This window comes from Schistocerca americana, chromosome 7, assembly GCF_021461395.2.
Source record: "Schistocerca americana isolate TAMUIC-IGC-003095 chromosome 7, iqSchAmer2.1, whole genome shotgun sequence".
Lineage (NCBI taxonomy): Eukaryota > Metazoa > Arthropoda > Insecta > Orthoptera > Acrididae > Schistocerca > Schistocerca americana.
In genome coordinates, this window is record NC_060125.1 from 308,892,004 (window position 1) to 309,180,361 (window position 288,358).

Below are 288,358 nucleotides of genomic sequence, written 5' to 3' on the forward strand. Positions count from 1 at the left end.
CGTCACATTGCGTATTTCTTGAATGCAAATTCTTCATCACCTTTTCCAGTTCTTCAACAATCTCGCACATGTAATGTGCACAGATGGTCGATATCTGGCTCCTAGATAAGATATGAGATTCCAATGTTGCAATGCGAAAAAATCGATAAATTCCTGTGAGTCAGTGTCCTTGAACTTGTTGAGGAAAAAAGTCAAATCAACAAGCCAGACATAGACGTTCAATTCACGTGTACAAGTTTCACATAAAGCTGAGGCAAAAAGTTTGATTTAACATTTATTAGCAAGTGTTGGTTAGGTTTCGGTAATGACATCTAGTCAAAGTGCTCTGGCTTTTGAGTTTAAAACCGTCGAATGGGCGTTTCTCCAAAACTATTTGATTGCAGTAGGTTGCTTAGTATCGTGGTGGATTCATTATTGACAATTTCTTGCTAAGGACTGTTGTAGTATGTAGTTTTTTTTTTCAATGTAGTAGTTTCGGACATAGCTGTAAATTTTGCATTCTGTATCGATGTAAATTGGTAACATTTTATTGCGTGATGCTTCTTGCGTCTTCCCCGTCTTTCTAGACTGTTTGAGGAATTTACTCATGCAGGGCTGGTACCCGATTCCTCATACCCAATCTCCTGTTGATAGGTTGTTGGCTATATCGAGGAAAGGGAATTTGTACAAATTCAGTCTGCCTACAAAGCTGAGTGCTGAGCAAGGCAAAATGCTATGCAATTGACCCGATTCTTTTCGCGGCTGCGTCGGAGATTTTCCCTGCCAGAGACTAGGTGTTGTCCTCATCATCATTTCATCCTCATCGACACGCAAGTTCCCGACGTGGTGTCACCTAAGACGACTTGTACCAGGCGACAGGAGGTCGCTGACACACGCAAATTTCATTTGTCCAAATTCAACCTACAGAGATGCCACGTGACAGGACTTGGGAGATGATGTAATAAGCCATTTGTAGCCTGTGGAGACTTCTAAGGTATTGGAACTTGCAGCCTTAATATTTTGACTATGCGAATCTTTTCGTTCCAACTGAGTTCTAAAATGTACCTGGGATTTGTCGTGATGATCATCCACAAATAGTGTTCTTTCTACACAGTGCATAGTCACGGGTAAGACCGAGACAGAAAATTTAGACCCTAGTTCGCTGATTTTTCCTTATTAATTGTGACTCTACTGGATCTTCGAGCATGTCAGTTGCACTGACCATATCTTGATCAGTACTGAAAATTAGACAAAGGCCTTCTGCGTGCTTATTTTTCATACGGATACGACGCACAACCCACCCTCAGAGACTTGCTACCGCTAGTACTTGGAGCCTAGTTCCAAATTTCACTGCGGTTCTCCTGCATACCTGCACTAAGAAAGAAACTGAAGAGAAATGACTTCGCTACAGCCTAGAGGATTGTCTCCAGAATGAATTTTCATTCTGCAGAAGAGTGTGCATGTGTGAAACTTCTTGGCAGAGTAAAACTGTGTGCCGGAACGATCCAAAATATAGCTTTTATTTTTCACAACTTTCAAGTCAATGCATTCGCCGCTTCAGAGTGAAAAATCATACAGGAATATAAAGTCTACTTGTAAACGCTTTTCTTTTGATACGGCTTTCATTCTTGAGCCGTTCTCATTTAACTTTCCGCAATAATACACATTTTCCCAACCCATATTTCTTTTACCTTTTCTCTAATTTTGTATGAGACATGGCGCGCGATTTATCGATCTCGCGTGTGGCAAAAATTGCTTTTGGTCGGTAGGAGGCGTCTTTAGTGGGGACAGGTGGAAGATGCGTCGATGTACGGCCGCACATGCGAGGCTGGAGCTCTCTAGCGACAGCGCTCTTGGAGCTGTAACAAGTGATTGTTCTTTAGTTTGCATGCCGCGTGAGTCCGGTGTTCTCAGCAAGGACGCTCAGCCGTGTTTCCAGGATTGGCCTAATGCAGGAGACAGCAGCGCAACACGCAGTGTAGTTTAGTTACCGTTATTAAATTCCATGCTTCATCAATGAATTTTACAAGTTTTAATTGGTCAAAGAATTCATTTAAATAGCTTAACGCTTTTAATTGTGATTTCAATAATTGCTTTTAGTTGGAGTAGATTTTAATTAAATTCATTCTGATCAACATCATTATTTCCTATCGTCTAGTGCGGATGTGCTGTATTGTAAGAGAAAGGCTAAAGATGTTTCCGCACTCTGGTTTTTTAAACATTTAAATAAATGTCTTTGAAGTATTATGGCTTTTACCAAAACGCCGCGGCTTAGCACTCCACCACCTAACTCCCTACCATTTTCGTCTGTTTTCGGTGTTTTTCAATGTTACTCCTTTGCTTGTGTGTTTATGCGAAGTTCTTATGTATGTATGTGGTATTTTGTGGTACTAAGGTCTGTGTCGTATGGAACACGCCATTAAGCCAACTTGCCTCAACCAGGTGGGAGTAGGTGGATTTTAGTTGGTCGAATATTTTGACCGCAAGAGTACTTTAACAGACGCGTGTTGACCAGAATTTTTTTGTGTCTCAGAACTCGTCGCATGATAGTATTCCAAAGCCAATGTGGGAACTTGCCGTAAGGGGGAACATGCATACCTTTTTTTTTTTTTGTTCTGTAGCCTGGATTTTAGATGACGTGGAGAGGGAGGGCTCAGGATGGAGTTTCTGTAAATATGGGGCTCAAAATTTTAGCTATCGCTTTATTTACCATGAAAAGATTGATTTAATAAAATAGAAAACACTAATATTAACAAAAGATTCCTTGAGTCTTGAATAAACTTGGACCGGCCTTGAGCAACACAAAATACCTTCTTGAAATAACAACAACAATAATTAATACAAAACAGCTCAGTCTGTCCCCACACAGGCAACCAAAATATCGAAGTACCACTTTACAATATAGGGCCTTTGGCCTTCAATAGTTAAGACAATAGTAACTTACTATACCAAAATATATTCACTAACCTGTAATAGAAAACAGAGTAAAATCGTTGCTAGGTACTTCTTGCCTGGCTGCTGCTAGCTGTGCCCAGTCACCAAGGCACGAAATATCAGTATACTACAAACATATTCAAGCCTACATCTAAGTGATCAGTACAGTAGCTACACATATGAATAACTCATTCATATAAGAAACTATCACAATACACATTACACATGAATGTACCACAGGTTCAATAACAAGATGTATTATGAACCAACATGGAAACCACAGAGTAAAGAACAGATCCAGAATTGTAACAAGATTTTAAATTACATTCAACTTGTGCATGATTGCACACACTGTACATACTGATATGAACCGGCTTCTTTTATGACACAGCATTTACTTTAGCACATCCTGCATTCAGTACACAATATTTATTTAGCATAACCCTTCGTGGAATAGCGATAAGCCACAACTCAATGCTCACAACTTCCGTCACAAGTGAGCTCCAACTGACTTCACTTAATGCGCCCTTGCCTGTAATACTGTGAGTCAACTCGGCCACAAGAGCACCAGGATACCAACATTAATTCAAAGGCACTCACACTGTGCTCCTTGCAATAATCAACTTGTCCAGAAGAGCACAAAGATACCAACATTAATTCAAAAGCACCCGCACTGTGCTCCTTGCAATATTCTGAAGCTGTTTCTTGAGCTGAGGAAACAGCGCTTGCTCCAACACCTTGTTGTCTACACGCCAGAGCCAACTGTGCTAACTGTAACCGTCTGGTGAGGCTCTTGGATTTGGCTTCCTGCAGAACTGCTTTCCTCGGTGTCTCTCCAACATCTCCTCAACACTCACTGCCAGTCTGGAACCGCGCGACCGCTACAGTCGCAGGTTCGAATCCTGCCTCGGGCATGGATGTGTGTGTGATGCCCTTAGGTTAGTTAGGTTTAAGTAGTTCTAAGTTCTAGGGGACTGATGACCTCAGAAGTTAAGTCCCATAGTGCTCAGAGCCATTTAAACCAAACCACTCACTGCCGACTTCTACGCACGGGCTAAGCCCCTGGCTTCAGCCGACATCACAGTCCTCCAGTCCCCACGCTGACTGTCAACAGTGCACTGTAGGCCCTGAAGACAGGCTTGGCGACAGCTTCCAGGAGGTATGTTTGTTCTACCTATATCTGTGAATCGCCATCTTGGCGCCTTACCAGCAAGGCCACAGAGGCGGTGTGGCAGTGGCGTGTCTCGCTGCAGTACCAGTACTACATAGCCAAGAACAAGATCACTGGAGCTGGGGAACATAGCCATGTCAGTCGACCATGAACAGTGAATTATAGTTCCAGTCTAACTGAGTGTAATATTCGGTGGGTTCTAGGAACTATTATTTTCTAAAATTATTAATTCCTACCTCTTTTTATTCCAAGATAATGTGTAGGGAATTTTAATTCCATTCCTGTTGTAAGAAGACAGTTTTACTCCAACTTTTAACACGTTGTGTCAGAATGTGCAATTTTTGTCTTGACCTAACGACGATAGAGCTTGCAACTGGGCTGTCACCATAGACATCTTACAGACACCGAGATATGACATGGCAGCACAAGATGGCAATTCCAAGATACTGCAGCAAAACCTTGAGGCGTTCACTAGACACCACAACCCAGGCAGGTGGCTCTCGCAATATGATGGTGCCCTCAATTGCAACATCGTCAGTATTTAGGTGCCAATCTTATATGGTAGTCTTATCCAAAAACTATCACGTAACCTGTTAAATAATCCAATACGCATATCCAACCACATAGGTTGTGACGATGTTTTCACTGAAAGCCCGAGTCTCATGCAGATAAAGGCAGGGGAGAGCCCCCTGCTGACAGGGAAGCAGTGGCGAAGAGCGATGGTGGCTAGCCTGTCATAAAGCTTCCTTGCATGAAGTGAGAGAATCCATTGAAACAACGATAGAGATCTGAATGACAGGAGAGAACATGGCACTATGAGCACGGGACCAGCTTTTATTCCTAGAGGAGGCCAGCTCGAATGTTTGTTCAAAATTCAGTAAGGAATTCTGTGACTGGCTCATAGAAATTCTTTTGTTAGCTATGTAGGATTCCCGCATGTGTGTATGTATATGCGTTACCAGTAACTATAACAAGAAATCTGTTACACACCAAGGGACAGATATATGTCACTGGTTAACCATGGCAAATCTGTAAGAGTAAGTATAATGTTTGAATATCTATTAAGTTATCGTTTATTGGAACTCACAAGATCGGCTTCAATTAGCCACTCAGAGTCCAACCGCGGCAGAACCAGTCGGGTTTTATTGAGAAGGGAAAGTGGAGACACTTCTCCTTAGAGTCCCATAAAGAACACTTGCTCAAGGGAACACAAAACTCAGATGTCTTGGCTGAAATTAGAATTCTCAGCCACTTCTACAGCCATCTCCTGCTCTCGTACATGATTGGAGTGATAAGATGAGGCACTTATACTGCATGAGGTCTTCGTTTTGCAGATCTATTTTTCACAATCATCTAGCGGCGCTCGACGTATGCTTAGGCGAGATTTTGTTTGTTCATGCTTTTCCGGGACCTTCCTTTAACTCATTAATTTTTTCCATAGTCGCTGGTTGTATTTTCCACTCAGTTTTTTTACCATTTATATCATATATTCAGCCAACTGTGCAAAATTTTAGCCAACACTATCATCATCATCATCGTCATCAGTTTTCCGCTGTATTAGCTGGTTCTTTGCGTCTGTATTTCATGAGATCAAATGCTTCCTTCTTATTGCCAGTGCATGTGCTGCTGTCCACGACATCATTCATGATCTGAAATCTCTTCCTCCCTTGCCACCTCTTTCCTTCCATGTATCTTTATACCATTGTTTTCATAAGCCTTTCCTTCATTCTTAATATATTATCTAGTTTCGTTTCCTCCTTGTGTTTGCTCTCCAAAAAATGTTCAGATGTGTGTGAAATCTTATGGGACTTAACTGCTAAGGTCATCAGTCCCTAAGCTTACACACTACTTAACCTAAATTACCCTAAGGACAAACACACACACCCATGCCCGAGGGAGGACTCGAACCTCCACCGGGACCAGCCGCACAGTCCATGACTGCGGCGCCCAAGACCGCTCGGCTAATCCCGCGTGGCGTTTGCTCTCCCACTCTCCCAATATTCTCAGTACCTCTTCATTTTTCACTCCATCAAGGATCAAAAACCAAGGTTTTAGTACAGGTTTTCAATCCCCTGTTCGTTTAATAATTGATAGTATTCTTGATTCAGTGCATAAAACATTTTTAGTGTCTTTTAGCAATAAATCATATCGTTAAGTAACCCTCAGTCTCTTTTTGTAGTTTGACGGATCCCTTATGATAATGTCTGTGTAAGGTGCTATACCCACACTTCCATGTGTAACTGGGCCACCCCTGTTAATTTCACTAGGTAAGCATTCGTCCATTAGGCGCTCTTGATTTTCTTTTAATTCTTTAATGTTATGAGGAGTTGTCTTTCACTGTAAGTCACTGGGGACAGTATCTGTATCATACTAGGATATGCTGAATTGGTCACCCACCACCTCACACCATCATCTGCCATGCCAGACCACTTCGTATCATCTAAAGGCGTCGCGACGTCGCCAAACTGACAGAGGGAACATGTTGTGCTTTGGATGTTGGACCATCACAACACGCATTGAGCAGATATACGGTTAACAACCACCACCTCGCTGCGGAGTAGTCGTAAGCGTAATTTTGTTCACCTCAAGGAACGGAAATTTGCATGTACACGCTAGAGCATGACCACGACAACGCAAGAGGACTTCGAAAGCAATGGAAGACAATGCATCCTATTAGTTATCAAGGTATCATTGAATCTGGTGGAGGAGGTATTGTTTTTGTAGAGAATCTTTATAGGAGGTGAAATGAATTCCTGGCACGTCTGTATCGTCTCTCACCGGTGAAAATAGTTGAAATTTTCCGATCATGCTTTATCGTTTGTTCGTCTACGGCCGCCTGTAGTTGATCCGTATCTGCAGGAAGAGAATACCCCACCCCACCGGTCCCGACTTGTACCTGGTTCAAATGGCTCTGAGACCTAACATCTGAGGTCATCAGTCCCCTAGAACGTAGAACTGCATAAACCTAACTAACCTAAGGACATCACACACATCCACGCCCGAGGCAGGATTCGAACCTGCGACCGTAGTGGTCACGCGGTTCCAGACTGAAGCCCCTAGAACCGCTCGGCCACACCGACTGGGCTTGTACCGGGATTATGCAAGCAACACTTCACGGATAGCAAAATGTTTTTGTCGTCCCCTCGGTCGTCTGACCTCAATCTGTGCCATCAAAAAACGTCACACAGCCGCCACACGATAAAACCCGCGCCATTGCACGGCATACATGGCTGAGCAGCTCGGTGGTGGAGCTGCATCGCGTGCATCGCGACACAGGGGCCATCGAGCGAACCTCTGGGAACAGCTGGCTGTTCGAGGAGTCTGGTGTTGAACGGCGAGCGAGTATCTACCAGGGCCAGACCTCAGTAATGAAAGCGGCTATTGGATTTAACGGCACGCCGTGGCTGCCGTTGTGGACGGCAACAACAAGGAAGAGGGTGCTGACCGAAGACTTGCGATACGGCGAGACCGGGCGCAGTTTGCTTCAAGCCTATCTGGCTGGCTATGGCCGAAGCAGAATCTGGAGACAGCGGGATTGCCTATGTGAATGTGTTGCTAGACAGGGCTGTTGTCTTGTGTTGGAGGTCTGCAGGTGTTATGAAGCGGTGTGCGCTGCTTTGTGCTGAAAATGTTAAAATGTCTGCGAATTCCTAAGGTACGAAACTGTTGAGGTCATCGGTCCCTAGACTTTCACACTAAACTGACATAAAAATGGCTCTGAGCACTATGGGACTTAACTTCTGAGGTCATCAGAGCCTAAGGACATCACACACATCCATGCCCGAGGCAGAATTCGAACCTGCGACCGTAGGGGTCGCGCGCTTCCAGACTGTAGCGCCTAGAACCGCTCGGCCACCCCGGACGGCTAAACTAACATAAACTAACTTATGCTAAGAACAACACACACACCCTTGCACGAGGGATGACTCGTACCTCCGGAGGAAGGGGCCGCGCAATCCTTGACGTGGCGCCTCAAATGCGTGGCCACTCCGCAACGCTAGTTGCTGTGGGTACTGAGTGCATTCAGCGAGATAAATACACATTAATGGGTTCTGATAACTTTGAATCTCGTTTAATCTGTACCACATTATCCCTGTATATTTCAATAATAATTTGTACAACGTGATCATCCGTACCTATATCTTTCATAGCCTTCCCACAGCTTAAATCTAGGAACTGTATCGTAAGCTTTTGCTAAATCTGCTATAAATTTCTCCATTAGTTCTTGTAAAATTAGTAGGTTATCTGTACATGATCTGTTCTGCGTAAATCCACTCTGGTCTTCCCCAATATGGTGGCCAACATTTTGTCTAATTTTTTCAAACATTATCTTGCCAAATAAGAGGATCATTGTACAGTTGACACTAATGTCTCTATAGCAGTTTGTGTCTTTTCTATTCCCTTTCTTGAAAATAGAAACCATATATGACTTTTTCCATTCTGAGGAAATTTCAATTCTCTTACAACAGTTGTTCATCAGGCAGATTATTCGTTTCTTCAGATATCTTCCTCCAGCCTTCAATAATTCAACAGGAATGTTTCCTGGACCAGGTGATCGGCCATTCTTCATTTTAATTAACCCACAAGTCACTTCCTCTATTGTAATGTTTATGTTTCGATTGGTTACTTCCATCTCCTCTCCATTCCCTTGCGTGTAATATAGCCTATCTTCAGTTAAAAGGTCTGCATAAATCTTTTTCCATTCCTTTAAGGGAATTAGGTTGTCTAGTGGTTTGTTTACTTGTGTTTTCTTCATACTGGTAATTGTACTCCACACGTCTGTTCTTTCTGATCTACCTATTAGACTCTCAATTCCAATACATTCCTTTTCCAACATCTTGTTCTTTTCTAATTTAATTTTGTTTCTTAATTCGTAATTTGTTGTCTGGTAGTTTTGCCTGCCCTGTAGTGATTTAGTTGATAATCATTTTTTGTGCAGATTTTTCTTTTCCCTAATCATCATCTTCAGGTCATCAGAGATCCATGGAGGATCCCGTTTACCTAGACTCTTACTCTCAGTCCCTAGTCTCCATAGAAAATTTTGTAAGTAGCTTTTTTGATATTTTCATATTCTACTTCAACATTGTCATCTTCTGAAATCGCTTTTAGTTCATTTTCTAATCTACGTTGAAATAAATTCTTGATGCTGAACTGCTTCAGGAGAAAGAGCCTATATCTTGCCTGCTCTAATTTCTCATGAATGCTGTGGTCAGCCCCTTGTCCATTTGTTGATGGTTTTCTCCCAGATGAGTTTGTCAACTTTGCTAAAACTAAGTAGTGATCAGACCCATAACTGGCTCCCCGCATAACTCTAGAGTCTTGAACCAACATTTTTGGCTACTGCTTGGTAATGATGTAATCAATTATTGATTTCTGCTGTGATGGTGGTCTCTCCCATGTATAGCTGTGGATATCTTTATGTCAATAGTGTATGTTCAGAATTTTCAAGTCATATTGGTTACAGAATTCTACAAAATTTTCTCCAGAACTATTAATGGCATTTTCTCCATATCCTCCTACTACTGCATCATTACTTGTGAGCCAACCCTCGCATTAAAATCTCCTGCTATTATTACTTCTTGGGGCTTTTTGACATGGTTGAGTAGATGGTCTAATTTCTTGTAAAAATGGTCTTTGCTTTGCTCTGTCGCATCGTCGTTTGGGGCATACATCCCTATTATAACTGTAATGTGATGGTAATAGTGTCAATTCTTTCGAATATAAATATATAGTCCTTGATGTAAGCGCTCAGAGCTTTGTTAGTCAGAATGAAAACGCCTGCTTTTGCTCGTTTATGTTTATCAATTCCAGACCAAAAATGGATGAAATTTCCAAATTTCTCATTTCCTTCCCCCTTCTTTTTTGTTTCTGACAGAATAATTATGTCAACCTTCAGTCGACTAATTTCATTCTCGATTTCGGTATGTTTATTTGTCAGACTTTGAACGTTCCATGCACCAACTCTCATTGTCCTTTTCCTTGCCAATAATTGTCGTAAAGAGTTTCTATCCGATTTCTGAGGCTCCGCTTTAGATTCTAGAGCTTGTGGAAGTTTGTTGTGGATAATGGGGTGCTGGCCCATTGACACAATCCCCAACTTGGAGGATCAGCATTTGATATCAGGGCTTACTCTCCTAGGAAGGTTGGCTTCACCACGCCTGTAGACACCCCTCCTTCCGTAGGTGCGACACATTTCGTCTGGCTCCTCCGTTGAGGCCTGTCCGGCTTGAGTGACCCTGCCAGTAGCTACACTACCGCCGGCATAGCACTCAACGTCGCTGGAGCACGTAGACCCTCCCGCCCGGTACTAAAGGTACCTTTGATAAGGCCTTCAGCTGTTCTTCATAACTGTCAGTTCTCGAGTCCCTAAGTTTTTAAGATGCCACTTGATTTGATGTCCTTTGATTTTTCGATATGTTCTGTGTCACCAACTCGCTCGTTATTCAACTGCCACGCTCCAAGTGACGCTTATTTGGATTGTATTTTTGTTATAAAAATTCTCTTAAGGATTTGAAGTAGAATTTGATCCTTGCGTAATGGTTTCTGGCGTAATTTGTCATACGTATGTATTTTAAATTAATTGTTTATTACGAAGCAGCATTGATACTTACGTGTTTTCACTGTAGTGGGATTTCTACTGTTACGTGAGCAGTTTGGTTTTAAGCAAATTCCTCTTGTTGAGTAGCTTCAAAGCTGATTTGTTTCTCACACTGTAACAGTTTTGGTCTGGAAAAAGTAACTGTCTTTTAAACTTTTAAATTCAGAATTTTTCATGAGAAAATATTCAGAACTTATTTCAATAAAATAAAAACTCCAGAATGAGATTTTCACTCTGCAGCAGAGTGTGCGCTGATATGAAACTTCCTGGCAGATTAAAACTGCGCGCCGGACCGATACTCGAACTAGGGACCATTGCCTTTCGCGGGCAAGTGCTGTACCATCTGAGCTACCCAAGCTTCAACTCCACCAGTACCTCGTCTCCTACCTGCCAAACTTCACACAAGCTCTTCTGCGAACCTTGCAGAACTAGCACTCCTGGAAGAAAGGATATTGCGGAGACATGGCTTAGCCATTCTGGAAACATCCGTAGTGGCCGTGCGGTTCTAGGCGCTACAGTCTGGAGCCGAGCGACCGCTACGGTCGCAGGTTCGAATCCTGCCTCGGGCATGGATGTGTGTGAAGTCCTTAGGTTAGTTAGGTTTAAGTAGTTCTAAGTTCTAGGCGACTGATGACCTCAGAAGTTAAGTCGCATAGTGCTCAGAGCCATTTGAACCACTTAACTTGATTAGAAATCCATGTCCACATGAGGGACGTTATACGTTTAGTACTTTCGCAGAACACAATGATAACTGTTCATTATTATGTTCAAAATGTTCAAATGTATGTGAATTCCTGAGGGACCGAACTGCTTAGGTCATCTGTCCCTAGACTTACACACTACTTAAACTAACTTAATCCAACTTATTCTTAGAACATCACACACACCCATGCGCGAGGAAGGACTCGAACCTCCGGCGGGAGGGGCCGTCGTTATTATGATTTGCAATGATAGAGAAATACCGTTGTAAATTTGACTATAAATTTTGGTACACAGTTCTAACTAAAGACTCTAGTTCGTTGCTGTATCTGTTCTACGACGGTGCTGCTATCAGAGTGGAATAAGAAAGGGTGGACTAACAAAAAGTGGGCTAGCGACTCTGCGCTCTGACGTAAGTAGGCTTACAACAGCGACAGCGTATAGCACCTCTTGAGTGTGTGTCTTCGCTCAAGTCTCTTATTCGTGTGTGCGACTGGCAATGACTGTCCTTATCTTATGGTTTCCTCGTGAGGTTCCGTCTTTAACATGGGACCTCACTCTTCGGACAACAGAATTACAAATGCCACCGACAATACTTTCAACACTCATACCAGGTAACAGGGAAACCATCTACCTAGCAAACCATTCAAAGGAAACCCATTGAATTTTATGCGAAACAATTGTTTGAACGCCATTATCTTACAAAATCAATACAACAGAACCCCGAAATCCACTTCGTATCAGATCAAAGATGATCTTCTAAATTTGCAGACTACACAAACAGAAGAATTACACGGGGATCATATTTCACAGAAATTGTAGCCCTAATGATTTATTTACAAATCTTATTTTACTCCAGCCTCCAGTTTTTTCCATTTGAGCTAATCATTACAGATATATATATAACCTTTGACAGTAACATCCTCCAAAATATATTCTGCATAATCTAGTCTGTCTGTTTTTACGAACTGTCCCCATGACTCACCCTTCCAGTTAAGTATCTGTGGTTGTTGCACCAGATTTTCCACTTACACATCCGTCTTCTGCTTTTAACTTTCCATAGAAGTCTCTCCTCCTTTCTGCTTTCTGATACATTTTGCTTTCATATTTTGCACCACATTTAATATATTTCCAGTTTTCCCATGGTCCACGTATCACTTTCAAACAATGACATGTTCCAATCACGGAGTTTTAGAAACGTCAGCATCAACTCCAGATCAATAGTTCCTGCCTGTAGACCTCACTTCACCGTCTTAAGGTTTTCTTCGATCACACTAATCTCCTGATGTTGCTTCGACCGTCTCCTATAACCTTCCATTCTTAGCATCAGAGATCTTTCACTTTTCCTCTAGTATTAGTAAATTTCGCCGTTCGGTTATTCATGTGTCATTCTAATTCTGAGCTAAACAGCTTGTCTATTTAATTAAATACTTATTTCAGATCATCTTTATTTCCTCATAAACCAGCCATTTTTTAGCGTCCAGCGTTGCTCATATAAAAGTAGTTAATTATACTGTATATTGTATTCACAGATTTTTTGAATGTTACGCGAAGAAATTTTCAAAGATTTCGAAATAATGTAGTTCAGAAGTAAGGCGTGAGCTGTTGAGTGGTATGGGAGATCTGATGACAGATGCTAGTACAGTCACAAGTGTTTTGGAGGTTGTCGTTCAAGGCACATTGCTGAACTTGGAGCCCCGCAGCAAACGTCCCGTACGTGTTCGCATGTACACCCAGTGACGTCGGCAATTGGGATAGCATTTACCACGGGGACATCGAGAATCCAAAAAATGGCTCTAAGCACTATGGGACTTAACATCTGAGGTCATCAGTCCCTTAGACTTAGATTTACTTAAACCTAACTAACCTAAGGACATCACACACATCCATACCCGAGGCAGGATTCGAACCTGCGACCGTAGCAGTGGCGTTCTGTTCCGGACTGAAGTGCTTGGAACTGGTCGGCCACAGCGACTAAGCATCAATGCACATGCGTCGCCCAGTCGGATGAGTCACTTTTTTGTGACACCACGTCGACGGTCGTTTCCGGATAGGATGAATAGCAATTTGCGGCTGCTAACTCCAAATATAGATAAATGTAAATTAATGCAGATGAATAGGAAAAAGAATCTCGTAATGTTTGAATACTCCGTTAGTAGTGTAGCACTTGACACAGTCACGTCGATTAAATATCTGGGCGTAACATTGCAGAGCGATATGAAGTGCGACAAGTATGTAATGGCAGTTGTGGGGAAGGCGGATGGTCGTCTTCGGTTCATTGGTAGAATTTTGAGAAGATGTGGTTCATCTGTAAAGGAGACCACTTATAGAACGCAGGTGCGACCTATTGTTGAGTACTGCTCGACGCTTGAGATCCCTATTAGGTCAGATTGAGGGAGGACATAGAAGCAATTCAGAGGCGGGCTGCTAGATTTGTTACTGGTAGGTTTGATCGTCACGCGAGTGTTACGGAAATGCTTCAGGAACTCGGGTGGGAGTCTCTGGAGGAAAGGAGGCGTTCTTTCCGTGAATCGCTGCTGAGGAAATTTAGAGAACCAGCATTTGAGGCTGACTGCATTACAATTTTACTGCCGCCAACTTATATTTCGCGGAAAGACCACAAAGATAAGATAAGAGAGATTAGGGCTCGTACAGAGGCATATAGGCAGTCATTTTTCCCTCGTTCTGTTTGGGAGTAGAGCAGGGAGAGAAGATGCTAGTTGTGGTACGAGGTACCCTCCGCCACGCACCGTATGGTGAATTTCGGAGTATGTATGTGGATGTAGATGTATATACTCTATCCAGGCGAACGGCTGCTCGAAACATGCGTAGCACCACGGACACGGGTCGGTGAAGGCAGTATTGTGATGTGGGCTACGTTCACCTGAGCATCTGTGGGACTTTCGATGGTAATCGATAGCGCAATGACAGCTGCGGACTACGAGAACATTTCTGCGGTCGACACGCAACCCTTCATACTTGATTGCCGACGGCGATGGCATCTTTCAGCAGGACACCGTGTTTGACGCCACAAGGCCAGAATCCTGCTACAGTCGTTTGAGGAGCATGACAGAGAGCTCATTTTTATGTCTTGGCCACAAAATTCGCCTGATCTGAACACGATGGAACACACGAGTGACGCTATCAGGCGCCAGTTCCGCGTCCAAAGACAACCGGCTCCTAACACACGGGAATTACGTGACCTGTGAGTGAAGACCGGGCACCACGTACCATTCGAAACAGCAGGGACTTGTCGGATCCATGTCACGCATAACCGCTACTGTTTTGCGCTACAAATGTGAAACTACAAACTTACGTAGGTGGTCATAATGTTATTTCTCATCGGTCTGTATTTTGGTTCGACGTTCCGCATCAAGTTCCTTCAGTCCTCTACTATTATATTTTATTACTACATAAAAGCCCCGTCTTATTTGAGATCTACTGAAGAGATTCGTTCCGTGCCCAAGCAACCGTGTTACGCTGTATCGTTTGTAAATTCTATACGCCTAATTCGACTTCAAGTAGTTTTCACAATTGTTCTGTTATTTTTTTCTCGGTTACAACAGTATTATTGTTATGATTTTTGAATTTCATGGCAAATGAAATTCATGCCAGACCAGGAGCTGAACACCTGTTTCTTTCCATTTCGCAAGCACGTTCCTTAACCATTAGGCTTCCAGAGCACACCTCCACGCATGACCCATTCATTAACACTAATGTTTCCTACTATGAGTTGAAAATACTGCAATGAGTTCTCCCATTTTAGAATATTTTATATCCGTGATGCACATTATTAAGTGCGACTATAGTTGCCATGCCGACATGGCAAGAGGGTTACAATATCATGAAAATAGAAGAGAATGTACATGCCGCTGTATTCCGTGAAAGAACATGGCGATACTGATTGTGGAATTGATGGAAACTGCTTGACCTCTGGTTCCCAAGTAACAGGTGCAATTAGGATTACTTGCTAATTTACTGCTGTCTCCACCACGACCAGCATTGGACAACATGTCGTCTAGCCGGGGTCTGTGATTGCTAAAGGAAATAGTTCAAGGAGGCTACAGATGTATTCTGCAAACGATAAGTCTGACAAATCTGGGCCGGTCGTGGTGGCCGAGCGGTTCTAGGCGCTTCAGTCTGGAACCGCGCGACTGCTACGGTTGCAGGTTCGAATCCTGCCTCGGGCATGGATGTGTGTGATTTCCTCAAGTTAGTTAGGTTTAAGTAGTTCTAAGTTCTAGGGGACTGATGACCTCAGATGTTAAGTCCCATAGTGCTCAGAGCCATTTGAACCATTTGACAAATCTGGAAAAACCTTGCACATATTCTTTCCAGAAAAAAATGCGAGATAGCTTGCTACGCGTCAATTACGACTTACACGCATTACAACATACCCATACACAGTTGATCAACTTAGTCTGAATGTCTTGCTGCAGGGCAAGATAAAAGAAGCAAGTAATTACAACATAAAAGAGCGTTTGGATAAATCGTCCAACCCCTGATCAGAAAGGGAGGACGTGGGAGATTGGTTAATGTGGTGCCCGCCATTTAAGATGTATAGCCTTGTATTTCTACAAATTCGCTTCCTAAATAACGACGGATGCGTTACAGTGAATGCGAAACAGCACTAAACCGAGTAATTTGATCCACGGCTGCTTCTAAGATCAGTAAGAATGAACAAGGAAGTACAAACGGCGACAGCACTGGCGCTATTGAAGATGACGAACCGATTTCAAAGAATAAACTTAAGCTACTGAGAACGAGAGATCCTCTCGCGTCAGTTTTGCTTCAATGTACTTCGGTATGGGTCCGCTGCCAAAAGGAGGCGCCGCTAGCCAACCTAAATAGCTTGAAAGTTAGGGTTTCTTCCACCAGGAAGTTTGGAGTTCCTGGAGTACCTGAAGAGGCGGCAATTCTACGAAAGGACGAGGAGAACTAGCGTCCCTGCGCCGCGAGGAAACAGGGGCAAGAAATTGAAAGAAGCGGCTCGAGAATTATTATGAATAATTAAACCAAAGCTCGAAAAATTCATCCGCCCCTACGAGACAATTGTCCTCTGATTAGGCAAATCTACGGCGATTTCTAAATGCTGAGGGTAATTAGTTTGATTCTATTTAATTAAGGACTGATTTCATGGATTCGGAATACTATTTCGAGTGACCCGTAACATATGTCAACCGATTCGTGAATTTGCTTACAATCTGAACTTAACATCGGTAATGCAGATTATATTTTATTGGGAAAGCTGGACAATTCGACTGTCGTTCCCACTCCTCGCATTGTGGTGGCCTTAAGAAGTGTATCTGTTCTTGTCTTGTAAAAGAACTAAAAATCATACACAAACACCTTCCAGACAGAGTCGTCTGAATTTCTTTTGAGTCGTCAGTCTTCTGACTGCTTTCTTGTGGCCCGCCACGAATTCCTTTCCTGTGCCAACCTCTCATTCTCTTCATGGCAGAGTAACACTTGCAAACTACTTCCTCAATTATACGCTGGATGTATCCCACTCTCTGTCTTCCTCTACACTTTTCACCCTCTGCAATTGCCTTTAGTACCATGGAAGTTATTCCCTGATGCCTTAACAGATGTCCTGTCATCCTGTTCCTTCATCTTCTCAGTGTCTTCCCTATACTCATTTCCTCCTCGATTCTGTGGAGAACCCACTCATGCCTTACCTTATCACTCCACTTAATCCTCAAATTCTTCTGTAGCATTAAATCTCTTATGCTTGTATCCTCTTTTGTTCCGCTTTTCCCGCAGTTCATGTCTCACTGCCATACAGTGCTGTGCTCCAAACGTACGTTCTCTGAAATTTCTTCCTCAACGCTATGTTTGATGCTAGCAGACTTCTCATGGCCAGTAATGCCTCTTTGCCAGTGCTAGTCTGTTTTTTATGTCCTCCTTGTTCCATCCGTCATGCGCTGCTTTGATGCCTCAGTAGCAGAATTCCTTAACTTCATCTACTTCATGATCACCAGTTATGATGTTAAGTTTTTCGCTGTTCTCATTTCTACTACTTCTCATTACTTTCGTGTTTCTTCGGTTTACTCATCTTCATCTTCTCTTCAGGTATTAGGCAGGAATTACCTGTTACGGCACCCATCTCTGTCGCTGTCTTCTTCTGTCTCTTCTCCCATGGCACTTATAATTTCTTGCCTAAGGGAAGTCTCTCACTCTCCATTCTTTGTAGATGTTCATTCCATTTTCTTCTGTAATCTCGAATTTTATCTTTGAGGCTAAAGATTTGCAGGTCTTCTCTAATATCTTGATTTCTTAGTCTGTCTTCTCTTGTGCAACCTTTAACACCTCTAAGGAATTTCATTTCTTGTGCCTGAATCCGGCTTCTTGCTTCTTTGTAATCACCCATGTCTCACTTTCATAGATCAAAAGAGTTTTGTAAAATTTAATTTGAGTGCCTTTCCTGGTTTTGTTTTTTAGATTCCTGTTGATTGTTCCATATATCCGACTGAATTTACTGAGTTTAATTTCAATATCTATGCAGTTGTCATATGTCATTTCACATCCGAGATAACGGAAATGGTTTACTTGCTATAAAATCTTCTGATCTATCACTATTTCGGTCCTGATTGCTTCTATCCCCATGAAGGCCATTGTCTTAGTATTTTCTTTTGAAATTTCCATGCTAAATTTTGCACTTATTTGTTATAGCAAGTAGATTCCTTTCTGAAAGTCATCTTCCTTATCTGCTAGGATCAGTGCATCATCGGCATATAGTAAATTATTTAAAAGAATGTTCCTATCTTGGTAGATGCCTTTCTGAAATTCTGATTTCCAAATATGTATTATTTTATTAACGTAGATGGTGAACAAAGTTGGAGAGATGCAGCGGCCTTGTCGTACCCCTTTGTTAGTTGGTACCTCATTAGTTGTTTTACCATTGAGATCTAGAGAGATACTTTACTCTCAATCCATATTCTCCACTCATTAGACTGTTCATTCCATTCAACAGATCATGTATGTCTTCTTCACTGTCATTCAGGATAGCAATATTATCAGCGAATCCTATCATTGACACACTTTCACCTTGAATTTTAATTCCAATCCTGAAACCTTTCTTTTATTTCCATCATTGCTTCTCAGATGTGCAGACTGAACAGCAGGGACAAAAGACTACATCCCTGTCTTAAACCCTTTTTAATCAGAGCACTTCGATATCTTATTGTTCCCTCTTGGTTCTTGTACATATTGTATGTGACTCGTCTTTCGCTATAGCTTACACCTGTTTTTCTCAGAAGTTCGAACATCTTGCACCATTTTACACTGTCGATCGCTTTTTCCCGGTCGACAAATCTTGTCGGGTCCATAGATGTACAAATCGTAGTACTGCTATACTAACCATTACCAATATTCGATGAAGATGCGGTGGAGACGAGGTTAAATATTAAGTGTGTATGTAACTGCGTTTGGCAGGCTATCACTGTAATCTACAGAAACTTTTGAAGACAAACATCTATGGCGGGAAACTTCGGTGACAGAGGCAGGAACGAACTCTTCCCGAAGAAAATAGTTTTCCACTAAAGTTATTTCCTCAGAAAGCGATGTACGAGACGTTGAGTGGAGGTGGGAGAGAAAGAGGGAGGGAGGGAGAGAGAGACAGAGCGAGAGAGGAAACAAAATAGAAAAACGAACGAGCCGGAATGCGCACGGGTCGCTATTTCAGGTTATTTATCGGCGAGCTGCGGGGCGCTGACATTTTTCCCCTCGCGCACAGTGTTTGGCGCAGACAGGTCTTTCAGGGCGGCTAACGAAGACGCCGCGGGATGGGCCTGGCGCCAGAGGCAGCGGCGGCGTCTACGGCTGTGGCGCGGCGCGGCGCGGCGCGGCGCGGCGTCGTAAACAGCGGCGTCTGCACTTAGCCGGAGTTTGCACAGCGGCGCGGAAATTGATTGAGAGTGTCGGCGACGTTTCTGATTGATACAGCTGTCAGTGGCCGCTTCCCCTCGCTCGCATCCGGCGCAGCGCAGCGCCGCGCCGCAGCCTGACTGCCTGCTTGCGCGGGCGGCAGGCCCGGCGGTGGCCCTCAAAGGAGGCGAACCAGCGCCGTTCTGCCGCCCGACAGGTAGCCAGCCCCGCCCCGACCCACAAAGCCGCGTACTCTGTCGGCGGATTCCACTCGTTAGGTCAGCGCCGTGAGGATTCCTTCGCTCTCGCTACCGTTGGGTACACCTTGTGGACTAACATGGAACCACGAGAAGCAATCAATAAGTAACGCAACTTTTCTTTTCTCGTGGCCAGTTTCAGTTGAATAAATCCGGCATTTGTTGTGGGACATCGTGGAATATTCCCGCTGCAGTCCCTACAGTTTCTTGAAGATCTGACTGGTTGAGGCGCTATACGTAGCCTTCGAAATGGCGTCTGTAGCGGTGGTGCGTTCCCAAAACAGAGCTGTCACTGACTTATAGGCTGAAAACCAGAGCACCGAAGTGTCTACGGAGATCTGGCAGTGAACAAAAGCAAGGTGAGTCGTTGGGAGAGGCGTCTGTCATCATCGCAACAAGCCTGTCTGATCTCACAGGTGTCGCCCGGTCGCGCACAGCTCCTCCAGTGTCGGGACGTGCGGACACTCTCATTCGAAGCGGTCGGTGGATCACTATCGACATCGTGCTGCTCTCTATTGGTAGTGCAGACACACTTGGCAATCAGTCGAGGTACTGAAAGGTGTTTTCCCGCTGGGTTACTCGCTGCCTAAGAGGAGACTCTAAAGAGCTTCCATCTGTTTGCGCAATGAAGGATGCACTCCGCGGGAAATAGTACATGGATGATGGGGAGTGAGCTGATGTAGCAAGACGTTAGCTCTGCCGTCGACCAGCAGAATGCTACCATGCGGGCACACAGGCCGTCCCAGAAACGCGGCATAAGGCCGTCGCATTGAGAGGAGATTATATTGAAAAATAGGGTTTTGTAGCCGGAAGAGTGAGGAATAATGTGGTTTATTGGAATCCTGAATAAAACCGATCTCCTTTCGGAAAAAAATGTGTTTCATTACTTATTGAACTCACCTCGTAGCTGAATAAAGAGGATATGACAGGGCAGCTAAGCTTTTTTTTTTTCAGACTGGCCGAAGCTGAACGAACATTCTGAAATGAACAGTAGATGAGAGTGTTACACGTTGGTAGACTTGTCAAACTTTCGCCTTCAGTCAGCCCTGTATTAAAGTTTTAATACATTTTTCTTATTCCATTTTCAAATTACGGCATTCACTTTTTAAGAGTTGTAGTCTTTTTCTGAAATTACAACCACTACTCCGGAATATTAAGTTTTTTTTTTCTTCTTTGAAACATGGAAACATGTTCCCAGGTACAACACTGTCTTGTATCGAGTGTTTTACTTCAATTTAAAGCGTTGCTATCGAGGAAATCTTGCCAATACTGTATTTAATCATACATCAGTTACATTATTACTGTGCTATACAACAATTATCAGAAAGTGAAACGGAATCAAGGTCTAGATGAGTGAGCAGCGCAGATGGCTGCCATGCAGAGGACTCCCGTTCGATTTCCAATATTGAAACGGATTTTTTTTCCTTGTGGGAGGACAGCTACGGGGTGCACTCAGCCTCGTGATGCCAACTGAGGAGCTACCTGACTGACTAGCGGCGGCTCCACGGTCTGGAAAGTCTGCAAAACGGCCAGCAGAGCGTTGTGCTGACTACAAGACCCTCCTTACTGCATAAGCATGAGCCGCAAGGGCGAGGATCACACGGCGGCTGATAGACATCCTTTGGGCCTTCACGGCTTGGAAGAGGAGCTCGTTTAAATCAAATAAAGCCGAAGTAATATCAAAACCAGATACAAGTTAAACACATTTTGAAATAAAACTGTTGGAAACTAACACAATTTTCCATTTCCAACACAGTTAGAATTGTAGTTCATTTGCAAGTATCACACGTTGCATGGTAAAATATCTTCTTCTGTTTCAGGGTAGAAAATGGTACACCATCGACAAACTGTGGTTTAATAGTCCGAAATTTATATAAATATTTCTAGAAATACATAGCAATTATTCACAATGAAATTACTTAGCTGAAGAATCAACAATATATCCAAATAGCTTTACCATATTATGTACCACTTAATTGTGACAACAGAAACTGGGGAAACTGCCAGAAACTGCTTATGGTGGTCTGTAGTGCGCATTCCTTCTAAAATCTGTCACTAGACTGACGTAATAACTCTTACTCTCACTCTCCTAGCCCCACAAACGGCAGTCGGTATCGTAAAGTGTCCTCCGCCACAGCGTTCTGCACTTGACATCTACTTCTCTTGCTCCAGGTATCCGAAGTCTTTTGACCACCTGGCCCCTCTATTTTATTTTCTGTCTCCCTAAAGGTCTTCTGCCTTCGGGTTTCTCCTCTGAGACTTCTGTCAGTCTAGATCCCCTCTTTTCTATAGACATACCCGGTCCATGTCAGCCTTCCTGTCCTGGCTTCCGCAACAATACGTGTGTTTCATAATATACCTTCCTGAACTCCCTGTTCCTTCTTCTTCGCCATTCTCCTCCCTCATAAAATGGTCCAAATACGTTCCGTAATATTTTATTTCCGGAAACCATTACCTCTTCTCTGTATAAGTGTAGCAATATTGGTCTCATTATAGATTCATATACCCTTATTTTGGTTCCTCTTGATAAAATTTTGGGTGAAACACTAAACAAGAATCCACCAGGAAACATCACGTGTTCGTAGGCACTCCTCTAGGTCAACTCTCCCTCTTACTCACTTGACTGTTAATGAAATCCGTAGTCCTACAAGGTGTTTCACAATTTCTGTTACAGGCTTCTAAGGACTCTACAGGAAACTCACAAGGCAAGTACCATCAGAATAGCCCGAAAATGTGCTTAGATTATAAACCACTCATCCCAAAATACTGATATGAGCTATTCGCATGCGCAATACATCTCACCACGTGATACAATAAATTAAAAGAACAACAGGTCTCAAAGATGATCACATTTCATAAATGTGCGCATTCACTAGCACATGCTGCGGTGTTTACATTCCATTCAAGTAATAATTTAAAACACTGTCACATTGACCCACATTGTACTGATAAAAACATAGGAAACCAAAAATGTTGTCTATATTTTTGAAAATATCTGTGTTCAAAGACAACAAATGAGTTTTTATGGAAGCGAATACTTTCAACAACACACATCACAGAGGCAAAGAAATTTGTTTTAGTTCGTTGAGAATTAACCACTTGCCATTAAGTTTAAATTCCTTTAACGACATACCATGTAATTATTAGGACACAGAATGTTTTTTGGTACAAGCTTTGTGACAGAAGAACGATGTAGAAATTTAACAGATTATCTATGCTACAGAACTACAGCTACAACGAGAAGAAATTGTGTCACAAACAATTTGGCAGCTCACCTTGTTGTATGGAACTGAACACAATATATTATCAATTAAATTCGCCAGCAGCTGTGTAATTGAGATGTTGTTTTATTTTGACTACCAGTTTCAGCATTCCACTCTGCCATCTTCAGGCCCCAAATACATCCCTAAAAAATAAACGATATTGTCGTACAGTGCTATGTATTCCTGGATGTCGTGAATTTAAACTGTATCCCAAGTACTTCATTCGAAGACTTTATTGAGGGATGCATACTGGTCGCGAGACGGAAAATCAACAAGTCTTGAATAGATGCACACGGTTGACAAACGTACTTGAATTATATTAGCAGACAGTACCTTAAATACCAAGATATTGGCATAAAACTCTTTCTTTCAGAACTAACAATTTAATTAGCAAGCATCAAAGCCACTCACAGTGAGATGCACTCACATGCCTTGCTCATACTGTGGCAACAAGCAGTCAGGCCTGCAAGATGAGTGGTCTGCCAAGCGAGTGGTTTCATTCTTATTTATCGAGTAACATGAGCTCTAGTACTCACAATTAAGTATCAAATTATTCTCCTGTTTGAATATTACGCAAACGGATAACTCAGTTCTGACTATTAGTAATTTACACAACTCTGACTGTTCACTACGCACTGGCAATACCACATTTTCTTTCTCACCCAACGTCTTTGATCAAGACGTGGCCATCGTACCGAATATGAATGGCGCACACATTATAAAGTCTGGATATCACGACAACATACTATTCGAAGGGAAAGGCCACCAATCTTTTTCTTTTCACTATCTGTTTTATTCCGATAAATTCTATAACCTAAACGCACCAATACATTTTCTACAACAATTACACATGAGAAACTCCGCCCAGTGGCCATGGCTTTACATTGGTGAGTCTCTATCTTATGATCTCAAAATTATCTAACACTACAGTGCACTTTCTGGATAGGATGGTGGATCTTTTGCTATATCTCACACTTCGACTCTCACACACACCATCAGGAAAATTTCCTCCGGACCGAGCGGTACAAAAAGGAACATGCATAACCCACTGTCTCTGAACCTATCTTGCTACTCTCCCATGCAAACCACACATACTTAAATTACATGAAATACACCACACTGGCAACATGGAATACATCACAAGGAATAGTCACAACGTTATAATCACATCACTTTCAGCTTTCCCACTTCAATAAGTATTCATCTCAGTTTCACACGACACTGCCCCACTTCGTAACTTTCCTTTCCTACTATGAACTCTGGAGGATATATGCACGTCTTCCTCTGCAATGCAAGCCAAGTGGCGTTCCTGGATAGACGGCTGACTCACCTTGCTTCACTCTCAGAGTATTATAGTTTGAATCAAGCGTCACACGGAAACATAACACGCAAAGTAATATTAAGAACATATTCGTCACACACGCGAGTCCTCAACTGACACCATGGACGAGTACTTCTCTTTATCCTTTGTCTCATACACAGATTGAGACTCACACAGTACTCACCACGTGGAAGTGCTCGTCTCTAATTTCAAGTCCTGCACACGCCATTTCTTAAATATTTCCAACTTATAGTACACACGCCAGTAATTCAGCTTAACTTTAGCACTCGGAACTATTTCAACTTATTGCTACACGTGGTTTCATTGTGACTGTTGGTCACTTCCGAAGATTACTACAATCCCCTTAATATTTATTACCTGCCTGACATTTAATTCTCCCCACAAAAGTTCCTGAAATAGAGAAATTATTATTCCAAACTACTCTTAAGTATTCCACATGCATACCATTCTCTCCACTCTTTTGTCTTTACGGAGCACACCTAAGACAGGTCTTACCAACACGAGATCCAGCGCCAGAGTGCTGAAAACATGGCTGTTCTTCAGGTCATCTCACACCTCTGCCGAAGTGGGGGAGTGCCTTGCTACTGTATTGGTCAGCCACATTTCAGGTGCTCAAAGCTCTGGTAAATTTCATCTCTTTGGTTCCACCAAAGGTGACCAAAGAACCGTCTCAAAGATGATCATATATTCACATTCACTATCTGCGGTTAGCAGACGACCATACATTCACTCATTTCACAGATCTCACCAAATTGGATGTAGGGATTTACTTTGTGGGAGTGCACATGTGATCAATTAAATAAATAGGGATTTATTTTGTGGGAGTGCACATGTGATCAATTAAATAAATAAATTGTCCTTCTTTCCTACACTGGTATCCGGCTTCGGTGTATTAATTGAAACTGAGTTATTATTACAAAAAATATGTTGTTCTGACAAGAATAACGAAGAATGTTGTACCTATTTTCAATGTCGGGTGGTACTGTACCCTTTCAACAGTAATAACTGGGATAACTTAAATCAAAGTCCACAAAGCTATCATATACAAGAAGGTAAAAACACTGTATAGAATCAGAAAATCACGAATTTGCGCTGGCTTAATAAGCAGGTGGTACAAACACTTGCAGGCCTCTTACACTCAACGAATCGACGACCGGCGTTTAAGCAAACAGGAAGATTGAGCCGGTATTTTAGAGTTTTAAAAGCCATGAAGGCGGGTAAGGAGCATAAGCAGACGGCGTCGCGCTGGGAAAGACAATAGAAAGGAATATTTTGCAAATCTCACACTGTCCCTAAGTTCAGTCAACAGAGGCAAGGTTCCTCACCATAGTTCTAAGAAGGCACGCTTCTCTCTTAACCAAGGCGCAGCAACCACGGACTTCCGTAGGAGGAAGAGCCTCGGCCGCCCGGTGTCCTCCGGAGCCGCCAGGATGCAACTTATTCTAGGGCACGCGGCCCCAAGCGGAATGCCGAAGAGAAACTGCATGGCCCAAATCACAACACGCCGTGTCTGAAGAGCCCTTTCTGCTGCGCCGCCTGCCTCCGTCCGACTCACTCCCCCATACTGCAACTTTCTTAAGTGAGAACGGCACGCCCTACGCTAGAGGCAAAGATGACATGCGGAAGAGGTACCTATTGACATGGTACGGCTCACTATGGTTATGCGAAGAAGCAAACTATTTCTATGTCATGACTTATTGCCATACATTCCTCTGCTTGAAATAATAAACTCAATGATCGACAAACTCATTAATCAACAGAGCCAAATATCAACTGTACAACAACGAAAACTTGTTCTGGGTGCCAAATTTTTAAAACTTAAACTATATACTGTAGGTAGTTATATACTTATTAACTTAATTAGGTTACTCCTGAACTCATCCCCAGTCTGATTATGTTACCCTTCACTATAGTAAACATCGTCGGAGCACTAATTTCTAATTTCTGCAAGTACTCCAATAAATGGCTTCTTTCCATTTGTATGTACAGTATAAGCCTATATCTTGATTCGTCAGTCGTATGAAGAACTTCCCTTTGTGGCAACTGTTTTTGATATATATTTCAGTTTCATCTTTTGACCTTTATTTCCTGCATTTGCAGTTTTCTTTTGTGTACGCGTAACACATTAACTGCATTTAAAGGAGTAATGTCCTTACTAGAGAATCGCTTAAGTCCTTACAATACATTTTTTTTCTTTTTCTTAAGACTTGTGGAATGATATTATACATGGAAACCAGCCCTAATTTTGCTCTATCTATTTGGGGTATTGTGGAGAACAAATCCTGGATTGCGACAAATCTGTTTCTCCAGCTTCAATATAACTCTTCTGTATAATACTTATATTTGTTGGAAACTGTGTGTTATCAATTTCCACATAGTGTACAAATAAATGATTAAAATCTAGGCAGACAGAACATAATTTGTAATCCTTTCTCGGTCTTGATTAACTGGAAGGGTTACTTGTACACCAGCCAACTTTCATGCATTTTTATTGCCCCTGTAGACAGACTGCAGATCACTGCTAAATACAGCATAGCAACCGTTCTGTAAGCTATCCCATAATTTACACTACATAAAAGTAGTTGACACAGAGTACAGAGGAGCACTTTGTAAATAGTGTTTTTGGACATTTAATACACTCAAACAGTCTTCGACAGGGTCAAACACACAGTCTATTCAGTAGTTGTATAATGTAACCTCCAATCAGGTATTATAAAGTTCTGTAACGAAGACAAATGTGAAAGTTCCTCATAGAAGCGTATCAGAGCATTTTAAAAAATATGATTACCGTTAACTTTTTTCAAATAGCTAAGAAACAAGGGTTTCTGTGCTTTCAGCTACCAAGTTCCAACCAGTTTTCTAGGTCATCCATCTCTGTCTCATACACACATGCACCCTCAAGCTCATCCTTCTCCCCTCCCTCCTTGTCACCATATGCGTCTGATGTCAGAGATGGGTGACCTTGAAAAGTAGGCAGTTGAAAGTGTAGCAGCACCTGTTTCTTACCTGTACGAAGCATTTCAGGCAGTCACTGCCTCTATATAGTTTAGACTCGGAATATTCCCGATGACATCCACAATGTATTTAGTAGGCTATGCTGATCTGCTTATGCAAATGTACCTGATCGGAATATGAACCAGGTTCACTGTTACGATTGCTCTTATCAGCTCGTTCTAAATGCATTCCGTATTAAAATAAATTAGAAATGGCTGTTTGAGTTTGTTGCTGAACTTTGTAAATTTTGTCACTATGCATGACACTGATGGTCAATTTAAAGTGTGCGCAGTCAACGAAATCCATATCTAACGATCCTTTCCAGTGAAAATTTCGTAAGTAGCGTATACATATTACAACTAAATGGTGATGGCTGGTAGTCCCACCAATGCCTACAGGTCGTTTCAACTACAGAATAACAACAAAATCACGTTCTGCACACAAATCAAAACCAGCCACAGCTCAGGGTAAAGCCAAATATAGCAATGGTAAAGCCAAAAAAAGGGGGACATGTGCTACGCTTTTTACCGGACTATATACTTCAAATATTGGATTATAAACAAAATTTCAATGTAGTGTGTGTTTGTGTGTGTGTGTGTGTGTGTGTGTGTGTGTGTTGGGTCTTACGGGCGCTCAACTCGAGGTCATCACCGGCCTGACACACATTAAAAGAAACAAATGTGGGCAGATTTAGTAAAATGGAAGCATACTGGCAAAAAAGCAGGAAAATATGAAAAATGCTGGATAAGAAAATGGAGCGCAAGGAAAACGAGAAAGGACCGTGAAGGATGCCACATGAAACTGACACTGGCTGGCCACTTACGTAAAATATGGGCGAGCCAGTCACCCTGTGAACATATTAAGACCCTCACCCTAAAATCTTGGTAAAAACATTGGACAAGTCACAGAACTTTAACACTTTAACCACATTCGTTTGAGTATTTCCTAAAAGAGATGGCAGATCCGCCGGTAAGACTATCGAAAATCCTAACATCCCTTATGTTTGTAGATGACATGGTGCATTAATTTCGACCTGTGGTTAATTTCGATTGGCTGCTACAGGACATACAATAAGTAAAATTTAAGGTACATACGTAATTTAAACAATAACAAAATCCGAAGTAACATATTTCCTAACCTAAATATAATCTGTAAGTATTTATTTCAGAAAAATAAAAGAAAAAAGCTCACCGAGAATTCCACAACAGTGCAGAAACCTACTGGGTATTAGAGCAAAACAATAATTGTGAACTTGCAGAATGGCGGGCCCATCCTCAATTATTTATTTTCTGCAAGCACTCGAAGTTAGCTCAAAATTCCAATATGACAGTTTCTGACACTTTTAGGGTTCATCCTGGAAGTTGTGATGTTTCATATCCTCTGCATTTCCACTTGAAGCTCTTCCACTGCAAAAAATCTTTGTCCCTTAAGCTTGATTTTCATTTTGGGGAAAAGTAACAAGGCACATGGAGCTATTCTGACGCGCACGGTAGGTGGAAAACAACTGCCATCTTGTTTTTGGTCGAAAATTATTAAGTAATTTAGGCTGCATACGGAGTTGAATTGTCGTGGTTCAGTAGCCTGTCGTTTGTACGCCACGTCTGTGGACATTTCCTCCTCATTTGCTCCCTCAAACGTCATGGAGCATCGAGGCAGAACGCTTTATAGGCCATCTGACCACGTAGAATGAATTCCTTATGAACAATCGAACCAATATGCAAATTACTTTTTGTTGGCCGAGGTGAAGCATGATTCTTCCACTATAAGGACTGCTACTTAGTTCCAGAGTCGTAATCATAAACCCAACTTTCGTCACTAGAGACACTCTTTGAAAGGAAGTTTGGATCGTCTTGAAGCAGTTGTTAAAGTTCCCTGAGGACTCTCACGTGATGTTGCTTCTGATCGACTAGAAGCAATCGTGACACAGGCTTAACTGAAATCCTTCTCACGTTCAATTCTTCCAACACAATATCTTCGCATGTACTTATTTCCGAAGAGTTGTAAAGATCAGTCAACGCAGACCCCTAGATTTCTGAACATTTTGTAGTGTGATGGTGGTTGGTGGCCAACAACGGTCATCATCGCACGATTTTTAAACGCTCATTCCAGTCGTAAGACTGTGTCTTATCTAAAGCGCTGGCCCCAAAAGCTTGCTTCAACAGTTGGCACGTTTTAAAAACGGGTTTGCCAACGTGTAACACACTGCTGTTTCAGGTCAGACACTCCAAAACTTACGGCTGTACGACAATCGAAATATACTCACCAAAAAGTAACCAAACCAGCAGCTCGCAGACGCTTGTTAGTGGAATGATATCCAGTTCCTTTAATATAGCTTTCATCTCTTTGTTCGCAAACCGTGTATTCGAATTTCAAAACGTCAGGATCAATTTCTGCCTCTTCCTGCTTCGTTACCTACTTCAGATAGGTTGATATGGGACCTTTATGGGTGTAGAGATGTGATTTGAGGTATCTCGAAAAAAATAAACATATAATCAAATTGCAGAACTTAGGGCCAATGTACCTGAAATATGCGATGAGCCATCTTGATTGTCATTTCTACTATATACTAGTGGACCATTCTTTTCGGAATAAACTTTTCGAAAGTTGGGTAGATATCATCTTACCACCTGTAGACACAAGAAAGCGCTGACTATGGTAACAAAACGTTCAGCGGTCACTGTCAACAGTAGCACTGTCTTCATCTCAAAACTGTAAGGGAGAGTATCGGACTACTGTTGAACGCTCTGAAGTCTTTCAGTGATTTTTACATTGGATGAGCACTGAAAATTGTGTTTATTGACCGCACCACTAAAACGAAAATGAGCCTCATTACTCACGACGGTTATTGAGTTTTCATTTGTTTCAAATAGCACTCTCAAGCAGTTCTCTCATAATCTGATGCCTTAACCTGTTGAACTATACACATATTGTATGGCTGAAATTCTAAATTCTTTTTAGAAAATTGTGAGCACTAATGTACGATATAGCCTTGACTCACGTGTGTGTCATCGAGCAGATCGCAATGTGCTCCCAACCAGAACTTGTCTTATGCTACCAGTGTTTTCCATAGTCTTATCCGGACCAGTCAGTTTCTTCTTTACAATACTTCCTGTTGTTCTCAGAATGTGAATCGAAGTGAGAATCGATGTCCCAGCAACTAATAAAGAACGAACGCGAAAGACCCTCCAAGCTACCGCAACAGTCCAACAAGGACACCACCTAGCAATCCGAATTTTGTAATTTTTTATATTTGTGGTACGTGAAGTACAGTTCCCAAATTTACCTCTCCCAAAGCAGTTCAATGCAACTCTCAAAAATTTGGGAGAAAATCGACTTTGAAAAGTTCCGAGGAATTTTAATTCGCTAAAATCAAGGCTATTTCCAGACCAGGCTGTGTGGCTCACTCGGTGGTGTTGGAGTATGGCAATCAGGTAACCAACGGATTGATGGTTTCTTTCGTTTTATTGTTTTTTTTCGCTTATTTCAATTACCTACATCATTTACAAATAAAATTCGCCCAACGTATGCTACTTAACACATATGAAAAACGACCGTCTTCTTGTCCCTAATTACACGTCGCATGCAAAATATTGGATTTCTTTGCAAATATAGATTATAATTAACGATACTTTATAAAAGATTGTTAATAAAGATTGAATTAATTAAAAAACATTATAAATATATTACCAAGTTTATAAAAAATCGATAACAGGGAATTTATGTATGCATCGAAAACTGTAGATTTTTTCTGTGCTGCATGAAATCAGAAACAATAAGACGTGTAGTTTAATAAAAATTATTATTATGTATAAGTTAATTAGCTTATATTTGAGGAATTTTATCGTTCAACGATGTACGTATTCGAACCGAAAGAAAAACATAAAACGAAAAAAATACAATAGCGAGACTCGAATAACCAATCCATTGTCTACCCAGTTACCATTTTCCAGCGCAATGGAGGAAGCCACACCCGAAATATACTCGTAAATTACTGAATCAAAGTTTGTTGGAAATCTTCAAAATCGGTTTTCTCTAGAATGTTTGAGAGTTGCATTGATTGCTTCGGATGACTGATATTTGACTTCTGATCTTCAAGTACCATAAATAAAGAAAATTACAAAAATCCGATCTTCATATAGTCTCCTTGTAAGTAAGCAAACATCAGCATTTGTTTACCCGCCAGAACTAGTGTGTCAGATTCCATTCAGTCTATAGCAGCTATGACGTATACTTTTCAGGTAATCCTTTACGTTGAAAGACCGTGTCGTCTACACCCGAACCTGCGCACGCTGGGCAGTCCAATGGGGAATCCTACTACGCCCAAATTAATTAACTGTTTTGAGAAACAGTACCTACTATAAGACAGAGTGAATCAAAGTAACTCTCCAATCAAGGTGGCATTAAACCACTTGAAAGGGCTTTCATTCTCTCTCTCTCTCTCTCATACACACATACAAGCATGGACTCACGCATACACGCACGCACGCATGCACGCGCGCACTCACGCAAATGTATATTGTATTTATGTAGAAATTACATTACATTTATATACAACAGACTGAAACACTGAATCACAGTTGCTAACTCATTATTGCTTCAAATGGCTCTGAGCACTATGGGACTTAACATCTATGGTCATCAGTCCCCTAGAACTTAGAACTACTTAAACCTAACTAACCTAAGGACAGCACACAACACCCAGTCATCTCGAGGCAGAGAAAATCCCTAACACCGCCGGGAATCGAACCCGGGAACCCGGGCGCGGGAAGCGAGAACGCTACCACACGACCACGAGCTGCGGACATAACTCATAATGATGCACTGTATCTATCTAGTTACAAACGAAACAGTTCAAACAAGGTGGTCATGTACATTTCTTAAGATGGTTTAAGTAAGTCACATGATTATCTGATGCATGGTTGGTATAAACTGAGAACCCAGAACATTTAATCACCTACCTGATTTCCGGGTGTGTTCACTTTTGGCACAGGTAACAGCAGCGGCGCGTCGTGGTATGGAAGCAATGAGGCCTCGGACGCTCGCTTGCGGGAGTTATCACCACAGCTGCACTCACAACATACCTAATTCCCGTACATTCAAAGAAGGGAGCGATGAGCTCTGACGCCACGTTCAATCACATCCCAGATGTTTTCGATTGGTGTCAGATCTGAGTTCCTAACATCTAACTCTAGAAGAGTGCGACTGTGTCTGAAAGAGGAAAATATCCAAGAACATCTTCAATTCTAATTCCAATTTTATTGAATGGTGCAGACTTATGCATTATAATGTGAACGGAGCGCACAGTTATCGCTCTTTCGCGTTATGAATCTGAAGAAAGTTCCTGTTCATCGATGGAGGTTTTCACATTGTATAGTACACGAGTAAGGCAGTGTGGACAACAAGAAAATAAACAAATTTCGACATGAATAAGTGTTGAAGCTAGTTAAGTGGAAATGCTTCTCTTGACCTCTGGCCAAATGAGGGAAAATGCGAAAATTGGCAGGTTTGGCAAAAGCTCATTGAACGTAACATTTTATGTATGTACGAATTATTGCATTAATTATTTAAAATACATAAGTAACGCACATAAAAACGATACTATATATTATTCCAGTGGAGAGTTTCATATTGTACGGAATACGACAAAGACGTTCTGAAAAACAAGGAAATCGACAAATTTCGACATAAATATGTGTCAAAGATAGTTAAGTGGAAATACTTCTCTTGACCTATGACCACTGAAAACACCTTTAACGTAAAAGGCGAAAGGCGTCAAAAATTAAATATTATTAGAAAAAATTAAAAATGCAACATCTCGTTAACATGTGCTGCGTAAAATATGAAATACCGGAGGGATGGAAAATAACAAAGGTCGTTACAATACGTAAGAAAAGTGAAAGAAGTAATATCATACATCTAACTATAGATGCATAAGTATTCTCAATATTGCTTACAAAGTCTACATCAACATACTAAATGAAACACTGCGAAATATCTCGGATATAATTTGAGTAAAGTAACAAGCAGGTTTTCGAAAGGGAAAATCATACACAGATTGTTTTACACTGAAACAGATAAGTCAGAAGAGACGATAATTTAATCTGGAAATTTATCTAGCATTTGTGTATTATGGCGAAGCATTTGTCAGAACTCACAGAGACGAGCTATGGGTAATAATAGAAAAAAGAGGAATCCCTGAACATCTGATCCAAGTCGCAAACAGCCTGTCTGTCAACGGCAAAATTAGAACTGATACGGTAAAGTGATCACACCTGAAGTGCAAACAAATCAAATAGTAAAACAACAGTGTAGTTTGTCACTAAATTATTCAGTACTTATATATATGGCATGATCAGGGAATGGAAAATACATAGAACACTATCAGGCGTAAATCCTGGGAGGAATAAAAATAAAAATATGAAGATGACGTTATTCGGGGTGATCAAATTATCATAGCCGGCCGAAGTGGCCGTGCGGTTAAAGGCGCTGCAGTCTGGAACCGCAATACCACTACGGTCGCAGGTTCGAATCCTGCCTAGAAACTTCAGAAATGAAATTATTAAGAACTGTGCAAAACTACTCTAGGGGAGACAAAAATAGAAACTAAGTAATAAGGGAACAGTTAGGAATCCAACCAATAACTCAAAAGGCAATGCAATACCAATAAAAATAGAGAGAGCACTTACTTCGCATGTCACTACTAAAACTTCCTAAACTAGCAATAGATTATAAACCATGGGGTAAAAAATGTCGTGTGAAGAGGGGCTCCCGTCGGGTAGACCGTTCGCCTGGTGCAAGTCTTTCGATTTGACGCCACTTCGGCGACTTGCGCGTCGATGGGGATGAAATGATGATGATTAGGACAACACAATACCCAGCCCCTGAGCGGAGAAAATCTCCGACCCAGCCGGGAATCGAACCCGGGCCCTTAGGATTGACATTCTGTCATGCTGACCACTCAGCTACCGGGGGCGGAAACCAGGGGGTAAGAGAATAGTGGGAAGACAGGAGATGAGCTTCTGAGACCGGAACAGGCGATAGACCTCACTCTGGAATGGCGGAAGAAGCAGACATCTTTACAGATGTGGATGGATCACTGTGCCCAATACTCGACTTCCGTCTGTTGATGATAAGACTATTTCCTGGTATTACAGCTGATATGTCTGATTACTCGTTTAATATAGCCACACCACCTTCACTTGTTCATAAAAGAATAGTTCTTGACTTCATAATTTTTTTGACGTCTCGTTTGGCATCATTGTTCTAAACAGTGGCTACAACACGCATTCAAACGTAGTCGATAACAACATGCAGAATATCACAGAAACTGTTATTTATGGGGAACAAAGTGGTTTTACATAGGGCCGTTCGTACACTTGCACAGTGTTTGGAATTAAGAACATTACAGAAAAATTCATAGAACGTAATCTAGAAATTCATGTGGATGCAATCGACCTTGAGAAGGTTTTTATTGTGTGAGCCGAGACAGCCTATGGAAGACTGTCTGAATGTTGATGTCCCTATCATCTAAAAGAGGTACTGAAATGTCTTTTTAAAAATCCAAGCATTGAAATAAATATAGATAGAAATCAATTAGAAGAAACAATTGTTAGTTCTAGGTGTAATTCAACGGTGTGGACTATCATCTACACTTTTGAATACTTACACTGACTTCGTTCTTCACAAATGGAACTCAATAGTAAGATAGTGAGTTATGAGTACATGAATGTGCTTCTGTTGGGAAATGATACAGTTTTTATTCAAAAGAACGTGTGTGAACTCCTAAGATCAGTATACCAGCTGAACGAAATACGAAAGGAATACCATTTAAAAGTTTCTAGTAACAAAAAGAATATAATGCCATTCCGGGGAAAATATGGAATGAAACTAAATATTGTTTCAGATAATTAATATTGTTTCAGATTGTTTCTCGAATGTCTCACTTAGGTTGTGATATAAACTTTGATTTTGACTCCGATGTTGACTGTAAGACAAATTCTAAGCTCTCTGTGGTACAATTAACCGAAAGTTAGGCTTTAAGTACAAAAATATATCACCACGAATTCGGCAATGTGATGGCGCTTCGTGAAATTTGGAGACAGCATCTTATGAGGAATCTAGGTCCTAGAATTCTCCATAAGCTCCTGCATTTCAAACCTACTGGGAAAGGAGATATTGGAAGACCTCGGAAAAGATGGCAATGGTTTTGTCGATGAACTTTGTTTTGCAATGTTAATGTGTTAATTTTAAAACGTAAACATACGTGACAATTCAGAAGGCAAATAGCAATTACAAACGGCTATAGCTATTTAATGCATAACAATACAGCAATAAGAATTACAGAAAATATGAGAGAATGTTCAAAATATTTACCGTTCGGCAAGCACATGGAACCGGAAGCTGGTGCACGCGCAATGACGGGTAATTATGTTTTTGTGATATACTCGTAAGCGAAATGGCGCTTTCCGTACACTCGTAAGCGAAATGGCGCATTCCGTACAGAAGCTATTCCGCGTGTCAGAATTTAAGAGCTGTTCTGTCATCACTGTGAAGAGAAGATTTCCTCAGAGTTACAATGAAGCACTTCCAAATCCAGCAACTTTGGCAGATGGCATTGTAAGTTTGATGAAATACGATGTTTGTGAAAATGAAAAAGTGCAGGCCAGCCACATCTATCAGAACAAAACGTTGAAAGAATTCTCTTTTCGTTTGAACTTAGTCTATGGAAATCGACGGTGAAAGCCAGTAGAGAGCTACAAAAGCAACAAGTAACTGTTTGGCGTGTTTTAAAAACGAAGCTCAAAATGAAACCGTTGTATAGATCTTGCTAGACATGATGACACTGTGTTATTTTCTTGGCTCTTTTCATGGGTTTATGTGAAAGACCTTGTGCATCTGCCTCCTTTGCCGTAAACGGTTGTAAGACGTGTATATTTCTATTGTCTATTGTCAAACCACAATTTATGAAAGATGTTTATATTTTATTAATAGGATTAAGTAGGAATAATTAATATTTGTCATGGAAATAATTGTGGTAGCGGGGAATGTCTGCACCAAAGTATTGTTGACAAGAGAGACCGCAAATTGATATACTTTTAAAAAGGGCGGGAGAGACCGCGTATGGATACATTTTAAGAAAAGAGCGGGAAAGACCGCGCATTGATACATTTTGTAAAGGTAGCAGGGATTGTCTGCACCAGAAAGCATTGTTGTCAGGAGAGACCGCACTTTATCGTTTGTAGGAAGTCAGTAGTAAGCGAGATGTGAAGTGAGTTGGTAGCAGGTCCGAAGCGAGAGGTTGAGAGGAGTAGTGTGCCTGCCAGCCACCAGCTATGATTTACAAGAGATTATAAACGGATGTACATAGACATCAACTAACAATTATCATAAGAGGAACTAATATTATTGAATTATTTTCTTTGCGAAACTCAAGACAACTGAAGGTATGTTTGCGCAATGCTAGTTGTAAGATTATTGTAAAAAGTAAGTCCCATTTGAACGTTTGTAAAATCATTTCATTACCAACAGTAAATATTTGAAGCGTTTTCAGACTATAATTAATTTTTGCCAGCAATGTTGCATTACTGATTATAATCCATCCCAAAAACCAAAAATTTGCAAAAATTTTAATGTTGTCAAGAAAAAGTGTAACTATGAATTACGTAACTTCAGTCAAATTAATTAAAGAATAACGTCAGATTTGGTAATAAATGCAGCCACTTATTATGACAGCCCACCAGCAGTTAATAGAGTATAGTAAACCAGAGTAAGTATATTCATGTCGCAGTTCGATGGCGATCCAGTAACAGTAAAAAAAAAAAGGTAAGGAACAGTTTTGGGTTATTGCAGATAACGACTGAGGGCCACACGACGATGACACATTCTATGTTTCGTCGAAATAATCCGAAAATCACATTTAAAAAGCAGCAATTAAATTTGTATGCGAAGATTGAGAAAGAGAATAAATTTCAAAGGGAAGATTTCATTTGTTATTATTAAGCAAGAGACAGAAATCCTAAGGGAAGGTTACGTAGGTTATTGTAAAAGGGAAGGTTATCAATAACAAAAGAGGTATAGAGGAGACGGGAAGGTTTCACGGTACCACAATTCAAAACGCTCATTTCCAATGGACTAGTATTGGTTGCTCCACATATGCTTCAGAATGTATGGCGTCAAATGGATTAATACTTAGATGTTGTACGCATGACAGATGGAGTGACACAGAAGCGTATGAAGTATTTACGTTCTGTGATATTCTTAGCGATGTATCGCTGAGCTATATTCATTATCAGTTACTCTATACAGTTACTACATATTTTACTCTTAGTATTACACAAATACTTTTAACTTTACAAGGCTGACCGGAGGGATAATTATTACATCAGGCAGTGTCACCAAGGATAAATTTTTAAATGCTGAAAACATAAGTAAGGAAATCAACGATACAACAGAAAAAATAATTTATTTGCAAATCCAATTACTAGTTTCGAAGTCTCTATAGTATTTAGAACGGAGGACTTAACTGTTTTCAACATCGCAGTGATTATTGTCGTATGTGGAAGTTCGTGATTTCATACTAAAATAAGAAAATACGTCACGTAGATAAGGAGCAAACAGTGTGTTGCACCGCCGTGATACCGGTATAAAAGGGCAAAAAGGTAATGTAGCTTTCATTCTGTTGTGTTAACGAACAGTACGCGTAAATGTTGATAAGGAAAAGTGTGAAGAAATTCGTACTTCTGTAAAAATATTGCTGCGCTAAGAATTATGAGCAGTGTCCTCCAGCCAGCTCGGGATTTTGACAACCTATCGCGCCATTTGGACAGAATTTGGCGCGATATCCGTCAGGAGCACATCCAACAACTGTAATGATCAATACCAAGCTGAATAATTGGTTCCTTGAGGGTCAGAGATGGAGCAATGCGTTATTGACTTGATCACTTTGTGAAGCTCTTTCTCTTTAACAAATCACTTAATTTTTTCTGAAATTGTAACCATTTGTTTATGTGTACATGTACATCAGATCTACCGATTTCCGTCCCGTTCTGATATTTCCGTTCCATTTTAATATTTCCTTCGTGGTATGTCGTTTCTTTTGACTTGGAGTGTCAATGTTCAGTGCATCATTGTTGGAGACTAAGTCACTGCTCCTTTCTTCATTGAGGTAATCTTAACGGGTAAAGATACACACATTTTACTGGAGAAGATGTATGTGGTTTCAGTACTCCGTGTGCCCGATTCGTTACTCGCCTGTGGCTAAGAGAGCCCTCACCCAGCTCTTTCCTGGATATGAACAGCGACTTGGCAAACGTACCACTGTAGACGGTGGGCATTTCGAACACTTAATAACAGAAATAGTATTTTAAGGTAGTGTTTATGACCACATTGTTTTGTTATTTCTGTTCTGTTGCTGATCTAATTTTGCAGTTCCGTTGGACAATACCAACATTCGCTTAAGAAAGCAATTGGTTTCGTTTTCAAAATCGGTAAGTCCTAACCTCTAAATATTTTAATTCCTACTAAATTACTTAATCTGACTTAGAAAAGCGAAACACCGTCAGTCTGTCTCTTTCAGAGCTACAATACTAGCAGTGCATCCCTACAATTAAGTGTAAGTTATTAAACTGTTGCAAAATTTACGATTGCATTTGGTACTAATTGCGGTTCCCACCAATTTCATATTGTCAGTATAGGGTGTGCAACAGGACATTTTGTCTTATTTTGTAAGTGACTTATATTTGGAGAGCGTATAACTGTAATCAGCTAGTCCATAAATTATAAATTATGATTTCTTTCGATAAAATACGAAATAGTAAAATTTACGATGGTTTAGAAACATTGTAATATACTCGTAGTCCCCCCTTAGTGCTGTAGGATTAAAACAGTTATGAAAAGAAACTATAAGTCATTTAGTGATGACTTTTCCACATTAGATTGCGGTGGAAGCATACATACATTATGGTATCTTAAACGGTTCAGAAGATATCTGAGATGAACAGCTTAGCTGTATCACACTCTATGTTGCAGCGTATTTACGACGATATTTTGTCAAAAAAGTATATATTTTTCTGTAACATTATATTATACAGAACATTTTTACATTCTCATGTCGTTTACATTATAATCCAAACTAATCACGTCAAAGGCAACAACATAAAAATGGAACTGGCCGTTAGAGATAGTACGTACGTTTCGAAATACTGCTTCATCCGAAGCTAATAACTTACAGGGTGAATGGACATGATATATTTACAGTCAGTTCCGCAAGAAAGTGTACGTCGTTATTTGTATGAAATAAAAGACACTATTATAAATATATGTTTACATGAAAGTACATGTTATCACTAATTGCACAATTACCTAATAGTTAATCCATTATGGCTTGGCACATTAACCCTCTCCCCGGTGAATCATAGACGTTTTCAAGCTCTAAATATCGTTTGACCCACTTCGCAACGAATGTCTTTGCCTTTCTAAGAATTTTATCAGCAGCTCCACATGAAAGCTTTGGTCCCTTTGGATGATTTACAAGGAACACTGCCCCATGACGCTTCAGATATTTTGCACTCATTTTAAAATGCAACCGACAGAACAAAACATTCATCTCTCACACTGTTTATCTACACACTGTGCAAAAGCACATTGATTACAGATTCGAGACTGCTACCAGAGATGTCACTGCGGAAGTTACATTTAAAATGATGGCTTACTCTTTCTTGTGGAACTGACTGTAGGTAAAATTTATTTACTCACTTAGTAAGAACGCTACTGCAATCCTGAAATAACTCACCAATTTTTCGCTGTATTGATGTGATTATTTCATCGTTTCCCGTCTTATACTAAACTTTCCATCTACATTCAGCTACTACACCAACATCTTCAATACCAAACAAACGTTCTGTTTTCGTAAATTATGTACATGAATAGAATCAAATTCTTCATATAAATTTTAGCACCTTCCATGTCGTTGAATAAGATTTAAATAGAGTATCTAATGAATCTACTTCATTCTTATGAAAGAATAACAACAGTTACATCACGAAATCCTCGACATCCATCACTGCAGCACCATCAGCACTCGACAGGTCCCAAAATGCACACCAATACCACAATACCGCAAGTAACTTTAGTGGTGAGTCATCGGAAATACAATCCAGGCGACCGCTGAATTGTATATCTGACAACATATTTGTTGTTTTGTCTGTTTTTACTAGAGAACTGCTTCATCAGTAAATAATGAACACGCATAATTGCTTTCGGTAATAGAACACTCAAGTATTTCATTGTATGGCTGGAGACGATACGGGATGCTGCACGTAGAACAGCTTTCGATGTCAAATTGAACAACTAAGGAGATAGTGACCAAGAAGTGACTGTCTCAGACGTCATACAGCCGAAAAATACAAAATTCTTCACGGACTGTCCCTCGGCATGACTCTGGAAACGTTCATCGACGGCGGTGTCAGCGCCTGTCAACATCACTCTTTCTTCAGCTCAGTTTTACCTGAAAGCACGACAGATGATTTTAAATGCCTCTCAAGAAAATAAAATAAAAAAATTTTGAAAATAAAGAAAAGTAGCAACCGAACGTAATCGTGAGATAACGTGGTGCTATTTTTGAAAAAGAATGGCAACATCGTCACTTTCTGTTACAGCTGACATCGTAGTAAAACTACTTACTCTCGTACCATAACACCTTCCTCAGCTTCTGGAATGGCATGTCGAACAGGAGTGTCATCAGAACAGAACTTCCCATAATCCAAAATACTTCCGATAGATCGAACTGTAAAGCAGAATAAAACTTAAATACTTATTTCCAACACAGTTGTTATGGGGACCAGCAACTCAGTATACATTGCCGGAAAAAAATTAGTACACCTGGAAAGAGGACGTCTATTTAGTCCAATGACGGTTTATGCCACCTGGGGGTACTAGATGTACTAACGTCAAAGTCGTCCACCGACTGATAGCGTAGTGCCATAGCTACCAGAGTGCAACCTGTGTCTACCGTTTAATAGCGAATGCTCACAGCCACAAGACTCAGTGTGGTGCAAAAGTGTGAAGCAAGCAGGCAATCATGCCACGGACATGCATTCGTGCTTCCTACTGAGAGAGTTTGAAAGGTATCAGATTGTGGCCTTCCGATGGCGGGACGTGATACATCAGTTACGCAACGATGCTGGTTGCAGTAATCAGGTTAATATTCTCACACCCATAGACAAGGTTCTGGCAGTCCACGTTGCACACACGCCCGCCAGAGTTTATCGTATTGCATGGGCTGCAATGGCAGATCGTACAGTTATCAAAGAACAGATAGGAGGGCTTGCGAGGCGAGGCGTGTCCACATGAACTCTTGCGAACCAGTTATTGGCCGGCCGGCCGCTGTGGCCGAGCGGTTCTAGGCGCTTCAGTCCGGAACCGCGTTGCTGCTACGGTCGCAGGTTTGAATCCTGCCTCGGGCATGGATGTGCATGATGTCCTTAGGTTAGTTAAGTTTAAGTAGTTTTAAGTCTAGGGGACTGATGCCCTCAGATGTTAAGTTCCATAGTGTTTAGAGAGCCATTTGAGCCGTTTTTTCTTTTTGGTTATTGGCCGTGGGACTACGGGCATGCACATCTCTAGCTCGCCTTCCACTTAGGCCACAGCATCGACATGCACGGCTCGGCTGGTACCGTCAGAGGATCACTTGGATGGAATGGCGTGCCGCGATCTGCAGCGTTGAAAGTAGATACTGCCTGCATACAAGTGATGGTCGTTTGCATGTAAGACATAGACCTGGTGAGAGCTGTCTCGCATAGTGCATTCGTCCAAAGTACAGTGGCCCCAAGTTAGGCCTTACGGTCTGGGATGCGACAAGCTACAGCTCTGTTTCATCTTTAGTGTTTCGGGAGGGGACGCTACTCAGTGCTCGGTACGAGCAGAATGTTCTTACACCCGTTGTTTTTCCTTTCTTGCAGCAGGAAGATGAAGTGTTATTTCAACAGGATAATGCTCGCCCATGCACTGTCCATTAAATTCAACGTGCTCTGCAAGATTTTTGTATGTCCATCCTTTTAGCAGGAGGCTTTTGGACGACGGTCTTTTACTATTGCGACAAAATAAAATACCTACAGCCGTCCTTATGACTTTATTTTATTTTGTTGCAACCAGTTTCAGCGCTTCAATGCGCCATCCTCAGGCTTTTTTTTATGCTTTACAGGTCGATATGATCCCTATATACGTATATCACATTAGTTGGCAGCATAACTGGATGCGCAGATAATGTGTCAGTACTACAACCATCAACTGCCAACCGTCTGGAGAAACATTCAAATACAGCATCCAAAGATGCAGCAACTTCCCTGGCCAGCACAATCGGCTGATTTGTCCCAATCGAGCACGTGTGGAATATGATGGGACGAAATGTGCGACTCATCAACCAGCAACAACTCGTTCAGGTCGAGCAGGCGTGACACAGTGTATCCCAGGACAGTGTTCGCCATCTGTACGATTTAATGGACACCAGATTCAGCGCTGCATTGCTGTCCACGGAAGCTTCGGCACGTACTAATATCGGTGTTTCAGCATCGATCGACACCTGATAGCTCAGAGTCGCTTGTATTATTGATCTGTTAATGAAATCGTTTCATGTCCTCCATATGCACTGTTGCAATCATAAATTTTGAGTGATTTGGAAATCTCTAAAAGGGTGTACTAATGTTTTTCGTCTTTGTATTTCTAATTTATTAATAAAGGTTTCAGTGAGAGATGCATTTAATGTTTTTTTAGTGGCTTGTTTCGAATATTTTCATTCATTCTCATACAGTATCTGCACTAGAAGGTACAATGTTATTGACGAAACATGCAATACAAAATTTTCAAACACTCTGTGCGCACAGATTACAGTAGTGCAATAAACCTTTTATGACATACCTGCATATTAATGTTTCACATTTGTCTTTAGATATTTTTAGTAAAACAAATGTTATTTGACTGTTTTATGATTACCTCGGTTCATTTAAAATTCGATACATGTCTTTAGTTGATTATAAATAACAATTTGACAGGCACCTTCAATTGTTTACATGCTCTGTCTCACCAGACATCATAACGTTACAGCTAAATTGATGAAAGTCTCAGATACTATAGCACTATTTTATAAATTACTGATATATCACCAGGTACCTGCTTTACTGAAGCATGAATAATTTCTAAAAAGAGCAAAAAAATTATTGGGTATAAGTTCAGACTGTTCGTTTATCAGTTCGTCTGGATCCTTTACCTTTCGTTTATATATTTCCCATTCTTCGAGTATGCCTTAGGTGATACGTTTAAAATTTTGCTAATATTCTCAGCACTACCTGCTGTATGTTTTGTGCTTCGCAAACGAAGCCCAAAAGCAGTCTTGTTGGCTGGGCTAATATCTTCTTTGTATCAATTGATAAACTTCTGACCATTTTCACCTATATAAGAACTATCACACGTTCCATATTTTAATCTATACACACCAATCCAAAGCAGTTGTTTTTTTCATTTTTTACATTTTTCTGTCTTAGTCTGAACCTGAATTGACCTACTGTTCTAAATAGTATTTTGTACTTCTTAGGGAAAGCATGCGATAACTTTTCCTTAATAGGGTACAATATTTTAATGTAATAACCTTTCTTCTTATTTACGAGGATTTTTTCCGATTTTATATATTTTATTAGAATCTGTGTAACTAAGCTTCTCTTAAAAACATTGGCCGCCGATACTTGTTTGCCGATACATATGTTCCGTCGTTCCATTTCATCTAACGGAAGCTTACATAGGCGAGCTTCCACAGAAAAGAACCTGTCTTTTTATGTTTTGGTGGATGGCCGGAGTTATCTCCTATTGTTGCATCTTAGTGCGTTGTTTATGACATTGAAATTATAAATACTTGAAGAACGCGAAATATACAAAAGGAAGATAAAGGAAACCGGACAAACCCATGAACGAACAGCCCTAATTTAAATATGACGACATTTTTTTGCTCTTTTTAAAAATAATTCGTGGTTCATTAAAGCAGTTAGCTGATGACATATCAGTAGCTAATTTATAAAGCAGTTCCATAATGCCTGAGACCTTTATCAATACAGTATTTATGTATTCAGTTGTTACATTATGATCTCTGTAGACACAGAGCATAAACATCTGAAGGTGCCTATCAAATTTTATGTGCAAATAATTAATGGTCCCTATCGAATTTTAGGTGCACCAAGACATTCGTAGTACAGCCAAATAACATTTTACAAACTTGCTGGCGAGGGTAGCCACAGCTCCGAGACATTGTGAATAACAACAAGAAACACTCAGCACTCAAGACTCATTCAGATTATAATAAAAATTATAACAACTAAAAGTAAAGAATGACGAGGAGTTTACAAAAGCCTCTTAGGTGTATGAAGGTGTTTTATTTGCTACTACGAGGTTCACGTCGATATAGAAGCACCTTCGGGTTTATCTACCAAAAATACAAATCCCAGTGTAAAATTCTATGAAATGGTGGAAGTACAGAATCATAGATGGTGCTGCATTTCGAGAGAAAACGATGACAAGCACTCACAATCATAATTTTGATGGACAGTTGCTGAGTCCCAGTGTCCAGGAAGTCATCTATGTTGAGTGTAAAACCACATTGGTGAGTTGTCATAATAAAATTGAGTGCAACCAAAAGCTGTTTGCCAAAAGTATACAAAGCATGACGGTTGAATAACCGAGGTCCAGAAAGAAGTGGGGGAAAAAACAAATAAAGAAGCAGGCACTAAATTGAAGGGGATAAAATGGCTCTAGGAGAAGTACTGTACGTACAAGGGAAGATAACAACCAAATATTAACATAAAGTATGTAAGTAAAATCTCAAGAATGGAAGAAATACGAAAAATAGCATACTAGACAACATTTTTATTGTTATTCACAAATAAAAATTGTTTATTGATGTGATGAAAACACAAATATATTACATACAATGAAGCATTACAAAACCAGGTATATCACAATAGATTTACTGCACCACTGTACTCTGTCCACACAAAATGTTTGAAAATTTGAACTTTCGTATTTTGTAGTAAAACTGTACCTTCTAACGTAGGTAACAGTATGAGAATGAACGAAAATGTTCAAAACTAGTTACTAATAAAAATATTATATACATCTACGACAAAGGTATTAATTAATAAATTACAAAACTGAAGGCTGAAGGAAAGAAGTGCTTTTAATTTATTGTCATTTTGTAATTAACTGTCTATTAGCGAATATTGACAAGTACTGAAAAAATTTATTTTCTACAAGCTAACATGTTATGATGATAAAACATTATTCCTAAGCTGTATCTAACATAAAAAAGTTGGAGTTTTACTGCACTACAATTTTTTGAATTTCATAATATATCTATAAAAATGCATTGTCTTCTTGTCATCTTACTGATATCATTTATTTATTTAACGTGATGCGATTAGTGCCATCAGGCCGTCTCTTACATGGGATCAGCGGTTCACAAATACAGTACCTTGTTTGATTTGAAGTTTCCCTTTTAATTATTTTGAACATGATAAACAGTATTACAATTATTTGAGTGTCTGAGGTGGCAATGTGAGTAAACAACACTGACTATGAATTAATAAGGTTAATACTGGCAGTACTTGTACTACTGCAGTTGTTGCCACTAATAGTGATAACACCAATAATAGTAATAATAATAATAGTAGTGGTAGATACAAAAAGAATTTATAGGTGTACAAGATAGATATCTTCGGATACAGCAAGCTCTGAGAAAGGAAATTTAAGATGGCTGAGAATACTGGGAAAAGAGGAAGGTCTGGTTACAAGGAAGGATGTACTACATAACGAGTGCATTTAGGGAGAAAGGTAATCCTTATTGTTACTTTAGTAGATATGTCATTAGCAGTCTTCTGAAGCTGGAGATGTTATACAGTTCTCTAACATAACGCAGGAGGCTACTCTAGGGTCGGGTTCTTGATTCTGAGGAGGACTTCGAGAAAGTGACTGAAGAATAGAGAGGGACAGAAGGGAATTTGATCTAATGTTAACGGGTTTTTCTGTCATGTTCTTCAGATAACAACCTTAGTGTCGAGGAGAGATATGAGGGACAGCGTTCTTTGATAAGACAGTAGAGAAGACAGAGAGCACGGAAATTTCTGTGCTTGCTTGCATGCAGCCAGGATAGCTCTACATGTGATGGTGTAATATGATCAAAGAGTCGAACATCACAGATATAACGAACACAGGCATTCACGCCCAGTTCTAGGTGCCGTGAGCTTTCCAGGGAGAGGCCTTGCAGTATAACATCGTTATCATGTCATTGGAAACATACACTATGAGATCAAAAGTATCCGGACACCTGACTGAAAATGACTTTCAAGTTCGTGGCGCCTTCCATCGGTAATGTTGGAAGTCAGTATGGTATTGGTCCACCCTTAGCCTTGATGACAGCCTCCACTATCGCAGGCATACGTTCAATCAGGTGCTGGAAGGTTTCTTGGGAATGGCAGCCCATTCTTCACGGAGTGCTGCGCTGAGGAGAAGTATCGATGTCGGTAGGTGAGGCCTGGCACGAAGTCGGCGTTACAAAACATCCCAAAGGTGTTCTATATTATTCAGGGATGTTATTGTCGTGTAACCACTCCGCCACAGGCCGTACATTATGAACAGGTGTTCGATCGTGTTGAAAGATGCAATCGCCATCCCCGAATTGCTCTTCAACAGTGGGAAGCAAGAAGGTGCTTAAAACATCAGTGTAGGCCTGTTCTGTAATAGTGCCACTCAAAACAACAAAGGGTACAAGCCTCCTCCATGAAAAACACGACCATACCATAATACCACCGCCACATTCTGTTCTCTCAAGATGTCTAATGACTACTGAGGACGCTGATATGGAATACCTGGCAATAGGTGGCAGAACATTGCACCTAAAATGAAAAACATAAGTTTTTGGGGCTGTCCCGATACTTTTGATCACATAGTGTAAGTGTTTGTACATGTTTCTTTTTCGTATCAAGACAAAATAGGTTTTTATACTTTTATATGGAATGGATTAATGATGCCATCTTCTTGCACATTGCTGTTACGTCCTCAGTCAAATTTCGATTATCATTTATTATCACTCTTAGACTCTTTGCTGAAGGAGACAAATCGATATTTGTCCCATATAGGGTTAAAGATGGTAGGGCTCCCGATATTTCTGGCTAATGAATCTAGAATGACCAAGCAGTACCGCTTCAGTTTCGGATGTGTTAAGTTTTAACCCACTATCCTGTGCATATTTCGATAGTAAACATAGGTCGGTATTGAGATTCTCAATACCTGCATTCAGGTTAATTGGTGTCACAGGTAGGTACAACTGGAGCTCATTAGCGCACATGTGGTACTTACAGTAGGACAAAACTGATGACACATCTTTTATGTACAATGAAAAAAAGATATAGAACATAATAACAAACCCTGTGAACGTCTCCTAAGGTTGCCGCTTCTGGTCACCAGCGAATCTGAGCCAGCGGGGCTGGTTGGTTGGCTGGTTTTTGGGGAAGGAGACCAGACAGCGTGGTCTTCGGTCTCATCGGATTAGGGAAGGATGGGGAAGGAAGTCGGCCGTGCCCTTTCAGAGGAACCATCCCGGCATTTGCCTGGAGTGAGCGGGGCTGGGGGGAACAATGGATAGCGGAGTGCTCTGAGGCAGGAGAGCATGGGTTCCCCTCAGGGAGACGGGAGGTTTTGTGGCCAGGCTTTGACAGGGCTCGCTGAACAGCCGACTGGTTTCAGGAGCAGAAACTCGCTAAACAGATCTAGAATAATGTGTGTGTAACAGTATTGAAAATAAGACAGTGGAAAAACAAAGTGTACTATTAATAGTACTAACGACAGCAACAGTGATATGATAATAAACCTATTTAAATAAAATTGTAAACGTTTGTTCGTTCAAAATTGTACATCAACAGTTGCTTTGAAATTCTGACAAAACTTTGCATTCTAATACAAGCGTGTTTTTAGATATATATTTCTTTTATATATATATATATATATATATATATATATATATATATATATATATATATTAAAGAAATATATATATATATAAGATTTAGAGATTTTTGAAACTACATTGCCTTAATGTTAAATGTAGAAAACATTATTTGCTACATGTGTCAAAATAGGTATATAAGGACACATGTATATTCCAGGGCAACGTTTTGTTAAAATTTCAAAGCATTCGGTCAAAAATTTTCGGAGATTTCCAATTATGAATATTTATAGTCTCTAAAAACTATAAAAGTCACTTTCGGTTCTTCAAAGTCTCAAATTTCGAAAATTTTTTCACCAACTGGAGTGAAATTTTGACACAACGTTGCATTCGAATAATGAAGTGTTTTATATCTACTGAAACGCCATGTGGTATATGTTTTATATACACGTAACAAAAGGGTATAAAAACGTTAATGTCGGTTTGTTCATAATCGTTAATATCCGAAAATTCTTCACCAATTGCTTTGAAATTTTGACATAACATTGAATTCTAATATGGGAATGATTTTTGGTACCTAATCCTTTAATATATGTAAGTATAATACATATAATATATAAACACGTATCTGCGAAATTTATAAACGAAAACATTGTTACCTAAAAATCTCAAAATTTACCTTTCCAGTTTGCTTCAAATTTTCACATTACTTTGTCGGCGAACAGGAAAGTTGTATTTATGGGTTATTTGTTTATGATTAGAATACTGCTACAGAATCTGAGTTTCCAATAACAAAGAACAAGACTCAAGATCAGAGAGATAGGGGAAGAGGAGACAGACAGAAGGGTGGGAGAAAATAGACATAGAAAACGGCAAAGAGGAGACGGACAGACGGGAGGGGGGAGGGGTAGGAGGAGCTGGAGAGAGAGGGGGAAAGAGAAGATGGACAGAAAAAGAGGGGAAGAGGTGATGGGCTGAGAGAGGGGGGGGGGGGGGAGAGAAAGCAGGAGGAGTTGGAGACGGGGGTAGTACGTGATGGACAGAGAGAATTGGAAGGAGGAGGTGAAAGAAAGCAGGAAAGCAGATGGGGAAGATGGACAGAGCAAGGGGAGAGAAGAGGATTAGGACTTACATCAAATTAAGATAAATATTAGAAACAAGCGTTTTCTCCTTTCTTCCTTTTGCATTTAAGCAGACTGAACCACAGAAAATCATGTCCGGGTACAGCTAGCTGCTTAATAAAAATGGTAGTAAGACAATAAATTAGTCATCTGAATCCGAGCCTTGTCAGAATAGTGCAGTAACAGTGAAATAACGAACTATATTGCTATTGGAAATGTGAAAATTGAACAGAATATTTATAATCAGTACTAAAAGTAAATCTAAACAAACAAATGATATTAACAGAAACCTGCTTTAAGGAAAGTATTACAAATTAAATTGTTTCTTTGCGAAATAATGACACAAAAGTAAACACACAAAAAAGAGTCAGGAATAGATGACTTTTTTTAGCTCTTAAAGCACAGGCATTCGAGTTCAGCTGCATTGCAGACTGATCTTTCCCCATTTTAGATCTTTACCATTATCGCGCCGACGTTTGCCCACAATCTTGTAGCCCAAATCTCGTGAGCACACTGTTCAACATCTTTAGTCTTTCAGAGATGAAATTCTCCCCTATCATCAGACGTGACTTCTCGAGCTTCCCCTTTGTTCTGAAGATATCAGATAGTTTCCTGTGTGACACAACCTTCACTATAATGGTCTAGGTTTCGCAGTCGTGGCGTCTTACTTCGCACTTTTTGACTCTGTCTATGTCATTCCTTGTCACCTGCAGGCCTAGCTTCTCTCGGAAAAGACTGATCACAAATCCATCTCTTTTCCCTCTATTGTTCTCAGGAATTCTGAACAGTCTGAGACTATTTATTGCATCTCTGGTATTGTTCAAGTTCGTCAGATTTTTCGAGCAGCTTCTGTTCGAGCAATTTTACCAATTTTGTTGGTGTCCTACGAATAATATTTAAATTAACGAATCACAGGAATATAGCTGCTATAACGAAAGTTCCTGTAGCAGATGTTGTGTTCAACAATGATATTAACATCTCTTTGACTTTCAGATCACGTTTGGCTGAAACCAAATATAGTCGTTGAGTAAAGAAAAGTTAAATACACAACAAACTACCATAATGATACTGTCTCTTCTAAGATTGTTTTATGATTAACAGTTCTGAAGAATGAAAAAGAATGAAAATCAAATAGGAAAACCTTGACCTTGGTAAATATACTTTCTTAAAATGTACTGTCATACTACCTATTTTAAAGACATGATTAATTACACCTATATTTTCTGCACTATATTGATCCACAAAACGAGCTGCACACTACGGTATTTAATTGATGAGTATAAAATTTTTCTTATCGCGCATTCTCAAAATGTGTATAGGGAAACCAATATGCAAAGAACAGGTTCCATTAACAATAGGGTGGGGACGTGGGTGAAGATGTTTGGTCTAGCTAACTAGATCCAAGTTTAGTAGTCCATCATCATGGAATGAACGTGAAAAAGTCTATTTCTTTTCCCAATACTCTTGTGGACTAGGTACCATCAAAATGGGAACATATGTATGGACGTATAACAAGGAGTAGATATAACATACAATAACGTTTGTATGAAGTTCTACACCAAGAAAGAAGCATGTTTACGAAGCGAACATTGTGTGACAAACTAGATAGATGATTCTGATTACATAGTTGTAAATGATCTGTGATTTCAACAGTTGAATTTAGTGTTATTACTCCCGAAAGAGCAGCAAGCTGAGCCTGTAAACGTTATGGCGTGGAATCGTTGAGGGTTTGTGTGTGTCTCTGGGAATCAGCTTCCATGCAGTTCGCATGCGAGTCCCCTAGACAAGAAGAGTGCTTGAGAAGCCCCACCTACAGCCAGACGTTTCCTACGAGCAACAAGTATAGCGAACGAGTTTGCCAGGGAAGCAGTGACATCCATCGTTATTCGAAGATAGGTTGTAAATTCAGCATCACGTGCAGCAGAGCATTATCAGTCTGAAATATTGCACAACAAATTGGCTAAATTAATATCAGTGGGCCTGTCTTATTCACATTATCGACTCCAATTATTATCTCTAGTTTAACATTACCAGTTTTAATATGACTATAAGTCAGTAACTACAATAAGGTTACTTTTGTTAGTTTGTTCATGCGTGCATTCGCAGACTCCAATACTCAGTAAGAAATGACAAGATCACACTAGCTAAAGAGATACAGAAGGAAATTAAAAAAAATTGCATGCCGTATATCGGAAAATATTTTAGAAGTGAAATGCTTGTATCATAAGACAAATATTAACGTGAGTTTCCATATTGATAACGCGCTAAACTGTATCGTCCGTCATCAGACGCAGAGGGGGTGCTTTTAATAAGTTGTGGACACAGGGAGCAGTTTTACATTGGTCGAACAGGAAGAAATTCTAATACCCGTTTGAAGGAACATGTGAGACAGGGAGAACAATCCACCCCCATTTGGCACAGATTGAGTGAAAACAAATCATCCACACTCCATATACAATAAAATTTTTACAAGGAGCTTACAAGGGGAAAACCATAAAGATTTTATAGGAGACAGAAGTATACGAACGTATGAAAAGTAGCCATCGCAGTTATTAAACGAACAGACAGATTTGAAGAAGAGGAGGTTATTGGAGAACTTCAGTCATATCTAAAGCACCATATATTCCAGTGAACTGGACATGGGGACATGAAGCAGAGTTGCTGGATGGCTTGAGTTTTGTGTGGTAATGACTATTATATTTTATCGTATTGGTGAATTTATTGTGGAATTTTTCAGTAGAATGCATACTAAAGTAAGAGAGAAATTGCTTTTACCACTTACAAAGAATGAATGCAGCAAAACCACGGTATATTTTCTGCAGCAGTAACAAGTGTATTTTGTTGTATTAGTGACGTTACTGTAAGCAATTTTAGCACACTCTATTCAAAGTTTTTATTAAGTAAAATGACAGGGCACTTATGAACGCAAATATTGTGGCCAGACGACTGCAATTTCTTTGTTGGTAAACATCATCTCTCTGTGAAATGTCACGCTATAAACATATTCTTTGACCGTTGCCTGTTCTCACGTTTTATGACGACAGTGTTAACGTCTGTGGAAATATGGAACTGGAAAGACACGTTGTGCTGTTAAATACTGTATGCAAAGACTTGGAAGCCCTTTGTCAACAGCATTTCAGTTATGTGATGTACCACACAATGCGTTCCTGTATGTAACATATGATGCAGATATTCGAGGTTCCCACGTAGCACTAAAGAGTTTGTAAATATACCGACATACGTTTCACTGACGCACCTGTAGGTAAGGTAGCAGCAGTTGCAGTTTGCAAAAGTGTGACAGCATTAAAAGAAAAGTGTTTTATCTTTTCACTTTGCATTAGTTCGTTGATTTTTTATATTAAAGGCATTTAAAAATGGCCCCAGACTGAAAATTACCAGTGCCACTACATGAAAACTTGAATTGCAAGAAGCACATTACCGAACTGCTCCAACAATTGAATTCAGCTACTTTTGTTCTCGTGTAATTGCTAAACCGTATCAGCCTCCTAATGTAATATTCATATTTCCACTCGAAATGTCTTACTGAATATTTCTTAAAAGACATCATAGTCGCCGTTGACTGTATATAATATTTATTATCACGATTTCAATTTCGGCCTTGTGGCAATTTTCAAATAACACTGCAAAGTTTACATTCTGTCAGAATATAAAACTATCTGACATGTGAGATAGTTTTATACTCTGACAGAATGTAACTTTTGCAGCGTTATTATATGACTGTGAACCCCAACCATGAGAAGTTAATCTTATTGAATAATTTTATGGGGTAATTCATCACTTAGAGATTATTGATTGCACAGAGCATTTTAACTGCAACTTGACAATATGTAGCTAACGAAATTGTTCATAAATAATCCATCGAATTTAGGAAGAATGGTGGTATTGAAGTTTACAACACTAGAAGAAAAAAGGGGTTTTATTATCCATTATTAAAGCTGCCATTGGCTCAGAAAGGAAGTCAGTATACATTAACAAACATTTTTTTAGCGTTTAAGCACTAACATAAAATATCTGAGAGGTATAAAAGCAAGTTTTAAACCTAATCTAAAATTATCCCGTCTGGACAACTGCTTCTATTCCGTAGAAACTTGTGAATTTAAGAAATGGTTGCCTGTAATAAACTATTTTAGTGTAGCAGTAAGAGTATGACTGTGCAATAATACTAATAGTGTGCACATATCCAGTAAAATAATTCTTTCCACATAGCGTTGATAGAAAATTCGATCAAATGAATTATGGAACATGTGGAATGTATAAGTTTAGAAGTAAATGCATTTCTCTATTAGCTGAATGTAGGAAGTAGTTAGAACAAATAGTGAATGAAGTTGGTAATCTGCTGAGCAGACTACATCTGGATCTACATCTACATGGATACTCTGCGAATCACACTTAACTGCTTAGCACCACCTTCACAATTATTCTCTATTATTCATCTCGAACAGCGAGCGGAAAAAACAAACACCCATATCTTTCCGTGCAAGCTCTGATGGCCCTTATTTTATTATGATGATCGTTTCTTCCTATGTAGATCAGCGTCAACAAAACATTTTCACATTCGGAGGAGAAAATTGGTGACTGAAATTTCGTGAGAAGATCCCGCCGCAACGAAAACCACCTTTGTTTTAATTATGTTCACCCCAAATTCTGTATCACGTAAATGACACACTCTTCCCTATTTCGCGACAATACAAAACGTGCTGCTCCTCTTCGAACTTTCTCGATGTAATCCGTTAATCTTATGTGATAAGGATCCCAGACCGCGCAGTAGTACTCCAAAAGAGGACAGAGGAAACTGAAGACGGAACAAGATTCAAACAGAGCTAATGAAGACGTAGGGGCAACGGTAACAAGCAGATAAATATCTAATTTGGATAAGATATGTAAGATCAACTAACAGAATTGCCGGCGCTGTAGCTCAGGGTGTTCGGTCAGAGGGCTGTGTGCTCTCTGTAATAAAAAAAACAAAAAAACTGAGTCAAGGAATCACCGGTCAACTTGAACAGATGTCTTGTGACGCCCGCACAGACCAAACGCAACGAACTATAAAAAAAATAAAAAAATAAAAGAAAAAACAGAATTCAAATATCTAAAAGTATGGTCACGTGAGAAAGTCGAATCAAGGGCAACTCGTATTAAAATTTCTGGAGTCAGCTGATGTATGTTTCTATGGGAAGATATTGAAATCCAAACAGGCAAATTATGAAGCAAATGAACAAGCAGGAGACAGGAAAGGTGAAGTGGAAGGTTGCAGAAAGTTGTCAGAGAGAAAGAGAGAGAGACAGGCAGACAGAATAGCAAGTCAGGTTGGTAGGGTACGTTTTTCGAAGGACAATTTCTTCATCAGCAAAAGAAGAAATGAAAGATGTAAATGTAAGGGTTACGACTATGGAGCACAAATAAAATTATTGCGAATGCCTACTGAAACTCGTATTTAAAACTAAAATGTAGACACATAACCTTTAAGAAACGACTGAGGAATGCAGTTGTCAGGTAGTCATGTCATTTTGGTTTTTGTATACTATAGATGCCTTTTCAGGTCAAAATGGTTCAAATGGATCTGAGCACTATGGGACTTAACTGCTGAGGTCATCAGTCCCTAGAACTTAGAACTACTTAAGCCTAACTAACCTAAGGACATCACCACATCCATGCCCGAGGCAGGATTCGAACCCGCGACCGTAGCAGTCGCGCGGCTCCAGACTGTAGCGCCTAGAACCGCTCACCCACTATGGCCAGCCCATTTCAGTAGTTGCAGGGGCAACAGTCTGGGTGATTGACTGATGTAGCCTTTGACATTAACCAAAACGGCCTTGCTTTGCTGGCATTGCGAGTGGCTGAAAGCAAGGGGAAACTACAGTCGTAATTTTTTCCGAGGGCATGCAGCTTTACTGTATGGTTAAGTGATGATGATGTCCTCTTGGGTAAAATATTTAGGAGGTACAATAGGCCCCCATTCGGATCTCTGGGCGGGGACTACTCAGGAGGACGTCGTTATTAGGAGAAAGAGAACTGGCGCTCTACGGATCGGAGTGTGGATTGTCAAATCCCTTAATCGGGTAGGTAGGTTAGAAAATTTAAAAAGGGGAATGGACAGGTTACAGTTAGATATAGTGGGAATTAGTGAAGTTTGGTGGCAGGATGAACAAGACTCCTGGTCAGGAGAATACAGGGTTATAAATACAAAATTAAATAGGAGTAATGCAGAAGTAGGTTTAGTAATGAATAAAAAATAGGAGCGCGGGTAAACTACTACAAACAGCATTGTGAAAGCATTATTGCCGCCAAGATAGACACGAAGCCCACGCCTACTACAGTAGTACAAGTTTATATGCCAACTAGCTCTGCAGATGACGAAGAAATTGAAGAAATGTATGATGAGATAAAAGAAATTATTCAGATAGTGAAGGGAGACTAAAATTTAATAGTGATGGGGGACTGGAATTCGACATTAGGAAAATGAAGAGGAGGAAATGTTGTAGGTGAATATGGAATGGGGGTAAGGAATGAAAGGGGAAGCCACCTGGTAGAATTTTGCACAGAGCATAACTTAATCATAGCTAACGCTTTAAAAATCATGAAAGAAGGTTGTATTCGTAGAAGAGGCCTGGAGACACTGGAAGGTTTCAGATAGATTATACAATGGTAAGACCGCTGCTCGTGGCCTCGCGGTAGCGTTCTCGCTTCCCGCGCCCGGGGCTCCCGGGTTCGATTCCCGGCGGGGTCAGGGATTTTTCCTGCCTCGAGATGACTGGGTGTTGTTGTGTCGTCTTCATCATCTCATTCATCCCCATCACGGTCGGAGGAAGGCAATGGCAAACCACCTCCACTAGGACCTTGCCTAGTAAAGCGGTGCGGATCTCCCGCATCGTTCCCCTATGCTCCGTCACGGATTATGGGACTACGTTTCATTTCAAGACAGAGATTAGGAACAAGGTTTTATAATGTAAGACATCTCCAGTGGCAGATGTGGACTCTGGCCACAATCTATTGGTTATCAACTGTAGATTAAAACTGAAGAAACTGTCAAAAGGTGGGAATTTAAGGAGCTGGGATCTGGATAAACTGAAAGAACTAGAATTTGTAGAGAGTATGAGAGATAGCATTAAGGAACTATTGACAAAAGCGGGGGAAAGAAATGCAGTAGAAGAAGAATGGGTAGCTTTAAGAGATGAAATAATAAAGGCAGCAAAGGATCTGACAGGTAAAAAGATGAGGGCTAGTAGAAATCCTTGGGTAACAGAACAGATACTGAACTGTTTAATAAGTCACAGCTGCAAAATACTAACGCGAATTCTGTAGAGACGAATGGAAAAACTGGTAGAAGCCGACCTCGGGGAAGATCAGTATGGATTCCGTAGAATTGTTAGAACACGTGAGGCAATACTGACCTTACGACTTATCTTAGAAGAAAGATTAACGAAAGGCAAACCTACGTTTCTAGCATTTGTAGACTTAGAGAAAGCTTTTGACAATGTTGACTGGATTACTCTCTTTCAAATTCTGAAGGTGGAAGGGGTAAAATACAGAGAGCAGGCTATTTATAATTTGTACAGAAACCAGATGGCAGTTATAAGAGTAGAGGGGTATGAAAGGGAAGCAGGGTTGGGAAGGGAGTGAGACAGCGTTGTAGCCTATCCCCGATGTTATTCAATCTGTATATTGAGCAAGCAATAAAGGAAACAAAAGAAAAATTTGCAGTAGGAATTAAAATTCATCGAGAAAAAATAAAAACTTTGTGGTTTGCCGATGACACTGTAATTCTGTCAGAGACAGCAAAGGACCTGGAAGATCAGTTGAACGGAATGGACAGTGTCTTGAAAGGAGGATATAAGATGAACATCAACAAAAGCAAAACGAGGATAATGGAATTTAGTCAAATCAAATCAGGTGATATTGAGGGAATTTAGTTAGAAAATGAGCCACTTAAAGTAATATATGAGTTTGGCTATTTGGGGAGCAAAATAACTGATGATGGTCGAAATAGAGAGGATATAAAATGTAGACTGGCAATGGCAAGGAAAGTGTTTCTTAAGAAGAGAAATTTGTTAACGTCGAGCATAGATTTAAGTGTCAGAAACTCTTTGTTGAAAGTATTTGTATGGAGTGTAGCCATGTATGGAAGTGAAACATGGACGATAATTGGTTTAGAGAAGAAGAGAATAGAAGCTTTCGAAATGTTTTGTTACAGAAGAATGCTGAAGATTAGATGGGTAGATCACATAACTAATGAGGAGGTACTCAGTAGCATCGGGGAGAAGAGGAGTTCGTGACACAACTTGACAAGAAGAAGGGATCGGTTGGTAGGACATGTTCTGAGGCATCGAGGGATCACCAATATAGTATTGGAGGACAGCGTGGAGGGTAAAAATAGTAGAGGGAGACCAAGAGATGAATACACTAAGCAGATTCAGAAGGATGTAGGTTGCAGTAGTTACTTGGACATGAAGAAGCTTGCGCAGGAAAGAGTAGCATGGAGGACTGTATCAAACCAGTCTCTGGACTGAAGGCCACAATAACAAAAACATGTTATCCATGTGCATGTCAGAGAAAGAGCAAATTACGTTATTGTTGAAAAATCTTTGGTCTTGTCGTGGCACAGTCTAATATTTTCTTAGTTGACGTGTGGTTGGTGATGGACGTATTCAAATGTGTTGTGTTGACTTGCGATGGTATCTGGTAGATGAAGAAAGATTGATTATATAGGACAGCAAGGACGAATAAGACGTATGTATTAGAAGGCGAAGAGAATATAAAATTTAAAAATGTTATTATTTTTGAAGAGAAGACGCTTGAAGTAAGACGGCAGAAATGCGCAGCTAGTTTTTCAGAATGACTATTGTTAGCTAGTTATCTTTGTACATTTGCTCAGCGCTTCGAGAAAGACCACACCACTTCCGTGAGTCATGCATTAACGTATTAACTGATTGAGGTGTTTGATTTTTACACAAATTCTCTGTTAACATTCTATCCTCTTTACATCATTGTTCAGTTTATTAATCATAGTGCTATTGTTCAGACGTGTTATCTGTGAAGATCATGCGAAGTTTTACACTGTTTTTTTTTTTTTTTCAATACATACTTCATTCTAAAATCGTTGTCTTCGAATATCATTTCATAGGAACAGTTAGTCTCCCCACTCCACTGTTTATTACTACATGTTACCACATTTCACCAAGTCGTATTTAACAGTTCGAATATAGTTTGGATATTTTATTTAGAATAGAAATCTAGCTTGGTCACTGGGTGCTTAATGTTTGCTGTGTTTTCGAGAAAATTGCAACGATGTTGTTGTTCCGGACTATCGGAAAGCACCGGCAGGAAGACGAAGGTTGCAAGAGCAGAGAAGGCGGTGAGAGTTCGTCAGCCCATAGCCCGCTGACAAGGACCGCACCACGGCAGGAGCGACCTCTAAAAGAAGAGAATATAATCGCCAGTCCTGCCAGCTTCGGGACAGTATGCGGACAGGATGCGGACAGTACTAGGAGAGCACTACGATAGCAGTGACGTGTTATCCATACCAACTGCATACGAGGACATCACATACAGCAAAGAACTCTGATTTTTTGCAAGTCGCCCATCCCCTGCGAATGTTGCCCGTCCCCTGCGACAACATTGTAAATTCAAAGTTAAGTATTGTCAAATCTGCTTTATTGAAATAAAGCTATTAATGTTATTTGCTTCAATTGTTGTATAGCATTCCGAGAACGCAACTTCCTTTAGGCACTCTATACGAGACGAGAGGGCAGGAGACCACAATTGTGAAGACGCGAGGTCAGTGGATATTTTGATTAGGGCCAGGTAATTGTTGTACTTCAGTTGTACATTTAATATAAAGACAAGTTTTATTCAGATAAGTTACAGTTCAGTTCAAATTAGGTTCTGTTCAGCTAAAGGATTGCATACGACTTTCAGTTGGATAACAGTTCGTGAGTACATAGTTTTGGTAATACATAGACTTTTATAGAGTGGGAGGTAAAGTTGAGCTAAATTTCGTACAGAAACGAATATAGTGGGGAGGCTACACAGTTAATAAGATGTAATCGTGAACTCCTTACCCATGCATGGTTCTGTGGTGCACGCTCTGACAGCAACGTGATAACGCAACTGCCACAAAGAGTTTAATTCGCGTGGCGTTATTAACTAGAGGAACCCATAAGGCTGTTTATCCACCTGACTGGAAAGGCTTTCCTTCTTCGGGCACAATGTTAATTGAGCTCTGTGTCCCAACTCAGGCGTTCTTAGGTAGAACGACTTAAATGAAATATATTGAGCTGAGACACAGGTTGTGAAACGTTTTCAGTAGTCTTTTTACTCATTTCAAACTCTCTTACACATGCTAAATTTCAGTCAAATACAAATGAAGTACCGTGGTTTCAGAATACATATATGACGGGATAGTGTAATACGGCAGAGTTTCAGTTAAGTCATGATACAGGAACGGTTCATATTGCATCTGGCCAGTGTATGCGACGAATGCGTGTAGAGCTCAGTGTCACGTTTATGTTGCTGACGATCGACAGGCTGAGGGAACGGGAAGGGTGAAATCTGCATAACCATAACAGGGACAGTGTGAGTTGTGTGTGGAGCAATCTGGTTCAGAACACAGATTTTAGTTGATTCATTAATTCCAGCAAAAATGTAAGTGTCTCAATCTTCTGAGGATAAAACTTACCAGCGCTGTATGATGGTAGAACTGCGGCGCTCTTGTTCTTCCGATGTTGTAGAAGTAGACGGGGAACTGGGTGAGGTAGATTGCGTAAGACAGGCGCGAGAAGACGCGGAAGCCAGGCCACGCTGCCAAGCGGCCCACCCAGCCTGCAGACAACAGTTTGGCACACGATAACGAAAATTCAAAGGTGAGAAAGTGGGTTATGAAAGTCTCTGAAGCACGATCACCAATACACAGGGGAATACGTAAACTGATTTTGTCAACTATAAATGGCTTCGTGAAAGCCTGCGACTGTGAAAACAAGAAGAGCTGCAGATGTATTCATGTTACAGAAAATATGAAAACAGAACGAAGAACTTGAAAGTAAATCAGTGAATTTCTTCAGACGCTTTGACAATGTATTTAAATAAAAATAGTAACATATCGAAATAAGTACCATTGTAAAACTGATATAAACAAAGAATGATCCATACTGTTATGATAAATACCCTTTGTACAAAAGCATATCATACTCTGTGGAAGACCTGTAATATTATCTCTATAGCTACATCTAAAATAATCTTTGTAGCTGTTTGTTTACGTAAGTTATTCTCGATGTACGCTGTGCACGGAAAATTGTATGTAATGTCTGACATGTGAGACACTCTGCACAAATGGACCTTAGGAAAACTTTATTCTAAGGTCTTCCAAATTGCGGCACTAACTACATTCATAAAATCGATATCCAACTGAAATTGCACGTTTTTTATAGATTGCAGTAAAGACAATTAAACAAAGCAGAATGTCACACAACGAAAACATTGCGTAAAAATGGCATATTACAAAAAGGTAAGACACTAGAAAATGGGAATCATTTCCCGAAACACTTCTTGTAAAATATGAATAAAAGAAGCTTATTAGTGGAAGCAGAAAAGGTATTTATAAACGAGCTAAATACAGAAACAGTGGACGCCAACTTTTGATACTAGTTAATCTTTTCTTTTAAGTACTTAGGAATTATCAAATCCACCAATGCAGAGTGCACAATATGAGTCTTTGGGAAGGCGCTCTACGGATTTGTACTGAAAATCTCTTGTAACACCAGACGTGAGATAAGGTAGCGAATTCCATCTTCATAGCCTAGATTACTAACAACGGTTGCTAATTTTATATCGCGGAAAGGAACATATCTTTTGTGTATATGAGAGCATTATCAGTAATTCATCTAGGCCCGTCGGACCACACCTTGTTCCAGGATTTCACCTTAGTGGTTCTGCAATCGATACAGGATCTGTAAAGCGACTGTTCATACGGAAATGAGTAGCGACGGAAAATTTCATTATAGCGTCTATTTTAGCACAGTTATCCCACGTAGTCCCATAGGTTCATAAACCTGTAGCAGACTATATGCCTCTTTGGAATTGTCGGATTACGTTATAGTATAAGCTGTTTTACGAGACAGCCTGCTATAACATATCTAGCTGTACTCTTCCAAAACGATGCAGAAAATTAAGTTAGGCTCCGCGGATTGATCAATGGACGAATATGATACTCTGTCTAAAAATGGGAAGGAGATCTCTAAAGTTGTTAAATCAATACAACCAAGAACAAGATTTTAGTTATGAGATACAAGACCAATTTTATCAGCAAAAATGACTGTATTCTCATGTCTGCCTATGCAAACGCCCGAGTTATAGAACTGTATGGACCGAGTTCACGAAGGTGTTGTACACTCTACAACAGAATTACAGGATCCCGTCTTCGATAGCCAGTTAATGCCTTCTATTCCAACACATAAGTTTGATATTAAGCTCTAGGGTGCCTACAAGCTCCCTCTGTGGTGGAATAGTGTGGCGCCCTGCTATATCGCCCTCGGGCACGATTAAGCTTCTAACAGCAAGGTGTCGACACTTGCGAAAAAAAGGCCTCAGCTAAGAAGTACATGTGAACTTTAAGAGAGGTTAATGATGCCACATTAGCACCACATTTCACCACAATTCTGCTTAAGCCACCGTGGACGTACCATGCGATGGAAAGGTTGTCACACTCCCTCTTGCCCAACTTTCACTCCATCTCACACCCCTACGGTCGAGGTCAGAACCGCGACTCCCAGAGTTGAAACTGCACGGTTTTTATGTGGGTGGCCGAGAAAAACATTTCAAACACACCGCCGCTCAGAATCGGTACGAAAAGGCCTCAAGGTGGGGCATAAGCCGCGTCAGTGACACCACACTTTCCCTTGGAGCGTTGATCCCCACACATTTCGCTGTCGAAGACGGGAGTCGCAGTGCAATAGCCGACAGAGCGGCATTCTTTAGTGCGTCTGTCACTCTAAGAAACCCCAGGACGTTTCAACCCTACTCTAAGAACATTATGGATCTGCTACCCTACTAAGTTGATGTGACCCTTATGAAGTGCAGCGCGACTGCTTGTTTGCTCCCCCATACAGGGTGGAATTTCATGGGACCGTTCTAAACTATTCGACGAAATTTGAACGTGATCCAAGGCAGAAAACCGTTTTCATTATTTTTCATCCTTCCTTTTTCGTGCCATCGTGTATAGTAGTCACGGACGGATGCAACATTAACATGTGCGTGAGTAGTATGGCAAAGGGTTCTTCTAATACCCTACAGTTTGCTAAAACTCTCAGTATCACCCACGCACTTTTACTGAGACCGTCACGGAAACTTCGACACACACATTGAGCTGGTTGATCTGACGGCTCAGGGTCAGGCAACTCCCTCGACAACCTTTCGGTGGAGTTCACCTGCCTTCAGGCACTGCAGTAACAACGAGGCTGAAAGTATGTCGCAGTTTCTGACAGGTAGGGTGGTTCTACCCCGTATACCGCCCGACCACCTAGCCGTGCGGTCTAACGCACTGCTTCCCTAGCGGGAAGGCGTGCCGGACCCGGCATGAATCCGCCTGGATTAGTGTCAAGGTCCGGTGTGCCAGCCAGCCTGTGGATGGGTTTTGAGGCGGTTTTCCATCTGCCTCGGCGAATGTGAGCATGTTCCTCTTATTTCTCCTCAGTTACACTATGTCGGCGGTTGCTGCGCAAACAGTATCTCCGCGCACGCGTACACAATAACACCATAATTACTCTAACCGGCCGCTGTGGCAGAGCGGGTGTAGGAGCTTCAGTCTGGAACTGCGCTGCTGCTACGGTCGTAGGTTTGAATCCTGCCTCGAGCATGACTGTGTGTGATGTCCTTAGGTTAGTTAGGTTTAAGTAGTTCTAAGTTCTAGGGGACTGATGGCCTCAGATGTTAAGTCCCATAGTGCTTGTGCCATTTGAACCATTATTACTCTACCACTCAAATATGGGGGTCACACACCTTTGGAATGAGACTGTCCCGGAGAGGGTCTAGGGGGGGCAGAACCGCACAATAACTCTGGAGTTGGTGTGGGGCGGCGGTGGGGTGAGTGGACTACTGTGGCCTGTTGCGGCGTTGTGTACCACTGAGGGCTACGGCGGGGACGAAGCTTCTCCGTCGATTCTAGGTCCCCATTTCACTACATACATACACACATAAATACCCTGTACACAATAGCGAAAACGTAGTCGCACCATACTCCAAAGCAGTCAGGTCACGTTCAACAGGGTTGCAACCCCATGGTGTCTTTATAGTAGGTGAAACGCTTAGGGGTTGGTAGAGGTGCCAAACATTGTCAGTAACGTCGTCCTGTGGGCCATGACAGTGCGATCTGTCGTTTTCGACCGCGAATTTTGTGAGAATCAACGCCTCAAGGGAAGGGGTGGTTTCATTGACGCCCTTTATGCCACCTCCTGACCACCTTTCCGTGTCGATTCTGAGCGTCGGTGCATCTGAAATGTTTTCCTCGGCCACCTACAAGAATTTTCTTTTTTTTTTTCTTTTTTGCATTTGGCAACACCTTGCTGTGTGAAGCGTCGGCGAGCCCGAGGGTGACGTCGCAGAGCACCACCCTCTTGCATCATTAAAGAGGAAGTTTTTAGACATCTTTGAGCCAAATTTAAAACTTACATGTCGGAATGGAAGACAATTACGGGTTCTCCAGAAAGCAGTCCTTTGATCAAATACAAATTGGCAACATCTGAGAGGTACTGGAAGCAGAAAGCGGTGAGTCAATGAACGAGACGTTTCATGTAAGCATTTTAGAAGAATATACATTTCGGAATTTTTTCCAATGATCATCTAAACAAAAAAATGGCGAATTAAAAATATTAAGAGCAACATAAAAAAGTAACCCTATGAAACCATTACTGTAGGCAAGAAAGCTGTAAGCCTACACCAAAAACATTTGTTAAGCCGCAGAGACGAGAAAAACTGCCCTTAAAAGACTAATACAAGAACGAAAGCTGAGAAATAAAGACATAATTATGGTACTCTTACAAAACATCGTGAAACATGACATTCGAGTTTACTAAAAGAACTGAAAAACGTACAAAAAGAAAAGCTCACCCTTAACCTAATTCCAGGAAAGCACTGGCTTTGGCGTTTCACTGCCTTTTGGTCCACAAATATGCAAATCATGCACTAGCAGCCATAAATGCCTACACAGATGTAATAACAACACGGGTGCTAAAAATTGTTTTGTAAATATTAGTAAACGAACGAATTACAAATTTGATTGTATACGTACGTGTGCCTAACAAGGTGTTAAAATACGATTGCCTCACCTATGGATTTTACTGGAGAATGTAATGACCGGTAGTGTGCCATATATTAAAGGAAGGAGATAAAATGGAAACTGTAAACCACAGTGACATTAGGATACTGTACGCGTGCAGAAACTACAGTGAGGTGACAAAATTCATGAGATACCCTCTAGTATCCTGTCTGACCTCCTTTTGCCCGACATAGTCCCGCAGCTCAACGTGACATTCATTCAACAAGTCGTTCACCTGCAGAAATATTAAACCATGCCGCATATATAAACGTCCATAATTACGAAAGAGTCGTCGGTCCCGGAAGTCGTAGACGAGATGACCTTTCGATTATGTGATATAAATTTTCTATGGGATTCGTGTCGGATGATGTGGGTAGCCAGAGCATCCGCTCGAATTCTCCAGTATTTTCTTCTAACAGATCGCGAGCAAGTGTGGCCCAGTGACATGGCGATTTGCATTCCATAAAAATGAAGTCCATGAATAGCTGCAGACCGTCTCCAAGGAGCGGAACATAGCCATTTCCAGTCAATGATTGGTTCAATTAGACCTGAGGACCCAGTCCATTCCACATAAACACAGGTCTTACCATAATGGAGCCACCACCAGCTTGCACAGTGCCTTGTTAACAACATGGGTCGATGGCTTCGTGGGGCCACTGCCACATTCGAACTCTAATATTAGCTCTTACCAACTTAAACTGGGACTCATCTGATCAGGCTACGGTTTTCCAGTCGCCTAGGGTCCAGCCGATATGGTTACGAGCCCAGGAGAGGCACAACAGGTGATGTCGTTCTGTTAGCAAAGGCACTAGCGTCAGCCGTCTGCTGCCGTAGCTCGTGAACGCCAAATTTCGCCGCACTGTCGTAACGGATACGTTCGTCGTACGTCCCAGATTATTATTTCACGCAATTTTGCTTGTCTATTAGCATTGACAACTCTACACAAACTACGCTGCTCTCGGTCGTGAAGTGAAGGTCGTCGATCACTACGTTGTCCGAGATGAGAGGCAATGCCTCACACTTTTGACACTGTGGTTCTTGGAATATTGAATTCTCTAACCATTTTCAAAATAGAATGTTCCATGTGTCTAGTTCCAACTACTGTTCCGTAGTCAAAGTCTTAATTACACGTCGTGCGGCCATAATAACGCCGGACATCTTTTCACACGAATCACGTGAGTATAAATGACAGCTTCGTCAGTGCACACCCCTTTTATACCTTCTGAACACGATATTCTCTCCATCTGTCCATGCGCAAGTCGCTATCGCATGACTTTTGTCACCTCGGTGTGTATTGAATATATAATATTCTTTCGAAACCATTGTATTACAGCTCTTTTACTACCTCTGAACTGTTTTCATTGACACCGATTACTACGATAATTTACCTTCTCTATTAGTTGCAAATACTAAATCAGAGTCCAACATGGACGGGGTGGTATCTTATACTTTGTGCTCAATCCATGTCCCCTTCAGGTACACAACCTTCTTTCATAATTCTAAAAGCAAATGTTATCAATGATTATACGCTCTCTGCAAAATTCTACCAGGCGCCTCTCACTTTCGTTCATTTGCCTCCAGCCCAGCCGGCCGCTGCGACCGAGCCGTTCTAGGCGTTTCGGTCCAGAACTGCACTGCTGCTACTGTCGCAGATTCGAATCCTGCCTCTGGCAGGGATGTAGGTGAAGTCCTTAGGTTAGTTAGGTTTAAGTAGTTAGGTTTAAGTAAGTCTAGGGGACCGATGACCTCAATTGTTAAGCCCCATAGTGCTTAGAGCCATTTGAACCATTTGAACCTCCAGCCCAAGTCCTGCTATCATTTTCCCTTTGTTAAGCAAGTTAGAAATCTGTCTGTCAGAAACTTCGACACACATTCAGCCTCTGGGTTACCCCAGCATCTGACGGCAGGCAAACCTCACCTAATCGATGTCGAAGAGGTTGCCTAACCTTCAGGAGCCAGAGAAAACGAAACCGAAGCACTTTCTTATTTTCTTGGCATCCGAAATCTCTTGGTTTACTCATCTTTCGTAAACGGTGCCATCCTCATTTTCCGCGTTTCCGACTGTACATCAGCAGTTCCTGTGAGATCCTTCTTCATTTCACACTTGTCATGTGAATCCAACATTTGTTGCTTCATCTTCTATTTTTTTCACTTGAGTTAATTATTCATATAAGTTGTCTGATATCTTCATTTCTCTTCCTATGTGCATCTACTGATCCTTTGAACGAACTCTCATACCAGCCCTATCCATTTTCCTAGCACGCAATTTATGTGACTCGTACAATTTAAGCATTCATTTTAGACGTTACACGCGTAGTTTACCTTGATTGTGTTTGAACAGACAATGAAATGTTTGGAGCTATCGGTAAGATTTATAAGCAGACGTAGCAAGCCAGGCACAAGTATTCACACACCTATTCTACGTTTTACTTGTTTATAATGAACTTCAACGAAAATAGCTGGAGTCCTCAGTTCGCCTTAAGTTTTGTCAAGAAGAGAATTTCAAAATGTACATTATACCAGCTTCGTGTAGCCTATTTAATTGAGTAATGAAATACCGTTTTCTGCAAAAATCATGATATCTAGCGAAATGTCATTTATTTTATAATGAAAACGTGACATTAATAATGGTTTGGTCATTGGAAACATTAAACACAATAACCATAGTAACACCTATGTCTAAAACGATGAACACAGTAGTATGCAACTCCTACAGACGACAGTAAAGCATGATGTCACTGCCAAGTAACACAGCTAGATGGAACTTGGACTATACAGAGATAGAAATGTTACAGTATAGCACAGAGGGCAACTGATAGAAATGTGTAATGATACGAACAGAAATGAAACGGCAGTGCGTGCTCTGCAGCTTGCGCCCCTACTGGCCACAAGGTTGGCAAGGGGTTCTCTTTGTACGGCGCTTCATTCATACACCAGAGCTGCTGGCAACTGCTGGATGATCGCTGGTGCGTGTGGACGTGCTGAAATATGTCTCCCCAACGCATCCCACTCGTCCTCAATTGGATTAAGTCGGTGGAACGGGAAGGTCAGTTCATTCGCCGAATATCCTTTCCTCCCAAGAGCTTTGCCAGCCACGCTGTTTGATGCGGTCGTGCTTTGTCATCCATCAAAGGGAAGCCAGGGGAAGTTGCACCGGTGAAATGTAGCATATGGGGAAGGAATACGGTGTCACAATAACGTTGACGTGTGGGTTACCGTATTTAAAGATTTGGAGTCAGTATATCCACCCAACATTGTGCCTTGCCACACCATAACACCTGGACCATTAAAATTATCATGTTCGACAATGCTCCTGCTTGTACTACGTACCCTCATTTGGCGAGTGGTGGGAACAAGTGAGTGTTACGGCGTAAAGTCAAGCTCCGCCACGCCACTCGGGAATGACAAAGTAGAGAAGGCTGCGAGAAGAAGTGAGCCAATCACACGCTGACCGACCACCCTTCCAGGACGACAACACAACAGTAGCGGCCCCTTATTTGAAAGGACATACCCACCGCGACTAACTGGTGACGGTCCATTTCAATAGCATCTTTAAGAAAAAGTTTGATAGCAGCCTCAACGATAGCGACATCGATAGCAGTTTAGGAAAGATTTTTGTCTGTTAGAGATCAACACTCACTGCAAAGACTGATTATTTGGTACGTCGCCCTTTGCATCCGACACATCTGTGTAACTGTCAAAGTATCTGTAATTTTCTTATTGCAATGAAACTCATTAATACGACTTTTTTGATTTTTTGTCTGGCGAAATGAGTATGTAGACTTCCTAGACACTACAGTGGATATCAAAGACCGTTGTGGAACATGATCGTTTTGGTGTCCCAGGTGTTATGGTGCAGGAAAGCATAATGTTCCTTAGGCGTACTGCCTTACAAATATTTGAGCAGAAGATTCACAATACATTCACAACATTATTGTGACACTGTACTTCCTCCACACGTGCCTCTTTTCAGTGGCGCATCCGGCCCTGACTTTATTTTTATGGATATCAATGCGCGACGCCATTTAACAGGTGGAGTTCTTAGAACGGCTACTGGACTGGTCTCGCAAGTTAAATCCCTTGGAGCACCTGTAGGATGCGTTGGCGAAACTTTTTGCACCACGACCATTCAGTGGTTGTCAAACTCGCTAGTGGAGCAATGGAAGGCTCTACCTCAAGAATTCCTCATCAGTCACGTGGTCAGCTTCAGAACACACTGCAGAGCAATTATTGCCATCCGTGGTGAAAACACACCCTATTGAAAACCATGTCGCGTCGTTCGTAATGTCCAGGGAATCATCGAGAAACGCGGTGTCTTCAGTGTAGTTATTGTCTTTGAATGAAAGTGTCATTTCTATTCATCTCACTGCGTATTTCTTTCAGTTATTTTCTGCACTATACTATAGTAGTTCTTACTATGTCTGGTCATAGTTTCATCGAGCTATATCACTTGGCAGTGTCACATCATGCGGAAGCTACCATCGTTCTTAAGTTTTGCAAACCAGTGTACTTTCTGTTTCTCGTGGACGAACACTGCGTGCAAGTTGCGTATCACACGATCAATGGTCGCGGAAATGAAGCTGATTCCTACACATACTGACGTCAGCGATACACGACAACTGTATTGTGCATCTGTTCGGCTTCCTGTCTTGGAAACGAGAATAACTTTCACAGTTTGCTAATCGTGAACGTTTATCTCCTCTAGCGAGGTACGGTACACTGTTGTTAGAAGTCTGGCAAGTCCTTTTGCATACATCATGTAATCAACGTTTAAGATTCATATAGTGGGTAACTATCAGTTAAAATTCAGCTTGGAGTTGATTTATTTCATTTTATTGCTGTATGCCTTTTATAATTTTTTGTATCCCTAGAATCGGAATGTATGCGACATCATTCGCTATCAATACGATCGAAAATGCAGCGCTGGGTTTTTCCAGGCCTTATATCTCGGGCTCTGTCGGTGATAGGAAGGTAGGGTCAAGTGTTTCGGATAACGCTTGGGCTAGGGACAATTGTATACCTAACACAAAGAAGTCTTGCTGTAAGTATCCTACAGTACAGTATCGAAATTTGAATATTGTACACCACCTCCAGCTTAGGCTAATAGAGCAAATCGGTTAATTCTTTTTGCATTAGAGGTAGTTACGGCGCGCCTTAAAGGGTTATCGAGACTCCACTCAGTTCATGGGCGATTTCTGAGAAAACCCAAAAAAAATGTTTTTTCACCATTTCTTCGCCGGTCAGCAGTGGATGTCTAAATACCTGACTGCAGGAAATTGTTCAAATTTTAAGTGTAAATCCTTTAGGCATTTATCTAGAAGTGACATCTTCCTGTTTGGAAAAATCTTTATCCGTTATCGAGAAACACCCAAAAACCGAGGTTTTGGTGTACCAAGTCCTAGCCGCGGATTCCGAAGCAGATATGCACAAAAAATTTCTGTAATTTTTGAGATATATCCCTAAAATCCCAGTCTCAAAAAACATTGAAAATTTTCTTGGTATTTTATTCGTCTTCTACTTGTACACGTAAAATACGCACATGAAATCCGGTGTGAAGCCAAACGTAGTTTGTAAAGTGACATAGCACCTAGAAACACACTGTAAAATGTCTCCATTATCATCAGAAGCGTTATGGAAACCCATGTTGTAATACTGAAATACGTGCAACATTTTTGTGCACGTAAAATCTGGTCTGAGGTATAAAATTAGTTTTTTTGTGGACTGGCAAGACAGCCAATCCACGAGGACGGGAGGCCGAAGGGCACGCGTTAAGGCTCACGCAGGCTGGCGTAAGGTCTGGAAAATGACAAGGTCTTTATAGTAGCAAAAATAGTACGTAGCTTCTGGAATACTTAACTTTAATTCATAATTGGTGAACATCGGTCTGACGGTACATGCATCACAAGATTAATAGCAAATGATAATGGCGCCTTGCTAGATCGTAGCAAATGACGTAGCTGAAGGCTATGCTAACTATCGTCTCGGCAATTGAGAGCGTAATTTGTCAGTGAACCATCGCTAGCAAAGTCGGCTGTACAACTGAGGCGAGTGCTAGGAAGTCTCTCTAGACCTGCCGTGTGGCGGCGCTCGGTCTGCAATCACTGACAGTGGCGACACGCGGGTCCGACGTATACTAACGGACAGCGGCCGATTTAAAGGCTACCACCTAGCAAGTGTGGTGTCTGGCGGTGACACCACAAGTTTTACTTTATTTCGATTTCACATGAGTAAACTATCAAAATGTTTCTAAAAGTTCTTTTTATATGAGTAACCCCTCTACAGGAAAAAGATGGGAACCACAAAAAAGGCGAATATCATCCTGTTTAATAGGCTCTGATCAACTTTAAAAATTCTACCAAAAATTTTGGCATGAGAACACCATTGCACTTCTTTATGCTCAGAGAGAAGGAGACGGTGGCAGTGGCAAAGTGATAGAAAAGCAATAAGTACTGGAAGACAAGAGGCAGTGGCTCTGGTACAGAAAGAGCCAGGTGTGAGAAATAGAGAGGGACGTAGTGGCAGTTGAACATAGTTAACAGACACGGAATAGTGCTAGGAAAAGAGTAAAGGAGACAGTGCAAGAGGGAAAGGAATAAAGAGAAAGAGAAGTGGAAGTGGGTGAGATCCAGTGATAATGCAGACAGAATCTACAACAGTGACATAGCGACAGTGAGAATAGACACTAGCACTGTGAAGGAATGAATGAGATAGTAGCGGTGAGACAGAGCTAGAGGAAGACAGTTACAATGAGAAGAGACAGTAGTAGTTGGACAGACTGTTGTGGCTTGGTAAGACAGCCAAGCCACTATGAGGAAGCCGAAAGGCACGCGTTTAAGCTCACGCAGGCTGGCGTGAGGTCTGGAAAATGACAAGGAATTGAGACTAGCAAAAAAGGTACGTAGCTTCTGGAATACTTAACTTTAATCCATAATTGGTGAACATCGGTCTGAAGGTACATGCATCACAAGATTAATAGCAAATGATAATGGTGCTTTGCTAGGTCGTAGCAAATGACGTAGCTGAAAGCTATGCTAACTATCGTCTCGGCAAATTAGAGCGTAATTTGTCAGTGAACCATCGCTAGCAAATTCGGCTGTACAACTGGGCGAGTGCTAGGAAGTCTCTCTAGACCTGCCGTGTGGCGGCGCTCGGTCTGCAATCACTGATAGTGACGACACGCGGGTCCGACGTATACTAACGGACCGCGGCCGATTTAAAGGCTACCACCTAGCAAGTGTGGTGTCTGGCGGTGACACCACATTCCTCCCCCGCAAATCGGCGGACGGTTGTGGTATAAGGCTTCCGCCCGCCGTGGAGAGGCCCCCATGTTGGCGTTTGCGACGAGGTGGGGAGCCTAACAACAGGCGAGGCTGTGCCACCCGCACTCTGCCATTCGGCCCGAGGGGAGCTAGGAAACGCCTGAAAACCTGCTTCAGGGTGCACGCCAACATGCGGTGTATGCGCCCGTAGAGAGACAGGAGGGGCCGAAGGGTCGACCTCCATCGAGCCGGGGCACCCGACGGGCGAAGACGACATATGGTCCGGAGCGGGCAAGAATTCCATGGCGGAGGACAACTGGTCACGGGAAGCGATCGGCGGCGCGTGACCCATGGAGGCGCCCGGCGGGTGCAGCGACGCGTCCACTGCGGGCTTCGCCGGCGGGAGAACAGGCGGCGGCGGCGGCGGCGGCTGCGGCGGCGGCGGCGGCGGCGGCGCGTCGCCATGGGGCAAAATGGAAGGCAGCGTCGGTAACACCAGGGACTGAGGCGAGCCAGTAGATGGGTCCCCAGGGCGCTGACCGGACGGCACTGTCGCTGAAAGCAGACGGGGAGCGGCAGATCCCGTGCGACGACAGAGGCCCAGCTGATTGAGATGCCGACGCATCTCACCAGAGGCCACCAAAACCAGATACATAGCGCGGCCGAGGCAGCGAAGAATGCGCCCTGCGAGCCAACGCCGTGAACCTCGATAGTTGCGGTAGTAGACAACGCCGCCTGGGGCAAAAGCAGGTGTCTGCCGCTGCACAGGAACCTGATGCGCCGGATGTAGCAAAGACATCAAGGTGCGACGAGGGCGACCGTGAAGCAACTCAGCCGGCGAGCGACCATCTCGAGGCTGAGAACGATACGAGGACAAAAAGAGCAATAACGCGTCCTCCCGAGAATGCGACTCTTTCAGCTTCAACATCTGTGACTTGAAAGTCCTGACCAATCGTTCAGCGGCACCGTTTGACTGTGGCGAAAACGGCGCGGACGTCAGATGTTGAATGCCATTGGCCTTGCAGAATGACAAATACTGCGGACATGAATTGTGGGTCACTGTCGGAAACAATAGTCTGTGGAAGACCTTCAATGCAAAAGATAGCGGATGACGCTTGGATGGTGGCAGAAGACGTCGCGGAAGACATCCGGACAACAAAAGGAAAATTACTGAATGAATCGACCGGAACCAACCACCGAGCATTCCAGAAGGAACCGGCAAAATCGATGTGTACGCGTTGCCAAGGGGAAGTGGTTTTTGGCCATGCAAAGAATTTCCGCGGTGGTGCGGATTGTTGTTCGGCACACGCCATGCAAGAAGAGCACATATGCGTAATCGCAGCATCGATTCCGAACCAAGTACAGTGCTGACGAGCAAGTTGTTTCGTTCTCACTATACCCCCAATGTCTTTGGTGGAGAAGTCGTAAGACAGAGGACTGTAACGAACGTGGGACCACGACCCGGGACTGATCATTATCAGAACGCAACAGCAAAACACCACGTCGTACAAAAAGTCTCTCCTGGTGAGCAAAAAATCTGCGAACCACCGGATCCCCGATCCGTGACTTTGACAAGGGCCACTGCGTAGCAACAAAACGCAGAACGGTAGCAAGGACAGGGTCAGCAGCTGTGGCCGTAGCTACACGACGAAAATCAATCGGAAACGATTCGACCACGTCATCGGTTTCCGCATCAATGAACATGCAAGCAAGTTCGGAAGAATCGAATGCTCTATTCTCAGCAATAGGCAAACGGGACAACGCATCGGCGTTTCCGTGCTTAGCAGTGGACCGATACAGGATATCGTAGCGGTACTGCGAGAGGAAAATAGACCAGCGAATGAATTTCTGCGCTGTACGTGGAGGTACAGGCTTGGTCGGATGAAAAAGCGATGTCAAAGGTTTGTGGTCTGTGATGATGGTAAAGTGACGGCCATACAAGAAATCATGAAACTTTGTAACACCAAATACGAGAGCCAAAGCTTCTTTCTCGATCTGTGAATAATTTCTTTGGGCAGACAAGAGCAATTTGGACGCAAAGGCAATAGGGCGATCATGCGATCCATCTTTGTGCGCAAGCACAGCACCGATCCCGAAATCCGATGCATCTACCATCAACAAAAGGGGTTTCTGGGGATCGAATGGCGTAAGGCAAGTATTGGAAAGCAACGCCGATTTCAACTGGCGAAAGGCGCGTTCGCATTCCGTCGTCCAGACGAACGGAACACCCTTACGGCGTAAGCGATGAAGCGGAGCTGAAATGGAAGAGGCGTGGCGCACATAGCGATGATAATAATTAATTTTTCCCAGCACACTCTGTAGCTGCTTCAAATTCTGCGGCGAAGGCAAGTCTTGTATGGCACGGAGGTGCTCTTGACTGGGATGTATGCCTTGGGCATTGAGTACATGGCCCAGATAGGGTAAGTCACGAGCAAAATACACACATTTGTCCTTCCGCAAGCGAAGGCCATTTTGTCGCAAGACCTGAAATAATGTTTTGAGATGGGCTAAATGTTCTTCTTCCGTCTTTCCGGAGATCACAATATCGTCCAGATAGTTTGCTGCAGTACGGACCGAGGCACAAACAGTTTGTAGATATTGCTGAAACAATGCAGGGGCGGATGCACACCCGAATGGCAGTCGTTTGAATCGATACAAACCAAGATGCGTGTTAACCACCAAAACGCGCTGGGATTCTTCGTCCACCGGTATTTGCAAGTACGCATCTGCTAGGTCCAACTTCCAAAAATATTTACCCGGACACAGTTTGTCAAAAAGATCTTACGGGCGGGGTAAACGAGAAGTTGCAATCACTAGTTGTGGATTCACTGTTGCCTTGAAGTCCACACAAAGTCTCAATTTTCCGGAAGGTTTTGGCAAAATTACTAAGGGTGATGCCCAGAGAGAAGCCTGCACACGTTCAATTACACCTTGTGATTCCAAATCGTGTAATGTTCTTGCGACCTCATCACACAATGCGTGGGGAACATTGCGCGCTCTGAAAAATTTCGGTTGCGTGTTTTCTTTCAGTTCCAAATGTGCTTTATAGTTCTTAGCGCAACCAAGGCCCGGTGCAAAAATGTCTGCAAATTCTTCACATAGAGGAGAAACACTGTCTGAAGGCACAGTCTGGTTCACTGATAGGACCTGATTGACTATAGACGAGTTAAACAACTGAAATAAATCTAAACCAAACAAGTTCACTGCAGAAGAAGAACGAAGGACGTACAATGACAGAAGTTTTGTTTGTCCCTTGTATGTTGCAAGAAGGCTGCACTGTCCTAACACAGGGATAGCTTGTCCTGAATAACTACTTAACATTTGCGGCACGCAACGGAGGTGTGCCCAGCTGTTTGTACGTGTCCTGACTGATCAGGGAAACTGCAGCTCCGGTATCGAGCTGGAATGGTATCACTTTGCCGTTAATGGCCAAGTCGACAAAAAGTTTATTGTCCTGTTGACGACAAGAGCGACTGTCTCGTGCAACGTGAACTGACAGTGGGACATAATCACTTGCGACTTGACGTGATTTCTGGCGACGTCGACGCACACTAGTTGTGGGACGAACACAGTCACTGTTAGAGAGAGTGGCACTGGGTGGAGTGGAATGAACTACATGAATTTCCATGGGCGAAGGTTCACGAGCCGGAGTATCCTTGGTTCGATTCCGATTACGGCGCGAAGCAAAGGGCCTGGACTGGTTTTGAGTTTCCGATCGGAGCTTTTTCTGGCAAACACTTTGAACATGTCCTTTTTTATTACAGAAAAAGCAAATATCTTGGCATGACGGGCGATTCTCACACGAATGTCTAGTAGCACACTGCGGGCATGATTTCACTGCATTTGCTTGCTGGCGTGGTACACGTGGCTGAGAGCCAGGGGGCTTTGGCGCGGCCAGACGCGAGGACCGTTTACTGTTCCGTGCAGTTCGCCCGGCGGGACGGTTTACCTGACACACGGGTGGCGAAGTTTCAAGTGATTCCTGAGCAAAGTCAAGTGTGTCCTGCCGATCCAATATGTCCATCACTTGTTGAAGGGAGGGATTGACTAGTTTTAAAATCTGTTCCCTTATACGAACATCAGAAACGTTCTGTGCAATTGCATCACGTACCATAGTATCTGAATAAGGGAGTCCACATTGACACTCAAAAGCACAATCCCTAGTAAGGCCTTGCAAGGTTGCAACCCACTCTCGATTAGTCTGACCTGCCGTACATTTTGTATGAAAGAAGGTATACCGTTTGGCAACTACATTGACTGATTCTTTGAAATAAGCATCTAATGTAGACAAAATTTCTTCGTAGGACAGAGTTGCTACGTCGCGTCGGGGAAACAATTTGACTATCACACGGTATGTGGACACTCCGACACATGATAATAAGAAAGGCTGCCGCTCGTTACCTTGAATTCTGTAGGCGGCGAGATGGAATCCAAATTGGCGTGACCACTCCGTCCAGCTTTCCAGTGCAGCATCAAAAGGACGAAAAGGTGGTGCAACTGCGTGTTGTGGCTGCGGTAGCGGTGGAGCGGCGGCTGCCACATCGTTTTGCAGTGCACGTTGACCCTGAATGAGCTGTCCAAGGGCATCCAGTAAGGCCTGCGATAAAATTCGGACAGTACATCTGGAGATTGTGGTGAAGCCATTACACAAGTAAATCAGGGCAGTATAGTTACGAACGCGAATTGGCTCGTCGCCAAACTGTTGTGGCTTGGCAAGACAGCCAAGCCACTATCAGGAAGCCGAAAGGCACGCGTTTAAGCTCACGCAGGCTGGCGTGAGGTCTGGAAAATGACAAGGAATTGAGACTAGCAAAAAAGGTACGTAGCTTCTGGAATACTTAACTTTAATCCATAATTGGTGAACATCGGTCTGAAGGCACATGCATCACAAGATAAATAGCAAATGATAATGGCGCCTTGCTAGGTCGTAGCAAATGACGTAGCTGAAAGCTATGCTAACTATCGTCTCGGCAAATTAGAGCGTAATTTCTCAGTGAACCATCGCTAGCAAAGTCGGCTGTACAACTGGGTGAGTGCTAGGAAGTCTCTCTACACCTGCCGTGTGGCGGCGCTCGGTCTGCAATCACTGATAGTGGCGACACGCGGGTCCGACGTATACTAACGGACCACGGCCGATTTAAAGACTACCACCTAGCAGGTGTGGTGTCTGGCGGTGACGCCACACAGACCAGTGGCAGTGAGACAGGAGACAGCGACAGTTAGACAGACGCAAAGTAGCCATGCGGTCTGAGGACCCTTGTCGCGGTTCGTACGGCTTCCCGCGTCAGAGATTTGAGTCCTCTCTCGGGCGTGGGTGAGCCTGTTGTTCTTAGCGTAAGTTAGTTTCAGTTAGATTAAGTAGTGTGTAATTCTAGTGTCCTATTACCTCAGCAGTTTGGTGACACAGATACTTACCATTAATTTCCAAACACTTGCAAAGAGATCATTTGATTTCCTTTGGGCCTTTGTCCCACTGCAACATAGGGTCAGCCTTGTTGCTATGGATTTGGCGGTGTTTGTGTCAAGGGGTGGCCGGATGCCATTCCTGTCACTACCTCGCCCCCCCCCCCCCAGGACAGAATTAGTGTACCCCAGCTGTCTGCATCTAGTGTAAGCCATGAAATAGTGCGAACATGTTTTCAAATGCCTTCGAGTCGTGTAACTAGGTCGGGATATGGGGACCATCGTGGTATTCACCTAGTGGGATGTGGAAAACCACCTAAAAACCACATCCAGGCTGGCTGGCATACCGGCACTTGATGTTAATCCGCCAGGCGGATTCGATCCGGGGCTGGTGCGCCTACCTGAGTCCAGGGGAGCAGCACATGTGCGCTCTCGGTTAACCTGGCGGGGAGACACAAAAAGATAATGTCAATGAATTAATCTTAATGAGTGAGTGAGAATGGGCCAGTGGGAGTGCAGCTATGGACTACTGGGTGTGAGCGAGTGGATGTTAAAAAGAGCATGAATATGTTCGCAAACCAAAATTTTTTTGGAAAATTTCTAAAGTTGATGAGGAAATTAGAATAAGACAAATGGTAACCCACTTTACAGTCAGAATTTTTTAAACAGGAAGATATTCACTTTTTCCTTCCCTCTGATTCATAAGTAAAGCAAGTTTCACTTATTTGTATTGATTCTTTATCATCACCTTCATTTCATGGGGTAGGCTGCACAGCCTACTCCGAAAACCATCATGTCCTTCGACGTCCGAAACTTTGCGTCCAATGTGCTTCTAGTTCATCTAGGCAGACAATACTGCTGCGTACTTTCTTTACTGATGATATATTCTTCACAAAAATTTACTTATCTAGCAGTTAGATGATTGGCCATAGCATTTCAGTACTCAATGAGATCACACCGACGCAACAACATGCGTAACTCACTGTTTGGACTGGGAAAGGTAACAATGCGAGTTGTTTTTTTAATTATTTTTTTTCCGTCAGTCTTCTTAATGGTTTGATGCGGCCCGCCGGGCCGCGAATCCCCTCCTGTGCCAACCTCTTCATCTCAGAGTAGCACTTGCAACCTACGTTCTCAATTATTTGCTGGATGTTTTCCAATCTCTATTTTCCGCTGCAGTTTTTGCCCTCTACAGCTCAATATATAGCTATGGAAGTCATTCCTTGATGTCTTAACAGGTCCTATCCTCCTGTACCTTATCATTGTCAGTGTTTTCTAAACATTCCCTTCCTCTCCTGTTCTGCGGTGAACCTCCTCATTCCTTACCTTATCAGTCCACCTAATTTTCAGTATTCGTGTGTAGCACTACATCTCAAATGCTTCCATTCTGGTTTTCCCACAGCCTAAGTTTCACTACCAAGTAATGCTGTGCTGTAAACGTACATTTTCAGACATTTTCTCCTCAAATTATGGGCTATGTTTGATACTTATACACTTCTCTTGGCCAGTAATGCTGTTTTAGCCAGTACTAGTCTGCTTTTGGAGACTCCTTGCTTCGTCCGCCATTGATTATTTTGCTGCCTAGGCAGTAGAATTGCTAACTTCATCTACTTCGTGACCATCAATCCTGATGTTAAGTTTCTCGCTGTTCTCGATTTTGTAACTTCTCATTACTTTCGCCTTTCTTCGATTTACTCTCAATTCATATTCTATACTCATTAGTCTGTTCATTCCATTTAGCAGATCATGTAAGTGTTCTTCACTTTCACTCGAGATAGCAATGTCTTCAGTGAATCTTATCATTGATATCCATTCACCTTGAATTTTAATCCCACTCCTGAACCTTTCTTTTATTTCCATCTTTACTACTTAGATGTGCAGATCGAACAGTAGAGGCTAAAGACTACATCCCTGTCTTACACGCTTTTTAATCCGAGCACTTCACTCTTGCTCGTCCACTCTTGTTATTCTCTCTTGACTCTTTTACATATTGTATTTTACCCGTCTCTCCTTATAGCTTACCCTTTTTTTCTCAGAATTTCTAACATCTTCCCCCATTTCACTTCGTCGAACGCTTCTTCCAGGTTGACAAATCCTGTGAACGTGTCTTGATCTTTCTTTAATCTCACTTCCATTATCAACGTCAGAATTGCCTCTCTGGTACCTTTACCTTCCCTAAAGCCAAACTGGTCGTCATCTAACACATGTTCAATTTGGATGACGTTCAGCTTGGCTTTAGGATAGGTAAAGGCACCAGAGAGGTGATCTTTATTATGTCACAGTTCATCAGAAGGGTCTCATAAGTGAAGGAAATTACATATCACTGACGGGGCAAGTAACCATCTGCGTTACGTCTTAAGCAACGATGTGAGCCTGGTGTGAAGTACGAGAAAAATTCGTAACCTGCAACAGTATGAACAGACTTTGCAGAAGTAAGCATATGGTCGTCCCCTCAGTATTACAAATTTGTAGGTGATTGGCTCAGTTGAAATCCTTCATGAACTAACGAGTGTAATGTGAAACCTTAACAGACACAAAAGTAGCATACGTGAAGACCAACATTACTGCTGCTTCACTGTGGCAAGAACAGAAACACGCCCGTAAGAGGGAAATAATTTCGCGTTAGTGGTAGCACTAGTTGACTTTAAAAAGTTATCCTACCTCTTTACAACGAACTGATGGGAAGTCAAGCCTGCTGTAGGGCGAAATATCCGCAGAGAAGTAAAAAGGAAGTCGCGATCGCAATTTTTCAGGTTACTCTTGTTTCTTTCGAGTACTCTTCTATTAAAATTATCTCTGGCTTAACGGGAAACTGTCGACGGATTCATGATTCGTAATCTGTTGCAGATTAAGCAATTTTTAAGCTGAAGTCAGGAAAGCCGGCCGCCTCTAAGATTGTACGTTGTAGCCTTACTTGTGGAGAAGTGGGTGGCAGGGGGTGGGGGCAGGGGGACATAGGAGGGGGTTACTGGGTTGCGGAGAGGGTGAGGGAGGGGGGGGGGCAGGATTGCAGGTGGGAGTTATGAAAGAACGGCGCAGCAGCTCCGGACGGGTCCATAAGAGGCGGTGGGCAGAGGGGGCGGGGGAGGAGCGAGGAAATTGCGTGCACTCTATGGAGCCCGAGATTGGCTTCCTGGAAGGAACATTAAGCCAGAAAGCAAGCAGCAGACACGACAATCAGCCGCTCGCCAAAATACATCTTAGTGGGAAATTGTTGCAGAATGAACCGCTGGCTGGAGAGTGGCTTATCTGCAAAATTCGCGGATAACACGAAAACGATCTCGCAGAAATAGGGAACGGCTGCCAGTTCCTCTCCAACGAGACTACAAGAGTAAAAAAACTGTTCGGGTAACGTGGCACACGGCCTACCACGAAATTTTCTACTGTACATGACTCTTAACATTTTCATTTTACATGTTACTGAGTTTTCTTTATTTTTTTCCTGAATGTGTATGTTATCATTGTTTTCAGCTAATTAACGAACTGCCGACAGCGAGTACGGTGCCGGGCCAAATTATAGGCAGTGTTTTTCTTTCTGACATGAGCCGGGGAACAACATACTTGCTGCACCGTATACGGGTTTTAGTGGTTCTTGTTTTAGCTTTAGCAGCTGCTTCGCTGTGGGTCTTTTCATTTGTAAAATCCATACGTATTACAAGTATGTATGATCCACATCTCCTCCTAAATCACTGGATCGATTTCAACCAAACTTGGCACACATACCTCTGGAAAGAATCGCTGCAGGGGTAAGAAAAACCTACATATCAAAGGTGTGGGGGTGGGAAAGAGAAGGCAATAGAGCACACGTCGCTTGAATACCCATACATTATTCAGCAAATTGTCGGAGATTACTGGGCGCAGTGTTGGCTCCAAATAGCTTCGCAGATGTTTTCCATAGGTTTCAGATTACACGAATATGGCGGACAAGATAACCACGTGAGTTCACTATCATGTTCATTCTGGACTTGTAATAGAGACAGTTATCCTGCGTGACTGCTACGGTCGCAGGTTCGACTCCTGCCTCGGGCATGGGTGTGTGTGATGTCCTTAGGTTAGTTAGGTTTAAGTAGTTCTAAGTTCTAGGGGACTGATGACCTCAGATGTTAAGTCCCATAGTGCTCAGAGCCATTTGAACCATTTTTAGTTATCCTGCTGGAAGATGCTCTGAAACACGAGTGCCGCGCGGGATTAGCCGAGCGGTCTCAGGCGCTGCAGTCATGGACTGTGCGGCTGGTCCCGGCGGAGATTCGAGTCGTCCCTCGGGCACGGGTGTGTGTGTTTGTCCTTAGGATAATTTAGGTTAAGTAGTGTGTAAGCTTAGGGACTGATGACCTTAGGAGTTAAGTCCCATAAGATTTCACACATATTTTTTGAAACACGATTGACTAAAATGAGTAACTACCACAGTCTGTGACTGGCGTTCGGCTGAAATCGGATATCGGTCATGTGGCATCCCTCTGTTTTACTGAACTTGGAAATCGGTCACGTGACGTCCATTGCTCACCGTGCGGTGCTGTCTTTGTCCTGATAGCCAAATTTACGAAAGCATTGTTAGGGATTCGATTGCAGCTATAAGACATGCAAGGCTATAATTTGCTTGCTGCTCATTTCATTCGCAGAAATTTATGGTATGCTCTTAGGTTCCTGCCTAACTACTCCTTCATAAATCACGACACATTCGAAAAAAAAAAACGGTCCTATATTTGCGACAAGAATGTAAATGTCATTGCTGGCTGTTTCACTCACAGCACTTTCGTTGTTCGTTTCTTAATTCGACTGAAGTCACGAAACTGCGGAAACTCAGTGCTGGAACAACACACCCATGTAAGTAAATAACATCGAATATTAAAAGACATAATTCCATTGTATGAATAAGAAGCTGCCAGAGTATGTTACAAATGTGAACCTACTTCCTTGGACTCCACAACTGCACATCTCTAGCCACATGATCACAGTTATCACACACAATTTCTAGCATTATTATTATTCGCCTTACAACACCCTAAGGACTTCTCCAGGTGATCTGCCAATAACTAGCTTATTATTCAGAAAATAAACAATTTTTTTCAGCCTTCAGTTGCAAGGTAATTTTTTACTCGTTTACCCCTAGGTTTCGGTTCCATTAATGGAATCTTCTTCAGAACAAAAATTAAATTATTTTAAGAGCCAAACACTGCCCATGTCACAGATTAAAAATTAAAACAATAAAGACGCATAATCATAAGATTATGTCTGGCCGGCGTAGCTCCGTCTACGTTCGCCTTAATGGTTTTAATCTTGACAGACATAATCTTATGATTATGCGTCTTTATTGTTTTAATTTTTAATCTGTGACATGGCCAGTGTTTGGCTCTTAAAATAATTTAACTTTTGTTCTCATGAAGATTCCATTAATGGAATCGAAACCTAGGTAAACGAGTAAAAAATTACCTTGCAACTGAAGGCTGAAAAAAATTGTTTTTTTTCTATACATATACGGTTGCTGACGCGCTGCATGATGTTAAAGATTTGTAACTTATTATTCGCCTTACAACACCCTAAGGACTTTTCCAGGTGATCTGCCAATTACTAACTTTTAATCATAACAAATCGTACTTACAGTGATGTGTTTGCGACAGATCTTCAGTACACTGCTGCCTTCAAACGGCGTACTATCAAAACACGCATTAATACAATAAGGTGAAAGTAGTCATGGAATACATTCTAATATCGCGTCGAAGCTCATTTTACCCGACGTAATGCAGCAACTCGACATGGCACGTATTCAAGAAGTCAGTAGTTAAGTCCCCTGCAGAAACATTGACCCACGCTGCCTCTACAGCCGTCCGTCCATAACTGCGAAAGTGTAGCCCTTGCATGATTTTGTTCAAGAACTGACCTCTCGATTACGCCCCATAAATACTCGATGGGATTCGTGTCGGGAGATTTATATAGCCAAATAATTCACTCGAATTTTCCAGTATATTCTTGAAACCAGACGCGAACAACTGTGGGCCGATGACATTGTCATCTACAAAAATTCCATAGATGTTTGCGAACATGAAGTCCATGAATGGCTGAAAATGGTCTCCAAGTAACCAATGAACTCTTCGTTTAAGCATTCATTTTTTCCGATAGTTAACAATATAAATCATGAAACAAAAGTTAGTGTTGTTGTTGTCTGCAGTCCCAAGATTGGTTTGATGCTAGTAACTTAAGGATGCAGGCGATCTCCCTCTATAATTTTTAACCCCTTCCTCCACATTTTTCTCCACCACCAAACTCATGATCCTTGATGGAATCAGGATGCATTCTACCTACCGATCCCTTCATTTAGGCAAGTTGTGCTATAAATTTCTTTTCTCCTCTATTCCATGCAATATTTTCTCATCCTTTGTCAAGATATTTTCTAGCACTGCCTAGCGGAGCGTGCTACAAGAACAGCTAGTAGTGATCCTTAACAGTTGCTTGTCTGGACTTGTATAGAGCGACGAATATAACTGTTTGCATGTCGCCCTTCGTTTGCGACTACGGTACTACATGTATATCTCCAAGTTAAGTATTGTCAATCTGCTTTGTAGAAATAAAACTACTAATGTGATTTGCCTGAACTGCTGTATGGCATTCCGAGAAGGCTGCATCCCTTAGGCCCTATACGAGACGAGTGGGTGAGATCCAATAACTGGCGACGACGCCTTCCAAACGATCTCCGTGCCGAAGGCCACGGAAATTTTTTTGCTGGCGCATTTTTTCTCTCTTGACTTTACTTTGCAGGGGCGCAGTCTCTTGTCGTTTTTGCTAATAAGTGTTTTGAGGTGGGCGCTGCAGAAACTTTCTTCGTTCGTATTTTTGTCTGTTTGTTACATTTGTGTCTTCCAGCCCGCAGCTCGTGGTCGTGCGGTAGCGTACTCGCTTCCCAAGCCCGGGTTCCCGGGTTCGATTCCCGGCGGGGTCAGGGATTTTCTCTGCCTCGTTATGGCTGGATGTTGTGTGATGTCCTTAGGTTAGTTAGGTTTAAGTAGTTCTAAGTTCTAGGGGACTGATGACCATAGATGTTAAGTCCCATAGTGCTCAGAGCCATTTGAACCATTTTTTGTGTCTTCCAATATGGCCACCCAACCTGTCCCACCCCTTGCTCAGGCGCCACAGCCGCAAGCGTCAGATGCCACACAGCTAATTCAAATGTTTCAATTTCAGACGCAGTAGATATCTACTCTACTCAACACAGTGCGGCAGCTACTGGCCAACGCTGCGGGTCCGATGGAACAAGCACTGCCTATTACAGCTGCTATACCACCTTTTCGACAGTTTTGTGAACAAGACAAGGAATGGCTCGAGTGACTGCACCATATGGTTGCTCACAGCGCCACAGGTACTGTGAAACTTCCATATATATTATCAACAGTAGGAAGTGCAGTGTTCAGATTAATTCTAAAACTCTTTCCCAACGCCACCCCCCGAGTGAACTGGCGTATGACTGTGTTATTGCTTCGCTGGCTAACTATTATGACCATCAAGTGAATGTGGCAGCAGCTAGGTATCAATTCTTCAATTGCAAAAAACGGTTAGAACAAATTTATCACGAGTGGGTAACAGATTTGCAGGATATGTCAAGGAAACGCAAATTCAAATGTGCTTGCAGTGCTTTATGTTCAGATGATATGTCGCGTGATGTGATCGTGTACAATGTACCTGATGTCAAACTCAGAGAACAAATTTTGAAACAATCCGATCCATCATTTCAGCAGGTAGTGCAAATGCTAGATCACTACGATTTTTTTTTTTTTTTTTTTTTTTTTTTTTTTTACTTTATTGTTATTTTAAAACCTGTACAACTCAGGTAGGCTGGCAGCGGCACACTACGCCGCTCTTCAGCCATAGCGTTTTACAAGAGTATAAAACATGGTGAATGACAATGAACAAAGTGACGGGCAAAAGAGAGAGGTCACAGAGACATAAAAAACACGGAGTCGTTCACATGTGACGATAACAACACTGAAAACACGTCGGCACGGCGCACAAAACACTGATGAGTCCGACGGCACAAGTGAACGTAGGAGTGGGACGGCGGACACCAAAAACACTATACGACGTCACACACACGAGACACAAAAGGCGACGATCTCCGGCGCGCGAATGTTCACTAGACGTGTGCGAGTCCGGGGACCTGCCAAGAGAGGAGGAGGAGGAAGGGGAGTGGGAGAGCGAGAGGGGAGAGCAGAGATGCCACGGGCAGGGGAGATAGGGGGGAGGGAGGAAGGGGGAGAGGAAACCCGGGGGAAGAGGGGGAAGGGAGGGGACAGGGAGACGGAAAAAGAAGGGAAGAGAAGAGAAGGGAGGGAGGGTGCCGAAAGGAAAGGACACGGGAAGTGGGGGGCGGGGCAGGGTCAATGTTGATAGGAGCGGTAGATGGAGGGGACGAGGACATCATCAGGGAGAGGGAGCTGGCGGAAGCCACCTTGGGAGAGGGTATGGAGGGTGGAGAGATGGAAACCGGGTGGGACGTGAGAATACAGGCGCGGCAGCGGGCGGGGGTGGGAGAGGATCGGGGAAATTAGCGGGTGAGGAGGATCAAGTTTACGTGAGGTGTACCGGATACGTATCCTTTCAAGGAAAAGGAGGAGGTGGGGGAAGGGGATGAGATCATACAGGATCCGCGTGGGGGAGGGGAGACGGATGCGATAGGCAAGGCGGAGAGCATGGCGTTCAAGGATTTGGAGGGATTTATAGAAGGTAGGGGGGGCGGAGATCCAGGCTGGATGGGCGTAACAAAGGATAGGGCGGATGAGGGATTTATAGGTGTGGAGGATTGTGGAGGGGTCCAGACCCCACGTGCGGCCGGAAAGGAGCTTGAGGAGATGGAGTCGGGAACGTGCCTTGGCTTGGATTGTCTGGAGATGGGGAGTCCAGGAGAGGCGACGGTCGAGGGTGACGCCAAGGTACTTAAGGGTGGGAGTGAGGGCGATAGGACGGCCATAGACGGTGAGATAGAAATCACTACGAATCCGGTGCCTCATACATTTGAGCAGCCAGCTGTTTGTCGGGTTGAGACCCATAGTGGCGATCGTCCCATTCCGTACCGCCAGCGTGCGCTATCCAAGCCGAGTAAACAACTTTCCAAGCCGCATAAGCAGTTCGCTAAACAGGTGGCTACACAGACGAACAGAATTAAGTCTTACTCTCGCTGTTATGCACGGCACAAACGCCAAGACTGTCCCTCCCCACAAGCTCAGTGTTACGCTTGTGGTAGGAAAGCACAAGTGCAATCCGTATGTTTGCAGCGGAACATACATAAGAATTCGGCCCACTCACAAAAAGTCTCAAGGCCCATGTTATTAATCGAGTATATTCCAAGTGTGCAACTAGCAAGCGTGCAGTTTCATCAGTGACACGTCAAACAAACGTTTTGTTCATTTACTTACTTATGGGAAACGTGTGGAAGTTCAGTTGGACACGGGTGCCTCTGTCACTTTCCTCAATCGTCGCACATATGAACTGTTAGGCTCCCCATGCTTGTCTACAACTAGCACGCAACTGAAGCTTTATAATGGACAAGACATTCCCGTTCTCAGAACATGTACTTTGCCTGCAATGTATAGCTCGCATACGCGAACAGTGACTTTTAGTGTACTACAATCACGTGAGTGTGAGAACATATTTCGTCTTGTTCTTTTGAGTTGTTTGGCTTTAACATTCAGGACAATGTGTTGTAACTGTCTGCATTCAAAGCAAAAGACAATACAGCAGACTTGGTAAAAGAACTCCGAGAACGCAGCGTCCCTCAAGCACCCTAAACGAGCTGAGTGGGCTAGACCCAACATTTTTATCATTCTCCTGTTGCACCACTTTCAAAAAGTTTCTATTTCCTTCTTTTCTGAACTGTTTAGCGTCCACATTTCACTGTTTTCTGAAAAGACTTCCTAATATTTACATTTATATTCGATTTTCAAAAATTTGTCCTTTCTGGAAGTGATTTTTTTTTTCATTGACAGTCCGTATTTTATATGCCCCGTACTTTGAACATCGCCACTTGTTTTGTTGTCAAAATAAGAAACTCATCTACCGATTTTAGAGTGCAGTGTACACGATTCTCTATGGTCCCATTGATCTCCTCTGAAATATCTTGCTCTTTGTTTTTACTATTACTTCTTTCAAAATTACTTTGGCCTTCCACTTTGTCTGTGGTGTGGTAGTACGAACAGCATAATCTTCTCCGGTAACCTGGATTCATCCATCCTTTGGACATGAACATTCCATGTTAACTAAGTTGGACTCTATCACATCCTTGTGTGTGCAGCGAAAATTGAGTATTGAGATTTAAATGACAGCAGTCAGTCGCAGAACTATTTATTTATTGGAGCAGATCTAGATTTAGACTTCTACACAGTCATCATCATTGCCAAAAATACAAAGATAGAATCAACAACATATACAAATATGTGTAATACCACAGGTACAAGAATCCATATAAGTGTGTGCATAGCAATAACATGCCAGTTACCAAAGAGTGGCGTAGGTTGCAACATTCCAGAGAATAAACAATGTAAATGACACAAGCCTTTGCGTGACTGACACAAAACTGAGGCTGTTGCTTACGACCACAGGAAACAGCATCAACATGCATTGTTGAGAACCCGTGGTGCCTTCTCTTGGAATATACATCCAAGAAACTATGTTAAATTTTTTTAGTAGGAACGTACCTGGTAAATGGCTCTTATATGTCAAGGATTTACAAATTACACAGAGAATATATAAATCGGTAAAAACTAAGAGCAAAACTTACGTGCAAATAAGGTCATAAAGGACCTGTAGAGTAAGATTCTGACAAATGCACAATGCATTTAATTTTGACATTAATGGATTAAAATCCATTTACAAAAGCTTCCTACGACATATAACTTAATGTGTGTCAAAAAGTATAAAAACATTGTAAGTAACTCTGGAAATATAGAGTGAAGTAAGGTAGTACAAGAACGTGGTCGCAAGAACGACGAGACGCCCTCACTGGGTTGTATTTTTGGCACCGATAATGACTATGTAACAGTCGGAATCTAGATCTGCTCCATTAAGTGACAGATTCTGCGACTGACGTTTATCGTCTTTTAAATTTGAGCACCATAGTAATTGTTTCCATTCGACGTTAGTTCTTAATGACCCGTCTACATCAGTTCGTAGTAAAACCTGTCCGTTACATAATTTCCTTCTGGATACTCCCAATGACCGTCTGGACACACCATTCTTCTGGTCTCCAATTCTAATTTTTATGTTTAATTGTATCTTAAATATAGATAAATTTGTAGCTATAAAGATTAAATATTAATACCCGTACGGCTTTGTTGACTGTGAGAAACAGAAAGGCTGATTTACTTGCTGTATTTAGAGGAATTTTCTGAAATGTGTAGCTATAGTATGAATGCTTTTTGCTAAAGTGAAACTGTGAAGTCCAACATTTTAATAAGAACTGTATCGATTGTGCCTGTAGGTTGACTCTTCATTTGTGTACTTGACGACAAGAGGGAGAATGTGAAATACACTGCCAACAAATAGCATGCGTTCTCAGATTTCTCAGTTTAGTCTCGGCAGCATCCGGAAACTAATTAGGTCTCTTATTACACTTATCTTGGTTGGTTGATTACATTTAAAACGATACTACCCTAGATGCAAAACTAAAGTATTTTAGTTAACAGTGATCTCTGCTAGCTGTACAACATATACTGCCTATCATGAACTAGGAACAAACTTCAATAAAGAAATCAGTACAGACGCTGCAGAAATACAAATGAAAAACTCATACCACTCTAAAACCAAGTAAAACCAAAACTTGAAGTAACAATAATTTCGTGTTGTTTCAGCCCAGTATAAATGACGTCAGTCTGCCATAACGAACGATAATCTTGTCTCATGTGAAGCTGCTGGTGATCTGTCAGCTACAATCACTGCAATTTCTATCGTCGAACGGTACAGTCCCATTTTGCACAACAATGGCTTCCGATAGGCTGACTGCACCGATAGCGACAATCGAGTATCGCCTCGATAAATTGAGCACGCCCCATGAAGCACAAAGGGTCTGCATCAAAGGCTCGTGGAATGCGCCAATGCGGTTCTTGCGTCGGCGCAGCTCAATCAGACAAATATCAAATGCGGTCAGCATTTGAACTTCAGTCATCTCCTAGTCAGTCAGAGATAAGTATCATGAAATGACGCATTCCCTGTTTTAGAAGCTGCTTATTACGACAATTTTTCAAATGGGCTGGTAACGTTCAAAATGCACTTCTTTTCTTATTCGTTAAACTACAAATCCAAATAATCAAAGAAACAGGAGATACTGTTATTAAATATTTTCATTTTTGACTTCATATTGCATGAAAAAAGCACAATGCATTATTAATCTTGAGTTACGTAAGAAAAATAAAAAAGTGAAAAGTGCCCCAGAGAATACAAGGAAAAAATAATTCTGGGTAATATTAAAAAAAACATTTATCACTTTGTATTAATCCATGTTTCACGTGTTACATAATAAAAATCCAGTGATGATGGTGATTTATAGCTGGAACTAGTCAGCCGAGAGTTAATAAAATGAAACTTCTTGGCAGATTAAAACTGTATGCCTGCCAATACTCGAACTCGGAATCTTTGCTTTTCGCGGGCAAGTACTCTAGCGACTGAGCTACCGAAGCACGACTCACGACCCGACCTCAAAGCTTTAATTCTGCCAGTACCTCGTCTCCTATCTTCCAAACTTCACAGGAGCTCTTCTGCGAACCTTCCAAAACTAGCACTCCTGGAATAAAGGATATTGTGGAGACATGGCTTAGCCACAGCCTGGGGGATGTTTCCAGCTCGTAGAACATATGCCCACTAAAGGCAAAGGTCCCGAGTTCGAATCTCGGTCCGGCACATGGTTTTAGTCTGCCAGGAAGATTCATAACAGTGCACATTCCGCTGCAGAGTGAAAATCTCATTTAGAAGTGAATGAAGTGTTTGCCAGTCTCAGATATATTGGTATTCCAGAAAGCAAATATATTATATGCGCGAAATGATGCTGATGATCAAGCCTTTTTAAGGTTTGCAATCAGAAATTGAGCCCGGAAACAATCTTGGATCTCTCGTAAGAACAGAATTATGGACTCCTAAATGGCAAAGACGAGCCAACTTTAATCTCTAAATGAGGATACGTATTAAAATATAATTTAAAGTGGCTCCGCTCTCGAAAAGATAGCAAACTGCGGTTAGAAAGACACTGCACGGCCAAATATTTCCTGAGTCTACGTTTCTGATAAAATGTAAGTGTACCAACAAAGGATTTGGCATCGTGGACGTGATATCTCTCGAAAATGGCCAATGAATTGAAATGTAGCACAATTGTGGGGCGACTAGACTGGTAATTCTGTTAGAGAAACTTTACAGGAATTTGATGGACATGCAACTATGCTTCATATTATGAAGGAACGTCTGGACATGAGAAAAATTTCATCACAATGGTTTTCTCATGAACTGACAGAAATACTGAAGTGGAATCAATATGACGCTGTTTGTAATCACTTATAACACTATAAACAAGAAGGAAAGGCTTTCTTGCGACGTATAGTTACGCTGGATGAGACACGTGCCAAATCGGAGGAGCTGCAACTGAAACGCCAGTCAAACAAATGGCGTCACGGACTACCACGACGATCAAAAGTTCATCAGAAACCCAACAGTGCGGAAGTTATGGCACTTTTCGTGTACAACTGTGATGGTGTTACCCTAACAACCCATACCGATCACAACCGCAGGCCATCAATACGCTGCTGAGCTATGGCGCCGTTGAGTTAATAGACTGTTGTGTCTGGCGCCACTGGCTCAAGTGTAGTATCGACTTTGCCCCTTACGGCCCCATTGCCAATATCTATGAGGAAGAATTGGTATCTGTAGGTTGTGTCCTTGGAAGGTCTTTGCTTGCCGATATATATAGGGGGTTCGGTGGCCCGAGTGAGAGGCACGAAGTTTGTGGATTGACGGTATCGTCACTACAGGAAACGGTCACGAGGTCCGAGCGGTCAAAACCACGAGCTGCGCGAGGAGGGCCTCCGCAGAGCGGATATCCGGAGTTTTTCACCGGAGTCAGCGTCGACTACAAGCAGCAGGCCGACATTCCGTCCGCTGGTTGGCAACATTCGCGCCGGACGACCGCTCGTGGTCTGGCTGCCCTTTTCTACCTGGGTTTCAACGGCACCACTCAGCAACGGCTGCGACGCACCGTGGATCCATGGAACTGCTTGGTAATGAAGGAGAGTAAAAGTCTGTAATCCTCGTGGCGATATGTTACATTGTCTATCTGCCCTCCTTATTATTTTCTGATTTGTACCCGACGCTCAGAGTCCCATGTTAAGGAAGCACTTTTTAGAAATTTAACTGTTTACAGCTGTCAAATATTTGAAAAAAATGTGTCTCTGAACCATCGGCCCTACAAATACACTTTTTTCTCCACCGATTTTCCTCCTGATGAGGATAAAGGTGTATTTGTACAGCTGATGGCACAGAGATGCATTTCTTCAGACGCATTTATTGCCTCCATATATGAAGGAACATCGGAGAGGCTGTGGTCTACGACAGCCCTCAAACGCTGAATATTAAATACATTCTCCTTGCTACAAAATTTTTTCTACAGTTTAATTTTACGATTAGCCATTAGTCTGGGGCTCATTTCACGTTTGATGCTTTTTATGTCATACAATGCTGCATGTGGTATGAAGGAAATACGCAGGAATAACTAGTGTTCAGAAACCATTGCACTGTACCAGACCATACTGTGAGCCACCTTACCTTGTTTTACTGACTATCAGGGTTCTGGGGCTACGAGAGCAATTTTGATATCAAATTGGTATGCAAATTAATGAAATTGATCAATTAGTTACCCCATCCGCTGCCCCTAACCTGCACCCTCCCCCTCACCACTAACCCACACTCCCCACCCCTACCGAGAATGAAGTCATGTGTTTTCCTCAACCAGCAAGTGGATCCCCGACTACTTTCCCTCAGCACCCCTCCCCATCCCCTCCCCCCTCACCAACCTACCGTATTGGCAGGAATTTCGGATTTTGGTGAGAATTTAGAATTTTGGTGTGAATTTCTTTGTCCCAGGGCTGTTCCGATGTCCCCCACACCCCCACCCCATGCGGGAATTGGCAGGAAAATAAAAATGGCGGTGCCCTTTTTGGAACGCGAACCCTGGTCTTTCTGAACAGAAAGCCCAGATGCAGGAGAGGAAGGTTGGGTTAGTGTATTTTATTTATTTTGGTTGGGAAACTGAAGTAAAGATCGGTCCTAATTACGTAGTTAACCATAAAGATCGGAGCTAATAACACAACTACATGCGTAGCGCTACACAAGGAATACCCACAAAAATTAACGATGTCATACAACTGGTGTTATCCTACTGCGAAAAAATATCACAATATCAATCGAAACTGGTTGCAGACGTACTCAAACTCTACCCGCCACCTACAAGCTCGTTGGAAAATGACTGGAGTGGAAGAACTATCTTCAATTTTTTGGTGGGAATTGTGTTCAACTCATGGGATGCTAGTGTTAGACAGAGAGGAGTTTAATAAGTGTATTACATGTAAGCATACAGCTGAGGACCATCCATCACTGTTTGACGTCAGAGTTCGCTACAGACGCCTACTTGACAATCACGAAGCAACCTAGGAATTCAGAGTCAATACACGCTGCTACAACTGATGGAAAATGCTTCACAGTTCTAATTACACATCCAAATCGTCGTGAAAAAAGAAACAGCACTGGTAATCACGGGTCATAATGCAACATATGTACTAGGGAAAAATCATCATCACAACAGATTGTACACGGAGTGGCAGTTGCAGTTGTGTCCTCCTCGATGGGCGCTGACGAACTAATCATCTTAGAAGCACTATTACCCTCTCCTCCCCCCTACCACCCCTCATTCTTCCCTCTCCTCAGCATAAGCAGGGATAGGGGCCAGTTCTATCTTGTCGCTGGTGGTCCTCAAAGAGATCCTTCTGGTGGCGTTGATATACTGTCTCCAGTCTGTGGAAATCAGTCGCAGATGGACAAAAGACAAGAAGAAGACGCTTCATGCAATGTGTTAAACATAAATCTCGGAAATACTGGAGCACCCTGGCAGAACAACGAAATTCTGGAGAACTTTACAGATCGCTTTTCAACTGTTCACTGCTTGAAAAACAGGCAGTTTACCCTCTCTGCCAGCCACATCCCCTGCCGTATGTGTGTGCAGAGTCTTCACCCGGCTGTGCTCAGAGCAGCCTCATTCACCGTTCTGTGTTTCTCTGCTAACATAAAAGGCCTGCAGAACAAAATGAGATGAATAAGGCTAAAATGTAGTCCCACCCTGGTCGGGGCACAGCTGCCTAGGGCGACAACCACACACACTGGATCGTCGCCACACCACCCACAGGTGCCCGCGACACTGAATGTAAAGAACTGCACTGTAACAACTATATTTAACGTCAAAGCATCTCTTATAATCGAGCATCCATTAAAAAGGAAAATACAGCTGCGACGATAGTAAATGTCCTCTTCCCACGAAAATAGTTTTATGAACACAATCAGTATAATTCTTACGTTCTATTGCAGCATACAATTCGTATCTCATTATTTTGCGACATCTAACGAAGTGGAAAAAACCACAGCACCGCCACCGATTACAAATGATCAGACTACGGTGGTCTATACATGCCCACCCTGCGTGAGACTGAGAAACAAAACATCCACTCTTTTGTAGCGAAAACTACAGATCACAGCAGAAGATCCTCCTTATTTCGAAACCGTAATCACAGTAAAGAAAAAGCAAAAATTTAAACTCTGAAGAAAAGCATCAATGTTAAGCAATATCTTTCAGCTTGATGGACAAATTACACGACCTGAGGGCGTCACTGGTGCTCAAATCAGTATCTGTAAATAAACTGTCATGCACGTGCGTATTACAGACATGTCAGACACCTGAAGTAACAATAGAGAATACAGTCTTTCACACCATTTGCTTACATGTCGGAAAGAACACACTCGTTTTGCGTTCGATAGCAAAAAGAAATTCAAGACCACACTGCTGTTTTGTACACTATGGCAAGCCCCGTTTCACCAATGCAAAGATATATCATACCTGCGTTTACAAAACAAATCGAGAGAGCCACTCTTGTAATTAACTGAAGAGCCACAGAAGCTGGTACACCTGCCTAATATCGTGTAGGGCCCCCGCGCGCACGCAGAAGTGGCGCAACATGATGTGACATGGGCTCGACTCATGTCTGAAGTAGTGCTGGAGGGAACTGACACCATGGTTCCTGCAGGGTTGTCCATAAATCCGTAAGAGTACGAAGGGCTGGATATCTTTTCTGAATAGCACATTGCAAGGCATACCAGATAACGTTCATGCCTGGGGATTCTGATGGGCAGCAGACGCAATTAAACTCAGAAGAGTGTTCCTGGAGCCACTCTGTATCAGTTCTGGACGTATGGGGTATCACATTGTCCTGCTGAAATTGCCCACGTCCATCGGAATTCAAAATGGGAAGGAATGGATGCATGTGAAGAGACAGGATGCTTACATGCGTTTCACCTGTCACAGCCGTGTCTAAACGTATCAGGGGTCCCATATCACTCCAACTGCACACGTCCCACACCATTACAGAGCCTCCACTAGCTTGAACAGCCCCCTGCTGACATGCAAGGTCCATGGATTCATGAGATTGTCTCCATAACCACACACGTCCATCAAATCAATACAGTTTGAAACGAGACTCGTCCGACAAGGCAATATGTTTCCAGTCAACAACAGTCCACTGTCGGGGTTGACAGACCCAGGAGAGGCGTAAAGCTTTGTATCGTGCAGCAATCAATGGCACACGTGTGGGCCTTCGCCTCTGAAAACCCACAGCCACGATGTTTCGTTGAATGGTTCGCACGCTGACACTTGTTGATAACCCAGCTTTGAAATCTGCAACAATTTGCGGAAGCCTTGCACTTCTATCAAGTGGATCGATTCTCTTCAGTCGTCGTTGGCCCCGTTCTTGCAGGATCTTTTTCCGGCCGCAGCGATGTTGGAGATTTTATATTCACGGTACATTCGTGAAATGGTCGTACGGGAAAATCCGCACTTCATCGCTACCTCAGATATGCTGTCTCCCGTCGCTCGTGCGCCGATCATAACACCACTTTCAAACGCACTTAAATCTTGATAATCTGCCATTTTAGCAGCAGTAACCGATCTAACAACTGCGCCAGATACTTGATGTCTTATGTAGGCGTTGCCGACCGCAGTGCCGTATTCTGCCGGTTTACCTATCTCTGTATTTGGATACGCCTGCCTATAGCAGTTTCTTTGGCGCTTCAGTGTACTTACGACTAAGGATATCACATATGGACAAAATGTAACACAAAAAGAGGTCAACAGGGATACGGGATCATACGCCTGAAGAGTAATGCAACATAAGACAGTATAGCAAATATCAAGTACAAACGTCACTGTTTCACATAAAATAAATAACACTTTGATATATTTGAATATCTTCATGCAACAATAACAGAAGAGCACATTTCAGAAGATTTGCAGTAAATGATTTTGCTTTTTCTACAGAGAAACTATGGGAAAGCAGCAAGTGGTTTACATATCCTACTTCTTTATTCTGACCGTCGCAGAAAGATTCAGAAGCTTTGAAGCAATCATTCTTCCCCGCTCCGTAGGTGAATAAGCAGGAAGAAGCCGTAATAAGTGGTACAGTGTGAAGTACCCCCTGCCACGCACTTCACATTGGTTTGCGGAGTACGGATGTAGATACAGATGCATGTGGATACTGCTCAAGTGTGTAGGGTCCACGTCATATCACACTAAAAGGACGTTTCGAGTGCATACAAAACCGGGCGATGAGAAAGGTCGCAGGCTTCGTTGACTGGCGGCTGCGTATGCAAGAAACGACAAAACTGGCCTGCAGACACACCGGATGGCCATTGCGTACAAAACTTCAAACTTCGTTTTTCAGGGCGGATGTTGTTGTGACCTTTAGAGTGACGACTGGTTTGATGTCACTCTCCTGGCTAATGTATCCTATGCAAGCCTCATCATCTCCGAACACCTGTTGCAACCTACATCCATTTCAACCTGCTACTTATTTTCATACCTCTACACCTACATGGATGCTCTGCAAATCATATTTAAGTGCCTGGCACTTAAATAACCTTTAAGTACCCGACAGAATCTTAACCCCGTGTACTTCCTTCCATAGCCTGACTGGCTATTCCCTCTTGCACAGAATGTGTCTTACTAACGGAACTCTTCTTTAGTTCGGTTGTACCATAAATTTCTTTTTCACGGTATGTTTCAGTACCCCTTCATTAGTTACTCAATCTATATGTCTGACCTTCAACATTCATCTGTAATACCACATTTCAAAACCTTCAAATCTCTTCTTGATTGAACTGGTTATCGCCAACTTTACTTGCGTACAAGCCTAAATTCTAAACAAATACGCTCACAGGAGACTTCTATTAGATCTTAAAAATTTTCCCTTCTCCAGAAACGCTTTTCTCTTTAGTGCCAGTCTAAATTTTATATCCACTCTATTTCATCCATCGTCAATTATTTTGCTGCCAAAATAGGAAAACTTATCGACTACTTATGGTTATCGATCTCATTTCCTAATAGAATTCCTTGGGCATCAGCTCATTTTATCAGTATGTTCCAAAACTCTGCGTTTAAAAACAGGATTTCCTGTTGCTCATACCTTCGGTTCTATTGGTGGTACAAACTTAGGGTAAAGTGTTTTGGATATCCCTTGGGGTAGGAACCATTTGTATACCCAACACAAAAATCGTCTTAGTATCACTATCCTACAGTACAGGGTCAAAGTATAAACGTCACACGCTTCCTCCTGTTTAGATAAATGGAGAAAATCGGTTGGTTCTTTCTGCGTTTGATGAGGCCTACGACGGACTTCTTGAGACTTACGGGCGCAGCATTAGATCTCGGGCGCTTCCTCGGAAGACGGTAAAAAAGGCATTTTACTATATTTTCGCCCTCAGCAGCTCGACCACAACCCAGCCGAGGATACCAATACCACAATGTACAGTCAGGCTCAAAAGTATCCGAACGACCTGAATTGCATGTCGCCTGATTCGCATGCGACCCACATAACGCAGCTGTCTAGCATGTCCTCTAACCGCTCCTTGGTACAGTCGTTTGACTATTGAACATCGTTCCAGCAAGTCACCACTAGAAAACATTGCTCTGTATCGCAATAACTCAAGATGTAATGTAATACCACGATACTAGATATATCAGGGAACACCTTATAACAGATAAGACTGTCCTTAAGGCTTGTAAGCTCACGTTTATTTCAATAAATGACATACCTGAAATGGTACCACTCTCATTATTACGTCAGATAGGTAATGCACGTAGTAAGTTCGTCGTATTCATGATTTCCTCTTCAAAGTAACATACCGTACTTGTTATTTAACACAAAATGACATTAAATATTTAAGTTATTCACGCACAGCTAGTTGAGAATATGTATGAACTTCAAATGACACGACGAACCGTCTCGTTCCGCATATGTATTCAAAACCAGGTCATCCAGGCTAAGATTTCGTGACTGACGGAAACTAACAGTCACTCCTGACTAGTCATACAGAGAGTGATATACCTCGATTTTAGACAGTATCAGTTAGCAAATATCAACTTTAAATTACATAACGTAAACATTTTTAACGGACGCGAATTCCTACCCAGCATCTATTGTCCCTGTTAACGAACTACGAGAGATGTTAAATATTGCTTCTTCACAAGTAACTTACTTGAAATGCCGTGAGGTAAAGCTATGTGTTGTACAGGGATTCGAACCCAGAACCTAATCGGATTGTTATCGAAGGACAATCAACTGCGTCATATCGAATTTTCTCGGCAGTAGCTAGATGTTTCAACTGAAATGACGAGACGAAAAATTAATTTTTTCCTTCCCAGGACTCCAACCCAGCATCTATCGCTGTTATATTATAGAGAAAACGAACATTAAATATGGGTTTGTTACGGCAGCAGCGACATGTGAGAATTTTTGAACTAGAAATAATATGACGAAGAGTTCAGTGCTGACTGGGAATCGAACCCCACACATATCGTTGTTGACTACACACAAATAGACGTCAGCTACCGAATTTTTCTCCACCAGCAGCTCGGAATAACATCGTTGAACTTACAGTGATCTCGCAAATAGTTATATGTCTCACTGGGAGTCAAAAACGTCAGATATCGTTAGTGTTGACAACCAATGAAAATGCATAAAAAATCAAAATTATTATCAACCAGCAGATAGGTGTTCTCATGCTAGAGCTTGATAATACACAATGAAAACCTTAGTGCCGGGCCAGGATTCAAACCCATTCACGCGCAATATGTGGAGATGTTGAGGAATCTGCAGTTTTGAACAAACAACAAATTGTAGTCGAGCTGTATTGTCACGAAGGGACCATATTCCGCGTTAAGAGCGGTCTGAGTTGCATTCCCAGTTCAGGACCAATTTCATCAGCATAGAGAAGCTCAAATAAAAGATGGAATAAGTGTCTGCGACACTACATAGCGTTTATTCCGTCACAGGAAATAAATAATTAGTATAAGAAAGGATACTGGTGATATAATTCCTACATGACGCCATTCCTAACTTTATTGTGGTTCAACCTAACATCAACTTGGTAGAGAAGGAATATCGTGTTTAATGTGAATTTCAGACCACAATGCCATTATACCTTCTTCACCTGGCGTAGCTAGAAGCGAATAGAATCGGTCTCTCCCTATCAAAAAGCATTGGCGGAAGCTGGAATCGAACCTACACCGTCAGTATAGGAACCTATCAGCAATCCAACAGACCACCAAATCCTCTTCTCTGTCGTTCATTTCTCTATCATAACACCGATGCGGCATACTCGATGTGCATTCTGACACACAGGCTCCCTGTAGAGGTTCGCAGCATGTTCAGTACATTCATTTACTTGGTTGACCTAATCGCCGTGAACTATCTGCCTCGGCTATCCAGTGCATACAATCGATTCTATTTTGTAATCACCGAAATAACAATGCGCACAGAACTGCCAACAGTGTAGGATGCAGAAATTTAAATAGAAAGTGTTCCTTTCCATTTGAGCTATTCTATTGCGCTATCTGTTTGTTGAAACCGTCGTGCAGTGCAAAAGAAAAGCTGTAACCGTCTATCTCTCTGAAGTCTAGATCCGGTCATATGCATTATCTCACAGCACTGTGCAACGCTGGACGAACTGTTGACTTCTGGAGCAGATGTATCTACGCGACAGGTAGTGGCGTAACGGTAGGCATTGCACACTGTAGATAAGACGTCGCGAGTTCAATTGCATTTGCTGCTAAATTTTTTAAAACCAAATTCTGCTGTCTGCTGAAGTTATCAATGTAATGGAACTTTGAACACAATTCCCTTCACTTCTCAGCCCACAATAGTCGCATGTGGAAAAAGGGCTAACTTCTGCGACATTTTGTTCTTTTCAGGTTTAATAAATGGCCAGGCAGCAGATGTACCTCGAACTTTTGTATTATGTATGGGGAGAGCGCATCATCCAAAATAGTCAGAAAAGTATTTTCTACATTAGCTGTCGTCTGGTAGTGGCATTTTATTCTTCTTCAAACCTTGTTTGACAGCTTTAACTCAGAACAAGGTTTCTACATGCTTAAGTCTGGAACCGCGCGCATTTAATTGGTATGCTGTGTCATACTCAACAGGTATGCAAATTTGGCATTTCATAAATAAAGTTATGTATTCCTAGATACCCAAAATTTGCTTGTCAGCAGCTGAAAGAGGCGTTACCTGTTGTGCAGCATTGTAAGTTTGCGCTATTACACTATGATCTGAAAGTATTTTCTTACGATTTGCTTATCAGTTCATTTCCTTCATACTTATCACCCTGGCATGTGAGTCTTAAGTGAAGAACAATATTGAATTTCGTATCTTTGACGGTCGATTCGAATTTCTTCAGAGCTGCTTGTATTGTGAAGCACCTTGGCGGTCAGAAAGTCGAGATCTATGACCATTAACACAACTTACTGATTAGAGCTGCCAAGAGGATTTGATGTGTGAAGGTTTTCTTCTGATTTCGTTACAGAATTTTTTCTGGAAAATCGCAGCTCCATAAAATAAATCAGAAGAAAGCTCACACACGCTGGCCCCTCCCACGGTTATGATTGACAACCCCTTGCACCCTTGAAACACAAGACACGGGCGGTACCACGTAACTACGGACACACTGCTGGCGGCACGTCATTCTCATCATGGTATTGGTCGCTCAGCCTCGTAACGCATCGTGAAAGATAATAAAAGTTATCATTTATGTGAAAAATAGCATTTCTTTAGCCAAAAAATTGGATTTTCTGTCTCAGTGTCTTAGTTTAGATGAGGATTATATAGCACGAGTCATGCAAGTGGAAAGGGAATATCAAGTGTATTTAGCGAGTCAATTCAGTACCATACGCGAAAGTTATTGCACTGCCACAGTGTTGCCAAAAGTTTGTGACGATGTTGCCAATTCTCAGATGTGCTAGGAACAGCTCTGTAGCGTTATAGGAGGAGAATCCCGTGCTCATGTCATAGGAGGATTCGGAGAGGTGGCGCGGAGTTTGGTTAATATGCAGCGTTTTCTGCTACCAGTTGTGTCAAAAATTCAGGTGTGTAATCTTCCACCACGATTACAGTTTCTCACAAAATACACACGAATAAAACACCTACCTTGTTAGTTTGTGACAAAAGATTATTTCAGTACAATAAATAATCTTTGGAAATCAACTTTGCCCACCTATCACGAAAAGTAAGATACCAAACACTTTGCACCTCGAAATCGATTGCATCTATGTGCAGTCTTGTGATCATACAAGTAGAATTTCATGAATTGTACGAGAATGTAGAAAAATGTTGGTGGGAATGGAAGTTGTAAGAAAAACAGTTAACTAATTATTCTGTACCACATAATAATCAATTAATTTGAAAATTCAGAAGAGAATAAACTAAAAATTATGCCCGTTGAGACAGAAACTAAAGTGCAGATACGTGTACTGTGCAGATCTGCTCTTTTTCATCTTCAGATCTATACAAATAATATATACCAACCAGCGTATTCATTGCTTTCGTAATGTTTCCCTCTTGTTTAGTCCTCTAATGATGAACTGCATCCACACCCATGAGTCTGATTGTTTCTTTGTATCCTTCCATCTACTGTCTTTGCGTGTTATTGTTCGGCGTTCAAAAAGCAAAATATTATGCCTGCTCCCACGAGGTATTAAAACGAGGTCGCAAGAAGGCCAACGAATTATAATCAAAATACAGTGAGACGCCAATTTGTCTGTCGTCATGGTGTTAAGTGGACAGAAATAGTTGGGTGTTATTGTCGTCTTTTCTTATTGAGCTTTTCACATTACCCTGAACACAAGACGCCGAGGTAAATGTGTATATTCTCCATGACGGAACATCACACATTCCATTCATCCTGATCAATTCCTTACGTGCATCGGCGGCACTGAGTGATAGGAATGCTGTTGTGAGGTGACGAATAACAATTACAATGGTAGTAATAACAAATAAATAATCAAGGATGTTTACTGCATTACAGTCGATTAACAAAATAACCAAGAAAAGCTGAGTGTTTAATCGGCGCACTGCGTAGGTGTTCTTACCACTTTGCTACTGAATTCTGTTCTGGTTGTTTGCAGAGCGAAAAGAAAGAACCCTGTAGCCATACATATCTCTAGTACAACGAGTTATTACCTATCAACTATCCTTGCTTAACATCACGAGACGAACATGGCGTCACTGAGCTGATATTAGAAATACATTTCTGTCTTCTCTCTCTCTCTCTCTCTCTCTCTCTCTCTCTCTCTCTCTCTCTCTCTCTCTTTATTTTTTTTCTATTTTTTGAGGAAAACATCGAGAAGCGCGAATAATAAGCAAGTAGGCATATAACCTGTTTACAGTTATTTTCATCAGGATACGTAATGCAAAAGTACAGCTTTTAAGTGTATTATTGCGTAATTCCAGTTATTGACAGTCTAGTCGTGAGCCTGCTCACATTCTGTGGGGTAAAACCTATCATAGAAGCAAGAAAAACACAAATATTTCTTGCACCATGCGCGACACACAAACGAAATCTCGCTGCACTGTCGTGTTGTCCGATATATTGCACGGAAAACATATCTGATTCATGTTACTAAATACAGCTCTATCACATATCAATTTGGATGCGTACCAAGTGTATAAAAGTATATCTTGAAATACGCAGAAAGGCACATAGAGGTATTCAACTGAAACATAGCCATAACCAAGATTGTAACTGGAGTCGACAGCATCGTCGTCTACCACCTTGACAACTCGAACGGTGACAGTGCTCGGCTTGTTACTCACGTTTACTGGTATCAAAGCTACAGCATGAAAACGCAAAAATGTTAATAACCCGAAGATCATTAATTTTGGAACCCATAGAAAGTAAAACAGTCATCAGTCGGAAGAGTGGTTTGAACACCACAGTGCTTTAATAAGCACAGTCTTGTTGGAGGAGATATGCCGTTGCTTTCCTCCGACCTTTGAGTTGACTTACCTAGCCAGTTAATATGGGAACCTACAAATTAACGTGGGGGTTTTCGAACCGCAGTACAACTCGGCATTCTTCACATCAACAAACACTGCCCGAGGGGAAGTATGTGTAAAACGGCATATAAAAATCGTGGGACTGACGAGGGATCGAACCTGAGACCTTCGTATGCGTAGTCTTCCTCTTTATCACCTTGCCATCATGCAGCCAACACTGCGGTTTCTGCTTCGCATTAAAATTAGGATCTCTCGTTTGTGCCTGCGTTGGCACTTGCGTGTCCCTTACGAGACCTTACCTTTGGGATTACCCTCGTATACGTGTGTGTAAACGCCTTCCAATGCCCACTCAAGGAAGACAAGGATACACAGTCTAGCTTCAATATTACAAATACGCCTCAGTTTGTGGATGAACACAGACTTAGGTTGATATTCATTTTGAATAATTAGCAGTACTGTACCCATTGTTGTTAAATTCGTTTTCAACCAATGATTCCCACAGCTACAGGAAGACTACTTCTGATACCTCTTAGACAAAATACTTACGCAGTGCTATCAGACGAAAAGATCAAAAAATGGTTCAAATGGCTCTGAGCACTATGGGACTTAACATTTGTGGTCATCAGTCCCCTAGAACTTAGAACTACTTAAACCTAACTAACCTAAGGACCAGAATGAGATTTTCACTCTGCAGCGGAGTGTGCGCTGATATGAAACTTCCTGGCAGATTAAAACTGTGTGCCCGACCGAGACTCGAACTCAGGACCTTTGCCTTTCGCGGGCAAGTGCTCTACCATCTGAGCTACCGAAGCACGACTCACGCCCGGTACTCACAGCTTTACTTCTGCCAGTATCTCGACTCCTACCTTCCAAACTTTACAGAAGCTCTCCTGCGAAGTTTCATATCAGCGCACACTCCGCTGCAGAGGGAAAATCTCATTCTGGAAACATCCCCCCGGCTGTGGCTAAGCCATGTCTCCGCTATATCCTTTCTTTCAGGAGTGCTAGTTCTGCAAGGTTCGCAGGAGAGCTTCTGTAAAGTTTGGAAGGTAGGAGTCGAGATACTGGCAGAAGTAAAGCTGTGAGTACGGGGTGTGAGTCGTGCTTCGGTAGCTCAGATGGTAGAGCACTTGCCCGCGAAAGGCAAAGGTCCCGAGTTCGAGTCTCGGTCGGGCACACAGTTTTAATCTGCCAGGAAGTTTCATAACCTAAGGACATCACACACATCTATGCCCGAGGTAGGATTCGAACCTGCGACCGGAGTGGTCACGCGGTTCCAGACTGAAGCGCCTAGACCGCACGGCCAGAAAAGATCAACCTGACACAAACTGTGGGAAGTTTGTTTTACAACCTTCGTACCTGGATAAAGAGCTTTTCCTATTTGAGATATCTGTGAACGTTTCTGCATAAGACGATTTAAGAAGAAACTAAATTCCTTCAGCTACGCCAATGTTTAAAGAAATCGTCTTAACGGCACTAAATCGTAGTTTGTGAATCATTTACCGGCCGTACTCTGCCGCATTTCGCTGGTTGGAAGGCAAAGAGCTCACTGACAAATTTCGCAAAAGGAAAAGGGGGACGAAATGTCTCCCAGTGGAAGGTCATGTTGTTTTATTTAAATGATTACAAAATCAGGTAAAACGAACAGTGAGGTTGTCAGTACAAGCGCATTACTGTTGTCAATATGATGGTGCACCGCCCAGGGCCTGTAATGATAAATGGCCCGTTTAGGTCAGGCATATTGTACACAGAAGTGGAACTGAGAGCACCACAAAATTCTACAATCCGTATGCATTGCATACACACAGAAATTACTGTTACAGTGTACTTATGGAGCCCAGTGAGTGAATTGCATATTTTCCGGTGAGAAAGAGCACTGGCAAACAGTCTTCGATATATTAGGTTACTTAAACTGGTGTCACGCTGAACTAGAATTTACGGTCAGCGACTAAGTGTAAGGACGATGAGTCGGATGCTGGTTTGCAACTTTGAAATACTTTCCTACATTATAGAAGCGAATATTAAATTTGAACTAATATTGCGAAAATTTTGGACTTGGATAGGTATATCGGAAGGCAGTAAGATCCCTTGGCTTTCGGTTTGGCAGTATTCGGCAGCCATTTCTAGGCGCAAGTAAATGAAGAAAGGCAGCGCGTTTTTGTTATCAAGTAACGTCTTCATCAATTACTTTAGTTTTAATGTGATCTACGAGTAATTGCTGATGTTTGATATTAACATGAAAAGGATTCCGTAGACAGGGAAAGAACCTGTTCTTGGGCAACTACTTCTATAATGACCAAATGACCTTAAATGACCTTCGAGCTCATGTGTTCCAGCAGCCGTATGAAGAAAATGATAGTAATAATGACGGTAATATTCGAATTATCCGGTAACTTCACACTTTACAGTGGATTTTCTCGAACTAAGACATTTTCTGACTTAGTGAAAATTTCAAAATGGCTTCACATCGAGGCTATGATGTCTAGAAGAGGCTTAACATCCTGCTGACATGAGAATAGTATAATCTCCACGTCAGAAGCTTGCTTCTACTTAACCATTTAATAGACTCGCATTTTCTCCACCGTGACTAATTTTGTAAGCTAAGCACATCATCCGTTACAGCACACTCTTGGGGCTGGGAAATGTGGCCACAATGGTCTGGTGGAACGAACTATCACAAGTCCAATGCGTGGGTTCAGGCATTTATTTTTAAGAGGCACAAACAGATTTACTTTACCTCTGGTAACCTCAAGAGAAAGATGTTATAATCAAGAATCCGCATTAAACATCACGTTCCTTCATTCCCAACTGAGCAGAGCCGGTTTACGTCGGGAAATGACATAGGTGGAGCTCATGGTAAATTAGAAATACTGTCGCCAGTAAACTTATATTAGAAAATTTTATTGTATTTGATGAACCGATAGCCATTTAGAGGAACAGGGCACTTATTTTACTTGCACTTGATTGAACTAGAGACGTTGAAAAATTTGGTGCTGGACTGGGATTCTAATTCGTATCTCCTCTTTCGAGGATCTTATTCTCTCGTAACAGTAGTTCAATCATTTCGTTCCTTTTCCCAAGACCACAATCTTCTCTACGTCTCCTCCAAAGGTAAGTATGTGGGTCTGAATCCTGATCCAGTACAAAAATATTCGTAATGTCATTTCAAGCCCTATCACATGCACATCGGCCTGCTACTGAAAATTAACGTGATTTTTTAATGTCTGTTTATGTGTTGCCAACAATTTCTGGACAAACACGCACACATATTACTGATGGTGAGTAAGCAATTGATACTTAAGCAATATTCGTGGACGATAAAGAAGAACGATAGAAGTGCGGTTCGATTGTCGCTCAGGCACAAAAATTTGTATCCTTCTTTTAGATTCAAACACCTAGCAGCTGATAAGAAAAACCGATACATAACATTTGATTTTACTTAGTTAATAATACGATTACGTGTTGGGCTCGTATCTCCGTCACAGAACTTCGCATCATGCGCTTCATCTTTAAATGCATACACACTTTGTTACTTCTGAATTGAGGTATAACAGTCATCTTTAGTGGTTAGTTAACAGGGATGAAAGGGTCTTGATAGGAGTCCCGGTTTATTACAAAAACTGTCGCCTTTTATTTTCAGGTTTAGATTTGGATAATGATATTGGCGAAAATTTCGGTAATTCATGACTCTTCATGGCAAGTCAGCAATATGATACGATTAGGTTAGATTACACTAATACTTGTTCCATAGATCATGAATACGACATTTCATAATGATGTGGAAAGTGTCATTTTAATGAAAGATTTCTTTACATATCAGTATTCAATTTCTTTACAACAATTTTTTACCCCCTCTCTCATTCTTTTTTATATTTATCTCTCTTTCTCTCTCTCGCTCTCTTCCAAATATAAAAACAACTATGAGTGTTACTGATTTATGATGCTTAGTTAGCAGTCAGTTCTGAGTATTATTAGTAACTACGCTCCAGTCCCTAAACCTAGTTACAGAAATGCTAATCAGACGCATTACGTATTCCAGGCCGTAGCAGCCGCGTCTTTGAGACGGCTGTAGGATCACATCGGTTCGTCTTCTTCCTGCTGGTACTGTAAGTGAGATATGGCAACAAGGCGAGGTATGTTTGGCAACACTGTGATCGACGAGTTACTTCCTGGTGTGCAGGGAATTAAGCCTCAAAGTTCATTTGATTTTTCCTGTCATTTCTATTGAATAATCTGAGTTATTATCGCTTCAGGTGTAACAGAAGGTTGTAAATTTACGGTTTTCACCAGGAAAGACGTTGCACGTGGAACTCGCAACTAATCTCGTCCTTTAAATAGCGCTTTAAGAGTTCTAGCCACTATTGGCCTTGTAAGAGCAAGACGGAACACATACCTCTTCGCGAGCTCTGTGGTGACGTTCTGACCTCTGAAAACCGACTGTTACGGTTCGCTGTTCCAGTCTCGCTGACTATTACGTTTTTTATCCCTTCTGTGAAAGAGCTGCAAGCAGTCACATCAAACATCGATAAGCAAATCGCAAGAAAATACTTTCAGCTCATAGTGCAAAGGTGAAAAACATACAAAGCTGCACAACAGGTAACGCTTCTTCCAGCTGCTGACAAGCAAATTTTGAGTATCTAGGAATACATAACTTTATTTATGAAATGCCAAATTTGCATACTGTTGAGTATGACACAGCATACCAATTAAACACAGACCCAGTCAAATATAAGTGAGTAGTATTTTACTAATTCATGCCGCGACAGGCACGCTTGTGTTTCAGTTTTATTAAAACAGACTTTCGTCGTAAGGTTATCGTGGTTAGTTTTATTTCTTTTCTTATAATACAGTGCGCAATTTTCGTAAGGTTTTATTTAGTGTTGTTAAAACAACAGTAAACATGAGAGAGAAATTAATCACCAATGATATATGCGAATTCTCTGATGTTATCTGTAACAGTCTGAGCATGCACATGCAGTTTATTGATTACATGCATGTAGAAAACTTGTTCTGAGTTAAAGCTGTCAAACAAGGTTTGAAGAAGAATAAAATGCCACTACCAGACGACAGCTAATGTAGAAAATACTTTTCTGACTATTCTGGCATGATGCGCTCTCCCCATACATAATACAAAAGCTTCGAGATGCATCTGCTGCCTGGCCGTTTATTAAACCTGAAAAGAACAAAATGTCGCGGAAGTTGGCGCTTTTTCCACATGCGACTATTGTGGGTTGAGAAGTGAAGGGAATTATGTTCAAAGTTCCATTAAATTGATAACTTCAGCAGACAGCGGAATTGGGTTTTAAAAAATGAAGCAGCAAATGCAATTGAACTCGCGACGTCTTATCTACAGCGTGCAATGCCTACCGTTACGCTACTACCTGTCGCGTAGATACATCTGCTCCAGAAGTCAACAGTTCGTCCAGCATTCCACAGTGCTGTGAGATAATGCATACGGCCGGATCTAGACTTCAGAGAGATAAACGGTTACAGCTTTTCTTTTGCACTGTACGACGGTTTCAACAAACAGATAGCGCAATAGAGTAGCTCAAATGGAAAGGAACACTTTCTATTTAAATTTCTGCATCCTACACTGTTGGCAGTTCTGTGCGCATCGTTATTTCGGTGATTACAAAATAGAATCGATTGTATGCACTGGATAGCCGAGGCAGATAGTTCGCGGCGATTAGGTCAACCAAGTAAATGAATGTACTGAACATGCAGCGAACCTCTACAGGGAGCCTGTATGTCAGAATGCACATCGAGTATGCCGCATCGGTGTTATGATAGAAAAATGAACGACAGAGAAGAGGATTTGGTGGTCTGTTGGATTGCTGATAGGTTCCTATACTGACGGTGTAGGTTCGATTCCAGCTTCCGCCAATGCTTTTTGATAGGGAGAGACCGACTCTATTTGCTTCTAGCTACGCCAGGTGAAGAAGGTATAATGGCATTGTGGTCTGAAATTCACATTAAACAGGATATTCCTTCTCTACCATGTTGATGCTAGGTTAAACCACAATAAAGCTAGGAATGGCGACATGTAGGAATTATATCACCAGTATCCTTTCTTATACTAGTTATTTATTTCTAGTGACGGAATAAACGCTATGTAGGGTCGCAGACACTTATTCCATCTTTTATTTGAGCTTCTCTATGCTGATGAAATTGGTCCTGAACTGGGAATGCAACTCAGACCGCTCTTAATGCGGAATATGGTCCCTTCGTGACAATACAGCTCGACTACAATTTGTTGTTTGTTCAAAACTGCAGATTCCTCAACATCTCCACATATTGCGCGTGAATGGGTTTGAATCCTGGCCCGGCACTAAGGTTTTCATTGTGAATTATCAAGCTCTAGCATGAGAACACCTATCTGCTGGTTGATAATAATTTTGATTTTTTATGCATTTTCATTCGTTGTCAACACTAACGATATCTGACGTTTTTGACTTCCAGTGAGACATATTACTATTTGCGAGATCACTGTAAGTTCAACGATGTTATTCCGAGCTGCTGGTGGAGAAAAATTTGGTAGCTGACGTCTATTTGTGTGTAGTCAACAACGATATGTGTGGGGTTCGATTCCCAGTCAGCACTGAACTCTTCGTCATATTATTTCTAGTTCAAAAATTCTCACATGTCGCTGCTGCTGTAACAAACCCATATTTAATGTTCGTTTTCTCTATAATATAACAGCGATAGATGCTGGGTTGGAGTCCTGGGAAGGAAAAAATTAATTTTTCGTCTCGTCATTTCAGTTGAAACATCTAGCTACTGCCGAGAAAATTCGATATGACACAGTTGATTGTCCTTCGATAACAATCCGATTAGGTTCTGGGTTCGAATCCCTGTACAACACATAGCTTTACCTCACGGCATTTCAAGTAAGTTACTTGTGAAGAAGCAATATTTAACATCTCTCGTAGTTCGTTAACAGGGACAATAGATGCTGGGTAGGAATTCGCGTCCGTTAAAAATGTTTACGTTATGTAATTTAAAGTTGATATTTGCTAACTGATACTGTCTAAAATCGAGGTATATCACTCTCTGTATGACTAGTCAGGAGTGACTGTTAGTTTCCGTCAGTCACGAAATCTTAGCCTGGATGACCTGGGTTTGAATACATATGCGGAACGAGACGGTTCGTCGTGTCATTTGAAGTTCATACATATTCTCAACTAGCTGTGCGTGAATAACTTAAATATTTAATGTCATTTTGTGTTAAATAACAAGTACGGTATGTTACTTTGAAGAGGAAATCATGAATACGACGAACTTACTACGTGCATTACCTATCTGACGTAATAATGAGAGTGGTATCATTTTAGGTATGTCATTTGTTGCAATAAATGTGAGCTTACAAGCCTTAAGGACAGTCTTATCTGTTATAAGGTGTTCCCTGATATATCTAGTATCGTGGTATTACATTACATCTTGAGTTATTGCGATACAGAGCAATGTTTTCTAGTGGTGACTTGTTGGAACCATTTTCAATAGTCAAACGAATGTACCAAGGAGCAGTTAGAGGACCTGCTAGACAGCTGCGTTATGTGGGTCGCGTGCGAATCAGGCGACATGCAATTCAGGTCGTTCAGATCCTTTTCAGCATGACTGTCCATCAAAGAGCCGGAATTTTTACGATATATTCCTAAGATCCTGATCTCGGAAACCTTGACAATTTTCTTTATTTACAAGATTTCAAGTTACGCTACATATACACGTATAATCCAGTATGAGGAGAAATCTAAATTACACATAACCGCAGCAAATTTCTCGAATTTTAATTGTGATTCTAAGCATTTATCTGAAAGAGCCATCTCCCTGTTTTCAGAAATCTTTATCTGTTTGTGGAGGAACACAGCAAAACAGCAAAATACCAAAACGCAGCCGCGCATTCCGAGACGGTTAAACACAGAAAATGGCTGTAATTTTTACGATTTATTCCTCAGATCCCGATCTCGACCAGTCTTGAAAACTTTCTTGATGTCTTTATCCTTTTCTTATACAGAGAGGTTCAAACTTACCCTATCTGTACACGTCAAATGCGCACGCAGAGTCCTCTGTGAGGCGAAAACGTAGTTTATAAAGTGACGTAGCACGAAGAAATATTCAACAAAATGTCGTTTATTATCTGGGAACCCCATGTTGTAGTACTGAACAACACGCAATTTCCAGAATGAAATTTTTACTCTGCAGCGGAGTGTGTGCTGATATGAAACTTCCTGGCAGATTAAAACTGTGTGTCAGACCGAGACTCCAACTCTGGACGTTTGCCTTTCGCGGGCAAGTGCTCTACCATCTGAGCTACCCAAGCACGACTCACAACCCATCTTCACTGCTTCTATTCTGCAAGGTTCGTAGAAGAGCTTCTGTGAGGTTTGGAAGATAGGAGACAAGGTACTGGCAGAACTGAAGCGGTGAAGACGGGTCATGAGTTATGCTTGGGTAGCTCAATTGGTAGAGCACTTGCCCGCAAAAGGCAAAGGGCCCGAGTTTGAGTCGCTGTCCGGCACAGAGTTTTAATCTGCCAGGAAGTTCCAACATGCATTTTTTTTCATGTAAAATCCCGTTTGAAGTGTAAAATTAGTTTTCTGTTATTTCAGTTTCACATAAGGAAATTATCTAAATTTTACTGACCAATACATTTCTTTTCATATGAGTTACATGTCCAGCTGCAACAGCGAAAAGAAGGAAACCAGTGAAAAATGCGCTTATCGGAGCACAAAATATGCGAATATGTTCTTGACTGTAAAATGACGTATCAGCTGCCTTATTGTACCTTCCTCAGCACCGTTAAGAATTTCCTCAAAAACTTTCGCATACGAAAAAATTCACACTTTTATATTCTGAGAGAGAGGAAGACAGTGACAGTGCCAAAGAGACGGAAAAGTAATAAATATCGGAAGATAGCAGACAGTGGTAGCGTTATAGAAAAGCGAAGAAGACAATAGCAGTGTGAGAGGAGGAGATGGGGACGGTGGCAGCGGCAGTGGAACATTGAAGACAGTGAGAGAACAGTGATAGGAAAAGAGTGAAGGAAACAGTGCCGGGGGAGGGGGAATAAAGAGAAAGTGGATGTGGGTGAGATCCAGCGATAATGAGAGGCAGAGTCTACCACAATGACAATAGAAAGGAGAGAGACAGTGATAGTGAGAAGAGACAGCTGTACTAGGAAGGAAGGAACGAGATATTAGGAGTAAGAAAGAGCATGAGGGTGACAGTGACATGAGGCAGTAGAAGTAGGACGGAACGGAGAGGACTGTGGCTGTTGGTCAGGACACAGTGACAGAGAGCCACAAAGAGGTAACGAGTATGTGTTGGGCTGAATGAGTGAGAGAGAATGGGCAAGTGGGAGTGGATGTGTGTGAGAAACTTACAGCGATGAACTAGCGGTGTGAACAAGTTACAGCTACGGGACTTTATGAGGGTGTCTGAGGTGAACTGTGTGTTAAAAAAAGTGCGATGTGTTCGAATCGCAAAGTTCTTGGTAACTGGAACTGTAACAGTCCTCTTGAAGTCTGAGGGTTGAAGCTACGAATATTCTTTAGCCCTCGGTGTATCCCAAGAAGTGACACCGGGCAGCTAGAATTAAGGGCTCATCATGTTTTCGAGTAAGGCCTTGGGAACACGTACCGGCGTAGCCGAGGCTGGCGGCGAGCAGCACCCAGCACACGAAGGCGCCCCACAGCAGCGGCGATAGCGCGTTGTAGGCGGCGGCCGCGGCGGCGCTGTACCGGTAGCCGCGCCGGCCCATGTGCACCGGGCCGCACGCCGCTAGGAGCGCCACCGTCGCCGCCGTCACCCACGCCGCCGACACTCGCGTCTGCACAGCACGCAGCACTCTTCGTAACACCGCTGCTTAAAATCTGAGGTCAACGTCATGGACAACTCGAAATTTCTTAAAAGCTACTTCATTAATTAAAGTGTGCACTTTAGTGCAGCAACAGTTGTTAAACACAACGCAATGCCTGATAACCATCGCCCAGCACGTAACTATGGTCCAAGATGCCAGGCACGAGTTGTATTGTTGTGTACACCTGTTGTGTACATAGTTCCGCGTAGTCAGCGCGTACACAACTTTCCCACTAGAGCGCGCCCCGCTAAGCACAACAGCGCAGGCGCAGCGCTCGTCCGTCTCCGCACTATGAGATGGCGCTGCCATAGAGACGGACCAAATTCTGCTTCCGCCGATCCGCATATTAATATGTAACGCATCCAATGAGATTGCTGCTAACGTAGAACCTTTTCTCCTCGCAGATCACACTTGCGCAGTGATACACGAACGTGCGAGGTATTATAACAAGTGTACAGACCGATTAGTCAGTCTGCATTTGTTTGCACCAGTCTGTACCAGCCTGCATTAGTCTGTACCAGTCTGTACGAGTTCTACATTTGTCTGTACCAGTCTATAGTCAAGTTTCAGTCTGCGCCTTATAAGATTACCATATTCCTGTACGTAGCCATGAGGATAAATGTATAGACACTTTTGTCAAGTATCAGAGATATATGTGAGAATAAGATTAAAGTACCAATACCAAAGGAACTTCAGATTGTCAATTGTAAAAAGCATCCAGAACCAAGTTAAGTAATTTCTATGCTTGTTATTATTTTAATAAATGTGTGTGAAAATTAATCAAGTTCTGTTTAACGTTGGTCACCGTCAATCTGCTACTCTAAGCGTGCAAGTGGCATTTCTATCGTCTGACCTAACGGCAGAAGATAAACACGCCACGATAAGACCACGAGACATATTGCTGACACTCGCCTACTTCGTTAGAGCGACAAGTCAAATAATCTGATGGTGTGGGTACTGAAGGTCTTACAGTACGCACACCACAACACCTGTACAACTGTTGTCTGCATTTCTTCTGTGCCCTACTCTAAGAAACCGTCAAGTTACTACATCGCCGTACTTCGAAAGCGTCAGTTGCTGTTGGACTTTCTTGAAAAGTGAACGTGATTTTCAATCTGTTGCCAGCTTTATTTTACGACCATAAACAGGTAAGGAAATTTAAATAATGCTGTGTACCTGTGTCGTTTTTTATTATTTAGCAATGGTCCATGAGATATTTCTTTAATAAATTTGCGTTTTGCGATATTTTACAAAAAATTTTAACTTGGGACGTACCTATGGTCCAGTTTCTCCATCTACAAGGTGTTCATGTTAAATTACTTTACATTGCCAGTATGCTATTTAAACACCAGAAATGCAAATAGCTCTTTTTGATAAAAATTTCAGCTTGTGCTACAGCATGTTTTTTATAAAGTTGGTATATCTTGCGCTGCTGGTATTGATGTAATGTCAGTGGAGGCTGCTCTCGCCACATATTTCTTACCGTTTTCTCAGAATATATCCAATTGATAAACTTTAACTTGTTTATAACTAAAGTTGTGACCCCTGCCCAGTTGCCTCGGTCTCCACATCAATTAGTGATCCCCTCCTAGTAGGTAATAAACAAACGATTTCCAAAAGCTAGACTCAACGTGATCTTCGTTTAAATTTATTCACTAAGACTGTTCCACTGATGTGAAATGACAGTGAAATGTAACTTACTTTTCTTTTAATTAATGAGGCAAAGAACATTGACATCAACTAGTGTTTCCTGATCATTTTATTGACATATTAAACATAAAAAACACTGAATGTCAATCAGCTCAACTTATTTTCCTTTTCACTGCAGAATTAAAGTCCAATACCACTATCTGTACACTGCTAATTCGAAGATAGCTTTTAAGTCGCTATCTGTGAGTAAACTTCTGTGGGTAGATTTCGTTCTCTTCACTGCCAAAAAAAGTTCCTCGTATAAATACGTAAGTCCAAACATCGACATAATCATAACTGGAAACTTGTAAAGTCGTGGAAGTTCATACTGAGCAAAAATTTTATACGAACATACAAGACTTATTTTATTGCGCCATTTATCACACAGTAGCCTGTCACATTCTAGAGCTGTAAGCTCTAACTATAACTAGGCATCTTGCAGTAACATCATGTAAGTTGATGTTGGTGTGCCTGACCTTCAGTTCGAACTTCCTAGCTCGGCCATAACCCTGTTTACCACCTATATGAAAAGAAACGAGCGGCATTCGATAAGTGACGCAACAAGTTTTTTTTCTTGGCAAATTTCGCTTGAAAAATGCGAAATTTGTTATGGGACACCGCGGAATGGTCGCCCTTCAGTCCAATAGTTTCATAAAGTTCCGATAGGTGGCGGTGCTATACGTAGCTTCAAAATGGCATCTATAACGGTGGTGCATTCCAAAAAAAGAGCTGTGATTGAGTTTCTTTTGGCGCAAAACCAGATCATCGCAGATACTCGTAGGCTATATTATTATTTATTTATTGCCAAATTAGAGACCTGTTACCTGATGTTTGAAAACAGGTCGCACATCTTACAATTTTCGTTTTTTTTTTTATTTTATTTTTATTACAGTTTCTGTTCTTTTGTTTTATCCACAACATTTATAAAGAATGATACTTTTCAAAATAACAATGATTTAAGGTTAACATATAAATAAAATTTTGTTGTTTTTTAAGAAGAATATAAAAAGATGATAGGATAGAGGAGAGATTTGTTAGTACCATCACCGAATGTGACTGACGGTGAATACCTCGGAATGGTTTCTTCGAGCCGTTGACCACCAGTTGCACACACAGAAACACACGCGCACGCACGCATGTGCACGCACACACACACACACACACACACACACACACACACACACACACACACACACACACAAATGGTTATTAATACTGCTTATCCTATTTATTACTAATCCTATGTCTTAACTTTAGGTGCCCATCCGTGTGCAGCATTTGGTGATGTCTTGGCTAAATCGCCAGCACCTTATGCTTATTTACTCTCGCATCTCAGCTTCCTCCTCCTGTTCCTCGTCATTGTCGCTATTTTCGCTATCGCTGGAGGTATCGCTGTCAACCCTCTGTAGATTGTTGTTACGTTGCAGATAGGCGTGTCTGTTATGTCGTGTCCGCATATACTCTTCATGTGCTGTTTTTCAAATACTGTTTGTCAGTACGTTTAATTGTGGCCATTTTTCTTCATCTCTTATATGTCTATGTCTGTATCTGCGTAGTCTACGTGTATTGTATGTCTATTGTTCGCGTATTCCCCGCAGAAAAAGATAGTGTGTTCTGGGGAACCTTCTTCCCCGAATGTGCATGTAGGTGTCTGCCTCAGACTCACACGGTTTAAGTGCGGCGGTTAAGGTCCGTGTCAGGTTAAGAAACGTACCATACCGCGGTTGGGATCGATATGTCTCAACCGCTCCCTTATGTCAGGGAGGAAGTCGTGCAGTCTACGTCCCTTATCACTTACACCCCACTCACCTTGCCATGTATCCAAACGCCAACTTTTAAGGCGACGTACCGTCTCTATCGGCACACCAGTTATTGTGTGTACCTTATCTAGTCTCCCCACCTTTAACCAGTACCTTGCAGCTCTGTATTTGATCGTGATATCTATGAGGCATATTCCGAGCACCACACACAGTGCATCCGCTGAGATTGTGCCGGAGGTTCCAGATAGCCTAAGTAGGACATTTCTCTGCCCTCGTCTGACCGATGATTTGCTGGTGACCACGTTCAGCCTTTGCGCCCACGTGCTAGCTGCGAAGCTGAGTATTGATTCGAAGAGCGCACAGTGGCATGTCCGTATGACTGGTAGAGGTAATCTGTTCTGTTTTGAATTTAGCCTGTTCGTGGAAATCCAATTTTTCATCAACGTGTACCCCAAGATAGCGAGTAACGTGTGCTCGTTTGATGTTTGTGTCCCCAACTTTACCGAGGGATTCCTTTGGAGTGATCCTTTCGGTGAAGTGTATGTTGTTTTGTTTTCGGCTATCCTGAGTTTGTTGTTGTGACACCACTGAGTAATTTTTTGTAGTATTCCTCTGGCTTTCTCTTCTAACTGGGCTCTGTTGTTGGCAGTGACTACAACTAATAGGTTATCTACGTAGGCGACAATTCCGTCTGACATGTCATCCCCATCCAGAAGTTGTAGGAGGGGTTCGATTGTTATGTCCCAGAAGATGGCTGCAGATCAATCCTTGAGGACAGCCTTTGGTAACTCTTTTAATTACTCTCCGGCTGTCCGTCTGCCATTCGACTACTCGGTCTTTACAGTAGTCTAAAAAACTTCTGTACAGTGATTGCGGTACCTCCAGATGTCTTAGCCTCTGAAAAAGCGAGGGGCCACCAGAGGTTATCAAATGCACCGGCAATGACAATCATTATTGCCATGGCGTATTTCTGTTTTGTGGTGTTAACTATGTGCAGGGCCTGGTTGATGGCATCATCTATTGATCTGCCAGTTCTGAAGCCGAATTGGTGTTGGCTCATACCACTGAGAGCTCTGTGTGTTTGCAGGCGCTTACACAGTAGCTTCTCCTGAATTTTTGCTAGGCTGTAGCAGAATGGCCTCGCTCATAGTGCAACGATCAACTCTGAAGTTTGTGCTACCCTCAGAAAGTTGACGAAATGGCTTAAATTTGCCGCCACAAAAATGGTAACGAACATCTCCTTCTCCATGACAATGCAAAGCCTCACACAAGTCTGCGCACATCCAGGTTGGGGATTTTCTCTGCCCGGGGACTGGGTGTTTGTGATGTCCTCCTCCTCCTCCTCCTCCTCATCATCATCATCATCACTGGTGACAGTGGCTAGATTGGACTGAGTAGAACTTGGACTGGGTAAAAACTGGAACTTCGTACGGGCGCTGATGACCGCGCAGTTGAGTGCCCCACAAAACAAGCATTATCATCAAGTCTTCACACCCGAGAAGACTTCAAAAAACTTCATTGGACTATTGTTCCTCATCCACCCGACAACCTGGAACTCGCACCTTCAGACTTCCATCTGTCTGCGCCAGTGCAGAATGCACTCCACGGGATGCAGTACGTGCATGTTGAGGAGATTATTGATGCAGCAAGATGTTGGCTCCAACATCGACCAGTTGTGTGGTACCATTCTGGCAATCAGGCAATCCCAGTACGTTGAAAAATGACCTTTTGTACCCAGAAGAGTGGGGAATAGTATGGTGTTTGGAATCCTGATTAAAACCAACCTGCTTTCAGAAAAAAATGTTTTACATTGGACGCCCTCGCATACTCCATAGTTTAAACACTGTGTCATAAAGCATGCACGCTTGCGTCTAAAGCTACGGCGAGTGTAACAGTCATTCCCCTAAACAGCACTTGCCCTGCGCTACATAGTGACATCTGACCATCCCATTTTACCGGGAACGATCACTCACCCCGCCGGTAACTCCAGAGAAAGATTTCAGGTGGCTGAGACTTTGGTTTTAATTATTTAAAACGAAAAGAGCTTTTTGCATTGTCGCCTTCGAACTTATTTTTATGAAGTCGACCGTTTCTATTTTCACTGTTTTTCCTGCTGTTGAACAAGTAACATGAATGGACAACGTCTACATGATAGTTCTGGTGAAAGAGTGCTTCAAAAAGTGTTGAACGAATCAGATTTAAATGAAAGTGAAGTGGATGATGATGTGGAAAAAATTGGAACTGATTCACCGTCTGAGAATGAAGATGAGGTTCAGCCCAACCCACTAGATGTTAGTGATACCAACTGTGATAAATTCATCACCGAAAGTGGACGCGAGTATGTTACGGAGCCATCCTGAAAATATCAGCGTTCTGTACAAAATACGTTGCGGAAAAGAACCGAGCTAAGACAAAAAGGAGATACTGAGTCTCTGAAACAGTCTATGGAGCTCTTTTTACACTTTGCCTTATGAATTTCATAAAAGTACACTCAAATGAAGAGGCTACTCGACTAGATATTCAACACACCGATTTTGTTAATGGGGCTCTTACTAAACATGGGTTTCAACCGCGACAATAAGATACCTGTCCAAGATTTAAGGTCTATACTTCAGAGTCTACAAGTCTACCGTGGATCAAGGAGTCGGATCCTATTTTTCGAACTGACTGAAATATTGGGGTTTGATGATAAGAGTACAAGAGAAATTCGTCGCCAGACTGACAAGCTTTCCCCAATGGGAGAAGTTTCTGAAACTCTGATTTCTTCATTTTCATTGTATTTCATTCCTAGTTTACACATCCCAGAGGATGAGATGTTGTCTTTGTTCCGTGGTTTTCTAAAAGAAAGGTCCGGAAAATACGGAATTCTAATCAGAATGCTGTGTGATTATAAGGCTAGATGTGTGAGCAGCATGGACGTTTATACAGGAAAGTCTGGAAATGCACATTATCTAAAGGGACCAATGGATATAGTAAAGAGACTAATAAAATCGACTGAGAAATTAAGCAGCAACGTTACCCCGGATCGGTACTACACTTCAGTGGAGCTTGCTGAGACTCCATGGAATGATTTTCACCTCACTCTTGTTGGCACCCTGCGGTTGAACAGACGACACATGCCTGAAAAGCTAAAGACTACAACTGGCCGCGGTGAACGCTCGCCCATCTTTGCATATACTGACCTTCTGACACAGAAGCTACCAGTTAGTCTCGCGTCAACTATAGTCTGTGAGAAGACAAAGCTGTTGCTGCTTTTGACTTATCACTCAGAAATGGTAATTAGTGGAGATTCAAAAAAGACTAACGTAAATCTTTTTTTATAATTATACAAACAGAGGCGAGGACACCGCAGACAAGACGGTAAGACATTACAGCACGAAGAGAGAAACAAGAAGATGGCCTGTGTCCCTCTTCTACAGCAGCAACAAATGCATATTCAGTGTTCCTTCTCAACTTCCTAAATTGGAAAAAGAATTTACTAAATCGCAGAAGAGTTTTTCTCACTAATTTAGGTCTTGAATTAATAAGGCCTCATGTAGGTAAACGGGCCCGAAATTTGTACGCGCTTCAGAAGCCAGTAATTGTGGTAATGGAAAGCATGACACAACGGAACCTTAGCGTATTATGGAACCTTCACCATCGACAGCAGAGCCAGAAATACGTGCACGGTCCACCAATGCTGCCAATAATCTGCATCTAAAAGGATCAAGTACATCAACTTGAGAATATCAACTGTTGCCTGCTCTCCGTGCCGCAAACGCGTCTACGGAAAAGAACGCAAGAAGACAGTTTTGTGTGGAAAATGTGTTTCAGAATGAGACAGTAAATTCTGTTTACTTCATGTTGTTGTTGTTGTTGTGGTCTTCAGTCCTGAGACTGTTTGATGCAGCTCGCCCTGCTACTCTATCCTGTGCAAGCTTCTTCATCTCCCAGTATCTACTGCAACCTACATCCTTCTGAATCTGCTTAGTGTACTGATCTCTTGGTCTCCCTCTACGATTTTTACCCTCCACGCTGCCCTCCATTGCTAAATTTGTGATCCCTTGATGCCTCAAAACATGTCCTACCAACCGATCCCTTCTTCTAGTCAAGTTGTGCCACAAACTTCTCTTCTCCCCAATCCTATTCAATACCTCCTCATTAGTTACGTGATCTACCCACCTTATCTTCAGCATTCTTCTGTAGCACCACATTTCGAAAGCTTCTATTCTCTTCCTGTCCAAACTGGTTATCGTCCATGTTTCACTTCCATACATGGCTACACTCCATACAAATACTTTCAGAAACGACTTCCTGACACTTAAATCTATACTCGATGTTAACAAATTTCTCTTCTTCAGAAACGATTTCCTTGCCACTGCCAGTCTACATTTTATATCCTCTCTACTTCGACCATCATCAGTTATTTTGCTCCCCAAATAGCAGAACTCCTTTACTACTTTAAGTGTCTCATTTCCTCATCTAATCCCCTCAGCATCACCCGATTTAATTTGACTACATTCCATTATCCTCGTTTTGCTTTTGTTGATGTTCATCTTATATCCCCCTTTCAAGACACTGTCCATTCCGTTCAACTGCTCTTCCAAGTCCTTTGCTGTCTCTGACAGAATTACAATGTCATCGGCGAACCTCAAAGTTTTTATTTCTTCTCCATGGATTTTAATACCTACTCCGAATTTTTCTTTTGTTTCCTTTACTGCTTGCTCAATATACAGATTGAATAACATCAGGGAGAGGCTACAACCCTGTCTCACTCCTTTCCTGACCACTGCTTCCCTTTCATGCCCCTCGACTCTTATAACTGCCATCTGGTTTCTGTACAAATTGTAAATAGCCTTTCGCTCCCTGTATTTTACTACTGCCACCTTCAGAATTTGAAAGAGAGTATTCCAGTTAACGTTGTCAAAAGCTTTCTCTAAGTCTACAAATGCTAGAAATGTAGGTTTGCCTTTTCTTAATCTTTCTTCTAAGAAAAGTCGTAAGGTTAGTATTGCCTCACGTGTTCCAACATTCCTACGGAATCCAAACTGATCTTCCCCGAGGTCCGCTTCTACCAGTTTTTTTATTCGTCTGTAAAGAATTCGCGTTAGTATTTTGCAGCTGTGACTTATTAAACTGATAGTTCGGTAATTTTCACATCTGTCACCACCTGCTTTCTTTGGGATTGGAATTATTATATTCTTCTTGAAGTCTGAGGGTATTTCGCCTGTTTCATACATCTTGCTCACCAGATGGTAGAGTTTTGTCATTACTGGCTCTCCCAAGGCCATCAGTAGTTCTAATGGAATGTTGTCTACTTCTGGGGCCTTGTTTCGACTCAGGTCTTTCAGTGCTCTGTCAAACTCTCCACGCAGTATCTTATCTCCCATTTCATCTTCATCTACATCCTCTTCCATTTCCATAATATTGTCGTCAAGTACATCGCCCTTGTATAAACCCTCTATATACTCCTTCCACCTTTCTGCCTTCCCTTCTTTGCTTAGAACTGGGTTGCCATCTGAGCTCTTGAGATTCATACAAGTGGTTCTCTTCTCTCCAAAGGTCTCTTTAATTTTCCTGTAGGCAGTATCTATCTTACCCCTAGTGAAACAAGCCTCTACATCCTTACATTTGTCCTCTAGCCATCCCCGCTTAGCCATTTTGCACTTCCTGTCGATCTCATTTTTGAGACGTTTGTATTCCTTTTTGCCTGCTTCATTTACTGCATTTTTATATTTTCTCCTTTCATCAATTAAATTCAATATTTCTTCTGTTACCCAAGGATTTCTATTAGCCCTCGTCTTTTTACCTACTTGATCCTCTGCTGCCTTCACTACTTCATCCCTCAGAGCTACCCATTCTTCTTCTACTGTATTTCTTTCCCCCATTCCTGTCAATTGTTCCCTTATGCTCTCCCTGAAACTCTGTACAACCTCTGGTTCTTTCAGTTTATCCAGGTCCCATCTCCTTAAATTCCCGCCTTTTTGCAGTTTCTTCAGTTTCAATCTGCAGTTCATAACCAATATATTGTGGTCAGAATCCACATCTGCCCCTGGAAATGTCTTACAATTTAAAACCTGGTTCTTAAATCTCTGTCTTACCATTATGTAATCTATCTGATACCTTTTAGTATCTCCAGGATTCTTCCAGGTATACAAGCTTCTTTCATGATTCTTGAACCAAGTGTTAGCTATGATTAAGTTATGCTCCGTGCAAAATTTTACAAGGCGGCTTCCTCTTTCATTTCTTCCCCCCAATCCATATTCACCTACTATGTTTCCTTCTCTCCCTTTTCCTACTGACGAATTCCAGTCACCCATGACTATTAAATTTTCGTCTCCCTTCACTATCTGAATAATTTCTTTTATCTCGTCATACATTTCATCAATTTCTTCATCATCTGCATAGCTAGTTGGCATATAAACTTGTACTACTGTAGTAGGCGTGGGCTTTGTGTCTATCTTGGCCACAATAATGCGTTCACTATGCCGTTTGTAGTAGCTAACCCGCACTCCCATTTTTTTATTCATTATTAAACCTACTCCTGCATTACCCCTATTTGATTTTGTATTTATAACCCTGTAATCACCTGACCAAAAGTCCTGTTCCTCCTGCAACCGAACTTCACTAATTCCCACTATATCTAACTGTAACCTATCCATTTCCCTTTTTAAATTTTCTAACCTACCTGCCCGATTAAGGGATCTGACATTCCTCGCTCCGATCCGTAGAATGCCAGTTTCCTTTCTCCTGATAACGACGCCCTCTTGAGTAGTCCCCGCCCGGAGATCCGAATGGGGGACTATTTTACCTCCGGAATATTTTACCCAACAGGACGCCATCATCATTTAATCATACAGTAAAGCTGCATGTCCTCGGGAAAAATTACGGCTGTAGTTTCCCCTTGCTTTCAGCCGTTCGCAGTACCAGCACAGCAAGGCCGTTTTGGATAATGTTACAAGGCCAGATCAGTCAATCATCCAGACTGTTGCCCCTGCAACTACTGAAAAGGCTGCTGCCCCTCTTCAGGAACCACATGTTTGTCTGGCCTCTCAACAGATACCCCTCGGTTGTGGTTGCACCTACGGTACGGCCATCTGTATCGCTGAGGCACGCAAGCCTCCCCACCAACGGCAAGGTCCATGGTTCATGGGGGGAGGTTACTTCATGTGGTGGACTCAAATTAAATAGTTGTCTTTTATAAGAGAATACATTCATGATCGTTACTGAAATAAATATACAAAGTTAATCTTATGATTTGTTACGAGGGTGAGTCAAACGAAAACCTTAAATATTTTTTTAAATATTATTTATTGTGCATAAGTGGTACAAAGCTGTATCACTTTTCAACATAATCTCCCCCACACTTGATGCAAGTCCACCAGCGCTTACGGAGTGCATAAATTCCTTTAGAAAAAAATTATTTTGCTAGTCCGCGCAACCAATCATGCACCTCATTCATCAGAACGGAACTTCTTTCCTCCCATTGCGTCTTTGAGTGGTCCAAACATATGGAAATCACTTGGGGCAAGGTCTGGTGAGCCATTCCTTGCTCGCTCTCTTCGTTTCCGGTTGGCGGAAGTGAACCCAGGTTTCGTCCCCAGTAACAATTCTTGCAAGGAAGCCATCACCTTCTCGTTCAAAGCGCCAAAGAAGTTCTTCACAAGCATCATCGCGTCGTCCTCTCATTTCAGGAGTCAGCTGCCGTGGCACCCATCTTGCAGACACTTTGTGAAACTGGAGCATATCATGCACAATGTGGTGTCCTGACCCGTGACTAATCTGTAAACATGCTGCAATGTCATTCAGTGTCACTCGGCGGTTTTCCTTCACTATGGCTTCAACTGCTGCAATGTTCTGTGGAGTCACAACTCGTTGTGCCTGACCTGGACGAGGAGCATCATCCACTGAAGTCACACCATTTGCGAACTTCCTACTCCATACGTATACTTGCTGCTGTGACAAACATGCATCGCCGTACTGAACCTTCATTCGCCGATGAATTTCAATAAGTTTCACACCTTCACTAGGCAAAAACCGAATAACAGAACGCTGTTCTTCCCTGGTGCAAGTCGCAAGTGGGGCGGCCATCTTTCTACTGATACTGCGACGGTATGTGTGCATCTGCACTATGCTGCCACCTACAGGCCACTCTGCAAGCTGTTTGTAGCACGCTTACCAACTTACAGGATAACGGCGTGAAATTTTGATTTGTTGTTACAAATTTAAGGTTTTCATTTGACTCACCATCGTAATTTTGTCCCTATTATAATTTAATTTTTATTATCGAGTATATAAAAATAATGTCTAAGTAGTTTTATGTGTTCTCAGTAGTGTTAGAAGTAAATGAACTTGCATTATGACAGATTAAATTGCCACTTTGTTTCTGATCCTCCCCCTTCGGTATTACATGTATCAAATTACCTTGGTAATGTTAGTATTAAATCTGAACTTCTTTTATTTTGTGCGAACGATGATGAACCTAACTTTCTTAAAGGATTCAAATATAATGTTAAATACTTGTCTGTAACTGCCTCTCGCAAGGATTTATCCAATATGCGAAAAGATAGTTGCAGCTGAATGCGTCATAAAATTGATGCATCATTGGAAGAATTTTTACGTGTTTCTACTCATTTTTTATACATTCTAATGAGGTGACGTAAGTGAGAACATGAATGAAAGTTACCAACCTTTGAGAAGGCGACAGTGGGAGACCTGCGTAGTGCGTATCCCAGGAGCAGACCCATGACGTAGACGGTGGCGCGATGAGTAGGCAGCGTGTACGACAGGTCGGCTGTCCGGAACAGCTGTGATACGCTGCACCGTTAAGATCATCATCAGAGCATGACAACGAGAACGCGCAGCAACTGTAGAATACTAGTTACAGAACAAGAATACAAGTTACGTACAGTTGTACCATCTAGTAAGAAAAGGGGTACTAGTTAACCTAGCAAAGATGGACTTCAAGCCGCGCTTCACCTGACAGACGTACACAACTCAGAAGATAAAGTCACTGCAACAGTTGGCAGATTAATCTTGCAATTTGGTAATAGCAGTTTAAAAATACAATGATGAAGGCGCAGTTAGCTTAGTGATGTACGAAGAAATGTCGTTATTGATTCTGAAAGTAGGCCAACTCACTAACCAGAGAAAACTTAAGGAGGATTCCCATACGTTGATCTGAAAACCTGTCCTCCCTGAATGCGAGTCCAGTGTCTCAGCACTGCGCCAGACCCCTCACTGGGAAGGAGAAGTACGGGAAAAATTCTAAGAGCAGACTGTGGTTTGAAACATCCAAAATAAATCTTTGAAGATGTTGAGTATCTCAGGAACTATGACAAAAAGACTAACGCAAGGAGGAAAACGTAATGCGACGGCTATTCGGAAAGTAGGGTCCGATCGGTCGCAAAATGGCAATCAAAGTGAAAATCAAAAACGTTTCATTTGCAACAGTTAACTACATCTTCTAGCTACTTCTCTACATAGCTGTCGCTCCGTCAGAGGCCTTTGTATTAGCGTCGTACCAACGTTCCAATGCCCTCGTCATTGCAGGCAGCCACCTGTGCTTTCTGCAAATACTCTACACTGATCGGCAGCTTATTGCCTGTGCCAAAATGTAGTCTTCAAAGCTAGCGGTTCATGTAAGCTTAGATGAAAATCAGAAGGAGGCAAGTCTGAGCAGCATTATAGGTGACCAAACACTTCCATCGAAAACGCTGCAGGAGCGTCCTCATGGCTCTGCAGCATGCGGCCGATAATTGTTATGAAGAACGAAATGCTTCACAGTTACGTTCTGTGGACTCCATGAAATCAGGCGAAATCTCTCACTGGCACTCATACTGGGTGGAGACAATACTTTGCAGCCGTCTTTAAGTGCTCAGTGTGCTCTCAGATTTGCAATGAGCGACGTGACGCGATCGACGGGCATACTAGAGACACTGTCCAACACATCTATGCAAAGCTCCGTCGCATTTTCAGAATAGTTTCCATTTCGTAACTGATCGGACCTTGCTTTCAGAATAGCCCTCGTCTATCGACCAGACAAAGCGACCAGCTTGCTGCACAAATACAGTAGTTACCTAATGCCGAAGTCGCAGGTACCTGTGCAGTTTTGGACGTCACAACACCCTCTCTCCCCCGCCGACCACCCAGCCATTGTCGTATGTCTGAATCGGCACCTGTCCGTTGTGGACTCATAATGTCCGACTGGAGTGAAAGAAGACGTAAAGGCGCTTTTCGATTGCAGAAGTGACAAAACGACATGTCTACAAAACAACATGGTAACATGGTACATTAACCGCTAACGGGGAAGACAGTCAAGCAAAGGAATGCCTTTTATTATTAACTTCCTTTGCTGTAGTGTGTGGTCTTTCTGCATCTTCAATTGAAGGTGTTAGTCAATGTTCGGTAACTTTGTTGACAAATTATGTCATTAGCGAGAAGAATAAGGTGAGCTCGTGTCAGATGCATTGACATGCCCATGTAGATTTCTGGTTACCTACAGACAGTAAAGGAGACATTAGACTAGGAGACTCCAGAGCGCACACTTCACTTGGAGGTACCACAGTAGAGACACTTCAGTGACAACTTTCCCGAGACCTAGGTTTTTAGTGTCCCCATCACTAACGCTGGACGTCCTAGCTCAGGTCGCGACTAGTAGACAAGTTTTGTGCCTCGCCACCGCCCACAGACGCCACAGTCGACTCCCTGGCTTGTGCCAACGAGACAGCACGCGACACTGCAGGTCTTACGAGTTGCAGAGACCATCTCTGATTGGGAGCGAGTTACTGTTTTCGACCATTAAAACACTTTGTAACTGCGAATTTAAATACACTCAAGCTCTCGAAACCACATGGCAACGTTAAGGACTTAGTAGGTATTTTTCCATCGAGGTACTCATTTCCCGTCTAGCCCGGATGCAGCCGAGCGTTCGTGATGTATTCAGGCAAGTCAACTGGTGTGACTTCACAAGTTAGTTGCGGGGCCCTATTTCCCAGGAGCCCCGTCCCGAACGCTGTAGCTGCGACGCCAACAGCCCAGTCGCTATTCAATAAGTTGGTTTCATTATAGCACTCGCGTGGAAGTCCGCCTGCATAAATTCCGTTCGTCTCTTACCAAGCACGGTTAACATCCTCGTAAAGACCCTAGTGATAACAGGCTTCGTTAGAAATAATGAGAAGCGCTCAAGTGTTTTGCAATAGATTTCGGTTAACTACTTAACAGCTCTGTTCCAAAACACGTTTGCTCGTGAGGATAAATGTTTGTGATACACTAATTACATTCTTGCAGCTGGCACTCCCAATCGCGTTATTTGCTATGCAAATGTCACACTCAGAATGAAATAATAAACGTAACTAAATTCCGAAGCATGCGCAACTAGAGGAGTCATGGGTGCCGACTATATCAAAATTAAAGAGACCTTTGGAAAAAGAAACAGAAGGATCTGTACGAAAATCAACAATTCGGATGTCAATACAGTACTAAGCAAATAAGGAAGAATTGAAAGGTGGAAGGATTATATAGAAGAGCAGCACAATGGAAATAAACTTGAAGTTAATATTGTAGAAAGGGATGAGAAAGCAGTTGAAGATGAGATGGGAGATATGATACTGTGAGAAAAATTTGACAGATCACTGAAAGATGTAAGTTGAAAAAAGGCCCCTAAAGCAGAAGATATTCCCTCAGAGTTATTGAGCTCATTGGGAGGACCAGCCGTGACAAACTATTCCAACTAGTGTGTAAGGTATATGAGACAAGTGATACATCCTCAAATTTCAAGGTGAATATGACAGTCCCATTCCGGCAGATAGCAAGTGCTGACAGGTGTGAATATTATCGAACCTTTAGTTTAATAAATCATGCTTCCCCAGTACTGACACGAATTATTTACAGAACAATGGAGAGACTGGTAGAAACCGATCCCATGAAGAACAGTATAGGGTCCAGAGAAACGTAGGGAAACGTGGCGCTACAAGCTGCCTTAGTAAATAGTTTAAACGAAGACAAACTTACATTTGTAGATTTTATAGATTTAGAGAAACCTATTGACAATGTTGATTCGAACACACTCTTCGAAATACTGAAGGCAGCAGGTCTAAAACATAGGGAGCGAAAGTACAACTTGTATAGAAAACAGACTACAGTTACAATAGTCTAAGGACATTAAAGGGAAGTAGTAGTTGAGAAGTGAGTGAGACAGGATGTAGCATTGTTATTCAGTCCGTACGATGAACACGCAATAAAGGAAACTAAGGTGAAATTTCGGAATGGAATGAAAGTTCAGCAAGAAGTAAAAATTGTGTCGTTTGTCTTTGACATTGTAATTCTGTCATACACAGCAGAAGATTTGGAAGAACAGTTGAATAAAATGGATGTTGTCTTGAAAAGATGAATATCAGGAAAACCAGAACAAGTGTAATAAAATGTATTTGAGTTAAATCAGGAAATAATGAGGAAAAGATTAGGAAATGAGTTTAAAAGTAGTAGATGGGTTTTGCTCTGTGGGTGGCAGAATAACTGATGATGACCAAACTAGAGAGGATATAAATTTCAGACTACCTAGAGGAAAGCATTTCTGGAAAAAAGGAATTTGTTCACATCGAATGTAAGTTTAAGTGTTAGGAAGTCTTTTCTGGAGAGTAGCCTTGTACAGAAGTGGAGCATGAACAATAAGTACTTTAGAGAGAAAGAGAATAGAGGCTTTTGAAATGTAGTGTCACCGAAGAATGCTGAAGATTAAATGAGTAAATCGAGTAACTAATGAAGAGGTACTGAATCGAATTGGGAGAAAAGATATTTATGGAACAATTTGGGATCAGATGATGGGACACATCTTGACCTTTCAAGGAATGGGCGATTATGTAATGGTGGGGAGTGATAAGCGTAAAAATTGTGGAGGGAGTCCAAACTGCGAATACAGTAAGCAGGTTGAAACGGATGTAGGTTGCCGTAGGCGTGTAGAGATAAAGAGGATGCACAGGTTAGAGTAGTGTCGAAACCACAACAATTAAATTTCATCACTATCGTGACTAAAAAGTCATCCGGCTGGCTGTTTAAAAATAAATGTGTCTATAAAACAGACCTGATATGTCATGTACTTACTTGGCACCAAAGTAGATGACTGTGGACAGCCGCTGTGTGTAGGTGACATACGCCCTGAGCACGGTGGAGGCACCTGCGACGGCCGCCAGCGAGTACAGGCCGATGCGAGGCCAGCGCCACAACAAATAAAGGAGCGGCAGGCCCGCCACGAACAGCTGCATGTCGATGCCCAGCTGGTGTGTGTGCGTCAGGCACTGCAACCACGGTAAGGCCGGTATTACACTATCAAATTTCTTTGTCAAATATTTTTATCCAATATCTTTGTCAAAGGTACTTGATGGTGTAATAGGGAACTTTGTCAAATGTCGTCCAATATGTGATCAAATTTAGGGCCTCGCTGTAGATTTGATCAAAGAAGTCGCTTGTCCTCTGTTCACTGCAGTGTGACATGTTACCGCATGGAGCGCTAATATCTCTGCAGCATTCTGTCGTCTGTAGTGTTTTTATAAACATTGGCGGTAAATACAATTGGTGTATGCCAACAACTACAAAATTAATAGAGATGTCTGAAGCTGATGAGGCGCTTTACAACGTGAGGCGCGCTGAATACAAAAATGATTAAGAAGGTTGGAGACCTGACCTGACTTGACCTGACCTGACCTAACCTAACCTAACCCAACCCTCCCCTGTAGCAAGGAATCGGAGTGTTACAGTGAGCCTGTCTTCTGGAGATGTAGCAGTTCTTATGTGAATATTGTGCTTTGTGATATGAGGATACATTTCATTGAGCACATACAGAAATGTATGCTCATCCATTCTTAAGTAATTGATGTACGACTTGACGTCCTCCACTAAAAGCTCACGTAACAAGTTCTGTTGAATGCTTTTATCGTGTCATCGTAAAACCCACAGCTTCGCCCAGGTTTGTTTCCATTTTATCCCCCGCTTCTCTTCCGCCAGTGCACACAGTGCAATTGTGGTACATGTAACTGCTGCGGTTAATAACAAGTTGTTGTCAGCCATCTTTAACTTTGGCGAAAAATATGATGACAGTGTAATACCCCTTCTAGCGCTACGCCAAAGATCTTTGTCAAATACATTTGACGGAATATCTGATTACATCTTTGATCAAATCTTTGACAAAGAAATTTGATAGTGTAATACCGGCCTAAGATCCAAACTTGCTGGCGGTCGTGGCTACAGCTGCCAGCGAATGCAGGTAGGGGCAGCTATTTCAGCTCCAATGCTACACCGAACGGCTTTGTGTAACGCACTTTGTCACAGGGTCTTTACAGTTGAGGCTTTACTAATATATGGCATAGATGGTATAGCGGTGCGCATCTATTGCCAAATGAGGTTGCGGAGGATGTTCTACCTACAGGATAGGGCATCAAGAAACACATGAGGTTATTTGGTCGGTATACTGATCGATGTTAGTATCACATAAATGAATACTAGAGATTGCCATTTTCAACAGTTGTTGTTGAACATGAGGTTGCGTTCTACGTAGTGTTTTTAAATTTTTATTGAAATAATCAGCAACCAGCTACACAGAAGAAGTGTTATTTCCTTACCGGACTCAAGCACCTAGTGTACTTCTTCAAAAGGTTACAATAACTGTATTATCTGCGAGTGTCGTGCAACAGTTGTAACCTTCTGAAGAAGGGCATTCGATGCTGAAATGGGTAAAGGGGTTCAAATTTCTTTTGTGCAGCTGATTGCTGGTTATTTCAATAAACAGCAATACAATAGCTGAAGATTGATAAAATTCTAGATTCGTAAATATTTCAGGATCTACACATTTATGCGCTACATAATACACTGACGGAAAATAGTCGCAACATCAAAAAATAATTGATGTAAAGTAAGGAAATTTTATCTGGTATACATTTCTCTAGGTATCGTATTTAAGTATTTAACATTGCAGGATCACAGGTTAATGTAAACGCGAGGTAAGCTATTCCAAATGTAAAATGCTGGTACATTAACAAGTGGTGAAAAAGCTAGAATGCTGTATTAAGCATGCATACTTGCATGCATTGTGTTGTACTGGTGCCGGATGTCAGTTTGAGGGATGCAGTTCCATGCCTCTTGCACTTGGTCGGTCAGTACAGGGACGGTTAATTCTGGTTGTAAATGACGCTGGAATTGGCCTCCGATGATGTCCCGTATGTGCTCGATTGGAGACATATCTGATGATGGAGAAGACCAAGGCAATATGTCGATACTCTGTAGCGCATGTTGGGTTACAACCCTGGCATGTGGGCGACCATTATCCGTTGGAAAACACCAAAAAATGTTCAAATATTTGTGAAATCTTATGGGACTTAACCTAAGCTTACACATTACTTAACCTAAGTTATCCTAAGGACAAATACACACACCTGTGCCCAAGGGAGGACTCGAACCTCTGCCGAGACCAGCCGCACAGTCCATGACTGCAGCGCCCTGGACCGCTCGGCTAATCCCGCGCGGCAGAAAACACCTCCCGGAATGTTGTTCATGAATGACAGCACAACAGCTCGAATCACCAGGTTGATGTACAGATCTACAGTCGTGGCGCGTGGGACAACCGAGTGAGTGCTCCTGCTACCAGACGAAATCGTATCCCAGACCACAACTCCAAGCATAGGTCCAGTCGTCTACACGCAGACATGCTGGATGGAAGTCCTCAATTGGCGTCTTCCTGACTAACAAAAGGTCATCACTGGCAGTGAGGCAGAACCAGCTTTAACTAGAAAATACAAGAGACCTCCACTCTGTCCTTGAGCTCTCGTTTTACATCTCTGGTGGTTTGGCGTCAGTAGAATGCACCCTACAGAGCGTCTGGCCCAGAGCTGTCCTTGAAGTGACCGGTTTGTAACAGAGCACTGCGTCACTGTGGTGCCTACTGCTGCACAAACTGCTGCTGCAGACATAGTTACGATGCGCCACAGCCATACGCCGAACACGACGGTTTTCCCTCTGACAAGGGGAGGCCACGACGTTTGGAACGCGGATTTACTGCAAACTTCGTACACTCGTAGAACGCCATGAGGACAACAAAATGTGTAAGCAGTAGCGGGTACTTCTCAAGCGTTATTGAGGAACTCGTAAGATAATTTTGGTTGTCAAATATATACCTGCGCGTGGCCACTTTTACCATGAAGCTGCGGCAGCCGAATGGTTAGCGTTCAAATCCCGTAATCGCTGGATCGAGTCCCGACGGTCTATTTTTATTTTCTTCAAAACAGTCATTTTCTTTACTATTTATATTACAGTTGATATAATGGGAAAAATACGTGTAATTGGATGAACTTTTATTAAATTTACAAAGTTATTTGGCAATCTACAAATTTTTATTATCACAAATAATATAATATTCATAACTTTATGTTTTCCATGTTTCGACGAAAAATACCACCCTGCAACTTGTAATTGTAATGTCGAAAGCGACGATTAAATGAACATCTTCCGAAAGCCATGTGTGCCGGTCAACACTTGTAGGTAACATGTAGTTTCGGGCTCCTTCCAGGTATAAGGGATTTCTCAGATCACGGACAAGCATACATTTTCAGTATCACTTTATGCGTTTGGTCGTTTACTAGTCGATAGTTATGAATAATATATTATTTGTGATAATAAAAATTTGTAGACAGCTAAATAACATTGTAAATTTAATAAAAGTCCATCCAATTACACGTAGTTTTCCCCTTATATCAGACAGCCGGTGTGGTCGTGCGGTTAAAGGCGCTTCAGTCTGGAACCGCGTGACCGCTACGGTCGCAGGTTCGAATCCTGCCTCGGGCATGGATGTGTGTGATGTCCTTAGGTTAGTTAGGTTTAATTAGTTCTAAGTTCTAGGCGACTGATGACCTCAGAAGTTAAGTCGCATAGTGCTCAGAGCCATTTTGAACCCATTATATCAATTGTAATATAAATAGTAAAGGGAATGACTGTGTTGAAAATAAAAAAAGAAACTGACGAACAGGACTTGATCCATCGGTTCAGCGATTACGGGGGTTGAACGCTAACCAATTTTTTTTAAATCTGATTTTGTTCGTTTTCGTTTGTTGTATCTTTTCGGCGCGGACGTCGAAAGACACCCGTTTCACTTCGTTGTTGATCCATTAACTCAGTTTTTTTTTTTCATTACAGAGGGTAGCTGACCCTCTTTTTTTCATTTTGTTCGTTATTGATCGTTGTGATTGGTCGTTGCGGACATCGTAAGACATCCTGTTCAAGTTCGGTGGTTGAGCCTTCCACTCAGTTTTTTATTACAGAAGCCAACCGGCTCTCTGACCGAACACACTGAACTACCGTGCCGGCTGACCCTCAGACCGAACACGCTGAGCTACCGTGCCGGCTGCCACTCGGCTGCCGCCGCTTCATGCTAAAACTGGTTACGTGCATGTATATATTTGACGACCAAAATTATCTTGCGATTTTCTCAATAACGCTTGAGAAGTACGCGCTACTGCTTACACATTTTGTTGTCCTCATGGAGTACTACGAGTGTACGAAGTCTGCAGTAAATCCGCGTTCCAAACGTCGTGGTCTCCCCTTGTGAGTAGTGCCGCATGATCGTCCGGAGCCCAGTCTTCTAGCAACAGCACATTCTCGTGACCAGCGAACCTGCAGTCATATACAGTGGCTACCTTCCTCCTAAGAAGGAACATCCAACTTCTCGCAGTCCTATTGCACGACCTCGTTCAAACTTAGTGAGGTGTTGATGATAGCGTCTTTGTCGCCTTAAAGCTATTCTTGACTAACATCAGCTCACCATAGACATTCTCAAAGGTCACTAACGCTCACGACCATTAAAGGCCGTATTTAAAGCAAGCCTGATTTGCGTCGTTCTAGTGACGCTACTGGCGTGAAATTTGAATAGACATCATCTTTCACACGTATAAACACACCGTCCACTATCGTTTACGTCGCACAACTCCTCCTTTTGGTTGCGATTTTTTTTCGTCGGTATATATTGGTGATTCTTCGGGTGCAGAATTGTATAGTGCATAAAATGCTACATATTTTTAGAACTATTTATATGGCAAGTCTGCTGCAACAGTAGTCGGAACCGCATGTGACGTCACGACACGAGAGCAGAGGACGCCAGGCAGTAATACGTCGAGCAGTAACACGCGCCGCGTGCCGGCCCGCAGAGTCCCAGCACAGACCGGCGGAGTCTAGTAAAGTCCCACGCAACTAACGCGGGCCGAGAGAGCGTTTGTCGCCGGCCCGGAGCCCAGGGCTCGGCGCGCTTTTAAGCGGCGCCGGTGATTCTAATTTGCGCTCTCGACATCGGTCTGTGTTGCCTCCGCAGCGCGTCGGGGCCAAAAGATTTCATTACGCGACTCCAGCAGAACATTTCCGTAACTCGAGCGCGGCTCCAGAACACTGAGCCGGCTCCAGGAATTAGAGGGCGTATTAAGGCGTGTAATTGCTCGCGCGCCCGCTATAATATTGCACTCAAACAGCGGCTTTGTGCAGAGGAACGGGTTAAGGGGGCAGGGATGGGTGGGGGAGGGGGGAGGGGGGAGCGAAAGAGGAAGGGGGTGGGGGGTGGAACAGCGGCCAGCATCCGCTTAGCACACACAGCGGCCAACTCCGCCCCCACTGACGCCACGAACAAGCGCCAAATGGCGTCCGCTCTCCATCTGGGTGGAGCGGAGCCCAGCGATTTACACTGCAGGCGCGCACCCGCTTTTTGGGTCTGAATGTCTGTCTCACCCTCGTGAGAGTGGACGTGAGACTGCTGTTCCGCAAAAGGGTAAACTGCTGCAAAACGTTGAAATTTGCGTTGCAGACATCACACCTATGCTTACATTATCATTTTTTTTATTTATCGGTATTTCAATATACCTCATACAGACATCAACGTAAATAAATCATAATTGCGAGAGGGTGTTGAAAAATAAAGACCCTGAATCGTTTATGAGAAAACTTTCAACGTTCTTTAAATAAAACAGACGTTATTAACATTGAACATTGTGATATTCCTGGCTGAGTAGCCGAGAGCGCTAATCCGCTGCCTCCTGGACTCGGGTAGGCGCGCCGGGCCCGGATCGAATCCGCCCGGCGGATTAACGACGAGAGCCGGTATGCCGGCCAGCCTGGATGTGGTTTTTAGGCGGTTTTCCACATCGCGCTAGGTGAATACCTGGCTGGTCCCCAAGTTCCCCCTCAGTTAAACGACTCACAGACATTTGAAAACGTTCGCACTATTTCATGACTTACAATAGACGCAGACAGCTGGGTTTCACTGCTTCCGTCCCGGGGGGTTCAGGGTGGCGTCAGGAAGGGCATCCGGCCGCCCTCTGCAATTAACACTCCCAAATCCTTAATAACAAAGCCGAACCCGCGTTGGAGCGGGACAAAGGACCCGAGAAAGAAAGAAAGAAAGATTGTGATATTCCTCGCTGTGGCCGCCGGTATTTTATTTTGCTAGAAGCTCACTTTGATGCAGCTTGATACACGTGAAGTACAAATGGCACAAAAGTGGAGTGAGGTACAAGCGACAGGTGGTACAGTATGTACCGATCCCGTGGGAGAGTCCACCAATTGTACTGAACTTGCTTCTGATTGGTTGGCACGTTCAGGTGCTAGGCGCCAAAACGCCTAACTTCTCTTATTAATTATTTATAAATTTCAGCCCCGAGTTGCATAAGCAAATAAACTTTACTTAGGTTTCGGCTATAATAATGTAGCCTTCTTCAGAAGTGTCACAATATAAAATTAAAATTAAAACATGCCAGATATTGACCTTGTCAAACATAAAATGTTAGTACTACATTACACAGTCGTAAGACTGCGTCACTTCTACTAACTTTTTGCCGATAGGCCACACAAACAGGCCAGACAGGTGGGTCGCTGGCGCTGAGTCGTAACTGGGCGCCGCGGGCACCGACGCAGCGAGCTCAGCTGGTGATCGCGCGCATGCGCGTGCAGAGTAATACTGACTTAAAACAAGTAAATGTTATTCCTGCTGATTCCACACACCCCCAAGCCCACAAAATGGCCGTTTTCTTACAGACAGTGAGAAAGGTAGAGTGCGATCTGAGAGAGTGGTCAATAAGATGAGTTGAGATACACTACTGGCCATTAAAATTACTACACCAAGAAGAACTGCAGATGATAAACGGGTATTCATTGGACACATATATTATACTAGAACTGACATGTGATTACATTTTCACGCAATTTGGGTCCATAGATCCTGAGAAATCAGTACCCAGAGCAACCACGGCCTTGATACGCCTGGGCATTGAGGCAAACAGAACTTGGATGGCGTGTACAGGTAAAGTTGCCCATGCAGCTTCAACACGAAACCACAGTTCATCAAGAGTAGTGACTGGCGTATTGCGACTAGCCAGTTGCTTGGCCACCATTGACCAGACGTTTTCAATTGGTGACAGATCTGGAGAGTGTGCTGGCCAGGGCAGGTGTCGAACATTTTCTGTATCCAGAATGGCCCGTACAGGACCTGCAACATGCGGTCGTGCATTATCCTGCTGAAATGTAGGGTTTCGCAGGGATCGAATGAAGGGTAGAGCCACGGGTCGTAACACATCTGAAATGTAACGTCCACTGTTCAAATTGCCGTCAATGCGACCAAGAGGTCACCGAGACGTGTAACCAAAGGCACCCCATACCATCATGCCGGGTGATACGCCAGTATGGCGATGACGAATACACGCTTCCAATGTGCGTTCCCACGATGTCGCCAAACATGGATGCGACCATCGTGATGCTGTAAACAGAACCTGGATTCATCCAAAAGAATGACGTTATGCCATTTGTCCACCCAGCTTCGTCGCTGAGTGCACCATCGCAGACGGTTCTGTCTGTGACGCAGCGTCAAGGGTAATCGCAGCCATGGTCTCCGAGCTGATAGTCCATGCTGCTGAAAACGTCGTCGAACTGTTCGTGCAGATGGTTGTTGTCTCGCAAACGTCCCCATCTGTTGACTCAGGCTTCGAGACGTGGCTGCACGATCCGTTACATCCATGTGGATAAGATGTCTGTCATCTCGACTGCTAGTGATACGAGGCCGTTGGGATCCAGCACGGCGTTCCGTATTACCCTCCTGAAACCAGCGATTCCATATTCTGCCAACAGTCATTGGATCTTCACCAACGCGAGCAGCAATGTCGCGATACGATAAACCGCAACCGAGATATGCTACAATCCGACCTTTATCAAAGTCGGAAACGTGATGGTACACATTTCTGCTCCTTACACGAGGCGTAACGTTTCACCAGACAACGTCGGTCAACTGCTGTTTGTGTATGAGAAATCGGTTGGAAATGTTCCTCATGTCAGCACGTTGTAGGTGTCGCCACCGGCGCCAACCTTGTGTGAATGCTCTGAAAAGCTAATCATTTGCATATCAGAGCATCTTCTTCCTGTCGGTTAAATTTCGCGTCTGTAGCACATCATCTTCGTGGTGTAGCAATTTTAGTGGCCAGTAGTGTAAATATGAACTTGCATGTGTGTCCGTGTGTGTGTGTATGTGTATGTGTGTGTGTGTGTGTGTGTGTGTGTGTGTGTGTGTGTGTGTGTGTGTGTTTCTATCATAGATTTTGGTTTTTGTGTCGTGCATCTTATTTTTGAGATATTTTTCCAGTAGCTGTTCCGAATATTATTACGTACACTAAACACTTCAGTTTCAGTTCTCTATTAAGATCTAGCAGATGAAAACGAAACTTCACACTATATCTACAGTGACGGAAAAAATCGCATGACCAAGAACTAATTAAGGGAGAATAATTGAATTTCGGGAAACAGTTGTGTAGGTAACATATGTAAGTGATTAACACTGCATTGCCTCAGGTTAAGGTAAGCGCAAGATACAGCATTGCAAATACGAGATTCTGGTACATTAATAGCCAGTGTAACCGCCAGAATGTCGAATGCAAGCACGCAAATACGCATGCATAGTGATTTACAATTGCCGAATGACAGTTCGTGGAATAGAATTCCGTGCCTGCTGCACTTGGTCGGTCAATACAGGGACGGATAATGTTTTTTGTGAATGACGCTGGAGTTGTGCTCCGATGATGTCCCATATGTGCTCCTTGAAGACTGATCCGGTGATCGAGCAGGCCAAGGCAACAGTGGTATGTGTGTGATCATTATCCCGTGGAAAACACCACTACATGCGTGGGATAATCACGAGAGTGCTCCTGCGCTGTGACCGAGCGGGTCTAGGCGCTTCAGTCTGGAACCGCGCTGCTGCTACGGTCGCAGGTTCGAATTCTGCCTCGGGCATGGATGTGTGTGATCTCCTTAGGTTTAAGTAATTCTACGTCTAGGGGACTGATGACCTCAGATGTTAAGTCCCATTGTGCTTAGAGCCATTTGAACCAATTTTGCTCCTGCTCTCATACGAAGTCGCACCCCAGACCATAAATCCAGGTGTATCTCCAGTGTGTCGAGCATGCAAACAGGTTAGTTGCAGGGCCTCAACTGGCCTCCTAATCAACAAGCGGCCATCACTGGCACCGAGACAGAACCAGCTTTCATTAGAAAACACAATAGAGCTCCCGGTAGACACCACAGAAGTAGCAAATGGCGGCGGTTTTGGGCAGTGGAATGCACGCTGCAGGGCATCTGGCTCGGAACTGCCCTTGCAATTACCGGTTCGTAACAGTTCGTTGTGTCACTGTGCTGACAACTACTACTCAAATTGCTGCTGCAGATACAGTACGATGCGGCATAGCCATACGCCGAACACGATGGCCTTCCCTGTCGGTAGTGCCACGTGGCGTACCAGAGACCGGTCTTCACACAACCGTACGTACTCGTCACCACCGTACAGTGCCTCCATTCCAAGAAAGGAAGGAAGATTGGATTTAACGTCCCGTCGACATCGTCTACATTACAGATGGAGCACAACATGAGATGGCGTCAAGGATGAGGAAGGAAATCGGCCTTTCCCTTTCAACGGAACCATCCCGGCATTTGCCTGGTGCGATTTAGGGAAATCAAGGAATACCTATATCTGAATGGCCGGAAGCGGGTTTGAACCGTCGTCCTCCTGAACGCAAGTCCAATGGGTCAAAAACTGCGCCACCTCGCTTGGTGCCTACATTCCAGCCAAGTCTTTCTGCAATATCGCAGAAGGAATCCAGCTTCTTGTAGCCCTGTTATACGATCTTGTTCATTGAGATGTTGATAATGGTGTCCCTCGCGCCTTAAAAGCATTCTTGACCAACAACTCACCACGTACAATCCCAAAGGTAACTTACGCTCACGACCGTTAGAGCGTGTATTTATAGCAAACCTCACTTGCATTCTCATGGTGGCACTACTAGCTCCACTCTTACGAGACTGGCGCGAAATTTAATAGTCGTAACCGTTCACATGTAGAAACACGCACACCAACATTCCTTTATGACACAAATCTCTTTCTTGGTGTTGCGATTTTTTCCCGTTACTGTATTTAAATTTTAGTCCACTGCTATCTCAGCCTCTTTATTCAATGACACATGGACAAGACCTGATATTCCGTCCTCCGTCGTTTTTCCATAATTTGTTCCGCAGTCACTTCACCCCAAGGAAGCTAGATAGAACCGTTACTGTTTACAGTATTTATAAACTGATCTATTGCGTAACTTAGGAAGGTCATGAGTCTGTTTTTGGATGATGCAGTTGTCTATAAGACAGCGTCCACGTCAGAGGACTAGTGAGTTGTAGAAAAACCTGCAGAGGATCAGTTATTGATGCACAGACTCGTAGTTGACCCTGAAGGTAAGTAGATGCTATCTACTGCTCATAAATAGGCGAAGAAGTGTACTACGGTAAGTTTACACTATTGATGACAAGTCACTAGAAGCAGCATCTACTGTAAAACTTTTGGTAGTAACCATCTGGAATGACCTAAGGTGGAATGACTACATAAAACATAATGTAGGGAAAGCAGAAACCGGGTTGAGATTCACTGGATGTATCTTAAAGAAATGTTCTTCATTCACGAAAGAAGTGGCTATCAAAAAACTTCTTCGACAGATTATTCAATACCGCCCAAGAGTCTGGGGCTCTGACCTGACTCGATTAACAGAAGAGACGGAGAGGATCAAGCTAAGAGTGGTGCGTTTCGCCACTGGATCGTTACAGGAAACAGATGGAACTGCAGCAGCGGTCTCACGGGCCCTACACTGACGGCTAGCACCATCTGTAGGGAAATTCCGGTTTCATACTTCTACACCTGGTATATCTAGATTCAGCCTTTGCATTTCCCTTTTCAGATTTTCTAGTTTCCTTACCACGTTCAAGCTTCAGAAATTCCACGCCGCGACTCGTAGACCGCTATCCCCTCGTTGGTTATTCAGTCTTTTCTCATGGTCACGTCTCCCTTTGCAGTCCACTCCCGGAGATCCGAATGGGGGACTATTCCGGAATCTTTCGCCAATGCAGTTATCATCACGACACTTTTTGCAGTTACAGGCCAAATGTCCTGTGGATACATGTTATGTGTCTTTACTGCAGTGGTTCTAATTGCCTTCACCATCTTCACGCCATTGACCATAGCTGATTCTTCTGTCTTTAGTAGCATTTACCCAGCCCAAGGACAACAGAGTGCCCTGAACCTCTGTCCACTCCTCCGCTCTCTTTGATAAGGCCGTTGGCAGAATGAGGGTGATTTCTTATGCTGGAAGTCTTCTGCCACCAATGCTGATTAATACCCAAAGTTTAAGCAGTGGCGGGTTTCGAATTCGGGACTGAGGACGTTTTGATTACTAATGAAAGACCTTATCCCTACACTACAGGTGCTCAGACATACGTGTCGAAAAATACCCACAGCTACAAAACGCGAGACATTAGAGCTAACATGGACTTTTACCCCACAATCATCCTTTCTTGACAATCAGCAAATTATTTCTCTTAATGATCCATGTAAAGCAGTTTATAAAAAGCTAACTCTAATTTTAGGTGATCAGCACCGTCTCTCGTGCGCTTATAACTAGATATGCGCCAGATACTATTTTTTTAAATCTCTAGAGAATTGTTCGTCATATTGCGGCTCGTGGGCCGCATGCGGCCCGAATCGAATTTTCGCGCAGTCAGCGTTTCTCAGTAACAAGCATCTGGCAACTAACATCCAAATCTAGGAACATCAACTATCATTAACAGCTTCTTAGGAATGTAGTTTACTCGCTCAGTAACAAAGAAAAATAGTTACACAGACAGTAACATTTTAAGATCTGATCAACTGACGTCTCTGAATTCGGCAATGAGTTGAGTAAAGCTTGCCACTTACCTCAGGGGCCGAGAGGTAAATAGCGCGGCCACTGCGTGTAAGGACGTAGGAGAGGAAATGTTTTATTGTTTGTCTTCCAGTACTGACAACTCACAGGTGTGTGCTCTTCGTACCAGTCAGATGCTATGGTATTAATTTTGACACAGAAGTAACCTGGATTCGTTAATAACTATTATAGAGATGGTCATCTTCAAATGCAGTACAATTTATAGCAAGGAATACGAAATCCAATAAAGGCTGTTGTAATACAGGTTGAGACAAAAAGGACTTTCCAACTTTGGAATGTTATGGAAATTTATTGAGGTAACCTACAAAATTGGTAGATGTGTCATTCTGTAGCAAATAACCTCAAGTTTGATTCACGTAGTGCATCAGTACCTCATTCCGCCACCAGGAGCACCAGTGAACTGCACAGTTATATATGGCTGCCTTCACTTGCGCGGAGCATGCTCACTGTGTTTTAGTTTGATGAAACGAACTCTGCAACAACTGCTCGGCGTAAATTTCCCAACGAATACGCTAAAGAACCTCCAACAAAGCGTACAATTTACTCTTGGCAAATAATTTTGTGGAGACAGGTTACTCACTGCGACATGATAAATCACCAAGTTACCCGCGTGTTGATGAGTATGTCGAACAGATTAGGGAGAGCTTTGCCCGCAGCTCACAAAAATCAACGTGAATTGCGTCTCGCGAGAGTGGCATTCCACAAAAGATTGTTTGGTGAGTACTGCTTAGAAGTTTTTACATGAAACCATACAGAGTTACGATGGCACAGCATATCAGTGATGCAGATGAGGTTCCTCGTGGGAATTCTGTGCAGAAATTTTGCATCGGATGAAGGACGACAGGACATTCCTAAACACAATAATCTTCAATGATGAGTAAACATTTCACATCAGTGACTTGGTGAACACCAACAACTGCAGAATATGGGGCAGCGACAATCCATATTCAACGTTCATAACAGCCCCAGAGTTTTGTGCTCTTAGCCATTTTTTCTTCTAGGAGAAAACTGTTACTAGTATTTTGTATCTAGATATGCTTGAAAAGTTTTAAATTCCACAGATCGATAAAGATAAGATGGGATGGTTTACCACCAGCAAGACGGAGCACCACCTCATTTCCTCGCGGAAGTTCGAGGCTTCCGTGGAAGGCCAATCGCATGGCCATCTCGTTCTCCAGGCTTCACTCCACTGGATTTCTTTCTCTGTGGTTTCATTAAAGACCGTGTGGATGTTCCTCCCCTAGCAAACAATTTAGCCTACGTGAAAAACACAAAAAAACAGCAACATTTCGACAGGCAATTGCAGCCTCGTAACTTCTGACTCACTGACGTTGGCAGCAGTCTGAAACATAGAACAGTCGACACGAGACACCAAGGGTTCTGAATGGTGACAGCTCCACGATCAGTGGTTGGGGGCACTCATTCAACTTATCGTGCTTTTATTACAGCTAGTTTACTGGGAGATCAAAACTTTTTAATTTATATAGCTTACCAATAAATATTAAGGTCGGTGCATATGCACCCCACAGTGCATCCCTACAATGTCAATATTGGCTCTTGATCAAAAACGTTTGACGACCACTACTGTAGAGTATTTGGTACTATTCAAAACCAGCAACACACCATTTACTTTCGGCACAGTGTGACCAGAGTCAGACTCACCATGTCGGGGAAGCCGTAGTAATTATGCACGAAGAGGAAGTTCCTCCACATGTGTCTCCTGCAGAGCTCGGCGTGCTGTCCCAGCAGCGGCTTCCACAGGGGTCCGGAGCCGAGCCGCGGCAGCACGTACGTGCTCACCAGTATGGTCGCCACCAGGTTGGGCAGCAGCCTGCGAGCAGTGTGTTACTGTACTTGGTTCATCTTCTGTTACCGTTAATTCTACACGTCCCACCTAAGTGAGGAACGACGCCGTCTGGCTGACTGCTAAGTGCAAGCCGTTTTGTAATTTACAGGCAGCGTGCAGGTCACTTAATTGTATTGGTTGATGACTGTGATGAGAGAAAGGATAAGGTGAGTCCACTGCTGACATGCATCCTACTCCTCTTCAGAAGCAGCATGAGCGGTTGTGGCGGCAGCCCTGACTTGCCCACCACTTCCGCTACAAAGTAGAACACAAGTTGCCTTGGATCCGTCTGGCTTGATCCTAGCAAGCGGCGTAAATCAAGCAGGCAGTTTGAATGTCGATTAATCAAAGCTCATCGCGGGGGTATATGTGAACAAGAAGGACCGTAACACAATCGTGGCGTTAAATGAAATGTATTCTCTACTACGGATTTACGAAAAAAAAACCAGCAGAACGAATATTAAGCCTTTAAATCGGGAGGAAAGAGTGCACTAGTTTACAATATTAGATTTCACATGTGATCAATCATCAATTAAAAATAGAAGTAACAAGATAATATCAAGGCAGCAAAATGGTTCAAATGGCTCTGAGTACTATGGGACTTAACATCTGTGGTCATCAGTCCCCCTAGTACTTAGAACTACTAAAACCTAACTAACCTAAGGACATCACACACATCCATGCCCGAGGCAGGATTCGAACCTGCGACCGTAGCGGTCACGCGGTTCCAGACTGAAGCGCCTAGAACAGCACGGGCACACCGGCCGGCTATCAAGGCAACATCTAAAGGGTTGAGATGAGAAAGAGAGAAAGAGAAATACTAACATTAAGTAGAAGCCGTGGATCCTGGTGGCGAGTTGTGTAGACTGTAGGCCGTATCATCTCAGTGTTATGCAAGCGGCGGTCAACGATAGTATGCTTCCAATTGCGTGAAGCATCTAGATCATATACGTCTCTCGGATAGTCAACATGATGCTCCATTTTCAAAAGCTCTCACTACTCTTGTAACAGTGAGAGGCCGTAGGGCCGAGCTTTCCGCAACACGGCACCTATCACTAGGTCCTCTGTGATGTTCACTGACTACGTAAACGCTAATTGTTGACTGCACCTGGAGAACGACAAAAGTGGGACTAACAACCCTGTTGGGTCAGTCCCATCAGGAAAACAGCCGACTATCGTGGAACGTACTGTTTCTATCACCAACGTAACAGGGTGTTGCCACAAGAAACTTCGTTCTAACTGCAGAGGCGACGACCGATAGTTACAATTCGAAAGACGCTGCGTTAAAACTAAATTGTTCCAAAATTACTGCTGTACAGAGGGAATGACGATATGTAATTTCCTTCTCTGTCTCGTCACGGAGCCACACAGAAATTCGAGAGGCAAAGTTTTTTAATTTTAACTTGTAACTTAATTTTCTAACAACATACCGGGTATTTCGGAATTAATATCGTAGATTTTGGTTTCTGTAGCATTTTTACATTCGATTTACAATTATAAATAATACAGACTACAGTTTATGTGCCAGTTCTGCAAGCTAAATGTTGCAGCATGATTTTCTGTATCGTATTGTCTTCGACCATGTATCGACTTTTCACCTAAGTGAAAATGTGAACCCACACAATGTGCACGTCTGGGGTTCTGCAAATCCCCACGAGATGGTACAGTTGCTTCCCCTAAATTGAATGTTTTTTTGTGGCACGTTCCAACTGAAAGTTTATGGCCCTTTCTTTTTCGGTGAAGCAACTATAACTAGTGTTTCTTATCTTGACGCACTAAGACTATGGCTCTTAGGTGCGATGGAAAAGGATGAACCGCAAACTTTTTCTGGTAGCAAGCCGGCGCTCAGCCTAACTGGCATGACTTAGTACAACGGCCGGCCAGAGTGGCCGTGGGTTCTAGGCGCCACAGTCTGGAACCGAGCGACCGCTACGGTCGCAGGTTCGAATCCTGCCTCGGACATGGATGTGTGTGATGTCCTTAGGTTAGTTAGAGTTAATTAGTTCTACACTCCTGGAAATTGAAATAAGAACACCGTGAATTCATTGTCCCAGGAAGGGGAAACTTTATTGACACATTCCTGGGGTCAGATACATCACATGATCACACTGACAGAACCACAGGCACATAGACACAGGCAACAGAGCATGCACAATGTCGGCACTAGTACAGTGTATATCCACCTTTCGCAGCAATGCAGGCTGCTATTCTCCCATGGAGACGATCGTAGAGATGCTGGATGTAGTCCTGTGGAACGGCTTGCCATGCCATTTCCACCTGGCGCCTCAGTTGGACCAGCGTTCGTGCTGGACGTGCAGACCGCGTGAGACGACGCTTCATCCAGTCCCAAACATGCTCAATGGGGGACAGATCCGGAGATCTTGCTGGCCAGGGTAGTTGACTTACACCTTCTAGAGCACGTTGGGTGGCACGGGATACATGCGGACGTGCATTGTCCTGTTGGAACAGCAAGTTCCCTTGCCGGTCTAGGAATGGTAGAACGATGGGTTCGATGACGGTTTGGATGTACCGTCCACTATTCAGTGTCCCCTCTACGATCACCAGTGGTGTACGGCCAGTGTAGGAGATCGCTCCCCACACCATGATGCCGGGTGTTGGCCCTGTGTGCCTCGGTCGTATGCAGTCCTGATTGTGGCGCTCACCTGCACGGCGCCAAACACGCATACGACCATCATTGGCACCAAAGCAGAAGCGACTCTCATCGCTGAAGACGACACGTCTCCATTCGTCCCTCCATTCACGCCTGTCGCGACACCACTGGAGGCGGGCTGCACGATGTTGGGGCGTGAGCGGAAGACGGCCTAACGGTGTGCGGGACCGTAGCCCAGCTTCATGGAGACGGTTGCGAATGGTCCTCGCCGATACCCCAGGAGCAACAGTGTCCCTAATTTGCTGGGAAGTGGCGGTGCGGTCCCCTACGGCACTGCGTAGGATCCTACGGTCTTGGCGTGCATCCGTGCGTCGCTGCGGTCCGGTCCCAGGTCGACGGGCACGTGCACCTTCCGCCGACCACTGGCGACAACATCGATGTACTGTGGAGACCTCACGCCCCACGTGTTGAGCAATTCGGCGGTACGTCCACCCGGCCTCCCGCATGCCCACTATACGCCCTCGCTCAAAGTCCGTCAACTGCACATACGGTTCACGTCCACGCTGTCGCGGCATGCTACCAGTGTTAAAGACTGCGATGGAGCTCCGTATGCCACGGCAAACTGGCTGACACTGACGGCGGCGGTGCACAAATGCTGCGCAGCTAGCGCCATTCGACGGCCAACACCGCGGTTCCTGGTGTGTCCGCTGTGCCGTGCGTGTGATCATTGCTTGTACAGCCCTCTCGCAGTGTCCGGAGCAAGTATGGTGGATCTGACACACCGGTGTCAATGTGTTCTTGTTTCCATTTCCAGGAGTGTAAGTTGTAGGCGACTGATGACTTCAGAAGTTAAGTCGCATAGTGCTCAGAGCCATTTGAACCATTTTTTTTAGTACAACGCTGTACCCGACCGCTGGATCGGCCGCAAGGGGCCAGATGACATAGCTTGTTTTGCATGACCTCCACCTTCACCCGATCTGATGCCACGTGATATTTAACTTTGGTGGTTCAGAAAGGATCATGTTTAAGTGGCTCCGCTTCCAGCTTGTCTACCCGGCTTAAGAAACAGGATTGAAGTTGCTGTTGCGATAGTTACTCCAGACAAAGTGACCAATATGCCCACATTGAGCATTTATGAGAAATCTGAGTTGCTCTTTTTTGTATTATTTATAACTGTAGTTGATGTAATAAATGAAGCGCTAAAACCCAGATATTCATTTTGAAAAACCTGGTATGTGCAGTATCACAGAATGCCAAGTGAAACTTTCCCTTGGACGGACAGACGGATCATCTCTAAAGGCGTCATAAGCCCTCACTGAATCAGACACTTTGGAGAGGTTTGGATTTCAATCCAGCACTCCACACTACCACCTGTTCTTCCCCTTGTCAGCTAGATATAAATGTTTTGAGCAAATGTTTACCAACAGGATAGCAAATGGCTGACTCCGAGTCTAGCACCAACTTCGGTTATACGTTCTGGTCGCCTAAATGATATGTGTTAGTTGAGTGGTGAGCATTTTGATGGGCTGCAACAAGCTTATCTTGCCAGTGGACATGTTAAGATTGTAAAATCACTGTCCCTGCCACAATGAAAAATGTAAAGCTCCTCGTCTGTTTGATAGTGCATTTTCTTGTCCATTTTGCCGCTATTGGACTATATAAATCAAGTACGAGAGCCTTACATAGGAAACACTTATTGCTAAACCTGACCATGTGCCTAATACGAACACGTGTCTCTTATACACATTTCGAATATTAAAGTTAGTTCATTATGGACTGAAAAATGTCACTCTGAAATAAAAACTGTACAGGTCATATTAATTTCTTTTATAGTTCCTTTTGCACATAACACATTTCCCTAAAAATGCCTATCCTCATCCAGTTTCGTTTGACAGTTACGGTTGTTTCTCATGCACACTGAACTAATCAATGCTACATTGAGGTTACACATTAATTAAAGAGATAATCACAGAAAACTTTTCATTTATGTTCTAGCTATATGTTTCTCTAGGACAATTATACTGATTCTCAAAAACAACTCTGTTCAACCACAAATCTCTTCGTTAATCCCATGTGCATTTCCGTGAAGTAACTGAATTACTAAAATACTGTTCTTCTATAAACTGATGTGACACTTTCAACTATTAATTTCACTTTCTATCATATTCTTTCTATTACTTATCCTCCTCATGTCTTCATGTAACTGCTATTTGCTGGAGCCCAACACACACTCTGATACAGACAAAGACTGCACATGACTACCACCACTGGGGCACTGTTATCATTATACAGCAAGACAACGCTTCCTCAGAGAAAAGGCACACTCAGCTCTGAAAGTTCCAGAAGCCAGTGATAAGTAAGGAGTACAATATCTATACATTTAACATCAAAGATAGCAGTATGCAATTTTGTCATATGATGACATGTTGGAGACCGTGGCTGTTTTTGAAGACAAATGTTGATCGTGTTAGGACAGCAACCAGCCACAAATTTACTTTGAGTTCCTTTATTCAAAGGAAACCGTTACCGGTTTCGAATCGTTGCGATTCATCATCAGACGGTTTACACGCTTTCTTTCAACATTTGGTGTGTTTTTTACAGATTAATTGTCCTAAAATATAAATAAAACACAATTACAAACACATTTGAAAATAACTACACCATACATAACACACATGAACTCATAAGCTTAATTAAAGACATCCACATCCCACCAACAGCTAAATTAGCATCACTAGACATAGTCAACCTGTACACGAACATCCCTGTAAAAGAGACTATTAACATTATAAGAAACAATCTGCTTAAATATAAGAAAATTAGTGCTGCAGAGATCTGTGAACTCATAGAAATACTTTCACTTATTCTAGACCATAATTACTTTAGCTTCAACAACAAACTGTACCAACAACATGATGGTTTGGCAATGGGAAGTAGCTTAGCTGGGATATTGGCTGACATTTACATCAACCATATAGAACAAAAATTCTTTTCTGCCAACCAGCACATCTCAAACAAAATAATATACTACAGAAGATATGTTGATGATACAATACTGCTTTTTGATGGTACAAGCAATGAAATAGATACATTAGCAGCAGATCTTAGCAAAATGCACAAAAATATTAAATTCACAGTTGAACATGAAACTAATAAAAGCATTAACTTTCTTGACCTGAAAATTTGCAATAGTAACAATAAACATCAATTCAGTATTTACAGAAAACCTACCACCACAGATGTCAGTATTAGCAACTCATCTTGCCACCCCCACCAACAAAAAATGGCATATTTCAGAACTATGCTACCCCAAATTAAAAAAGTACCAATGAGTGACACAGACCAACAAAATGAAATCAATATAATTAAAACAGTTGCTCATAATAATGAATATAAACCCACAATAATAGAAAAACTCCACAACAAAATGCAGACAAAACCCACAGATCCACTTCACAGCAGTCACTTCAAGCCAAATCAGTGTGCCACTGAAGCCAAACCTAAATATGCTACTCTCCCATACATAGGCCCACTTTCATACCAAATAGCAAACTTATTTAAAAAGAAGAAAAATATCAGAATCAGCTTTTCCACAAAAAATAAATTACAACAAAAAGTAATACATAATGTAAACACCTCCAAGAGTCCCTACCGTAAATCAGGAATATACAAACTCAAGTGTGATACATGCCCAAAATTCTACATTGGACAGACAGGCAGAAGTTTTGAAATTAGATATAAAGAACATATTGACGCCGTAAGACTTGGTAACTTGAACAAATCAGCATTTGCAGCCCATATTGCTGAAGAATACCATTCAGTGGGTAACATTGAGGATGACTTAAAAATTTTACATCTAACAGAAAAAGGGGCCACTATGAATATATTAGAAGAATTAGAAATACACACACACAAAAACAGCACCCCAGACTATATCCTGAGCAAACAAACAGAGTTGGCTAACGCCCCTTTCCTGAAAAACTTCCAAAAATTACTTTCCAGCCTCCAAAGCAAATAATATTAATACACCTATCTGCAGATCAAGTAGAAAATTTATATGTTACTATAATTCTCATGCTGCCAAATGTAATAAAATAATATACTATTTTACCTATACAGCTCTAAATATATAAAAAACTTTATAATTAAATTAGCAATAACAGATTTATATATATATTTTAAAAAAATTCAATCTCTCTGCACTAATGTAAAAGACATTACAGTTTTGTAAAAGAATATATGATCCTTTCCAAACATAGGACATCATCGTGTAATGTTACGATATATCATATCATCAGTGACACCCATATGTTTGTAAGCTCTTTGTATGTACCAAAACATGTGGTGCGTGGTTGGAATGAACTCAGCGACAAATCTAAAGTGTACAGTGAGAACTATTACGTGTGCAACAACGAGGATGCAGTGGGAATGCATTTACATCGATTGGATGAACGTTATAGAAACGATCACTCGAAACCGACGTTTCACGTAAGTCACATGCAACGAAAATCTGCAACGCAACCATCTGTGTGTGGCGTGTTTGTAATTGTGTTTTATTTATATTTTAGGACAATTAATCTGTAAAAAACACACCAAATGTAGAAAGAAAGCGTGTAAACCGTCTGATGATGAATCGCAACGATTCGAAACCGGTAACGGTTTCCTTTGAATAAAGGAACTCAAAGTAAATTTGTGGCTGGTTGCTGTCCTAACACGATCAAAGATAGCAGTACTCTTTGCAAGATTATAATCACAGCAGAGGTCAAATCGCCAATCACTGCTGTATTTCTGAGCTACAAACATGATACAAGTCACAGACCTGAAAGACTTATTTCCAGTAGGTAGTACTGGAACATTGTTCGGATGTTTCACATACTATTCATTGACACACAAATATTGTCTCAAATTGGTATAGCTGGTGTACTGAAAAACTTCATACAGTCCTATACACTTCCCTGAAAATCTTTGCGGTTTCATTTTTGTAGTTTGTGTGTGTGTGAGAAAGAGAGAGAGAAAGAGAGAGAGAGAGAGTATGTGAGTGTGTGTACCAAGGAGGGATAGAATGAAAATGGGTCAAAAATACAAATTTTTAGTTTTAAGTCTATGCTACAGAGAACTCTTTTCTAAATCAAAAGATGTGTAATATATTAACATTTGATTGTTTTTTCCACCTGTAGAGTTGATAGAAATATTTAATTCTATAGATCTGAAACTTGGTTGCTGGCAAGTTACTCCTGCCGAGTTCTGCAGATATAACAGTATAATCTTGAAAGCTGTATCTGATGATTCTATGACAAAAGGAGCAAGAGGAGTGTACTTCTGGTAATGATGGATATAAAAATACACTACTGGCCATCAAATCTGCTACACCAAGAAGAAATGCAGATGGTAAACGGGTATTCATTAGACAAATATATTATACTAGAACTGACATGTGATTATATTTTCACGCAATTTGGGTGCATAGATCCTGAGAAATCAGTACCCAGAATAACCACCTCTGGCCATAATAACGGCCTTGATACGCCTGGGCATTTAGTCAAACAGTTGGATGGCGTGTACAGGTATAGCTGCAAACGTCGTCGAACTGTTCGTGCAGATGGTTGTTGTCTCGCAAACGTCCCCATCTGTTGACTCAGGCATCGAGACGTGGCTGTACGATCCGTTACAGCCATGCGGATAAGATGCCTGTCATCTCGATTTCTAGTGATACGAGGCCGTTGGGATCCAGCACGGCGTTCCGTATTACCCTCCTGAACCCACCGATTCCATATTCTGCTAACAGTCATTGGATCTCGACCAACGCGAGCAGCAATGTCGCGATACGATAAACTGCGATCGCGATAGGCTTCAATCCGACCTTTATCAAAGTCAGAAACGTGATGGTATGCATTTCTCCTCCTAACACGAGGCATCACAACAACGTTTCACCAGGCAACGCCGGTCAACTGCTGCTTGTGTATGAGAAATCGGTTGGAAACTTCCCTCATGTCAGCACGTTGTAGGTGTCGTCACCGGCGCCAACCTTGTGTGAATGCTCTGAAAAGCTAGTCATTTGCATATCACGGCATCTTCTTCCTGACGGTTAAATTTCGCGTCTGTAGCACGTCATCTTCGTGGTGTAACAATTTTAATGGACAGTAGTGTATATTAATCCAGTATTAGATTCCTAACCTCCCTGCAGTGTCTCATGAAGTGAGGTCGCGTGACGCTGTTTGTGGTGATCCGTCTGTCGGACAGGGACGTTAAGTTCGACGGCCCACTTGGTGCTTTTCGAGAGGAGTAGGCTGCGCGCCAGCACCAGGTTTGACTCTCTCCGTTCCCTTAATTCGTAACACAAAACCAACATTATACTACATAAGCACTCATTACATTCATCTATACGACACAGGTACACACCTGACACTTCGTAACACCACAGAGGAAGGCAACGGCAAACCACCTCCACGAGGATCATGCCATGAGCAAGTGCAGTATTCCTGCATGTTCTCATGTGTTACCACTACGCTTATTCCCTGAGTAGAGGACTGTTTACTATTACATTCAACTAGTTTTTGAGAAAGAGAGCACCTAGCGACTTCCAAAAAACATAGCACATAATTTCAAATCTTTTCGATATTTTTTTTCACTCTGACACCTCCCACAAAACAACGATCGCCTTCTATACAGGGTGTTTCAAAAACGACTTTGATACTTTAAAAATTCATATAGATTTATTGAAAGAAAATGTATAGCTGAATTTAGTGTTATTTTGTAAGGAAACACATCAGGGGTTTCTTTTTTTTTTAACTTAACCTAAAGATGTTGTATGTGGCTTCTGTTGGTTATCCTGCACACATCCCGTTGGAAGTCAATTTCTTCCCAAACTCGCTGTAGCATTGCAGATGTAACTTCCTCATTGGCGGCGTAAATTCTTGCTCTAACTTCAGGTTGAGAAGTCGGCACTTGAGGTAAAAACACGACATCCTTAATGAATCTCCATAAAAAAGTCGAGTAGTGTCAGGTCTGGGGAACATGGGGGCCATGCAATTGGCGCCTCACAGACAATCCATTGACCTGAAAAGCGGTCACTGAGAAAATCTCGGATGTCAGCCAGGTAGTGGGTTGGCGCACCATCTTGCATGAAGTAAACTTTTCGTTCTTGGTCATCCTCATCGATCTGTGGTATCAAAAATTGTTGTAACGTATCGAGGTACACTATCCCGTTGATGGTTCTCTCATGGAAAAAAGGGGCCGTACACTTTGTTCTTGCTCAATGCTCAGAAAACGTTCAGTTTAGGGCTATCACGAAGTGTTGCAATGTTTGATGTGGATTTTCACTGCCCCAAATTCTACAGGTGTGTGGATTAACCTTGCCACTTAAGTGAAAAGTCGACTCGTCAGAAAAAATGATTTTGTCCAAGAAATGTTCATCCTCGTGTAATCGATTTAACATATCCACACAGAAGTTCTTCCGAGCAGTTTAATCAGTGTCTTTTATTACTTGTAAGATAGTCAATCTGTACGGTTTAAAATGCAAACGGATTCTCAAAACACGCCAGTTCACGAAATGCACGCCGGGTCAATTTCGTACGGCTGTCGTAAAAACGTTGTCTCACTCGCTCAATGAAGTCGTCTGAAGTGCTTGGACGATCTGACCATTTCCCATGTCTTATCGAACACCCTCTTTCTACAAAACATTTATGTCACTCATAAACTGTAGGCCTACTAGGAGGATCTTTAGAGTACTTGGTTCGGAAATTATGCTGAACTGTTGTCGCCGACTTCGATTCTTCGAACCAAAACACACAGCTAGCACGCTCGGGTACAGTGGAGGCAGCCATCTTCAACGCAACTGCCGCTAGCGCTCCTTTCGGTGCGATTCGGCGCTAGCGAACTACGCGAGACAAAACTTGTAGTATTTCCCCACAAATTGACACTACAATCACCTCTGTAAGTACTATGAACTAATTTATATGAATTTACAAAGTTGTAAAGTCCTTCTTGAAACACACTATATTTTCGCTGTTCATGCAGTAAAATTCAGCATCAGGCTTGACGTTGTAAATTACTACTTATTTGCGACACTTTTGTGCGCTTTCTTAAAGCGGAGGTCGAATTACCCATACTATACTTTTCCAGTGTCTGACAATGAGGATTCTTAGCGACTTCCAACCAAATTTAAACTTTATGTCAATAATTTTCCAAAATTTCTCTGCCTGATCTGCTTAACGTCATGTATTTAACATAATAACTCGTTTGTAAAGTAATCAGATATTTGAAAAATTTGCTGGTAATTGCTAATTACGTTAAAGTTCGTAGTCTTCATTATATAAATCAATCTTGCTGCATGAAGCTCCAAGTTCGCATGGGACCATGAAAGAATACATGTGGTACAATGAATATATTGGTACATGAACAAATACTTTGAATGAAACATAAGAAATGAATCAAGTCTATCAATACAATAAAATTTCTTACCGAAAGACGCGGCTACAGACTTTCCCGAAGACACTGAACCCCTTCTTTCTGTCCAGTTCCCCAATGACGCTGTACGACGTAAGTAATCCGCTTAGAACGATGAATGAATCAGTGTAGACAATGGCAGTTCTTCCTATGACTGTCCACGGATGTTGCAGTTGCTGAAAGAGGTCAAAGTTCTCACTCACAGGTAACGGTTATTAACACTTTAACGTAATCAAACATTTCAGTGTTCAAGTTATGCAAAGTAAACGTAATTATTAATTCATAAAACCAAATACAGGAATTCTGAACCTACATTAGGAGTTTATTTACTGTTGTCAACAAAACGGAATCTTAGTTGCTTTTTTGTGGTGGTGACAGTAGTAGCAGTTTTAACCGGAAAGATCATCACCAGGCAACACAAAAATATTATAGCAGTTTATATGCTATCAGTCTTACTGTGGCATCAATAAAAAATAAAGTCCTATAAAGCAATTCTGCGTCACTGTAGGCAGGGGTAAAAATGCTTTTACACAGCTGGTGTCCCCATTATCTCTCCTCACATATCAGATAACTGTCATCATTCTATAACTGTAATACCATATCGTATATGTCCAGCATCTTGTCTGTATCTATTCATGACTCTAAATCATTCTTCTTCTTCATTTCAGCCATACTCAACTGTAAATAATTGCCGTCTAAACTGCATCTTAACCGAAATGATTCTAGATTCAAAATGAGAGTAAAGCTCTATTTCCATCGGCTTAGTTTCCTTCTAGGCGTTTCCTGGCTACTTTACTTCCGTTCGACAGTAAACCAGTACATCTGTTACAGTGTCAACACTACTCATGCATCTTTCATCCCTATCTACTCGTATTTTTGTTTTCCTCGTTCCACCGCCTTTGCCAGCCTTTGCCAATTGTTTCTCATGCTTCATCTGAGACGTCAACTTCACATCTGATTCCTTCTGTACTGCTTCCATATACATACGGTTGATGTCGTTGCTCACTTTCGACAAGATGTAATGAAGGAACTGATTAACACGATGTTAATACAACTGACATTTCTAAAATAACATTCATCACTATATTATTATCGTTGCTAAAATATGTACTACTCATGTCCTATGCATGCTGTAATGTTAACGCATTAATGATGTCTGGTTGGGTGTAAGACAGGGCCTAAATGCCCTGATGGTAGCCAGCGAAATAAACGCATACGTAAATAATCTCAGTTCACAGACCATTTCTAGTATGCAGAGTGCCATCGACATAGCGGCAGGAAGAATACTAACGGGCGACATAGTAAGATTACTTAGTAGTACAAATGTAGTTTACTCTTGACAATAGTGACGCAGGATGACTTCGTATAATACAGTTTTATTAACCCTACGGTAAGAATGATACCGTGTTACCTGCTACAATATTTTTACTTCCTGATGATGATTGTTTCGATCGAAACTGGTAGAGAATGATTCTCTGTTTTGTGGTTCAATATAAATATGATTTCCTTCAATTGAGAGGTAGTTAAGATGGTGGACTGTGAGGAGAAGGTACTTGGTACTTGGTCTCACCTCAACGGCGGCCGTTCTGTTGACGTGAGGCACGAACATGGCGGCCACGGACTTATGAAAAATGAGCAGGGCCAGCATGTTCACGAAGCGCATTAGGTGCACACCGGGGATATCTTCAGCTTCTGCAGCCGTCGACGCCAGTGTCTGCAGGTTGGCGCGCACATAGAAAGCAGCCAAGACCCGGCGCCACCACGCTGCCGAAAACGCGAAACTGCTGGTGTATCATGACTACCGAAGTATCACAAGATAACACTATAACACTAATGTCATATTTTTTCAATACTTTCTTTAAGATCATCTAATTTTGTAAAAGCAAAAGAATTTGTTTCTCTGTAATTTGGAAATTCCACCTGAGACTGAAACAAAATGTTTTTCTTGTCTGATATGCACTTTATAAAACGAACTGCACCAACGTTTATTATTTTTCCATAATTTGCTATTAGACTGGAATATGTGGGTAGAGAAATATTAGCGATAATTTAGATGCTTTTATGTTTGTCAGAGAGTCAACTGAGATAGTAGGAACGCCTCTGAGTGTTGCCTTGTTAGGCATGTGTGTGATTGCTCAGAATTCCTGTTCTAGCCACGGTAAAGCGCGAGGATGTGTACCTCGTGCAAGACGAGAAGTAGGACAGTGTACCCTCTACTGCTATAAAGAGTGGGAACGGCGTGCGTGGGAAGACGAAATACGCTTCAGATAACATAAAGAGCCTGTCCCGATATCCTCTGCACTTGACCAGGGAGTTCTCGTAACAACTGAATCCACTAGACCATTGTCGTAGACGCAGACACTGTCATACCCTTAGCATCGACAACAGTAAGATTCTTCATGCCGCATTAGCAAAGAACTTTTGTAAGGTGTACCCAGTGAACTTAATTGAGAACTACTAACTGAATAATAACGCTACTCATGTAAAATTCTAACTCTGTAATCTTGACATAAATCTTGTCGGTGTTACTAGACTGGCACATTGCACCTTTCCTACTGTGATGTGGCCGAGTGGCAACATCTAATCGGTCAACAAAAGAAAGAAACATATTTAAAAATTATGCCAGTTTGGCTTTGTTCGAAAACGATCTAAATATTATTGTAATAACATCTGAATCAGGTTACTTTGTTTAATATAACAATCGCAGAGAGTGAAAATTATTAAGATTTTGAACGAGAATGCTATTAAATTACTAGTAAAATAATTTAAATGCAATAATACTGGCAGACTAAAACAAATTTTTTTTTCATTTCGTGACTGATTTTTGAAAGGGTTTTCTTTTGCTTGCTTGGTGCTTCTTATTCCAACGATGTAGCTCCTTTGAATTTTATTATTATTATTATTATTATTATACACAAAGATTTATAAATTACTACAGACAGTGAAATCCTACAATTTTTATTTGTGAATTTGATGAGTTTTACCTTTACAAGTAAACGTTACTGCGAGGTAACGCAATGTTGTCAGTAATAGAGAAAGCTCTCCAATTAGCCATTCCTGTAACGATTATTTGAATTTTTTCCCAAATTATTACATTTTATTTCCTTTAGTAATTTAAAACGATAGTTAACATTTCTGTTTGTTGTTTAGAAAAGCGATTCTGTCGCTTTCGTGTACGAGCACATTAGTCAGCACATGTTTGTTCAGGTAAGTCACATAATTGTTACTGCTCTGATAGCCAACAGGTTAATGAATGGAGTATGTCCAATTGGAGTGACGACCGAATTTAGAAATAACTTCCATTTGCTCTGTCTTTTCAAAATTTCGTGGTACTTCTTGTTGTTTCTGTTCTGTGTGAGTTGCACTACTTTACAGAAAACATTCGAAATTTACGCAAGAAGAAGGAGGAGTAAGTTACTTGCAGAAGTAACTTGTTATAGACATTCACCGCTGATCAATTACCGTTTCGAAAATGACTGCCTTATCTTTCTCATCCAATTATACTTACAGAGTTGCGTGTAACAATCAGTAAAGACTGAACGAAAATTTGACAAACGGAACAAAACTACAAGAAGCGAGGGAATGTTCACAGCAAACACTTCTTGAAAATAAGAAAATCTAGAACCGTTCGCTGGAAAGCACAGGCTATTTAATTTGGATTAAGGATGAATGTTTTGACACTCTACTCCTTTTCACATTCGTCAGGTATCAGCAAAAACATCCTGTAAGTGCGCTAGCGTCACCAGAATAAATTACTGGGGTTAGGAGTAGACCCTTATTCTATGTCAGAACACATCAGTGTTTACCTGTAAAAAATTTGTTTAATTTCTGTATTATTGTCAAAGAAGCACACGGGTTTACATAGATTGTCACATAACAATTTCAGGACAGTTATCCTGACCTTACAATGTTAGATAGACAATATTCAATCAGACTGGTGAACACGTGATTAGAGACTTTCCAGACATCAAAATGTGAGATTATATAACAGCAGAACTTATATTACTTTGCCATCTAGGAAACAAGACTATACAGAATCTCCGGTACAAGAAAGGAATTAGAATTAGATTGCCACATATAAAGAAAATAATCTTAAATACATATTGTCAGCTTCCTACGACAAGTCATCTATAAATGAAAATACTGAATATTATTTTACAAAAACTTTCTCCTCGTGTAACGTATGCTTTAGAGATCGTATTCAACTGCTGAGCGATACTGACTGTTGGTTGGTCCTGTGTTGCGCATGGGAACAATGTCGTTTAACAAAACTTTAAACCTAGTGAAAATAAGAAATTTGAAATAATGAAAAGTAATCTAAGGAAATGCCAAAAGTAATCAGTTGTGTAGTCAGTGAAAACTATTCAGCTGAAGCTCATTACTGAAATACATTATGAATGTTACGTGACATGTGCAATTTCTGACTTGAAATATCCACAGAAATAAAATACTGCTCTGCTAAGAAGAAAAATAACCGGTTGAGATTACCTACACTGTGCACTGTACATTAATCTGCTTGCTTAGCACAACACCTGATACTTCAGACTACGAACTGTTTCCACATAACAAGGCAAAGAGAGATCTGGCATGAAATTAGAGGGCCGCAGCTCTTACTCAGAATGTTGTTTTGCGTCTGGTGTATTGACGATCTCGAAAGCAAACAAAAATCAACACATGCAGCAGGTAAAGAAAAAAATTAACCACTCACTGTAAAATTCGTTGTTGTCCCTTTTTTGTCATCATTATTATTTCTTGTCAGAAACACTGCGCGGTTTCGTGTGGCGCAAGATGCAATGCACGTACGACAATATATTCAAAGCTTCATTAACACTGGTGGAGGAAGGTTTTACTTTAAAAATGTCGTTCTTGAAAAATTTAACTCTGATTGTTGTAAAGGACTGTTCATCAAAGAAGACCCTAAAAATTACGAAATTCTCTAATTACAAAAATTACAGACATCTGAAATAATTGCGTTATTTGTGAAATAATGAAAACAAAGAGATAAAATTAACACTAATCGTGAATGTTAATAGTCACCTGAGTAACAAAGATTACCTTCAATTAATAGTCGCGACAAGCAAACATTTCATTCTTGCGCATGCATTGGTTACCTTGAAAAATTCTTCCAAAAAATCTTTTCCATCAGTAGAATCAATAACATATGTTAACAAACAAGTTTTCATCGCCATAATAAAGTATTCCAAATACTATCTCTCGGATTCACAAATATCAAATTTCCTTCTCTAAATCTCAACTGCCCGCTACTATGCGTCAAATAAGAATGCCCCGGCGTTGCACAACTGAGTGGCGGAAAGCGCATCACAGCTAAACTTAGACACAGAGTCAAGAATGTTATTCACTATTCGTGCAGCGCGCTCATTCGTCTTTGCCCCAGTAGAGTAAAGGTGAATAATTTACAATGGAATAAAACATGAAAACCTTTCATTACCCCCTGCCCCCACAGAAAAAAAATTCGTACGGTTTGTCTTAGATGTGGTAGGCAAGGAAAATGATTTTCTTTTAATTACAAAGGAGTGAGTACAATAAGCTACAATTATAAATAACGTTACAAGTGTTAGGACTCAATGTTACAAAATGAACAAGAGAATATTCCGATTTGTGTTTTACAAAGGATGATTGTCTTTGCTCACGGAGGGATCACACACACCATTTACTGAGTTTTGTACATTGTACGTAAATACTGCGTCACTTACAGCCATCGAAGATGTGCTTTTATGCCTCATATCATCAATCCTGAGACTAGTACTATTATACAATTGAAGGCAAAATGTTGCATCACTTAGCACCAACGAATTCATCATTAAATGGCTCTTGTCATTAATGCTGTGGCTACGAAAGTAAATGCAAGTAGTACAGTACTGATACGTTTCTTGGAGCATTGTTCAAGTCATATCAGAGGTAGTCTCAGTAAGGCAACTGACTGTCCATTAGTAACAACCCTCTGAAGACTTAGTAAATGTAGAACCAAATATGAACGACATGAACAGACTCAGGGAAGTAATTTTCCAGTGACAACTCATACGTCCATCTGAAGTCTCGTAGGTATCTTGCATTGTCTGTCTGAATTAATTCAAGAAATCAGTTAGCTGAAGCCAACATGTAATCAGGCAAGGGAACTGGTGCTTGTATGTGCTTCCGAGTCTTTTCTTTAATTTGTTAATGAATTCAGCTACCATTGACAGTTTACGTGAACATAGCTAATTGTCTCATTTCATTTCCAACTCCACTCCTCTAAGCACCGTATTATCATGTATGTTTGAGGATTGATTTGAACCTTTGCGCGCCTTGTAATTATTTGTATCATCTATTCAGTGACCGGAATCTAGTTAATGCATCTTGGCAATAAACAGGATTTTATTATGACGTTTAATTTCATTCCGTAGTTTGATGAGCTATGTTAAAACTCAGATTTTCATTATTTTCTGTTGTGCGACTTAGTCATAGCATTTCACATGATTTAATGGGGAGCGGTCTGTGCGCTGCATAGCTCACCGCGTTCAGATAATTATAACAGCTTGAGCAGTGAGGTACTCGAAAGAAGATAGCGGAAACACTCCCGATAGATAACGCTCAAGTGACAGTGGTCGGGTTCGAGGCACGTCACACTAACCCAACTATTGCGGACGGAAATAATATTGCTGTAAATCAAAACTTACATAAGGCTGCCATTAACATACAAACCGATGAGCATGTAATGCAGCAAGTAGCCAACATACATCTCAATACAAACCGAAGAACAGCAACTGTAACAACTCGATCACATGCAGCAAACAACTTCACGGAAGCCAAGAACTATTAGCAGTGGTAACAACAACCACGACAGCAGTGACTCCCTCTTCCAGAACTGCTACCACGCCATCTTGGAGCGTTTCATCGGCTTATGCAATCACAGCAAGAGCTGCAACGACAGCAACGGTAGCAGGGTGCAGTGTCTCAACAACACTGCTAGCAACGGCGCTGCGAAGAGCAATGAACGCAGCTGAAAACAATCGTCATGATCACTCTGATGACAGTCCATGTATTGTCTAGACATTGTCTATGTTGAGATTATATCCCAAACTGTGAGAAAACTCCACAATGACAGACTCATTGAAAGAAAGTAGCGACGGGAAAAATAAAATTGTTGATAGCAAGATAGTGTCAAGTAACACGATAAGGGTTGAACTCATTTCTGCCATTGCGGATAATTCACTTGTTGCAACCTGATTACTGAGAGAGAAAAATCTAGAACCTACACACAATACGAATATCAATGAGAAGGACATAGTGAATGACATACAGTCCTCATTTCCACCAGACAAAATTACACTGTCCAGTTATATTAATATGACCACCTGTCAAAATCTGATCAAACACCTTTTGCAGTGCGGACCGCTGCCAGACGTGTAGGAAGAGAATCAATGGGGGTCTGGAAGGTATGAGCAGGGATGCAGAGCAAGACGTAGAGCAATACCGACCTCAGTTCTGTGGCCAGCTGCGGTAGATATCTCTGTTGAGGATCCTTGGCGTGTACAGCAGGATCGAAGTGGTCCCACAGATTCTAGATTCGGTTTGAATCCGAAGAGTTCTGGCCAGCTAATCCCGATGCTCTTCAGACTACACAGGTACATCGCGGTCTGTGTGACACGTTGCATTGTCCTGCTTGGAGATGAAATCGTCCCGAGGAAAAGCACACCGCACATAAAGGATAAATGCATACTTGTATTGCTTGTATTGATCCATTGTGCCTTTCACAATGACGAAATCGCCCAGAAAATTGCACGATAACATTCCGCAGACCATAACGCTCCTTCCTCCGGCGCAGATCCTTCCGACGATTGCTGCCAGGTGTTTGCTTTCAGAAGTTGCACACCGTATATGCCAGCAGCCATGTGTCCGATGGAGTATAATACGTGATTCATCTCAAAAGGCCACCTGTCGCCACTCGGCGGACGCCCAGTACCTTTCGTAGCCGATGAACAACAGTCAGCATGCAACAACTTTCGCTGAACGATCGTTGAGGACACGCTGCTGGTAGGCCCTTTGGTTCATCTGGGCCGTCAGCTACTCACCAATTCTACGTCTATTCGCCATTACACACCTCCGCAGTCGTCGTTCATCCCTGTCATATATGGCCCATGGTGCACCGCAGTTGCCCTTGCGATGTTTAGGATAGCGCCTTTTGCCAAGCATGTTGTACTTTAACCACGGCGGCACTCGAATGTTTACAAACATTTCGGAATGCTTCCACTCTTGGCACGGAAGCCAATGATTATGCCCTTTTGAACGTAAGATAAATCACACAGCCGCATTGCGACAACGACTGCACTGTTTTGCGCATCACTCTGACACGCTTTATACACACTCATGCTCATAAATTAAGCGTAATGCTGATACATGGTGAAACAACGCTCTGGTGGGCGGTTTTCGGGTTTAAATCACCTCGGGGTATGACCATGCGGTGCATTTGACCTGCGGTCGTCGCACGGTGGCGCTGGCACCAGTCAACATACGCAGAGGTGTGTTGCTGCACGCCAGAGTACGGTGCAGCGAGCAAGGTAGCAGACGTTTTCAGACGTGCTAATGGTGACTGTGTGTTGAAAATGGCTCAAAGAACACATGTTAATGACGTTATGAGGGGTAGAGTACTAAGGCGACTGGAGGCTGGTCAAACACAGCACGTCGTAGCATGGGCCCTCCATGTGCCACAAAGTGTGATCTCAAGGTTATGGCAACGATTCCAGCAGACAGTAAACGTGTCCGGGCGCTACAGTACGGGACGTCCACAGTGTACAACATCACAAGAAGACCGATATCTCACTATCAGTGCCCGCAGACGGCCACGGAGTACTCCAGCTAGCCTTGCTCGGGACCTTACCGCAGCCACTGGAAGAGTTGTCTCCAAAGGTATAGTCTGAACAGTGATTCTCGCCGGGTTTTCATATGGTGTGTAAAACAAGGAACCAGATACCAACCCCTTAATGTCCTTGAAAGGGACCTGTATGGAGGTTGTGGTTTGATGGTGTGGGGTGGTATTATGAATGGTGCACATACATCCCTGCATGTCTTTGACAGAGGAACTGTAACAGGTCAGGTGTATCGGGACGTCATTTTGCACCAGTATGTCCGCCTTTTCAGGGGTGCAGTGGGTCCCACCTTCCTCCTGATGGATGATAACGCACGGCCCCACCGAGCTGCCGTCGTGGAGTACCTTGAAACAGAAGATATCAGGCGAATGTAGTGGCCTGCCTGTTCTCCAGACCTAAACCCCATCGAGCACATCTGGGATGCTCTCGGTCGACGTATCTCTGCACGTCTTCGAACCCCTACGACACTTCAGGAGCTTCGACAGGCACTGGTGCAAGAATGGGAGGCTATACCCCAGCAGCTGCTCGACCACCTGATCCAGAGTATGGCAACCCGTTGTGCGGCCTATGTATGTGTGCATGGTGATCATATTCTATACTGGTGTCGGGGTACATGCGCAGGAAACAGTGGCGTTTTGTAGCACATATGTTTCGGGACGGTTTTCTCAACTTATCACCAATACCGTGGACTTGCAGATCTGTGTCGTGTGTGTTCCCTATGTACCTATGCTATTAGCGCCAGTTTTGTGTATTGCCACGTTGTGTGGCACCACATTCTGCAATTATCCTTAATTTATGAGCATGAGTGTACTTTCCATTGCCAGTGCTGCCACCTGCCGTCAAACTTAGGCGCTGCTCACATTAACGTGACTGGATCGCGTAGAATATCAAGAAATGTGTGGTCAATGGCGAAGCCACCAAACACCCTATTCCTATGTTCTGGTGTCATTCAGATCAGTGTGGTTTCCAGAATATGTCTCCCTGTATGGCTTCAGATGCGAAGTATGGTAAACCCTAAAGACAGCCGGTTAGACAGTCTTGTAACTAGTTCCAGTTTTATTACATATGTGCACAGAATAAAGCACGCTGCTCCAGAAGTTGTAGTGGACATGATCTAATACAGTGTATATCAACGTCTGCTGCTAGACGCCTGTAGTGCTCTGGTAGTCACCTGTCTATAGACCGGGACTGCCCATTATATCCTCAGTTACCGCCAAGTATATAGCTGTCGTCAAAATTTTGCGCTCAAACATCAAAAACCTATATGCCATTGTAATCAGAGGTGACAGTTGCCAAATTCTAGTCAGCTGTCGTAATTACATGGAGAGTTCACAATAGTTTTACAATCACAGTCATCTCAGGGGACAGTCTCAAATGGCATCTTCGTTTCCTAAGCATTCTGTCACTTTGTACCGATACCACGGTCCTTCCCAAATAAACCGGTACATGGCCAATACGGTATTTTGCATGACAGAGATATACTATATCAGTATAACGGACCAGTCGCTCCGATCAGGCAAAATCGCTACCCGCTGGGGGCTTCTACAGGATCGCCTTCGAACCAACATTAAGTTGATTGATACTAACGAAATAGACCATGTTGTATTATATGTAAGTAAAAGATTACATGAAAACCCCTTCGCCCCATCTGCTAAACGGACTTAGAGCTTTTATTATGGATATCATTCGTGTATAACGTGGCTTATAAAATAGTACGTCTGACACAAAAAAATGAAAATGATCGTATGGTATTGTTCGCCGGGAGGCCCCATTTGGGGGAGTTCGACATGATAACAACATCGTCAGAACAAGCGACTGGCTACAGAACAACGGAAAGACGTTCCTTCTATTCCACAATGGAACACCAGGAGCCTTAGGCACAAGTGAAATAGGTTGATTGCTATTATGAGCCAGTATAGCAACAATTTCTGAAATCTGCCAAACTAACGATGTGTACCTGAAGCACAACCGTCTTAAGAAATTTTAGAAAGGACGGAGTTGATTGACAAGGAGTTTGTGGTTACAGAGGAAAAAAACTTAATACGCACACCTTGTCGTATAGAGATAAATAGTATTCTCAGAGATACCTTGTCGCTCGACATAGTGAACTTACAAAGCATTCCGGATGTTGTGGCTATATACTGTCCTCCTCTTGCTCAAAATTCTGCAGCCGTATGTCCACATATATTCAAACCAGCTACCGCATAAATCAGCATTTGGAGGAGACTTCATTGCATGCTGTCGCATGTGGGACGACCGATTAAATTATGCCAGCGGTAATGAACCAGCAATCTCCATCACTCAATCAGATCTAGTTTTACTAAGCACTAAACGACTGACCTGATTAGGTATTTTGTCAAAAAGCCCATCCTCGACAGACTGTGCGCCAGTCTCTTCATAATTGTCTTTAAAATGCCTATGAGAACCATTCATAGCCACTCACGGCAGTGATCAGCATCTTACTGAAATCTCTCTGATAGCACATGCATCACGTCCATTAGGATACACGTGGGATGATGGTATCAACTATAAGCATATCAACTGGTAGGGATATCAAACGAAAATAAAATGGAGCTTTTAATGCTTGTACATCAGACGACGACTTGAAGGTAGAAACACGCAATCTAAGAATAACAAGTCTGAGAGCCGTCCTTGATGACTCAGGTACGAGCAAGTCGGCTACCAACAGATGTAAAAACCGGAAACTCTGTTTGGATGCATAATGTTATCATGCGATCGGTAAAAGAGGGCATGCAATTAAGACATTTAGAATAAATCCGACATGCAATAATTTTACGCAGAGTCATTGATAGACCTGTTAGTACCAGCCTACGTGACATGAAGTATCCTTGAGTTGCCGATCTTTCAGCAAGGATATGTACCTAACTATAGATCAAAAATGGATACACCTTCTGTATAAATGAACTGCAACATTGACTGAGGAAGAAAGACACAGCGCGCCAAGGCTTGAACAAACTTTCGTACTTATGATTTTTAACCTCTCCCACAAAATAAATATGACTTTTCAAAACATCTTTGTTCCTGAGCAATGGAGCGTAATCAGAGTTATACTAGATCCCAAATCGGGAAAAGATCCATTGTCAGTTCCCTCTTTCCGGCCAATACCCATAACTCGTATCTGCAAAATAATGAATAAGATGATCAAGAATAGATTACAGTATTTTATGGTACATAACAAAAGTCTTCACAATAGGATATTTGGTTTCCTGAAAAATGTCAGCACATTATAGTCACTAAGTGTCTTTATTACGAAAGTGCAGTTGAACTTCACTGACAACCTGTATACGTTTGCAATCTTCCTAAATGAAAGGGATACGTACGGCAATGTTGATATTTCTGTATTATGATAGATCTATTTAATATGGAAGTACCACCGACAATAGTTAATTAGTTATCGCATTTACTACATCACAGGATCTTAAGACCAAGCGCGACGGACGGACAACCGATTTCCAGGAACCGCCTACAAAGATTTGCCACAGGGGGATCCTTTCAGTACGCTAGTTTTTAACATACATATGATAGGTTGATTGGTATACGATTACTTTGACCTGTCACCTTTCTACATGATTAGGACGCCTATGTGACATATGTCAAACACAAGGAGCAGACCCGTGCTTTGTACTACCAGCAATGTTTCTGTGCTGTCGTAACTTGGTTTCTCGAGAAGGTAATGGATATATTGCGTGAAAGGTGCCACCTGATGTCGTCACTAGACCCATGATAGACACAGAAGCAGTTTTCTTGCTAATATAAACCACACTATTTTACCATCTACTCGTGTTAAATACCTACGATCCTTTTACATGTGTACAAACAGTTAAATAAGACTCCGCTACTACGCCACGACTGAAGGTTCTAGAATGGATACAAGCAGCAGCTCTGCATATTTGTAAAGGCCATATTAAATCGACATCCAGTCTCTTATACAAGCGGAATTGGCATTTCCTCCACTCGCTACGAGACGAAAACTATTATTTCTCCGACACATGTCGAGGGCCATATCCTCTATCATTCATGACCCCTATTACTAAATCTGATACAGATTTAAGTTATACTGGACTAAGGAACCCAAATCCGCGCTAATGAAACTACATTATATGGTGAAATCCTAAAACGTCCGATACCAGGTGTTACCATTAGTTTCACAGACGTCATGTAGTGTCAGTCACGCTATATCTCTTTAAAAATTCATTGTGCCATGTACGCTGGTAGCCTGATTGAAGAATCAGTACCCTGGTGTGAACTGAGAGCCTCTACACTGTCTAAAGTGGATTGTAACTGGCATGACTGGTACAAATCGTACGCGATCGTTTCAAAACGGATGTCTCTGAAAGAGCAGCTTCTTCTGATAACCAGACAGGTTGGGGACAATCCTCCTAGTATTCAACAGTAGCTTTGATATTAACTGCGGAGTTGTACGGCATTCATGAAGCTATTCTTTACGTTGTCGCTTTCAAGTCGGCAAAGTCCTAATATGTTCTGACCCAAAAGTGCCCTACAGTCTCTTACGAGAGCAGCCGAAGGAAAAGCTGTACATCCCTTGGCACACGATATACTGAGAAGTGTCAATAGAGCAAAGGGGCTGCGTAAACTGATTCTTGTACATTTGATACAGGGACGTGGTATAATGGACAACGAACGTGCAGACCAGCTGACTAAAATACTGCAGCGTATACTTTTCACCGACATACCCCTACTATACACTGATTTTCATAGTATTATTAACAAATTTTGTCGCAGTTGCGAATATTCTTGATATCAACTGAATTAGGAGTGGAGCTCATACTTGTTGGTGACCCATGAAAATTTATGCCCGACCGGGACTCGAACCATGACAACCCGTCTATAGCGAGCAGTCGCATTAACCGTCTTTTTTTTCTGGAATTTATTTTTATTGTTTTTATGTGGTTTTTTTTTGTTTTGTGTGTGTGTGTGTGTGTGTGTGTGTGTGTGTGTGTGTGTAATTGATCAGAGGCCTTCTGCGCCCCGCTGGTAATATGTTGAGTCACGTTTTCTCGAAATTGATGTGTTCCGTTCAATTGTTCAGAAATGTTCGTTGGTTCAAACAGGAAACCTTCTTCTCTCTTGGCTTAACACATTCCAACTGCGAGGCGGGTCGTGGAAAGCACTCCCAAGGAAGCTCGAGAAAAATTGTCTATATTTTGGGTGACGGACAACGACATAATGACGGTCATTGAGGTATGTCCAAAAATCGAGTACACAGTTTACAGTTTGTCCAACTAGGTAGTGAATGGCATGTCCGCGAATCCAATTCACAGCATTGGTCTTTGTCCGAGGAAAATATTCACGTTCCGGAAATAATAATGAAAGGGGAGTAATCCGATCCGGAATGTCCCGCGTTAGAAAAGCGATAATACGACGAATCAAGTGCCAAACCTCCGCCGCCGGTCCGCAAACAAACCGATGTTCATCAGTGTCCGGCACTCCACACGTGGAACAGAGAGGTGATTGGGCGAGGTGGATACGATGAAGGCGGAATTGGTTAATTTGCTGACCATTGACAGTTAGGTACCAGACAGATTGAACATTCGTGTCAAGGTAACAGGCGAAAACCGCGCGCCATACATGACGCCAGTCAACCTGTGGGAACTTTTGTTCAATCGGGTTAGGTGGACGACCTAATTGGAGGACAATGTATACTGCCTTTGTCTTGAGTAAAAGCTGTCTTGGTAAGGTGATGCGTAGATAACTGAGTTCAAGAAAGAAGTATCGTATATAATGGAACTGAGCCGGAACATCCGAGATCATCACTGGGGCTGACAGTGAGACCGGCGAATATGCCGACAGGAGGAGACCAGTGAGGCTCGTTGGGCAACGTGTCCATACCGTCATCTGAGAGCTGACAAATAGGGCGCGAGCTTTATCCGGCACGTGAAACAGACCTAACCCACCTCGTTCACGGGGAAGAGTAAGGGTTGCATAGTTAACTTTGAACAACAGCCCAAACCTGACGAAAGATGCCATCGCTGCCAACATGCGACGTGCCACAGTAAGCGGGAAAGGTAGAACGTGTGCTACATGGGGAACTCGGGACGCGATGTATATATTGACATATCGAGCTCGTTGGAGAATATCTAGGGATCGAAGGCGATGGTCCATAAGACCTGCTCTGATCATTAAAAGGAGGCGTTGGGAGTTGACGGCGGCTGAACGCCGGAGATCAGATGAAAAATCTATTCCCAAACAGCGAATGGTATCAACGGTGGAGAGAGGTGTAACGCACTCCACGGGAAATCCCGTGCCAATGAACATAACTTGTGACTTACGTACGTTTAAAGAGCTACCCGACGCCTCACCATAAGTCGCTACCCACGTCAAAACAGCTCGAACCTCGTCGGCATTACGTAAACAGATGACTACATCGTCAGCATAGGCCGTGCAACAGAATCGGTATCGATCTATGGACAACCCTATCAAACGATGTCTGAGTCCACATAGCAAGGATTCCAAGGAAAAGGCGTACAAAATCGCTGATAGAGGGCAATCTTGACGTACGGATCGATCTATTTTTATCGGAGGAGTGAGTCTGCCATTGTACATAATCCTGGAAGAGGCACCCCGCAGAAGGCGCATCACTACCGTGATAACGGCGACTGGGAAACCCATATGGCGAAGAACGGCCGTAAGGAACGAATGGTCAACCCTATCAAAAGCTTGACTAAAGTCCAAAGACGCAAGTGCCCCAGAGAGGCGTTGTGCCTGGGTAACGGCGATCATATTCCTGTAGCGGCATAAAGCCGTGCGGATATTATTATCCCCTCCCAAAGATGCTTGGTCTGGCGACACAACATATTGGGCAACGTTTTTAAGTCGAGCCGCCAAAAGGCGAGTGAAGATTTTCATATCACTGTTAAGGAGGGTGAGGGGCCGATAATCACTGATATTGTTGCCACCATGCGGTTTATGTACAGGAATAATAATTCCTTCCATGAAAGCGTCCGGCACAGGTACGTCCGGAGACATCAGTTCCCGACAGATGGAGGTGAAGGTGGACTCTAACAAATCACGGAAGGTGTGATAAAATTCGAGGGGAATACCGTCGAGTCCTGGCGAGCGATTGATGGTTCCTGCCCGAATCGCATCGCGGACTTCATCATCAGTCACCTCTGACATCAAGTCAATCGCCGCATCTCCTGGGATACCACCGACGTTGAGCTGTGAGACTTCCTCGATCAACTCTGGGGAATGTGGAATTGCGGCGTAGAGCTGCTGGTAGTGGGCGTGAAGCACATTCCCTATTGCAGATTGGGTTACGTAACGACGCCCTTCTTGGTCTGTTAGGACGGGAATCAATTTTCGGCGTCGATGTTGGCGTTCTTGGATGATATGGTGCATCGATGGATGTTCATGAGCCATGCGATCAGCAGTACGAGATCGTACTATCGCTCCTTCTAAATGCCTTCGCATGAGATTGGGGACTTCGGCCTTAGCACGGTTCATCTTTGTATGGCGCTCAGGGGAGGCTGGCATCGTGGAGCGTTCTCGTAGGATCCTGTAGTAAAAGTCCATAGTGCTCTTCCTCCAGGCGACAACATCTTTGCCATACCGGATCAAGGTTATTCGAAGAGCAGGTTTTGCACACCGGATCCACCAGGATAAGGTAGACGGATACGTGGGACGGCGTCTATTACATGTGATCCAAGTGTCTTCTATTAGAAGTCGACAGTCAGGTGAATTAAGAAGTGCCGTGTTCAGTTTTCATAAACCACGTCCGTGCCATACTGCCTGTCTTGTGAGAACAACGTCACAGAAGTAAGCCTCATGATCTGAGAAAGCAACAGGCCAGATTTCAGCCTGTCGAGTGTGTTGAATTAGGGATCGAGAGATGAAGATGCTATCCAGTCGGCTAGAGGAGTGCGCAGTGTAGTACGTAAAGCCCAAAAGATCACCGTGAACATGTCTCCACGTGTCGACAAATTGTAGCCGCGTGACGACTGTTTCCAGAGCTGCGCATGGTGAGTGACGCGGCAATTGATCCTGAGGTCGCTGGGTGCAGTTGAAGTGTCCACCCATGACCCAGTCATCGTGTGGTCCCATAAAAAGGGGTGTAACTTCATCCGCGAAGAAGGCATTGCGTTCACGACGGTAGCTGGAGCCCGACGGCGCATAAATGTTGACGATGCGTACACTAAAGAGAGTAAGGGCCATACCTCTGCCGTTGGGAAGGTATAGGACATCTTCGGCAGGAAGACCTTCTCGTAAGATGATGGCAACACCACTACCGGTGTCCGAAGCGGGAGAAAGATGCGCCGTGAAGCCATGTGGCGGTGAAAAATCGGGGACATGCACTTCCTGAAAAAGCGCAAAATCTATGTCCGCATCATAAATCATATCGCGGAGCAGCGCTAGTTTGTGGGGCGCACGAATGGTCGTGAGGTTAATCGTTGCGACACGATAATGCTGGTGTTGGAGTCCCACAGGCACAGGTGGGGCTCCTTCTTCAGGAGCGAGAGGTCATCGATCTTGCCGGTCCGCTAAAGAGGCTGCTATTGTGGAGAGTTTGCGGTCGCGGGCGCAACTGATGGGGGCGCCCCATCATCAGCACCGCCCACCCCAGTCCCTTCGATCTCCACGTCGTCTCCCCAGGAGACTGACACTGCGGTAGGGCACCGGCTGTGTACATCATCCATGTGGAGAGGAGACGTAGTTTTCGGCTCAGCGGATATACTCTCTTCAACGTCGACCTGTGGGGGCGACGACGCCAGTAAGGAGGGGTGTTCGTTGCCAGTGGTCGTCTGTGGCGGGTCGTTCGCATCAGACTTTTGGTCATCATAGAGCGGTTTGTCGTCTATCTTCGGTTCTGCATCCCTGGTATCCATCTGTAGAATGGATTCATCAGGGGGTATACGGCTACGTTTCTTTCTCTTTCGTGTCGACCCTTGTTTTCGAACAGGTCGTTCAGAGTCTGATTGCGGGTGGCTTTCGTCTGACTCCGGACCAGTCTGAAGGAAAGCAGAAGTAGGTACCACTCCCGGATCAACGTCCATCTCAGTAGCATTTTCAGTCACAGTGCTGCAATGATGCGGCAGGTCAGAATCTGGCGTCTGTGGCACCTCAGAAGGAATCTCAGTAGCGGTTGCATCTACCTGATCAGACGACGTCAACGGAGCAGGATGACCCTGTGTAGAGGTGCTACCTTCCTGGGCAACCTTGGCATATGTGACAGGGATCTGAGTGATCACCGCTGGGGACGCTCCCCCGCCGACCGGCGTCTGGATGAGGCGGCGTCGCATGCAGGCGGATCTGACGTGGCCTTCTTGTCCACAACCCGCACATGTTCGGGGTTGGCCGTCGTACATGACAATGGCTCGCACCCCGCCAATTGTCAGGTATGATGGTATATCTTGAAAGTCTTTTCGGGTTTGCTGCCGGATCCTAAAATCAACTTGACTCGATATTTCGGCGATCCAACTGTTCGCCATCTTCAGGAAATGCTGCTTCTGCTGATGAGTCCCGCTTGCTATCCGCCACTGCAGCAGCCCAATGCTCGAGCGAGAAGAACTAAACAGCAGTTTGAGTAAAAGGTTTGCAAAATAGTATTGTGACATTCGTAACAAGTTTTCTTCATTGTGTCAAGGTGCGCGATTTTTAGCTTCTAGCTTATGCCAGAGATCTCTTTGCTCTGAACTTTTTTATGTTGCGATTCACAAATTCGTTTTAAAAGAATCAAACGAATGAGTGTCATTATTAACACCACTTCCTTGTGTTATTTTCTTCGGATTTTAAAGATGACAGTGTTAAAATGAGGTACATAATTATGCAGGGAATGCGCTATATTTCCACGTGATCTGCACAATTAAATTGTAAATCAAAAATAATTATCTTTATGTCGTAATAATTCTTCAATTGCTTAGGTTTATTCATTTTACTTTTGAGGCCTATGTATAGCTGCAGAATATTGTTAAATACACCCACCAGAAAAAGTTAAGCATATAATTGGTTCTCTTATCCTGAAATGAGATAGATATCTTATACTATATTTTTTGGTAATGCAGAACATTACGCAACGGAAAACTACATATATGATCTCTTTGAACTGATTACGAAATGAAAACGGAACGCTGTTTGAAGAAGCAAAAAGTTCCAATATGCCACAACATCAAAAAATATAACATATCATTTTGTGTTTAGTGCACTGTTCAATAGAATGTAGGTCCTCCAAGAACCTTCATGGACTCTTGAATGCGACAGGCATGCTCAGTACCAACTCATTGCATACATACACTACTGTCCAAAATTAAAGCAACAAACATAAATTTAGCAAGGTTGCGTTTATGTTGCCACAAAACAGTATAAACAGGTGATAGTAAAATAAAAGCAATGTAAAGAATACAGAACGTAATCAGCTGCAACATGAATAACGGTAGACAAAGAGGTTCTTCAGTTTTTCCAAGTTAACTGATTTGCATACACATCCTGACAACTCGTTAATGTGTTCAGTATGGGGTGTGACAACCTCTGGCACCAATACAAGCCTAACAACGACGGGAAATGCTGAGGAGGATGTCATCATTCTCATGTTGAGGTAATAAAGCCCATTCTTCCCGCAGACCTGCTCTCAAGTCTTGCGGAGTAGTTGGTGGATGCTGAAATGATGCAACCCATCTCCCCAGTGCATCCCAGACATGCTCTACCGGATTCAAATCGGGAGCGCTAGCAGGCCACCCCATGCGTGCAATACTTCCGTTTCCACAAAAACATCAACCACCAGTCCTCTATGAGGTCGAGCATTATTGGCCATTAGTACGAAGTCTGGGCCCACTGCACCTTGTAAGAACCGCGCATGGGATCCCAAGATCTCCTCACAGTATCTGACAGAAGTTAAATCTTGCTGATTCACCTGTACAATTTCATGAAGAGGTGTTCTAGCGACCAACATAATCCCTGCCCACACCATTATGGATTCTCCTCGATATCGGTCTCTTTCCACAAAGTCTGGATCCTGAAATAGTGTTTCACGTGCCCTCCAAATGCGAATCCGTCGAGAATCACTCCCCAGACAACATCGAGACTCATATGTGAAAAGAACATTGGCCCTCCGTTCGACCGTCCAAGTGGCATGTTGAAATCTCCACTCTAGACCCTCCCTTCTGTGAAGACACGCCAGAGGTAAACAGACAGCTGGTCAACAAAAGAAATGCAGTTTGCTTTTTGCCAAATGCGTTTCGTTTATTTTATTTGCGAAGCATGTTGAGTGGCCTCTAACGCATGCTTCTTTTTGTACATATAATCAATGTAGTATATAGTAGTTACAATATGTTATTATGTTACATTTTGACAAGTTTTACTCTTGTTGTTCAGATCAGAAACAACTTTTGTAGCACAAATATCGTGATGTTAAGTTATCGTTTGGTTTTACTTATCATTTCCATTCTTGTTAGTCAATTTTAGTCCATATGTGTGGTCCTGGAGATGTGTTCATTCGGTCCTTATGCCCCAACTGGCCGATTTACAGCGGTTCTTCACCCACATTTATTATAACACACCCTTTGCACTTTTCATGTGTAGGTGAAGAAGCGCTGGAAACCGGCCAGTTCGAGCATAAGTATCGAATGAACACATCTCCAAGAACACACATATGGACTAAAATTGACTAACAACAGTGAAAATCATAAGTAACACCAAACGATAATTTAACATCACGATATTTGTGCTACAAAAGTTGTTTCTAATCTGAAAAACAAGAGTAATATGTGTCAAAATGTAACACAGTAACATATTGTAACTACTACGTAATATATTTATTATATGTATAAAAAGAAACAGGTATTACAGAGCACAAAATGGTTCAAATGGCTCTGAGCACTATGCGACTTAACTGTTGAGGTCATCAGTCGCCTAGAACTTAGAACTAATTAAACCTAACTAACCTAAGGACATCACACACATCCATGCCCGAGGCAGGATTCGAACCTGCGACCGTAGCGGTCGCTCGGTTCCAGACTGTAGCACCTAGAACCGCACGGCCACTCTGGCCGGCTACAGAGCACAGAGGATGCTTCACAAATGAAAGAAGCGAAACGCTTATGGCAAAAGCCTTTCATTTAGTTGCATAGACGGAACACATTTCCATGAATTTTTAGACAACATAGTTGTATGGAGATAAATAGCGATTAATTTACTTATAATCGATTATTAAAAATGACAGTCACAATCGCATTATTTATTTTGGCGGCAAAATAAATAATGCGATTGTGAATGTCATTTTGAATAATTGACATTTCCATGAATTTTGAAGCAACTAAGTAATGACGGAAAACGAAAAAATGAAGACACTGTTGATGCTTTAGTGTTCTTAAGAGGTCACCACTATTGTACTGTCGGCTGGACCGTCAGTGACAAAGCACCTCGAGTTCCTGCTGCTAATAAGGCAAGAACACCGTTCATTTTTTATATATTTTTACGAGCTTCCAACAGGAGACACCTATTTTCAGTTATCCGTGTAGCTACTAGTTTATTTTTGTGGTTTCTTGCGTGTTCGAGTACTTACTAGGCACAACCGTTTATTTTAGTAACAGTGTAGTGTACACTACCGCCATTGTTATCGACCCTCGTATCAGCCCTCGTATCGTACCGGCTTTTGCTTGTTGTGGTTAGTATAGCTCAGTGTCGGTTAGACCGCCAGTGAGAGAGCACTTCGAGTTCCTGCTGTTAATAAGCCGAGTACACCGTTCGTTTGTTACATTTTTTACGAGCTGCAAACAGGGGCGACTTCAGTAATGGATAGGAGCTGCGATTTCTGCGCACAGATGCGAGCTGAGTTGGTGACCCTTCGTTCACAACTCCAGGCCGTGTTGGTTTCCGTCATACAGCTTGAGGCTGTCAGGGGTAGGACGCGGGGTTGCGGGCGACGTCGAGCACGTTCCACGTGTCCCCCGATCATTCCACTGCTGTGGCCGCCCCGGGTACTGCCTGCACTGAGGTTGACCCCTCACCTGTGGTCGGAAGGGAGATCACTCCAAAGCCTGGCAGGCAGCGGAAGACTTTCCTAGAGACCGATCGTAGGGCCTCCCCAGTTCGTATGACGAATAGGTTTCGGACGTTACCTAGGAAGACGAAGTCTCTAAGCCGCATGCAGTCGTCCACCATGTTCCAGAGGAAGCTTCTCGGCGCGCAAGGTCTGGGCATTCACAGAGGGTTGGTTTGCTGGTAGTTCGGATCTCCAACATTAGGCGCGTATTGGGGGCCCTTAAGAACATGGTTACCAATGAGGGGAAGGAAGCCAGTGTGCGCTCCGTGTGCATACCGGGGGAGTCATTCCGGATGTGGAAAGGGTGCTTCCGGATGCCGTGAAGAGTACACGGTGCAGCCAACTGCAGGTGAAGGCTCATGTCGATACCAATGACGTGTGTCGCTTTGGATCCGAGGAGATTCTCTCTGCATTCGCGCGGCTAACGGAAATGGTAAAGACTGGCAGTCTTGCTTGTGAGATTAAGGCGGACCTCATCGTCTGCAGCATCGTCGATAGATCGTAAGTAGTATTTTTGGTGCAGAGCCGAGTGGAGGGTCTAAATCAGGGGCTCAGCCGGTTCTGTAACCGTGTAGGCTGCAGATTCCTTGACTTGCGCCATCGGGTAGTGGGTTTCCGGTTTCCGCTTAATAGGTCAGGAGTCCACTACATGCAGGAAGCGACTACACGTGTAACGGGGACTGTGTGGAAGGGATTGGGCGGTATTTTATGTTAGAGGGGCTTAGGAAACCACTGAAAGGGCGTCCGTCCAGTTGGGGGCAGGTAAAACACAGTAAGGTAGTTGTAGAAACGATCAGTATTGTAGTTGTAAATTGCCGTAGCTGTGTTGGGAAAGAACCAGACCTCCAATCCCTAATAGAAAGCAATGGAGCTCAAACAGTTACAGGTACGGAAAGCTGTCTAAAGCCGGAAATAGGTTCAGCCGAAACTTTTTCGAACGACCTAACAGTGTTCTGAAAGGATAGATTAAATACAGTTGGTGGTGGAGTATTTATTGCTATACGAAGTAGTTTACCTTGTAGTGAAATTGAAGTAGATAGTTCCTGCGAAATAGTATGGGTAGAGGCTATACTTGACAATCGGACTAAACTATTAATTGTATCGTTTTACTGATCCCCGACTTAGAAGATACTGTTGCTGAACAGTTCAAAGATAGCTTGAGTCTCATTTCAAATAGGTACCCCACTCATACAATTATAGTTGGTGGTGACTTCAATCTACCCTGTGCATATTCTGGAAAAATTATACGTTTAAAGCCAGCGGAAGGCGTAAAACGTCATCAGAAATTGTACTGAATGCTTTCTCAGAAAATTAATTTGATCAATTAGGTCATGAGACCACTCTAAATGTAAATGGTTGCGAAAGCATACTTGACCTCTTAGCAGCAAATAATCCTGGACAAATAGGGAGTATCGTGACGAATACTGGAATTTGCGACCACAAGGCAGTTGCTGCTAGACTGAATACGGTAACGCCCACAACCGTTAAAAGGAAATGCAAAGTACATCTATTTAAAAAAGCTGATAAAAACGCTCTTAACGCCTTTTTAAGAGACAGCCTTCCCTCCTACCGATCTGATCATGTAAGCGTAGAAAAGATGTGGAATGATTTCAGAGAGATAGTAACGACGCCAGTTAAGAGATATATAAGACATAAATTAAAAGTGATGGATCTGATCCCCCATAATAAACAAAACGGGTCAGATCGCTGTTGCAGAGGCAACGAAAAAAGCATGCCAAACTTAAAAAGAACGCAAAATCCACAAGATTGGCAAAGTTTTGCAGAAGTTCAAATGTAGGGCGCAGTTCAATGCGAGATGCTTTTAATAATTTCCACAACGAAGCTTTCTATCGGAATCTGGCAGAAAAACCAAAGAGATTCTGGTCATAGATATAGCACAGCAGTGGCAAGACGAAATCAATACCTTCACTGGGTTATAACAATGGTGAAGTCACTGATGACAGTGCCACTAAAGCACAGTAATTAAACATGGTTTTCCGAAACTCCCTGACCAAAGAAATATTCCTGAATTCCAGTCAAGAACAACTTCCAAGATGAGAAACATAGAAGAAGATATCCACGGTGTAGCAAAGCAGCTTAAATCACTTAATAAGGGCAAGGCCTCCGGTCCAGATTGTATACCAGTCAGGTTCCTTTCAGAGTACGCTGATACAATAGCTACATAGTTAGCAGTTATATACAACAGCTCGCTCACAAAAAGATCCATACCTAAAGACTGGAAAATTGCTCAAGTCACACCAATACCCAAAAAGGGAAAAAGGCGTAATCCGCTGAATTACAGGCCCATATCTCTAACGTGGAGTTGCTGTAGGGTTTTGTAACATATAGTGTGTTCGAACATTATGAATTAACTCGAAGAAAACGATTTATTGACACATAGTCAGCACAGATTCAGAAAAAATCATTCTTGCGAAACACAACTAGCTCTTTATATTCATGAACTAATGAGTGCTATCGACAGGGGATGTCAAATTGATTCCATATTTTTTGATTTCCAGAAGTCTTTCAACACCGTTCCTCATAAGCGTCTTCTAACAAAACCGCGTTCCTATGGAATATAGCCTCAGTTGTGCGACTGGATTCGTGATTTCCTGTCTGAAAGGTCACAGTTATTAGTAGCAGACGGAAAGTCATCGAGTAAAACAGAAGTAATATCCGGCGTTCTCCAAGGAAGTGTTGTAGATCCCCTATTGTTCCTGATCTATATTAACGACATAGGAGACAATCTGAATATTCCTCTTAGATTTTTTGCAGATGATGCTGTCATTTACCGTCTTGTAAAGTCATCAGATGACCAAAACGAATTGCAAAATGATTTAGAGAAGATATCTGTATGGTGCAAAAAGTGGGAATTGACTCTAAATAAAGGAAAGAGTGAAGCAATTCAAATGAGTACTAAAAGAAATCCGCAAATTTCGATTACGCGTTAAGTCACACAAATCTGAAGGCTGTAAATTCAACTAAATGCTTAGGGATTACAATTACAAATAACCTAAATTGGAATGATTACATAGGTAATGTTGTGGGTAGAGCAGACCAAAGACTGCGATTCATTGGCAGAACACTTAGAACATGCAACAGGTGTACTGAAGAGACTGTTTACACCACGCTTGTCCGCCCTACCCTGTGGTATTGCTGTGCAGTGTGGGGTCCGCATCAGATGGGACTGACGAGTGACATCGAGATGGTTCAAAGAGGGCAGCTCGTTTTGTATTATCGCGAAATAGGGGAGGTAGTGCCACAGACATAATATGTGAATCGGAATGGCAATCATTAAAACAAAGGCGTTTTTCGTTGCGACGGGATCTTCTCATGACATTTCAGTCACCAGTTTTCTCCTCCTATTGCGAAAACATTCCGTAAGCATCCACCTCATAGGGAGGAATGATCATCACGATAAAATAAGAGAAGTCAGGGCTCGCACAGAAAAATTTAAGTGATCGTTTTTCCCGCGCGCCGTTCGAGAGTGGAACGGTAGAGACAGCTTGAAGGTGGTTCTAAACGCTCTGCCCGGCACTTTATTGTGAATAGCAGAGCAATTTCGTAGATGTAAACGTAGATGCTTCGTTGTGAGTCGTGTTACGTCGACTGGAACGTGCTATCTGGCAGTGCAATCTCGCAACTGATTTTCTTTCTGTCCGGTGTCATAACTCGACATCACTAATACGATTCTACAGTCAGATTGAAACTTATTACCCTTCTTAAAGTACAGGTTTTGTAAGCAGAACGACTAGTGTGAGATGTGCGGCACATGGTAGGTGTGTTCTATCAGAGTTCACCACAGTTCAGTTTCATTTATAGTGCCACACCACTACAGCAGCAGCAGAAGAAGTACACAGGAGTTACAAGTCACACAGCTGGCGTATTCGGAACTAATAAAGGACATTCGAATATCTTAGACCACACAATGTAATTTTTCTCGCCCGTTGTTTTCCCCAGTTCTTCAGACTAACGATTCTCCACTTTATCAGAATTGTAAAATTCAGGAGATTTGAGGATCACATCAAGTTGGCACTTTTACGTGATATTCTTAGTGCAGATTATCTATACTGAAGAGCAGAAGAAACTGGTGTAGACATGCGTATTCAGATACGGAGATATGCAAATAGGCAGAATACGGCACTGCGATCGGCAACGCCTAATAAGACAAGTGTCTGACGCAGTTATTAGAGCGGGTACTGCTGTTACAATGGCAGGTTATCAAGATTTAAGTGATTTTGAACGTGGCGTTATAGTCAGCGCACGATGGGACACAGCATCTCCGACCTAGTGATGAAGTGTGGATTTCCCTTTACGACCATTTCACGAGTGTACCGTGAATATCAGGAATCCGGTAAAACACCAAATCTCTGACATCGCTGCGGCCGCAAAAAGATCCTGCAAGAACAGGACCAACGACAACTGATAAGAATCGTTCAGCGTGACAGAAGTGCAATCCTTCCGCAAATTGCTGCAGATTTCAACGCTGGACCATCAACAGGTATCAGCGTATGAACCATTCAACGAAACATCATCGATATGGGCTTTCGGAGCCGAAGGGCACTAGCGTACCCATGATGACTGCACGAGGCAAAGCTTTACCTCTCGCCTGGGCCCATCAGGAGCGACATTGGGCTGTTGAAGACTGGAAACATGTCGCCTGGTCGGACGAGTCTCTTTTTAAATTGTATCGAGTGGATGGACGTGTACGGGTATGAAGACAGCCTCATGAATCCATGGACCCTGCATGTCAGCGGGGGATTGTTCAAGCTGGTGGAGGCTTAGTTATGGGGCGTGATATGAGACCCCCGATACGTCTAGATTCGATCCTGACATGTGACACCTACGTAAGCATCCTTTCTTATCACCTGCATCCATTGACGTCCATTGTGCATTCCGACGGACTTGGGGAATACAAGCAGGACAATGCGACACCCCACACATCCAGAATTGCTACAGAGAGGCTCCAGAAACACTCTTCTGAGTTTATACACTTCCGTTTCCCAGACATGAATATTATTGGGCATATCTGAGATGCATTGCAACGTGCTGTTCAGAAGAGGTTTCTACCCCCTCTACTCTTACGGATTTATGGACTGCCTGCAGGATTCATGATGTCAATTCCCTTCAGCACTACTTCGGACATTAGTCGAGTCAATGCCACATCATGCTAAGGCACTTCTGCGTGCTCGCTGTGATCCTACACGATAAGAGGCGGGTGTACCAGTTTCTTTGGCTCTTCAGTGTATATTACTAAACGAGCTGATGTACGGTACGCAGTACCAATCGCAGATTGCGTGTCTAATGCCTTCCAGGAGCAACAAAAATTTAAAAATTAAATTTATGTTAAAGATTTAACACAGTAAGTCAAGTATTACAGTTAGAACTGTGCACATACGGTGTCCGAGAAGGAATGGTCTACATTAGGGGATACGACAGGAATCATCATTCGAAGCAAACTCTTGTAAAAACTGCATACCCCAATAGGCTATGAGCACTTCTTTATCTTCGAAACTGTGAAACAAAAATCTTCTTCCGCCAAGATCTACGCTTTCTGTATTTTGGGTGGAGGTAGTATCGACTAAAGCAAGAAAAATTGTCTAGTAAGAGTGAGCTCTAAAATATATACCTTAAGACCTGTGAGCACTTCAGTAGGGAAGATGAATAGGTGCTGGTAGTTCTTAAGGTAAGCAGTTTACAATCCAAGTTTACTGGATATTTTTGTCTTGCTTTGGTCCATACTACCACATTTTAAAAAATGTGGAAAGCGCTGAACTTGATGCAATAGAAGACACCGACATCTAGATCTACATCATACTCCACAATCCATTTAACGGTGTGCGCTGCAGAGTGTTTCTGGTACCGCTAACTGATCCCCCTCTTCCTCGTTCCTCTTGCGAATGGAGCGGGAGAAAAATAACTGTCAGTAAGCCTCTCTATTAGCTATAATTTCTCCAATTTTCTTGTCGTGATCGTTTCGTGACATGTACGTGGGAGAAAGTATTATGTTGCTCGACTCTTCCTGGAAACTGCCCATTGCTAAAGTAAACCCTGATGCACAAAGTCTCTCTTGTAGCATCTGCGATTGGAGTTTGTTGCGCATCGCTGTAACGCTGTCGTGCCGACTAAATGAACCCCTGACGAAACGCGCCGCTCTTCGTTCGATCTCCTCTATCTCTTCTGTCAGTCCTACCTGCTAAGGATCCCAGATTGAAGAACAGTGCTCAAAAATCGTTCGAACAAGCGCCTTCGTGGATGAGTTAAATTTCCTTAAGATTCTTCCTAGGAATCTTAGTGTGGCATCAGCTTTTCTACGATGGGTACTCTTTCCAGAAATTCGTCAAGAGGTTTGTTTCACAGTACTGAAGACGAATAAGTGCTCATAACTCTTAAGGTACGCATTTTACAGCCGATGTTTACTAGAAAGTGAAATGATCATTCCCGTCATACCCTGAATATTGACCATTCCTGCTGGGACAAATATATGTTGTGAGGCAACGTAAGCAAGTACTCTGACTATATTCATCCATTATATGAGAAAGAGAGCACTTAGCGATTTGCAACAAACTTTAAACATATTTTCAAACCGTTTCTAAACATCTAAACATTTTCTCGCTTAAAATCAAATGCTTAACACATAAACTCATTTGTAAAATAATCAAATTTTGAAGCCGTTTTGAAAATGGGCCATCGGTTCTTTAAAGAATCAGGGGTTTACTGGTACGCGCTAACATGTATGCCTTGTAGAAAAAGTTGTAAGCCATATCCTGTACGCAACTGAAACTGTCAACAGCAAGTTGCAAATTGAGAGAAAATCTTGTTCCTGATTTAAACGCCAAGGTGGATGTTGTTGCAGTACTATGCGCTTGAAACTTGCGTTCTGGAAGGAAACACAAAAGTAGCTAGCTACGCTTTCGTAGAGAACGATATGGGAAATCGCTAGGTACTCTGCCATCACCGTCTTCCAGTGTCTTATTCGAACAGGTTTTGAACCAATTCGTCAGTCTTGGAGAGTATGTGCTTCATTTGCGGTGTTTTCTGACCTACGAAAATCTTCATTTCCACAATATTGGTTGCGAAAATTCTGTTATATTCACTTGTGATGTTACATTGGAGCTCTTTTAACATACAGGATACATTTCATTGCATGACACAAGAGGACTTCTGCAGCATTTCACTTCAATTACCTAAACGTGTTCTTATGCTGTGCTGCTGAAGTCTGAAAAAAGGAACACCTGATTTGCTCCATAGTAAATATTCTGTTCAGTAACATCAATCCTAGAAACCTAAACTCCGCCAGAACCGGCCATGAAGGCCCAACGGCCGGGCGGTGTGGCCGAGCGGTTCTAGGCGCTTCAGTCTGGAACTGCGCGACAACTACGGTCGCAGGTTTGAATCCTGCCTCGGGCATGGGTGTATGTGATGTCCTTAAGTTAGATAGGTTTACGTAGTTCTACGTTCTAGGGGACTGATGACCTCAGATGTTAAGTCCCATAGTGCTCAGTACCATTTGAACCATTTTGAAGGCCCAACGGTACCGACCGGCCGCCGCGTCATTCTCAGTCCACAGGCATTACTGGATGGTAATATGGATGGGCATGTCGTCAGCACACCACTCTCCCGACCGTATGTCAGTGTACGAGACCGGAGTCGCTGCTTCTCAATCAAGTAGCTCCTCAGTTAACCTCACAAGGGCTGAGTGCACCCCACTTTCCAACAACGCTCCAAGTGCTAGCCCAACCCGACAGCGCGCAGCTTCGGTGATCTGACGGGAACGTGTGTTACCACTGCGCTAAGGCCTATCCTAGATCACGAAAATATGTCAGAATTTTCGAGCAGTGGGGGCGTTGTGCTATCTTTGGATCCTCTGGTTGACTGTCGTCCCGGTAGGAGACGCGAGTGCCGCACTGATTCGCTCGGTTTATCGCTGTTTGCGAGTGAGGAAAAGACGGAACCCGTGTGGCGGTTACAGGATTGCTGTTGGCACAAGTCTGCAGCAGCTGCGGACGGAGAGGCCGGTCTGTTGACATGGTGGCTGTTGGGGCCTCTTGCTGTATTCGGAGCCATATGCGCTATAGCATCCACCGACGCTGATATCTGGGTTTTGGAGAGAGAGCAATATGCCTTCTAGAATGTTCTCGCCGTGTGCAGTTTGGATGCTGTCGGCCGGAATAGTGCTTTGAATGACGGCAAATGGAGTACTAATGAAGAAATGGCGCATGTTGTGTTTATTTCCTCAGTGAACCTCGCCTATGGAGTATGAAAGATGAGATTTTCTTGCAATTACTGTAACTTATTTGAAGCCACGAGTGGAAATTTGCTGATTTGCATAGCGATTTCTATTTATGTGTGTATAAGAAGTGTTGTACGGGCAACTATTCTGTTAGAACCTCCGTATTAGTCTCGGGTTACATGAATATTAACTGGGATGGGCCACTGACTGACGTGTTAAATTTGTCTTTCAGCTATTCCGTTTAGAGTCTGCCAGCGATTCTTAATGTGCACTGCTATTTTTATTTCTTGTTTTTTAGCTTAAACTCAGTCCCTGTCTGTTGCAAGTTTTGAGCAATGTTGAATCAGCTTTTGATATTTTAAGTAATGCTCTTATAAATTTCTTTTAGATGGGCTTAAATCCTGAGGGTCTGCAACCTCAATCTTAACTGTAAATGTTAAGCCTAGTCGGCCGCTGTGGTCGAGTGGTTCTAGGCGCTTCAGTCTGGAACCGCGCTGCTACTACGGTAGAACGTTCGAATCTTGCCTCGGGCATGGATGTGTGTGATGTCCTTACGTTAGTTAGGTTTAAGTAATTCTTAGTCTAGCGGACTGATGACCTCAGATGTTAAGTCCCATAGTGCTCAGAGCCATTTGAACCATTTTGTTAAACCTAAAGTCCGTATCAGGCGGGAAAGCTGGTATGTATTATTCTGTACCTTAAAAAGAGCATTCGATATCTATTGATAAATCTGATAGTGGTTATTACAAATTTCTTATCCTTGTATTAGCAGTTTTTGTACAATAATTGAAATTTCTGATTATAATTAAAAGGTGTAGCTCTTATTCATTTAACTTAGAGTTATGTAATTGCTTAACAAATGTTATGTTACCTTACGGGTTTTATTAAGTGTTGAAAGACCTGAACATGTTACTGCCGGAGGTCTTGACTTAAGTGTCATAATGTGTATGCTATTTGTTGACAGCCTTGGCTTCTGAGCCGTGACGCTGTAATTGAAGCGGTGCTTGCCGGCGTGGACGTATTTCCGTTTTCCGGCCTGTGCATGTACCCGCACGCGTCTCCGGTGGCCGTTAGCTCTCGCTGGAGTTTTGGTTCCAGCTGCAGCTGCTAAACAAGTTAAGCTTTTTGTTTATTCCATTTGATGGGTGGATTGTTTTAAGTAACTGCCTTTTCGAGCTTGTCCTGTCATGTGGTCCAACGTAACGAAGGTAAGAATACATTTTCTGTACGTGAGTTTACAAACATTTACTGTACTTAAGCTTCTGAACGTTTAAAAACCATCTGTCATTGACTGCTCGTGGGAGTCAGCTTGGCCGAACTTGGTTGCACACTTCTTGTAATTCTTTCCAAGACTACCAGACTTAAAGCTATGAATTTACCCTCTGTCTCGGAGGATTGATTCTTGTTCTTGGTTGTTGCGTAATTTAATTTAGGAACATTTACTTAATTCTACTGTTATACGTCTATGGGTTTAATTAAAGGGCTTTATGGCCATTTAAAATTTTGTGTGACTTTGACTTGTTGTCTGCCGACTTTTAAGAGTGGCCCCTGCGAGGTAAGGATGGCTTCGACCTACTTTTTTGTGATAAACAATAGTTCTTTTAATTATTGTACCTCCGTTTTAAATTTGCTTCTGGGCAAATTGATCTTTCTCTTGTCTAAAGGTTGTTTATGTAAGAGAAACTTGCTGTTCATTATTATAGAGAAGAATATGGTTTTAACTACCATTTAGTTTAGATTGTTGGCAAACTAGAAATAAATTTGTAATTTCTTGAGGAAAAGTGATGTGCTCAACTTGGGTACGTCCTTCCACGTCTCCTATCCTTTGTTCATCCTGTCCATGGACTTTTCAGCTTTCAGTTTTACCTTTGTTTTCCACATGGCCATCTTCAATTACGGCAGCCAGAAGGACGAGAGCAACGATAATTCCAAGGACAGCCCTGGAAAATTAAGAAAATATGTTCATAATTTTTTACAGTTTTCTACTGACGTTAAAAGATAACAAAAATGGGAAACTGGCTTGGACAGGAAACCAAACAGTGTTTCTCTACAGGCAACAAATAGTTTGCATAAAACTTTGTTTGTAACAACTGAAATGCGTACTTTAGGCTTCATACTGCTTCAATTGCAAATGCTTTAAGATCCTATTGACGTATTAAAGAAGATACGACAACTACAAACATTAATAATCTTGAAAACATAAGTGAATGTCATAACGTGATAAAATCATATAAAAAGTGCAAACCACCTTCATAACACATCCTTCACGGCTATTAAAGAAATATGCATATTTCATCCATCAGTAGAGATAGGGCAGGAATTCTTGTTGTATTATAATTATAGCTTGACACTATACTGAAACACAGCGCCCTTTTATGGTATTTGATCATTAGTCTTTTGCCAACGTTGTTTAGTTGCATCATCGGCATACTCGAGAGAAGTATCACAGATGGATTATTCATGTCACTCATTTCAAATACTAGTTTAGTTTTAGGTGCTAGTTCCACTACCACTACTCATCAACAAAGCTCATCAACTTTTAAGGGACAGTGCATTCATCAACAGAAGGTGCTGTCAATAAACAATTTTATTAACAGAATGAGATTTTCACTCTGCAGCGGAGTGTGCGCTGATATGAAACTTTCTGGCCGATTAAAACTGTGTGCCGGACCGAGACTCGAACTCGGGACCTTTGCCTTTCGCGGGCAAGTGCTCTACCAACTGAGCTACCCAAGCAAGAGCTTCTGTAAAGTTTGGAAGGTAGGAGACGAGGTACTGGCAGAAGTACAGCTATGAGGAGGGGGCGTGAGTCGTGCTTGGGTAGCTCAGTTGGTAGAGCACTTGCCCGCGAAAGGCAAAGGTCCCGAGTTCGAGTCTCGGTCCGGCACACAGTTTTAATCTGCCAGGAAGTTTCAGTTTTATTAACACTTTGCCATCCGGACGTCTCGTACAGGTTTATTCGCTTGGCGCCGGTAGCGCTAGTTCGGATTACTTGGCTTGTCGCCGCATTCTTATCACCTTTCCGTTAATGACAAGCTTCAAACACATTAACTTTTGGGCTCTTTAAATTTCCGGAAATCCTCTACTTTGTCGTATCGTTCCACAAACTAGAATTTTCTTTTCAAGTAACTTCTCTGCAAGTTCTACACTGTTATAATAATTATCCATGCAGAGGTGATGCCACTTTCCATCAGAAGGTGTCAACAGTTCCATCACTGTTTTTGCTAAAGACTGTCCAGCGCCGGAATATATCTTGAATGAGAAAATGTATCCCGTACCCGAATAACACTGCATCCGAATGAGTATGCCGTATTTCGTAATTTTCGACGGATTGTAAACTTTAAAATTTAACCGTCCACGCCACAGTATCATACCTTCATCAATTGAGATGTTTTGACTTAGGTTAAACGTTTCTTTAAACTTTTTGGAAAAATAATCAATTACGAATTGTACTTTGATAAGCCAGTCGGCATTGCCGGTCGGTGTGTCTATCAACGGATTCGTTGACCAATAATAATCGATCCTTGCTTTTCTTACAGTCCCCATAAGGATAGCAAGCCCAAACTATTTCCTAAGTTCAGATCCCGTAACGTCGACAAATTTGGCATTTTTTAATGCAGTTCCCTTCTGTTGCAATTTTGACTGTAGTACTTGTCGGTTTCGTTGTTAATATATTCAAATAGATCGTTCTCAATATATAATTCTACGATATCCTCGATATCTGAGTACCTTTGGGAAATATGTTTGGACCTGGGGATCCTTCAAATTTATTATTGGTCCTCGGTAAACCAAAGTCTGACAACTGTACACTGTCTTCTTCGTCTGATTCAGCTGAATCAGTTGGCAATCATAGCGTTCGCCGAATTCTTCTTGGATGTATTTCACTATCGTCCTACGATTCTACTTCACTTTCATTTTTTTTTATCCAATGTCTTCTTCCCAATGAGCCAAGTCGTCCGAAACGTCAGACAAGACGTCCGCGCATTCTTAGTAAATAATATCCTATTGTTTCTTTCGTCTGCCATGATGAAAGGGCACAAGTACTTATAAAAACAAAAAACTAGTTGACGTGTGTAACTTATTTTTACTTAAACAAAACACCAACAGAATACAAAATATATTAAAGTGCTGTCGCTGGCCACTGCACGATACTGTGCTCACGACACCACTGTGGTGTTGCTGGTCACTGAGCGATACTATGCAGACGACACCACTGTGGCGTCGCCGGCCGTTGACCGCTGTTTAGCACACGACACCATTGCGGTGTCGCCGTACGGCATAGTGTTAATTGCGGGTTTTGATCGAACAGATCATCATCAGATATTATAAAACGCCCATCTGAAGCCAGATAATACTACCGTCACCAATAATAACATACCACCCAAGGAGTACTACTAGCGTGAAAACCAGTTATATGAAGTCATGCGGTGTAAGAGCCACGGTAGTCATATGGCTGTCGCCCACACCCTCAGACCCTCTGCTCCCTCGCCCCACAACCGCTCTATAATAAAAAAAAGAAAAAAGCTGTTTTATCACAACATTTCCACAAATAAGAATTCACGATTATAAGATAATGGCCCCAGAATAAACTAAGTGTCAAGTGGCAAGTGCGATTATTGAGTGCGCAAAGTGGGGAAGTCATTTTTGTGCACGGGAGTAGTTCTCGTCATTAGCGGATGCATGTGCAATCTCTAAATTCAGAATCTAGCAACAAAGTTATTTTTTTACTCCAGTCTACTTCAGCAAAACAAGTGACGGCGCTAAACAACAGCACGATGTGTCATGTCATTCTCTGCAAGAGAAAAACTTCTCTGTTGATGACGTCGTCGGCGGAGGAAAGAAAAGAATCATTGAGGCAAAATTATTTTATCGCTCAATAACATCCGATACTAACCATCTGATGCTGTCTAGTCACTCTCCAACCGGATGGAAATCCCTTGGCTAAGACGTCTGAATTTCGAACAAGTAATATTACAAGTATTTACCATTTTTATCTTCATTTTTTAATCTTTCATACTTTTCATCCTTAATTTTAATATTCTTGTTTAACTTCTGCTTATTTGTGGTATATTTTCTGTATAGCCCACTGGAAAAGGGCACTAAGTGCCTGAAACCGGTTAAGAAATTAAATATCTCTTTTTTTTTGTAATGAACACACGGCTAATTTACTGTATTGATATTTACGTAATTACGACCCAGGTTTCGGCCTTTTATGCCACTTTCAAATGATTTAGTTTGTCATTTGTTAATGACATAAACTAAATCGCTTGAAAATGGTATAAAAGGCTGAAACCTGGGTCGCAGTTGAATAAACAACAATACAGTCAAGTGGCGGTGTGTTCATTTAAAAATTATTGTATGACTGTTACTCAGCAACATCAAAAACTGTTTACTAAATTTCTTTTATCCAACTGGTTGCTGATTACTTCGATTTAAAGTAATATGGGAGTTACGCAGTCTTTTGGGGTTGTATAAAGTCTGTAAGTGAATCGAAACGCGTCTAGTCCAAATAAATCTCTATACTGTCGCACAATACGGTACAACTCCTAAATTACTTTAAAACTACGACTAAAGAAAAGAGGTCTCCAAAAAACACAGCAAGTACAATACCTGATCAAAAATCCAGACGTCTATCAGTGGACATTGTGATGTTACAAAATAGAAGTGATGTTGCTATTCAATGGAAAGTTAGAAATTGAGATTTAACTAACTGTTTTATCAATCACAATTGGCGTAAGAATCATGGATTGACCATTGTCATAAAATATTGCATTATGAGATGTGAATAGTTTTTACTTGCGGTTTCGCGTGGCTTGAGGCAGTCACAACTAGCGTGCTATTGATTAAGAAGTTGCGTTATCGTCTTTCTAATTACTTCATGATCGTAGATACGATCATACCCGGTTGTGAAGTTATTGTTATGACAAAAAAATTTCCTAAGGGACCAGAAAGTTCTTAAGGGCGCAAAAACAACTGTAACATCACACAAAAGAGAAATTCAATATTAAAGCTGATGCAAGAAGACGATAAAACAGTTTTCTTTTTATCAATGTAACACGCACATTGGACTGCTGATCTTGGAGTCTGTAATATTAGCAAAATGCATAATTAAAATGAAAATAATACTGAGGAGATAATAGAAATGAGCACTGCTAAATGATTCAGTATTCCCAGAACAAATATTTATTATAACTAAACATATATCGTACCTTAAGCTTAATACTACAATGACGGTAGATTTTTATGTCCATATCATGTCCATTGAGCGCTCTTTTATATAGCCATTGTCCTCTTGAGTCGCTCGTGCTTCGTCACGGTAAGTTACAACAGTTCTTCTTCCTACACTTCACTCAAAACTTAAACATAACACGTTTTTACACATTTAGTAAAAAAATTAGATGAGACCGCCACAAATCTGCGTCCGTCTTACTCGAGAAAAACAGTAAAAGTCTTCTTAGCGCTCCAGGCTTCATTTGTTCTCCAGCGAACAAAATAGTGAAGGATCGCATATCCATCCGTACCTTTCTGTTTATATTGCCGCCCAAAGACGACGAATTACATTATCTAGAAAATTCCACCGTCGCCATGCGACGCCTTATTATATATTAATCATTCTTTATAAACAAGTATTTGCCTTCTGGCTGAATTTGCTGTTTTAATTAAGCCAAAAATAGCGAATATCACAACATTCATATAGAGTGTGTCAACCTTAGGCATTTATGACGGATGAACTCTTCTGGGAACACTTTCAGAGATATGTCTGAATGTCTGTGGAGGATTGGCTGCCCATTATGCCTCAAGAGCCGAACCAGAGAAGGTAAAGATGTTGGTCGCTGGGGTCTGGATCGAAGGAGACGTTCTAATATGTCCCAAAGAAGTTCCATTGGGTTCAGGTCGGGATTCTGGGCAAGCTAGTCCATTTCAAGAATGTTATTGTACATGAACCATTGCCTCGCTGTTGCTGCTTTATGACACTATACATTGGCATGCTGACACAGTGATCGCCTGGGACGACGACGTCCAGCTGTACGTGCGGAACTGGTTAACATCCCAGCCCCGGGAATTTTATGAGACAGCCATTCGCCGCCTCTCGTCACAGTGGGACATGTGTCTCAAGAGCCAGGGTCAATACTTCTAACATACAGGTACTGGTTTCTATATCATGCCTCCGGCTCGTTTGTTTTTGAACGCCCCTTATAAAATAGTTACCCGACACTCAAACAAATGCCACATACTTCACTCACAAACGAAATAGTTATTAATAACGAGATAAATTCCTCTGTAATTTTACATTTTGAACTGAATTTCTATTTAATTGTACAATAAAAATCACAAAATATTTCCTTCATCTTACGGCATCAAACTAGGGATGACGGTTATCGCCGAAGCAACAGGTTTTCACTTATACTTGTTTTTGCCAGGCCAGTTTAACCCGATAGTTAAAACCGATCAAAATAACTGGTTTCTGAAATAACTTATTTTCGATTTTTTATTCCTGTTATTTGCCGCAATAAACGTAGAAATCGAACACAGATTGAAAAAATTTGGCTGTCTCAGTTTCAAGATACGTACAACATAAATATTAAACTAAATAGGCAAATATTAGAAGCTTAGTACATCCACTGTTTGCCGCTTTCTCGAAAAATGATAAGTGATGAATACTACAAAAATCACCAGTGTTTTCCTACTTATTCTAATTTTTTTGAAACTCTGCTCAAAAATCATGTTGTAATCGGGGATCATACCACTATCCGGACATTACGAATAATCAGTGCTAAGGGATGAAAACGCAGTATAAAGGACTCTGTTTTTGTTAATTTGTCAATTTTCACGGCCTTCTAGCAGATAAAGGCATACAGTGTAGACACAGGTAGCTCATCAGCTACTTTCTGTTTTTAGGAATGAATTGTTGTTAATTTTTAATTTATAACCATTACCATAACCTCCTACCTCTTTTGTTGTTACGTAGAAATGATAGACAAATTTTTAATCTCCTAAGTTAAATGAAGCGTTGTACTTCACTGCTACGTTACTAAGTTAAAATATCTCCAGACTATATGATTGGTGCCATTCTACAATACAACGGACGTCAGGCGACGACAGGCCGTATACATAGATGGGTTGGTGGCAGGGGGACGTGGGGTCGTAGCGGGGGGCGGGGGGAAAGCAGGGCAAGGTTTGCTCACTGCAAGTACACCCGTACCTTAAGCCATGACACAAGGCAACAGTGACTTATTGTCTCAGCAGTGATGCCATGTGTTTGTTCCTCGTATCTATCGGCACTGATATTAAATTAGCACTGATCGCTTTTCCTGCTTTCTATAATAACCCAGTATTTGAAACTAATGCAAATTTTACATATAAATCTTGCTGATCTTTTAAGAAGGTGTATTTAAAAAAAACACTTTTAGCACTGCTACTATGGTTAATTGGTACTTCGGTTTTTTATTCGGTTATCAGTAAAAAATAAAAAAAACATCTATTATAACCGAAGTTAAACAAATAGTGAAAAATACATGTTATGCCGAATTAAAAAAATCGGTATTGGTTTTAACCGGTCGGTTTTTTCCATCCCTACATCAAAACCAGTCAATTACGACAAGTGAGCCCCCAACAAAGAACATTATCATGTAGCAGCCAACCAAAGATATTTTGTTTTTAAATCTAAAGGGTTATAATAACTTTTAAACGAAGATTTTAAATCTTACTTGAGGCTAATAGATGTAGTTAAGTTATAATTCGTCTAGTTACAACATAGCCACAATTACAATGTTACAAACTTCCAGCCAACCGGTTGCAAACAGAATTTAACATTTTTTAACTAGTTTTCAGCGCCAACGAGGGGCGCCTTCTTCAGAAGAAACTGTTACCTCACCTAAAAATATCACAGGAAGGTACATTAACAGCAGGTAGGCATTAGAACAAACAATTTTTAGAAATTAAATTTGCATAAAAAATACTCACATGGGTTAAATAGAAAATTTGAGTGACATCACTCGAGTCAAGACGTTAAAGCCACAATTAAAACATTTCCCACCAGAATTCATAACAGACAGTCAAAATTTTTAAAACAATGTGTAAACATGTCACTAAGGGCACTATAGTGGTGTAGGCCACGAGTAACAGCAACTGCGAGAGCAGGCCGTGCCAAATGACGACGTGAACATAATACAGATCGCGCCGTCTGGTAGCAGAGTATATAAAAGCTTAATAACACCTATGCGAACTTATTGTAATAGTGATTGTCAGATTAATAAGATGTGAATTATACAAGCACGGGAGAGGAAAACAATATTTTAGGGCTTACAGGGAAACAGATAACGAACTGTAGCTATTAAACATCTTTTAGTAGCGGCTTTAAGCCATTGAAAAAAATTTTTACTACGCGACTGCTGTTGTTAATTTAATATGAGGCCATCATTCAGAGACAGATGTTTGAAGATCTGTAACTCTTCCAAAAGTTGCTGAGCACAGCCATGTTCAAAACATTATGCCCCAATTTATAAATGTGTCTGTTTTGGACACGTTAGCGTCTCGGAAGCAAAACACACAAACCTTAACTCATACGTAGCTGCTATTGATAGGCGACATACGCTGATTCTCAACAACGAAGCTGAGACGGTAGAATAACAGTTCTGTCGGCTGATGGAGAAGGTTCAGTCTCTCTCGTTCACCGAGCGAGGTGGCGCAGTGGTTAGCACACTGGACTCGCATTCGGGAGGATGACGGTTCAATCCCGTCTCCAGCCATCCTGATTTAGCTTTTCCGTGATTTCCCTAAATCGTTTCAGGCAAATGCCGGGATGGTTCCTTTGAAAGGGTACGGCCGATTTCCTTCCCAATCCTTTCCTAACCCGAGCTTGCGCTCCGTCTCTAATGACCTCGTTGTCGACGGGACGTTAACACTAACCACCACCACCACCACCATCTCTCTCGTTCAGCTAATTACCAACTAGTCGTGGCATTATTACAGTACATTCTCAGCCTGTACTGAGGAAAGAGATCTTGTAGACCACTCAGATTGGAAGCTAATTAGACGCTTTACATGTTATAGCTTCTGCTTGCGGCAAATGAAAAGTCCGACCGTGACCTACGACCTTTTGTCCAGTGGCCGACGACTCCTGTTCGCTGGAGGACGGAGCGACCACATCAAGAGAACAGATTTCATGCTTTCGACACTTCTGTCGGTATTCAGTCCATTATAAATCAAACCTTGCCTGAAGATTGGTATTAACAGTTTCACAACTGTCGACAGAGCAAATAATCATCTTTTATGTAATTTTAATATGATAAACAAATCCTGAACAACCTAAAATCGTTTCAGCAATCATTTGTCTATTTTACAGTAATGTCTAGTTTTCCACGTACAGTTTATCACTTTACTTTCCCTTGCGGGAACTCCTGTCATTGCAGGAAAATTACCACAGCCTTAAATCGGTGGACATGGTAATGAAAGACAGAAATTATAACATTTCTGGATAAATCAATATGTGACCCACATCTGACGAGCACAACAAGATCGATCACGGAACACGTTACATAGTGGAACCAAGGATAGTAATCGTTAGTAATAAAATTAAGACAAGTCACTAATCTTATTTGTGCATTAGTTTTTCATATAAAACGCTTTTTAAAACAGGTAAGTGTGAGCCTAATAAAACATCTACTGGCAGCCCAATAACTGACTGATTTACACTTTAAGGCGGCGATTCATCCCGTGGTTTACTCACTATAGTAATACCGGATCCAATGAACGCTGCTCTGCACATAGGCACATCAACGACAGAAGAATGCAGATGGATCAGCGGTGTTTCATCTCACTATCCCGGAACACCTCCACCCCTTCCACCTTTGGACAATGACATATGCTGGCTGATAAAAATGTTGGGTGTTTCAAAAACAGTCTTCCAGTTTTGCAAGTCCATTTCTTCTACATGAACGGAGATAGAAACTGCGGCTGAATTTTAACTTACGCATCGAAATTAAAAGCTTATCTTGACACCAATTGTAAGTTGCCAGTTACCTTGCTCGTTCGTTATCCAATGTGCGAGAACTTGCCGAAAAATTCATTTCTTAACAGAACGGAGCACCACCGCACGATGTCCAGAACGTAGATACATTTCTTATTACTGATCGCCCTGAACGGCGGGTTGGCCGTAAGAGGCGTACGTACCTTGCGATACGAAGTTTGCCTCAAAGGTCGTCATGTCGTGCCCCATGTGGGTAGCACAGCTGGTGAACATTTGCGAAAGGTGTATAAAAACTGAGAGACAGCAAAAAAATCTAACTTGAAAAACAGGAGCCACTCTAATGAGCAATCACATTCAAAATATACTTCATTGAGAATAAAAGTTTTGTGAGTTAAAATGTATTCTAAGTTTCTGTCTCCATTCATGTAGTAGCTGTAGCCTTATATAATTACCAAATAGATGTAACTAATTCTTTCTCAGTATTCTCTTTGATAATGGCTTGTAATATTTTTGTAACATTTGCTATTTCAGCTGTCACTCTGATGTATACATGGATGTTTTTAATTATGTTGATACTTATGAACAAACATTAATCGTTTTATTTACTGCTCTGTGTTCCTTTACCCTGCCATTTCTAACTTCGCGTTACATTCTAGCCAACTAGCGTATAATGAGACTTGTTTTTGACGTTTCGTATGGAATTTGAGGTGTGCTGATTAAGCTCTCGGTTCCTGCACGACTGCACTACTATTTATGTAATTATAGGAAAGTAGACATCGAACTATATCTCGCGTACACATTGGGTTACGGCATATGCGCCTGCTTTTTCACAGCACTTCCGGCATCTGGTCCTCATTAGTTTAACTTATAAATTAGATACTTTCTACGTTATGTATGTTGATTAACCTTTTGTTCTGGTGCAACCCCTATGACCAGCTGCGTAATCATAGGAGTGTAGACCTCGGACTACGTGTCACTTATACATTGGGCTAAGGCATATACGCCGGTTTCCTTGCGCTCGTCCTGCCATCTGGTATTCATTGTTTTTTTAACTTATAAGTTAGTTGTATTTTATGATATACTTCGTGGTAGTTAATGGCTATAAATCATGTGGATGATTACGTCTTTATGTTCACTTAGTTACGGATGTAGACTATGTTATATTTCTAATGTATTTTTTCATTTGTATCACTCTATAAGTAAGGATGTAATGATTTGTATTCCTGAGTTCGCTGATTTGAGTGTTATAAAGATGTAATGATCTATATGCCAACGTTCACTAGTTTTATACGCCTTACTAAATGAGGTTAAGCAGATGGAGATGTCTTGTGTACAGCATACCTAGACTGTCTACTATGGACCATCTGTTGAATGCACTATGTAAGGCATACCGAGACTCTATACTGCGAATTATCGATCGATCGTACGATGTTTTCTGTATGGAAGTTTGTAATTATTATGTATATGTTCACACATCTCCCGTGACCTTTATTTCCTTTTTCCTTGGCATAACAACACATAACACGGATCTTACGATCAGTCATCAGTTTCAGTCAACTTTATATCCTACACTTTCAGATATAAATGAGCATTTTGCTGTTTAGATTTTATGCCTAACGAGAAATGTTCTCAACTAATTACATTATCATTAACGTCATTTATACTTTCAGTTGTGTATGTTTGTGCAATCTACAAGCATCTTGCTCCCCATACAAAATGAGTGCTGACTGCCCTTAAGTTTGTTCACTGCTTTGAAGTTCTCTGCTTAATTTCACTTAATATTTGTATTATAAACGTAATATGCCTTACCTATAGTACTTTTAGCAGAGTGACACCCATTGGTACACCGCTTTCCTATGACCACGTAATACGCTTTACCTAATGCATGTTTACCACAGTGACACCTACCCTATGAGCCAGATCGCGTAATATCAGCCTGCTCGTTGCTTTGAATTGGCCACACGTAACCATTGTTGACTGATACCACGTTACGGCTGCAAGTCTGTCCATTACTCTGTACTGGGTACATAAAATTTGCTATTAAGTGCTGCAATATGACTGCACAGTATGTGTGATGACCTTAGTTGTTTGAATAAGAAAGGTTTGTCTTCATAAACTTAAAACTGGTGTCACGACGCATGTAATAATGGCGCATGTAACTTTATTACTTGGTTTATTTACGATTTTTGATACTTCTTACGTAATCTTTTATCGATTTTTGACATGCATGACTTTTCCTCTGGTCCCTTTCGTGCACTGTCATGTACTGTATTGATGACAATATGTCCTCACCCAATATTGCGATTAGGCACTGCCCTCAGTTTGTTTATTGATGCGTGTTTTCCTTCTTTACCTGTTGTTAAATATGCCAGCGTGATTTACTCTATTTTCCCCTTTACGCGATATTTTCTGTAACAATTCAGATCTAGTAATCAATGGCTGTCAAGATATTGCGATCTAGACTGTTAAAGGATTTTATATAAAAGCTTTAATTTTTAACATTTTCATAGATGGCTTGTCTTCACCCTGATCACATCAGGAAACGACAGTAATACTTCACTAGTACTGAAAACAGTAGAGCAGAGCTACACCCAAACCCACCTTAACCAAAATTCCCTACCAACCTTGGCCTTTGCAGAGACTACTCTCAAAAACAACAAAAATCCAACAGATTTAGTAAAGTGCACAAATCTTCACAGGAATAAACCTTTGCTGAAACATAGTATAAGAGATTCACAATTGCCCTTGCCCTCTTTCAGGGCCCGTCTCATTCCCACTCTTTCAAACCCACTCACTTCCCACTTCCTCATCATCCAGACGACATCCCTACCTAGCCCATACACTCTTCCCCCCTCCCCCCCTCCCCCCTCCCCCACACACACACCATACACAAATTCATGGGAAAACAAACGCACGCGAATGAAGTTTCCTTTTGCGAAGTGATGGATGAGACAGTCAAACTTGAGTGCAAGTGGTCCATGGGCAGTTTATGATCAGTGCCAACAAAGCAGAATGGGAACGATGATAGGGCAGAAGAGAATAAGAATAGGAGAAATCGTAAGCAGAACATTTATTCCGACTGATCTGTTTTCTGCCTGGTTTGATGCGGCCACCACCAATTCCTTTCCTGTGCCAACCTCTTCATCTCAGAGTAGTCCTTGCAACTTACTTCCTCAATTATTTGCTGGATGTATTCCAACCTCTGTCTTCTTGTACACTTTTTATCCTCTGCAGCTGTCTCCAGTACCTTAGTAGTTATTCCATAGTGTCTTAACAGTGTTTTCCATATATTCCTTTCCTCGCTGATTCTCCAGAGAACCTCCTCATTCCTTACCTGACCAGCTCATCTAATTTTCAACATTCTTCCGTAGCACCGCATCTCAAGTAACAAGATTTAAAAACAGGGACTATGAATAGCGAAGCAGTTAATAGCCTACAAATTGAAGTAAATGGAAAAATCCATACGTAAACAAAACTTTCTTGAGTTTATTTCACTTATCAGGTGTGCACATTAAATTCTTATAATGAACTGCAGGTCTCTTTTTTTCTGAAAACCTTACAAGCACTGTCAAAATATTGTTCACACCCCCTTCCACATCTCAGTGCTATATGAACATTGTCATTTAGCAATACAGGTAACACTTGCTCATTCCTTATACGGCACAAGCCTCTGATTGTTCCCTAAATGTGCCATTGTAACTTCCTCGTGAGGTAGTCCCCATGTCCTTCTTCTCTCTTATGCGCTATGGAAAGATTATCTACACTGGCTTGCTGAACATTCTTGTTGATCCTTTGAGCTCTGTAAATTTCCTTTCCTTAAACACTTGAATCATCAACCAGAGAGCAATGATCCCTTCAAGAGATCCTTAATATCAGTACACATAATTTGCATCTTTCCTTTACATCATCCTGTTGAATTAATGCCACAGAAGTACAAGATACAATACTTGGAGTTCTTTGCCATTCTCATACATGCAGAAGCTTTCCTCGATACAATAAAATAACAGAATTACAGAACAATATACATTTGAATAGCTGCTGTGTACTCTTTGTAATCTCCATTGTTATTCTGTCTGAAAAAATAACAGAACACATGAAATTCCAAAATCGATGTAGAACGAATCAAAGCGACACTACATTGCAGAAATTTGCAGAACACATTTGGAGTAATAAAAAAGGCCTGTAGTACAAATGAGTAGTAGTTGACAACTATCGTTTACATTGACAGAAAGTATTAACTCTATGTATGTACTGCGTAAATATAAACATTTGAGAGGAGATACAAATACACTGTAAGCTGACGAGACATTGAAATACACGTGTATCAGTTAATTGCGCGACTAATTTTCAGTCAGAATTTGTCAAACAACAAACTAAATTGCACTAAAACTCCCTTCTGGGCAAATCACGTAGCACAATGCGTTACGCCGCGCTTATTGCGTGGTATCGTTTGAGCTGCAATAATATTGCTTTTCATAATTTAGTTCGTGTAACTACGTAGCTCTCTAATCAGTTGTTTAGGTAATCCAACCACTCTGAATTTCCATATATTTTCGGAGCCATTTTCACCTTTCACAAAATTCGCTGACATTGTGGTAGCAGAACACATTGACACAACAGGGATTTTAATTAAAGCGTTCCTCTGAGACAGAATAATTTTAGCAAGTGAAATGAGCCTCTGCTTCTGGATACTGGTGTACTGTTATACGCGCTAGTACCCTTATGAGTGCGAACACTGTGTTCGTGGAATATTTGGCCATTATCTGCGTCGCTTTATTGCTACCGTAAGACGATAAGGAATATTGGTTATGGATTACTTAGAATGGTTGGACTGTGGTGGTCTCCCGCAACTACAAAAAAAGTGACATGTTTCGGTGCATTTGTGACAAATTAATTCCACTTTACAAGAACAAAATAGCCTTGAGGGTAAATATATTAGTGGCATCACATTAAAAGTTCATTAAATTTATATACTGCTAAGAGAATAGAAGCTTTTGAAATGTGATGCTATATAAGAATGCTAAAGATTAGGTGGACAGATCAAATAACTGATGAAGTGGTACTGATTCGAATTGTGGAAAAATTGCATGGCACAACTTGACTAAAAGATGGTCTCAATTGATAGGACACATGCGGAGGCATCAAGGAACTGTAAATTTGGCGATGAAGGGAAGTGTGCAGAGGTAGGAATTGGAGAAAAAGACTGTAACGCTCCATTTGTGAACAGAGCGTTTTGTTTGGAGAAAACACTATTTCTAAGTGGGGGAGTTGGAAAATAAGTTTCCCCTGTCGACTGTGGTCAGAGTTGTGTGTGAAAGGAAAAAAAAAGAGAATGAGACGTTACGGATAAGACATATCTTTATTTTTCTACATAATTTCCAAGTATATTGAGACATTTGTCATACCGCTTTATAAGCTTCAAAAAGCCTTGCGGGAAAAAATCAGGGCTTTGCATACGGAAGAAGCGTTGAACGGCTTGTTTGACGTCAGCATCGCTGTCAAAGCGCCTTCCGCCGAGTGTCTTCTTCAAAGCAAGAAATAGATGGAAGTCACCTGGTGCGAGATCCGGACTGTAAGGCGGATGGTGTAGACGCTCTCAACCAAGAGTTGCAATATGGTTTTGCGTTGCCGTCGCTGTGTGTGGTCTCACATTGTCATCCAACAGCAGAACGCCAGATCTGAGAAGTCCAGGCCGCTTTTTCCGAATCACCTCTTTCAATTTCGACAGAGTGGCACAGTACCGCGCTGCATTGATGGTTGCATCCTCCCGAAAGTCCAGCAGCAAAACTCCTTTGGCGTCCCAGAAAACGGTGAGTAGCACTTTACCTGTAGAAGGAGTGCTTCTGAACTTCTTTCGATCAGGTGATGACGGATGTTTCCCCTCCATGGATGCGGCCTTCGATTCGGGCGAGTAATGGTGGACCCACGTTTCATCCCCCTTGACAATCCGAAACAGGTCATTGCCACATTCATGGTAACGCACTAGTTTTTCCAGGCTGAAGGCCATGTGTTGTTCCATGTGTGTCGAGGTCAGTTGGCGTGACACCCATCGTGCTGACACCTTCCTGTATCGAAGAATGTCGTGGATGATCTTGTGAGCTCGCTCATATCCAATTCCAAGTTTTGCCGCTACTCCATCGATTATGATACGCCGGTTCGCTTTAATCATGTCATCCACCTTCCTGACATTTGCATCTGTAGTGGCCATGCGCGTCCGTCCAGGTCTCGGTGTGTCCTCCACTTGCTGACGTCCATCACTGAACTACTGGCACCATCTCCACACCATTTGCCTCGACATCACACCGGACCCATAAACCTCAACAAGGCGGTTATGAATTTCTGTGCCTGATACTCCACGTGCCCATTCATAGAAGATAACACCTCTCACTTCCGCCATTGGCCACCACTCCAAAACACACCTTCTCTCCATAGCTCCGGGAAAAGACTGAGCGACTGGCCTCCGCTTTGCGCAGGCACTGCGACAGCACTATCTGCTTGATCGCGGTCGACCTCTAACCAATGGTGTATCGGTGTCTTGCACGTGCTCGTTCACCTGCCGTGTCGTCTTTCGCCCGTATCACACAACTCTGCCCACAGTCGACAGGGGAAACTTATTTTCCAACTCCCCCTTGTAAGATGTTCCCGCCAGAGGCAGTATACATTGAGAAATACAAGTACACAAGAACGAAAAGCTGATGTTGTTATTGAAATGATAGCTGTGTGACAAATACGTTGTTGGTTTGTTTCATGAATGTATGGGAGAGACGTCGCGTCGCCATGTCAAGCATTACAATCTAGTTGGTTGCGGAGGTGGCGGTGACTGGGGGCACTATCAAAATCAGCCTTCCGCGCACCGAAGAGAAGCTCAGTAGAACCAAGATTATTTAAGCCGCCGAAACGTTGTTCTTTTTGTATATGTAGAGCCGGCGAGTGTCGCTCATATATAGGGTGTTCGGAAACACCCGTTACGAACTTATAGGACTTGTAGAGGGCAGTAAGAACATACTATTTTGAACAGGAACCCATGCCCGTAAACGTACAGTGTCCACTCTACAATAGTTTAAGTTTAGATGTGTAAAGCGTCCACTTCTGCTGAGGGAAAGAGAAATGTCTCAGTTGCTTGTCGTGGTACGCAATAAGGAAGACAGGATGACATGTACTACGTCAGTTGGTTATTTGATGTCACTTTAATTAATTTTTTAAGACTCCCACATAGACAGAGGAAGAGCTGCTCGCCCGAACTCTGGCCGCTGAACTAGAAGTTAGGTACACGAAGAATGTTTTGGTACACACTCTCCATCCCACTTGATGTCTGTAACAACGTTGGTGGTCTCTACATCGATTGGCCGTTGCAATGCATCAGTACCGTTCTGTATGTACAGTATGCTGCTCTATTTTGTTTTCTAATAGTGTAAACACGTAATGTGTGAGTGTTAATACAACAAATGTGCTTAAGCGATAAATGGATGGTTCGTTATATTTCCTTTCGAATAGTTACCTAATAATTGTACTGCGTCACGTCTAATTCAATTCCTCGAGCAGAAGTGGCTGAGTTAAACATGTGAATTGAGACCGCTGTAGAATGGAAACGCTACGTTTCCGGACAGGGGTTCCTATTCAAAATATTTTGTACCCGCTTCCCTCTACAAGTCCTAGAAGTTTGTAGCGGGAATTTCCGAACACCCTAAATAGCAGGCAACGGTGAAGTATATCTGAAACAAAAGCTTCCTCTATTCCGAATTAGTGCGGGTAGCTTCGGAGCTGAATATTATGTGTAATTCCTTACTGGGATGAGAATAAGATAGGAAGATCGCACTTGAAGTAACCTTGCAACTGATATTTGATAGACTTTCGGGTAGGAGTTGGTTTTGTATTACACGGTCCAGTCACATTAATGTGATAACCTGTCAGAAACCTGAAACCTTTTGCGCGCGGACGTGCGGGAAGACAGTCAACGAGGTTCTGGGAGGTACCAAAAGTCATATGGAGCCATGCCGACTCCAGCGCCGTTGCCAGCTGCACTAGGTTTCTCGATTGAGTGTCCATGGTGCGATCAGGATGATACCACGGACTCTCGATTAGGCTAAAATCCGAGGAGTTTGGTGGCCACGGCGGTATGGTAAACTCATTCTGGTTATCTTCGAACCACGCACATACACTGTGAGTTGTATGACCTGTTGGTCGTGCTTAGGAAGAATCAAACTACATGGAGGGATGGTCATGGTCCTCAGGGATAGATCCACACTTGTGTTGATCTATTGTGCCTTTCAAAATGACGAGATAACCAATAGAATGCTTCAAAAACATTCCCCAGCCCGTAATGCTCCCTCCTCCGGCTAGAGATCTTCCGACGATTGCTGTGAGGCCGTACACGCCAACGGTCCTGTGTCCGATGAAGCCTAAAACGTGATTCGTCTGTAAAGGCCACCTGTTGTCACTCAGTGGATGTCCAGTTGGGGTATCGGAGTGCAACTTCCAGCCTTCTTCCCCGATGAAGAGCACTCAGCATGGCTGAATGAACCGGGCACCTGCCGCGGAGGTCCATACGCACCAACGTTCGCTGAACGACCGTTGAAGAAACACTATTAGTGGCCCCCTTGATTCATCTGGGCGGTCAGTTGCTCAACAGATGCACGTCTATTCGCCGGTATACATCTCCGCAACCGTCGTTCATCCCTTTCATCTATGGTCTGTGGTGCACCACAGTTGCCACAATGCCAGTTTAGGAAAGCGCCATTTTGCCATTTTTAACATTGGCGGCACGCGAACAGTTTACGAACTTAGCCGTTTCGGAAACGCTTACACCTTTGGCCCGAAAGCCAATGATCATACCCTTCTGGAAGTCAGATAAATCGCTCCGTTTCCGCATTAGACAACGACTGCAATGTTGTCCGCGTCCCCCAGACAGGCATTATCTACTTCCAATGCTAGTGCGGCCACCTGCTGTCTGTGGGTAGTTATTGCACACTGACGTCGAACATAGGTGGTAATCACATTAACGTGACTGGGACATGTACTATTTTGTAGGGTAAGCACCAAGCTGTAGTTTCATACGGGGAATGAAATATGTAAGTTGCTCAGAATACTACGAACCCCGAGTGCATGACTGGAAGTAGAAAGTTTGTTACTTCGTGTTTAAAATTAAAAGGTTGACTTTCAAGTAAGTAGCTAGCGTAACTAAGCACCTGTTATCGAATTTTAAGAGGAAGTAGCCTAATAGTCAATTTTTTATGGCTCTTGCAAATAATTACTTGAAAGTATTTCTCGTCCTTGCAATTTCGAGCCAATATAACAACAAAGCATTAAATAAAAGAAATTATTTGTCTACTAGAATTTTGTTTAATCTAACGAAAATAAGAAAGGGAATAAAAAGGTTAATTTGAATATTCATGTTTGAGGTTTGAAATGCAGGAAGCTAGTTAGCTATTCATTATATAGACAGTCTTTGATGACGAGCTCGCAATATTTGTAACGTTCTAGCAGGCAAATAAGATTCAATCAAAGATAGCTAATCAGTTTACGATGCGCAAATTCAAGATGTCTCAAAATGTTTTTCTATCAACCGATCCCTCCTTTCAGTCTAGTTACGTCACATATATCTTTTGTCCTCAATTATATTCAAATCTACTCACTAACTACATAATGTACCTGTGTAATTTTCGACATTCTTCAGCAGCACCACATTGCAAAGGCTTCTATTCTCTTCTTGTCTAAACCGTTTATCATCCATGTTTCAGTTCCATACATGACTGTACTCCATGCACACACTTTCAGAAACGACTTCCTAACACTTAAATTAAAAATATATTCTTCAGAAACGCATTTCTTGCCGTTACCATACTGCATTCTTCTCCGGCTATCAAAAGTAATTTTACTGCCCTAATAGCAAAAATCAACTACTACTTTCTGTGTCTCATTTCCTAATCAATTCCCTCAGATCGCCTGATTTAATTCGACTACAGTCCAAAACCATTGTTATGCTTTCGTTAATGTTCATCCTACATTCTCCTTTCAAGAAACAACCCTTTCCGTTCAACTGCACTTTTCTGTCTTTGACAGAATCAAAACGGCATGACAGAATTAAAACGTCATCGGCAAACTGAAAAATCATTATTTCTTCTCTCCGAACTATAATAACTTTTTCAAATTTTTCTTTGCTTTCCTTCACAGGCTGCTCGATGTGCAGACTGAATAACACTGGGGATAGGCTAAAAACCTCTCTCATTTCCTTCTCAACTACTGCTTTGCTTATATTTCCTTCTACTCTTATAACCGCCGTCTGGTTCCTGTAAAAGTTATAAATAACGTTTCATTCACTTTATTTTACCCCTGTTACCTTCTGAAATTTAAGGAGCGGATTCCAGTGAACACGGAAAAAAGTTTTCTCCAAATCTATTAATGCTATAAACGGAGGTTTAACTTTCCTTAACCTATCTTCTAAAGATAATACGTAGAATTGGTATTGCTGTGTGTTTTCCAACATTTCTTCAGAACCCGAACTGATCTTCCCCGAAGTAGGATTGTACCCAGTTTATTTCATTCTTCTGTGAATAATTTGTGCCAGTACTTTGCTACCACGACTTATTAAACTGATAGTTCGGTAATATTCGCACCTCTCAGCACATTCTTTCTTTGTAATTGGAATTCTTACATTCGTCTCGAAATCTGAGGTCATTTCTCCTGCCGCATATATCTCGCACACAAAGTGGAATAGTTACGTCACGGTTGGCGCTCCCAAGGGTATCAGCAGTTCTGAGGGAATGTCGTTTACTCCAGGAGGCTTGTTTCGGATAAAGTCTCTCAGTGCTCTGCCAAATTCTTCTCGTACTGTCATATTTCCATCTCATCTTCATCTACTTAGTCTTTCCTTTCTATAATATTGACTCCAATTTCATTTTCCGTGTAGAGCCCCGCTCTATAGTCCTTCCAGCTTTCCCTTCCTTGCTTATTACTCGTTTTTCATTTAGCTCTTGGTACTTATATCCCTGCCTCTCTTTTCTCAAAACGCCTCTTTAATTTTGCTGTAGGCGGTATTTATCTTTCCCCTAATTATACATGCATCTATAGGCTTATATTGGCCCTCTAGCTACTCCTGCGTAGCAGTTTTGCACTCATGTCAATATCATTTCTCATCTATATCTACATCTACAGGGGTACTGCGCAAATCACACTTAATTCCTGGTAGAGGGTTCATCGAACCACCTTCACAAAAATTCTCTATTATTCCATTCTCGAACAGCTCATGGAAAAAACGAAAACCTATATCTTTCCGTGCGAGCTCTGATTTCCTTTACTTTATCATGGTGATTTCTTCTCCTTAGGTTGGTCGTAGTCAACAAAATATTTTCGCATTCGGAGGAGAAAGTTGGCGGCTGAAATTTCGTGAGAAGATCCCGCCACAACAAGAAACGCCTTTGTTTTAATGATGTCCACCCGAAACCCTGTGCAATGTCAGTGACAATATCTCTCCTATTTCTCTATAATACAAAACGTGCTGCCCTTCTTTGAACTTTCTCGATGTTCTCCGTCAACCCTATCTGGTAAGGATCCCATACCGCGCAGCAGTACTCCAAAAGACGACGGACAAGCGTGGTGTAGGCACTCTCTTTAGTAGATCTGTTGCCTCTTCTAAATGCTCCGCCAATAAAACGCATTCTTTGATTCGACTTCCATACAATGTGTTCTTTCCAATTTAAGTTCTTCGTAACTGAAATTCCTAGGCATTTAGTTGAATTTACGATCTTCAGATCTGACTGATTTATCACGTATTCGAAGTTTAACGGAATCCTTTTAGCACTCACGTGGACGACCTCATACTTTTCATTATTTAGCGTCAATTGTCGATTTTCGAACCATACAGTTATCTTTTCTAAATCGTTGTGCAATTTATTTTGATCTTCTGATGTCTTTACTAGGCGGTAAACGACAACTTCGTCTGCAAACAACCTAAGAATTCTGCTCAGATTGTTTCCTAAATCGCTTACGTAGATATGGAACAGCAAATGGGCCTATAACACTACCTTGAGAATCGCCAGAAATCACTTCTGTTTTACTCGAGTACTTCCCGTCCGTTTCTACAAATCCCGTCGCTTAACTGAGACGATATGTCACGAATAGCAGAAAAACAAGCTAAATTCAGTAGTACAGTAGAACATAAATTCTTAATCAGAGACCGAGCGAGGTGGCGCAGTGGTTAGCACACTGGACTCGCATTCGGAAGGACGACGGCTCAATCCCGCGTCCGGCCATCCTGATTTAGGTTTTCCGTGGTTTCCCTATATCACTTCAGGCAAATGCCGGGATGGTTCCTTTGAAAGGGCACGGCCGATTTCCTTCCTCATCCTTCCCTAACCCGAGCTTGTGCTCCGTCTCTAATGACCTCGTTGTCGATGGGACGTTAAACACTAATCTCCTCCTCCTCCTCTTAATCAGAGGCCGGCCGATGTGGCCGAGCGGTTCTAGGCGCTTCAGTCTGGAACTGCGCGACCGCTACGGTCGCAGGTTCGAATCCTGCCTCGGGCATGGACGTGTGTGGTGTGCTTAGGTTAATTAGGTTTAAGTAGTTCTAAGTTCTAGGGGACTGATGACCTCAGAAGTTAAGTCCCATAGTGCTCAGAGCTATTTGAACCTTAGTCAGAGCAGCAGAGGCGCTACATGACCGGACGCAGCCATTATTTACTATTTGTTCGGTTAACAAGGGCGGACTCTGTAGCATCACGAGGCTCGGAGGTAGCGAGGAAAAGTGACCTTTGAACACAGTCAGTGTGGAAATATCATGCGTGTACGTAAGGGTAAAAATTTCCAGAAGGATGGGGCCGAGCGAAAGGAAGCCTATAAAAGGGCTACCCACCCTACTGGAGGGGTCTGTGTTGTATAGTCGTCGGGAAGAGGTTAGCGAGTGTCACTGTGTGGCAGGGGCCGGACTTAGAAGAAGGCGATGTAGTCGACACTTAGACCGCCACGCTCGTCTCTGCACCACGAGACTTACGCTCAGGGAAGAATAGGAAGTCTTATAACCAAATGAAGACACTTTGTAGATAGACTTGTACATAGGGAATGTGCCAGGGGGTGCTTCCATTAATAGTAATCCTATCTCCCGCTTTATTATATCCTCATCGGATCACCGAGATTCCTGCCGAGTTCCGTACGCTAACCCCGTCAATAGCCCACTTTTCAGCCAAGCAAGTGAAGAACAGGCGGCCCACTAGCAGAAGTTGTTCTCAACGTACCTTGTCGGTGAGGTGCATGACGCGCATTCGTGCAGTCCTTCCTACCCCCTCTCAGGACTCGTCAGTGGAACGCGACAGATATTCCATAAGCACGTAATTTGATTACAAACCGCTTGTGACATACAGTGTCGAAACCCTTCTGGAAATCTAGAAATCCACTTGAAATACCTTGTCGAATGCATTCAACACTTCGTTTGAGTAAAAGCTAGTTGTGTTTCATAAGAACGATGTTTTCTAAATCCATGTTCAATGTGTGTCAATAGACCGTTCTCTTCGAGATAATTCATAATGTTCTAACACAATATATGTCGTTTTAATTTCCTTTCTCCTGTTTCCTCTGCTGTATTTTTATATTCTACATCTACATCTACATATATACTCCACAAGCCTGCGTATGGCGCGTGGTGGAGGGCACCTTGAACCACTACTAGTCACTTCCTGTCCTGTACCACTCGAAAACAGAAAGGGAAACACGACTGCCTATATGCCTCCATACGACCCCTATTTTTCTTAGCTTCATGGTCCTTACGCAAAATGAACGTTAGCGTCAATAGAGTGGATCTGCATTCAACTTCAAACAGAGGTTCTCTAAATTTTCTCAATGGTGTTCCGCAAAAGAAAATCACCTTTCCTTCCAAGAATTCCCACCTGTGTTCACGAAGCATCTCCGTAATACTCGCGTGTTGATCTAACCTATCGGTACCGAATCTAGCAGCCCTCTGAATTGCTTCGATGCCTTCCTTTAATCCGATCTGGAGGGGATCCGAAACACCCGAGAAGTACTCAAGAATTGGTCGCACTAATTTCCATGCTCGACCTCCTCTATGGATGAACCACACTTACCTAAAATTCTCCCAATAAACCAAAGTCGACCATTTGCCTTCCCTACAACCATCCTTACCGGCGGTTCCATTTATATCTTACGTCCACATATTTAATCACGTAACTGTATCAAGAACTTCACAATAATGATGTATTCAAATATTACGGGATTGTCTTTCCCACTCATCTGCATTAACTTATATTTTTCCACATTTAGACCAAGGTACCGTGCGTTACATCGACTAGATATTTTGTCTAAGTCATTTTGTATCCTCCTACACTCAACGACGACACCTCCATTCATCACAGCATCACTAGCAAATAACCGCAGATTGCTACTCACCATTTCCGTCAGCTCACTTATGTGTGTAGAGAGTAGGAGCTGTCCTACCACACTTTCCTGATGCACTCCTGGAGATAACCTTGTCTCTGTAGAACACTCGCGGTCTAGTATAACGTTCTGGATTCTTTTACTCGAGAAGTCTTCTAGCCACTCCGATATCCGGGAACCTATTGCTTGTGCTCGTACCTTCCTTAACAGTCTTCAGTGCAGCACAGTGTCAAACGACGTCTGAAACTCTAGGAATATGAAATCTGCCTGTAGCTCTTCATCCGTGTTTCGCGGGATACCGCGTGAGAAAGGGCAAATTGAGTTTCGCACGAGCGTTGTTTCCTTCTTTCACTCTGATTTGTGGGTACAAGCTCGTCCGGCTCAACGAAATTTATTATATTCTAACTCTGAATAAGTCCAAGAATTCTGCAGCAAACTGGGGCTAGTGTACGGGTCTGTAATTTCGTGGTTCCGTTCTCTTACCCTCCTTATATTCTGGAAATACCTGAACTTTTTCCCATTCGGTTGAGACTTTGGGTTGGGTGAGAGATTCGTGACAAATTCAAGCTAAGTGAGAGGCCAACGCTGTAGAGTACTCTCTATAAAACGGAAATGGGACTCTTCATGGACCAGGCGACTTATTTGTTTTCAACTCTTCCAGTTGCTTATTTAAGCCAAGTATGCGGCGCGTTTCGTCACAGGGTTATTTGGTAAGCGTGATAGCGTTACGGAGATGTTTAGCAAACTCAAGTGGCAGACTCTGCAAGAGAGGCGCTCTGCATCGTGGTGTAGCTTGCTGTCCAGGTTTCGAGAGGGTGCGTTTCTGAATGAGGTATCGAATATATTGCTTCCCCCTACTTATACCTCCCGAGGAGATCACGAATGTTAAATTAGGGAGATTCGAGCGCGCACGGAGGCTTTGCGGCAGTCGTTCTTCCCGCGAACCATAAGCGACTGGAAGGGAAGTAATGACAGTGGCACGTAAAGTGCCCTCCGCCACACACCGTTGGGTGGTTTGTGGAGTATAAATGTAGTTGAAGATGTAGATACGGGAGTCTGTACGACTGTCAAACGACGGTATGTTAGTACGATCCTCTTGCCGGAATGACTTCTTAAATGCGAGGTTTAAAACTTCGACTTTCCTTTCCTATTGCCATACCAGACTGGCCAATGAGTGATTGAATTGAAGCCTTCGACCTGCTTAGCAATTTTACATACGATCAGAATTATTTTGGGTACTGGGCAAGATGTTTTGCTACGGTAGGACGTTGGTAGTTTTTGTACGCTTCATGCATCGATCTTTTTACCGACCCACGAATTTCTACTAATTTTTGAATATTTTTGGAAAGTAACCATTAACAGCCGTCAAGTAATGTATAAAATTCATGTTTGACCATCAGCGGCATTTTTATTTGAAACCCATGCTCTACGTATGAGACGTGGCTATTATTTAACAATAACATATGTGATGTTGTGGCCTTTTTTGTGGGCTAAACTGTTTTAACCCTAATCCGTGAAGATGGTCTGTGAATGAAACCGGTCTGTATTTGGGTTTTAAATAAAAAAGCGGCTGACGTTCAAACATGCATTTTATACACCACTAACTTGCTTCCTCAGCTATTTCCGAATTTTGTTATTAAACCACAGTGAGTATTTTCCATCCTTAATTCACTTACTCAGTACATACTTGTCCAGGGCGCGATTAGCAATCCATTTAAACTTTGTCCATAGCTCCTCTGCGTCCGTCCGTCATACTGAAACTAAATGGTGACCATTCATTTACTAAGTGAGATGCTAACAGCTGCTTATCTGCTCTTTCTAGGAAAAAATATTCTTCTAGCCTTCTTGATGGATCACTAATCCCTGACTCTGTACTCACACCATCGATAAGGTTAGACCTGTTTGAAGATGCAAGGCAGCGTGTGAGCTGCCGAAGTAGCTGTCCAAGACAGTTTTAGGAAATCGCTTTCAAATATACTTCACAAGACTGCCTTTCCGTACAATCTGCAGTGAATCCACAGAAGTCTCAGTCCACATTCGGTAGGTTAAATCAGCCTCCAATTGACATGAGCTACTGTGCCAAGACACTCGGAAAAAGATTATAAAACTGTCACGGCGGATTCAAGTGGCCGGTATAAACGTCCTGTCATTAATCTGAGTTCATCTGCATCTATTCCAAGCGTTCATAACTTCTCAGTCAGATTCAATTTCGACGTCGATAGTCACAATATTTTCGCCGATGAACACTCTGCAACCCATAGCGTCTAATCTTTCTTATCGACGTACATTCCAGGTTTCGCTAAATAATTCAGAGCTTTCTATTTCGGTTTTCAGCCTGCTCTCGGCTACGAGTATAATTTTAGCGTGACAGCTTTCGTGGAAGGCAGTAAATTCAGGAACTTATAACGAATAATTCGACAATTTACAGTCAAACTTTTGACAATCGAGGTGCTTTTAGTTTGTACAAGGCCTGATATCGGTCTCTGCGTACTGTCTGGCGAGTGTTCATCAGAGGACCTCAAACTACCGGCTAGCGTAAAAAAAAAACCTCGTACAGTCCAAAAGTACTCTGCTACCCTTTGACACTGCACCCCTGACGTATCAACGAGAGTTCTACAATTCTGCATCCCATAACGCAGGTTCAGAAATCTACAGTCAAGACAGTCACAGAATCGACTGAGCCTTTAGCTGTGACCCTCCCCTCGGCTCCTTTCACAAATTAAATTCAATACCTATTGTGATATTCAAGGAGTTCCACTAGACCTTGTCGTTTTAGCCACTTAATCCGCTGCTGCCTTCAATATTTCTTCTCTTAAGGCTATCCATTCGTCTTCTACAATATTCCTTCCTCCTGTTTCAGTCAATCGTTGCCTAATACTCCCTTTGAAACTTTGAACAACCTCTGGTTCTTCAACTTATCCAGGTCCTATCTCCTCAGTTTCCCACCTTTCTTCAACTTCTTCAGTTTTAATCTACAATTCATAACCAATTAAATTATGGTGAGAGTCCACATCTGCCCCTGTAAATATCTTACAGTTTAAAATCTGATTCGAAATCTCTGTCTTACTATTATAAAAACAGTCTGAAACATTCCAGCGTCTCGAGGGCTCTTCCACGTATACAAATTTCTTTCATTATCAGTAAACCAAGTGTTAGCGATGATTAAATTTACGCACTGTGCTAAATTCTATCAGACAACTTTCTCTTACATTTCTTTCACCATGTCTACATTCTCCTCCTGGTTTTCTTTCTCTTTCTTTTCCAACTACCGAACTCCACACCACTCATCACAGCTAACGTTTCCTCTCCCTTAACCGTCTCAACAATTTCTGTTATTTTATCTTACATTCTTCCACTCTTCTCATCATCTGCGGCGCTGGTTGGGACATAAAATTGTACTACTGTGGTAGGTGTTAGCTTTGTGTCTGACTTGGCTACGATAGTGCTTTCACTATGCTGCTCATATTAGCTTACCCGCATTCCTGTTTTCTTGTTCGTAACTAGACCTGCTCCTGCATTACTTCTGTTTGATTTTGTGTTTATAATCATGCACTCACCTGACAGTCAGTCTCCATAGCTGAGTGATCAACGCAGCTGATTGCCATGCTGGCGACATGGTTTCGATTCTCTCTTCTGCCAGGCATTTTTCCTATGTGGGAGAATTGGTAAGAGGTGCGCTCAGCCTCGTGAGGCCACCTGAGGAGTTGCTCAACCGAGCGTTTCCAAGGTCAAGAAACCCCAAAACCATCGGAAGAGCAATGAAGTGACGATATGATCCCCCATACCGCACCCGCAGACACCTTTGCAGACGATGGCATTGTGGTCGGTCGGACCAGATTGGCCCATTCCGTTTATGACCAGAATACAGAACTGTATCTCCTTTTTTACTCACCTGACCAGAAGTCCTGTTCATCCTGCCACGGAACTTCACTAATCCCCACTATACCTTATGTCAACCCATCCATTTCACTATCGAAATTTTTTAATCTACCTATACAATTAAGGGATCTCACACGTCCTGGTTTGATACGTAGAATGATAGTTTTGTTTTTCCTGATAATGAAATGCTCCTGCCCAGAGCTACAAATGAAAATTGTTTTACCTTAGGCATATTTTACCAAAGAGGATGCCATCATCAACAGCAGCCGTCTGTGTTGTGATGTTAACGGCAGCCTACGTATGGACTGGTATTCCTTAGTTTTGCTGCTACTACTTTTCGATCAATCGCGCAGGATGAGATAGACTGTTGCAGAGCGTCTACAACTTGTTCTAGGATGGTAGGCGCAGATGTGAAGAGGCAACCATGTGGTTGGTGTACAATATGGCAATCCTCCATTGTGATGGACAGACGTGGTAGGCCAGAGCCTTGACTACTACTAAACCAGCAGTCACATTCCTATGCAGTCCAACATCAAGCCACTGTCACATCGATAAGCCCGACAAATCTGAATAAAGGACAGCCCGACCAGTTGGCCAAATGGAGATCCGCAAAGAGTCACCTTTAAAACTGAAAAAGGTGCTGATAACGCTGTCTCATACTAGTACGTTGCTTCTCCGTGCCCTTCACAGTGATAATTCAACATCTTATACTGTTCGCTCCACTTCCACCTATATATTCCAGGAGACATCGTAACAACACTAAACTCTAACAACATTATTCTATCTGGTGGCAGTTTACCTGTCACAGAGAATTTCAATTGTAATCATTTACTTATCTGCCAATGGAGTATACGTGTATGAAGTTACAGTGACATCCGACCATGTCTCTGGGTGCGTCGTTTTTGTTTTGGTCAGGCAATGTGTGACAGCAGCATTCTCTGCTGGATCGGCCCAGGGTTGCAGTAGGTGGCCGCTGAGACAGAGAGCAAAAATACGAGGTGGGACTTTCAATAAGTAATGCAACACTCTTTTCCGAAAGCAGGTTGGTTTTATTCAGGATTCAATGTACCATACTATTCCCCACCCTTTTGGCATCAAAACCGTATTTTTCAACGTAATCTCCGTTCAGTGCGACGGCCTTACGACGCCTTACTGAGAAGGCCTATATGTCCACATGGCACAGTTTCACTGGTCGACGCCGGAGCCAACGCCTTACTGCTTCACTAACCTCCCCATCAAATAGTTCAAATGGCTCTGAGCACTATGGGACTTAACTGCTGTGGTCATCAGTCCCCTAGAACTTAGAACTACTTAAACCTAAGTAACCTAAGGACATCACACACATCCATGCCCGAGGCAGGATTCGAACCTGCGACCGTAGCGGTCGTGCGGTTCCAGACTGTAGGGCCTAGAACCACTCGGCCACCCCGGCTGGCCCTCCCCATCATCCACATACTGCTTCTCGCGGTGTGCATCCTGGTGAGAGCCAGGCTGTAGGTGGCTGAGGAAGAACAGTCGAATGAAGTTTTGTGAGCCCCTCACCGGTGGGCAGACTTTTGTGAAGCCTTGCGTTGTCGAGGAGAAGGAGAAGCTCGTGTGCGTTTTTGCGGCGACAAATATGCTGAAGTCGTTTCTTCGTTTTCGAGGGTAGCGCAGTACACTTCAGAGTTGATCGTTGCACCATGAGGGAGGACATCAAACAGAATAATCCCTTCAGAGTGCCAGAAGATGGTCGCCATTACTTTACCGGCGGAGGGCGTGGCTTTGAACCTTTCTTCCGAGTAGGAATGGTGTGGCACCACTTTATGGATTGCCATTTTGTTTCCAGTTCGAAGCGATGAATCCACGTTTCATCACCTATGACGGTGTTCAGCAAAAAATTGTCAGCATCAGCCTCTTAATGCACAAGCAGTTCCGCACAGATGTTCCGTCATTATTCTTTGAGGTCTTCTGTTAAGCAGCGAGGAATCAAACAGGCACACATCTTCGAGTACCCCAATTGGTGGACGAGTGTATCAGCACTACTAACAGAGACGTCCAGCTGTGCAGCAAGGTGTTTGATTGTGATCTGTCGATCATCTCGAATGAGAGTGTCCGCACTTTCTGACACTGCAGGAGTCAAGCTGTGTAGAACCAAGCGACACGAGGGAGGTCGGACAGGTTTGCGCGACCTTGTTGCGATGATGACCGATTACTCGTCCAACGAATCACCGTGCTTTTGTTCACTTCAAGGTCTCCGTAGACATTCTGAAAGCCCCTATGAACATACGCGATGCTCTGGTTTTCCGCCAAAGGAAACTCAGTTGCAGCTCTCTGCTTGGAACGCCATCTCCGTTACAAGCCAAATTTTGAAAGCTACATATAGCGCGGATCTCCATTAGCTACAGGAGTGAAGCGGAATATTCCACGATATACCACAACAAATTTCACATTTTTAACGGGAACTGGCTGAGAAAAAGATGTGTGGCATTACTTATTGAACGCCCCTCCTAATGGAAAGTACACGTAATAAACACATAATACTGCTTTATTTAACGTGAATCTCAGCGAGTCCTATTAAAGTCCAAAATAATTATGTGAGACAGGCAGGTTCGTTATATGCAACAATAACAGAGGCTAACTAATAAGATTTCGAATGCGCCGAAAGAACACTACCAAAAGACTGGCTAGCATCGGTGTAGCGTCTTCTTAAGTCATCTCCGTGGTGGCACAAGCCTCGCATGCTGCAAAGGATGCATCATGCAGGCGGCCGCAGGCTGGCGGGGCAATCACATGAGTTGCTACCAACTTCATGATGTGAACTGCCCTCCATGGTATCGACGGCGTACGGCACAACATTCTCCCCATCTGCCACGTCTCCTCGTCAATCTGTCGCACCGCACTGATTCCATAGAGACAGCTGCCACATACACAGTACTTTATTTCCACGACTTACATTTGCAGCTGAGGATCAGGTGACGGCCTGGTACCGGTTCTACACCATCTATAGCGCTCCAAACCGACCAGTCTGCTCTTTTAGGAACATGACTAATATACTGTCAGGTGACTTACCACGTGACCAACAAGTGTATCGTAAAATATCTGTCTATAAACCAATAGTGAATCATAGTCTGACCTCTGGCATCTCTTAGTTCCTCAGATTCGATAAATCCAGTTTACCATTGTGTAAGCTCTCCCTGCACACATACGTTTCTTATGTGATGGACACTTAGGCATTCCGTCACATCTCGACCGCCCCACAAAATCACAAGATCTTAATCTCACAGATGATATTTGGGACTATTTGGGACAGCGGGTGAAAGATGGCAATCAATATCACCATTACTTTGATAGTTCCTAGGGATCTAACCACCAATGAGTGGCTTCAGCTGGGTATGACACAACGAAGAAAGTTACAGGTTCTCTTCCTCGCCTAATAGAGGTCATTATCAAAGCGATGTTAGGTGGTTTAGAGTAATCTCTCCCCAGACGATTAATTACTTGGCCCTGTTTAATTCTCCCCGTATGAAATATATGTTTGCCAAAGTTTTTTGTGCATGTTTTGTCGCCTTATACCTTCTACCTGAAGTCTTGTGAAGCATATTGCCATACATTATGGAACCCATTTTCCAAACTGAACCAAGTGGCATTTACAGTTTTATTGTTTTCCTAGTGTTCAAGGTTTTTACTCTTAACATTTACATGGAATGTGAAGTTTTATTGTACACCTGTTAAGATTATTTAATTTGATCGAGATAATTTTAACAAATGCATTCTTGAATATTTTTAAATTGCATGCTCCACTAATTATAAGTTTCTTGAGTTTGCTAGGATACATTGATGCATTTGGCAGTAGGCCAGTAGGGAGTGCAATGCAGCTACAGGTAAATGAACCATTGAGACTCTAACGTAAACTTACCGCTATAACTGACCAGGCTGTACTTGACAAGACATAGTTTACATTGGCAGAAAGCAGTATTCAGTAACGTAACACCAAATGGAGAGAAATACATAAGGTTGTAATGTGTCTATAATTTTGCACATTACAAGCACTCATCTACATACTTAGCCGTGATTTACAACTAGAATTAGGTGTCATTTGATACGTTGCACATAGTACATTTGAATATGATTTTGTTTATGTATTGTGTAGTATGTGTGTAAATTGGAAACTAATTGTATGTATTAGTGGGTACAGAATTCACAAAAGAAAACCTTTTGTGAGATACACTGGAGGCAACAATGTGATGTGCGGATGGAACGGGAGGCTAATGGCACAGCTGCAGAAAAGCGGAAGCAAGGACGCCACTGGTAAGCCAAAGCCGTGTTGCGGACATGGGCAAACAGCAGGCCTATTCAAAACATCTACCTGAAGACATCGGGCGGCAGGCGACGACTGAACAGGTGGTAAGCAGAATCGGCAACACCTTGCTGGGTCAAGTGCAGATGGGTATTTAAACAGCTACTAATGACTTGTCTCCACTATTGTATTACATGATGGGGACGAGATAAGCAAGTTAAACCTACAGCGCAACTGCTGATAGCTGTACGAAACTGTGAACTCTATTTGCTTTTCCTTTTGCTGTTCTCTGGCAGACAGAGACTGATAAACACCATAATTTGTAGCAGTCAGTCACCTGGCACTGACTTCCAAAGAACCCGAGTCACACACGATGACTCTAGTTCCATGTATAATGTTACCAAACAGATAACCTACCTGTCCACAATTACCGATATCCTTATCCAAAATACAATATTTATATCAAGAGAAAGAAGCAACATGAAGAACAGAGTAATAGGAACACAAACATAGTAAAAAAAAAAAAGAAGAAACACGAACTGAAGACTGTATACCATTACACTTCTCTTAGCCGACGCAGAAAAATGTTAGGTGACCTATAAAGATCCTACCTGATTGTACCTCCCTCATACTGTGTGCAAATTCTACGAAAACTTGGCTGTTTCAAATCATACATCCACTTACCTTGCTGTATATGCCGAGGATCCTTCCACATCATCAAATCTGCAAGAGACTTGGAACCTGACAGGATCAAGAATGGGCTGAAGGTCCAAAGACTGAATTGCAAAGCCACCATGACCGATCTCAAACAAGTTGTTGAATCAATCTTCACTTCCTAAACTTCACAAAAACTGTAGCTTCCATCCCCGTACACAAATGAAGATGGAAGTGTGTTGTGAAATCCGAATCACTTTGTGACTCTTGATAAAAGAGGCATATAATTTGATGAATACTAAACAATTACACTCAGAAACTAACAGTTTCCGATATATTTATCATTTTTGTAAACATCTTGTACTTATTTTTCAGGGTAGTCTTGAGTCTAGCGGTTCTAGGCGCTCAGTCTGGAACCGCGCGACTGCTACGGTCGCAGGTTCGAATCCTTCCTCGGGCATGGATGTGTGTGATGTCGTTAGGTTAGTTAGGTTTAAGTAGTTCTAAGTTCTAGGGGACTGGTGACCACAGATGTTAAGTCCCATAGTGCTCAGAGCCATTTGAACCATTTTTTTGGTAGTCTTGAGAAAATATTTGTGTTTATATTCATGTGAAATTATTGTTTGTCATTCGCTTTGATAATGATGCTGTGTGCTTCACAGTTTTCAAATATTTGTATATTTATTTATGTAAAATTAATCTTTGTCATTTGCTTTGATAATGATGTTATGGGTTCAAACTTTTTAATGTATTCCATTTTTATACACTGTGAGCAAGAACATTAGTTAAAATTGGTGGTCGATCCTAACTCTTATTATGAATATTAGTTGTCACAGCAAATTTAAATGCAGTTTGTCAAAGAAGTGTTTAGAACATAAGATTTTTGAAATATTTAAAGAGTATATACGTTAGGGAAACACTAGACTTGGATAATTAGTTTGTGAAATGATGCTTTTTTTTTATTGTAAGCCAAGAGCATAAATATGGCCAAGTAAAATTATGTAGGATGTTTCACAGAATTTTATATAATTGTATAATGACCAATAGATAACCTCTAGAATAACTGCCATAACTGCTTGTTTTGCTTATTAATGGCTAAATGAAGCACATGTGATATATTGGACAACCACCTTGTAAAGATTGGGATACTTTAATATTTCTTGCCTTAACCTATGTCTTAGAGATGGATGAATGACAGAGAGCATAGGCCTTAAGTCTAAAGAAACATGGAAACTGCCATTTTTGAAAAAAAGCATAAAAAATTTGTAATGTTAGTTACATTTCTTTTGATAACATGGGTTATTTTGCATGTTATTGTATATTCCGGCTGTCATGTCCGGAAATTATTCCAAACATAAAGATCAGACAGATTAAATACACTCCTGGAAATTGAAATAAGAACACCGTGAATTCATTGTCCCAGGAAGGGGAAACTTTATTGACACATTCCTGGGGTCAGATACATCACATGATCACACTGACAGAACCACAGGCACATAGACGCAGGCAACAGAGCATGCACAATGTCGGCACTAGTACAGTGTATATCCACCTTTCGCAGCAATGCAGGCTGCTATTCTCCCATGGAGACGATCGTAGAGATGCTGGATGTAGTCCTGTGGAACGGCTTGCCATGCCATTTCCACCTGGCGCCTCAGTTGGACCAGCGTTCGTGCTGGACGTGCAGACCGCGTGAGACGAAGCTTCATCCAGTCCCAAACATGCTCAATGGGGGACAGATCCGGAGATCTTGCTGGCCAGGGTAGTTGACTTACACCTTCTAGAGCACGTTGGGTGGCACGGGATACATGCGGACGTGCATTGTCCTGTTGGAACAGCAAGTTCCCTTGCCGGTCTAGGAATGGTAGAACGATGGGTTCGATGACGGTTTGGATGTACCGTGCACTATTCAGTGTCCCCTCGACGATCACCAGTGGTGTACGGCCAGTGTAGGAGATCGCTCCCCACACCATGATGCCGGGTGTTGGCCCTGTGTGCCTCGGTCGTATGCAGTCCTGATTGTGGCGCTCACCTGCACGGCGCCAAACACACATACGACCATCATTGGCACCAAGGCAGAAGCGACTCTCATCGCTGAAGACGACACGTCTCCATTCGTCCCTCCATTCACGCCTGTCGCGACACCACTGGAGGCGGGCTGCACGATGTTGGGGCGTGAGCGGAAGACGGCCTAACGGTGTGCGGGACCGTAGCCCACCTTCATGGAGATGGTTGCGAATGGTCCTCGCCGATAGCCCAGGAGCAACAGTGTCCCTAATTTGCTGGGAAGTGGCGGTGCGGTCCCCTACGGCACTGCGTAGGATCCTACGGTCTTGGCGTGCATCCGTGCGTCGCTGCGGTCCGGTCCCAGGTCGACGGGCACGTGCACCTTCCGCCGACCACTGGCGACAACATCGATGTACTGTGGAGACCTCACGCTCCACGTGTTGAGCAATTCGGCGGTACGTCCACCCGGCCTCCCGCATGCCCACTATACGCCCTCGCTCAAAGTCCGTCAACTGCACATACCGTTCACGTCCACGCTGTCGCGGCATGCTACCAGTGTTAAAGACTGCGATGGAGCTCCGTATGCCACGGCAAACTGGCTGACACTGACGGCGGCGGTGCACAAATGCTGCGCAGCTAGCGCCATTCGACGGCCAACACCGCGGTTCCTGGTGTGTCCGCTGTGCCGTGCGTGTGATCGTTGCTTGTACAGCCCTCTCGCAGTGTCCGGAGCAAGTATGGTGGGTCTGACACACCGGTGTCAATGTGTTCTTTTTTCCATTTCCAGGAGTGTAATAAACATGTAGTAAATATATTTATCGCAGTAAGCCCATGAATGAACGCAAAATGACTGGGGAAGAATATATCATGATTCAATTGTTCCTCTGCCCTCGTATTGTTATTAGTTCGGGTGTACAGATAACTGATGGTTATATTATTTTGTACTGGATGAGATAATACTACAAGAATTACCCCACCTACCGCAAAATAGTTCATTGGGGGGGGGGGGGGGGAATTGTAAGGTGGCAATAACTTCACACCTTACAAGCTCTCATCTACATACTTTGCCGTGATTTACAACCAGAATTAGGTATCATTTGATAGGTTGTAGATAGTATATTTGAATATTTAAAGAAGACTGACGTCACGTACACCTTGTATATAGCTGTTAACGCTTATTGCATGAAAGTGATGGATTGTCTTTATTATCAAAATGGCGTAATGAATGATTGCCTGTATTAGTAGAGGTTGGCTCAAATGGCTCTGAGGACTATGGGACTTAACTTCTGAGGTCATCAGTCCCCTAGAACTTAGAACTACTTAAACCTAACTAACCTAAGGACGTCACAACATCCATGCCGTGGCAGGATTTGAACATGCAACCGTGTAGAGGTTAGAACGCCAGTGTAAATGAAAAAGCAGGCGTAACTCAGGCCCTGGGTGGAAAAGCCTGCACAGGTGTGTTGGTTCTGCTAAACACAGGAAGGAGTCCCAAGACGGACAGTCGAGGCACCTGAGGGCTGAAGCACAATAGAGTGGCGGCTGGCCGGTGTTGCAGTGAGGCCGGAAGTAAAACCGGATAATACTTTGGAAACTCTGAAAATCTTGGACGCCACAGGGAGGAACGAGGATGCATTACCTAGGAAATCACGCAGGCTGGGTTATTCCCGAGGATTTTCACTCTGAGAAGCGTACCATTGTATGAGTATTGGTATTACCTCGCAAACTTTCCGCAGTGGGCGACAAAAGACTAAAATATGGTTGGTCGGCATTCGGAAGAATCTGTAGAGAGGGAGAATATTCCATGGTTTCGAGAATATGGTTCGCCTTCTGCAGTTACGAGGGAGAGGAGCCGAGCTTTGCTGGGAAGCCAGAGGTGGAGAGCAGGAGGTCTTCTGTTTTGAGTGGCCATGTTTGACGGTCGCTCAGTATCAGTTTTTGTTGCTACAGACAGACTTTCTGTCTTTGCCCTCAGGAGATTTTATAGTTAGAACGGTTAGGTACTGTACTGTTGCGAACTTACACGATTCTGGACTTCGCCTCCTGGTAGCAAGTCATCATTGAGTTCGCAGCATTCAGTGATTGAGATCACTTTTTCTGCTTATACTCACGTTGAGACGTTACCTGAACTCCCTCCTTGTGGCTGGGAAATAGCGTTTCTCGTCTGTAGAACACAGACAGGAGAAGAGAGTATGAGATTATACTCGTCAGAGGACCGTCTTCTGCCATCCTAGTGCTTGAATGGTTTTTTTTATATACATGTTTTGTGGCTGGAGTTCTTCCGCTATCGCAGACGTGTTCGATAACCATCACTCCGACGTACCGGATGCAGTACAAACAGTGATATTGCTAACTGCTTTGTCTTATTAGGGCTATAAAGCTAAACAAATGTGATCACGTAAATTTTATTTCCACTGATGTTGGACACCACTGTAGATCATCTTTGAAAGTAGTGTCTTCTAGTGTTTGATACGTAGATGATGCCAGTCATATCGCATTATTTATATTAGAGGGCGTAGCCATAAAAAGGGGTAGATTTGGGCAACTGATCAATCATATTAGTTAGGAAATTCATTTGTACCTCTTTATGTCCTTTGGACACTGATATATAGACATTTGTAATATATAAAGTGGTTTTAATCTACAATAAATGTATAAGTGGAAACAGCATTTATCATTTGGAGTTACTAGTTCCCTTAATCATTCATTTATGTTTATGTTGTAATTTATATGTTAAAGATCAAGAAGGAGGCGATAATATCACCGTTAAGAGATCCAAAGATCTGCTTCAGGGGTTAGTCAGGCAGAACCAAATCTTCATTTTCGCGTTCATTATTTTCCGTTGCGCACATTCATTTTACACTCGCCTGGAGCAGCATCTTGGACGGTACTGATTACTTCACGCACATCTACACCCCGCAAGCCAATTTATGATGTGTGATGGAGGGCGTCTTCCTGCCTGCAAACGGTCTGTGGCCAGATATCTAGGAAGTACGCTCTCGTAATTTTAATAGTAATTCGCATCGTGCTGCAGAACGCCTCTCCTGTAGTGTATGCCACTGGACCTCATTGAGTATCTCCATGAAGCTTCCGCGTTTCCTGGATGGACCAGTGGCGAAACGTGCTCCTCTTCTCTGGAACTTCTGCTATTCTTCTATCAATCCTATCTGGTATGGATCCCAGACTGATGAGTAATACTGAAGCATCGATCAAACGAGTGTTTTGTAAGCTACTCCTTTGAAGGTAGACTACATTTTCTGAAGACTTTTCGAATTAAACTCAAACTGGCATCTTCCTTACTGGTGACTAGCACTTTTTGTCGTTCCAACTTAAATTGCCCTTTACGCTTACTTCAAGATGTTAAGTGGATGTGGATCGTCCCAGTCCATGTTCGGCAATTGTGAATTGGGTGTTTCTACCTGTTTATGCGCAATAGGTTTCATTTTCTTTTATGTTGGGCGCCAACTGCCATTCCTGCAACAAGCGTCGATCCTCTTTAGATCTTTGTACATTTCTCTACATTTTTATATCGTTGCTTCTCCTCTGTATACAATAGAATCACCTACAAAAAAGTCTCTTGAGATGCGCCCGAAGTAACTTCTTTCCGTTAAGAGTTTAGAGTTACATGCTGTGCACTGTTTACTACGAACTCTACAGTTTCCCACAGCTGGTCTTATATTCCGTATGTTCGTATTTTATTAGGGAATGCAGAAATGAATCGAATTCCATCTGGAAGTCGACACGGTATCAAGCTGAGTGCAGTATCTACTGCTTTCTGGATCTTGTGGACGGTGGATAGGGTATAGCACGAAGAATCACAATATCTAAGAAGATGCGAAGTGCTGACTTAGAACTTAACTCACCAGGCGATAATGTCTTCGTAGGTGACAGGCGTGACGTCGGTGCCCGCATGGCAGAAGTCTGCGCCCACGCTGACCTCGAGGGCAGACAGCCGGCCTTGAAGTATGCTCCCCACTGCCTTCTGGACGTCCTGGTGCCGGCAGGACTGTGGGACACACGTTGCCCAGCTCCCCAGCGACTGGCGGGAAATTCGGTGACCTGGCTGTGGAAGTAACAGACAGCTGAAGGAAACAGTAACACATTCATTAATAGAGATCTGGACGGATGACCACAGTAGTAACTATTATGCAGATAAAATTTTGCATCAATATCCATATCCGCGGGCACATCTGTGGAGACAAAAGAAACGACGCACCACTCAGGAGTTATCTGAACGGGATGAAAATCGGTCGATGTGGTGCACATCTGAAGACAAACAAATGGTTACAATTTCAGATAACTCGGATGATTTACTCAAGAGAAAGAACTGCACAAATTCAGTAAGTCAATAAAGCGTTTGGCCAACTGTGGCCCTTATATAAGCAGTTATTCGGCTTGACATTATTGACAGAGTTGTTGGATATCCTCCTCAGGTATGCCGTGCCAAATTGTCTCCAATTGGCGCCTTATATCGTCAAAATCCCGAGCTGGTTGGAGGACCCTACCAATAATGCTAACGTTGTCAGTTGGGAAGAGATCCGGCAACCTTTCTGGCCAAAGTGGGGTTTCGCAAGCACGAATACAAGCCATAGAAACTCTCATGCTGTGCGAAGTGGCATTACCTTGCTAAAATGTAAGCCCAGGAAGCTTTCCATGAAGGATAACAAAATGGGGTGAAGAACATCGTCGAAGAGCCGCTGTACACTGTTAGGGTACTGCGGATGACATCGAAAGGGATCCTGCTATGAAAAGGAATGGCACCCCAGACCATGATTCCTGGTTGTCGGGCCGTATGGTGGGCAATACGCGTGCATGTCCGAAGGAATATTGCATCGTAGACTTTGGAACAACACAGGCACAGCAATATCCTATTGTATTGTTTCGAAAGTGTGGATATTCTCGTGTAGTGGGGTACACTGGTTTTTCATAGCCATTCCCACCTCTTTGATAGATCCCCTTATCCCCACAGCTATTCATTCCAGACAGTATATTATATGTGTACCAAGTTTGGTTGAGTTCGGCCCAGTGGTTTAGGAGGAGATATGGAACATGCTTCTGTACGGGATGTTCAAAAATAGTGTCGAATACTTTGAGAGGTAGAACTCGTCAAAACCAGAAAAATAAGTCCAATAAACATGGGTCCGGAAATGCATACTTCCTGCGATAAACAGGTGTTGACAAAAGGCGTTCAACGTGCTGTCTATTCATGACAATGCACCCCTCTGCCCTCCGGCGTAACGAATGACGCACCTTTTGAGGTATACCCGATTATTCTTGAACCCGCTGGCACGCATTGAATACTCGACCCTGTGGCGTCCGCACATCGTTGATTGGCGTGGGGTAGCCCAATTCCTTCAACAGTCGCTATAACCGAAGGTCTAGGGGATTGAGGTCCGGCGAACGATCAGGCCAAGGTGTGCCCCCCCCCCCCCCTCTCCCACGAACAATCCAGCGGGTCGTGATATTGTGACCTCCCCTTCTCTCTTTGCTCCGTTTCTTTCGCTGATCTTTGCTCTTCTTTCTTCCTTCTTCGTACGGCGACTGTATCTCAGGGTTTTCAATGCAGAAATGTAGTGAGAAGGGGGCACATGTATGTGGTGGTTCACGATATCGTATTGCTGTGAGGGAGCGTCACTCGTGCCTCTGGTTTGAGAAGACTGAAGACCAAAGTACGAACATTTCTCAAAAGAAAAAAACAGGTATGTGCTCTATTTTCTTTCAAAACTATAAATAGTAGCGTAGCTAGTACTATCTATCGTTCTACTAAACTGAATGAGCGCGACACCACTGATGAAGTTTCAACATCGAAAGAAGTTTATTAACACCAATTAGCTGAAATAAAAAAAAAAACTCATCCAATCCAGAAGTCACTCACAGTTAGAGCAATTAGTTTCTGATATGTGTTTAGTGGTCACTGGTACTTAAAAGATCGTTTCAGTAATTCTATCACTGTCAGTTTATGAGTTGCTAAGCAACGTATCAACAAGCTGACTATACAATGATTAACATTTAGGCGCGCAGTCCGGAATCGCGCGACTGCTACGGTCGCAGGTTCGAATCCTGCCTCGGGCATGGATGTGTGTGATGTCCTTAGGTTAGTTAGGTTTCAGTAGTTCTAAGTTCTAGGGGACTGATGACCACAGTAGTTAAGTCCCATAGTGCTCACAGCCATTTGATTAACATTTGTCGTATCCCGCTTCTCGCATGCTTTAAGCATCAAGACGATTACTATGCCGCTCATATAAGTCTTTGATAGTTATTATCAACCTAAAGTCCGTAAATTGCGGTTAATGTTACTGACAAGGGGAGGCCGCCAATTGTGAAATTCAGATTCGATTCATACTGCGCATAATAAAAGCTCATGGCCAGAGGTGTAATGTGACAAAGCACCAAGATGCACTTCTCAGTCATTGTCGAGAAAATCGACAGTTAAAAGAAACCATTGCAGTGAAATACTCTCTACGATTAATGATCTCCTACAGCGTCGTGGCGCAGCGGTAAGCGCTCGGGTTCGTAATCCGAAGGTCGCCGGATCGAATCTCGCGCCATAAAACCTTTTTTTTAGTATTTGTTTTTTGTAATTCAAATGTATACACACACACACACACACACACACATATATATATATATATATATATATATATATATATATATATATATATATATATATATATATAATTCCCGGAAATCAGTTGCAACAATTATGCACATAATAAGATGTTGAAAGTCGTTTGTCGCGGAAAAACTGTCGACTTCGAACATCATTATGTTTTCCGCAAACAAAGTTGTATTTCACAAATGTCATTAATTGTCTTCATAATGTTTACCACGTATAGTTAACGGAAGACGTAGAAACGATATCCGAAACGAATACGTATAGTATAAGTCAAACGTTCGAATTAGAATAGAGACCCCACGAACACAAATTGTGCTTTTTTAATCGAAACATCAACTCCAGAGACGATTATATAAAAATCCAATCAATCGTCCACTGCCAATTGTCTTCTCCGATTTTTGCCGATATGAGACGATACGCGTGGTATGCATCAAACCTGACGAACGATGGAACAATTTTTCGGAATGTCAATCAGGTGTGTTTCCCAACATATAATTTAAAAAACATTTGTTCTTGTAAAAACGCATCGTTTATCAGATGTGCTTGATGTCGTGCTGTTTTCTGCTTTCCATGTTTCTATGATAACTATCACTCTGTTTCGTGCGATACTCCAGATACTTCTGGTCACTAATTGTTAATTATGTGCGGGTGTATACCGAACTTTTCAGTAAATTGTATCCACTTGAATATTATTTGTGATATTGTGTTTTATTTCAAGTATTATTTTTCCACGACAAACGACTTTCAACAACTTATTATACGCATAATTGTTGCAACTGATTGCCGGGAATTATATATATATATATATAAAACAAATGTTGCGTTGCGCGAGATTCGATCCGACGACATTCGGATTACGAACCCGAGCGCTTACCGCTGCGCCACGACGGTGTACAAAATTATTAATCGTAGAGAGTATTTTACCGCAACGGTTTCTTTTAACTGTCGATTTTCTCGACAACGGCTGAGAAGTGCATCTTGGTGCTTTGCCACATTACGCCTCTGGCCATGAGCTTTTATTATGCGCAGTACGAATCGAATCTGAATTTCACAATTGGCGGCCTCCCCTTGTGAGCCATCCACGCGACCATAACGACCGATATCCAGTCGCGTATCTTAAACTCCGCACCGATATTTGAGAATTCGTGCGCAATTTGTTTGCACCAAAGTCGGGCCGTGGTTCCCTAGAATAGTTTTTAAATCAACTGCGGGCTGTAAATTAACAATTCTATGCTCATTCATGAAAGTTAAAGAAGATCCGCACTCGACGACTACTTGAACGCGCACTCGAGCAACACGGAAGTTTTTGTTCTTACAAAGAGAAAACATATCATGCGTAATGCAACAAGGTAATTTGCTATGTCAAAACATATTTATATCTATCTCATTAAAACTCATTACCTATTTAATGTTGTACATAATTAAATTCTTTACTCTGCAAATAATCAATAAAATGTATAAATGAATTACATGTATAAAAAATCTCAAGTTGATATGACGTCATAGGTCACTACTTCTTTCTACTCCCCTACAATCAAGTGACGCAAAATATATCTATATTGGACATACTCATGTAATGTTACAATATGTCTGCGTCAGATGCTCGCACACATTGTGACGAAAGTGTAATGGTGCGCCATCGTGCATGAACTACGTTTGTATTTGTTGCTGCAATTGCACAACTTCCAGCAAGATAGGCAACACATTAATGAGAAATTCTAGATAATGTGCTTCAGTTACCCTTTGTGGTAGTACGTATGTCCCTGTTAATCTATCGCCATACTGCTACCCATACATTGATTGAGAATCGGTGTTGACGCTCGCTTTCCTGAATTGCTTGGGGATTTACAATTGCCCATATATGCTGGTAATGGAAATTCACAACACCATCTCTTGTGAACCGAGCATATTGGATGTGAACAGTGGAGCTGCGGCACCCTTCTGCAACAGCCATTGACAGAACCGCCGTCTACCATGATGATCCTGTGGCCTTAGGGCCTGAACGCACTGTATGATGAGGGAGATACAGCAATTGTTAATGAAGTAACCCCCCCCCCCCCCCAGATAAGAGAGTGAGACAAGCCGTCTGTTGCTGCTGATCGTCGCACACTCATCTCAGGGGTTTCTTCCATCAAACGTAGCACACTTTCCTCCACGTCAGGTGAGCGGACTGTGCGGGGCCTTCCACTGTCAGCCTTCAGAGGTGCAGAGGTGCAAGGATACCTGTGTAACTCTGGAAAAGTCTGCCTAACAGCTTATCAGAGGGAACTCTCCGCTGTGGAAATTTTTCAGTGTAAATGCCACAGGCTCGCAGGCTACGTCACTTGCTAAACCATAGCGAAATATCACATCCGCCATTTCATTTGTCTAGTATTAGGCTTCATTTGCCAATAAGTGGTGGAAGAGAAAAAAATTTGAATGTACTACACCAATTGTAGGAGCCACTCTCCAGCAGTTCTGGACGTGTGGGGTGTCTCTTTGTCCTGCTGGTATTGACACTTTGAACACTCCCCTGATGACATGTACGGTCCATGGATTCATGAAGTTGTCTCCATACCCGTACACCTCCATTTGCTCGATACAATTTGAAACGAGACTCGTCCGACCAGCCAACGTGTTTCCTGCCATCAACAGTTTAATGTCGGTGTTGACGAGCCCAGGCGTGGCGTAAAGCTTCGTGTCGTGCTGTCATCAAGGGTACACGAGTGAGACTTCGGCTCCGAAAGCCCAGATCGATGATGTTTCGTTGAATGGTTCGCACGCTGACACTTGTTAATGGCCCAGCATTGAAATCTGCAGCAATTTGCGGAAGAGTTGCACTTCTGTCAAGCTGAACGATTCTCTTCATTCGTCGTTGGTCCCATTCTTGCAGGATCTTCTTCCGGCCGCAGCGATGTGAGAGATTTGTTGTTTTACCAGATTCCTGATATTCACAGTACACTCCTGAAACGGTTGTACGAGTAAATTCTCGCTTCTTCGCTACTTCGGAGATGTTGTGGCCCGTCGCTCTTGCACCGACTATAAGACCACCTTCAAACTCACTTAAATCTTGATAACCTACCATTGTAGCAGCAGGAACCGATCTTAAAGCTGCGACAGACACTTGTTGTCTTGTATCGTCATTGTCGATCGCAGCGCCGTATTCTGCCTATTTACATGTCTCTGTATGTGAATACGCATGCCCATACCAGCTTCTTTGGCACTTCAGTGTATAAGTGAATGTGCGTCTGGAAGAAGGTAAAACACTATGATACGTACAGTTGACAGTACTGTAACATAAGACACACAAACACGGTGAAAACTAACGTAGCCTACAAAACGACCCGAACCACACGACTGACTGCAGATAACCCAATGGTAGGTGGAGTACTGTGACTAAGAAACCATAATAACCTGCCGACACATTTGATGGAGCGACTGTGCCAATATCCGCAACCAAGCGTCACGCAGTTCCTATAAACACGCGTTTATCTCGGAAAGTATGTGTTTCCTGACCCATGTTTATTGTAATTTTTCTTTTTTCTGTGAGTGCTAGCACATCTCAAAGTATTCAACACTTTTTTTTAATACTTATGTGTATATACGAACATACACATGCACAACTGTTTTTATAATTTATATGGATTATTGTTAGTGGTTTGTTATGTTAATAGAAATGATGATAACAAATAAAATAATTCTTAAATCGAATCTCATGTCTGCACAACCCTCCTGCCCAAACCCCACTCCACCTAAATGCCACTCTTCAGTCGTTGCACATATCGACTTATACGGCACGATTTATTCTACTTTGAGGCTACATAGTATGAGGTTTGAACTTCATGAAATTGCGTTGCGTTGCATTTTGCGTATGCTTTGCCATCTCCTATGGATATAGTTTTGTAAAGACGTATCAGCTTAGACATTTATTGGTTCAAATGGCTCTGAGCACTATGGGACTTAACAGCTGTGGTCATCAGTCCCCTAGAACTTAGAACTACTTAAACCTAACTAACCTAAGGACATCACACACATCCATGCCCGAGGCAGGATTCGAACCTGCGACCGTAGCAGTCGCGCGGTTCCGAACTGCGCGCCTAGAACCGCTAGACCACCGCGGCCGGCAGACATTTATTCTGCGTAACTTCATAAATAATTAATTATACAACAGAAAGAGAATGACCGCTGCTCTTTGGATCTCTTGAATCAGGTCGAAAGTAGGACAGTGCACTACATTACTTGGCATGCGTCAGGAATGTTGTTGCAACGGCTGCTACCTACCGCGTCCTTTGTCCAGCTCCGGGTCTGTCAGCAAAAATTATTCCTTCGCTCGGCCGAGCTGGGCGCATCTCACATTCCGTGTACTTCAAAGTTAGCATTCCCTCCCAGCTTATCCAGTCGCGTCATAGCGAATGCTATGGATGCTAGTTTGTCGATCTCTTCGTGCCTCATATTGCTGCTTACTTTAAAATGAATGTGAGCACTTTAAATCGTGTCCAAGGGGAAATCGACACCCGTCCTGAAATACGTCACGTTGAGCATGTAAGTAACCGCCGGCGTAACGATATGAGTCCGGCCACCTTCTTGAACACCGTCTGGCTAGCAGGGAACCTAGCGACACTTGCGTTCCATGGAATCCCCGTTTCCATACATCATTACAGCGCCTAAGGACTGCAGTAAGTACGTCTGAAAAGTCTGCGCTCAGAATACCGGTTTGGAGGGTCTTGGTGCTCGGTTCCTATCTGAGCTAGGAACATGGGACACAAAGTTTTTAATTTAGCCAGGACCAGCGGCCATTGGTATAGCAATTCGAAATTATGTCTTACTGTAGCTATGTTGCAGTACGTTAAGCAAGGTATGAATTACGAACCGGACCTGGGGCCAGGCGAATTATGTAAATCGACTAACTCCTTTTGCAAAAGATTTTAAATGAGCTAAAAGTAATGTTCAGATAATAACACCATTTGTATGTGGATAATTCGGGTTTCACGTGCAAAAACAGTCGTCTTTAAACAGCTCCCAACTGGAGCGAGACTGACGGTTCACCATCGGTGTATCAGACCTTGGTCTAACTTTTAATCGTTTGAAAAAAATCTTGCTTCGTTTGGATTTTACGAGCAAAAAACACTTTTTCCGGGAGGTTTTTGAAGCGCGCCACTTCCATAATTTAAACCTGTACGTATCAGTTCAAACTTTACAAAAAGGTAGATAAAAGCATGAAGCCCAAACGAAAATTTTTATCTAATATCCTTTATCCGTTTTCGAGGTAAGACGGTTTAACATTTTTCTGGGAGGTTTTTGAAGGCCACCACTTCTGTAATTTTAACTTGCACGAAGGTAGATAGAGGGATAAAGTCAAAACAATACTTTCATTCAATAGGCTTTAGACGTTTCCAGGATATGATGTTTTAAAGTCGAGCTAAATGTAGCGCATAAAAATTCAGTCTTACCATAAAATTGAAAACTGTCTTTCCAAACTCTAATTTTATTCGAATTTTACGTGCAAAAAACACGTTTTTGTGAGGTTTTTTTACGAGCGTCACTTCTGTGTTTCAGATATGTGCAAATAATTTAATATTTTGTTAGGAAGTAGGCAGATACATGTAATTAATGCTCGTCCTATTGTTTTATGAAAGTTTTATCGGTTGCCACCATATAAGCAACATGGACTGGGTCAGTCGTTACCCGAGTCAACAAAAATCTGAGTCGATTGCCAAGCTATGGCGATCTGATGTCAAAATTGTGGTAGAGTAAAAGTTGGGAAACAGAGTGAAAAATGCTCCTATTGTAGCACAAAAAAGGAAATCATGTCTTGGGCAGAGTTGGGACTCGCAGTTTCAGACATTTTCAAATCAAAACATCTTGATATTCGCTCTTTTTCAAGAGTTGCCCCTACTTCGCCAGCTCAGTGAGCTCTCTTAAATCCACCCCCTGTCACATGTATGGTGAGGGTGTAAGTATAAATAGACACAAATTTATGAGCTTATAGAGAGTGGGAAGCACTACAATAGGAAGCATCCGAGAGCGAGTGTGCATCTGTATTAGAAAGTATCCCAGAATGGGGATGGAGGCATCCTAAACTTTCATAAGACGCTGCGTCATGTTGCACGACATGATAAATGCCATGATGGATGGCATGGTAGCATGTGCCATGTTGTACGACATGACATATGTATCATGTTACTTTACTTGACACGACGCATTGTATGGCGTGATATTGGTACGAATACAAACAAGTAAAAAAGTGAGAATATGTCAAAATTTCTTGATTTAAATGTCTTTGAAGCTGCCAGATAAGTCGAAAAACTAGTTCCCTTCTTTTACATCCTTAACTCTACGCAGGACATATTAGCCTTTTTTTGTGTTACGATAGGAAAAATTTTCATTCTGTTTACTCTATACATGTCTACAGGAGTTAGTTTGATTTGTAATTTGGTTTCCTCGTGGAGCAATGTGTATAAATAATAATGCAAGGTGCTGAGAGGTGAGTACTCACATCGGATAGGCTGCCTTCCACCATTCTGTGAGCGTGCATCAGGCTGTCGATCTCATCGTTGTCGACGTGATAGTCGATAAGCGCCAGACAGTACCTGCCATTTGCCGCTAGGCATTGGTCGAAGTCGCCCAGCTGGTTCACGTTGCCATTCAGAAGTCCCGACGGCAACCGCGCTGTCGCGTCCAACACTGCAACGGTGCATTACTTATATATATACTGTACACAATTTGCACTAGTCGTTTCATAATCATAGAAAATATGTTTTTTTTCTTTATTGTTATTTTAACACCTGAACAATCAGGTAGGCTGGCAGCGGCATGCTACGCCGCTCTTCAGCCATAGTGTTGACAATAACAGTACAAGAATGGAGAATTAAAATGAACATAGTGACGGGCAAGAAATAGTGGTCACAGATACACAAAAAACACGGAGCCGTTCACACTCGACGATAACGACACTGAAAACACGTTGACACGGTGCACATAACACTGATGAATCCGACGGCACAAGTGAACGTAGAAGCGTGACGACGGACACTAAAAACACAAAACGACGTCACACACACGAGACACTGATGGTGATGATCTCGGGCTTGCGAAAGTCCACGTAGCGTGTGCGAGTCCGGGGACCTGCCAAGAGGGGTAGAAGGGTGAGGGGGGGGGGGGGGGGTGGAGAGGGTGGAGAGGGGAGAACAAAGATGCCAACGGCTGAGGAGATGGGAGGAGGAGTAGAGGGACAGAGGAGGGGAGGCCCGGGGGAGGAGTGGGGAGAAGGGGAGGAGGGACGGAGGGTGCCCAAAGGAACAGACACAGGATGAGGGAGGGAGGATCAAAGTTGGTAGGAGGGGTAGATGGAGGAGAGGAGGACATCATCAGGGAGGGGGAGCTGGCGGAAGCCACCTTGGGAGAGGGTAAGGAGGGAGGAGAGATGGAGACCGGGTGGGACGTGGGAATACACATAGAAAATAATACGTATCACTCATTTAACAACATGTCTACTGATTAGTAAAATCGGTAATGAAACTAACTTTTATTTAAACCTTTAGTGAGTGTGTCGCATATATTCGTTCATGGATTGCTCGTTCTCAGTGGATTCGAGAGATTCATTCGTCAGCAGCATTCTGTGGCTTATAGCTAATGGGAACGAGTTTCAGGAACGCAGGTGTTATAATGGTATAGTTAATGCTTCCTCCACTAGATGGTATATATCATCAGCCGAGATAATGGTTTCTCAGGCAGTTCTAATTTTTTCATTCTTATAATGGTAAGGACTTAAGTTATGGTAGTTCTTATCCTGACAAAAAAACTAACTTCTCCAATTGTCTTGGACTTCTCTAACGATTTGATCTGTAACGTTTGTTGTGTTTACCTTGCCAACTGGTACACTTGTCTAGATCTGGTTAACAAACTAATAAGAAACGACACCGAGGTTTTCGACACATTGCTGCAAAATAGAAAGTCAGTGAAACAAGCAAATGTTGACGAAAGGCAAGGACAAGAGATACGTCTTGGTGGTCAGCGTCAGCACGTTCCGTCGTTCTGTGACGATACATTTCAAGAAGTACATTGAAAGAACGGTTCGTGCAAAAGTCAAGTGTTATCACGGATTACACGAATATGGGAGGTGTGGATAGGAGCGGTTCCCAGTCGCAAAGTTAACGAATGATAAGGAGCAGAGTGAAAAGGATCTACATGTTTATTAGATGTTGCATGCTCCAGTACATACGTCCCACAAAAAAAAGAAAAAAACCGTGGTGAAAACAGCAGATTGGAATTCATAATTATTCTCGGGGAATAGCTGGCCGTATAGTCTCCAGCAAAGATGGTAATACTAAGAATGCAATGGGAACTCCACTGTTGAACACAGAGGAGAGAGCGTATAGGTGGAAAGAGTCCGTTAAAGGCCTCTATGAGGTGGAAGATTTATCTGATGTGAAAGAATAAGAAACAGGAGTCGATTTGTCGATTTAGAAGAGATAGGGGATCAATATTAGAATCACAATTTAAGAGAGCTTTGGAGGACTTAAGATAAAATAAGACAAAAGGGGTAGATAGCATTCCATCAGAATTTCTAAAATCATTGGGTTCGATGAGTCGGTGATCATGCCGTAAAATGAAACTTCTTGGATTGTTTTATGCATTCTGACACGGAGTGTGGTGCGAGAATATTTTTAACAATCGCTGTAGTGTTGGTCCTGGCTGTAGACCACTTTCGGGCTACTTTGGAGTCAGGACACATTGCAGCATTCAGTTGTACGGTACAGTCAAGAAAACTGAAGGATTGATGACGCTTGACAACTTTATAAACTGTTGTTAGTTCTGCAGCAGCAACTGTCAATTCTTCCTGGGTATGTTCTTTAATCATGAATGTCAATGCTACTGCGAAGCTATCTGCATGTTTTTTCGTAGAAATGTGATGCCCCACACCCGCCTTACTTCCATGAGTTACTGAGATGAAACAGTTACATATCTCACAAAACGCTTCCTGATCCGTACATCCTTTCTTGCAAAAGACCACTCTTTTGTTCAATCAACCAAAAAGTGACACTTTCTGTCTCCATCCTTAGGCATTTTTGTAAACTATGATAATATTATTAGAAGTTGAACAGTCGACAATAACACTTTAGTCATCGAAGTCACGTCACTATACACTTCACGTCCTATATATCCGCAGTAAGTACTTCAAACGTTATTAACTTGCACTCGTTGTTCGTATTGCGTTTAGAAAGAATCATCTTATCATATCGCTGTTCATATGGAAACTGTCCGATTCTTCAGCGTAGCGTTGCTATAATAGTTCCAGCCCCGCATTACTGGAGAAGGCCGGTATTTTCTCGAATAATGACGCTAGATCAAGAAGGTGCTTGCATCGTCAATTCAGGATACGCAACATGAAACGTTATCTGTGCGACGACCTTATCAACATAAACTGCATTTACATGTCGTGCAAACAAACGGCGTTACGTCAGTACGGGAGCCAAGCTCGCAACAGTATTTTGCAAAAATGGGAACAAAATTGGGTCACGTCGGGACGAGAAGGTCCATAACGGTGACGGTCCCGATATACCAGAACGGATGGCAATCCTAGTTACACAGTTACCAATATTTGTTACTGAGCCCCAATGCTGCATACCGTACTATCGAAACGCTAAAACACCATGTATGTGTTTCGTTCATTTACTGTCACAGTGATTTTGCTTATGGACAGAATTAGAAGCCTAGACATGTAGATTACAATAGCACTATATGGAGAACTACTTGGGTGTTTCTTATGTGACTTCTGCAACCATTTGCATGTAAGTTAAAACTCTCTTCTTTCAAGTGAACTTTTATAAACATGGTACTAATAATTCTGTTACATTAACAGTTTCTTCACTCACTTCTTGGTAGAAGAACATAGTTCTGAGGTGTGTTCAAAGCACATAGTTATAAGTACGAAATAACACTGTGGGTATAAATGAAGTCTTTATTCAAAAGTAATCATCAGAGGTCTGAACAAAACTATTCCACTGTTTCCCGAGCCGAAGGATTCCTGTCCCCAGAATTCCTGTGGCTGAGACGTGAGCCAGTCCTTCATTGTCTTCTTCAGTTCGTTTTCCGAGCTAAAGCGCTTTTCTTTGAGATGCTTTTTTAGTGGACCGAAGACAGGCTAGTCTCAGGGCGATACGTGCGGGCTGTAGGGCGAATGCCTAAACTGCTCTCGCTTGAATTCGGCCGTTACACGTTGTGTGACCTCCGACGCGCGTTACCTTGGAGCAGAATCACACCCTCCGTGAGCAATCCAGGTGGTTTGCTCTTCACGGACTTCCGTAGGCTACGGAGAGTCCCAAAGTACACGTCACTGTTAAAGGTTTTTTCGTACTCCAGGAATTCGATGAGTATCGGACCTCTGACAGCGAGGCATAACCTTGCCTGCTGAGGGCACAGCTTTCAAACTTTTAGGTGGAGGTGACGACGCATGCATCCATTGCATAGATGTCTCACTACGATATCCCAAAGCGGCAAATTTCAGCTTGTTTGGTTGCTATGACTTTTCGTACCTTTTCATTTGAACACTCCTTACATAAATGTGAAACACGATATTTTGTGCGTTCTGCAGATTCCTGTAGAACATACACAATATTGTGCTTTTCATTTATAATCAGTGTATTTATGGTCGAGTATAGCTAAGTGGGAGACCAGTTTAAACAGCAATAAATGTATAAAGATGAAGTGATAGAAAAGACTTTTGTTTACTTCACTGAAATCCGTAATTAAAAAGAAAACAACGCATACAGGACAAAGACCATGAGATTTTCTGTCACTTTACTAATACAGCAGGTAAATATGTCATAATTAGTAATTAACTGGGTAATAAATATGGGTCGTTACAATTATAAACTCATTGTACAACAAAGAAGAAACTAGATCTCAGAACTTAACTGAAAAATGTAGAATAGGGAATACAAGGAAATCCAAGGCTTCCACAATACTTTTAGCTCTATATACTAAGGCCCAGTTACTAGTATAGCCACACTTACTCTTGAGCGCTGGAATGTGCAGGTTCAGTGCTGACTCCATCAAATGAGCAGTGTCGTTTCCACACTCTTCATTGCCAACCACTTTCAGGGATTCGTACAGAGGAGACAATGCAGACAGGGCTGACCCCACGAGTGTCCTTGTCTCCTCAGTGTCAGATCTGACGGCGGGACAATAATCGCTTCCATTACTCCAGTCGCACACGTTGCTCCTGTCGAGTTCTGAAACTGTACAAGAAAAGCTAAATTTAAATCAAGACTTTGTAGAAGTTTGAAAGGATGAATACTCTGCATCAAGTACCAAACAGTTCAGATTCTTCCATTTTAGCTGAAAATGCACATGACTATAGGTTACATGCTTTTACATCGTCGCTCGAATAGCAGCAAATCGCCCAGTGCACTACTGGCCCCCATCAAGAGTGCGACAGGATGCCCTGTAAACACGCAGCAAAATACTCGACACGAGGTGGTTGTACCAGGCTATGGAAGAAGTAGATGTGCGAAAGGAAATAAGTGTGTGGGTTAAGCGGTGCCAGTGTAATATGAAGAGAGCTGAATATAAAGTGGAGAATATTTAGTCCGATTGTTTTACTGTTTTTAGCGTTCCTTAGCTCAATCAGGGAAAACGGAACTCTTTATTGGATCATTTTGTTGTCCGTCTCTCTGTCTGACTGACTGTTAAAAACCCTTTTTCTCAGGAACAGATGGATGCATCAAGTTGAAATTCATGTGACACACGAAGGTCTACAATCTGTTTGCAGTGCAAGAAATTGAAGCTGATAAGTCAATGCAGTCAAAAGATACGACCATGTATGTCACATTTTTGATACTAGAGAACTCACTCATCAAAACCTATAGGGTACTTCCCGTTGACGTAGAATCATGAAATTTGACAAGAAGCAAAGTTTCACAGTAAAACCAAAGGAAAAAATTCGAAAATTATTTATCTGTCAAATAAAACGAAAATTTTTGTCATTTCTAATCAGATTGTCTGTCTAAATGTAAGCGTAGGCTTCCGCGGCTATTGTCGCTGTCAATAAAATTCTTCTGGGTTGTTGACCGCGTTATCAATATATAAAATTGTCCAACGTTTCGGCCACTGTTGCAAGTGGCCTACCTCAGAGCTGAGAATTTCGTCTGTTAAGCTCCCTTTCCGTAAGGAAATGGTAGATGTACTAAGTTGAAATTTATGTCACTTGCTAAGGTCTCTGGTCCCCTAGCGGTAGAATAAACGTTGGCTTCTAAGTGAATCCAGTAAAAAGATACGACCATTTATGTCACATATTTTGATACTCGCAAACTCACTCATCAAAACCTAATAGTACCTAGAATCTTGAAATTTGGTAAGAAGCAAGGTTTCACTGTACAAGTAAAGGAAAAAGCTCTAAAACTGCGAATTAGTTATTATATCCACGAAATAAATTATCATCTGTCTGTCTGTGTGTCTGTTTGTCCGTTCGTTTGTTAAGCCCCCCCCCCCCCTCACCCCCCCACTCAGAAACCGGCAGATGTATCAGGTTGAAATTTAAGTCAGCTTCTGAGAGTACTAATCCCAAGGTGAATGGAATACTTCAGCGTCTCAAATTACGTAGGTCTCATCAGATCTTGTACAGATCGCAGACATGAGGGTTGAGTGTATAGTCGGTAACGTGCACGGCATCCTTACATTAAATAGCAAATGCTCCCCCATCTCCCCCCCCCCACCCCACCCCACCCGACGCCCCCCATGATCCCCTCCCCCCCCCCCCCCCCCAACCCACACACACGGGACACTGGATTTTCGAGGTTATGCAAGCACTGGGTATTTTCGGTGGTATCGTATCAAGGTTGTCTCGATCTAGGGAAGAACCGCCACCGCCGGAGCTTACTGTTGCTGGCAGCAAAGTGTTGACCATAGAGGACTGATTATCGAGGATTATAACAGCGGACAGAGAGGACAGAGCAGCAAGTTATTCGCCAATCCAAAATTGGACGGCAACAAGCGGTGAAGCGCCTTATCATGCATAACAACCTCCTCGCTACGGACTACGGAAGTCACATCACTACACATACACAATCTGATCAAATATAAGTATCCGCAAAGCTATAAGTGGACATTAATATGAGATGTCTCCATCCTTTGCCTTTATGACTCTTTGAACTCTGCTTGGGACGCTTTTCATGAGCTGTCTCAATATTTTGCTGGAATGGCAGCTCATTCTTTCTCAAGAGCCGGATCAAGTGAAGGTAGCGATGCTGGACGCTAGGGTCTGGAGAGAAGTCGACATTTTAGCTCATCCCAAAAGTATCAGGTCGGGACTTTGGGCAAATCAGTTCATTCCAGGTTTATTATTGTCCACAAGCCATTGCTTGACAGTTGCTGCTTTACGACAAGATGCAAAGTCATGGTGATGCAAGCAGTCATCGTCTTCGAACTGCTCCTCTGCTGTATGCAGTACACGATGCTGAAAAACCTGTTCAAATTCTTCCACATTTAGTGTTTCTTTAAGCGCAATGAGGGGACCAAGCCCCAGTCACAAAAACACCCCCAATAGTAAAACTCCACCACCTCTGTACTTCACCGTTGATGTTCGCGTGATTGCAAATAACGTCCATTCGTCAAACAAAAACCTTTCCATCAGACTGCCACACTTTTCCCTGTCATCCACTGTTCAGTGACGTCGCTCTTCATATCACCTCAAGCGTCGTGTGGCACTTACCAAAGAAATGTAAGATGTATGAGCAGCTGCTCGACCATCGTACCCTATTCTTTTTAACTCCCTACATACAGTCATTGTGCTAGCTGGACTGCTGGAAGGACTTTGGAACTCGTGGATGATTCCTTTTGTTAATTCCACGCGATTTTCTACAAAGATCCTCCGCAATGCTCGATGGTCCCTGTCCATCAGTACATTAGGTCTGTCTGGTCGTAGGTTAGTCGTGGTTCTTACTTCAAATTTCCACTTAACAGTCACATCATCATCAGTCGACATGGGGAGTTTTATAAGGGTTGAAATGTTCATGATAGTATACTTTTATGGCTGAATACGTGTACGTCGATAAATATAAAGGGTGATGCAACCCGCTTGTCAACACGGTATGTCAGTGCAACACCTCCAGTGCATAAGTGATCAAAATCCTAAACACGTCTGGGAAGCCACCGAACGAGATGTGCAACCTTTACAGCGCTCTGATTTTGGGGCTATGGCTGTCCGGTGAAGGATGAGCACAGGTCCCAACCCTTCTGATGTCTCGTGGAATCAAAGTCACGACGTATCGCTGTTCTCATCAGTATCTACAAGCTACCAGGTCGACGTCTCTAATTCAGTTATTCAGTGTTATAGCTCGTAGTTATGCTGAGATTAGCGTATATGCTGTAAAGTCACCACTGTGCGATAAAAGCGCGGTAAAAGATCGACTGTATTAGTGAGTTGCGGTAGACGTTGGTACATAACAATAGCAGAGTACGAAAACGTCGAAATCACATGAGAAGATTCAGTCAACTGGTGGAGTATTCTCGCGTAAGAAATGTTTAGACAAGAAGAAACGGGACCCCTAATATACCTGCCACTCTCTCTCACCAGCTAAAAATACAGAATACCATTGTGCTACCATGTGTGAAATCGTTTGCAAAATATGCTAGCCCGTTATAGAATCACACTGTCTGATCATACGCAGTCATCTCAAAAATACGCCACTCCATTATGGAGTCGGACTTTCCAATCGTGTGAAATTGTTTGCAAAGTACGCAAACCCAGTTATAGAAGGCCATTGTCCGATCAATTACAATCGTTGGCAAAAGACACAAATTTGAATACAATGAACAGACACGGACAGTACATAATTTTGTGAAAGAAATCTGTTGGGCACGAGAGAGATTTGATCTCGGACCTCCCCCTTTGCAGTCCAACACTTTGACCATCTAACCATGTCACCGCAGCTATTCACATTCGCTCGTTGTTGCACATCTTGAGCTTGAACCGTTCACTGTTTTGAGTTTTCTTCTTTTTTTCACAGTTCAGTGTTCGTGCTTGATCTGTGTACAGTTTTTGACGGGCTGTCCACTGGCCCATATTATCACTAAATCTGAAGAGGCTGCGATGGGGAGTTTCCCCTGTAACAATGAGCTGTAGCTAATCTCCCGGAAACTAACTGAACCACTCTGTATTCATTGTCATTTACTCAACTAGTCTTATGAAATTTCTTGTAAATTAGTAACAGCTGTTTTCCTTACTTTAAACACAGTTAATTGAATTTTTAACTATGTACCGATACCAAAATAGGCTACTCTATCTGCTAAAAACCATCAGGAGATATAATAGTGGATATTAATATTTGGTGCGTCCACCCATCGCCTTTATGACAGTTTGAACTCTGCTGTGGGCACTTTCAACGATGTGTCTAAAACTCTTTAAGAAATAACAGCTCATTCTTCCGGAAGAGCCGAAATCAAAGAAGCTAGTTATGCTGGACGCTGGTGTCAGGAGAGTAATCCACAGTCTAGGTTATCCCAAAGGTTCAGGTAGGGGCTTCGGGCATTGAAGTCCATTACAGGAATGTTACTGTCCACAAGCAATTGCCTGGCAGGTAGTTTTATGATGGGGTCCATTCTCATGCTACTGCAAACAATCTTCGTCTCCGACCTATTTCTCTATTGTACTCAGTACATAATGCTGTAAAATCAGTTCAGATCCTTCCATATATAGCGTTTTCTTGAGCCCTTTTTACACGATCGACTTTCTTGTCTCGACTGACTTCTTGACACAAGTGAGTCTACTGTACCGCCCCTGGCATTTTACATATTGCCCTCTGCATCCAGCTGTTATTTCCGGTTACACGTCAGCGGTAAAACTGAGCTCATTGCGTGAGCTATCTGTTGTGGAGGTTGACTCCTGAACGGTTAAAGTAAGATTACGAGGAGCTTCACTTTTTACGATAAATTCACCATATATAGTAGGCGGTAGCGTTCTCGCTTCCCGCGCCCGGGTTCCCGGGTTCGATTCCCAGCGGGGTGAGGGATTTTCTCTGCCTCGTGATGACTGGGTGTTGTGATGTCCTTAGGTTAGTTAGGTTTAAGTAGTTCTAAGTTCTATGGGACTGATGACCATAGATGTTAAGTCCCATAGTGCTCAGAACCATTTGAACCATATAATAGGCAATGTCATCATCGCCCAGCCCAAACTACAAAGGACAAAAACTTGAAATTTGGTGAAGGTGTGGATCTTATACCGTAGGCGTCTTTTAAGAAAGTATTTGTCAAATTTCCAATCTAAGTGTGTGAAATAGGGGATGAGATTTTTGTGGAAATACGTTATTATGAAAGAATTTTTAAAGTTACATTTATGAAAATTTAAATTTGGATTTCAGTTACAAATAAAAAAATACATGTTTCTCTCTTTTTGGAAATTCAACCCCAATTGTGGTGAAACGGATGACGAAAGTTTTTATGGAAATATTTCGTTGTGCAAGCATTTTCGGAGCTAAATCTATGAAAATTTGTATTTGGCTTCTATGTTATAAATAAAACGTACTCATGTCGCTGTTTTTGGAAATTCGACGACTAAGGGGGTGAAATGTTCTATGAAAACATTTGTTGCGGAGGCATTTTTAAAGTTACATCTTTGAAAATTGGCGATTGGCTTCTCAGCTGAAGGCGAAAAAATACGTGCTCCACTGTTCGAAATCCAACCTGTAATAGGGTGAAATAGGGTCAAACTGATTCACTGACTCATCATCGTTCAGCCAAAACCGCTAAGGGTATAAACCTGAACCTTGGAGAGGCTGTGAATATTATAATATAGGCATCGTTTAAGAACAGTTTATCCTAAATTCCACTCCTAAGGGGGTTAAATAGGGGATGAGAGGCTCTTTTGAAGTACGTCGGTATTAATGGAATTTCGAAGCTAGAACAAAGAAATTGGTTTCTCGGTTAGAAAACACGCGTTTCAGCCATTTTGGAAATTCAGCCGCTAAGGGGGTAAAATATCAGGTGAAGTTTTTTTTAAGTAAATATTAGTAAAGAACTACTAAAGGATATTTAAGCCTGCATCTATGACAACTGATATTTAACTTCTCGGTTAGAAATAAAAAAATACGTGTTTCACTGTTTATGGAAATTGAAACACTAAGGAAGTGAAATAAGGGATGAAAATTTTTAAGAAAATTATTTCGTCACATTAAAAAAATTTTAAAGTCAAATTTATGAAAATTAGTATTCCACTTCTCTGTTAGATATAAAGAAATACTTGGTAGGTTATGAAAATTGGTATGGAAATATCTGCACAAGACCGTAAAAGGCAAGATTAAAAAAACTTTGAACTGCAGCTACCAGAATCACTTTTTGTCAGAAGTATATTGGGAAGGAGGCATGCTCATATGACCTTAATTAGTGTGAACAGCTTGTAAGATGCTGCAATTTATGAACCACATAAAAATTCAATTAAATAAAAACAAAAACAAAAAATCTCTGCAGTGTTTACATCTACGCGAGCGAAGCAGCGGGCACTAAGTTAGTCGAAATATAACAACAAAATGTAGGAACAAGCAATTATAATAGACTTTATTAATGACCAAAGCAGAATTCAGAAAGGATGTTCTTGTGAAAGTTCGTGTGGCAATTTCTCTAAGCTCCTGAGAAATGAATTAATATGAATAGCGTCGTCCACACATTCTAAACATATAAAAATAGATGCACCCATTGTGCCTTCGTGAATGATGAGATCACCCAGGAAATTCCCTCCGGACTGGATCCTTCCGACGATTGTTGTAGGATATTTGCCTCCAGATATTTCACGCCATACACGTGAACGGTCATCTGTTCGATGGGGCATAAAACGTGATTCATCTGAAAAGGCCACCTCGCCACGCATCTCTACACTAGTCGTTCACCCCAGTCATCATCTATAGCCCGTGGTGCAGCACTTTGCCTCGGCGCGAGTTTTGGTGATTTAATCACGGCGGCACGTGAACAGTTTACGAATTTAACCGTTTCGAAAATGCTTTCACCCTTGGTCGAAAGCTATTGATCATGCTCGTTTGAACGGCAGATAAATTGCTCCGTTTCTGCGTTACGACAACGGTTGGACCGTTTTCCGCGTCCCCCACGACACGGTTTATAGAGCCCTCCACGGATAGTGCTGCCACCTGACGTTTGTTCGTGGTTGTTGCATGTTGGTGTCGAACATTGGCTGTCATCACATTAATGTGACTGAACTGTAAAATCTTGACGTGGATAGCCTACACAACTAGGCAATGTTGCAGCATCTTCTGGCGTCCAGCTTTGATTGACTTCCTCCAGGGAGCGACAAAATTTTTGACGTGAATATGTACCAAGCGATTTCAACAAAGGATGCATATTAGGAGTGGATCTTCAATAACCGCATCATACATCAGTAGATCAGTAGCATCCGGCTTCTGGATTCCGGATGAACAAATATCTATGCTTCAGATGGCTAAATGGTGGGATTCAGATTTTTTTGTTTTTACAAAATTTTTAATTATTTTATTTTATTTTTAGATATTTTCTATAGATTGTTCCACTTAAATAACTTACTGGTTAGTTACACTAACACATCTGAAATTAAGTTAAAATACTATGTGCTATTTCGTTCCTATTCATGTGCAACGTTTGGTCTGTCCTTGTATATAACAGACTAAAAGAAAACAGCAGATAAATAATCACCCCTAGAGTATTTACGATCTACATTCGGATTTGCCCCTGTGCCTGGTAAAAATGGTGCCACGATCGTATAGTAAGAGGACAAAGAAATTGTTCTCGGTCTTGTTTTGCAAGAAAAACTATGTTATTCGCTACAGGAATCAGAAACAATATTGCAACATTATATAGTTATAAAACAGTTTGACAGAGTTTTATCGTTTAAGTAAGCCCGTCCCTCCCCCCCCCCCCCCCTGTTCTGATACATCTAAATACAGAGGGTGATCAAATGTTACCCTGACCAACACGTTCTGAAGCGCTCTCATCCATTGAATAAAAGTAGTCATGGGGTACTATCGCACGCCAGTTACTACGATTGATGAAATGTGTCAAATCACCTGCAAATCTAATCATTTATTGTTTCTACTATTCTATACACGTACAGTAAATAAAATTTCATTACGAGCCACCCTTCTTTGCGTTACATTTTAATAGCCAGAGATAGACAACAGCTTTGAAAGCAGCTCTGAAAATCGGTTGTAATATGGCAATAATTATGTAGAAGTAATATGTAGAAAAAAAATAGTACAAATTAACATTGAAGTAATAAAACCAGTTAATGAGGTTTTGTGTTTAGGTAAGATGGGTGTACAGCAAAAGAAATAAACAGAAGAGTTCAAAGGGACTGCAGCACTCTGTGTTGAACTGAACATGGGTTTCAAAACGAAACATTCGATATGCCTGGGTTAGGAAAGTTTGCAGTCAGTGTGTCTTACCTGCTTTGAGTTGTAGCTATATTCCAAGCTGCCAGTTCTTCAGTGAGGTATGGAGAAACGCATATTGAGAATTACTATGGAAACAGGGAAACAAACTAATGTACCGTGCGACAGATTGAAGATGATAGGGATAACGATGAATGAGATGAATATGAAATTAAACTTCACAGGACAAATGGTTCAAATGGCTCTGAGCACTATGGGACTTAACACCTGAGGTCATCAGTGCTCTCGAACTCAGAACTACTTAAACCCAGCCAACCGAAGGACATCACACACATCCATGTCCGAGGCAGGATTCGAACCTGCGACCGTAGCGGTCGCGCGATTCCAGACTGAAGCGCCTAGAACCGCTCGGCCACACCGGCCGGCGTCACAGGACATGATGCCTAGAGATAAGCATAGTCTGAGAACGACTGCTTGGCGGCAGGTGGGAAGAGGGGCTGAGAAAACACAAAGAAGCAATATGCACGCTTGTAGCTGACGACCGTAACAGGTGAAAGAGTCTAGAGAGCATAACGCACCACGGCGCGCCAAGCGGTTGATGACGAAGTGTCCACCACCGAAACTCCACACTAAAGACTTATTCCTACTTTCTTCCGAGTAATGCATGTGGGCGTGTTTGTGTGATAGAGACAATAATATTTAAACTTACATCCGAAATCGACGCTGGAGGAGTTTTCAAAAGTCCCATTAGTAGCGTTACAATGATTGACACACGTGATAGTTCTTCCGCAAGTAAACAGTAAACATATTTGAAATACTCGGTACACTGTAGAACGGTATTTAAGCAAAGACATACTGACTACAGATCAACGAACGCACGTTCCGTCGCTGCCACAAGTAAGCGCTATCTGTGAGTTTCGCGAGAGTGAATATTACAAGACGGCATTGAGACAGAAAGTATTATGGAAGCAAGTATGCGAGAAAACTAAATGTGGCAATAAGACTTCCAGCTTTCTCTCACTCTCTCTCTGATAATTTACAAGTGACGAGGTGTTGCAGAACCGTCGAGGCGAAACAGTTGAGTTTCGATCGGCCTTCATTGTCTTCTCTGACCCACGAGACACACTTCACATGGCTCCGCTACAGGCGTTGTGTTCCGTTCAGAACTCTTGATCACTCAGACACGATAACACACATTTTGTAATGCAAATTCCGTCCACGCCACCACATTGCGGAACCTAACACGAATGGCCCCTAAGTCGAGCGGATAGCAGAAACTAGTGTTCACAGCAGAAGCAAAAATATTCTGTCCCTCCTCATCGCTTCCTACCCCCCCTCCCCCTCCCCTCCCAGCACCTCCTTGTCCTTGTCATTGCTTCCAGACAGGGAGCGCCGGTTAGTAGTTCCTTGGATATACAAAGCTGCTCGATTTAGAAGTGTATAAACAGAGATGTGAAGAAAAAAGTTATCTCTTACTAAAATGCTTCTACTTTCGTTCTTCACACATAAAATTATTCAGAAATGTATCTGTCTATCTGTCTACTTCAGACATAATTTTAGCATGTTACTGCCAAAGTGAGAAGGAAATATTAAATGTAAATATTTGTAAAATAATGAATAAAGGAAAACAACTCGTGTGAAACACAGCTTATTCACACACGACATCTTGCAAACATTAGACGCAGGTAAACAAGTGCATTTCGTCTTCCTCGATTTCCGAAAGGCGTTCGACACTCTAACACATCGTCGACTAAAAACTAAGATAGAATTGTACGGAGTATCTTCGCAGATATATGATTGGGTCGAGGTATATTTGACTAATACAAGCCAGGATGTTAAACTGAACACTGAATGTTCCCCAGAAACGAAATTAACATTGGGTGCGTATTAGAACTTCTAACTTTATATATTAGGCCTGAAACTTTGCTTCTGCTATTTCGTAACAGATAGCAGCAGCGACAAGTGGTGGAGGAGGTGGTAAGTCTTAAGAGTTACACAATAAGCTTACAATATTCGTTATATTGTCATTATTCCATCCCGGAATTTCCATTGCTTGATACAAGAAACTTAGGCATTTGTAAACATAACGCCATCAAAATGGTAGTCGATTTGTGATTACATCATAAAGTTATTCTCTTCTGTATATTTCAACTTACCAGCCCAACAACTCTCGTCATATGCGGGCAGTTTTAATTTTCTGTTTTAATGCGAACATATCTGCAGCCGAGGCTCTTAAAATTCAGGGTAAGACCCATGCTAAGGCTCCTGTTAAAGAATGTGCAGAGAATGGTTTCAACACTTCAAGAACTGTCATTTTGACGTCGAAGACCGGTATGGCGGTGGAAGAGACGTTTTTGACGTTAATGAACACTTAAAACTATTCGAAGAGGCTTCTTTGGCTCTGTCAGCGGTGAAATATTTTGTTTTCTCTACGTCTGATGTAATGCTAATAACGAATTCATCTGCATGTATTAAAAAAGATATATTGTGACAGTTAATTGCTACTGTGCTGGTAAAGCACTACATTTACATACTGTAAAACACAAAAGGCTTTCATTGCACTAGCCGTCATCTTTGTTATTAGCAGTTTCTAACGGACGACACAGTAAACACTATATGCACGTGCACACATATACACAAACAAAACTGTTTCAGTTGGTATTTCATTTAATGTAGTGTTCATAATTACAAACTGAATGTGATAAATGCTACAAAGCCTTAAAACATCGATATTCCGGCGGGGTCAGGGATTTTCTCTGCCTCGTGATGACTGGGTGTTGTGTGATGTCCTTAGGTTAGTTAGGTTTAAGTAGTTCTAAGTTCTAGGGTACTGATGACCATAGATGTTAAGTCCCATAGTGCTCAGAGCCATTGATATTCATTTTGAAACATCCGGCGCTAGGAAGCAATACGAGACATTCACCTAAATCAGTAATTGGGAAGGCGAGTAGAAGAATTGTACGAATGGATCTGGGAAACACCAATTCCATACAAACTGCGATAGTGTTAACAGTTCTACAGTACTGTTTCAATATATGGAGTCCTTGTCAGTTAGGCATGACAAAAGACATCGAACGAATTCTCACAAGCACTGCTAGGATCGTAACTGGTTGATAAAGCCCATACGAAAGTGTGACAGAAATGTTTGTGCAACTTAAATAGGAATGCATGGAAGAAAGACTACGTAGTTCTCGCGAAACATTGTTGGGCAAGTTCAGAGATTGTGTAACGGATTCGGATGGGACCATGCTACCATTAAGGTGGCCACCGTCATAAATTTTGCATAGCGATCATGAGAATAAGTCAAGACAGATTAGGGTACGTACAGATGCATACAGGCAGTTGCTTTTCCCTCGCTTAGTATGCAAATGGAACAAGAAAGAAAATCGATAATATTGGTATGAAGTACGTTCTGGCACGCACTGTCCAGTGGTTTGTGGGGTAAATATGTAGATGTGGATAGCATCAGCTGGCTACCTGGTTTACAATGGCCATAATCTCGTCAAAGATCACGAGCTCAATTTAGATAAAATGTCTTTATTTGAAACGCAGATAACACTACTACTCTGCTAGCCACAGTAATGAAGCTAAGATATCATCCCAAAAACAGATAAAACAAGAGATATTGTGTGAATTTGGTGCCAGGTAATGTTACTGAATCCGCAGAAGCTTACTAATACGTGACAAAAGAATCTCTAAAGTCAATGATGCGCTGAAGAGGTCGGTTTTGTCGTAAACGGAAAAAGAACATTCAAAAGCGAAAGCTGGAAGAGACTTGTGTCGAGGATACTGAGATGTAATAATTGATTCTGTTTTCATCACTTTCTTCATTACTTGCAATTTACATTAGTAGTAGCTACTTTGGTGAGGTATATATACAGTTACAATTTTTTTATTTCACTTTTTTCTTCTTGGGAGACTTACTTTTCATTTCAATTAACCATGTTGCCATCTACACTCTCCCAGTTTTCAGTTATTATCCATTTATTTACACAACTTTTTGACTGTAAAAATTCCTCTTTTAATACATTTTGATCAGGTATCTGACTTGTCTGTCTGTCTGTCTTCAGGATAAATTTTGCAATTGAGTTTCAACTAACTTCCTGATGAGCTAAAGACCTGAAAGTTTACACATAGCTCAGAACTGGAGCTTCTTTGTCTATTCGGTACAGAGACGGGGTCTGGGAGGCAGGTGGGGGTTGAAAAAGATTGGTAGGGTCTGACATCTCAACTGCCCTGTAGGGCCGGAGTATTGTATGAGTAGTACCAGAATGTGTCCCAGATGTTGCGCAATCGGACAGTCACAGCAGACCAGAGGCAGGGAGGAAGAGAAAATCGACAGAGAGAGGCGGAGGAGGTGATACGTGGAATGTATGTCACATATGCGTATACATGTGAAGCTGCAGGTAAAACGTTAGTGTACATATAAATAATCATTTAAATAAAAGATATAATACCATCAAAATCTCAAAATTCATTGAGAAATTTCAAACGCACACAAGATTAAATGGCCAAAAATAATTATTTACATAAAAATTAATTTTTTCTATATGACGTTTTTAAATCAGACACAAGACAATGAAATAATTTATCCTAGCTCCTTAAAGATTCCTAAAAATTTACGCTTGTGGATTTTCAATCGGTATGATAATACTTGTAAGATTTACGAAGAAAAACATGGGGCGCTAGCATACATAATTCACAACGTTTACATGCGACACATCTTCCGAAAGACGAAAACGAACTTCGGAAACAGGTTTTCGCTGCCGTCATTACGTGTTAAGGCCTGAAGCGGATATGCTAGCCCAGCCAAATGTTTCGCAGTGGAGTAGCCTACTCGAGCGGACCGCTGCTCTGTGCATATGGCGTAGCTGTCCGAGGATAGCTGTATGGAGTGGTCGTAAATAAGCTAAAGCGCAACTGCCGTTTGTGAACATCTACTGACGCGCTAAAGCGCTCAGCGGATAAGAGTCGACGACACGTAACTTCCACCACTCTTGTTGCACACTTCCCATGCGGGACTATCCCATCCTTTGTGAGGGACTTCGAAGGCAGTACCAGGGACCCGTTCACGCCGTTCATTCCCACGTGCTGCAGGCCTACTGTCTTCGTCCTGCGCTTCCTTCAACCACTGCGCATTCTGCAGTCATGGACTGAGCGCCTGGTCCCGGCGGAAGTTCGAGTCCTCCCTAGGGGATGGGTGTGGCTGATTGTCCCTAGGATAAGTTAGGTTAAGTAGTGTGTAAGCTTAGGGACTGATGACCTTAGCAGTTAAGTCCCATAATATTTCACACACACACTGCGCATTGCACTCTGTGCTGACAGGTTGTAGAGACTTCCCACTTACGTAGGACACACATTAAAACTTTTTTTTTTCAGAAAAAAGCAAAAGATGTCAGATCCAACCAGACCTAAAAAAATTCTTTTCGCTGGGATTATGTTGGATCCGCCCAGCCGATCCCACCCAAATACCCGCAGTATGGTTGCAATAGAAGCGGCGGAGATGCCGGCTGACCCCGCCAGTGTTTCCGTCGCACTCGCGAAGTTCCAGACGGCAGTTGCCTCGAAGGATCGACATATCGACGGCCAGCAAGAGCTGATCGAGCTGCTCGTAAAGCGTGACCTCACACAGACTCAAACACACCCGCCACACACACAAGCGCCTGCCGCAATTACCCTAGACAGGCCTTCTCTATCACTTCCGGCGGCTCAGGCACCGAAAGAGCCGGAGCTGGAGCCGACAGAGGACACACATGAAACAAAAGACAGACCGGGACAGAAGGTCAGTCCACACCACAAACACCGCAAAGACACACAGATAAGTGAGCCCACAAACTCACGAGGCCACTGGCCGAGTGTTGTTGCCAATTCCGTCAACTTCAGGTAGTAACACCAACAACACAGGGAACAGCACGAACAAACTTGCGACTACATCACACCGAAGTACACACGCAGCTACACAGAACCCAGACATATCCTCGACTGGCTTCCCACCAGTTATTGTACACAAACACAGAGATCCTAGTCACGTAAACAAAGAATTGACCAAAAAGCACAACCCTACAACATACTATTCAAAACTGACTGGGGACCACGCCTCATTGTTCGTGGCAAACAAGACAGATTATACAAATCTACTGAACTTTCTGTATGAAAGGAAAGTGGAACACTTCATGTACAGAACCGTATTGGAAAAGACACAGCAATACGTGATCAACAAGGTTGATGCTTGAACCCCCACTGAAGCAGTAAACAACGAACTCACTGCCCTAGGCTGGGAATGAATTTGCGTAAACCGAATGAGTGAGTTCAGCACAGTTCTTTGCACAACTGTGTGTTTGAGCTGGCTGACATGGACAAATCACGCGACCTGCTGAAGATGAAGTTATTTCTTCATATGGTCGTAAATGTAGAGCTCTACAATACGCCGTGCAACTCCCAATGATGCCACAACTGCCAATGCTTTGCGCATGCGCGTGTTAGATGCAGTCTCGGTCTCCGCTGCCGCAAATGCGCTGGCGGCCACACAACTCAACAGTGCAAACTCCTCTACACAGCACCATGCAACTGTGCCAACTGTGGTGGAGCCCATCTGGCCAACTACAAGCGGTGCATTCCCTATAAGGTGGCTCTGAGGCGCAATATCGCAAAACACGCCAAACCTATCGGCATAACAGCTTCGAAACGCCTCCTGCGGCCAGTAAGGAGTGCTAGCTGGCAACCCCAGCAAAGAGGGATGGACAGAGGAAACTTAGAGCAGTGCACCCACACAGCAAACTTCCCCAGCAACAGACACACAGACAGACAGACAACACCCAGCACCACACCCACATTCTTTACATCACAGGGCACAAATAACAACAGATTGCAGCCCATCACTAGCAACAGAAGATGAACCACACAGCACACCCTCTCACCACAGAGACCACACAGGCGCCCACAACAAATTTACAAACAGCTGACTCACAAGTCAGTCAGAACTCGACGCCAGCACAAGCATTAGCGGCCGCCAAAACCACCGATAACCCACAGGCTGACACACCCAACGTCAACATAAACACTTCAAAGAATAATGGAGACATTATTCCCCAGACTCACGGCCACCAAAATTATCATGAAGAGATCTCACAACTATTCACACAGTTCATGATGGGCTCACTCAACTGGACTAATCTGCAAACTATTATTGCACCACTGGTCACACCAATTCATGGATAACACACCACACCAGCCCCATAACGTAAACTCACTCTGGAATCCCAATGGGATCTTATCCAATAGAACTGAAATGGTAGCGTTCATGGCGCGAAAGGGTATCTAAATCGCTATTTGAAGGAGGCACTGATTACGCCTCACAAACTGCTAAACATCCCAGGCTACTGTGTCTATCATAACGACCGAGCAGACGCCAAGAAGAGGGGCGACACAACCGTCATCATACACAAAGACATAGAACCCATGAACACAGAGCTCCCTGCGCTTGAGAGACTGGAGGCTAAGGACATCAAGGTCAAGTTCAACAGAGCTAACACCACACTGGTGTTGCTATACAACTCACCTAAGAACACAGTAATGCATAGTATCAGCACGGTTCTCAATATAGCACCGCAGGTAATGGTCACTGGAGATTAAAACGCCACCATACCAGTATATCAGGCGTCCGTTCTATAAACTGCGTGGTAACAGACTCCAGGGATTAATACGGGAGAAAATATAAACATTTAGAAAAGAACAATGCGGAGAGAAACTCGGAGGACTAGATGCGACATGTCCTTGCGTGTGGAAACTAGCCAGACACTTCAACAGGGAGATTGACGTCTCTGTTGTCGTTACTCAAGCATCGCTGACGGCCGCTATTGTTCACATCGATTCTGCGCTACACACTCTGGCAACCAGCTTGGAGAGCTTTCCTCCTGTGATGTAATTGCCTGCCTCTCGTTTTGAGAAACCAGTTTTGGGCTGCCACGAGGAATAACCAGTCTACAAATTTCCTACTATACAAGGCCCAGACAGCCCCAGATACTCTGCGGAGAAGAAAGCAGAGCTTATGACCACAACACTTGCAGCATTCTTTGTGCCAAATCTGGCTCCTTCAGACCCAGTATTCCCGCTGGATATGGACCAGGAGGTTACACGACTTGTAGCACAGCCCAGGGACAATGAAACCAGACATAGTAGTACAGACGCAATCACTTGAGATATCAAGCATTCCAATGCTAGGAAAGCCCTTGATTACAATCGCAATCAAAACGGTGTCCTCCAGGAGTTCACAGATTGAACCGCACAATACCTCACACACATAACCAATGTCATCTTACAATACCAACACTTCCCTGACCTTCGCAAGGTGAACAAGGCCCTGATGTTCAGGAAGCCAGGGAAAGACCACTCCCTCCCATAAAATTGCCGACCTATCAGTCTGCTTTCAGCCATCTTTAGCACAACAGACTCATATGCAAACTAAGCGATGCTGGTTTCTCTGATGGGCTCATATGTCTCAAACACTCATATCTCATGAGTAGATGTTTCAATACTGACATTAGGACAAACAATCAACACAACACAATATCCAAGCTGGAGTACCCCAGGGAAGCATCCAGGAGACTATCTAGTTCAACCTCTACATTAATGACCTCCTAGCAACAAAAAACACAAGGCTGGCAGATGCCACAGCCATCCTTCCACAAGATTTGAAACTGTCAAACATAAATTCATGATTACAGACAGCACTCAAAACAACCTGGCCATGGTTCGAATGATAATATATTAAAGTAAATGCCAACAAGTGCAAAGCAGTTCTGTTGACATGCAGACTGAAACTACTGCACAAACATCAACACTATAGACAGGTGACACTAAATGCACACCCAATACATTTCCAAGAGAAGTTAGATACCCCGGTGTCTGGCTGGGCCAGAAATTTACATGGGGGGACCACACAGAATATGTTGCTAACAGAGTGCACTCAAGGGTCAAACAATTACATCCAGTGCTCAACAGGGAAAGCACACTAAATATGAGGGTGTTGAGGTCCATATACATGACACTGATCAGACCTCTGATGACATACGCTACTCTTGTCTGGCGATATGCAGCCCCTACATGCCTGCTCCATCTGCAGATCATAAAGAAAAAAGTGCTACATCTCATTAGCAAAGCTCCATGCTACACTTGCACCATGGATCTTCTCAATGAATAAAACCTTGAAACCCTCAAGGAAGTATTCAAAAAACTCGCTGCACGACTGTACAGGAACTCAAGACACTAGAGCAATACTTTCATCCTTACTCTGGGGCACTATAATCACAACCATAGGTGGAAGCATAAGTCATCAGAGACACAGGACATAACGACCTATGGTGACCTAACACACACACATACACACACACACACACACACACACACACACACACACAAGCAACAACATAGGCAAGCCCCTGCAAATCAGTATTGCTGGATCTGCCAGCTACTGTCACAGCCGACCAACAGGTGACAGCAGCTCACACACTAATGCACAAACAAACCGTCAACATACCCTACACTGTGAATCTGATATATGACCTATCAGACACTAACCGATGATGAACCCAACTGTTACATGTATGCCGAGGTGGTTGAGAATTCAATGCCAGTACCCAGCTGCAGCCACCGAGTAACATCATCTCACAGTGGTCAAAAGCCTGTATGATACCCTCCACTAACTTACCTAATGCTTGCATGACCTGTCACAGACAGCAAGCAATCCACTACTGCTCTTACTACTCAATATGATTATCACAGAGGTTTTTTGCCTTGGCTCTTGTCTTGGCACTTTTTTCCTCTGCCCTTCTAACTGCTACCCTTCATGTAGGCCATAAACAATTTGCTGAACTGAAGGTGAACAAAATGAAACACTTACCTTGTAGTAAACTTTAAAAGTTATATTTATTTGTAATCAGATGCACTAAATGAAGCTCAGTTACAAATCTGTCTGTATGAAGTTTATTTAAATATTAATTAGTTAATAAACAATGGTGGATGACAATAACACACACTGAGGATAAAAAAATATTCAAAACCCAAAGTAAACACAAACCAAAGAGAAACAGTGAGTTGCCTTAAAACAACATTAACATTGGACCACTATGGCCCTTCCTCAGTGTTAATTATTGTTGTTCTGAAAACTAAATTACAAGCTTTAAGCAAGTCCTAACAAGGATCTAAATTTTTCAAAATTTGTTTTACATAGTGGGTCCATGAACCATGGACCTTGCCATTGGTGGGGAGGCTTGCGTGCCTCAACGATACAGATAGCCATACCGTAGGGGCAACCACAATGGAGGGATATCTGTTGAGAGGCCAGACAAACATGTGGTTCCTGAAGAGGGGCAGCAGCATTTTCAGTAGTTGCAGGGGCAACATTCTGAATGGTTGACTGATCTGGCCTTGTAACATTAACCAAAACGGCCTTGCTGTTGTGGTACTGCGAACAGCTGAAAGCAAGGGGAAACTACAGCCGTAATTTTTCCCAAGGGCATGCAGCTTTACTGTATGGTTAAATGATGATGGCGTCCTCTTGGATAAAATATTCAGGAGGTAAAATAGTCCCCCATTCGGATCTCCGGGCGGGGACTACTCAAGAGGATGTCGTTATCAGGAGAAAGAAAACTGGCATTCTACAGATCGGAGCGTGGAATGTCAGATCCCTTAATCGGGCAGGTAGGTTAGAAAATTTAAAAAGGAAATGGATAGGTTAAAGTTAGATATGGTGGGAACTAGTGAAGTTCGGTGGCAGAAGGAACAAGACTTCTGGTCAGGTGAATACAGGGTTATAAATACAAAATCAAATAGGGGTAATGCAGGAGTAGGTTTAATAATGAATAAAAAATAGGAGTGCGGGTAAGCTACTACAAACAGCATAGTGAACATATTATAGTAGCCAAGATAGACATGAAGCCCATGCCTACTACAGTAGTACAAGTTTATATGCCAACTAGCTCTACAAATGACAAAGAAATTGAAAAAATGTATGATGAGACAAAAGAAATTACTCAGGTAGTGAAGGGAGACAAAAATTTAATAGTAATGGGTGACTGGAATTTGAGAGTAGGAAAAGGGAGAGAAGGAAACATAGTAGGTGAATGTGGATTGGCGGTAAGAAATGAAAGAGGAAGCCATCTGTTAGAATTTAGCACAGAGCATAACTTAATCATAGCTAACACTTGGTTCAAGAATCACAACAAACGGTTTTTTACATGGAAGAATACTGGAGATACTAAAGGTATTAGATAGATTATATAATGGTAAGACAGAGATTTAGGAACCAGGTTTTAAATTGTAGGACATTTCCAGGGGCAGATGTGGACTCTGACCACAATCTATTGGTTATGAACTGTAGATTAAACCTGAAGAAATTGCAAAAAAGTAGGAATTTAAAGAGATGGGACCTGGATAAACTGACTAAACCAGAGGTTGTAGAGAGTTTCAGGGAGAGCATAAGGGAACAATTGACAGGAATGGGGGAAAGAAATACAGTAGAAGACGAATGGGTAGCTCTGAGGGATGAAGTAGTGAAGGCAGCAGAGGATCAAGTAGGTAAAAAGACGAGGGCTAGTAGAAATCCTTGAGTAACAGAAGAAATATTGAATTTAATTGATGAAAGGAGAAAATATAAAAATTCAGTAAATGAAGCAGGCAAAAAGGAATACAAACATATCAAAAATGAGATCGACAGGATGTGCAAAATGGCTAAGCAGGCATAGCTAGAGGACAAATGCAAGGATCTCACTAGGGATAAGATAGATACAGCCTACAGGAAAATTAAAGAGACGTTTGGAGAAAAGAGAGCCATTTGTATGAATAACAAGAGCTCCGATGGAAACCCAGTTCTAAGCAAAGAAGGGAAAGCTGAGAGGTGGAAGGGTCTATACAAGGGCAATGTACTTGAGGGCAGTATTATGGAAATGGAAGAGGATTTAGATGAAGATGAAATGGGAGATACGATACTGCATGAAGAGTTTGACAGAGCACCTGAGTCGAAACAAGGCCCTGGGAGTAGACAACATTCCATTAGAACTACTGACGGCTTTGGGAGAGCCAGTCCTGACAAAACTCTACCATCTGCTGAGCAAGATGTACGAGACAGGCAAAATATCCTCAGACTTCAAGAATAATATAATAATTCCAATCCCAAAGAAAGCAGGTATTGACAGATGTGAAAATTACCGAACTATCAGTTTAATAAGTCACAGCTTCAAAATACTAACACGAATTATTTACAGACGAATGGAAAAACTGGTAGAAGCCGACCTCGGGGAAGATCAGCTTGGATTCCGTAGAAATGTTGGAACACGTGACGCAATACTGACCTTACGACTTATCTTATTAGAAAGATTAAGGAAAGGCAAACCTACGTTTCTAGCATTTGTAGACTTAGAGATAGCTTTTGACAATGTTGACTGGAATACTCTCTTTCAAATTCTAAAGGTGCCAGGGGTAAAATGCAGGGAGTGAAAGGCTATTTACAATTTGTACAGAAACCAGATGGCAGTTATAAGAGTCGAGGGGCATGAAAGGGAAGCAGTGGTTGGGAAGGGAGTGAGACAGGGTTGTAGCCTCTCCCCGATGTTATTCAATCTGTATATTGAGCAAGCAGTAAAGGTAACAAAAGAAAAATTCGGAGTAGGTATTAAAATCCAGGGAGAAGAAGTAAAAACTTTGAGGTTAACCGATGACATTGTAATTCTGTCAGAGACAGCAAAGGACTTGGAAGACCAGTTGAATGGAATGGACAGTGTCTTGAAAGGAGGATATAAGATGAACATAAAAAAAAGCAAAAAGCAAAACGAGGATAATGGAATGTAGTCGAATTAAGTCGGGTGATGCTGAGGGAATTAGATTAGGAAATGAGACACTTAAAGTAGTAAAGGAGTTTTGCTATTTGGGGAGCAAAATAACTGATGATGGCCCAAGTAGAGAGGATATAAAATGTAGACTTCTGAAGAAGAGAAATTTGTTGACATCGAGTATAGATTTAAGTGTCAGAAAGTCATTTCTGAAAGTATTTGTATGGAGTGTAGCCATGTTTGGAAGTGAAACATGGACGATAAATAGTTTGGACAAGAAGAGAATAGAAGCTTTCGAAACGTGGTGCTACAGAAGAATGTTGAAGATTAGGTGGGTAGATCATGTAACTAATGAGGAGGTATTGGATAGGATTGTGGAGAAGAGAAGTTTGTGGCACAACTTGACTAGAAGAAGAGATCGGTTGGTAGGACATGTCCTGAGGCATCAAGGGATCACAAATTTAGTGTTGGAGGGCAGTGTGTAGGGTAAAAGTCATAGAGGGAGACCAAGAGATGAATACACTAAGCAGATTCAGAAGTATGTAGGTTGCAGTAGGTACTGGGAGATGAAGGAGCTTGCACAGGATAGATTAGCATGAAGAGCTGCATTAAACCAGTCTCAGGACTGAAGACCACAACAACAACAACAACATTGGGTTTGTCAGAAAATCAGTTTGTTGTTCATTTGTGATAATGTGCTTTAACACAACTTTCTTAGCAAAAACTATCCCCCTCACAAAATAATATTTTGTCATTTATATGCTTTAGTTTATCATGGATCTGTGGATTAATGCAAAGCTTATAATTGGCATATTGTATTCATAAAGTGAAACAGCTATTCAGCTGCCAGACAGGTTATAATACAAATCAGAGAAACAACAGGGCTTCATTAGTTGCCATGCTTCAGGCTACAAATTCAGATTCTGTTGATGACAGGGACACCATAGGTTGCTTCTTAGATGCCCGTTACACACTAGAACCAAAAACTCTGAAAACATAACCACCTGTGGTCTTTATATCTACTCTGTCATCATCCCAATCAGAGTCAACATAACCAGTTATGTGATTGGTACAGTTTTTATCCCTAGCATTTAAAAGACTCAGTTTTAGGGTTCCCTTAACATAGTGCAATACATGTTTTAAAGCATTCCATAAATCCACTTTCAAAATACTTATTGCTGTACAAATATCTGCCCTGGAAGCTAACATGGCACACATCAGTGACCATATTATTTTTCTACATCTTTTCTCAATGTCTTTGTTTTCAGACTTTTCTCTTTTTAACACAGTGAGATAAAAATTTTCCTCCGTGGTAGTTGAAACAGAATTACATTCAAATATATCAAAAACTTTAAATACCTTTTCAAGATGGGTACTTTTACGAATGGCAATAGTACCCTCCCTTAAATTTTGAGTAGTACCCATTCTCAGATAGTTCATAATCAGACTTAAATCCCTCATTTTAAAGTTATCACTCTGGGACATTGAAGACATCACCAGATCATCGATGTAAACAAGTATGTATGTTTCACAGCTATTGTCTGCTTTTATGTACAAGCAATACTCAAAATCACTTCTTACATATTCTAAGCCAGCTATTACTGTGTGAAATTTAATATTCCAATTTTTGGGTGAGTCCTTTAATCATACAGACGCTTTCTAATTTTAAAATTTCACCATTCATTTTACTCCAGCAGCCAGCAGGTAATTTAACACAAAAATCTCCAACTATCTCTCCATACAAAAAAGCGCTACAGACATACAGTTAGTAAAATGGAAAGTTATTTTGATTACAAGAAAAAAATGGTTTCACTGAAGTTAATATTTTGCTACTGAACCGTATATCTCTGTATAAGTCAATCTGTATTGGGAACCTTTTGCTACAACATGAGCTTTATGAGAAACAACATTACCTTTCTCATCTTTGTGGTGCTAACACTACAACCATGTGGCTGACATACATAATCTCATGTGTTATTTTCTTCCAGGGCTTACATTACTCTTGTTTATTTATTTATTTATTACCCCAGTGATCCAACTGTGATAAACTCACAAGGATACAGAACGTTCAGTAAATAATCTATACAGAGATAGCATTAAAGCAATCAATCACACAGAAGTCATACTCCATGTTTGCATTACACATATGTGGTAAGACCGACAGACTATAGCAAACACTAGACACAGAAAATGAAAAATAAATACAAAACCAGTGAAAATAACTGTGAATTTTACATGGGTACAGTACCATGAACCATGGACCTTCCCGTTGGTGGGGAGGCTCGTGTGCCTCAGCGATACAAGTGGCCGTACCGTAGGTGCAACCACAATGGATGGGTATCTGTTGAGAGGCCAGACAAATGTGTGGTTCCTGAAGAGGGGCAGCAGCCTTTTCAGTAGTTGCAGGGGCAACATTCTGGATGGTTGACTGATCTGGCCTTGTAACACTAACCAAAACAGCCTTGCTGTGCCCTGGTACTGCGAACAGCTGAAAGCAAGTGTAAACTACAGCCATAATTTTTCCCAAGGGCATGCAGCTTTACTGTATGGTTAAATGATGATGGCGTCCTCTTGAGTAAAATATTCCGGAGGTAAAATAGTCCCCCATTCGGATCTCCGGGTAGGGACTACTCAGGAGGACGTCGTTATCAGGAGAAAGAAAACTGGCATTCTACGGATCGGAGCGTGGAATGTCAGATCCCTTAATCGGGCAGGTAGGTTAGAAAATTTAAAAAGGGAAATGGATAGGTTAAAGTTAGATATAGTGGGAATTAGTGAAGTTTGGTGGCAGGAGCAACAAGACTTCTGGTTAGGTGAATACAGGGTTATAAATACAAAATCAAATAGGGGTAATGCAGGAGTAGGTTTAATAATAAATAAAAAAAATAGGATAGCAGGTAAGCTACTACAAACAGCATAGTGAATGCATTAATGTGGCCAAGATAGACACGAAGCCCACGCCTACTACAGTAGTACAAGTTTATATGCCAACTAGCTCTGCAGATGATGAAGAAATTGATGAAATGTGTGATGAGATAAAAGAAATTATTCAGGTAGTGAAGCAAGACGAAAATTTAGTAGTAATGGGTGACTGGAATTTGAGAGTAGGAAAAGGGAGAGAAGGAAACATAGTAGGTGAATGTGGATTGGCGGTAAGAAATGAAAGAGGAAGCCATCTGGTAGAATTTAGCACAGAGTATAAATTAATCATAGCTAACACTTGGTTCAAGAATCATGAAAGAAGGTTGTATACATGGAAGGAACCTGGAAATACTAAAAGGTATCAGACAGATTATATAATGGAAAGACAGAGATTTAGGAACCAGGGTTTAAATTGTAAGACATTTCCAGGGGCAGATGTGGACTCTGACCACAATCTATTGGTTATGAACTGTAGATTAAAACTCAAGAAACTGCAAAAAAGTTGGAAATTAAGGAGATGGGACCTTGATAAACTGACTAAAACAGAGGTTGTAGAGAGTTTAAGGGAGAGCATAGGCAACAATTGACAGGAATGGGGGAAAAAATACAGTAGAAGAAGAATGGGTAGCTCTGAGGGATGAAGTAGTGAAGGCAGCAGACAATCAAGTAGGTAAAAAGATGAGGGCTAGTAGAAATCATTGGGTAACAAAAGAAATATTGAATTTAATTGATGAAAGGAGAAAATATAAAAATTCAGTAAATGAAGCAGCGGAATGGAATACAAACATCTCAAAAACGAGATCGACAGGAAGTGCAAAATGGCTAAGCAGGGATGGCTAGAGGACAAATGTAAGGATGTAGAGGCTTATCTCACTAGGGGTAAGATAGATACTGGCTACATGGAAATTAAAGAGACCTTTGAAGAAAAGAGAACCACTTGTATGAATATCAAGAGCTCAGATGGAAACCCAGTTCTAAGCAAAGAAGGGAAAATAGAAAGTTGGAAGGAGTATATAGAGGGTATATACAAGGGCAATGTCCTTGAGGACAATATTATGGAAATGGAAGAAGATGTAGATGAAGATGAAATGGGAGATACAATACTGAGTGAAGAGTTTGACAGAGCACTGAAAGACCTGAGTCGAAACAAGGCCCCGGTAGTAGACAATATTCCATTAGAGCTACTGACGGCCTTGGGCGAGCCAGTCATGACAAAACTCTACCATCTGCTGAGCAAGGTGTATGAGACAGGCGAAATACCCTCAGACTTCAAGAATAATATAAAAATTCCAATCCCAAAGAAGGCAGGTGTTGACAAATGTGAAAATTACTGAACTATCAGTTTAATAAGTCACAGCTGCAAAATACAGATGAATGGAAAAACTGGTAGAAGCCGATCTTGGGGAAGATCAGTTTGGATTCCATACACGTGAGGCAATACTGACCTTATGCCTTATCTTAGACGAAAGATTAAGGAAAGGCAAACCTATGTTTCTAGCATTTGTAGACTTAGAGATAGATTTTGACAATGTTGACTGGAATACTCTCTTTCAAATTCTAAAGGTGGCAGGGATAAAATACAGGGAGCGAAAGGCTATTTACAATTTGTACAGAAACCAGATGGAAGTTATAAGAGTCAAGGGGCATGAAAGGGAACCAGTGGTGGGGAAGGGAGTGAGACAGGGTTTTAGGCTCTCCCCAATGTTATTCAATCTGTGTATTGAGCAAGCAGTAAAGGAAGCAAAAGAAAAGTTCGGAGTAGGTATTACAGTCCATAGAGAAGAAACAAAAACTTTAAGGTTCGCCAATGACATTGTAATTCTGTCAGAGACAGCAAAGGACTTGGAGGAACAGTTGAACGGAATGGACAGTGTCTTGAAAGGAGGATATAAGATGAACATCAACAAAAGCAAAACAAGGATAATGGAATGTAGTCGAATTAAGTTGGGTGATGCTGAGGGAATTAGATTAGGAAATGAGACACTTAAGTAGTAAAGGAGTTTTGCTATTTGGGGAGCAAAATAACTGATGATGGTCCAAGTAGAGAGGATATAAAATGTAGACTGGCAATGGTAAGGAAAGCGTTTCTGAAGAAGAGGAATTTGTTAACATTGAGTATAGATTTAAGTGTCAGGAAGTCGTTTTTGAAAGTATTTGTATGTAGTGTAGTCATGTATGGAAGTGAAACATGGACGGTAAATAGTTTGGACAAGAAGAGAATAGAAGCTTTTGAAATGTGGTGCTACAGAAGAATGCTGAAGATTAGATGGGTAGATCACGTAACTAATGAGGTAGTATTGATAGAATAGGGGAGAAGAGGAGCTTGTGGCACAACTTGACAAGAAGAAGGGACCGATTGGTAGGGCATGTTCTGAGGCATCAAGGGATCACAAATTTAGCATTGGAGGGCAGTGTGGAGGGTAAAAACCGTAGAGGGAGACCAAGAGATGAATACACTAAGCAGATTCAGAAGGATGTAGGTTGCAGTAAGTACTGGGAGATGAAGAAGCTTGCACAGGATAGATTAGCATGGAGAGCTGCATCAAACCAGTCTCAAGACTGAAGACCACAACAACAACAACACAGTACCTACATCATTGCTCGGACTTACACTATGGTACATCATACTCAAAATTTGTGGGCCACAGATCTATTAGGTTTTTCCATTGCGGCTACTAAACTCTTCCAAATTATATGACTTTTCCAGTAGAAACTGCTTCAGATGCTCCTAAGAGAGAAATCGTTACCAAATTAGCTTTTAATATCTGGAGGGAGAGCATTAAAAACCTTTGCATCAGAGTACTGTACACTCTTTTGCACCATAGTCAGGTTTTTACAATCATTGTGGAAATCATGCTTTCTCCTAGTATCATATCCATGGTATTCACTATTGCTTTTATGGAACTTAATATTTTTGCTGACAAAAACATAAGAGAAAATATGTACTGGGAAGTAACAGTAAATATTTTTAGTTTCTGGAAAAGGTTTCTACAACTACATCTAGTCTATGCTGCTCATTATTCTTACAACATTTTTTTGGTCCAAGAGTATTTTCTTTGCAAGTATTTGGTTTTCCCAAAATATAATACCATATGTTATAGGAGAATGAAATATCCATAGTATGCTACTTTCATTGTGTCTATATTTCCACTCTTAGAGAGGATGTGTAGGGCAAAAATTGGTGAGCTGTCTCTTCTGAAGAGTTATTATACAATGATGGCAGTTTATTCTGGAGTCCATTATAATACCTAAAAACTTTGTTGTTTCAACTCTTTCTATTGACTGCGCCACATTTCACAGTTAACTCATCCTCAGTTTTAGCAGTTGCAGTGAACTAAGTATAGTAAGTCTTATTAAAGTTCAACAAGAGTCCATTGATGCCAACCCATTTCGTTAAATCAGTAAGAATATTCTTAACAGATCATTGAAGATTTTCATATGTATGACCATGATGATGTCATCAACAAAAATGGTAAAGAAGCACTGTAGCTTTGTGCATTGAGGGAGGTCATTTATAAATATGAGGAATAGTAAAGGACCAAAAATGGATCCTTGGGGCACTCCACATTTAATGGTTCTCCAATTGGATGAAACCAGGCCACTAATGATCTCATCAGTAATATCTGCTACTACCTTCTGGTTTCTATCTTTGAGGTATGATTCTAACCACTTATTTGCTACATCACTTATTCTTAATATGTCTGCTTTCTGTAACAGGATTTGCTGGTACACAGCATCAGAGGCTTTTGACAATGCACAAAAAATCCTATGTTACCATTTTGTCATTAACTGAATCCAGGATTTTTTTTTTTGTGAAAGCATAGATTGCTTGTTCAGTTGACAGAGCCTTTCAGAAACCAAGTTTTGCTGAAAATGTTATATTTATCTAGATGGTCCAAAATTCTTGTATAGATAAGCTTTTTCAGAATCTTTGAAAAAGTAGTTAGAAGGGAAATTGGCTTGTAATTTGGGAATTCACTTTTTTACATGTCTTGAATAGGGGATTTAGGATACCATATTTGAGTCTGTCAGGCACAGTTCCTTGTTGTAAGGATGTATTGAAAATGTGGCTAAGTACATCATTAGTGAAAGCACAGCTCTGTTTTAGTAAATTATTAGAGATATTACCTGTCCCAGTGGAATATGTATACTTGAGAGAGATGATTGTTCTTTTAATATCAGATGCTATGACAGTTCTGATATGAATTTTACCTGTATATTTGGGTATAGTCTTTTGCACATTATATAGAACTTCATTAACAGAGCCCTTGCAGCCTATTTTTTCTGAAATTGACAAGAGGTAGTTGTTGAAAATATTGGCTTTGTTTTCAGCATTGTCTAGTTGATTTTCTTCATGTTTAATTTTGAGTTTTTCCAAAGTTCTTATGGTTTTCCCTGTCTCCCACCTAACAATCCTCCAAATAGTCTTCATTTTGTGAAGAGAGTTACAAATTTCTTGTTCATAATACAATGTTTTTGACTTTTGTATTATCTTCTTTGGTATCTTACAGTACATTTTATAGTGGCCAGCCACCCAGGGTAGCCGTGCAGTCTGAGGCATCTTGTCACGGTCAGCACGGCTCTCTCTGTCGGAGGCTTGAGTCCTCCCTCGAGCATGGGCATGTGTGTTGTCCTTAGTGTAAGTTAGATTAAGCTGTGCAGGAATCTAAGGACCAATGACCTCAGCAGTTTGGTCCCATCGTCCTTACCCCAAATTTCCAATATAATGGCCAGTTTTTGTTATGTCCTTGGACATACTAATTGCAATGTAATGTTCCCTCTTTGTTCAGTGATGTACCACTACTGCTTCTAACAAATTTGTTTGGGAATACCTTTTCAAAGATGGCTGAGAACTCATTTATGTATATATTAACTTTAGCATTAAACTCGTCCACCCGTATGCAAATTTTGTCTTATTTGCAAATGATACAAGTATTTGTATAAAAAACAATATCCATGATTGTGGTGTCACCGCCAGACACCACACTTGCTAGGTGGTAGCCTTTAAATCGGCCGCGGTCCATTAGTATACGTCGGACCCGCGTGTCGCCACTGTCAGGATTGCAGACCGAGCGCCACCACACGGCAGGTCTAGAGAGATGTCCTGGCACTCGCCCCAGTAGTACAGCCGATGTTCGTAGCTACAGTTCACTGACCAATACGCTCTCATTTGCCGAGACGATAGTTAGCATAGCCTTCAGCTAAGTCATTGGCTACGACCTAGCAAGGCGCCATAGCTTTGATAATTAATACTGTGAAGCATGTATCTTCAAGAGCGATGTTCTACAAATGTGGATTAAAGTTAAGTATAACAGCAACTGCGTCCATTTTCTAAGTTCTCATTTCCTTTTAACTGTTCCAGACCTCACGCCAATCTGCGTGAGCTTAACGCGTGCCTTTCAGCTTCCTCTCGTTGTGACTTGGCTGTCTACATCAACATCTACATTTATACTCCACAAGCCACCCAACGGTGTGTGGCAGAGGGCACTTTACGTGCCACTGTCATTACCTCCCTTTCCTGTTCCAGTCGCGTATGGTTCGCGGGAAGAACGACTGTCTGAAAGGCTCCGTGCGCGCTCTAATCTCTCTAATTTTACATTCGTGATCTCCTCGGGGGGCATAAGTAGGGGAAAGCAATATATTCGATGCCTCATCCAGAAACGCACCCTCTCGAAACCTGGCGAGCAATCTACACCACGATGCAGAGCGCCTCTCTTGCAGAGTCTGCCACTTGAGTTTATTAAACATCTCCGTAACGCTATCACGGTTACCAAATAACCCTGTGACGAAACGCGCTGCTCTTCTTTGGATCTTCTCTATCTCCTCCGTCAAACCGATCTGGTACGGATCCCACACTGATGAACAATACTCAAGTATAGGTCGAATGAGTGTTTTGTAAGCCACCTCCTTTGTTGATGGACTACATTTTCTAAGCACTCTCCCAATTAATCTCAACCTGGTACCCGCCTTACCAGCAATTAATTTTATATGATCATTCCACTTCAAATCGTTCCGCACGCATACTCCCAGATATTTTACAGAAGTAACTGCTACCAGTGTTTGTTCCGCTATCATATAATCATACAATAAATGATCCTTCTTTCTATGTATTCGTAATACATTACATTTGTCTATGTTAAGGGACAGTTGCCACTCCCTGCACCAAGTGCCTATCCGCTGCAGATCTTCCTGCCTTTCGCTACAAATTTCTAATGCTGCAACTTCCCTGTATACTACAGCATCATCTGCGAAATGCCGCATGGAACTTCCGACACTATCTACTAGGTCATTTATTATTATTATTATTCGTTACAGTCAACTTTGGACTACGCTAAGCATCAGTCATTTCTTGTGCTTTTTCTTGCGTTCTTCCCAGTACTTCTTCATTTTTTCTGAGTGGGCTTCTTTACGTTCTTGCAACCAGGTTGTTCCCGTCTTCTTTGATTGCGTTCGGTCTTTGAATCCCTGTATTTTGTTGATGGCATTCCTATATTCCATTCTGTTGTAAACTGTCTCTGGTATAATGTTCATTTCTGCAATGTCTTCTTTTACTTCTTTCAGCCAGTTAATTTGTGTCTTTCTGCTTTCCATGTATTCCAGGATTTTCTTTGCCGTTCTTTCTGGTGCCATTCTTTTGACATGCCCATAGAAACTCAGTCTTCTCTTTTTAAAGGATGTTGTCAGTTTTTCAATTTTCTCGTATAACTCTTTATTGGATCACAATTTATAATCCTGTCCATCCTTTTTAGGTCCTAAGATCTTTCTCAGTATTTTTCTCTCTTTTATTTCCAATTTCTCCAACAGACGTTTTCTGTTCAGTGGGATGCATTCAATCGCATACAAACTTTCTGGTTTTATTACCGCATTGTAGTGCCTGAGCTTGGCATTGATGGAGATCGACTTTTTATTGTATACATTTCGGCATAGCTGGTATGCCGTTTCCATCTTTATTGCTCTTTCCTGTAGTGAAACATTTGGTAACCCTGTCGGTGTAATCCATTCCCCTAGATACTTAAATTTATGAACTCTCTTAATTATTCCATATTTAGTTTGCAATGTCCGTGTTGGGTCTGTTTTGTCCTGTATCATCAGTTCTGTCTTTTCATACGATATTTGTAGACCTGTCTTCTCAGCGATCTCATGCAGCATTTCTATCTGAATCTTTGCTGTTTCGATGTCATCTGCCAATATTGTCATGTCATCAGCAAATGCCAGACATTCAATTTTTATTTTATTTCTTCCTAACGTTATCCCATTTTTCACTCCAGCTTCTGCCATCTTCTTTCTCCATTCCCTGACCACTTTTTCAAGGACAATGTTAAACAACAGCGGGGAGAGCCCATCCCCTTGTCTAACACCTGTTCCAATTACAAACGGCTGTGACAATCTACCCAAAAACTTCACTTGCGATTTTGTTCCCGTAAGGGTTTCCTGGATTAGACTTCTGCTTTTATCATCAATCCCAAATTCTTCTAATGTGTTAATCAGAGTTGGTCTATCAATAGAATCATATGCTTTTTTGAAGTCTATGAATGTAATTACTAGATTTTTCGATGTGCGTGCGCGAAGTTGTATTATGGAGAGTAGACTGAATATCTGTTCACTGCATGATCTTCCTTTTCTAAACCCAGCCTGATATTCACCCAGTTCTTTCTCTACCTGATTTTCAATCCTGTTTTGTAGTGCCTTGGATAGGATCTTATAGGCCACTGATAACAATGAGATACCTCTGTAGTTATTTGCATTTGTCTTGGCACCCTTCTTATGTAACGGATGAATCAATGCTGTCTTCCATTCCTCCAGAATCTTCTCTGTATTCCAAATCTCTTCAAACAGCGCCTCGAAATTATTTATTAAGTTTTCTCCTGCGTATTTCAGTAGTTCCGCGACTAACGAATCTTTACCAGATGCTTTATTGTTTTTCAATCCTTTCAAGATCTCTTTAATTTCTTCTTTATTAGGTGGTTCAGAGTCTGGTAGCTTATTCTTAGGCTTCTCAAATGTCAAGGTTTCATCAGGTCTTTTGCAGCTTAGCAGCGTTTCAAAGTAGTTCGCTAGGTGTTGGCAATTTTGTTCCACGCTGGTGATCAGATTTCCTTTTTCATCTTTGAAGCAGAGTGTCGGTGGTTTATATCTTGTTATTGTAGTTCTGAATGTTTGAAAGAAATTGCGTGTATTATTCTTAGAAAATTCATCTTGTATTTTCTGTATTTGTTGTGTGTCATATTTCCTTCGTTCACTTTTAATGATTTTCGTCGTTTCACGTCTTTGCGTTTTGAACTGCTCCCAGTCAGTTGGCCTTTTGGTTGAGTTGTATTTCTTCCAAGTTCTGGCTCTTTTCTGTAGTGCTTTCTCACAGACCTCATTCCACCAGGGATGCTTTTTCTTTTTGGTTAGTAAAATTGTTTGTTCTGCTGCGTCTCGTATTGAGGTTGCAATTTCTTCCCATTTGTGACTTTTGATTTTATCTGTCTTTTCCTTGTAGTCGTCTAAGACTTGCTGATTGAGCATTAGGTCATTTATATATATTGTGAAAAGCGATGGTCCCATAACACTCCCCTGTGGCACGCCAGAGGTTACTTTAACGTCTGTAGACGTCTCTCCATTGATAACAACATGCTGTGTTCGGTTTGCTAAAAACTCTTCAATCCAGCCACACAGCTGGTCTGATATTCAGTAGGCTCTTACTTTGTTTATCAAGCAACAGTGCGGAACTGTATCGAACGCCTTCCGGAAGTCAAGAAAAATAGCATCTACCTGGGAGCCTGTAGCTAATATTTTCTGGGTCTCATGAACAAATAAGGCGAGTTGGGTCTCACATGATCGCTGTTTCCGGAATCCATGTTGATTCCTACATAGTAGATTCTGGGTTTCCAAAAACGACATGATACTAGAGCAAAAAACATGTTCTAAAATTCTACAACAGATTGACGTCAGAGATATAGGTCTATAGTTTTGCGCATCTGCTCGACGACCCTTCTTGAAGACTGGGACTACCTGTGCTCTTTTCCAATCATTTGGAACCCTCCGTTCCTCTAGAGACTTGCGGTACACGGCTGTTAGAAGGGGTGCAAGTTCTTTCGCAAACTCTGTGTAGAATTGAATTGATATCCCGTCAGGTCCAGTGGACTTTCCTCTATTGAGTGATTCCAGTTACTTTTCTATTCCTTGGACACTTATTTTGATGTCAGCCATTTTTTCGTTTGTGCGAGGATTTAGAGAAGGAACTGCAGTGCGGTCTTCCTCTGTGAAACAGCTTTGGAAAAAGGTGTTTAGTATTTCAGCTTTACGCTTGTCATCCTCTGTTTCAATGCCATCATCATCCCGGAGTGTCTGGGTATGCTGTTTCGAGCCACTTACTGATTTAACATAAGACCAGAACTTCCTAGGATTTTCTGTCATGTCGGTACATAGAATTTTACTTTCGAATTCACTGAACGCTTCACGCATAGCCCTACTTACGCTAACTTTGACATCATTTAGCTTCTGTTTGTATGAGAGGTTTTGGCTGCGTTTAAACTTGGAGTGAAGCTCTCTTTGCTTTCGCAGTAGTTTCCTAACTTTGTTGTTGTACCACGGTGGGTTTTTCCCGTCCCTCACAGTTTTACTCGGCACGTACCTGTCTAAAACACATTTTACGATTGCCTTGAACTTTTTCCATAAACACTCAACATTGTCAGTGTTGGAACAGAAATTTTCATTTTGATCTGTTAGGTAGTCTGAAATCTGCCTTCCATTACTCTTGCTAAACAGATAAACCTTCCTCCCTTTTTTTATATTCCTATTAACTTCCATATTCAGGGATGCTGCAACGGCCTTATGATCACTGATTCCCTGTTCTGCACTTAAAGAGTCGAAAAGTTCAGGTCTGTTTGTCATCAGTAGGTCCAAGATGTTATCTCCACGAGTTGGTTCTCTGTTTAATTGCTCGAGGTAATTTTCGGATGTGCACTCAGTATAATGTCACTCGATGCTCTGTCCCTACCACCCGTCCTAAACATCTGAGTGTCCCAGTCTATATCTGGTAAATTGAAATCTCCACCTAAGACTATAACATGCTGAGAAAATTTATGTGAAATGTATTCCAACTTTTCTCTCAGTTGTTCTGCCACTAATGCTGCTGAGTCGGGAGGTCGGTAAAAGGAGCCAATTATTAACCTAGCTCGGTTGTTGAGTGTAATCTCCACCCATAATAGTTCACAGGAACTATCCACTTCTACTTCACTACAGGATAAACTACTACTAACAGCGACGAACACTCCACCACCGGTTGCATGCAATCTATCCTTTCTAAACACCGTCTGTACCTTTGTAAAAATTTCGGCAGAATTTATCTCTGGCTTAAGCCAGCTTTCTGTACCTATAATGATTTCAGCTTTGGTGCTTTCTATCAGTGCTTGAAGTTCTGGTACTTTACCAATGCAGCTTCGACAGTTGACAATTACAATACCGATTGCTGCTTGGTCCCCGCATGTCCTGACTTTGCCCCGCTCCCGCTGAGGCTGTTGCCCTTTCTGTACTTGCCCAAGGCCATCTAACCTAAAAACCCGCCCAGCCCACGCCACACAACCCCTGCTACCGGTGTAGCCGCTTGTTGTGTGTAGTGGACTCTTGACCTATCCAGTGGAACCCGAAACCCCACCACCCTATAGCGCAAGTCGAGGAATCTGCAGCCCACACAGTCGCAGAACCGTCTCAGCCTCTGATTCAGACCCTCCACTCGGCTCTGTACCAAAGGTCCGCAGTCAGTCATGTAGACGATGCTGCAGATGGTGAGCTCTGCTTTCACCCCGCTAGCGAGACTGGCAGTCTTCACCAAATCAGATAGCCGCCGGAAGCCAGAGAGGATTTCTTCCGATCCATAGTGACACACATCATTGGTGCCGACATGAGCGACCACCTGCAGATGGGTGCACCCTGTACGCTTCATGGCATCCGGAAGCACCCTATCCACATCTGGAATGACTCTCCCTGGTATGCACACGAAGTGCACATTGGTTTTCTTCCCCTCCCTTGCTGCCATTTCCCTAAGGGGCCCCATTACGCGCCTGACGTTGGAGCTCCCAACTACCAGTAAGCCCACCCTCTGCGACCGGCCGGATCTTGCAGACTGAGGGGCAACCTCTGGAACAGGACAAGCAGCCATGTCAGGCCGAAGAATAATTTTGCTGTTTTGTTATCATGGCTGGAAGCATTCAGATTGAATACAATAGCTTCATTTTTACTACCATTCTCAGCCTGAGACAGAGCCTGAAACCGGTTCGTCAGACAAACTGGAGAGGCCTTCCGTTCAGCCCTCCTGTCATGCTAAGTCACAACAATGATCTCACTGAGTAATGAAATATTTATAAGTATGTATGGGCGGTTCACAGCAAATGGATTGTCAATGAATTTTGACAAGACCCAGTACATACAGTGTAGTATCTCACAATGAATACCTGACCCTATAAGTATAATGTATTCAAACAATGAAATTAAAGCTGCAGACAGCGTCAAATTTTTAGGGCTAAAAATTGACCACAACCTAAAGTGGAAACCTCACACTCTAGACTTAATGAAATGCCTTAGTTCAGCTACATTTGCAGTAGACATGATAGCAGAAATTGGCGATTTAAAAATGAAGAAGTTAGTTTATTCAACCTACTTCCATTCACTAATGAGTTATGGAATCATCTTTTGGGGAAGCTCCTCTCACAAAGAGAACATTTTCAAAATCCAGAAACGAGTCATTAGAATTATATCTGGTGTCAGTCCTAGATCATCATGCAGAGACCTCTTTAAAGAAACTTGCTATTCTAACTACTACTCCTCAGTACATATACTCATTGATGTCCTTTGTCATTTCCAGCATGTCTCTTTTTACAATAAATAGTGCAAAACATGATTATAATACCAGAATCAAAAACAATCGGTATAAGGACTATAAAAGCTTAACATTAGTACAAAAAGGAGTCAAATACATGGGTACTCATATATTCAGTAGCTTACCAGAGCATATCAAAGGTTTTGTAAGCAATAAAGATTGGTTTCAGAGTGAATTAATGAACTTCCTACTGGCCAACTCCTTCTACTCCATTGATGAATATCTTCACAAGGATTATAGCTCATAACTCTGTCTGCATTAGAATTGTACAGTATCCATGTATCTGAGTGAGACTTCTCTCCAAGGGATTCATGGAAAATGATAAATGTAATGTAATACTGAGCTCCAGTCTGTCTGTTGCAGATTGTGTTTAAAGACTTCCAGTGTGTCATTAATCATTGACCCAATAGATTTCCAGATTAATTTCTTGAGGAGTGTACTGTCATGCAGAGTGAGGAGTTGTCCATCATGGTCAGACAATCCATTCAAGACAGGGGTGACAGGGAAGCTATGGCACCTACTTCAATTTATAAAGATATTGTCTGACTCTCAAGTATGATCCTAGTGGGAAAGTCAACTACTGGAATAAGATTATGTGAATTCATCAGGTGCTGGAGCTCTACTTTTTTGTTGCTTTCAGTTAAAAAGTCTACAATAAAATCCTCCAGAATGATAATTTCATTATTTTTATGAAATAAAGCAGATAACAATAACTCTATTTGATATATCTTCTGGTAAACCTTCCAGGATGTAAGGTCGTGGTCCATGAAACTCTTCAGCTCCTAACGTTTCATCCAGAGCTGCGCTGGACATCTTCAGAGGGGTGTTTCTCCTCCAGTGAGTCTTGCCGACTGACGGGTCGGACGTCTGAGAGCGACTTATGTATTGTAGAAAGTGGGCGTGACCAGAGTTACACGAATTAAAACATCTGAAGCACGCTTTTGAGAAAAATGGCTACTCAAAGAAAGAAGTAAGCAGAATTCTGCACCCAAACAACAAAAAGCTTAAGGACAAGTCCGAAAAACGATGGAAGAATACAGTCTCTCTCCCCTTTTATAAAGAAAGTAACGGATCAGATTGGAAAGATTTTAAGTAAACAATGTAATAAGTTAATGCCTTTTGTGATATGACGTTCTCTAAAGCATAATATTTGAACACTGTTTATACAAATTCTGCCATTTATATTAACTGATAGCTGATCTGCTTTGCTGCTAAGTAGCCTAATTCATTAATGAAAGATAGGCAGGTTAGACTTGTTTGTAGAGGTGTCACTATCTTGGGTGCTTCTTGTTATCTGTATCTGTACCACAATTAAAAAGTTTTTCAGGCAAGATGGGAACACTACTTTCCATCTGCTTGCTGTTGCTTGCGCAGTATGCTTGGCTCTTGTATTTATTTCTGTTGCTGCTGGTACTTCTTTTTCTTCTTCTTCTGTATGTGGTGTTATGCCTAAAAATTTCTTGGTGTATTTGTTGAGTGTGGCTTCTGCTTCCCAGTTATGATCAAATAGTGAAGTTATTTTTGGAGCTTGTAAAATTTGTGCTTCATTCACCTCCATCCTTATTGGCATGAACCATTTCACAATTTGCGTCTGTTTTACTATTTGATTGTTACTTCTGTCCTACTGGGTTTAAACCACTTCATAATTTGCAACTGATTGATGACTTTACTATTTTCTGCTCGCAAAAATTCTTTGCAGTTACCATTCAATTACTACTTGTCCTTGTTTCTTCACGTCCTGCAAAATATGAGTAAATATTTTATCAGCAAGTGCATCCGTCCATTCCTGATATGTTTAAATGAAGGCCAGGAGCTGTGTAGAACCTTTGTACCAAAATTTTTATGTCTGTAAATACAAATACAAATGATTTATTCCACCTTTGAGCATATTTACAAGCAATTGGTGTTGTCAGTGTTAACACAATAATAATAATATAAATATGGACAAATGTCATTAACTACCACATAATAACTGAAGATGGATACAATACATATTTATGCAAATGTCAATAACAACAAAAAGTTTCCAAACAGATCAATTACAAGATAAATGAACTACATAATTCAGTGAATGGCAAGTAAATAATTAAACAGATAATTAACAATAAGTGCATGAAACAGTAATAAAGTAGTTGCACAGTGTGGCATATGTATAGTTTCCAGTTCATTTATTGTTCATTCTCATAAGGAAAGTGGATCATTTGTCACATACTCAAGTAACTCTTGAGCGGAGTAAATTTCTCTACTTTTCATCCACCTGAAAAGACTAGTTTTAAATTTATTTACTGGCCTGTGCAGGCATTTTCAGGTAATTTGTTGAAGTAGACAGGAGCAAGATATTTGTAACTGTTATGTGTCTTTGCAAGCCTGGCATATGGCATATTAATTATATGTCCACTTCTTATGTTATGGTGTTGAACTGTCTTCCTTAAGTCAAATTTACTCATATTCTCTTTAACGACGACAAGGATGTTGTAAATATACAGTCCAGACACATTCATGATATTTAGTTTCTTAAAATAATGTCAATATGATTCATATGGTCTAAGTCCTGTTGTGCACCTTATGACTTTCTTTTGCCAATTAAAGACTAATTTTGAGCCTGTGGAATTGCCCATAATAGTATTTCATAACTCAGGTGGGAATGGAAGAATGCAAAGTATGCATATAACAGAAGTTCTTTATTGACACTGCTCCTCAGTTTGTACAACAGATAGATGACACATGCCAATTTGGCACATAACTTCCCTGTGTGAGTATCCCAGCCGAGCTTTCGACCTATCCGAAATCCTAATAATTTTGCTGTTTTGTTATCATGGCTGGAAGCATTCAGATTGAATACAATAGCTTCATTTTTACTACCATTCCTCTGCAATACATTTGCCTCAAACAAAGTAGTGCATCTCTCCATTGCCATTGCCATTCTGTGTTGCATGTTTTCAACACTGGTATCACATGTGATGAGTGTTGTGTCATCAGCATATAGCACTGCATCACATGGTACAACTGCAGGTAAATCATTTATATAAGTAATGAAAAGGATATTTCCAAGAATAAATTATTGAGGTACACCCTTTACTACTGGGAGACATCCTGACATTTCTTATTTAACTTAACTCGCTGTTTTTTATTGTCCAATTAAGACTGCATTAGGCATAGTTTATTCTCTCTCACACCATAGTGGTAGAGCTTTGGATATGGATCATAATATACATAATAAACATTTCCCAGGTTTTCTATATACACATATATTTTACCATAAAGACTGATACACATGAACACTGCCTTTGGGCAGACTGAATTAAACATGGCAGCTCGTCAGAGCAGCTAATATTCCAAAGATTATAATTTGTGTTGTCAATGTGACCTATCGACGCCACACAGTCCCATTCCCCTCCCCCTTACCCCCCATAGTACGGCCTATGAGACCTGAGGGCGAGGTCATGTGGGAGTCAGCGTTGGCGTGAGTGGTGTGAGGTGGCAGGTGCATGACTGGAAGCTCCATCTCTGTCAGGTCAGCATACAAAGGTGTGGAGAGTGGCCGCCAGCCAACTTGTAATCCGAAAACCAGCGGGGGGGGAATGATGCGTCGGCCAACTTAGGAGTAGTGGTATGGGAGAGGAGGTGGCATGTGAGTGTGCCTTCCCTGAAAGTAGACTGAGTGATCCAAAGAAATGAAAGCTTGAACACATGATGGGCCGCACTCTTGTGGGAGGGACAAGCTGTGCACTATCTTGACGTTGAGTTCCTCAGTGAGGGTCAGACCTGTGCTGTCAGTGAGCAGTAAAAGCACACGATTATCTAATACCATAATTGACACGTCGTCGACACGGTAAGGTGGTATGTTTCAGCGCAAAATGAAGGATGGGGCGTCCACATCTCTAGTACCTAAAATGTCTTCAAAACCTGTGAATGGAGATGATGATGACATGCCTGAGGAACCCACGAACTACAGTGGTGAATTGTTAGATGGAGAAAACCCAACCGTACGTTGAACAGACTTGTTAGCGGGTTCGTCAAAAGAACATGTGCTCGGGCAGTCAAACTGGGATGGCAGAGGGGTGTCGGAATCTACAAAGGCAGGCTTGAGCCTGTGTAGAGAAACAGTTTGCGGGTGATATTTTATCATAATGTCAAATGTCATCTCACCCCTCCAGAGTACTTCAAAGGGGCCGAGGTAAGGGGGTTGTAAGGGTTGTCTGACAGAGTCGTCCCTGAGCATGATGTGTGAGCAAGAGCTGAGTGCAGTCAGCGCATAAGTGTCAGGTGGGGAATGATTGACAGGTGGATGTAGCCAGGTGTTTCCCAAGTGTGCAAGCATCCTTCCGATAAATTCTGGGAAGAAGGGGGATTCCCCAGGATCTTGGGGAAGAATTAGTTCCCCAAGTAAAACCAGGGTTTTGCCAAAAATGAATTGGAAAATTGTCCCATGTAAATCTGGTTTAAATGCAGAACATAGACCCAGCAACACCCAAAGAAGTGCCTCGGAAAAGAGACAGTCATGGCACCTGAGTGCAGTTTTAAGGGTGTGGTGCCATCGTTCCACCAACCTGTTGCTTTGTGGGTGGTAGGCTGTCATATGGATCTTTTTAATACTGCAAAGTTTACAGAGAATTGTAAAAAGTGCAAATTCCAACTGTCGACCATGGTCGGTTGTGATGGTGGATGGACAGCCGAACCTAATGATCCAAGAAGAAACGAATCCTTTGGCCACAATTTCTGCTGTGATGTTGGGTAAGGGGACGGCTTCCACCCAATGAGACATTCAGTCTATTGTGGACAGGATATACCTGTGGCCCTCCGACAGAGGCAAGGGGCCGATAAGGTCAATATGTACATGGCAGGAAAGTCCCTTAGAGATGTCAAACTTGCCGCGTGGTGGAGAGGTGTGACATCCTATTTTGTTTCGTTGACAGGAAATGCAGCTATGTGCCCATGATTGACAGTCCCGTTTCACATCTTTCTACACAAAATGTTCGGTGATGAGATGAGTGGTTGTCATGTTTGTGCCACATTCTTTAAACCGAATGGCTTGAAGCTGTACTGGAACAAACCGAGCAGTGTGATGATCGTATTCTTTGGAATGTCATCCAGCACAACGGGAATCTGGTGATAAGCATGTTTGCAGTCAATCACACTGAAGATTGTGGCGCCCGATAACATATGAGAGAAATCGTTTATGTTTGGCATGGGGTAATTTTCCATGACAGTGTGAGCATTAAAATGTCTGTAATCACCACACATTCAAAAAGAAGTGTCATGTTTGGTGATGAGGTGAATTGGTGAAGACCAATTGCTGCCCGATGGCTGTAGAATGCCGGCCTCCAGAAATTCGTTAATTTTCTGCCGGGCTGCCTGCAACTTAGTGGGGTTGAGGTGTCTAACCTTGTGTTTAATAGGAGGGCCAGTTGTGGTAATTATCTTGTGTGTCATTCTCTCAGTGACTGAAGAGACTGAGAACATCACACGATGCTGAGTAACGTTCTGACGTGGAGTTTTGGGATGAGTGGAGCACGATGAGGCACTCCGTTGCTGTGGAGCTGTTAAAGTAGAGGTTATCCGCATTGAAGATTGTAGATCATTGTCCGTTAGCCGCAAAATAACCAATGGTGAAAGATTGTGTTGGCCTGGTCGTAAGAGTTGGGCCTCCAAATCTTCTTAAAGAATGTTCAGTGATGTAGCCATGGTGTCAGACATGAAACATGTTGATTCTGTATGACAGGCGTGGAAGTCCCGGAATTCGTAGAACATTTTGTCCAGGGTCACCAATATGGGATTCTGGATACGGATCTTAATATATGTAATAAACAGTTCCCAAGTTTTCTATATACACATATATTTTACCATAAATACTGATACACATGAACACTGCATGAAGTACAAAGATGTCTGCCTTAAACATGGCAGCTCATCAGAGTAGTTAATATTCCAAAGATTGTCATTTGTGTGGTTGATGTGATCTATTGATGCCACAAGCTTTTTTATGGAAATATTGTGGGAGATCATATTAAAAGCCTTCCTGATGTCCAACACTGTTGCACAGATAATATCTTTATTTTCAAAACAATTGTATGTTTTTGCTACCACACTCTCAACTGCTTTGACTGTAGAGAGGCTGGATCTGAAACAATATCAATGGCCAGCCAGTCATGTTTGCTGGTGACTCTTCAGTACTCCTTGAAAAACAAATTGTGGGAGAAATTCTAGTTGGTGCTATAAACACATTAAACAACCTAGGTATGTGATTTCAACAAAATGGCCTTAAACTTAATTTTTCAAAGACCTTGTTTAGACAATTTAGAACCGAACAATTAAAAATCAGTGAAATCAGTATTGGATGTAAAAATCAAGTTATGGGTGAAGCTCAGTCCATTAAATTCTTGGGACTAAACTTGAACAAAAATCTAAGGTGGCTAGCACATATAGATTATTCAACTACAAAATTAAACAGTCTTACCTTTGCAGTGGATATACTCTCTAGTATATCAGACATAAGCTGCAGAAAGGTGGTGTGCCACAGTTACTTTGAATCCATAATTAAATATGGTTTAATTTTTTGGGGAAATTCAAGCTAAATGTCATGAAACCTGCTACTTCAAAAAAGAATTGTAAGAAAAATGTGTGCTGCCCCTCTAAGAACATCCTGCCACCTGTTATTCAAGAACCTAAAAATATTACCTATCCCTGCATTGTATATATTTGAAATTATCATCTTTTTACGTAGTAACCCTGAGCTAATGGAAGAAATCCATTTCAAAAAAGAAAGAAAATTTCATGTTTCTACAACATTGCACAGAACTCTACCAACAGACACCCCAGTATGTGGGAACGAAAATTTAAAATAAACTCAAGGGTAAAGATGTACTGAGCATGGAGATACATTCACTGAAGAGAAAACTATATAATCTTCTGGGGGAAAACTGCTACTATTCAATTTAGGAATTTGCAAATGATGAAATCATCATTTGAATGGTGTGACTGTTTATTTTTATAGCATTGTGTATAATATTGTATACATATATAAAGATAATATACTGTTACATCATAAGAAAAACAATTTAATAATATTACTATGGCTGTCATTTGAATAGTATGAATGTTTAATATTATTGCATTGTGTATAATATTGTATACTTATATAAAGATAGTGTACTGTTACATCATAAGAGAAACAATTTAATAATATTACTATGTCCAATATCAACCTGTACTGATAAAAAGCAGTGTTAGGAATTTATGTAATCATATATGTCATAAGGCTAAAATTGACATGTCTCCTGTACAGCATGATCAGATGATCAGTAAATGTATGTTATGAGACAAATATAATACATTACAATACAATCCAGGAGGTAAGTATATCATTAGGTTCCAAATATTGAATCACCTGTTTATGCATGCAGTATTCTATTATTTTAATATTATGGGTATAAGTGATAGTCGATAGCTATGTGGAGATACTATATCTCCTTCCTTATGTACTGGTTTATTTACAGATATTTTTAAACATTCTGGATAATTACCTTCATTTAAAACTTTGGTGATTATTTTAATCAGTGGTGCTACCATTTGCTTTGTGATATATTTAATAACATAATTTGAGAGACCATAGTAATCCTCTGCTCTAGAATTACTGAGCTTAGCTATTGATTCATTGACCATCTTCTCAGTTACACGAGTCCAGTGAGAGTTGTCTGCTTACTGTTTATTTCTGGCAGCAGTGCCTCTGCCTTACTCACATCCTCCGTTATGCTGTTATCTGATTAAGAACTGACAGAATGTGCATTTAGAATATTAGGTATAATTGGTGTCTGGTATACTTTATCCCCACAGTTTATTTCTGTTTTAATAATTTCCCATACAGCTTTGCATTTATTCACTAAGTATATATGTATCATTTGCTTTGCACTTAGCTGATTTCATTTCAGACTTGTAAATCTTTTTCACTTTCATATGCATTTCCTTGTCAGCATTCTTGTGCTTAGACCTATCACGACAGAGTAGCATTATGATTCTTATTCTGCTTAGATGTGGGGTGTACCAGCTTTTTAGATTTTGTGTTTGGTGTAACGACTTTGCTTCAATATTTTCTTGCAGCATTTAGGACAATATGCTTCAAAATTTTCAATTAAAAGTTCTACAGATTTGTTGGTACATTCATTTGAACCTGCAATGGCTATTATTTTATCCCATTTTATTAAATTCAATTTACTTATCATGTTGTTTAGCTTTGATTCATTAATTGGTTTTATAATTTTTCTACAATCTGTGAAAGTTTCAGGTGCTTTACTGTTAAGAGATCTGAAATGCCTAGGTTTATTTTGCCAAATTCTGTTTTGTTTAGACAAAAATTACACATTATGCTCTCTACACATGCTTCCCGTCTTGTGGGTTTCTCATTAACACAACTGAAGTTAAGGGATCCTAATGTATTTACCAAGTGATCAACATTTATATTCTTAAACCTAATGTCTATATTGATATCACCAAATATTAGTATTCTGTAATCTTTGTATTTGAGCAGCAAGAATATCAGTTTCTCCAGAAGACCCTCAAATAGATCTTAATTGTGTTTTGGGGGGCAGTATACTGAAGCTATTATAATTTCCTGTTTTGGCAGCATTTTGGCTTCAGTTTCAAATTTTGCTTCTATGCACAGTCCACTTATATCTATAACTTCATAGATTAGGTTCACACTATCTTTAACATATACAGATACACCACCACATTTAGTACTTGTTCTACAATAGCGGGTTGCCCATTCATATCCAAATGGTACTCTCAATTTTAGTTCCTTATTGTTAAGCTAGTGTTCATATATTGAAATCACAGTGCAGTTTAAGTTTTCCAGCCAAAACTGAAGTTCATTAAGTTTGTTCTTAAGAGACTACACATTAGTATATAAAAACATTACACTTGTACCTATCTTATTGTGGTTTTCCTGTAGCCCTTCAGCAAAAAATCATTGAGATGAGATGGAACTGCTGCTTTCCTCTTCCTCAGTATATGATCATTTGATGATTTTTCCAATGTTGACTGCTCATTCATATAGCATGTTGGTGAAATTCTTGTCTTGTTAAGGGGGTGAGTGACTCCTGTTACTTCTGCCAGTGTTGATATGAATTTTCTGTTATTGGTGTTGATTCTTCTCTTGTTGTCTGTGTTTCTGATGATAATGATTCTGGGGATGCTGCTGCCACTAGTGACTGTGGCTCTGCTGTTGCTAATGGTGGCTGTGGTTCTGCTGTTGACTGGGATGATGATGATGACATTGCGTTTTAGATTGTTGCTGCTGCTTCTCATAATAGTTTTGTTTTTGTTGATGCTGATTTAGCTGCTGTTGGTATTGATTCTGCATATGTAGCGGTAGCTGCTGCAGTAGGTGATGGCTGCTGTGCTATTGTTTGTGGTTGGCATCCTACAGTTGGCTCTGCTATTTTAGACCCATCATTTATTCTTTTGCTAGCTGTGGTCATCATTTAGAGAGATTTGTAGCTGGTAAGTCTCTTACCCTTTCGATCTATGTGCATTCCATGCTTTGTGTAACTGTCTCTCTACAGATAGTTAACAGGTAGAAATTGAATGTTTTGACACTTTGCATATCTCCTCAAACTGTTTGTTGGCCTTAATAATTTCTCTCTTCACACACAAGTCTTTTATGAGGTCATATCTATGTGGTATTCCAATGATGGTCATATTTTTGCTCTTATTAGTTTCCAATACTACCTTCAGATTTTGGACAGGAGTGACTCCTGTTACTTCTGCCAGTGTTGATATGAATTTTCTGTTATTGGTGTTGATTCTTCTCTTGTTGTCTGTGTTTCTGATGATAATGATTCTGGGGATGCTGCTGCCACTAGTGACTGTGGTTCTGCTGTTGCTAATGGTGGCTGTGGTTCTGCTGTTGACTGGGATGATGATGATGACATTGCGTTTTAGATTGTTGCTGCTGCTTCTCATAATAGTTTTGTTTTTGTTGATGCTGATTTAGCTGCTGTTGGTATTGATTCTGCATATGTAGCGGTAGCTGCTGCAGTAGGTGATGGCTGCTGTGCTATTGTTTGTGGTTGGCATCCTACAGTTGGCTCTGCTATTTTAGACCCATCATTTATTCTTTTGCTAGCTGTGGTCATCATTTAGAGAGATTTGTAGCTGGTAAGTCTCTTACCCTTTCGATCTATGTGCATTCCATGCTTTGTGTAACTGTCTCTCTACAGATAGTTAACAGGTAGAAATTGAATGTTTTGACACTTTGCATATCTCCTCAAACTGTTTGTTGGCCTTAATAATTTCTCTCTTCACACACAAGTCTTTTATGAGGTCATATCTATGTGGTATTCCAATGATGGTCATATTTTTGCTCTTATTAGTTTCCAATACTACCTTCAGATTTTGGACAGGACTACACAAATCATTCCTGTAGACATTCCCCACTGTTACTATACATTTGTTTGCATGTGGTGAAGTCCCAGCTGTTATGTTTTTTGTGATATCAAACATTGGTGCACCTTGTTTCACATAACTACAAGCATTTACACCATGTATAAAATCGAAATTCTGGAAATGAATACATATTTTCATGAAACTTGTTTGTGACACTAATTTCTCAGCCCACACATGACCAACTCGGTAAATCATGACATTCACAAAGAGTAGATTTGTATGCCATTTTCACTCAAAAATGAACCTAAGTCAGTGTTGGTAAACCCAGCCCAAGAACTGTATTCAGGTGCAGTAACTGAAGCTCTATTATAAGTCTATTTGTACATAGTTTATTTGTATTTGTAATAATTTACAGTCAGTGGCAGATGACAGTAATACATACTGACTATAACAGTATATAACAAATGAATTAAAAAAATATCTGAAAAACAGAAGTTAACACAAACCAAACATACACAGTGCTGCTGCCAAAAAACAACATTAACATTGCACCACTAACGTCATTATCATTAATTGTAGCTTCAACAAATTTTTGGTAAAAGTTGTACAGTGAAATCTTTGAATTGCAGTGAATTTCATAATTCTGCCTCTACCATATCAATTTGTTTCTAGCATCAGACCAGAAATGATTCATGTGATTGAGACTCTTCCCACATGGGCATTGCTGCATGGCACTGCCAGTATCCTTTTGATAATTTTTTGTGTTATGTATGTAGCCCGTGGATCACACGTATTTGATACGAATCCATATTTATCGTAAGATTCACTGTAATATCTGTATTTCACATTTCTTGGGTTTCTTGATTTATTAATAGATGGTTCAACTTCAACACCACTTTCACTGATGTGCCGCTGTGGAACACATGTTGTTACACTTTTTCACTGGCATTGGTTCAATATGTAGGGATCCCCTCCCCCTGAAAGAGGCATTGGAACAATTAAAAAGTATCAATATAGATGCTTTATGGCAGTAAAATAAAAGTACAGTGATGTACCTGATATCTTTGGTGTTAATTCAGTCTGATTTTGTATGTTTTTGTATGCTTTTGGGATCAGATTCTCATGTGTATATTGTTTAGGCATAAGTGCCTAAGTATTTGATACGAATCCATATTTATCGTAAGATTCACTGTAATATCTGTATTTCACATTTCTTGGGTTTCTTGATTTATTAATAGATGGTTCAACTTCAACACCACTTTCACTGATGTGCCGCTGTGGAACACATGTTGTTACACTTTTTCACTGGCATTGGTTCAATATGTAGGGATCCCCTCCCCCTGAAAGAGGCATTGGAACAATTAAAAAGTATCAATATAGATGCTTTATGGCAGTAAAATAAAAGTACAGTGATGTACCTGATATCTTTGGTGTTAATTCAGTCTGATTTTGTATGTTTTTGTATGCTTTTGGGATCAGATTCTCATGTGTATATTGTTTAGGCATAAGTGCAATAATAATGTTATTTAAAATCCATATCAGCTAGCACTTTGTTCAGTATGAGTACTACAGAAGATAAACTACAGGGGTGAGTCTGTATCAGTGCAGCAGTTTGTTCTTCTGTTTTGAATTTGTACGCCACACACAAGCACTACCACAATGATGAATACCCTTCATGAACGCCCATTTTGTCAGTGGCTTATGCAGAATGGTGCAATGACTAGTGCTCCACCAAACATTCTTGTCCCCATCCACTATGATCAAATGGAAATCAATCATGAAAGTGGCATCGTGATGCAAAGTGCAGACAATGACATTAATGGCACTCATGCACAGAAACTGTATGCACCTCAACTAACCTCACCCAAAAGTCGCCAGCAGGTTGAAGCAAGTGCTATGGACTATCAGAGTTTCCTCTGACAATGTGCTGTGATCTGTGCAACAACTGCATTAGTGTACTGTTTGGTTCTTGTGCATTATTTCCATTTCAGATGAACTTCTTCTTATCACAAAGCTTAACCACTCCCTTCCATGCCATGATTGTGCAATGAGTTGTTTACCATAATTCCTGGACACACCTTACACACACAGAATAGAAGTTCCAGTGCTGCAATGTTCCATCCACTTCATACTACAAAACTACCTGCTTTTCAGTCAGATTGCATGAAGATGTGGTATCAGATAACTGAATTCACATTGCAGAGTTATGATATTGAAGACAATATGCAGAAATAAGTAACTGTGCTGCATAACGTCTCCAGTCATACTCACATCATCAATGACATTCCAAAGGCACCCTCAACTAATGGTGATTTAGAGCAATAGAGACAGCACTGCTAAAGTTCCTAATGCAGACAGCAGAAAAACAACTCTGAGAAGTCTTATTTGGTGAGAGAATTGATAACATCATGCACTCACAATTTTGGTGATGAATATGAGATTCCATCTCAAGGGACATTATGCTGGTCAACACATTGAGGGCAGTTTGGATACTTAAAATTCCAACTCTCATTCAATTAATGTCAATCATGAGAGAACATGACACTGCAAGGAATAGGTTATGTTTGGTTGATAAGTTGCACTGAATAGCACAGCATAGTCAGAGCACTTTAGTCATTTCCCTAAATTCTTTGTGCTTGTCACCTTGGTCTAAAAGGGGCCCACAACAGCTCTACACAGACTCCACCATCCAGACAGCCACAAACACTTCTGACTGCACACAAAGTGGGTAAACTGACTTCTAACCTCCATCTACTTCTTCCTCAGCTGACTTCAGTGTTTAGTGTGACATGGCTTTGATACATCCCCAAATGAGTTGGTATCACGCATGCTTTTGAAACAGTGCGCCCAACTGCTCACATCCATTTTCTTACACCAACTGTAGAGGCAGCTTGTGTTGGGTGCACTAGATAGCACTTCACCTAGAAGTCACCTACTTGGACAGTTGTTGTTGTTGTGGTCTTCAGTCCTGAGACTGGTTTGATGCAGCTTGCCATGCTACTCTATCCTGTGCAAGCTTCTTCATCTCCCAATACATACTGCAGCCTACATCCTTCTGAATCTGTTTAGTGTATTCATCTCTTAGTCTCCCTCTACAATTTTTACCCTCCACGCTGCCCTCCAATATTAAATTGGTGATCCCTTGATGCTTCAGAACATGTCCTACCAACCCATTTCTTCTTCTTGTCAAGTTGTGCCACAAACTCTTCTCCCCAATCCTATTCAATACTTCCTCATTAGTTATGTGATCTACCCATCTAATCTTCAGCATTCTTCTGTAGCACCACATTTCAAAGGCTTCTATTCTCTTCTTGTCCAAACTATTTATCGTCCATGTTTCACTTCCAAACATGGCTACACTCCATACAAATACTTTCAGAAACGACTTCCTGACACTTAAATCTATACTCGATGTCAACAAATTTCTCTTCTTCAGAAACACTTTTCTTGCCATTGCCAGTCTACATTTTATATCCTCTCTACTTCGACCATCATCAGTTATTTTGCTCCCCAAATAGCAAAACTCCTTTACTACTTTAAGTGTGTCATTTCCTAATCTAATTCCCTCAGCATCACCCGACTTAATTCGACTACATTCCATTATTCTCGTTTTGCTTTTGTTGATGTTCATCTTATATCCTCCCTTCAAGACACTGTCCATTCTGTTCAACTGCTCTTCCAAGTCCTTTGCTGTCTCTGACAGAATTACAATGTCATCGGCAAACCTTAAAGTTTTTATTTCTTCTCCATGGATTTTAATACCTACTCCGAATTTTTCTTTTGTTTCCTTTACTGCTTGCTCAATATACAGATTGAATAACATCGGGGAGAGGCTACAACCCTGTCTCACTC

The 288,358-nt window shown here is 42.1% G+C and overlaps 1 protein-coding gene across 1 annotated transcript; it reads right to left on the reverse strand.

Annotated features, from left to right (window-relative positions):
* Positions 1-19,066: 19,066 nt before the first annotated feature.
* On the reverse strand, positions 19,067-238,482 carry LOC124622896. The gene is made up of 13 exons (XM_047148686.1): positions 238,461-238,482; positions 238,163-238,387; positions 233,644-233,831; positions 224,416-224,615; positions 186,249-186,322; positions 155,838-156,031; positions 154,283-154,443; positions 143,028-143,196; positions 129,175-129,368; positions 124,764-124,890; positions 112,426-112,615; positions 59,895-60,037; positions 19,067-19,501 (listed from the first exon to the last, which is right to left on the reverse strand). The coding sequence occupies exons 1-13, from the start codon at positions 238,480-238,482 to the stop codon at positions 19,067-19,069; spliced, it is 2,322 nt and encodes a 773-aa protein (XP_047004642.1).
* Positions 238,483-288,358: the final 49,876 nt, after the last annotated feature.

Bases quoted from the DNA above. Each gene is read 5' to 3' on its own strand.
- LOC124622896 (XM_047148686.1), bottom strand. From the start codon at position 238,482: ATGGAAGAATCTGAACTGTTTG. The intron at 238,388-238,460 runs GTACTTGATGCA...TTTCTTGTACAG, and splicing joins GGAAGAATCTGAACTGTTTG to TTTCAGAACTCGACAGGAGC. The intron at 19,502-59,894 runs GTAAGTTTTATC...ATCCGCCGACAG, and splicing joins TCTACCATCATACAGCGCTG to AGTACGCGGCTTTGTGGGTC.